This window comes from Larimichthys crocea, chromosome III, assembly GCF_000972845.2.
Source record: "Larimichthys crocea isolate SSNF chromosome III, L_crocea_2.0, whole genome shotgun sequence".
In the NCBI taxonomy this organism is placed as follows: Eukaryota; Metazoa; Chordata; class Actinopteri; family Sciaenidae; genus Larimichthys; species Larimichthys crocea.
Window position 1 is genome coordinate 25787964 of NC_040013.1, and position 288358 is coordinate 26076321.

At 43.4% G+C, this 288358-nt stretch overlaps 3 protein-coding genes across 12 annotated transcripts in view; 1 reads left to right on the forward strand and 2 right to left on the reverse strand.

The window, feature by feature from the left end:
- The first annotated feature begins 491 nt into the window (after positions 1 to 491).
- On the forward strand, positions 492 to 149350 carry arb2a (ARB2 cotranscriptional regulator A). 6 transcript variants are annotated; one of them, XR_003462241.1, is made up of 12 exons: positions 759 to 867; positions 1173 to 1313; positions 2669 to 2770; positions 6689 to 6789; positions 18271 to 18336; positions 19766 to 19957; positions 60284 to 60502; positions 70721 to 70840; positions 97222 to 97338; positions 103762 to 103846; positions 145894 to 146137; positions 148539 to 149350. XR_003462241.1 is itself a non-coding variant. In XM_027277463.1 (11 exons), exons 2-11 carry the CDS (start codon positions 1208 to 1210, stop codon positions 146052 to 146054), a joined length of 1269 nt encoding a protein of 422 aa, XP_027133264.1. In that variant the 5' UTR covers positions 492 to 630; positions 1173 to 1207; the 3' UTR covers positions 146055 to 148427. The 6 variants fall into 6 exon arrangements, 5 of the variants coding, with proteins under 5 accessions (XP_027133264.1, XP_027133265.1, XP_027133266.1 ...); XM_027277463.1 differs by lacking the exons at positions 759 to 867; positions 148539 to 149350 and adding an exon at positions 492 to 630 and having other exon boundaries at positions 145894 to 148427; XM_027277464.1 differs by lacking the exons at positions 145894 to 146137; positions 148539 to 149350 and adding an exon at positions 116364 to 116467 and having other exon boundaries at positions 756 to 867.
- A 21973-nt stretch (positions 149351 to 171323) lies between these two features.
- Positions 171324 to 179861, reverse strand: nr2f1a (nuclear receptor subfamily 2, group F, member 1a). Of its 2 annotated transcripts, none has more exons than XM_010729723.3 (3): positions 178506 to 179861; positions 176528 to 177052; positions 171324 to 172541 (listed from the first exon to the last, which is right to left on the reverse strand). In XM_010729723.3, the coding sequence occupies exons 1-3, from the start codon at positions 178936 to 178938 to the stop codon at positions 172267 to 172269; spliced, it is 1233 nt and encodes a 410-aa protein (XP_010728025.1). In that variant the 5' UTR covers positions 178939 to 179861; the 3' UTR covers positions 171324 to 172266. The 2 variants fall into 2 exon arrangements, with proteins under 2 accessions (XP_010728025.1, XP_010728024.1); XM_010729722.3 differs by having other exon boundaries at positions 176528 to 177055; positions 178506 to 179858.
- A 17419-nt stretch (positions 179862 to 197280) lies between these two features.
- The window catches only part of LOC109142379 (probable E3 ubiquitin-protein ligase HERC2), a 329793-nt gene continuing 238715 nt past the window's right edge, over positions 197281 to 288358 (reverse strand). For 2 of the 4 annotated variants that reach the window (XM_019275965.2, XM_027276677.1), the window contains exons 8-14: positions 214399 to 214436; positions 209310 to 209430; positions 206573 to 206685; positions 206209 to 206257; positions 201846 to 201949; positions 199128 to 199547; positions 197281 to 198703 (exon numbers count right to left, since the gene is read on the reverse strand). In XM_019275965.2, the coding sequence (XP_019131510.2) occupies positions 198347 to 198703; positions 199128 to 199547; positions 201846 to 201949; positions 206209 to 206257; positions 206573 to 206685; positions 209310 to 209430; positions 214399 to 214436 (1202 nt within the window). In that variant the 3' untranslated portion in view covers positions 197281 to 198346. The remainder of the gene's footprint in view (positions 198704 to 199127; positions 199548 to 201845; positions 201950 to 206208; positions 206258 to 206572; positions 206686 to 209309; positions 209431 to 214398; positions 214437 to 288358) is intronic. The other 2 variants (XM_027276672.1, XM_019275964.2) reach the window with 2 other exon arrangements.

The window sequence follows — 288358 nt, forward strand, 5'->3', positions numbered from 1 at the left end:
GACACGGAGACTACCCCCCCCACCCGCCCCGGCCAACAACCGCCTCCTACCCCACCCTCGAGTCCCAGCTCAGTCTCCCATAGGGGAGGAACACATTCGAGACTCTCCATCTTTCTCCCTCACCCTTCTGTCTCTCCAATTCTTTTTTTTCTTCTTTGTATCTCTTATTCTGCCCCCTGCCCCCTCGATATCCCCAAGCGAACACTGCTTTACCCCCCCCACACACCCACAACCACACACACATGCACACACACCATATATATGATATATATATATATGTGACCCTTCCCTATATATATATATATATACTGGTGCATTATACAGTATACAGTTATATAGTGATGGGTAGTTTGTATCACATTTGATTAAAAAGATGCAGCAGGATATTTCCCGCTGTAAAGTCTCACAACATGGAAGAACATCTGTGCGAGCTGCTGCAGCTGCCGTGCTACTGTCCCTTTAAATATCCCTTCCAGTCCGTTGCCCCGGTAACCCGGAAGCTTCACGCGCTGCACGCGCAGAGTCCTTCCTGTTTTAGGAAATTCAAGGAAGCTGCAGCTGGACAGACAGAGAGACAGAGAGACAGGCAGAGAGACAGACAGAGAGAGAGACAGACATGTACACATGATGGTGCGTGAGTCCAACAACAGCAGATACATACAGAAACAAAGCATGCATGCATGCGTCTGCCGTCAGCAGCTGCTCCTCTCCGGAGCTGTTGTTGTTGTGTTTCGGTTTGTGTGCAGAAGAAAAACTCAAAAAAAAGCTCGAGCATACTCAGTGTTAACCTGCAGAGCGCATGCACAGTGTGCAGACAGTAAACATGTTGTGTTGTGCTCGGTGAGAGAATGACAGAGCAGTGTGAAGGTAGAAAATGAATGTTTTGTTTTTTTAAAGCAGAGGGAACTTTGTGTGTTTGCATAATTAATGCAGTTGTTGCACGTGTGCAAAGTTGAGCACGGCTACACGCTTCATAGCAGTAATGCTGACAGATAGTTGTGCATAGCTGCTCATGCACTGTGTTATTGCAAAGTGTAAAGCGTTTTATTCAGTGCACATGAGTGTAAGCTCTAATAGTATGTGCACAGCCAGGTAAATAAAGAAAGGATGCATCCTCTGGCATGTTAGAGTATGAGATATAACACCTGTTTCTTAATTCCCACATGTGACAGGATGCATCTCTGTGATCTCCTGGACTGGAGGACCCATGCTCTCTCATCTTTGTGCCGCCACACCAGCCTTGTACATATTGTGGATCGCTATGGCCCAGATAGCTGGCCAGGAGGACAGAGAGAAAACCACTGCACTCAAAGGTAAACGTGAAATAATATTCAGGAAAAAAACTGAGCGACTGAACTGAACTACACTCTTTCAAAATGACATGAAATCAAATCAATTACCACAGACGAGGCCAAAAAAGACTTTGGTCTGATATACCCAACTGATGAGTTCAACATGTCTCATTATTTCGAAGCAGTCATTTGCATCATCTCGAACGGGAAAAAGAGGAATTTAATTCCACTCGAGCAGAACACTGGAAGTGCCTGCTGCCTCCACTCCCCACATGAGCTCTCTCTTGACCTGAAGATAAGCACGCTAACCTGTCTGACCTGTCTAATACCTATGACACACTCCTGCCTACATGTCCCTGAAGGAAGCTCCTACAAGTGTAGTTCCTGCAAGGTTATACGATAGCAGCGAGTTTAAATGATAGATGGCATTATGACAATGTAAAATACAATACATACAATATTGTGACACTTAATGTGACGGAAACATTTGTCTTATATTGTATTCCTTCTCACGCTTTTGTCTTGTGAACTGGAGCTTTAGTTACCAGTTTGTATTTCATTCATTTGTTTTTTAGCTGGAGTAGATGACACAGAGCAAGAAATGTTCCATTGAACCCTGAGTGAGATTCACCCCACATTTTGTATAATATTTTTGAATGAAAGTATCCACTTCAGTGATAGAATTTACAGAAAAATGTTAATATATAGGGAATTTCCTCTTTCCCACTTAAGAATAGAAGAAGACTTACTTTATTAATCCCTCGATGGGGAAATTCTCTGTTTTTATTTTTCGCATTGCATGCATTTTAACCCAGAACACACACACATGCAGTACAAGGGCTCATAGACATGCAATGTGGAGAGAGATGGTGGAGTGATGGGCAGCCCCCCTGAGGAGCACCCAGCGAGCAGTTGGGGGGGATCGGTGCCTTGCTCAAGGAGGTGAACTGGCACCTCTCCAGCTACCAGTCCACCTTTCATATTTTTGGTCCATGCGGGACTTGAGCCGGCCACCCTCCGGTTCCCAAGCCAAGTCCCTATGGACTGAGCTTCGCCCCCTTAGCTTTTGCGTAACAGTTTCTGTCACTTTGTGACTTAAGAAAATGAGGAGAAATTATCAAATTATAGTGCAGGTGATGTCGCTGGATATTCTTAGGTTACGATGATGATGTGACTGTGATAATGACACGAAATCTTGACTTTGACCTCCTCAGGAAAAAAACAACTATGACTTTAGCCACTGATTTGCTCACTTTAATTTCCCCCTGGGATTACTTTAGCCACTGATTTGCTCACTTTAATTTCCCCCTGGGATTATTAAAGTATTTCTGATTCTGATTCTGACTTTTGATCGTGTCTGTTCTCTTTCTCCTCAGATTTGCTGTCAAGAATAGACTTAGATGAACTGATGAAGAAAGATGAACCTCCTTTTACATTCCCCAAAACGCTGGAGGAGTTTGAATATGCCTTCAATGAGTGTAAGTACATATTTTAGTCTTCAAAGCATACAGCACACCAACAAAAACAAACACCAAATCCCGTACACTCAACACTGCTGACAGTTCAAGCGTAATATTTCAGCTAAGGTGAATAGAAAGTTAAATGCTGGCAGTGTATTGTCGTAACTGCATGAGGTCTAGATTCCATTATTAAGCACCCACAATAAACAAATATAACAAGATTAGGGTCTGAAATGACACCCAAGTGAAAATACAGATGGGGTGAGGATGATCCTACCTTGCTGCACAGACGACAAACAAGCTGTGGCTGGTTTTTCATCTGCAGCCACCTTGGCCCAAAGTCTAACAGATCAGCTCTCAGATTCACCCCATTTTCCTCACGCGTCTTCACTCTTGTAGTTGTTGTTTGCTGTGATGGTAGCTTGTACTCCATGAGTCAGCTAGTCTTCACTGGTACCATCACCAAGGGCGCTTGCTCTTGTTAACCAATGAGGTGATGAGAGGTTGCCTGTTAACCATCTCTGCTGTTTTTCTCCTCGTGCTTCATCTGCAAATAGTTAAACATCAAGCTGGTTGTTTTATGATATACAAGTTTAATGTTAATTTAGTCTTTTCTTTGAAATGCAAACATCTGTCATGTCTGGTCGCCATTCTGCCTGTAACTTTAGAAGAACGACGTGTGACTGAGAGCGCTGAATGTTATCTGTGGCTGCACATGTGCAGATCTCGATGTGACTATGCCCACGTACGCCCATCCCTGGTCTAGAAATGGAGGGAAAGGAAACAGGTCTGTTCCCACTGTAACGATAGCATCGGTTCCCAGTCTTTTCGGTTCATGGCCCCTTAAATAAAAGCAGCGTCTGCTCGCAACACCTCGTCACAGCTTGAACATGTCGACCAAAGAGTGATTTCCCCTCTTCTCTTGAAACTTTAGAGTAATGACCTGAAGAGATAAACCTGCATTTTAGATAAAAAAAATATTCAGTTTTTATCATTTTGATGGATTGTTCTTTATGACCCGTCAGATTAATCTTTCAACCACTGGACTTATCTCGACCCCCATGTTGGTCCACGGTGTCGGGTTCATTCTTATTAAAGCTGCAGTGAAGTTGACATTAAAACAAAATCACCATAATCCCTTTTTTAAAGTCGAGACACTTCTGTTCACTGTTTTTTTAATTAATGACCTAAAACAGTCTCTGCTGTCACCTGGGACGCTTTGGGGGTAAATGAGTAGTGCAGGTGTGTATGTGTTTGTCACTTACTAGTGACAGGAAGGAGCAGAGCTGGACCCAAAATGGTGCGAGTCCAGATGATGTCGAAGTCTCTTTAGAATTCTCTTGGCTTGCTTTAATCAAAGCAGGTGGAGGGAAGGAAGAGTTGGAAAGGTTGTGGTGGTGGTGGTTTTGAGTCTTAGTGATCCCCTATAGTCAGTCTCTCCCTCTCTCCCTCCCTCTCTCCCTCTCTCTCTCTCACCCCCTCTGTTCTCTGTCAGTGTCTCTGCTGGCTGTCTGGCTGGCTGAGTGGGGGACATGTTGTGTACTCTACGGCCCGTCAGTAACCTACTCAGCCTTGCCCTCCGCCTGACGGAGCATTTGCATAACCTCGCTGTGCCTAAGAACAGAGACACGGAGACTTACCCCCCCCCCCCACCCGCCGCCGTGCCAACACCGCCTCCTACCCCACCCTCAAGTCCCAGCTCAGTCTCCCATAGAGGGAGGAACACATTCGGAGACTCTCCATCTATTCTCCCTCACCCTTCTGTCTCTCCAATTCTTTTTTTTTCTTCTTTGTATCTCTCTATTTCTGCCCCTGCCCCGCTCGATATCCCCAAGCGAACACTGCTTTACCCACCCACACACACACACATGCACACACACATGCACACACACATATATATGTATATATATATATGTGGACCTATACCCATCTGTAGGTCTTGTCAATTTCCACTCCGGTCTGTTTTTGAAGGATAGCATTTCACAGTCGCTCTGGCTCGCGGGCATTTCTATAGCTACACCCAGGCTACCTTTTGCCCGAGACAGGTGGAACAAAAATGTTAATTTGACCATGTAATGATGTGAATACAGACGAGGCTGTGTACAATAGTTTGCAGGTATCTTAATCACTGAAGATGATGGCTTCATCTTGCTAGCCCTCCAGTTTTCCATTACTGGAAATCCAAGGTTATGTACACCTAATTAAGCGGCCAAATTGAGAACAGAATGCTAATTATGACAGAAAAGAGGAGAAAAGTTGAGAAAACGTTATTCCTCTGAGAGGATGTGTTGGGGGAGGCAATGGAGCTGATCACCCCCCTAGCTCACACTTACACACATATACACACACACACACATCTTCTCTCCTTCCCTCATGCACGCACACACACACACACACACACACACACACACACACACACCCCTTTTCTACAGTAGGATTTCATTATAGCTCCTCTCTTCCTTCTCTTAGGCAGTAGTGTTTAGATCCTCACCCCTCCATGAATGCATAATTGATTTTCTTCAAGGTACTTTTTGTGCACCCTGCTTTATCCTAACTTCTCGCTCGTCTCCTGCTCTACCTCTCAGGCACAAGTCTGCTTTTTAATGCAGCATGATGACAAACCTAGATGCAGGATTACATGTTGTCTAACAACTAACCATGAAAGCGAGGGTGCTGTAATACACAGTGTGTTAGCAGCGTAAGATTTATCGCGTTGATAGAGGGGTGAAAGTGGTGGCAATTTACGGGGAGATGAAAAAAAAAACTGCTCATGCATTCTTTTATCTTGCAAAGATATTATATTTATTTATATCTTAGATGGGTTTCCTCACGTTGTGCAATAATTGAGAAAGTATGAGAGCCCCCTGGCTGTTTGGGTTAAGTATGTGTACTTTTCAGTGGTTTAGCTCTTACAAATTCTGCAGTCATAAAGGTCAAAATTAAATTTAACACTGTTTAGTGTTTTATTGTGTTGCAGTGTCAACCGCAGGATCGATGGGCTCATTGCTAAGGTATAAACGTAGAGGTTCCACAGCCACACGAGGGTAATTGTTTATTAAGGGAAAAAAGTAGCATCGTTTCTGAACAGCGTTTTCCTGTCTTATGACTGTTTTATATCAAATAAAACCTGGATGTCTTAAAAACTCCTCTGCTTCCACAGAAGTTTAATAAATCCCATAAACATTTTCCCAAAAAGCTCAATTCTTGTGTGTTGCAACCATTTACAGAAACGCACATACTTAAGCCTAGTGACACTTACTGCATGACCACACCTGGTCCTCCTGGCTGGACTTGCTGGTGTGTGCTGGTTAGGCTGATTGGCTGATGCCCAGACAGCATCCTCAAAGGAACTGCAAGGAGCAGTTTTCTCTCTCGCGGCTCATCGACACTCACACACAGAACCACGCTGAAATCCTTTCCCACACCTCCTTTACTCTTTGCTCTTGGAGATTTCAGGTGGAAAGGGCAGGGACAGACCTGTGGCTTGTCGCCAGAGTGAGCGGGGGAAGGAGCGGGAGAGAGAGATTGACACAGTTAAAGAGGAAGGGGAGAGGCTTTTAGACGGATGAATAGAGGGAGAGAGGGGAAGAGAATTTTTTGCCATACCAGCTGTCCAGCCCTGGTCTGCCAGACTACCCAGAAGGCCATTGGAGTCGTGACTGGACGAACGCTGCTGCATCCACAGGCCTTGTACCTGCCAGATGGGGGTGGTTGAGGGATGGAGGGTAAGGAAGCGAAAAGAACCAACAGAGGAAAAGAGATGAATTAAAATACTCAATAAAAAACAAAGGGGTTAAGCTTAGTTTGCTTAATTTGGCTGATAGAGGTGCTTTTGCATGTCTGGTCAGAAGTGTCTGCCCACTTTACTCACTACAGACATATCCATTTTCATTACAGATGTGTTTTCCCTTCTTTCGTTCTATCTTTCTCCCACAGATGGTCAGCTCAGACATATAAAAACAGGAGAGCCCTTTGTGTTCAATGCCAGAGAGGACCTCCACCGCTGGAACCAGAAACGCTACGAAGCTCTTGGAGAGGTAAGCTTCATTTAGGCCAGCCATGTTCAATAACTTTGGCCTCAGCTACCGAGGCCTTATTAGGATTGTCTGTCGTGAGCAGTTTTTGTAACGTGATGTTTACAAGACGTCTTTGGAGAGCCAACAGACATGCTACTTTGGCCCTTATCACACATGCCACCTGTGACGTGCTTTATTACACCGGTGTAAGGTTTTTGGCTTTCACACATTTAACAGATTTTACATACAGATCCATTTCATGTCAAGTCTTTCTTTAATTCAACTATTTTACACGGCCCAACAGCAAGCAAGCCACTGTGGTTGTTGTCAAAGTTACTGTTTGACTCATTTAATTCTTTCTTTTTATTTATTTACACAATTATACATTTCAAAATATTGTAATATTGTGATATTGCATTGTATGTGCGTCCTTTTATTTATTACAGTGGCTGTTTTAATTCACACTTGAGATGTGGAAGAGTTACAAAAGTGTTACTATGTCCTGTGTAGGCTCTTGCACATTCTTCCATTATAAACTGGATGAATTGCATTTCAACTTTTTAACACGTTTAAATCCAGTGCCACAGCATGGCCTCTATTAGTGTAGAATGTGGAAGGTATACAAGTGTTTTAAAGGTCAAATGAACACAATGGATTTCACTGTAATCATCTTACTTGTCAGCTTAGTTGAGGTATGAGTTGAGTTTGTGGTCAAATATATCACACAAGCTGAAATCTGAGCTGGACTCATCTGTTTGTTTTTGAGCAAGAGCCTAAATCAGCTGTGAAATCTGCACCAGATGCACCAGAACCTGAGCATCTGTCTGAAACTGTGCCTGTTACTGGGACCCCCAACCTCCTCAAGTCCTCAACCAAACCTTTTGAGGCAACATTAGAAAGGCACGGCGTGGATAAAACAACCTGCCTGTGATGCACTCAGTGCAGGAGGCCTGTCTGCATTGTTCTGACAGTCCGCAGGCCTGACACAGCATGTGCAGAAGAGCATCAACGACTGTCTTGACAGTTTTCCGCGACAGTGCAACATTGAGATGCCGACACATATTAGAGATGTTAACAGCTACTGATGCACACAACTGCAGATGAATTGATGGCCTTTATTGTTCCTTGCTACAGCGTACACAGTATACGGCGTGAACAGCATTGACATCGAAAGCTACTTTTGGACTTTTCTTTTAAAGGATTCAGAGCAGCTTTAAAATCCCGCCCACACATTTTTGTGAAGTTCCTTGATGCTCTTATGAAGTTCTTTGGTCGTCCACATCCAAACATATTGTACACCATCCCAAGGTTCACCTTTAATTCACTCCCACAGTACCAGCACATGCAATATGCATTAAGATAATGAGACAAATGTTCTTTTGTAATCTGTTTTTTATTTGCATCCCCTGCTATGTTGTTTTTAATTGTGTGCATTCTTTGAAGTTCAAAGCAAAGTGATAGACTCCGTTTGTGGGATTACCTGGGTGTCTTTATTATTTCTAATGCAGGTATACGGTAGCTCCTTTGAGAGCCAGCCTTCTGTGAAGACCTTTTTTTTTTTTTCCTTTTGCATGCTCAGGCACTATCTACTGACATCTGTGGAAACAAACATTTGGTAACATGCAAGCAGAGGCCCTGAAAGAACACACAGACATTTAAACTAACTGAACTCAGGCATCCGAAAGGGGGGGTGGTGGCAAACATTTGGAGGAAACAAATAATCATCAAGCGGGATGTATGCAAATTTTATTCATCCTGTGATTAAAAAATTGACAGAAGCATCTTCTTTAGGGAAGAAAAAAAGAAAGTGTGTCAATCAGTGTTGATACCAGCCTGTGTAATGAGAACAGATATGAATTGTGCTGCGGGAGATTAACTGGCTTAGAAGAAAGGAGCACTACCTGAATAAGCAGTATTATCTGTCTGTTGTTTTTAGGCCACAGATGATTCAAGAAAATGAATATTGTACCTCAAACAGCTTTGCAAGTACAAATGCATTGTTTTTGCTGGTAAGAAATATGCCCCCATTATAAATAGACACAACTACTGAATTGTATCCCTTTGGTTGTAAAAGTGGGTTATGCTGCTTAGTCAGCCTGTGTGTGTTTGTTTGTGTGTGTGTGTGTGTGTGTGTGTGTGTGTCACACAAGCGTACCTGCATGCTTATTTTTGTGCTTGAATTCCTCCCTCCATGCCAATGTTTGTCTGTCTATCTTTTCTCTCATCCTCTTCCTCTCTTCCTCTCTGTGTCAGCAGAAGGAGAGACTTTGTCAGTTGGCATGAGGCTAAATGTAGAATAAGTTTCCGTGTAGACAAGGACTATTACGTGCCAACACCACTCCACAACACACCCCCAATGCCCTCTACCACAACCTGCCACCTGAGACAGTCTGAGAACTAGCCACAGCTCAGGCTGAGAGCTGTGTGAGATGGCACAAGGACGTGGGTGCATATGTTTGCCCCTGGCAGTATGAATAGAATCGCATCATCATTGCCCCCTAATGTTCACATGCATTCCTTTCTCGCCCTCCCTTCCTCCATACCTCTGGAGGACTAATGTCTGCCGCCTGCCTCGCCACAGTGCAGATGCTCTTCTCACTTTTTCTCTGCTTAGCTGCTATTTTACCTGCTACTTTTCCCTGCGTGTCTCAAACTCTATTCTTTATTCTTCCCTTATTATTATTGTACTCTTTATATAATATTATTCAATCCGCAATGTTGACACAATCCAAACAGGATCTTAGTGGACCACTGACTGATTGAATCGTGCATTGGACTGCACTATCCCTTTCTGCTCAGTGCACAGACTTGTCATAAATTGTTATAGAAGATTACAGCGCTTGAGACAAGAATATTCATGCTGGAGAAGTCTTCTGAACTCAACGATACGTTGCCAATGTCTTCTGCCAATGAGTTAGCTCATCAGAACTTAACTTGACAGGATTTAAATGGACAGCTATCTCTAAATAACAACTTTCCCAAGAGTCACTCAAACGAAACCCAGTGAATTCAGACTGTAAATTTATGGATTGAGCCAACTTTGACCCCTGGACATCTGGCAGAAAACTTAAAGCATTAATAAATCTCCAAGAAACAGAAGTGATAAGTTTGGAAAATCTGTTCAGGTAATGTAGGCATCTTTTCAAGGCAGATGGCCTCCACTTAAACAGATCTAGAATTAAAGTACTGATGAACCCTTTTTGGTTCTTTTTGGTTGGACAGCTTACAGGTTACTGTCCTCAGAGTCAAAACTAAACACGGAGAAGCAGCTTGTTGTTCTAATGCAACACATATCTGTGAGTTAACTTTAAGTCTTCTACAATTACTCTAAATCAGCACTTAAGACTCTTCTGTTTGGCACTTTTATGAAGTTAAATCTGGGACTATTTATTCACATCTTGCACTCTACTGTCATATTTATTCTATTGTTCATCTGCTATCTTCTATTTTACTTTGTTTTAATCTTTTTAAGTCCTTTTATGTGTGTCTGACTATATTTTTACATTACCTAGTTTGTCTTCTATATCCTGTCTTAAAGCATTTACGTCTTATGTAAAGTACTTGTTGTTGAAAGGTGCTATATAAATAAATTTGCGTTGCCTTGCCACTGTCCATCACTTTCTCCCTCCTTTCTTCCTTTCACCGTCTTTATATCCTCATGGTCTTGTATTTTGTGTGGAGGACTCTGTGTGTGTGTGTGTGTGTGTGTGCGCGCACGCGTTTGTGTGTCTGTGGATGTGTGTGAGTGGGCTTGGGGGTGGCGGCTGTATTGTCAGACACATCACAGCACCAGATGTCCAATTTGCACTTCAGCCTCATCTGAATGGAGGGACGGATAGGGAGAGGGAGAACGAGGATGTTGGTGTGATGGCCTCCAAGCAAAAGAAAGAGAGACAAAATTTGAGTTGAGTGTTACAGCAGTGAATAATTGTACACTGTTCTATAAAAAAATGTCCATTTCCATATATTTTTGGCAGAATATGTACAGATTTGCATATTGTTTTTGATATTTTTGCTCTGGTCCACTACATTTGAACACTGTAGGTCTGTATATATGTCTTTACATAAAAGTGGAAGGCAATTGCCTCAGAAACCTGTGCTGCAATTCAGCACCTGAGGAAAAAGAGTTTAGTTTAGTTTAGTTAGACCACCTGTCCATATTAGCAAAGCAATAAGAATGATTAAACTAACTTAAATGATTAGAAATTAGATGGTACGACATAAAAGGTGCACAAAAGTTTTTTTTTAAATTCATTTCAGGGTGCTTGACGAGCACCTGTTGCAGCAGCTCTCACACCACTATACCTTGTGTGTCACTCTTACCTTGTTGCATCTCATCTTAAAGGAAAAATATAGCTCAGAAACCTTTGCAAGCCAATGCAACGTTAGAGACAGAAAAGAACGCTGCTTAGAATTGAACCGACTCTAGCGTGCATACATAAACACGGTAACCTCATATAGCGTGTGTCTGATTGCAAAAAAAACAAACACAAACTGAAAATCCCACAAATTCAGCCGCGTGAATGTACGTTCAGAGTACAGCGCACTGATTCAGAACGCTCTGGCATGAACCTTTGAATGTCCTCAGGGAGCACCTGATTATTAACTATCTGACCTAAATTCTTTTTAAGGGAAAGCTCACTTATTTGGTCGATATAGCTATTTTTCCTTTTTTACCCCGAGTCTGCCCACGTAACTGATGCATTTTTTATCTCTCTCTGTGTAGTCAGATGGTATGGCAATAGCATAAAAAAAAAGGGCATCTATGGTTGTCTGTCTCTGGATAAGTAGGACAAATTAAAAAGGCTGCAACTAAAATATCCCTTTATGTTCTGAATGCACTCTATAGAGAGTTTAAGCACTGTCGTAGAGGATCTTATTCTCTATTATTCCCGTTAACCTCAGTTTGTAAATTGTTGTATTGGTGTAATGTATTCTTTATTGTGTTTTTTTCTTCCCTTCTTCTTTTGTATTCTGTAAACTTCAACATAACCCACTGAGAAAGACAAGAGAAACGCACAGATTACTGCTGTAGTGACATTTTCCATCCCTGGCTCTGACTGTTATCATAATGACTTTATTACAGCTGTAATACAGTGCGGGGCTATCTGTGCAGTGTTGCTCAGTGCAGCAGGGTCACCTCAGCCTGTGTAGGTGTCAGTTGTAGTCTAATTCCTGTGATTCGGTGATGAATCTCTCTGATAGGAGACAAGCATAGGGTCTGGCCCAGATGGAGCTCTATTAAGCTGTTAATAAATGAGGATTCTTCTCTGCTCTGCCTGCATCTGTGGAATGGAAGGCACTCACAAATTTGTAAACACACACACACACACACACACACACACACACACACACACACACACACACACACAGTCAGAATATTATAATGAAGTAAAGCTAGCCAGATGGCTGAATTAGAAAGCCGTCTCTCTCTCTCTCCTTTTCTCTCTGTCTCTTCATCTCTCTCTCTCTCTCTCTCTCTCTATCTGTTTCTTACACTCTCTGCTGTCTCTCTGTTATCTTTTTTTTTTCTCCCCCCCTTCCTGTCTCCCTCCGTTTCCACATTATGGATTCTGGGTGTTGTCGTAGCGGTGACCAGCTGGCCAAGGTTTGGGGCCCTGCTGAAGTGCCCTTGAGCAAAACACAGAGGAGAACGGCAAAATATCTTTTTTTTTTTGGGGGGGGGGGTAATGATAAATTATGACAAGCTTATTGTACTATATTATATTATGCTACCATAAACTGAGTTTATGGTAGCAACTTGTGTTATACCTCCACCATGTGCATAAATTACAATATCATCTGCATACATTTAGATGGGAGTCTCAGGACAAACAATGTATGTAGTAAAACGGGTGGGATTTAATACAGATCGTTGTGGGAGACCTGCAGAGAGTCAGTGGCCAGCTGGTTGATGATATTGTTCGCTTACGGTACTATACATTAAGCTATAATCATGCTCCATGGTCACTGCCTGCCAACCGCATGCGTGTGAACACATCTAAGCCACGTACTTTGTCCGTCCTGCTCTCTCTCGTGTCCATGTTTCAGAGTATATCTGGGAAGTCATTATTGGAAAGTTTTTGGAAAAGTGGCAGGCACACCAACACCACCACCACACCAAGCTTATGCCCAAGATAGTGTGGTTTCATTTTTCATTTATTTTATTTGATGTTATGTTTCTGTTTTTTCCACAGCAAGCAGCAAGTTTAGACCTTTATTAACCAACCCCATTAACAAACAAGAGCTTGAATTACATTTATAACTTGTGGAGGTCTTATGATTAATGTTACAAAGTCATGGTGCAGTTATGAAGTAGGAACCCAGGAGACTGGCCTCCATACTGTACTTAAAGCATCAGGAGGCCCCATACCAGTCGTGAACCATTTTGTTGGGAAGCTAATGGGATCTCTCTAAAGAGGGACTATAAATGACAGCTGTCTGCCCGGATTCACTGACTGCCATCACGTCTCCATTCCCAAAACACTTAAACACTGCCGCTGCAGCTTCTGCTGAGAGCACGGAGGAGGAAGCAGACACAGTCAGACAAAAAATGGTTGCAGGGAGTGGGTGAGGTGGATTACAGTTGATGAAAGAGAAGGGAATTGGACAGGGGGTGGTGGTGCGGGGGGTTTGAAGGAGGGGTGTGTTAGAGGAAAAAGCAGGAGGGCTGGTAGTTACAGCGCTGGCATCTGTCGCTACCGCCGGCACCCACTGTGGCATACAGTACTTTACTTTGAATTAGACCTCTGCCGGCTTCTCAGTTAACACCTGAGGAGGTCATTATGATGCCATTAGGATGAGTAGTGCAGGGAGGGCGGCGAGGAAGTGCGAGAGGGGGGATATCTACGCCGAGTGTAAACAGTCTGTCTGTCAGTCGGTGTCTGAGAACTTTTTCTTCCCCTGGAGAGCCCTCTCTCCTCTGACAGAAGAATGACGGAGACCTCATGGGAATTATACCACTCTCTCTCTCTCTCTCTCTCTGTCTCTCTCTCTCCCTCCCTCTCTTTTTCTTTGTTTCCCACGCGGACTGACAGATCACAAATTCACAACAATAGGCTCTATTTTAATACCACTTTCTGTTGGTACACGAGGCTGACTTGAAATAAACAACCTTTCTGTTGCCTCATGCTCTCTCTCATTTTCGCTCTCTCTTTCTGAGTATGCTCTGCTGTTGTTGTGCTGCATTGTTCGGGCGGGGGGGGATTTTCTTCTCTCTCTTTTTTTTTTTCTCTGTTCTCCGGAGAAGGGGGGGATGCTTTCCTGGGTGCAGTCAGTGATACAGCATGGGACAGCTCTTTCAGTTTCATTATATAAACAGCTTTGATGCCTCTTCTTGCTCTCTTGGTTTCTATGGCTAAGTGGCTTTTGGAGGGGGCTCTGGACGAAAGAGACAAGAGGTGTGTGTGTCCATACGTGAGTTTCTTGTGTAAGTGTGTATACAGTATGTGTTGCTCTCTTGAGGACATGGCTGACACTCAAGATACATTATTTAAGCTTGAAGCCTTAAATAGCCTCACAGGGCCTTAAAAACTTCTCTAACTGTGACTTTTGATTACTTCCAAATTGTTTAAATTGTTTTTTTGAGGTGGCTGCTTTTTCAATGAAATATTACCTGGATACATACAGAGACTTTTTAATATTTAACGTTTATCTCCGTTCATAATTTGATTGTAAATTTCACAACGACTGGCATTAAATTGGTCATCTATCTCGATGAAACCTACAGCACCCCTGATAAACATCAGGTCACGTCTCATGATCGTCTCCGACTGCTGGTTTCAGATCATTACTTTCTCTTCCTCCCCTGTAATTACCTCAGTTTCTCCGACCTATCCTTTTCTTTTCATATTTGCCGTCCTCTCGATCCCCCTTTCATCCTGTTCCTCATCTCCTCGTCTTTCCTTCCCCTCTCTCCTGTCCTGGTTCTCTTCCTCCTCACGTTTTGTTTTGTGCGTGCCCGGGAAAGATCATCTCCTTATCGCCTTAGGTGCGGTCAGCCAAACCAGGCGTGACTGTTGTAATCAGTGCAAGAACACATACACACACACATACACACACACACACATTTACACACATGTGCACACATAATGTGGGAGGTCTCTCTCTGTAGTGAGTTTAAAAACATATCGACTTGCAGCCACAATGGTCTTCATTAAGACCTTGGCTTGGTGTGTGATTGAGAGTGATGAAGAGATTGTTATGGGGATGACCAGAGGTTTGCATGGAGTTGATGTCACAGGCCACCCACTTAAAGGCCTCTTATCAAGGCCACGAACTGCACTGTCTTCTCTCCCCATCCCTCCTTCCTGCGCTCTTTCTCCTCTCAGCTGTTCGCTGCAGTTGGAGCTGGCACAAACCTCTGGCTCCTGGGGATTACTTCTCCATCTCTCCCTTCTTGTCTCCCTTCTTTCCTCCCACTGAGCCGTCCTCTAAGTCTCTTCCTTCCTCCCTGATCCTGCTCTTCTGGCTTCAACTGCACAATGCTTCCCCTGCACAAACAAACCACAGACACAGAGGTGACCTCAGCCGCAGAAGGTCTAACTCAGACTCTCCCACGATCCCTCTCACGGCTATGTAGAAAGCTCGCTGTTGTTCGAGGATACATCATCATCCGGCCTTCTTAGCAGACAGTCAAAACTTCACTTTTGTCCCTTTTTTGCTCTTTTTACCTCACTGAAGGCTGATGGCGTCTGTCTAGTCCACAGAGACGAGGTCAGTGTGGGTTACGGTGGTCATTCATGGTCATTGCTCTGTGCAGGTGAAATTCTGCAGTCTGGAAGTCGCCCTCTCCTGTTTTTTTTATGATGACAGAGAAAATCTGAGCCTGCATTGACATTTCAGATAATGTTGCAGTTATATCTTGTCAGCCTGAATGATATTACATATTTGTTGCAGATAAGGACATTGTAAGCATGTTTATGGTCATGAAACCTATTGATTTGAATCGATTTAGGTTGCTTTTATCTCTCTCTCTCTCTCTCTCTCTCTCTCTCTCTCTCTCTCTTACCCCCCCTCTTCTCCCTTGTCTTTGTGTGTCTTAATATTATTTGGCAAATCCACTCCTCATGCTTCTCCTATCGTCCAATGCAGACAATGCAGGCACTCAGCGTTGCTTCCTGCAGGCATTTCATTAAAGCACTAATAACACATTGGTAATTAGGTGACAAAGAGGCTTTTCTTATTGTACTGATCAGCTGCTGAGACATAGTCCTCAGAGGCCCACACAGAAGGAGGCTGGCTGTGTGTGTGTGAGTTTCTGAGGTGTGTGCCTCTGCTCTGATCTCTCACATTTAAATTAAAAAATAAATAAATAAATAAAGCATTTTACATCATGCATGCACAAAGCCATACAGATGACCGCAACCTAAATACAAGCTTGGACATTAGATTTTTTTATTTACGATCTAGAGTCTCCACTTGTCAGTGGAAAGGCATTCACACAGTGAAACTCTTGCATTCTTTCCACCTTTTTTTTTCTCTCCCCTCGTTCCCCATCAGTCTCACTCTTTACTCTATATCAGATGGTTCTCGAGCCACCTGAGGCACTGAACAAATAACGTAGTGCAAATGAAATTTCCTGTGAGGCTTATTGATGTCATTAAACACTAGCATACTGAGGCCCGGAATCATTTTAGTCTTCATCAGACCGGCTGACATTTTAGTGAATTAGCTGTTGGAGCTTGGGTCGTGGGATGGGGTGAGGCGGGGTTGTTTTAGCTCCTCTAGCTTTTTTTTTTTTCCCTCCTCTTCGCAGGGTCAAATGGTAGAATCGATCATCTCATTCGGTCCGTCTGCTGGCCTTTGATTGGCTGTCATAAGGCTAATATGTGTCTGGGGCGTAATGTTATTCTTGCATGTTGTTCTTTAAGCAGTAAATCAGGTTAGCATTGAGTTTCTTTGGGGCATCAAAGAGCATGGCAATATTGTGATTATCATGAGAATTCACATTTTACTCAAAAGCAGCAGAAGTTTCATTTGGCCTTTTTGTTGTCCTTTTAATGTTCTGTGTGAAAATGCCAATTCATGCCATTTAAAAAAGTGTTTGGAGTTCGGAACATGTAATTCAGGGATATGCATCATTTCATTGTCCCAAGGTTTGACATTTCAGAACGTGGCCTAAAGAAAACGTGCGTTTCCTGTGTGTCAAAAATGACAAAATCAGATCACGGCTCAGAAGAATTTCATCAGTTTTTTCACTTTATGGTACTAAATCATTTCAGTGTTCGTCGTGTTCAACAGTGAGATTTTCTCCAAGAAACCTGGAGCAATGTTGTCACATTAGGTTGAGTCTAGCTTTTTTTGACATTCAGCATTATTGTCATGTAGCTGTAGTGCGACCACTCTGTTCTACATTCTGTAGCTTACACAGAGCAACTTTCTACTGGCTCCAGAAACACACTTTGTTCTCAAGGCTGCATGTTTTTGTACAGTTTGATTTATATTGAAAGGATAGCTCAATTACAGCCATTGACTGTTTCCTGTTTTTTACCCCTTTCCGCACATTAATGAGATCTGAGCCTCATACCGCTCTGTGCTCTGAGACATGACAGTCTCTGGTTGATCCTTGTTTGTGTTTGGGGTCAGTCGGTTGGTCTGCTGTTCTTTGGTTTCCTGATCTTGTAAGGCTGATGCTTCAAAAGCGAACCAAAGTGAGACTTCACAGCAGAGCCGGACAGCGTGTTACTCATCTCTCCCCACGGTCCAGCCGCCCATCATTGTATCGTCGTGACACGTACAGGACAAGGGAGTCTGTCTTTGCACATGTTTGGGAAACATCATCGCAGCGACAACAACAGCTCCAAACACAGCTCGCTGCCAGCGGTCATGTGGGCCTGTCATCTGTCATCGCCGCTCCTCTGTCTTTGTCTCACGACTGATCAAAAATCGAAAATCTGTTCTACAAAAACGCTCCTCTCTGTTCTCAGCTAAGCAGGACGTGGGGAGAAGAAAAGAATGGAAGAAAAAAAAATAAGGAAAATGGGAAAGAAAGTTGTTAATGTCACTGAACCATGAAAGGCTTGGCCCGGGGTTGGAATGATTCGGTATACAAGGTTCTTTAGTGCTGTGGCTGCGGGGATAAACATAACTTACATCAGCCCTTCGCTTGTACAGGAGATTTCCTCTCCTGGCACTTACAACCTCAACACTCTAACTGCACTGTGATTCACACACACACACACACACACTCACGCGCACACACACACACACCCTGCACACAGACCCTTTCAAGTAGCTCATGTACACACACACACATACACACACACCAGAGGGCAAACGAGGGTTTTTGAATAGCATTTTTTATTCTGTTTGCAAGCATGACAGCGGTTGCTATTACTTGTTCACACATACACAGAGAGTTTAGTTGGCTTTTGTTGGATGGATTTGTATCAACAGCAGTATATAAATATTCATTGCATTAGGCTGCATTATCAATGTAATGTCTGACGGTGTGTGTGTTCTGTGTCTTTTTTTCTTTCCTCTTCTTCTTCTTCTTTCCAGATCATCACTCAGTATGTTTATGAGCTGTTGGAGAAAAAGTGCAACATGACTAAAGCAATCCTGCCAGTAAGTACCCGGAGTGAAAAGAGGCATTTCCTTCTTTGATTTCTGCGCTTGAAGATTAAAGGGAGTATTAAATATGAAAATTGACGTAAATGCTCAGGCTTCAGAGTGTGATTATGATATTGAGTGTCCTGTTTAAAAAAAAAAAAATAAAGAAAAGGGGATTGTGAGGAGTCAGCTCTCCTCGTTCTCCACTAGTCTTTGTCTTTTTTCTTTCTATCACACTCAGTTTCTCCCTCTCTTTCTTGTACCCCCTCCTCTGCCCACATCCTTTGTGCAAAAGTGTCTCCTCAACAAATTAACTGTATTGTGACGTGTCATTTCAAAGGCGCAGAGGCGCAGCATGCTGATGCTTAATCTGTTTTGCATTCATTTGCGCTGAAGGGGACTTTCTACTCATGCCATCATGGAGTTATTCTTTAGCCCAGCTCATCCGGGCTCAGAGCACACACTTGATCCCTTTTATTTGTCGTCGGGTGCATGTTTGTCTCTTTTTGGCCCCCTTTACCCCTCCATTCCTGCTCTTTTTTTTTCTGTTTATAAAAGTTGTGATCATTTTTCAGGCTGCGTTTATATGGATGTTAGGCAGCGAGGGTGTTTAGAAGCATAGCAGAGTTAGCTCCGGCGCTAACAGTGTCCATAAATCACCTAGCCAGGGACTCAGCGCCTTTCATTAGCCCCCATACACTTTTACTGGTTTATCTGCCTGGCCTATTTATCTCATTATTCCTCTGGAAAATTGCTCTGTTCTGCTTTCTGCTGCCCACCCGCCTGCGTGTATATGGCGTGTGTGTGTGTGTGCGCGCGCGTGCATTTGTGTGTTAGTGGTGGGTCTGTCCACCTGCGTGGCATTGAACTTGTGACCGCAGATTTTAAGAAGATTAACCACAGCCAAGTATAGGGAGAGGGAATGAGGGAGCACAAGAGAATAAAGGGTAAGATTTTCTCCCCCCACTCGGCTCTCTTTGTCTGCTTGGATTAAGTTCTTGCAGCTGCCACCCATGGCTTTTATGGACAGTGTTTGTCTCCTTAGAGATTCTTCCAGGCATACTCGGGAGGGATGCAAAGGCGACGCATGGGATGTGGATGGAGCGCATGCACACACACAAACACTCACGAACTCACTTGGCCTTCTGTCTGTCTGTGTATTACTTTCTGCCTCTGTCTTAAGCACACAAAGGCCGTTTCCTAATCATGATTATTGATGATTAGTGTACCGATGCATATGAGCTTTTTTAATTACAAAGGCCACCGAGGAAAAGGCCGCTCTTCCTTAAAGTCACGCATGTTACATTAAGAACATTTCAGACATTTCTCGTTCTAATCATTATCGGCCCATTTAGAGAAAAAATTCATCAAAGCTCTAATTATAAAATCACAATTTGATCAGATTTGATTAAAACATGTTAAGCCTGTTTTCCTGAACGTTTAGGTGGATGCTACAGAAGACGAACCCACCACTTTTATCTACCTGAGCCCAGATGCCTTGTCTAACCCATCCAAGCTACTGGTGCTGATCCAGGGCAGCGGCGTGGTGCGGGCCGGTCAGTGGGCCCGTAGACTCATCATCAACCAGGACCTGGACTCAGGGACGCAGATCCCCTTCATCACCAAAGCCATAGAGGTAGGGATGCACAACAAACGAAGTTCAAGCTCTTCTCTCGGATGTTGATTTTCTGATCTTTGATCCAAGATGTCCTGTTTTTAATGTTTCACTAAGAGGGACAGGTTGGCTGACTGCTTTGAGGACACCACAGATTATCAAGAAGGATTTGTTGTGCAGCCAGTTCTCAATACTTTACATTCATATTCTCTAGTTTCTCTATTTTTCTTTTGCAAAGAGTGTAAAAGTGACACATCATTGGCATGTAGAGTTTTGTAGGTCTCAGCGTGCTCAACATGTGGTCGCTGGTACCACCGCTACCACAGTGGTTAACCTGATGGAATATTGGTGTGACAAGTGTAACACACACTGTTTGTTTTAAAGGGCAGCCTCAAATATTTGGGGCTGTCGGAGGCGTTGTGGTGCAGTCAGATGCAGAGTGTCGTGGTGTTTATTTATTTTTGTATTTGACTGGAGGTTTGAATGTGATTGTGGGTAATTTGCTGTTGCTGTGTGCTTTCATAGCTTAGGATGTACTGCATGGACCCAATTACAATTTACACAAGTGCGGAGTGGAAAGCAAACTTTGTCGTATGAGAAATGATATGATGCTGAGCAAGTTCTGCACTGTGCAGCATCATATAATCACAAGCAGACCTTCATTCACAGCTGCAAACACACTCCAGAATGATACTGTTGATGTACAGTCTTCAATCCAGAATTGAGGCTTATGTTGTCTTGTTAGTGAAATGAAGCATACACCTCAACATGATCATTCACATTACACAAGGAAATATTTATGCATTCGTGTGATGTATGATCCCTGTGTATCCGTGGGTGACTGAGCGGAGAGAGAGGAAGAGATAATGTAATGTAAAATATAGATTAGTTTTTCTTTCCCTACTATATATGATCACACACGAGTGTGTACGTCTGTGTGTCAGCAAGCAAAAGGTGGCTCTGCCTGTCTTATTATTTTCATCCCCATCTCAGTGTTCATTTGTCAGCCTGGCCACGACTACCTGTGTAATTTCATCGGCCTGCTGTTCAAATTGACTTAGGGGGAGATCCTGCTCTCCCCTCTCCCCTCTCCCCCTCGTTTCGTCCATCTGAATGCCATAAAGACTTTCACTGCTGTGTAAAGCCCTCTCCTGCTGTGTACAACAACAGGAGAGGTTTGAGTTGCGTGTGTGTGTATGTGTGTGTGTGTGTGTGCTAACGGATGATTTGGCTACCCCAAGACTTTGAATTACAGTTACCTTGGCTGGTAATACAGTTGGAGGAGGCAGGGTTGTGCTGCAGAAAGCCAAAGTGACAGCTTCGATATAGAGAACATGGTGTGTGTAGTGCGAGTGTTGCTCATTCATCATAGTAAACAAGAAATCGTGTTCTTACACCCTGACAAATCATCATCCAGGCATTTACCACACACAGGCCTTGTACTGTGTGTGTGCACGGGGAAAGACAGGCACACACATTTACAGTCAATTCATGCTGTCTGCATCTATTACGGGCATGTTTGTGGTTTATTATGTCATACCATGAAATGCGTGTGGATGTATTGTGTGAATGAACAGGACAGTGCAGTTTCTATACAGTCTGAAGAGAGAAGCTCGGTTGTTGTTTTTTTTGTAGATGGAAACACATTTTATACCTATTTTAATTCTTTATGCATGCAGCCAACAAGCAATGAAACACGTTTGATCAATAACGAAGCTCAGAGAGGTGACAGCACTGTGACACAGCAAATACACACAGCGAGATCCTTGATCAGCAGCATTACGTAATATTAAAAAACAGAATCTCATGATCAAGCATGTCTGTGAAGAGAACACCGCGAGGACTAGCCATTATTACAGTGCCAGCTCTCGTCTGTGCAATGTGGCATTTGATATCACCAGGTCGATAACCAAAACTAATGACGCACTACATATTCATCAGCAGTACCCATTGATCTTATTCAGTGTTTTTAAGGTTCCATATGTAAGGAGGGAGGATTTTACTCACTGATTTAATGTTTTAATCACTTTTTATTGCCAATAGGTGAACAGGTTGTAATTTAACTTGAAAAAAACGAGCCCTTCCACAACGTTCTCAATGATCTATATCAGCCTATAGAATGTTTTATATGTAAAGGACAGATTATCTGCCCTCCTACTGTGTCAACTATGTATATAAATGGAGTCATCTGAAGTCAGCAAACACTGTAGCACCCACTACAACACAGTCCCTCACCAAACCAAAAGTCAAATCTCAGTGTGTATGTTAAAACTTGCCAAATTACTTCACCAGGCAATGTAATCTCTAGTACTAACTCATGTATTAAGACAAATGCTGTTGACTTTGGGCCATCAATAAATGATGCAACAAGCAAAGGTGTGTAACGCAGCGTGGGTCTGGTGTTGGTTGATGGGGTGATTTGCAGACAGCAAGCTGGTTAGGTTCATGGAGCCAATGGTCCAAATAAAATATGGGAACATTACAGATAGTAAAATTAATCTAAATATGAGTTTAATTTATTTTAATTTCACTTTTGGCCGATGCCCAGCATGATGCTCGCTTGCGCCTACGGAGTGCGAGTGAGAGCAACAGCCTGCTGACTGCAGTCGGCCCAAAGGCGTTAAGTGAACCGTCCTTTGTAATTAGAACAAGTGTTTTCTGACTGTTACACAGAGAACCTTTAAGTAGATACTTGGGGTTGCAGTATGCTCAAAATGTACAGCGTGTGACTAGTCAGCTCTATAAAACCATGAAAAAAAAAGACACATATTCAATAATATACACTCACATATCCATATTTCTAAAGGCACAGTCATTTTGGCTCGATTATATTTGATATTTGGCAATTCTGGCACCTTGACAATTATTCAATATTTTTGATTTACAAATTTCGTTAAGTGCAGCGTCGGGTCAAACGTTGACATTTTGACTATACGTTTTATTATGTTTAGATTAGGCTCCATTTTCCCAAAATGTTTTGTGGCAAGGATCTGTTGCCTCGAGTGCAGCTCCATGTGAAGTTACTCATGGGAAGTTGATTGGAAATTCAAAGCCTGCAGCAAAGGGTCAAATGGAGTGCATTCGGCAAATATGGGGGGTGTGGGGGCTTGTGGTTTTGCAAAACACACGAGAAAGCAGGCGCACACACACACAGACACAGATAAAAGTTAATTTGACTCAGTGCTCTGTAGTGTGCGTGTGTGTCGATGCACTGCAAGTCTACGGTGTGCGTGGGCTTTCACATATGTGTGTCGAAGCACCACTCTGAAATTCTTAGCCATGTTTCTAGGAACTTCAAGTCAGCCTTTCCTCTCTTCTGACAGGAAAAAGAGCTGATTGCGCTAGTTAATCAGACCCTTCACACAACACAACCGCACACACACACACACACAATCACAGGGTGAATCTCCGGGCAGACTGTCTCTTAAACACCATTTACACCCCATTGCCTGTCTTTGTTTCCCATCTTCACCGTGCTCTTGTCTGCAGATTTATCACAACCTTTGTCATGCTGCTATATGATGACGACACATTAATAAGCTGGCAAAACGTATACGTTGAAGATAAGTCTAAAATGTGTACACACAGACACGTGCACACACTAATGCACCACACTGGGAGAAAGTGTGCTTGTGGCATTTGGCGCAGTGTGTATAGTGACAGTGGGCTAAGGGAAATCTTTGTGTTATGTGCGCAAGTCTCATGCATGTTGTCTTTATGTGTGTGTGTGTGTGTGTGTGTGCGCACACATGGAAGTGGTGCTATTCCCATAGCCTAGAGGTAAAATGACAGGTGAGAGGAGGATGCTCCAGCAACAACCAGAGAGTGGGGGAAAGAGGTGGAAAAGAGGAATCTGAGATGGTGAGTTGGGGGTGGTAGAAGGGGGGGTGCAGAGAGGGAAAAGAGTTATGATTGGTTGGAAGAGGACAGAAGAGGAAAGAAGGAGAGAGGTACAGAGAGGATTGAAGCAGGAAGAGAGAAATGAGAAGAGGGCGAGGGAGTGACTGCAAATGGGGTGGGACTGGCAGAGGAGAGACGGGAGTATAGAGAGAGAGAGAGAGAGAGAGTAGGCAGAAGGCAGGCGTCTGACAGCTCCACTACTGGGAGAGGGCCTCTTAATGACAGCTTATTCCTTCATGATTTCAATTCCTGACAGTCGACAGGTCTGCTTGTTGCATCATGGCAGCTGTATCATTACCTTCTGGCCCTGTCACTGCTCTGCATCCTGAGACTGTGATGGTGGAGGTGGAGGGTGGGCGCCATGGGGTTTGGAGGGGATGGGGATGGGGGAGAGAGATAGAGAGAGAGAGAGACAGAGACAGAGAGAGAGAGTAGATTGTGAGGTTACAGTCAGAATAATTGAGGAAGGAGGGAATATTGAAAGGTGGGATCATTAGTTCTAGTAGCTGTTGGAGTTCAGAGTAGGACTTTCAACTTGTGTAAGTTTGTGTCCAAAGTGAAAGAAAGCGCGTGAAGCGAGGCTTTGGCTCTCCCACATCACTTATCCGGCCATGACACAACAAAGTTGAGAAGTAAGAAGCCAAAATTTGCCAGTGCATTTTTTTCCCCCCTTTTACTTTACATCACTTCTTAACCTTTTCCTCTCGACTTCTCCTGCAAGTTGTCATCTTTCGGTTTTGCCGGCACCGATGGCGCGGCTACTTTTAGAAACATTCTCTTCCAAAAATTCTTCATAAATTCACCTGATGGGATAATCTGAGTTCCTTCACGTGGTCAAAAGTCTAAACTGTCTTTTAATTTCACCTCTCTTTCTGTGCAGTTTAGATATTTCAAATTTCAATTAATTATTCAATATATGAAGCCTCACAACTCTCCGACTTGTTCACTGCATGTGCACACAACAACACACAAACTGCAGGAGTTATGCACTGTCCTCAAGAAGAACTTAATTTGGAAGTTGCTAATGCAAAAACAGATCTATACCCCCTGTAATGCCTCCCCTCCTTCCCACCCCCTTTTCTCTCCAGCTCTCTCTCTCTCACTCTCTCTCGGCAGTGAGTCAGACTTGACACTGGAGACCAACTGGAAAGAAAGAGGGGGTGTGGTGTTTTCAAAAGTGTGTCAAAAGCCTAGGGGTTTGTATCTGCCCAGAATTTCAATGGGAGGCTGAAAGGGGGCAACGAAGCAGACGAACTCAGACACAGAAATCCTCTTTTAATTTCTGTCATCCTGCCCACACTTTTTTTTTTTTTAAAGCTGGATGATGTCCTCTTCAACATCGGCATCTGCCTGTTGTTGTGTCATGGCCCTCTGTGCTGTGAGGTTGTCTCTCTCTCTCTCCTCTCCCTGTCTCTCCAATCACCATTCTTCCTTCTCCTCCTTTCTCATTAGTTCCTCTAATTCCCCTCAAGCTGTGAGTTAACCTGTTTGTGTGTGCGTGTGTGTGTGTGTGTGTGTGTGAGAAGCCAAGTGATAACATTGTACGTACAGTGTGTGCACAGCCTATCTTGGGGCATCAGGTGGCTACAGAGGCCAGACAGGTATCATTCTATCCACCCAGCCAGGTTTAGCCAGAGGACAGTGTGCGTGTTGTGTGTGTGTATGTGTGTCTGTGTAAGGGTCAAAAGATGCGCCTCCTTTCCGTGGCCTTGTAATAGCAGAACCCTGCAAGCATCACACACACACACACACACACACACAGGTATACACACACCTCCAGGTGGGAAGGTCCCAGCACATCCCGCAGCTCAGATCAATGCACTTGACACCTTCAAAGGCGGGTGTGGGGCCTGGACTTGCTCTGGGGTTAAACCTCTTTTAAATAGCATCCCGCGGGAAGGCAGCTGTCAATAACCCACCATAATTACCGGGGCCAGGCCCGCCAAGGGCTCGGCTGCACAGGCCAAATTAAAAATTGATCAGAGGGAGAGAAAACATTATTTTGTGCTGGTATTCCCTGTCCTAACAGCACTGCTGCTGCCGTATGCGAAATCTCATCAATTGAGGTCCGAGCTAGATATCTAGAGACCTATTTATCTATCTATCTGCCCCGCTGCCCCCCTTCGTCCAGATGAACAATGGAGTTCTGTGCCGGTTGTAAAAAAAAAAAAAAAGATATTTGCATATTAAGTGTCTTTGAGCGTGCATGTGTGTGTGTGTGTGTGTGTGTGTGCGTGTGTATATGCAGTACGTGAGTGTGTGCATACTGTATGAGCATCAGCTGATTGTTATTTGCTCCAGGTAATCGTACATCATTCGCTATCTGTGTAGCACGTGTGTGTGTGTGTGTGTTTGCGCGTGCACCCACCTTGTAGCAGTGTATTGATTGTGGTCTCATTGAGTTTCTCTTGGCAGGGAGCCTTTATTTGTCAGTCAGAGAACGATATGAAGAAGATATGTTCATCCTCAGGCTTCCTCTAGGAAAACACGCAAGCTATTGTTTCACAAGACACTGATAAATGAGAACGACAATTTACAATAGGTTGAGGTATTTTCTAAACACACACTGTAGGTAAAAGGTCATAGCACATGGCTTTCATCATTGTTTCTGAATGTCATTGGTGTAGGACATGTTTTTTTCACATTTCACATTAAGTCCTGTTTAAAATGGATTTTCTTTTGGGAGGTCCTGTCATTATCGTAATTACCAGTGGCATCTGTAATTTGCATCCAGTGCAAATCTGCCAGATACATAATTCACACAAGTGTGTGAGGGGGGAGCCGGCGTTATGACATCTCACATTTGGGCTAAGAGCAGATTCCAGAGGAAACACACACACAAGTTTTTTTTTTTTTTCATTTTGGTGATAATAAGTGTTGATCGGCCTCTATAAACACACCAAGTGTTGATTTTAACACTTTCAGAGTTACAGTAAATTAACTCTGGCAATTTCACTGTGTAGATATCGTTTATCTTGCGCAAAGCACCTCAGGATTTTACACACATAACAAGTGCAATTGCATTAGAGGATTCCTCCGCTAAAAGTAATCCAATTTGAATAGTGTGACTTCAAACATAGCAGTTGTTCCCAAAGTGGCTGCTGTGGAACCCCGGGGTGCCAAAAAAAAACTGGCCAGGGATGTGACAAGATTTGTTTTCCAATTTTTGTGTTTCCTTTCCATTTTATCACTCATTTGTTACAGTAAATAGAAATAAACACATGCTGATAATAGATATTTACGATGACATTCTCAGCTTTAAAGGGGTGCTCTGTGTGTCACTGGAGTACGGTGGTTTTAAAAAAGTTTGGGAACTAATGCTGAAGATGGTGAGTTCAGATGTTGTAGTTTGTTACTTAATATATAAGGGACAAAAACTAACCCTAACCCTACTTTCTTGATGAACAAAAAGAACACATTCAACTATAAGGTATATGTACATAGTTTAAAAAAGCCTTTAAGAGTTATTTGGTGTGTCAGTTTCCAGGCTGCTCCTGTCACATGTCGCTCGGGGGATGAGGGGATGGAAAAAACAAGGATGGATGAAAAATTTAACAGAGGAAGACTTTGATCTAATTATTAAACATTATTTGGGAGTGTACAGTTTTTAGCCCACGTGTGATAATTGACTTTTTTCTTTACCAAATTATATCATCAGAAAGGCTTTGTTTCTACGTGTATGTGTGTGTGTGTGCGTGCCTGAGTAAGTGTGTGTGTGTCTGTCTGCGTGTGTGAGGTGGATAGTAGGTCATTTGCAGCTGCAGGCTGTGTGTGCGTCCCAATGGGAAGGTCTTGTTTAGTCTCTCTTCCAGAGGGCCCCAGGCAGTGTGTGGTGGATACCTCTTCACTCTCTCACTGGGAACACTCGTCTGTGGCCAACACACACACACACACACACACACACACACACACACACACAAACACGCAAACAAACAGAAAAATCTTCCACAATCTTTTGCACATTTCGTCAACCTGTGCGGCAGCATGTTCACTATCTGACAGCTGTAACGAAACAGCTTTTACTTCTTTTTGGATACAGGTGGTGGAAGTATCATATGTGTTTGAGTCAGTTAATATTACATGCAGACACAAACACACACACACACACACGCAGACACACACAGGCAAAGGCTCTTTCATCCTCTTGTAAATTTTACATGTATCCTCCATCGCAGCAGGTTTGTAGAGGTTAAAAGTGCTTAGCTGTGGACGTTCCGGGAGGAAATTGAGTTTTGCGAGGAGCTAGTGGTGAGCAGATAGGTGACCCACTATGAATTTACACACACACGCACTCACACACACACACACACACACAAATCAGCCAGTGAGCATCTCTTAGGGTCAAAGTTGAAACTTGCTGTAAGCTCTCCAGTACCAGTGTCATGGTCCTGGACTGTGTGTGCCACGCTTTGATCGATGAGAGGAAACTCAGTGCTTAAATAGGGGTTACCGGGGTTCCAGGGGGTACACAGGGTTAGAGGCAAACAACAACAAATCTTTCTGTTAATAGTTTTAGTGCTGACTCTGTGGTTAGAAATGAAAATAGATGCTGGAGGGCTGCTCTGGTTTTCTTGTAGACATTTGAAATGCAGTTCTTTTTTTTTTAGTGTTTTATGGCAACATCATGCTGCTGTTCACTAAGCCAGCTTTTCAATCATTTGGCCCAGTGGATTGTTTGTCATATATAGATGATTAGTAATATGGCATACATTTATTTGAGGCTGCGGTTTTATCTGTGTTTACCCGCATGTGTTAGTGTCTTGTAGCTGTCTGCTTTTGTGATTTTTCTCTCTCTGTATGTGACCAGACATCGAAGATGGAATCTTTATTTGAAGGCTTATCTGTCTTTTGAGACTGATATTGTCCTGTATTCTCCGTGGATGTGAAATGTACATTTCAGTACATCAGATCATGGCAGTGATGGCAGTGTCTCAGCGTTTCAAGATATGTGTTCTTTTGTGTCTGCGCAAAAAAAAGGAAAGAGAGACAGACAATGAGGAGAGATGGCATCAGTGATCAGATTTGTCTGCAGCTCTTTTGTCTTCTGTAGCTCAGCGGGTCAGCGGATTACTGTGCATGTATATCTGCGTGTCCTGTACAATAGGCATCGACGTACATCTTGGGTTGAACTTTCATGCATAAAAATGCATGAAATCCACACGTGTACACAAAGACATGGTCAGAGATGTAGAAAAAAAAAAGAACACACACACACACACACTTGCAAGAAGAAGCAGCAGACTCCTCTCTTTGTAGCTTACTTTTCAAAAAACGCATTGTCAAGTTACTCGAGGATGAGGAACAAGTCAGATGAGGTATGTACTACAGTATCCCTTTCCAGATAAGTATTATAAAAGGAAGCTGACAATCTGTGATCTGGCAAAGGAAAGAGAAGTTGAGAGGACGCATGCCAAAGCCAGGTGTGAATATAATCCAGCTAAGTCATATGTAAAGGTAACACTTGGCTTATAACACGCTAAAATGTAAGTATAAGCACATAACAGAACAGTTTAAGTGTTTAGTCATTTGCAGTATTTGTCTAAACTGCTCCCATGAAGACACATTTTGCATCATTATACCCGTGTTTTACTATATTGTCATTCATTATCTGTATAGACCAGCCTTAACAACATTTATCTCTGCTTATGACTATATAAGAAGTGGACTTAGATTTAAGGGTTCCAGATAAAGCATGTGGGATGCATGTTAATGTCAGGTGTGAGGTGTTCACTTTACTTTTCTGCTTTATTAATGCTACAAAATCCTGAGATCAGGATGTGAACTTCTATAAAACCATACAACACATGTTTTGATTGTTTATAGCTTATCTATAACTTTCTCTTTGTAGCCTGTCATTGGTTTCATCAGAGCCTGTGTATTTGGTCCCCTTTATCTGGTATTATGGTGCCTGTGATAGGTGTTATTATCCCGCTGTATGCTGACAGCCTATCCCTTAACCCTCTTAGGAGCACACTATGCCACGTTTGGCTGCCTTGTTTGCGCTGATGTCAAGTTTTAGCGGTTAGCAGGCGGTTACCATATGCCACTGTGCTGCTGTCGCCCCCGATGTCAGTCAAACGAATGTCAACCTGAGCTCAGAACACAGTACGCCACGGCGCACACCCAGATACACAGCGACAGTGACAGAACACACACAGTCACCCGTACACGCATGCACCCATACTGTACACACAAATACATTTGGCATAAAGCAAATGCAGACACACCGGAGTAAGAACAAAAGAATCGCATCCTGTTTGGCACGGGAGAAGAGTGCAGCCTGTCTCCAGGAAGGGCCTGACATGCCGGTCTTGATCAGCTGACTTAAGGATGCAACAGTATCTGCAGTGGTCTTTGAAATGCGAGAGGTCATGCCTGTCAAACGTAGTCCTAAACATGCACGTAAGCAAGCAGTAGATTATTTCAAAGTCTAATTGTGAGTGATCAAGTGATAACTTGAAAGTGCAACTTCATCGAGCTCATAAAGTCTACGTATTAGCATATTTAAGAATAATTGTATCTCAGTGTTTGCTGAGGCGTAGACACAAGTTAAGCCAGAAGTACTGCTGATGGTCACTGAACCCCAGTCTTTGGCCCATTAGAATTCGTGTCTGATAGATCAGCGCATTTGTAATGATCGTATCATCAGGACACTCCACCGACTGTGCTCATGAATTAAATCTTAAACCTTTTAAGTTGTACATGTGTGTGTTATGATTACATCACTTATGATCAAAAACTCTCATTGATAACTCTGTTAATCCTCAGGCATGTGCAACAACACAAGACATAACGGTCAGCTAATATTCTCACTAGTCCAACAGCAAGAAGCCCAGCTCGGTGTCAGTCCAAGATTTACTCTGGTTTAGTCTGGTAGCCTCTTGCTCGGTCACTCTCTTTTTTTTGTTTTAGTCATGTAAAGCTTTGTGTACTTCTAGTAGGAGATCATACGCAAAACTCAAAGTCACATTGTGCAATGACAGACGTACGGGGCACCGAGTGGTAATGATGGAGACCCCAATTACACATCAGTCAAAATGATTTGAATTCTAAAATACCTGTTGTGACTGGTGGTCACATTAGGAGCGTATTCACCAAACAGAAGCCGCTTTCTATTCAAAGCTAAATCAGCAGTTTTACCTACAGTATTAGGAGCAGCAGTAGATAATTGTTACCAACTGTAAGTGGACATCTGTAAGTGGAATCCCACTATGTTGTTTTAGCTTTTCATAGATTGATAGAAGATGTCCTCTATGCACAAATACACTCTGCAATAAAGGCTAATAGCACACAAGTTTGCTCAGAAATGAAATTTACAGTGCTTGTACTGTGTAAAAGAAAAAAACTAAAGAAGTATGCCTGCCAATTGAACACTTACCTAAATCAAGATTTACTGATGATTTAATGATGTAGGATCAGAGTACGTAAGATAACTGCCAGCTGCTCCACTAAAGCTGTTTGCTGCTTCCCCAACCTGTTCTGTGCTCACACCACGAGAAATCCTTCAGCTGCAAATGTGGTGAATGTTGCCCTTTAGTTAAGATTATGCAATACATAATAGTCTGTGTATTTAGCGCTGGCATCAACACAGGAGAACACACATAAACACCCCTTCCAGACCGCCGCACAGGCGGATGGACATTGCTACTAATGCGACAATGTGCAGACACAGACTTCTTTGTCCAAAATGCAATACACTGAATGAAGATGTATGCATGCATAGGAAAGCACACACTCGCGGTAGTGATACAAACTGACATCCACACATTCATATTGGCTCATAAATAAAAGCTTTCATCATTGTCTAATATGTTTTCATATGTGGTTTCCCTTCACCAGAGAACAAGATAGAAGTGCGTGTGTGTTTCTGAATATTATGCCCTTCACTTACCTGATGAAAGCCTACCTCCCCTGTCTTCCTCCCTCCCTCCCTCCCTCCCTCCCTCCCTGTCCTCTGAATCCATCTTATGATGTCGGTGGCTGTTTTCTCGTGTTAAGAGTTGTTGTGTTTTGCTCGGTGTTCAGAGAGGCGGCGTGGCCCTGCAGCTCTCTGTTCATTTTGACCTTGTTCAAAATCGCCCTTCCCCTCTCCCTCCTGAGCTTTACTTCCTCTCTTGCTTCTTCCCTTTTTCTAAGGAAAGGGAAGCACATCTCTCAGGCTGCCACTGTGGCTGTTTTATCCAAAGTGTGGTGCAGTAGCCTTTGGAGTCACCGTCTCTTTAGCCTCTGACAGATCAGGACAGCAATGTGTAACCATGGAGGAATGGACTGTTTCTGCATTCTGCCCGGTGCCTCTGTCTCTGCCTCCTCTCGCCGCCTCGCTCTTTCCCCCCATTTTTTTTCTCGCTCTGTGTCTAAATTAAACATTAGTTAAACTGCTGAGCACCAGCTTCGATGGACAGTGATAAAGAAGTAACATTATAGTAACAGTTACATGACATGGTGCTGTACAACCCCAGGGAATGACAAAAGAGAAAGGCGCCATAATCCATTTTAATTTCACTGATATCATTGTATCGAGAGAGAGAGAGAGAGGGGAGGAGAGAGAGAAGGCAGAGGGGGAGAAGTGAGGTGTCTCAGACCAGAGACTGTGCTCTAGCTGACTGCAGTGTCTTGTGGTGACCTAGTTGCAACCTCTTTGAAGTCCACAGGCTGATCTCTCTCTATAGGCTGCAGAGGAGATCTGCTGCATACAGCTTTATTAAACCGGGATAGAAAGAGAGAGAGAGAGAGAGAGAGAAAGAAAGAGATGAATCAAATTCTTGAGGTCTTGAACCTTCCCTAAACCTCCATTGCCACGGATGGAGTGTGCGTATATACATATACATGTATCTGTCAGTTTCGACATGCCTCCAAGTGTGTATTGCATGTTTAAGGATATGTTTTTGGCTCTAGCTGTGCAGCAAGCTCTCGCTCTCTCTGTGTGTGTGTGTGTGTGTGCCTTTGTATGCAGCAGGTATTCCTTTTGGAACATGTAGCTGTAATGTCAGGCCAAACACAGCCTTTATCCTTTAGCCCACCACATTAGGAGACAGTGGTGCATTGTCAGGAGAGCTGACCTAGAATAGTCCAATCACTCTACATCCAGCCCCGTGTCTGCCCTCTCCTGTGATCACCATGCTGCCAATGCTGCAGTCTATACTGTGTGTGTATGTGTGTGTGTGTGTGACCCAGATCAGTCACTGGTGTCGCCAGGCTTGCCCCTGGTGAGGGCACGCATGTTAGGCCACAAAACCCTCAGATGTGTGTGTTCTCCTCAAGCACAGCTGTAGATTCCTTATAACATCTGCGGTTTGGAAGTGAAGCAACATGAATTATAGTTCTCTATTTTTATTTCCACGTTCTCTGGCTGGATTAGCAGCTTCTCAGTTTAACCCTCACCCTTTTCCGTCTGCATGTAACCGGCTGCTGGAGTCATCTGTGCGTTTTAATTAGGTTTCCGTACACACACGTATGTCTAAAAATGGACAGAGAAAACACACACAGGTGTATACCATTCAGGGATAGGGAGTTCATGGACACACACACACACACATGCACAATGTATCACATGGCCGCTCAGTGAACTCTCTCAATTATCGGGAGCTTTTCTTCTGCGCCCCTCCATCCTTCCATCTCTGCATCTTCCCACCTGCTCCCCATTGAGAGCCTGTGTGTGCAGACATACTCTGCTGGGGGCATGCTTAACCTTTTTCCTGCTGCACAACACAAGAAGACACAGACACACAACCTCTTCTTCAAGTTGGGCTTCAATTAAAAAATCCACTTCACTTTTTTCCCCCTTTTCTTTCTTTCTTTCTCCTCTTCCTGCTCTCTCTCGTTCCTTTCCTTTGCCTTCTTTTTGAAGTTAGCCCGGGGCCTGGCAGAGCCTCATCAACCCTTTGCCTTGGCTAGATTGCATACAGGTACCCTCTGTGGCTATTTCAAATGACTTAATTAGCTTCTGAGTGCAGCGGGCTGGTAGAAGCCTTCTCTCTCTCTCTCTCTTTCTCCCCCCCCTCCCATTCCTCTCCATCTCTCTGTCTTCAGAGAGAGGGAGAGAAAATGATTGAGCCCATGTGACACATTTAGTCCCTTGCCGTGTGGTTTCACTTTCTAGGTCATGCTCTGGCTGTGAAGCTGACTGCCTATTACCTCGTAGAATAAGACGACACACACCGAGACACGCAGAGAGGCAGCACGTTACATCCATGCACACACACACACCCCGCCTCCCATGCATGCATGCACAAACGCATGTGCCTCATCCTATGTTCAGTTTGATTGTCACTCTGCTATCTTTTAGCTTTAGGCCACATCCACCCACCATCATTTGCAATTGATCTACTTTTCATTGCTGCAATATTTTATTAATTCCATAGCCAAACAGCATGTAAGCCAGACAAGAGGAAATGTGGTTGCTATTTGCTTAGTTTGTTTGTTTGGAGGCTCAGACACAATCCGACACTGTTTTGTTGCGTCGAGTCCCCAGGTGTGAATTCCCATACACGCCAGTGATCAAGGATTGCACTGTGTGCTGTTGCTACGCCTGTGTTTTTATCAGCGACAACGACGTCAAGGGCATGCCCCACTGCAGAACAAAATTTCAATGTTGCCATATCCATCTCAGCCCCGATGCCGCACACGCACATACATTACACATGGGTACTGCGCGCACACACACACATACACAAAGTAGCATGTCTTTTAAGCTCCCCCTTCCAGGGGACATGGAGAAAACAGAAACATGTTGGATGTTGCCATCTTTGTTGTCCTGTGTTGTTTTTCATGGCTCAAAAGAAGAGTCTGTCAGGCTGTATACAGCAAGGCAAGTGGTAGCAGTCTTCCAGAATGTCAGTTTCGCAAAACAATCACAAACCATGTCAGAAGTTTTGGCGACGACAGCTTGAACGGTCCCCGTACCTCTTTTGGCATTGTCAACTGTCAAGGTCTTGAAAGTCAGCGGGGGTAAAAGTTTTTGCTCCATAAAGCTTTATTGTAATGAAGTGCCTGACGGAAAGATATGACCACGAGGATGTGATCAGTGATGGTCATCAATGACTAAATGAGTTCTCTCAACCCTCGGGGTGGGAACCAGATCTCAGGGGGTTTAGGAGAGCAATGTGCCTGTTAACTTCTGGCTCTCTGGTCCAGCTATAGCTTGCTGGCTAGCTTCAGGCCTGTGTTAAAAACCTGGGCCTGCTAAATTAAGTTTGGCTGTGTGCACAGCCTGTGGCACCGCACACATACACACATGCACACACACACACACACACACAAGAGCGAGTGCACTCACAGCCGCTTGAAGTCAGACATTCACCCGTACTCGTGCGCACGGACACACACACACACACATGCTCACGCTCACATTCACTCTCCCATTACCCAATCTTAATTGGCTACCTTCCCTCTTTCTCTCTCCCTCTCTATCTCTCTCTTGGACAGGCCTACAGGCCTGTTGGTACGCTGGCACACAGCAGCAGAGTTTGGGCGTGCGAGCACGTCTGGGGGCATGGAAGAAATTGGAGAGATGGGAAGCAATACAGATGGGTGGATGAGGTTTTAGAGCACGATCAGGAGATGAGGGAAGGTGAATTATAGCTATGCCGCAACACGGACTGATATTTTACACTAAATATCTTGAATATATTAGTGTTACTGTATGTTCGCCACCACATATCCAGGCCACTTGTTAAAACCACAGTTAGAAAGTAGAGTAGGAGATGCCTCTCTCCTTTTCCACTAGCTGAGGAGTTGTCATGTGCTGTCAGCCAGCTTGTTCTCCATGTGCCTGTCACCGCTCTGGATAGGAGCTCTGGGTCTCAGCATCCTGCCAATTGGTGAACTGTGTGTGATTGTGTGGGTGTGTGCGTATGTATGTGTGCATGTTGCCCTCAGAGCACTTTGTTGATTCTGCTCTGCAGTGTCAGTGACACATTGAGCAGGTTCGGTGGGAGTCCCCTGGTTTCCCTCGTGCTGTGTTTACTCCATCTGTTTACTCCCCAAAACACTCTCAAATCTATTACCCCCGCTCTCTTTCTCTCTCCCTCTTTCCCTCTATTTTCCACTCTCTATATATCTCCCTTATTTACTCCTGACTTCTCTTGACTTGTCGTTTCAAATCAGTTGCTGTGTGGTAGTCAGGTGGCGTGCCTGTTGACAGCCAGCGCTCGTCTCTCCCTCAGCAGGAGGCGGGATTGTGTTTCTCTCTCAGTCATCCAGCCAGCCATCTTTTTCGTTTGAGGAGCCTGAACGTATTCTTTTTTTTCTGGATGGATATTTTCACATCTGTGTTTTTAATTAATAGAACAGTTAAATGAGCGACTGTGGCTAAAATAAAAATTGTATCGAATGCACGGAAAGCAATAATGAGAGGTGCCTAAGTGTAGTGCCGCCGGTGATTATTCTCAATTAATCAATTGATTGTTTAGTCCATAAAATATGAGAAAACTGTGAAAACATCACAGTGTGTCAGAGCCCAAGGTAATATCTTCAGGTTTCTTATTTTGTCCCGTCAATGCGTGTTTGTTTTGGCTACCATGAATTATTTTTAATTAATGTTTTGACTAAAAAATATCAGAATTATGAGAAATGCCCATCACCACCAACATTATTCATTTTACATTGTGATTTTCTACACGGCAGACATGTTTTAAGCCAAGATGACAACCATTCTGATTACGAGAGTAAAAAAATAATTGACTGTGTGCACCACTATAGCTTTGGTGTATGTTAGAAGTCATCAGACCAGGATACCCTTAGTTCATTGTACTCTCAGGGATACTTTCTCTTCTCTCTGCCTTGTGTCACACAAATGAATCATCTCTTTATCACCACGCTCTATGTCCAGTTGTCCCTCAGGCTGTCTTTTATTTGACTTTTAAAGACCCGCTCTGACTTTTCTTTGTGTTCTGTTTGTGCACTTCTGGAGCGAGTTCAGCGTTATGTAGTGCCCCCTGGGTTGACTAATGCAGTTTATTTAGGACCCGTTATTAATCACCCAAAGAATCTAAAATATGGAGGGGGCAGAAAAAGAGTACTGGCAGGTTGTAAGGTGTGCCAGCGCGCAAGAAAAAGTCACAGTGCACCAAAGAGTGAAATGTAGACCTGCCAGCACTTCCGTCACAGTTTCCCAGAGCCCAAGGCACGTCGTCCTTCTGTTTTATGTGTGGTTTGACCAGCAGTCCCAAATCTAAAGATAGGTAGCAGACAAGCAGTAGCCAGTGATGACAATTTAGCTTTATAATAATAATTATCTATAGTCAATTGTCTTATCTATATACTGTATCTTTCCTGTTGAGTGCTATGTACCAAATACTAAAGCCCTCACTTGGTACTGTAGGAGTTACAGTCCTGAAATTTCCTGCCAGAAGTAAAGAGAGAAGACAGGACACAGCGCTGTTTATTTGAGCTGGACTGGAGCCTGCGACCAGTGGTGTTGGTTAAACCAGTGTGTTCTGTGTTGGTATTCACTCCTTAAGTCTTTCTCTAAGACTGTGACCACAGGAAGTGGTCACTATGCAGGCTTGGATTCAGAATAACCAGAACTACTGAGTGTTTGAATCTTGGCCATATGATGACAGAAGTAACACATGAATACATGATTTGAAGATGAATATTGATATGCTTTGCTTTCTTTTTTAAGGATACATCACTGTCTCCAAAGGTCCACTTTGAAAATAACATCTAACAAACTACATTTAAATTCACATTACGTCAAATAGGGTTGTGAAATAATCATTGGTTTTTCTTTTCCACACAAAATCAACGCTGAAACAACTTCATTAAGCTGCATGCTCATTATGCAACCTGTGGTACGGTTTTTATAATGCCATCTCTGAGTCTGTGTGTGATGGTATGAATTGATAGTTTACACACCCAATGCCAAGGGCACCACCAAGGGCTCATGAATGAGAGATGAAAAGAAGCAAAAGTGGAGCAGCGGAGGAAGAGAGAGATATCTTTTTTTTTCCCCCCTCATACCTGCAACCAGCTAATTAGCCCGCTACATTACCAAGCCTCAGCTGCAGGGACAGAGTTCAATAGTTCACCTATCTACCACTGAGCTACAACAATGGTAAACCTGGATTACCTGCTCTACCGGGCTACCAGACCCCAGTATTACAAGTACTCGTCTTGTTCAGCAACCTGGAAATCAAATCAGTCCAAAGAGCTGGCCAGGTGGATTCACACAAAATCTGTTGTCCTGAGAAGAGACACATAATCTCCGTGCATCATGGGGAAAACAAAGTTCTGAAGAGCTGGCGTGCTCAGCAGTCAGGACACTTATGGAATGAAAGACAACCAAAGATTTGTTAATGGGATCAGATTTATGACTACTGTCATTTAAAATGGGATGCTGGTAAATGCTTTGTCCTAGATGTGTCAGCTACGCCTGTAAATGATTAAAGGCTATTGATGATATGGACCGTCAATCAGTTTTTGTTGTGACAAGCTGAAGCATCGGAGATTAGCTTTCATCTTGATATTTGATATTTCAAGCGAGGCTTCAGTCCGTCAGCCAATTGATTGAGACTTGTTATAGATCTTATTAATATATTTACTTCATATTCACATATCAGACAGTAAGCAAACACACAATTCTTAGCTTATGACACGTCTTAGTGTCTTTTATAAGTTCTTCTGCGACATAGATGAAAACGCACAGTGACCTATTCACATACACCCGAAGAGGCCCTAAAATTTAAGGTGCATTTAACATGTAGAGAAACATAGGGCACACACCCGATACGTGCTATACACTCGCATTCTCACATCTTCACTTGGTCTCTAACGGTGCAGTTTATTCTAATGTGTATGCGAGACAATACTAGAAATATTTTATGCGAGTATTGGCTTGTGTGTGTTAGGGAAAGAGGGAGCAGGAGACAGCGAGAGACGGACTGATTGACAGAGACAGAGATGACTTTAATGTATCAGAATAGCCGTATAATAGAGGAGAGCATATTAAAATTCCATTCGTCTTTCTTCCTCATGTTCATTCCGCCTTATTCATCAGATAAAAAATTCATCAATTATTAGTCTGATAATAAAGGGATTGTATACCTCAGTGAATGCAGCATTAGGGCACAAAATACATAAAAAAAAAAAAAAAAACCTTTGTGAATTTTTACACTTTTGTTTGTGGTGCTTGAAAAAGAATAATTGGACAAAGAAAAGGTGCCATTTTCTTATGAATTCTTACCTACAGCAAATGTGTTTGCCTGCGTGTGTGCTTTTTCTTTGTGTTTGTCTTTTTTTTTTTTTTCTCATCATGCTGCTTGATATGAAGAGAAGTCGTGCCTGCGCTCCTCTGGTTCTGTGCCAGTCGTACCAGCGCTCGCTTCCTGTTGCTGGCAGAGCAGAGTATAGCAGAGTAGACTCGGAAGGGTCGAATCGGGCTAATGAAGTTGTCAGAGGCGTGCAGCATTGGAGGCTGATGGGGAGGGCCTGCCGGGCAGCCAATAGTGAGGCTGCGTCTGTGATCAGCCGAGCATGATGGGAGACCACCCTGCGCAGCGAGTGCTGAGGCCCGGCACAGCCTCCAGATCAAAGAGCTGGCCCTCTAATACACCCGCAATTAGAAAGATGCTGCAGCCTTAACGCTCATGCACAAGCAGAAATTAGTGCACACACAAGTGACACCTCCATGTATGCAAATGAAAACAAAAACAACTGTGTACCGAGGCACGCACTTAAAATCTGCAGTTGCATACTTCATAGAAACTGCACAGAGTGACTGAGGACGGAGTAAAAAGGGAGTTAAAAAGAAAAAAAAGTGCAGATATCTTTATCTTTAGCCTTTCATTCATCTCCTCAGTCCCTTTCACGCTCTCTAGCAGCAGTTCTGTTTCCCTCCTCCAGGTCCAGGCCTCTCTCTCTCTTCTCTTCCTCCATCTCCCCTCTTTCTCTTTGTTGCCCTCCTTTAGTTAAGATATCTCATTAATAACCACTTCTCTTGCCTGCCTCCTGTTAGCCTCCAGTGTTAGCTTGCTGCTCGCTCTCTCGCCCCGCCGCCTTTCCTCTCTTTCCTCCCTTTCCTCCCTTTCCTCTCCTCTGCTCTCTCCTCTGCTCTCTGCTCTGCCCAGGGTTCTTGTTTGAAATTCAAGAGTGGTGCAGTGAGACTGCAATAACCTACATACAGATCCCTCTCTCTCTCTCTCTCTCTCTCTTTCTCTTTCTCTCTTTCTTATTCTTGTTTTCTTTCTTTCTGTCTTACTCTCTCATTTCTCTCTCTCTCATTTATTCCACCATCGTTTTTTTTTTCTTTTTAACAACTAATATCTTTCACCCCTGCCACGCTCCAGTGTATTTCTGAATACAATATATATTATTAAAGATGTAATGTATGTACATGCATAAAAAACACTAATGAATATCTTTCTATTTTATTATTTTCTTGCTTCATCCCACTTTACAAACATCTCATCATGTCATTCTGAGACTTTTTCACGAGTTATTTTATTTTTCTCGCCGCTACAGGAACCGATGAGAGGGTTCTTGGTGTCAAATTGTTCTCTGTTTACCATTGGTTGATTTAAAATGCTGATGCGTCCTACCTCCACCTTGCCTTGTTCCTAATTCTGCACCATGCTGCGGTGTGTCCCTGTGGCTTTGCGTGTTCGTGTGTGCATGTGCGTATACGCAAGTGTGCGACGCTGGAGGCGCAACTCCTGTATGCCCCGCTGACTTCTTGGTGAACTCCTCTCCTGCAGATTAAAATAAAGACAAGGAGAGGAGGAGGCCAGATGAGAAGAACAAAGTTTGTGTGGGTGTGTGTGTGCGTGTGCATGCACAAAGTGGGGGTGTGTTTATTAGAGGTGGTGGGTGTGCTTCTGTCTGCCTGCGTGCGTGCGCGCTTGTGTGTAGTTTGTGTGAAGTTTCTCGTGCTTTTATTTGTGCAGGGAAGTGACATATGTTGGCAGTGGGTGGCAGTGCAGGAAAAGCAAGCTGGCTCGCTGTTGGAGGACCTGAGTCACAACATTGAGGGGAAAAATCCTGTCCTTCTTATGCTGCGCTTGGAAGACGCTGATGTCCATCACTCCCTTCTTTAAAAAACTAAAGTTGCCGTTTCATGACAGCAAGGACATTCTGCTTTTTCTTTCCTCTGGTAGTCTCAACACTTGCTAATCAGTTGGTTATATGCCAAGTGAAACATCTTAAACATGGTTCATACAACATGAAGTTAGGAGACAATCATTTTGTAGCTATTGTAGGTGTGTGGTTTGAACTAGAGTCATGATTTCTACACAGATTGAGTGGCCATAGCTCTGTCAGATAGCTGCTAACATGCAATCCAATGTGAACTCCATCTGTATCTGTGTTTGTGTGCATACATGCACTAACCTGATTAACCCTGATTAATCCACATTAAAAGTCTCTTCAGTGTTACTGAAGGCAGATACTAATTTTTATCCGTTTTATCTCCAGGATTAATAATACACACAAAGTACTTCTACAGATGTGGCCGATTTAAATATGCATGCTCAACTTCGCAGCAAGATGCTCAAAGTTAGTCAAATTGGACAGTTAAAGGTTCAAAGCTTTGGGCGGTGCCGGGGAGGCGCTGCAAAGTGAGAGCGAAAGGCGAATGATTACTTGGCATGGATCTACACATGGGGTCAGAATATGGGTTTAAATGTTGCCGCGCTTACTCTCTAAGGGAGTTTTGTGTGTGTGTGTGTATAACAGAAGAAAGAAAAAAAGAGAGAGACAGGGAGGGAGGGAGGGAGAAGGGCAGATGTTATAATGATGGCACGCCACGCTTCTCTTCTCTGTCCTGAATAATCATGATCCTGAGCTGATGGGATGCTGCTTCAAAAAGATGAGAGTACGCGTGAACTGTGGATGAACTGGAACCTGCATATGAACCAAGGCTGGTGATAGCCCAGCCCAGCAGCCATCCCTGTTCCCCAGCCGGGGAATTCCTAAACCGGATTGATGCTGATATCGACCGGAGGGGGAGTTTGGGGAGGGGGTGGGCGATTTAGAGCACTTTTTTTTTTTTTTTTAATCTTCTTAGATGCAAGCACATGTTATGAAATTGTTGGTTTGATGTCAATTAGATGAAAAATGATCGTTTGCCTTTGTGTGCGTTTGGCTGTTTTTGTGTGTGTGTGTGTGTGTGTGTGTGTGTGTGTGTGTGTGTGATGCGGACGAGAGACAGACAAGACAGCGAGAGAGAGTGAGTGAGAACGAGGGAGAGAGATTCGGTCAGGCTGGGCTGGCAGGTGAGCAGACGTTTGCTCCAGGCTTCTGTGCTACCTTTTGATACAACAGGCTTTGTGGAACAGACATGCTTTTCCTCTTTCTTTTTTTCCTCTCCCTCTCTCTCTCTCTGTCCTCTCTCTAAAACTGTCACTGTCTGCATGTAATCTCTTTAGGGCTTTTATCATTTCCCTGCCTCAGATCTCGCCGTTCTTATGGCTGTGTTTTTTCTGAATAATATGAAACTTGAGCGACAGATCCTAGGACAGATGTGTGAAGAGCAGGGACTGTTGTACCACATCAGACAGATGGGTGGCAGTATACTGTCAGGCTAGATCAACAATCTCTCTCTCCTCTCCCTCTCTCCCCTTTACACCCCCCTCTCCCTCTGACTTAATTAGTGCGCCTATCTATCTATCTATCTATCTATCTATCTATCTATCTATCTATCTATCTATCTATCTATCTATCTATCTATCTATCTATCTATCTATCTATGAAAAACACATTTTCATAAGATCATATCAAGTCATGGATTGAGCTGGATTTCCACTTCCATGGTCATCTTCAGCCCCCACCATCACACCTTTTTCATCATTCATCTTTTGTTACATCCCCACTCTCAATCTCCCTCCAGGCGATCTCTCCATTCCTACCGACTCCTTCCCTCGTCTCCCCCCGCAGCTACTGGCTGCTTAAATGCTAAAACACAGTGATGTTAGCACTTGTTAGCGCAGACGTGGCTATTCATCCCTCTGTGTCCGATAGAAGGTCCATAAAAGAGCGGATGGATAAGAAATTGCAGCGCTGCAATACCAGCTGTGACTCAGTACCATCAACTTAAAAATGATGTGAGCAGATAAATGCACACAGACACACACACACACACACACACACACACACACACATGTACGTAGTGTTTGCCCAGATCAAGGCTGTGGCTCTGAGGGACTAGAGGGAGATCAGGCACACAGAGCCTATGGAAATAGACGGCTTTGTCATCGAAACACCCACCACTCTTCCCCGGAGACACACTACTGTGGCGGTGTCCTCAGCCTTGCAGACTTTGTTCTTCTTCTTTTCCATCCTCTTGTTCTATAACCTGCATCTGACATGCAAAAACACACACATGCACACACACACAATCTGCTCTCCCTCCTTTCCCATCTACCTTTTATTACGTCCTTAAGCTAAGTAGCATTTACTCTGAAAGCGGTGGTCAGTTTCAGCAACAGTTACACCTGCCTGTAGTTAGAACTTTGCAGTTTACAAATGAATCTTTCTTTTCGTTCTGTTTGATTATTGACTTGATGACATTTTACACTTTTCTATGAATGCTGACTGGGAAAAATGGCCCTTATATTCCCTGTTGTTAGTCAGTTAGTGGATGTTGATAGTCGTGTATTTAGTTCTCGAAAATAACAACAAAGTCTGAGCATTAAATTTTAACTTTGCAGACTGTATGGTGTCTTTCCGTCTCTATTTCTTGTTTTTATAACCACCTTTTGATTTGGCTTAGCGTTGTACTGTGGCGAGCACTTAGGATTATTAACCAGCTGTTTGCTGTATCACTCTGACAATTGTCCAGGATTTGATACTACTTAGTGTAAATGTACTGAAAAGCTTGTCATTCTATTTATTTACACCACAGTGTTTAGTATTTGTTTCTTTTGCATTATTTTTTTCTTTTTGATGTGCCAAAAATATCAGGTATTGTATGTTAGGAAGTTTAGAAAGTAATATTTTAGATTTTATGACACACTACGTTGCATAACACAGTAAAAAAAAAAAAAAAAAAAAAAAAAAAATCTGTTTAAGTTTCTATCTATCAACAGGTCAGGGTTCCTTTCCCAGGATATTCATCCATCCTGCAGCTGAATGAGCAAGGAAACAAGAAGCTCATCTTTTTTTTGTCCTATTTACTCTTCTTTACACACTATTTGCCCCGACCCTGGTCTCTCATTTCTGTAAATGCAGTGGATTCGACAGTTATTTTCATTCCCTATCCGCCCTGTCGTTATTTTTCCTTGAAGCTTTGGAGCAAAGCAATTGTGTGCAATGTTTAAGCCTCAGTGTGGGGTAGATGAAAATAACGGAAAGTAAACCACAAAGTCACGACTGTTCCTGGGCATGTGGAGACTGTCGTTTGTGACTCTCACTCGTGTCTCTTTCTCGCCCTGGCAATGTTAGCAAACCCACCTTAGGCCTGCATCATAAGCAGATTATGACTAATTGTAAGTGTGCATGTTTTTTAAAAGGGGGATGGTGCGAGGGTGAATGAAGGGTCCCTCCCCCCCTTCAAGTGGGTTTGCCTTGCCTGCTTGCCGCCCCACTGAGCTGGGGTTTGATTCTGGCAGTGGCAGCTCTGTCAGAGATCAAAACGGGCACTCCCCCTGTTGCATTCTCTCCCTCCCAGGAGCACCTACGTGGGTGAGAGGACAGGTCCTGTGCTTGCACACATGCTGGTAATTGTAAGTACATATGCATAAACACACACAGCAGCGTCCTACCTTCCACTGAGTTACCAAGCAGAGAGTAATATACATATTTGAACTCAATGCAGCAGGAGGAGGTGTTACAGCTTGCTTATTTCTTATATGCGTTTATGTTAGCACAGGTCTGTTTTCTTGAATAAAAGTTAGGCAGCAGCCCCGTGTCCTATTTCTCCTCATCCCTCTCCTTCTGTTTTTCCATCCACGCATTCCCACCCCACACCTGAGACAGTGCCGTGCCCAAGTTGACCACATGTTTGCAGGGTCAGCCAGAGTATCTGGGTAAGAGCCAGCCCGCTGAGAGCCAGGACGGGCAAGGGTTTGGTTTGACCAGCAACGGGTCCTGGAGTGTGGGCAGACTGAGATAGAGGTGGGGGTGGTACTGAAGCTCTTGCATCCTGCAGATTAGAGCGATACACCATCAATACACACACAGGATGGGCTTTTCAACATACCACACTACCCTGGCCATGACTGCCTGAACTAAGGAAGTGTGTGTTACAAGTGTGCAAGTGTATGTGTGTGTTTGTGGGATGACATCAGAGAGAGGCACTTTTTTTTTTCTGATGGGTAATCGCAGCATAAACTTTTCACCCCGCTTTCTCATGTGATCTGACTAAAAAAACAGCATTCTGCGAAAAAAAACGCATGCGCCTCACACCTGTGTGTGTGTGTGTGTGTGTGTGTGTGTGTGTGTGCGTGTGCGTGTGCGTGTGCGTGCAGCACCTTGTGTGAGTTTCTGAGCTAATAGCAATAAGAGCGGTGGACTGTGGATTACCTGTAGTTGAGACAATTATCTTTCCACCAGTCAATTCAAGGTCAGTTTTACAAACCCATTTACTCGCCAGCAAGTATGCTTCATTCAGGTGTGTCTGAATGAAAGCGCTGTCTCCGACATATCGCCTCATGACGTTTTGTTATTGTTTTTCGTACTGCATTGTTTTTTATTCATGTATGTTTTTATAATGACTTGCATAATGTATATTTTTCTGGAGAAGAGTAGTAGGTTGCTCCTCAGTTTTTTGTACGCCAACCGCTGCAGTCACACAGGCTCTCGTGTGTGTGTGTGTGTGTGTGTGTGTCTTCTTTGAGTTTGTTGCTCTGCCTAATAGCCCTGGCAAGTGAATGAGCCCTGATGTTTGGAGCTTATTTAATAGGCAATGCGTGTGCATGTGTCTGCGCTTGTGTGTGCTCAGTCTTTAGCAGTGTGCCACGTCTCAAGCCCCTTATTCTTGGATAATTGTGCTGCAAGTCCTCAGCCTCCCCTTTAGCCTGAAAACCAAGCTCATTGCGGCCCCCAAAGAGCCCCCTGACAAGGTAGAGAAAAAAAAATCCCAAGTTGTCCTTGTGCATAAAAGTAGATTCTACTCTCCAACACCTTTTCAAATTAATATTTGTGATGGGCGCCATTCTGCCAGCCCCAGTTTCTGTTCCCCGCCTTTGTTCCTGCGTTTGATGTAATGGAGGCAAGGACAAAGAGGAGAGCAGGCAGAGTGTGTGAAAATGGTAGTTAAGTGGGCTTAAGGGCTCCTTCAGTACCTTCTGAAAGGCCTGGACCCTGAATAGGACCCTCGCACTGCTAAGCTGTAGTGCAGTAAACAAGACAGGTCCAGCACAAAGGTGCGTCTCAAATGAGCACAGACACCCTCCTCCTCTTTCGCCTCACCCCATCTCACCCCGACCTCCCACCCGAATCTGACATCTGGCCAATCCCAAGATCTGTCTGAGTCCTCGCTCATTCCCCTCCCCTTTTATTCCCCCTTCATTTTTTTGCTCTCCTTCATATCTTTTCTCTTGTTCTTTAGTGTTCTCTCTGCACTCTCTTCTGGTGTGTGTGTTTGTGTTTTGTTGTCCCGGTCCCGGCTGGACGGCTTGCTCCCCCTAGCCAGCCTTGTCCCCAGTGCTTGGGCGGTTCGACTCTTTTGTTTAGTTAATTGCAATGAGTATAATGTACTAGTCTCTCGGAGGTCCACGAAAGACAATTAGACAATCCCAAGAATTTAATGAGACACCACCAGCCCCAATCCCCCATACTCTCCTTTGAGAAACACCCTGCTCTCCGTTGGCACCGAGTGTGATGTAGTGAGGAGGGGGTTGCGTTGCAGGTCGCCTGTCTGTGTCTGTTTGTGTGTTTACCAGATTGTTGGTCTGCCCATCAGAGAAATCACCAGAGAGAAAAGACCCAGAGAGATAAAACAGAAAGAAAAACCCCCCAAACAAAATAAAGTATTCTGTCTAGATTTTAATTCTGCATTTATATGGCACATTTCCAGGACTGGTTCCACCATGGGATTCCCATCTGAAGAATTGCTCTTCCCAGACAGGACAGACTTCCCGGGAATGTCCGTGTAATTATTAAGAGCGTTTATCCTGTTCACCCAGTGAAGGGACGGAGCACTTGACAGTGTCATCCCCGAAAGGAAGAGGGATGGCTGGGGGGCCTGGGTGATAGACGAAACCCTGGGTGGCCCTTTAAGGACTTCTCCTCACTCCTTTCTCTCACTCTCTCTCTCTTTTCTGTCTCCATTATTTCTCCCATGGTGTTCCCTTTCTCTCTGTCTCTTTTTCTGTCATACATTCTATCGTCAACTCCTTTCTAAGACCTCTCTCTGGATCATGCCAAGATAAAGCCAGCCTTTAAAACAGAGGAAATATCCATAAGTGATTCATTATATCGCTCTTCACCTCGCATGGGGATTAATTAATAATATCACTCTAGGATTGTCGAGTGCCTATAATTCACAACCTTAAAACCTACACTTGTACCGTGTCATGAAGGAAAGAGTTTTTTTTTCTCATATTCCTTTTGTTTTCCCCTTCTCTCCTCCGTTTCTCTCATTCTTTCATTCCTGTGCTTTTTTTCTCCCTGGCTAATCATGGTGTTACAACAAAAGACGGGGCTCCATTATTGCATGTGTGCGTCCCAGAAGAAAGGAAATGAGAACGGGACAGAGGGTGGCCGTGGCCTGACACTGCACTATTAATCTTCCAGTAAAGCCTTGTCAGGCAGAAACGGACACAAATGGATCACTCCCATTAACTGGGGGAGTGTAGGTAAGGGCTTTAACAAGCGTTTACCAGAGTCCATTTTCTCACTAATGAAGAGGGGGAATACGCGACCTCCCAGCCAAACCTGCCAGTCCACACTTAAAGGTTTGGACGGAGGAGAAAAGGAGGGAGGAAGAAGAGCCGGAGGAGGAGAGAAGAAGCGAAGATGGATAAAAAGCTCTGCTCGCAGTGCTGACAAGTTGTATCAGGCATGGGGAGAGGTTAAGGCTTAGGCCACATTACTGCTCACCCTCCATGCCCTATGGCAGAGAAATGTCTCTGCCAAGAGACAGCCATATTCTTGTCTTCAAGACCTGTGAACCACAGTCCAAAAAACCCCACAACAGGCCTCAACCTGATGCGGGAAAAACGATCAAAATTAGATACATCTCACGCTTCCGAAAAATCCTGCACTTAACTTATCGTCTAACCTTTTCCTCATATGACCACAGTAGATCCACACACACACACACGCACACACACAGTTTGTCCTGTGTTCAGTTTCTGTAATAGATATTCACGCCAAAGGGCGCACAGTTGTTCATTCTCTGACACCCCAATCTTTTGGGAGGAAGACAAGAGGGCCGCTCTGGTACAGTAGGTGTCATCTCATAAGGGGTTTGCATTTATGCGCAATGTTTTAAACATGTGTCTGTCATCTTCCCGAGCTGTCTCCCGAGCTGTCATGTCTGTGGCCAGAGTTCTGTCCACACAGCTCTGAAACCTGCTGGTACTGTGGCACGGCTTTCCGCGATGTCTCTGCATCGCAACCGCACTCCCAGAGGGGTGTTTGTGCGCATGGTTTTGTGTGTTTATATATATATATATATATGTGTGTGTGTGCCGGGTGTGTGTGTGTTTTGTTTCTGTGAGTTAGCAGGGGGAGACTTGGACGTTGAATTTCTAATGCATGATGTCCCTTGTCCCTTGACACGAGCTGGATGGGCAAGTGATGGTTTTTGAAAAGCCACATGATAATGAGAGTTGTGCTGGAAACATATCAAGGATCAAGCTGTGTTGGCTTAGTGTAATTCATCACCGCGGCTCCAGATGTCAAAGTGTAGTTGAAGTCAGCGAACGTGCAAACAGATACTTAAATAATCACACAGTTTCAGTTGCATCGGTTTGTCGTTAATGGATCTTCCGGTTACTTTGTTTACTCACCGTGGCTCTCTCCAAAATACATGTCATGTACTGGATGATTGTCTTTGTGCCTGTCCTTCCCCCCAGCCATGACACCCGTGTGTGAAACCCTCTTGGATAGGTTAGTTGTGCATCACATTGTTGATAAGGCAGTAATATCACTAGATGGATGCATTTGGCTGTTGTTTTCCTCTGTGTCAAGCGGCTGTTAACAATGAGACCAGTTTCCCCCGACCGCGGCCAGATCAGTGGAGCTGGCGTCATTAAAGAGATAGCAGCACACGCTGACCCGAGTGATACCGAAGAGTGAGCAAGAGAAGCAGAGGAAGAGAGGCGAGGCCCGGCGCGTTCGTCTGTTATCACTGCCACTGTGTTCCACAGGCTCCCAGGGGAAAGTACGAGACGAGAGGAAGACTTCACCTTCCTCCTCGCAGACAAACCCCCCCCCCCACCAAACCCAGCCCCGTCTTCCCTAGCACTCCCGCTCCTCAGCAGCCCCCCCACCCCCCCACGCCCCAAACATTTTTAATTATATCTTCTCCCAAGTACTGCGGCTCAGTAACCAAGGAGCTGACATTGATGCATGTGCTGATAAATCCGCAAACACTGGAAACAAGATTAACAAAGATTTTGAGGAAAGGGTGACAGCTAATTTTGCGCAATGGTCGGCGCCTCATTCAAGAGTGATGTTTTTGATAGAGCGAGCCACGCCTGAGAATTCATGCTCCAACAGGGGAGGAGGAGGAGGAGGAGGTGGAGGAGGAGGGGGGGCGCGAACATAGCGCGAGGAGTTCCGCGGCATTTGCACTTTTTAAATTGTTCTTTCTTTTCCTAATCTTTCCCTCTCTCTCTCTCTCACTCCGGTCGTCTGTCCCAGCCCTTCATCCCCCCTACCGAGCATTTTGCTTCTTTGGGTTTTTTTTTTTTTCATCTTGCTGATTGCGTACCCATAACTTCACATAACATATTCACACTCACACATAATGAGATAATTCACTTTACTAGATTGTCAACACATTTTTGCCACACATGCCATCGTTCATATTACTAGATTAACTTTTTACTAACCTAATATGAGAGTGTTAATTTTTTCATTTTCTGTTATTTTCCCCAAATAAGACAACTTGTCCAGTGGTGAGCCAAAGAAACAACTTCAGCTTCAGCATTAATTTGTGTGTGTGTGTGTGTGTGTGTGTGTGTGTGTGTGTGTGGTGTGTGTGTGTGTGTGTGTGTCAGTGTGTTTATGTGCCAGTCCTAATCAGTGTGATCTAATCAGCAGTGTGTATTGTGGAGTCTGTGACATGCCACTCCAGGCCCGTGGTCCTGTCTCTGAACTGGCTCTCAACCCACTGAGACACCGATACACACTTCTCCGAGAGAGATATCAGTCTGCCTCATCACCCACATCCACACACACACACACACACACACACGCACACAAACACACACACACACTGCGAGAGAGAACGAGATAACAATCATACTTCCACAGCTGATTCCCTATTTTCTCATTGAAGAAGCCACAGCATTCTACCTCCTGCTTTTCTCTTTCTCCTCTCTGCAGCCAATTTCAGGTCTATACAGTAGAAACATCTTGTAGATTTCTTTTGTTCTTATTTCATGCCTCTTTCTTTTTTTCCCCTCTTCCCTTTTTTCCACCTCTTTATGTGATGTCTCCCTTCTCAGAATCGCCTCCCCTGTCTGTAGGCAGCTGACAGCTTCTTTCACTTTTCTTTGTCAATTTCTCCTTCTCCCTCTCTCTCTGTCTCTCTAGCTCTCTTTTTCATCTGTCCCCCCCTCCCTCTCTCCCTCCTCCATCTGCTTTCGCTTTTGTTTGCCCGGCCCCTCTCCCATCCCAACTTGATAATGAGGAATGCGGTGTGACCCTGACCTCCATCGGCCCTGCAACCACCTCCGACCCCTCCAGGTGACCTCCGGTCCCTGTTTTGACAGCTTGATTAATTACAGAGTGTTATGATTTATGAGAAAAGCAGTATGTAAAAATAATAGACAACAGGTGGTCTTAAAAAAAAGAAAAAAGAAAAGTAGTAGATTTGAAAGAGCTTCTAGTAAAGATTGTGGTAGCGGTGGGGTTGAGGGGGTTGGTCTGTGTGTGTGAGAGCGAGCTAAGGAGAGAGGATGTGTTTTACAGCCGCTTTCCATGGTAAATTGCTTTCAACCGTTTTTGAAGGCTACATCGGGTTAATAGGAAAATGTCTATTGCTCCATGCATGGTTTCCTTAGTCGCCACAGCACAGATTTCTCCACGTGTATTTGGCCGTATGGCGAGAGGATGAAGGGGATTCCAACATACATGCGTAGCTCCATGTGTGTGCTGTGAAGCAAAACCCAGCCATGTGGTAATGACACTATGGAAAAATGTGCTGGAACACACAGACATGTATGCGGACGCACACACACAGATACACTGTATTCTCCGCCACCTCTTTTCTAAGTTACATCCTGTGAAAATAAGCAGAGTAAATGGCAGGACAGGGCAGCCATAGTGTTTACCCTTCACACTTCAAACACAGCTCGTGATTGGCTGTGGCGACCTCCCCTGACTCATGGACCTGTGGTGCAGCTCCACTTAGAGAGAGGTTAGACTCTTGGACTGTTGCAGAGTGTGTGCGTGTTTGTCATTGCGGGTTGTGTGTAAACTGTGGCCTTCAGATTTATAGCCAGTTCTATGATTTCCGCCTGTGCATCACCACAGCTAGATAGAAATGAATATTTTACACATATAAGATAGCAAATTTCATCTCACGAAAGGTCACACTTAACATGAAATATCACACACCTCACCTCCTCACAGCAACAGTCAGCAACGTCGACAGGACCACCAGTTCTCTCTGTGGCTCTTCCTCCTAGGTCACAATAACAGGGCAGGGGTGAAGGGATTCCTTTTTGACCTCTGACCCGTGGAGGTCATAGTGGTCCTGTGATGTTCAGTAAGATTAATACCCTGAGCGCAACAGCATGGTCTCATTATTCACCAACACCGTGCTGTTTACTGGTAGATGACACCCAGCCCAGACACCTACACATTTTTCCAATGTGTCAGGTCAGAACCTGAATGTTGAGTTGAAAAATGCCGTGCTCTTTAATAATTTATGATGTCATTAGTTGCAAAATCTAATCTATTAAATTTTAATGGGATGTTATTTCTATTTTTTTACCATACAGATGTACTGTACATTGTATTCTACTGTGGCACACACACACACACACACACACACACACACACGTACTTGTGTGTATTATTTTTCCACAGTGATGGGTATGTTCCCCTGGTCTGTGCATTCTCGTGCATACATGTGTTCATGTGTCTACAATGTTTAGATGTGTCCCGCCACTGACCCCGACTGGCTCAGTCTGTACATATGGCCATGCGTCTCGCACCCACCGTGTGTGTGTTCATGTGTGTTAACGCACTAACTACCTGTCCAGATGGTGAAGTAGAAACATTCATCGACGGCGCTCTTTAAGAATTCACATAGTGATGGAATTTCTTTACGTCAGTCAAACTTAAAGCACTCGCTTCCTTTTTGGTCTCATTCAGGGGGCATTGCTGGATATTTCACTGTCATTGCCAAAGTCACATGCCTCATTTTTGATCCAATTTTGTTCAGAAATGAGATTTTGAATAGCAGCCAAATACTTCTTTATAATCATAATAATCATCATCTTCATGTAGCACCATATTCCTTCCTTCCTAGGCCCATTGAACTCAGGATCTGTAGTCTTCCTTCCTTCCGTGCACAGTTATTAGTGGCCTTGAGGACAGGGTTGCTCCTGGGATGCCTCCACTCCTCCTGTCTTCCCTCTTTTTATTTTTTATTTTGTGGCTTCTCTGCCTCCCCCTCTCTGTTCACCTCTCTCCCTGATTTATACATTAAATAGTTAGGCAGGAGGGCAGGGAGACACCTATCATTCCATGATCTATATCTCTCTGTGCCCTCATTAAAAATACATGTGTATGCTTAGGGGAGACAATATAGAATATATAAATCAAAATGCTAACGGCGTCAGAATAAGCCTCCTGTATTTATTTCCCCATAGCTTTCCCTCTGTGGGCTGAGGACTCTTCCTGCTCACTGGATTTCCTTCTCCGAGTATGTGGCAAGCGCATGTTATGCCATTAAAATGAAAGTATACTGGAAATTCATTTATTATGCAACTGATGTGATAATCTGTCCAAGCAACATTGCTGGCTGAAACATGCTGTATTGTAATATATATATATTTTTAAAGTTTGTCTAATGGTTAAAAGAAATAGATAATATAAAAAAAAGATACTGAAACTTTCAGAAACATTCAGATATTTGGATGTCCGCTAAGTTGAATATCTGGCGAGACAGCTCTTAAAATATCGGTCGGCGAGTTTACATTCACTGTTGCGTCTTTGCGAATGACATGCTGTTAAAAAAAAAAAAAAAAAAAAAAATTGACAAATGACTTGTGTAACATTTACTTGCACAATCGATAGCTCTGACAATTTCCACCTGGACGGTGATTAATGCTACATCCACCCCCAATCTAGCAACCCGCACCCCCACCCCTGCACCTCCCTCTGCGTGTGTCGTGCTGAGAGCAGATGAAGCAGGCCTCCAAACTCTGTGTGTGTCACCGTACGTGTGTGTGTGTGTGTGTGTGTTTATGTGGCAGTGCCCATCCAGACACTCTTGATCAGCCGTTGAGAATGGATAGCGGCTTGAGCACATTCACAGATTCGCAGACGACAAGTATTGTAAATAATTGACACGTAAACTGGCTTTGGCATTGCACAGAGTGAGTTACTCCGCAGTGCCTGTGCGAGTGTCTTTATGTCTATCCTTTTCACTGAGGTGCTCAAAATAGACAGATCGGGAGGAGCGAGACAGGAAGAGAGAGATATAAAGTGAAACCGAGAGAAAGAAATGTAAATGCGTGCATGAAAAGAAGCTGAGGCATCAGGGATCAGAAGCTGTGCTATTCTCTTCACTTCCTCCACCCCACTGCTCCACTTTGAACTCATTTATAAATATTCAGCTCCACATATAAACAATATCCAAATGAGCCAAGGCATCCATGCCAAGGTTAAAAACTCTGCTGCTTATTACAGACACCGCTACTTGACTAGCTCCAAAAGGTTAGCCTCTTATTCTGACCTAAACTATTTGTGCTCATTAAGATCAAGAAAAAGACAATCATTACCGCCGAGCCTTATTTACTTTGACCAAATTAGTGTACGGCTACATTAGTGGAAGCAAATACAAGCGGATACAGTCTTTGAACTTGAAGCGAAAAAAGTCAAATTTAGAGAAACGTAATTAAATGTGTGCTCTTTATTAGAGGAGAAACCCGTGCAGCGGGCGATTTGTTTAAAATTAACTCAGGGGGCAGATGGGGTGGGTGGGTGTGGGGGAGTTGAAGCTTCAGTTTGTCTTACTTTTCCTGTGTAAACATTTGTGTTGGCTGTTCAATTGATTGCTTAAACATACAAGGATGTGGGGTTAAGCAGAGGATGAAAAAAAAGGCGAGTTGAGCACATGTATCTCATGCTCATATGTATGTTTTATGATTTATGCCACTTGAACCTGGACTTAACCTAGGTTGTAATTTTATCCCGTTATCTTGCCATTTTTCTTTGGATCTATACGTATTGTTGCCTTTTTTTTTTTTAAGACACTGAAAGATAATAATATTTAGTAACATTTAGTTCTCCTCTGCAAGTACTCGCATGGCCCCCCTGGGTATTGCTAGTTATCAAGAGGATGATTGATTTTGTGCTGACAGGCTGATGACAATCCCGTCTCATCCCCTCTCACATCACCCCTAAGATCCGCACATGTCTTTTCATAGCCCCAGTGGTACAGTAAGTACTCTCCCACCCTTCTGCTCGCTGGGAAACGTAGCTGTGTATTTGGGCGGGTATGGGGGGGTCTCAGACTGGTGCTGTGTTGAAATGAGAAAGGGGGGCACCGTGACTTAATCTGACATTACTGTGCGATCTGTGTGGTATCTCAGCCTCGGGGAGAGGAGGAGTGGGAAAAAGAGAGAGAGAGAGAGAGAGAGTGAGTGAGAGAGAGAAAAGATGAGGATCGGATGGATAAAGGGGCCCTGCATGCAAAAAAAAAAAGCTCACGTCGAGACAGAGACAGACAAGGTCACACAGAGCAGGGTGGCCCTGACAGAGAGGCAGAGCGGGAGTGTATTTGCTATTACAGTATTTACCTTCCTTCTCAGCTGCTTCGTACCTCTTTACCAAGGAACAGTCTGTGTTCTTTCTGTCTCCTTCTTCCTGTTTTTAACGTGCGTTTGATGTCGCGTTCAGCCACTAGTAAAAATGCAAACAAATTGTGACGCCAACGCTTTGCTCTCGCTCATTTTCCAACTTAGCCTTTCTTCTCGGTCAGCCATTGTGCCTCGTTCAGATCTCAAAACCCCGACTGTAGCCTGCAGACATGCCTCCCCTCCTCCTCCTCCCCCTCCTCCCCCCCTGCTCCTCTTATTGGGTATGCCATGCTGGGTGACCCTTTCCCCCTTGTCAGTCAAGCCTGAGCAGCGAATCGGGAGCTGCGTATCGCTGAAACAAGGAAGTCGAGCGACGGCTGTTGAGAAAAGGGAGCGCCATTTGCCCTGATCCTAACAGCCCCCCAACAGAAAAACTAATAAAGTAAAGCTGCCCGAGATCCAGTTTCAACGGACACCTATAGACTGCGCGCTAATTCTTGAAATATAAAATGCACGGATGCATATATGCACATAAGTGCAAAGCATTTATATGCTCCTATTCAGCAAACAGCCACACATAAAAACCTCAAATTCACGCAACCATACCATTCACTTTCCTCACTGCATGCACCCGTGACCGCTATCAGCCATGCTTTGTACCTGTCAAGTGCTGTCCTTTTCCCTGTGCCCAAAGCCCTGCTCACTACATGAGAGCTCTCACATCAAAGCTTCGCTGAGCTCCACACGCACAGATGAAACACCCTCTCACTCCGGCCGCCTCACTCCCCGCTCCCGCACATTAGACACATTTCATTTCATTACAACGCCACTGGAAAAATAGAGGTGCTGCTGTCTTAAAGGGACATCTTATTTACTCTCTCCCTCGCACTTGTGTCCTCGCTCACGTGGGGGAGAGACACAGCCACACACACACACATGCACACACACTGTCCGCTTTCTTATCAAATAATGCAACCGGAAAGGGAAAATAGTGATCTGTTACCATCAAAGTTATCGTGGACAAGCGGCATCTAATTTGAACTTAAAGAGTGCTCATCGATGTCATCAAAGAGTATCGACGATATTGTTAATACAGCACAGTGTGACTCCATTTCTGTAATAGTAAATCACAAACAACGCTTAATATCGTCTTTATGTTATTTTATTAAATGTTGATGTTGGAACATTTTGTGGCGATGACGGAGGAAGGGTTTCATCACGATGACGGGACAAGCCCTGGTTTCCGTAGCAGCAGCAGCCTTTGTTGTGCTATCTTATGCGGGACAGCCCGACAAAGGAGCGCTAAGGAGCGTCCGAAGCGGGGTGATGGGGGTCGGGGTGCTCCCCCTCAGAGGGGTCGGGGCGACCCTCTTGACCGCTGGCCCCAGGGCAGGGACTCAGTGTGGTAGTGGCACAGGGGCACCCACAGGGCATGGGAAGAGACTTAGCCTGCACACTGCAGCAGAAAGACAAGACTGACCCAACGCTAGAGGACCGTGTGTGTTTTTTTCATTTGAGGCGGTGTGTGTGTGTGTGTGTGTGTGTGTGTGTGCATAGGACAAAGGCAAAGTGACCCAATGTTAGCAATGTGTGAGAGAGAGATTTAGTGGTATAAAAAGCTGGGTGACCCAAGGTTTGCAGTGTGCATTTGTGTAAGATTCACACTTTGACAGCACATCACAACACAAAGATCAGATTTAGCAGGTGTATCCAGTGTGTGTGTGTGTGTGTGAGTGTGTGTGGGAGAGACTTAACAGTTAGCCAGAAACACAAAGACAGAATGACCTAACTCTCCAAGGGTGTGTGGCAAGATGTATGGAGAGATTTAGCTGTCACAAACCAATGCAAAGACTCGGATGATGAACATTAGCTCTGTGGGAGAAATTCGTTCTGTGGGAATTTGGGGAAAGCTCTGACTGCGTGCTGTTTGATTTAAATATCGTGTTTTTTTTCTCCATTAAGACATTTCTTATTATTTATTTAGCTGGGTTTGATATATACAATTAGACACATTTATCATCTCTAAAAAGAAAAAACAAGAATCACATTTATATATAAAAAAAGCCTTTTTCAATTTAAATTTTGACCTTATTTTTAAAAAACCTGTTGTAATTTTTCAAATGGCTTCGCTGTGGTCAAGTCCACCGGGGTTTGACTCATTGTGGTATGTCTGGGTGATGGAGAGAAGAATAAGAGGAGGAAGCGTGTGGACAGGCAGAACAGTGTTGTCCTGACACCGACACAGACCTCTCAGTGTTCAAATAAATGATGGTTTCCGACATAGAGGTGAACCCGGCGGCCCTGCTCCTCCAGACTAAGCACGCCGACGACACTGGTCCCCCTTTACAGCGATGTCCTTCTGGGTGACTGGACAGCTGAAAGGGTTAGCACCGTTAGCTCGGTTTAGGTGTGTTAGGAAAGGCCATAGGCTGTAAGGCCACTCAGGGGTAGCACAATGATGCTAAAGGCTAGGGAACCGGGCCACTTGAGGTTACCAACAGCAGGCTTAAGGCCAGGGAGGGTTATTGACCAGTGAGGGTTAGGGTAAGAGCACTGAAGACTAAACATGGTTGTAGGCCACTCAAGGTTAGCACCAGAACACGGGGACCAGTTGCTAAACCATTAACTTTTGGCCTCATGAACCGGGATTAAGGGAAAGGAGAAATGCACACAAAGTGATGTGATGATGGAGAAGTGGAAGAGGCTTTTTCCTGTTGTCCTGTCGTCCTGTCTGTGGGGAATATATGTCGATCGGCAGTGTTCTTTTTATTTTGTCATTATTTAGTTTTTCCCATATAAGCGTTTTTTTTTAATAAACTGAATTATTTATTGATTTTTAAATGGTTTTATGAATAGGCTGAACTGGTCTTGTCAGTTATTTTATCAGGCTGCCACCAGTGGGCAGTGGCACAAAGCTGGTGTGGATCTGGTTAGACTCCATCTCTCTGTCTCTCCTTCCTTCTCTATCTATCTTTGTCTTATCGTTTCACTATCTATATCGCTCCTTTCTGATTCTCAGCCTTTCACCCCTTCTCTGTGTCCCTCTGTTTCTTCTCCGCTCTTCTTCCGCCACCCGCTATATATTTTTTTTACATTTTCATCAGGCGATCCATCTGTCTGAATGTACGTCTGTGTGTCTGAACTTTTGTATTTGAGTGCAAATGTCTCTGTGATGTCTGAAGGCTGAATTAAGTCGCCCTAATAGATCATTATCCATAACCTCTCCTACTTCACTTTGTCTCCGTCATGTACACATACGCACACACACAGACTAATACAAATCTAGGTGTGCAGAAACATCTTGAATTCACAGGATACCTAGAATTTGAATATGATAACGTGGATGTGTTTTTTTTTTTGTTTTTTTTTTGTTGAAGTCATAAATCACTTGCTAAATTAAAGTCAGACTTACGGTGCCTTAAAGTAAAATGCAAAACTTTGTTCCATCATGACGCAGATACTATTAGATAGAAAGTTTTTAAACCTGAAATTAGAATTTGAAAAAAAAAACATTTGTTGAATTTTTTAGAAGCTGATGTAATAGTAAAATCATTTTTCACGCGTACATTAAATGTAATCATGTCCAATTTTATACTTATGTAACTTAAAATCTTAAGTGAATTATTTTTACATTAAGAAGTTTTTACGTTACAAATATGTCCAGCGAGGAAAGGAGAGCCTCGTATGAATAAAAAAAAAAAGTGAGAATCAGACTAATTTCATAATCTGAATAAGTGAGAAAGTGTCATTTTGCCGTTGTCAACACACGGCAGGTGCTAAGGGAAGGGGTGTGTGGCAGGTTTGATGTCGACGGGCACAGGAGGGACACACACTCATGCTGCGTCAACGGAAGACAAGCACATTGTGTTAACACTTATTAGGGAAGAGGAGACGTGCCGGCTTGAGGAGATAGTGTGTGTCTGCGATGGCGATTTTCAGAGGAAACTGAACGGAACCGCTTTTCTTAACTCCCTCTCGCATCTCCTAAAGGTCTTTTTGTCAGCACTGATGTCTTTCGTGCTCCTCAGTGTGTGTCTTTTGATTGTGTGTGCGTGTGTGTGTGTTTGCACAAGCATACACCCATAATTTTGTGTCTCGGGGTGTGTATGTGTATTCACAATGGGGGTTGTGTGCGAAAAGCACAACCAAAGTGAAACAGGAATCCATCCATTTCCTGCTTTAGTCTCAGAGTGCTTAGGACAATAAACACAGTTAATTAAAATGGCTTCCAAGTTGAAGAAGTCACCAAAGGCTACGAGAAAACTTCCTTTTCTCCACAATACGTTTCCCGTCTGCTGTTTTTTTCTCATTCTAAGTTTCTTTTCTTTCTTTTTTACACTGCTTCTCATTGCCGCTCATTTCGAAGCAGTGCACTGATTATTATTAATATTTATTCAAATGTTGTTTTTCATCTGAAAACTTTCTCAGCTCAAAATATTTTAGGCTTTTTTTTTTCTATCGTGCCATCTGTAGAAGTTTAAAGTCACACACAGAACACATGCGCATGCACAGATACGTATGCGCTTGTGGCTAACTCTTTCGTTGAGTGATGGTGGGATCGATTGGGTTTGATATTAAGTGACACATGGCCTTTGGAGTCACTAAATGCTACTCACCGACTGAAACCACCGTCGCTGAATTCCAATCCCCCAGTTACTCCTCAGGCTTCTCCCTGCATTGACACTCTCTCCTCTGTCTCTTTCTCTGCCATTTCTTTCAGCGTGGATTTGCATCTTTTTCCCCCCAGTTATCTCACAATCTGTGTCTTTTAAGTGTCCCTGCGGTATTATTTGCTAATAGATATCCACCACCGAGCTCTTTCCTAAACACCGTGAGCCGTGACCAGATCTAGACTGGGCAGGAAAGTTTCTGAGCTCCGGTGTAGCGTAATCATGTGGTTGTCATATCAACTTTCCTTTGTAGGTTTAACAAAGTTAATATTGTCTTTTTTCTAAAAGTAAAAAAAAGAACAAACAACAGAAATTGTAATTTTTAGGTTTAATAAAGGTTTTAGTAGGCATTTTCAAAAGCAAAGAAGAATCTTCATTAAAAAGGAAAAATCTCCCTTTGTGCTTGTCTTATATACAATGTTCTACATATTTCTCTCTCTTACACAGACGTATCTGTCGTGCTTTGTACCTGAAGATACATTTGTTTTAATGATATCCTCTCCTTTATTTTCCTGCTCTTTTATGATACATTTTGTACATTTTTGTTTTATTTCACATCATAAAGGACTTCTAAATATAAAAATATATTTTTCATAATACATAGATATAGATGGCTATATAGATAGAACAGTATCTGAGTAGATGATGCTGATGCCATGGCTGTATTACACATATTTTTTTATCTGTTTTAGGATGGCTACGGTGTGATGGTTCTCAATCCCAACGAGAACTACCTGGAGGTGGAGAAACCAGCCAAGTCCTCTCCCCTGCCCTCTCCTACTGAACCCTCGGATGAACCCGCTGAAAAGAGGGAACGGAAGGACGATAAAGAGGGCAAAAAGAAGAGAGAATTTTACGAGAAGTATCGCAACCCACAGAAGGAGACGGAGACCGAACGGATCCCTATACGGGTAAGTCGGAGAGAGAGGGAGGGATGGAGCGGAGGGAGGAGAGACAGAAAAGGAAGGCAGGAAGGAAGCGCTTGGACAGCCCGGGCGGAGGGACAGCAGGATAGATGTTCATCAAAAGCAGACATGATGGGGGAGGTGGACAGAGTGACAGTTTAGGGTCGTGGGAGGAGGTAGAAGAAGAGACATAGGTGAGAAAATGGGAGGGTGGAATTCGGGCCAGTTTGGAAGAGACAAAAGAGGCAAGAAGGTGGGAGGCGGCTAGCTGAGGAAGCTAGGAAAGGAAATGTTAGGTAACAAGGGATGAAGGGAGGATGGGAGGCAGAGGGAGAAAGAGAGGCTCTTGTGTGGTCAGCCTGTGTGTGAAGAGGTTGGCCGTGCTCCAGTCGCCTCTCAGTGAGCAAGTGTTAACCACATGGCTACCTCCCTCTCTCCCTCTTCCGCTCCCTCTTTCCCTCTCCCTCTTTTTCTCTCTCAGATGGTGGGCTGGTCAGTGCAGCTCTGGCCCTTCACTCTTGTTGACCGCTGGGATTATTATCTCCCTAACACACACTCTGCAAACACACGGCAACATTCTTATCATGCTACCCTGACCGTACGCCCAATCACACACACACACACACACACACACGTATACACATACACACACGCGGCACGAGGCACGTACCTCAGCCGGTTTACCTTGTGGTCAAACAAAGGAAGCGAGCCTTTGCATGAATCTAATTCCACTGTAAAACATAAATATGGCTAAAGTGATGAGAAATTGCCACAAAAACAATGTTTGTGGATGTCTTTTGTTTCACCCCTGACAACAAAATTCATAATTTGACGCTTCAATAGGGTCCAGATGCTTTTTTTTTTTGCTTTTTTTCTTCCTTGGGAGCTCTCATTCAGTAAGATTTTAAAGATTGAGGGCACAATGGGGCTAGACAAGAGTGTTCCCATCGATTATCTGCATCTTACTTTGGTTGATGGCAGCAGCATCACAGCGATGCATGTACGTTTGTGTGTGTGTGTGTGCGTGGGTGGGTGTGTGTGTGAAATACGTCAGTCTCTGGTGTCTGACAGGAGTTAGGGCTGCTGTGGGACTAGCGGGCGGTGTGTGAGCTGTCAACACAGGCTTTTTTTTTCTCACTCCCCCCCCGGCAGTACCTTTACACACACTCTAATAAGGGATAATTAGCCGCGGTTCTATCTTACTCTATCACACTTCTTTACACGTGTGCCAGTTTCCCCCCTCATACAGCTGATGAACTTGCACTACACTATCTCGACATGGAGGTCTTATGGTAAATAGTCCATCGTGTCATTCACAATAACATAGTCAAACTTAATTGCATTAAGTGTCACTTATATATTTCTTTTTAAACGATATCAAATGAGTATTCAGAGTTGTGTGTACAGATATATCCTAATGCCATCTACCTTTTGTTCAGTGTACATAGATAGGAGTGTGTGTTAATAACTTGTTTTATTTTGAATGTGCTACTTGAATGATTCTCATATCACATAACAATCTTTTTCCCCTCCATTTCTCTTTTTTTCCTTATACATATATAAATATACATTCTCCCAGTCCTTCCCTCTTGCCTGAAATCTTTAACGTTAGCAGTATGAGATCGTTAACACAGTCCCAACCAAGGTTCCCCTGTCCTGCGAGGTAGCATGCGATATTATTCACATCTTGATATTGGGCCTGGCTTGCTTTCCCCATGCCTGCATAATGCATGCTGGACAGGGTCAGATACATTGAGACAAGGGCGGTATGCGGCAGTGGTGTGTCTTTTTTGAGGCTGCAGTGTCTTGGAAATACTGTGCAGTTTAACAGCCTTGGGTTTTTTTTTCATTTTTCACTCCATGAGATGGGAGTCAGGACAGACAACATAATGAGTAACTAAAAAAAAAAAAACACCCCACCAGCCCCAGTGCTATGTCAAGTCACTTTTCTGTTAAATATACTGTAAGCTAGCACATTGATAATTGATTTAACAGTCCGTACCAGTGCAATATTCAGTGTGGTGGCATTTTAGAACAGAGAGATGGATAAAAAAAAGTCTTTTATGTCCAGCAGGCTAATACAAAATTATCCTCATTAACCAGGAAAGTAGGGGTCATGTAGAAGGTTTAGATTTTCCAGCCAAATACACTTGTCCTTAGATGCAGGGATTGCAAGACTCGGGATAAAGATTAATGAGTGAGCAGGTTGGCCCTGTGTTGGTGCCCCTTGAATTTTGACCTTTGACCCAGAAGTCAGCAGGATGTTAGTGTGGATGACCTCGCCTCCATCGTCCACGCCCTCCTCCCGCGTCGCTTTTACTCTCCGCCGCTCTGCCTCTGTCCGCCCCAGAGTAAGCTGTCACACACACACACACACACGTGCGCGCACGCAAACACACATGCTAGATATGCAAAATCACACACACAGCGGCAGACAAAAGAGTAAAGGAGGTGGAAAAAGAACTAAGGTTTTGACATTCGTGTGTGTGTGTGTGTGTTTCTCCTTCACCTCTGCGAGTCGCGGTGGGTGGTGGATCAAATCAAACCTCTTTAGCAGAGCTGTTTTCATCTTTCTTTCTTTTTTACAGCACCCACCTAAGACACGTGCACTCACACACACACACAAACCTTTTTTATTCACTACACCTCGCACTCTAACTCCCGCTGAGCTGCCAGACCACCTGCACACAGCCATTCAGAAACACACAAACTCAAATATATACCTCTCCTCCTCCTAATGTAATGAAATCCAACATTACACGAAAAAAAACACCATTAGCCTGCTCTGTATTTATAACAGAGAGTCATAAAATTCCATTTTGCGTTTTCTTTTTTTTCCAACATTGACTCACAAAGACTGACACACACACACACACACACACACACACACACACACACACACCAGCCCCCTGATAGAGTTGAGTTGATTAATACGCTTCCTTACACACATTAATAAGCTCTTAACTGCTTTTAGGAATCTTACTTTTTAGCCTTGGGTTCATAGTGTGCAACCTCTCAACCTTATCTAATCCCTCTCCTCTCCTCTCCTCTCCTCTCTCCACTCCTCCAGATCACACACCACTGGGCCATGTTTAGGGGGATGTTGGTGGAGGAGGGAGAGGGGGAAAAGAGAGGACAGAGGGAGGGATGGAAGGATAGAAAGTCTGATCGGAGGGATGCTGATGAGGATAGTGGAGGGGTGGGGAGGGGGGGGTGCTCTCTTAGCACTTTGCCATATAGAAGTTTGGGAGTTCACTTTACTTTGAATTTTAGCAGTAATCCAGTTAGCTATTTTCTGTCAGCCAAGCGGAGGAATGGCAGGAACAAAAGGCACATTCATGGGCTTAAGAAGCTTCCAAAGAGTTCACCCAAGGCTGGCTGGCTGGGATTAGGCCAGCAGGCCCTGGAAAGAAGAAGGGGGGAAAAAAAAGAGCAAAGGGGACAAAAAACAGAGCTTCGCCTTTCTTTAAGCACCACTTATTTTTATAAATGACTGGAATACTTTTCTCGCTTTCACTTTTTTTAGGCTTTTTACCATCTCACTTTATACGTTTCTTACATGTTCAGAGAGAGATAGACAGAGAGGCTCTCGCTCCAATCGCATTTTGAAGCAGCAGATTGGGACGGTTCTTCTTCTGTTCTTTTTTCTCCTACTATATTCAGCTGCAGTGCAACTTCAAGAGTAAGACATCTGTATGATTGAGACCAGTGGACATCAAACGCGTTCGCTATGACATCTCTCTGTTTTTCTTAACACTTATTCATTTGGCACAATCATACGAGAGTGGAATCAAAATATTGGGGCTCTTTGGAGTGTTAGTGTTTCCACTTAATAATGCATTGTTTGTTTCCTCTGTGTTCAGCTTTGCACATCGTACCTTTAGTGCTTCAGTCTTCAGTGCGGATGCAGGACTCTTCAGAGGTGGTCTCCAATATCACTGTGATGGACATGGCACAGGGGGGGGGGGGGGTCTTGTACTAGCACATACTGATCTGACTGTTGTGGATTGTACAGTGTGTGTCTCCTAACGGATGGAGCATCCATTATTTAGGCCCTGCCTCTCCAAGACCCATTATTCCCAGCTGCAGCTGTCCACAGGGGCCGGCTGAGATCCTTGTCCTTGTCTGTGTTTAGCAGATGATGTCCTGTTTTCCCATGTTCACGCTGTACTACAAAACGTCCTGAGGATTCACTAACGTACATGCACGCACACCTACACACACACACACACACGCCGAAACTTGATTATAAACATTAAGACATGGACACACAGGCACACACACACTGGTAATTGTATTCGACATGGCGCTACAGTGTTTCTCTATGGGACTAGCTTTTTGCTCTTTGTCACCTTCACCCCTTTGCCCCAATCTTTGGCCCACGAGCAATTATACAGACAGGGTTTATTTGACCTTTGACCTGTGGTCGTGCCAAGAAGTATGGCTCAGCATATCCAAGGACAGGTAGGGACTTGATTAACCTCTGAACTTGGTCAGAGGAGAGGTCAATGAACAGGGCTAGAGGGCAGCTCACCTGCTTGCTGCAGAGAACAAATTGGCTAGATGCCATCTTTCTATTTGGGTGTGTATTTCTGTGAAGAGTGTGGTAGAGGAAAAAAAGCTTTGACCCGTGCGCATGTGTATCCGTCTTTATGAGATTCCATGTTTAAGGCTAGCTACAAGCTCACCGTGGTGTCTTTTAACTTCAGATTCATCTTCTCGCGTTTTGAATTTAGTGTCGAGGTCTAACAGTTTTAAAGGGGAGAGTGAGTCTGTCCGGTTTTGTGCTTGTTAGTGTGTGCGAGCATTTCTGGATATGTGTAGTACATAACATCTGTGTGTGTGCACATACCTGTGTGTTTGTGTGTTTGCTCAAGGCAGAACCAGTGTAGTTGGTCTCAGATCCCTGCTCCCAATCTTCTAGTCAGGTCAACCATCAAACACATCTATCCTGCCCTCCCTCGCACCTCCCCACCCACTGAGCTCCTTCTCTCTCCCTCTCTCTCTCTGTCTCTCCCCCTTCTCTCCTCTCCCCGCACACAACCCTGTTGTGGATACAGGCTGACCCGAATAAAGACATACACAGGCGCACACACACGCGCGCGCACACACCTGCGTACACACAAATGCAGCACCTCAGGGTCATCCTGGAACAAACACAGCCTTGTCTGCCTGCCCGCTCTCCTTTGCCTTATGTCAATTAATGGCTCGCAGTAATTTCACCTGACAATCCGGGCGGCAGCGCGAGGCTAGCCGAGATGTCACAGCGATGACCTTTCTGGCCCGCAGCCGCTCTTTTCTAATAAAGAATCTCACAAACCCACAGCAACTTCCTTTGTACTTTGTTAATGAGTTATTGATTTGAAACAATGCCCTGGCAAACATTGTCAGAGCAGACTGACCCCACCAAGGTCATGCTATTTTATTGTATACAGTCTGAGCGCGCTAATCTGCACGTGGGATGACATATACGCTATAGTTTTTCTCCTTTCTCTGGCTCCAGTGCTCTCCCTCTCTCTCTCTCTCTCTCTATCTCACTCACTTTTTCTCTCCTTATACGGTATATCCTTTCATTGCAAAGTCAAATAACACACCTACACATACATTTCTCTCTCTTACACACACACACACACACACAGTTTCCCCCCTCTTGTTAGTCTTGCACACGTTTTTCACCTCGTTCTCCCTTTTCTCTGTCTCTTTCTCACATCATTATATTCCCAACCCTCCATAGGTACTATACCTGCTAATTACCCACAATGCCACAGTCATTATTTTCCCATCTCTGCCGCTAATTTGCTCCATACCTTCCTTTCCCCCACTCTAGCAGACCCATCAGCTCCCAGACAGCTTCTAGCTAACTTCAGCTCTCCGTCTGCCTTTAAAAGAGAGCAAAAGAAAGAAACAAAGACGGGAGGGGAAGAAAAAAAAAGGAAAAGAGATGGCGAAGGAGTACACGTCCCAGACATTGATTAGAATGCAATTGCAAACAGGTGTCGTCGAGGTCCACTTTTTAATTGTGTGCACAGAGACATTTACACAATCAAGCACACACACACGCACACACACACACACAAACACAAACTAACGTACTCTAATAACCTCTCTGCTAAAACCAAACGTAATTATGTATGTTGCTTATTTAATATTTAATCATTAGGCCGAATGAAAACAATCCTGTTCTGCGCTGATCAGGACATATTAAACAGTATAATGACTTGGCCTTGGAGGTGGGTGGGTTTACCCCAGTGTGTGGCCTGAGAGACTGAGAGAGAATGGTCAGCAAGTCAAGAGTTTTTAGTGTGTGAGAGTGAGAAAGTGTGAAAGAGGTCCTGTGTAGTTTCAGTAATTTGTTTCTGCCTCTTCCCTTACAGGAAGGAATTCTAGGATAATATTGTTGTGTGATGTATGTTTTGCAATTTTTTTCTTCTCTTTCTTTTCTCGCTCTCGACACCTTGAAATACTTATTGACATTTTTTTTTTCAAGACTGAAACCAGCAGTGCCCAAGCAAAACAGTCCAAATCCAATAAAGTTGTTTAGGGATCCCGTGACACTGTCCTGACACTTCTGGCTCCCGCTGAAAAGTTCCTGAGTGTAAAAAGTATAAAGGCGCTTATCCACTAGATTCCTTCCGGTCCATACTGCTCAACATCTCCCGACTAGAAATTCCAGCTTCCTCAGAAGTTTTTCTGAAGTCCTGTGTGTTTTTGGATGTCTGAGGAGGAGGAGCAGAAGGGAGGAGCAGGGAGGTCTGAAGTGGTTGTTTGTCAGAGTGTGTTGATGTTGTTAGATTCATTGTTTCCTGTGTTGGTCAGACATTGGGTTTGTGTTGGCGTTGGGGTTGTTATTCTGGCTGCAGCGCACTCCTCTCCTTTGCTCTCCTCTCCCTGCTTCTCATTACAATGAATAAACACAGGGCAAGTATTGGACCGGACAAGTTCTGAAGAAACAAGAGTGTGTGCGCATGGGTGCATGGAATTATATGTGGCTTGTGCAGTGTGAGTTGTTATTGTGTAAGTAATGGAAAAGAGCTAAATTGAACAAAATCGTGAAACTAAGACAATTGGAAGGCAAACACATTCAACAAAGGACCAACAGTTGGAACCACTTACGGACTAAAACTGGGGTAGATAGTCATGCACAATGTTGTGTAGCAGTTTTAATGGTGACGTAAGTTATAACACATAATCAGAGTTCTATTTGGGTTGCGGGAACTTGGCTAAAACCACATTTTGGTTTGTTGGCTCACTGAAGAGGTTGTTTCAAAACCGTATATATATATTTATTTAAATGCCGTCCAGTCATTGAGTATATGTCAGTTTAATCACAAGCTGCGATGAAAGAAGAATTTACCATAGGGAGCTGTTTTGACTGACAGGAAATGCACATTAGTTTTGTTTGCATGTATGCAGGTGTGTTTGTATGCATCAATATGTTCCTGAATTCCAAGTGAGAGAACCTGTCAAACTCTTCCAATAGACGGCTGTCTCTTTCTGTTACACACACACACACACTCACACAGATATAATGTATGTCCCTCTCTCTCTATCTCCCTCTTTTTCCTTTTCCTCTAGCTCCGTCCACCATTTTCATTTTTTTTTTTCTGACAATAGTTAGCTGTCAGCATCTGGAGACTGTCTGGTCCTGAGACTGTCTAGGGTGCAGATTCATACTTTATATTCTCTGAGGGGACAGTATGGATCACTATATATTCCGTAAACACACACAATCAGCACACACACACACACACACACACACACTCAAATGTCCCTTGACAGTCATGGCTGAAGGATGTTGGCAACAGGTGTGCAGTTGGGACTCTATTCTGACAGTGCTGGCAGATGCACACACAACATACACACACAAACACAAACAAACACACACAAACAGTGTGGGGAAACTGTGGCAAATAAATAAATAAATAAATAAGCTAAGATACTGTGTGAGAGCTGGTGACAGGAAGCCGGTCTCGCAGGGCGGCGTGCTCCACTGCAGCTAATTAACCCCGGGAAATAATTGCAGCAATATGCAAATGCTGTTTAGATATTTCACTTCACTGCCATGCCAGGTAGTCAGTCACTCTGTCGTGCCTCTGAGGGTGGAGGCAAAGAATGCGTGTGTGTGTGTGTGTGAGGACGGGTGATGGAGTCAGGAGCACAAGGGGGGTGGGGGACCCATTTGACACCATGAAGACATCAACTATGCACACATTTTAAAATGATCAAATAAATAACTTCATGTGGATTGGGAAAGCAGTGTTCCACTCATTGACACGTTTTGTCCACAGTCAGTTGTCAGCAATTTTGGAAATATTGATAAAGTGAATGTGAGACATACTCATGCATGTAAAGCGGCACAGTGCAAACCCTGCTTAACGTCTTCATGTCATTGTCACTAAAGGGTGGGTGGATAGGTGGCCAAACAGGAGACGGAGGAGTGTGGAGAGAGTGAAACAGGTGGCTTCAGCGGCGGAGAAAAATAAGGTGGAAGAGAGGGGAAGGAGTGACGGAGGGGAGGCAGGCTAATGAAACCGGCTCCACAGATGAAGGGCGACATGGCCGAGGAGAGAGCAGGGAGACTTCAAAAGACTTTAATGTCACAGCCTTTCACACAGACAACTCCTGCCTCAGCCGGCCCCCCCTCGGTGCACGCACGATAACACACACACACACACATAGGCACGCGAGCACGCGCACGGCACTGATGGCAGAAGGGCAGGGCAGAGCGAGGAGTTGCCTGCTCTTGCATCACGCTCCGTGAATGGAGGTGGGTGCTGACACTACAACCCCCTCATGCTAATCTAGCAGTAAACACAAACACTCTGACAGGTTAATTTACCTCTAGACAAACACGGCAACCAAAACACACATCAGCACATCATCAAATAGTACAAGCACACTCACACACACACACTCGCGCACAAACTTGTACACACACGGATGCGCGCGAGCGAAAAAAAACATCTCATCAAATCACAAGCTGCCTTACTTTCTTATGAAAGTAAAGTTTAGACCGTATTTTCTGCAGCATGTGTGTGTGTTCTACACAGTTTCCTCAATTACCACCATGTTAGGAAAGCGAATGCTGAAGTAATTATCCGTCTGTGATAATATACTGTCTCACTTTGTGAACTGCAAACACATTTACGTAAAGTTACAGGTTTAGTCTCTGAAGACACCTCCTCTGTCCTTTACCTCATATCACTAATTATTTGTTTTGCAGTCACATGGAACAGTTTGACACTCAATTAACAGATGGGTTTCCAATCTCTATAGGCAATGTGTTTGTTTATTTTGAGATATTCTTTTTTTTCCCATATACATCTGTATGCTAATTAAGAGAAACGTGTGTGTGTATGTGTTTGAATACGTCCACTGCTGTGCTATCTTAAATACAGCGTGGTGTTGAGATGTAAGGATACAGGTGTTTCTAGTCAACGAGGCTCTCTGCGTAGTGCAGCCTCGTGTGGGAATGTATTGTTGATCTCTCTGGTGGACCAGGCAGTTTGATAGGAAATCAAAGTCTAGAATCAATGTCACAAGTTCATTAACGGATGCCCTTTTCTCGCCTGTACTTTTACTATTGTTATTTCCAGCTCTGGATAAGCGCTTTTACATCTCTGGTTAATTAAACATGTCTTCTGGTCACGTGTGTGTGGGTGTGTGGGTGTGTGTCTGTGCATGGAGATGAGAGTAAGAACCAATGTAAAGGTATTCATTCGTGATTGTGTGCACGGGTGCAGTACAGTTTCTAAGTGTGTGTGTGTGTATATCTGCTCTATGTTTTATTTTTTTTCCTTTGACCTTCCCCTAGTGTCTACCCATTATGCCTGTACTGGTGTATAGATGGGCCATCGATTCAGCAACAGGGTACAAATTAAGATTTAAACGTTACGTCACCCAGACTATTGAGTTTTACATTTAGGGCATTTGCAATATGCAAGACGTATTGATCCACTGAAGTGTGGCTCTTTACAGAAATCACCTCAGGCCACCACCTTTTTTTTTGTTTCTCTTTTATACCTCTCTTTTTTTGGCTAACCCCAGGCTGCAGGTATTGCTGCTGTAACATTCAATTTCTAAGAGTTTGATAACTCTACCGATGATAACTTTGTTCTCATTGGATTGGATTTGTAACGGCACTGAAGTTTGAGTTTTTTGTTGACAGTCACCTTTGTTATGGATATAACATTTAGAGCTGCCTCTTTTTTTGTGTGTTTGCAGGAAAACGGTTCCTCAGAGGAACACGTGCTGTACGTGTGGGACCACTTTGTGTCCAAAGCCGCAGCCAAGAATGTCTTCATCATGGCCCACAGCTACGGAGGGCTGTCTTTCGTTGAGCTGGTGAGTGTTTTAGTTTTCCACTTATCCTTCCTACCTCCCACCAACAGAAAGACAAACTGAGACCCGCAGTACACTCCTGTACAATCACTCACATACATGTTCAAGTATCCGCATGTTCCAAGTCTTGTACAGGTGCAATCAATTGTTCTACATTTAAGTCTGCAATGCACACAAACATAACAGAGTATGCAAAAACTTTATATTCTTAGACATAAACAAACATGCAGAGCAGGCTCACTCCAGGGAGACAGGCAGCAGAGTGATAGTGTGTGAAACATGGTGGAATGATTAAAAATAAATAGCATTTTGTTTCTTCAAATAAATAAAAAAAAGTCCTGCTTCTGTAAACAATCTGGTTCATCCTTGTCCTTGGGCACCATCCACCTCCTCTACACATCAAGAACAAGAGGAAAACAGAGGGAAGGAGAGGCCTGGACGAAGAAATGTAGGGATGGCAATGCAACAACAGCCGTACTGTTAAACCAGATCTGCTGCAGAGCATGCAGATCTCCCAGCCTTAAGAGAGATCGAGGATAGGTTGAAAGATGGTGGGAGGGAAGTGGATTTGAAGGAATTAATGATGCACAGGGGAGGGTGAAAATAAAAGTTTGGCCAGCCTCTTGGCTTTATAACCGCACCCTTCAGCTAAATGGGCCTACAGTGTGTCTTTTGCAGGTTATATGAAGGCTTCTGAGGTTAATGCTTTATTTTCTAGTCTGCGGTTCACTGTGATGTCCTGGCGGAATTCTGCATCACATATCGATCATCACTTTCTCTTCTCTTAGTGTTTTAATGACTAGAGTTACCTAATAATATAGCTTCAGAGTGCAGATTGCCAATACCATCACTGTGAGTTATCCTTACCAGGTCGGAGAAGCATTTAAGAGTCATGGCTGATGGTGGGGAAGTTTATGTTTGTAACCCTGCAAGCTTGCTACTTGCTGCTTAATTTATCATCCACTCTAAATGTGTGTAGTAGTGACATATAAGGCAATAAAAAAACTCATGTACTGTGTAGTAAATGTGCTTCAATAGTGATAAAACCTCACTATGGCTTTGAGCTCTTTCGTACTATTTTTGCGCACATAAATTACTCATAAGTGGTAAGAATTTCAATTATGGGGGGTGTGATATTTAAGATGCGGAGAGTGTTTACAGATGATATAAAGGTAAAAACATATATATATCTATGCATCTCTTTTTGCAGTGTCACTAATTATCATTCTATAATTGTTTTGATTTAATTTGCTTTACCACTGAAAAGATAACAGCAACATGTGACATTTTGGGCTCATATTCCTACAAAACATGCTATAATTTTAAAATACTTGCTCTCTGCAGCCAAAGTTCTAGTTTTGATTTGTGATTAACTTCCAACAACCACTTGTATGTACCTAGCTTGGCTCAGTGCCAGGCTTATTGCGAACATGCTTCACTAGCCGCTTTAGCATTTAACAAACTGTTAATGCAGAGGGCTGCGCTGCATTAAGCTCTGGTAGCCAACATACTGTGCGACTTGTTTTTTGCAAGCCTCTCTATGATCTGAGAGCTGCACTACATTGCCAGTCTGCCGGTTTCTTGATCTGGAGGATTTACTGCTAGACTCACCACATCCCCATATTATTCAGGACATATCTCTCCTCTTTTCTTCGGAAAAGGGAAGAGGAGGGAGGCGGCACAATGAGGATACGGCTAGTGGGGGGGATTAAAGGTGGGCACTTGTCCCACTGGTGTTTTCAGGAATATTTTATTTTCTTTCTTTCTCTTTCACCTACTCTTTTTTGTTTAGTATTTTGTAATTTTAATTTGGCTGCTAAATATTCATGCAGTGTTTTGTCCGTGACAGCCTCACAATCTCCTGGGCTTTCTCACTGTGTGACGAAGACTAGCTATTCTCTCTATTTGTCTCTTTCTGTCTCTCTGTGTTTCCTTCAGTCAGACTCTCTCTCCCTCTTCTCAATGTGTGTGTTAAGGCCTCAGCGAGATTCTAACTGCTTTCTTTCATGTGACGTCCTTGTCATTTGAAAATCCTGTTTAAAACGTTCCTATACAGTATGTGCATATATAAATACATATAGCGAATGCGGTATGGGAACCATAACATCAAAACAGGGACTTGAAAGATCTTTGTGTTCACTTTAACTGACGCGGTGTTCGAATATGCCAGTTGTCAGGTTTCCCTCGAGGCCATCTCAGCTCCTGTTGTCTATCAGTGTGGAAACTCCTTCACCTCTTCCAATCTGACAATAACACAAACACATGCTTCATAGTTTTTATTCCCTACTCTGAATTGTCCACCTGTACCTATCAGAAACGGGGCAGTGTGTGGACTTGTCCGAGTCAATCATGCCAGTTTTATTTATTTATTTTTGTACCACAAATTTGATTTTGATGCATTGTTCATATAAAGTATTCTATTAGAGGTTGTTCTTTCTATCCAAATGCACTCAAAACTTCTCTCCACTCACAGACATGCACTTTACAGGAGTAGCATATGAATACACACATGGGATTTAAAGCAGCCAGCATACATTTCTTCCTTGTTATTTGTGCTCCCTCACACATACGAGCACGCACACACACACACATACACAAATGTGCATGCGCTTGTCTACTTAATTGAGGAAAAAGTGGTCCAGCGGGACGGGGAGGGGAGGTGTGCGCGCATGAGCAGGCGAGTGGAGAGTGGAGCCTTGCGGGATGAACCGTTTGACACATGAGAAGACCCAGAGAAAACAAGCTGTCTGTGGGTTAATTACTACTCCCCTTTGCAGTTAATAAATACATTTCTGATCAAGCACATCAAAAAGGCCCGCCATTAATTTCTCCTGCTCGCTCCCCTTGCTCCGGAGCATGTTAGCCCCTGTTTGGAGCGCTCAAGTGTTTCATTGCAATTTGATTTCTTTTAAAACACTTCACAGTGTGTACTGACTAATTATAGATACATCAAAGAGTAGCTAACTGCCTTTGAATGAGAGCGTGAGAGAGAAAGAGAGGCTTGCGCTGCAGGGGGAAGGCAGCTCGCTCGGTCTCTGCTTCGCCCCCACTTTCTCTCTTCGCCCTTTTCCCCTCTCTATCATTCTTTAGCGATCACAGAATCTATCCATCCATCTCAGTTCAGTGTTTTTCAGCTCTCTCCTTCTCTCTCTATCTCTCCCTCAGAGTCTCTAGTCTCCTCTGACATCTGCTTTCATGCTTGGCCAGCCTGCTCCTCCCTGCTCCTCCTTCGCTGTCTCTCTCAGCTGTATAGTTTTAAAGGAAGATGGGTCATGTTCCCCCCAATCGTGCTACTTTCTTTTAGACTCAGTATTTCTGTATTCCCCTCAAAAGTCTAACAGGTTTTAGCATGACTGTGTACTGCCTTTCTCTCTGCATCTCTCCACACACACACACACACACACACACACACACACACACATATATATATATATATATATATACATATATACACACACCAATCTGGGAACCCATCAGTTATAGTCTGATGACTGTTTAGCCTCTGGGGGCAACTGCCAATGTTTCAGGGCTTCCGGTGTAGCCAGTGAATATCTGGAAAATGGATACCCAGACCAAGACTTCCTCTGCAGTCTGATTAGCAGCTTGATATGCGAGAATGACACATTTCTATAAACAGATATCTGCGTATGAAGCCAGCTACATTTTTCATCATTTATCAGATTTGAGAGACTGCAACCGAAGCCCGCTAATATTGGATCGGTCAACCCTACTTGGACTACAAACAGAAACCAGAGCACTTCACATGTCAAACTTTTGGCCCCTTTCTTTTAGATTCCGCATTGATATCCAGACTCCTGAGATTACACATATATACGGGTCATGCTCCACTCGGTTCCAGCTCTGCATTATCCCTTTTTTTCACCTGAGGACAAAATCCCACCGTACAGAGAGTGAGGAACCGAGGGGATAGAACCACAGAGAAAGAGTGCCCTGCCGTCCTCTCCCTCTGCTCAGCCTGCCTTTTCATCTTTCTCCATTGCCAGGAGTGCAGGGGGGGGTGGACATATAAGTGCAAGTTGTAGTGGTGGTTGTGTTGAGGAAGGGTTGTCTAACCTGCACTAACCTTCTCGCTCGCAGAGTGAAAAAGGAGCCCTCTTATTGGATAGGACAGGGCAGCATTATATAAGGTCTTACGTAAGAATGCATCTGTCTCCCAGTACACAAATGTGTGGGTGCCAACCAGACAACCAGCCAGCCGCCACAACAGTCCCTCAAAAAACACGATTACAGATTTGAAGTGTCCCCTGCCACAAACATACAGTACATGCTTGCAGAATACACTTTCTGTATAGTGCCATCTGTTTCAATCTATAATGAATATAGCTAGTTTTCTTTGTGCTGTCCTTGGTTTCGTGCGTGTGCGTTTAAGCGTGTGTGTTGTGGCTAGGTGTCAGATGTGGGAAGAGATGCTTGAGGTGAGACGGATAGATACGGAGGATTCGTTCATTCCTTGTGGACTTCATCGCTATACCGGCGTGTGGAGGATGAGAAAGATGAAACACTGGCGGGTGAATCAGTCCGAGAGTTGGAGAAGTTTGTTTTACATAGCTCGGAGTTTAAAAAGTGATTGAATTTTGCTGCCGTGATATGCAATCCGCTGACTAAATTAGAGCTTTTTATGCTGTACGGTATGGGAAGATGCAAAATGCGCTTGTTTGTATGACATGGTGCTTTGTTTGTGCTTAATCAGATTCACAAGTTGCCATTTCTCTGTGCAATGCACCTGTTATTTTTTTGCTGTTTGCATAGTCAGGTTCAGGTTTCTCGCTCCTTAATTACTCTTTATTACTTTACGTACTAAACCTTTTCACCACGATATTCGCCAACCCAAACTTTGCTTAATGTCCCGTTTCATGTCCTCATTTCCTAAATCCTCCTCATTCCCCCCTCTCCCAGTCGTGTTGACCCTCAGGGCAGCGGCGGTGCCAACTAATGCCCTCTGCGCAGGACACTTACCCTGGCAGTGGTCTGTACAGCTTCATGACTGGCATGGTAACAGCCCACTGAACACATGGTGCAGTGCAAACACTTCTGTTTGCAGCCCTCACCCTTTTTACAGCATTCCTCACAAAGAATATACATATGTAAATATCAGAAAGCATGTTGTTATCGAACCTGATCTGTATTCTTACTTATGCTACTTAAAGTTTCTTCTTGTGCATGTGTAAAAATAGAAAATTAGGCCTTGTGGCTTCTTGGTGCTTAGCCTCCTACAAGTCCTGTCCTCATAGTAAAGTTTCTGGCTTCCTACCATGTCCTCAAGCCCAGCTGATTCTTGGATGGATTCGTGGCTAGGTTGCCAGCAAACATAACACAAAGTGTAAATTGGACAAATTTGTAGTTTTCTCTTTTGTCGGAAGTTAGCCTTTCCACCCTGCTTCCACTGGTTGTGCTTCCCTAGACTGAACGCGTCCCTGACCCGTGTCTCTACTAAATGCACAGACATGAAATTGATATCAGTCTCCTTACAGGGTCTAAATCCCTGTCAGACAGCGAATAAGTTTATTTCCCTAAAATGTTGGAGTATTCATTTAAACTGTCAAACTAAGTTCCACATTTCAATCTGAAATCTGAATCTGAAATACTCTTCAAGGACCCGTGCAACCTTCACCTGAGTTCATCACAACACAAGCAAAAAAAAAATCACTTTAATTTGTTGACAAAATCATCCCAGCTGTGAAGACGTCCATACGCAGGCTCTGAAAATCCCCCCGTCTAATGTTGTATGCACGTCTCGGCCGCCTTCGAAACTCTGAATGCTAGTCTGTCTGTTGCTTCTGGAGGGGATGAAGAGAAGGTTTGTTTTTATCTCAAGGTTCTCCATAGCTGGCGGGCTTGCAAGCGGTGCAGTAGTAGTGCAGTTTCCTGTGTGTGTGTCTGTCTGCGTGTGCTAAACCGCATACGTGTATATGTCAGTCTCTGTCTGCACGCGGGTGCGCACACATACTCTAAAGGGTTGTTGTGTGTGCACGTATGCATATGTGCACGTCTGTGTGTGTCACCCCTAGCCTGGAGAAGCCTGTATCGTCCTGAGCAGAACAGCTTGGTGGAGAGCAGCTATCAGAGCCACGTTAGGGGTGGAGAGGAGGGAGAGGGTGAGAGGCGATGATAAATGGCTGGGGCACACTAGCAGAAATTAGTGGAGCCGTATGCAAAGCTGTGGCGTTTTGTTTGATGTGAAACAAAAGGACCACCATGACAAAAGTGCCTGCCAGCCTGCACAGCAGGACAGCAGCCCTCAGGACATACACCATCACCGCTGAGCAAGTGTGTATGTGCATTTGCACGTACGCACGTGTGTTGGTACGCACTTGCGTGTGCGCGTACGTGGTAATGCATGCATATCATGCATGGTGCTGTTTTCCAGTCCTGTCTATATTATGTATATTATCCCTCTCTGTGTTTTTGTGCTCTGCTCGTAATGACAGACAATGCCTAGCCCTTTGTACACCATGAAAAGACATGGTTTCGTCCTCAGTACAGCTACAGCATATTTGCTCTATTAAGCGGCTGAAATATAGACGTCTAATTTCTTTGTGAATGAATAGGCATCTTAGAGAGCGGCTCTCCTCTTAACATAAGGATGTAAATTGAACTGTTTAAATGTCACGGCTACCAAGCTGATTTGATTTGAATTGATTTGCTTGTTTCTTGAAAAAAGAAAAAACGAAAAGAAAAAAAAAAAGACCTCCCTTGCCAAACCTTAGCTGCGCTGGCTGCCACAGATAGACCAAGGTCTTTCTTTCCACCTCAACAACACATTGTAGGGCTTCTGAATTCTTCTATCTGCTGTGATTATGTACAAATGGCCTTCATTTGCCATCCATTTCAAAGCTGTAGTGCTGCATTGTGACTAGAGGCAGATGACGCAGACCAAATTACAGCGGGTTTGCTGCCTGAAAAGGATACTCGCACAATAGGCTTTGTGAAGTATTCCCTTCAATACGTCGCCATTATTCTCACCTTTGTTGGTGTTTCTCTCTATGTTTCAGGAGCATCTTTGGTTTCTAGATTACATTTGTGGTGTTGAAGAGGATTGGGGAATTGAAAATACTTTACTCACCTCTTGTCTCTCTCTTGTGCTATTCCTTCAATATCTAGGAAAATTGATTTGTCTGGAAAAAATATAGATTTTTTTGATTGCCTTTATTATTAATTCTGTCTTGTTTTATTGTTTCACAGTTGCAAGACAATCAAGCTCTCAGAACATGAACACCGTCTGTTGATCTCATCGGTTTATTTGTCATATGCATATACTGCATTCCTCTTTTAAGTTGCTTCATAATGCCTGTGTTAACTGAAGGGAAGCAGCGTGAGTAAAAGGCAGTACAGAACTGCTTCTCTAACTCTTGTTCTTTTGAATTGTCCAGGGTTACAGAGGTAACTGAAGACAACCAACCAAGGCCAACTGCAGACATCACTTTCATTTTCACACCGTTTATATCTTGTAGCTGTGGCTGACAAATTATTGGAGGGATGTTACAATTCTTTCAAAAGATACTCTCTCGTTCAGTGTTTTAGTGATAGTGGTGGAGAATGCTGTCTAACGCTCCAAAAATTCACATACAGGTGCTGGGTTTAGATCTAATTGATGTAAACATCAAACCAGTCAGTGATCAGGATAGAGATGTTTCATCATGATGATCACTTCGTACAGATTTGCAGTCACACTTCCCTCTAAGGCAAATCGTGCCAAATGCACCTCACAGCGACAGAATCCTCTCACTGTACAGGTAAAACATTCAGGCCTGTACTTTTGTCTCAGTATACGCCACACGACTCACTTTTTACACATCTCTGTAGACCAGTGCCGACGGTTTTTGCACCACTGAACTCTCGTGTGTGCATTCATCTTTGTAATGAGGGGTTTATGCACTGCAACCCCGCTATAATATCCTCTGTGTGTAATTGTCGACAGACTGTTCTCGCTGACAGTCTGATCACGTCCTGCGTTGACACTCTGTCACCTGAGGAAGAGTTGCTCTTCTTCTTTCTCCTCACATGTCGCATCAATGCACGAGCATCGTGGCCATCAGATTTGAACTTTAAACCGCAGTTTGCAGTCATATTTACTGATGTCTCTCCCAGAGATCTAAATGCAGACGTCACTTTAGTCAGAGTTCCTTTTGAAACACGAGTCAGTTGAGCGGTCTTTGTGACTGGAGCTCCTGCCATCTGTGCCCAAACAATGGCCGCCTCTTTCAAACTCATTTAGATCTTTTTCCTCTTTCCCTCTTTAGTACAAAATCAGAATCAACTTGTCCTGCTCATAGTATGATTGGGTGTTTACATCTGCCAAAAGGTTGTTTGTCTGTCAGTAAGATGATGGAAAATTCCTAATACTTGGTGCAAAGGTGTAGCATAGACCAAGGAACAACCTACTGAATTTGCATCATATCTGAATCAGTGCTGTGAACTCGTGTGGAAGGATCTGCATTAGCGTTTTAGGTTTCTGCATTTGGTTATCCAGGTTTTTCTTTTAATTTGTCTTTATGCGTCTCGTTTGGATCAAACTCCTCTGTCAGCGGACATGATGCTGTTGCTCTCATCTGAAGCTCTGACACAGGAATGGTCAGTTCACTTTAGAATCGTCATGAATTCAAAAATCTCTTTCTTGCTGTGTCTCGTGTCTTATTATCTCTGTCTTCAGCGATATTCACTAGTTTACACAGCTATCCGTCTTTTGTCATGACCAGTTCAGCAGCTCATTATTTTCAGCTTCCAGAGAGAAAAGTTATCAGTCTCCAGATTGCTACGGTTACTTTGTACATAATACATTCATACACTACTTCTAATTAGTCTGTAATAGCTTTTGAGTGATACCAATTTGAGACTCCACTATATGAGGGTGTGTGTAAATGTCAGCTGTGCATTCTGAATAGTTTGTCTTATCCAGTCCTTGGTCTGACCATCCATGGTTTTAAATGGTCGAGCATGCTCTCACCAGGTCGTCACGGTTACGCACTCTTCTCCTTCGTTCCTCAAAACACACAGATGTTGCCATGGTGACGTAATTGAAAATCATTACACCTCAAACAACCATTGTTGAGGTGACTATTCATAAGTCTACTCACCTTTTTGTCTTCCTGGGGTTTTTTTTTTCTCCCTTATGAAAAGGAAGTGAAAAATCCATCTGTCCTCACTGCATCATTGTGCAAATCTCTTTTTCTTTTTTATCTCTCTTGTCCTGCCACACCCACCCCCCACACCCAACCTCTCCAGCATGGGGTCTTTCTTGCCACTTTGTGATATCAGAAGCCAAGCTAGTTGAAGTTCATTTGAGTTCAGTTAAATCTTGAGGGATTCATCATTACATATTTACTGGCTGAGGCTGAGCTCGCTGTAAGGTTCTACCCTCGTCCCATTGATCTAGTGCGCATGTTCACTCCCGAGGTTACGGGACGTGCTTCCATTTGCATAAGGCCCTGGGCAAGGTTCTTTCCACCATTGATTGGCCTGTCCATGAGCGCCCCGTGCCTTCTCACATTGATCACTTTGTTTTTTCCCGGAGACAGTGCTACACAGAGTTCAGCTGCAGCTCCGGCATATCAGACCTGCCGGAGGAAGAGAGAGAGAGAGAGAGGCTGACAGAGAGGAAAAAGAAAGAGTGCAAGAGAGGGATAAGTAAGAGTCCAAGGGTGTAGATGGAAAAACTTTAGAGCCAATATCTTAATAATTTTGAATACTTTGCCTTTGGATCTTGACACTTAAGCCGAGAAAATAACAACCATCTTCACCCTACCACCCCTGTGTCTTTACTTCTTCACTGTGTGTTTCCTTAAGCTAGCTGCCTGAGTAGGTAAACACAAGACAATGATATACACCGAGTAAACAAATCCATATCATCAGATTTACAATGAAATGCACACTCAAAAACACTCATCACATACAGACCATTGATATTAGCATATCCACTCATAGCACTAAGAGTGAACAGCCCTCCTCATGCCTTCCTGTTCACCCTCTGGTCTGCTTGTATCAGTCGGCTGTAGAGAAAGCTCTCCCCTCTCTCCCTTCGCTGTCTTTCACTTCAGTTTTTTTTCTTCCCTCCTCTTGCCTGTTTTCATTCTTTTACCAACACTGGCTGCCTTGTAGCTGCTCGGACAGTCTTCCCTCTCCACCTACTCACTCGGTCAGCGAGGATGCTGTCTTGTTTTACTCAGGGTTTCCTTGTTCTCTAGCTTATTTTAGCAGTGTGTTTTTATGCCATTTTAAAGCCAATCCTTTGTTTTTGAGTCGAGTTCATGACAGACAGATCTGGTGTAGTATGCTTGTACATGATATGCACACCAGTGGATGTGATTGTATTTGTTTTTGCATATCTGTGCATGTCTCTGAAGGTTAAGGAGGCACAGACTGACCCTGTACTTCTTAAAGAATTTAAAGGGAGTGAGATTTCTTACCAGAATACCTCAAAGCAGAGGTCTGATTCATCACACGAAGGGTCACGTGTTTGCGTTTTGATTTGTGCATATGTGCCATTGTGTGTTTATCCAGCATGGCGTCAGTGGCGGCGCAAGGCTCAGTCTCCCATGATGCACCTCTTCTCTTTGTTCTGCCGTGTGAGAGCAGCGTGCGGCTTTGTCTGCCTCTCTCGTTCCTCTCGGCTCGTTGCCTCAGAGGCAAGGTCTCGCTCTCTTCCCTTTCCTCCCCTTCCAGACCTCTCTCGCACTTTCATTCAGTCTTTCATGCCCATCGGGCACCGCTGTCCACTTCTTTCCCTCCTCTCTCTGTCATTCGTTGTCTTTCGCCTTCCTTCCTTATTCGCAACGAAACTCTCCTTCGCTCACCCATTCTTCCGTCGCTCCTTGCCCCTGTTTTTAAAAACCACTCCCTGTTGTCCTTTTTTGCAACTCTGGCACTCCTTTGAGTTTCTTTGGTCACCCTCCTACTGTCTGCTCCCTCTTACCTCTTAACTTAGCTCTTCTCGTTTTCTTCCTTTTATCCCGCGCCCCGATGCGTACGGTCTTTCGTCTGTTCTTTGCTCTTTCCCTTTACTTCCGATTCAGTCACTTTCTTTTTTTTCCTTCCCTCTCTTAACCCCAACTTCACATCAGCCTTGCTACTTCATTCTCTACCGTCTCACTCCGATCCTTCACTTGAGACTGACCTCACTTCTGTCTGACTCCTTCACACCGTTCTTTATAGTTTGTCTTTTTCAACAACCGTCTCTGTCCACCAATTTCTCCCACTGCTACCTCATTCTCACCTCTCCTACTTAGTGTATTAAAAATAGTCATTTCTGGAGTGCTGTTTATTTTGTATAACAGCATGGAACAGTTTAAACTTTAATCCAAACTTTATTATTTATCTAAAAGGACAAATTATATGAGAAAGGTTTGTTTTTTCTTACCCAAAATGGCAGGGATCAATCCTCTCAAAAGTCTCCTCATTTGCAGATGTCACTTTTTTTTTTCCTTTTCCTATTTGTCCTCTAACTCGCCTTTCATTCTTGCCAATCTCTCGCCATTCGCTGTTCCCACTGTGGTATTTCCACGCATTCACCTGCTGTGTCTCTGGGTGTGTCAAGCTGGTTACGACCTAGGTCACCTTCACCAGAGAGGGACTACGGGCAGCTGACGTGAGGTTTGAATGCGGTGAAGATGACATGTTGACAGCTCAAATGAATCGTTTGTCACATGTCATTTTTTACCCCCTCCCCCCCTTGTTAATGCGTCCATAAGAATGCATACAATATATGAGAGCGATCTGGAGGACATACGGGGTTGTGTATTGTCACACGGGCATCACTCGAATTCAACACATACAATTCAGTTTTTCCCCTTTCTCTTCCCCCCAACACTGTGAATGGTCTCATTCTGCGGCAAATGTAGGAGGAAGAATAAGTCTTAGGAAGTGAAAGGAGAGAAAGTGTCCTTTCTGAAAAGCCGTGAGGAACAGCTAGGCGGATCCTGGTGCAAATGTCAGTGAACTCGGTGACTCTAGGGTTGAAGTTTAAACCCTCTCTCCCTCCTCTGCTTCTGTCTCTCATCCTCTCTCTCTCTCTCTCTTTCCTTTTTTCCTTCAAACTCTGCATCTCCATCCACGCCTGCCCTCCTTCACTCTCTGCTCTCTGTCTTTCACTGCTTTTAAAGTTCATTGAATGCGGTGTTGGTATTCTGTGGTGTTTTCGCCTTGCCTACTCCAAACTCTCAGCACCAGGGTCACAGCATTCTTTTAGTGTGTTTGTAAAGATTTTCTTTTCAGTGTCAGTGCATCACCTGCGGACTTTGTGCTTTATTCCCCGCATATATCTCCAGTGTTTAAACTGAAAACATAACGATGGGATTTGTGGCAAAAGAAATTCAGGCAATTCCACGGTTTCTCAGTCACTTCATATTTGCTGCACTTTAAGCTTGAAATACCCCATATTGGCTATTCAGCTGATCTATACCCAACTCTATAGCCTCCGATACTTAAGGAAAGCTTCGTTCGAATCCTTTATGGCAATTTTTTTTTTTTTTTCCACGGGTGTGTTTTAGTTATGTACCTGCAGTAAAACATATTTAATTTTTTAAGCCTGGAAAGCTGACAGTGAAAAGAGATGAACTGTTTTATGTGCCATTTTAAGGCTTTATGTGCTGTGAAATACGATGGGGGTTATGAAAGAGCAAAAGGAAGAGAGAGAGAGGAAGGGAGAAGGAGAGCGAGCGAGAGACTCCTGGTGTGGAGCAGCCTTTGATGTCTTAGCTGGCTTGGAGCTGAATGCGGAACTCACTGAAGGGTAGGCCTTGTTTCATGGTGGGAATATGAAGCTGGATGTGCTGTCCGAGTATAAAAAAAAAGACATTTGCACAGATTTTTATTTTAATTTTTTTTATAATGCATTCATGTTTGTATACACATGTTCTTATCTTCAAGCATGAGTGTGCATTTTGCTCCAAAAGGCTTGTTTGTTGTCCCAGTAAGCTCGGTTTCATTTCTTTCCCGTCATGTCACTCATTAGTTTTGTGGTTCATGTTCAGATCAGTTACCAGGCCACATTGGGTGGCTTGGTAATTCACTGTGTGTGTGTGTGTGTGTGTGTGTGTGTGTGTGTGTCCCTGTCTCATATATATTCTGCTTTCCTATTAGATGGCTTCACACTTGACGATTCCTCTGGACTCTTCTGACATCGGCTTTCATGCATGGCCTGCCTGCCTCTCTCCCTCTCCTTTTCCCCCCCCTCACACTTTCTCGGCCTCGAACATTAAAAACATCTTGGTCGTGTCAAGACATCTTTTAACCCCCCCTCTCTCCCTCCACCGCCACCAACCAGCTAACATGCACAGTACACCCCCATCCCCCCCATACTCTCTCCTCAACTTCCATCCCTTCTTCATCCCTAGCTCCCTCCATCCTTGTCCTTCCTTCCCCCAGTGTCTTGCCCCTCCACCTTACTTACCAACCCCCACCCTGTGCCTCCCGCATGTGATGCCACTTCTCCCATGAATCAAGCCTGTTCACCCCCCCACCCCCCTCCCTCCACACGCCTCCCTTTCTCCTGTATCTGTTTTTGTGGCTTTGCTAGGGGTGATGGTTAGTTGATTTGGTCTGATTTCTCTTTGATGAAAACACTAGGGGGCACTGCCTGTCCTTTGTTCCCCCTCTCTTTTCCTTAGCAGGCTTCAATGCATGTGTATTTTTGTATGTGTGTGTCTTGTCTGTGTCTGTGTGCCCGTGCATGTGCTCCTGTTTGTGTTTGTATTTTGTTAAAAAGCAGTCCCTTGTCTGTAATGGATGACACAGATCTGCATTCAAACAGACAGGAAGGCAGGAAGGCAGCAGGTCTCCGGTGGTCACCCAGGCTAATGCTCTGCACCCGTCCGCACCCCCCTGTCCCCACTTCCACTCCCTGTTTTCTGTTTGGGTGAACCCAGGGGTGTAGGTTAATGAAAAGGGCTTGGACCACCGAGAGCTGCGACAGTCATCTCGCAGACACCTCTGCTCACCTCCGGCCCTCTGAGACCCTTCTCCATGACAGGCCCCCCTCTCCACTTCTCTCTCCCCACGTCGGCCCTCCTTCCCTCGGGTCACACCACATCGTCTGGCTTGCCCAGTGGCCGCCAAACACAGCTTACCCAGCGTGGCATTAGACAAAGGTAGATAAACTGAGAGAGTGGGGTACTTCTTAAGTGTACGAGCATTTTTTGTGTGTGAGGGGAAAAAAAAAAGAGAGAGCGCATGAGAGAGCGACTGCCCTCTTCATCCAAAAGGCTGGGGATTTAAACAACGGTCGCTTTCGGGTCGGGTCAAAGAAGAGTCGGCTTCAAAATAAAGATCCGCTCCAGACAGCTGAGTGGAAAGGAGGAGACAGAGAGGAGGCAGACCTTTGTTTCGACTCCGCTGGTCGAGAGCTTGTTGCGACGCTCCACTTCATGTGGTCATGGCAGCAGTACTCTAGCTGCTTTCTGTGCATCTTCTCTGTACCCACAAGCCATAATATACAATTAGTGACCACGCTTCACATATATCTTTAAGTCCGCCGATGAGTGATTGTTTTGATAGGAAAAAAAAACTCTGAATTATTGATTTGTTTTGAATTTTTTTTTTTTCTTTTTGTGGTAAGCAGACAGCTGATGAGGGGTGTTTGATAGTGCTAATTGGCAGCTCCCGTCCATGCAGTGTGTGGTTGGTGGTGGGTTGGGGCTGGGCGAAGTGAAGCGCTGCTATTGTTTAGAGGTGTCAAACCCAACACAGAACAAAGAGGACGGGAGAAATGTGCTGTGCTCGCCTATCAGTGTGCTGAAAGCTGAAAGTGAACGCGCACACACACACACATATATATATGTATGTATATGAATGTATATTAAATTATATATATATATATACACACACACACACACACACACACACACACATATATATATATATATATATATATATATAATATAAGTATGTATGAATGCACATGTGTACGTCCATCCACATACATCCACACACAAAACAGCGCATTACCTGGAGTCATATACACCAGCGACATGTACACACACACACACACACCTACTAACGCACACATGCACACTCTTAGACAAACAGCCTGAAAATGACAAGATAATCACCACATTCAAACTTACCTTCAGCTCTGGGTAAATGCCTTCCTCTGAGATAAACTAATAAATATACTGTTTTCTTTTCAAATGTTCTCCACTGAAGGCCCTAATTACCATACGCTGACAAAGACCTGACAGAGGTGTAATAGTTAAAAAGGTAATTTGACTACAAGTAGGAGTTTGGATGGGGAAAAGGGTCAGTGTGCTTTCCCCCCACCACCCACCCCCCGTCCGCCTCTCTCTTTAATGGTTTATTCACGCTTTTCGAGGACTTTTTGCATGATTGACTGACAAGGTCTTTTTCCGAAATAGCATCTTCAGTAATGAGAAATAATTGACTCCCTAATCAAAAAAAGGGTTCATGGAATCCACAAACCCAACTGTAATCTTCTGTGGCATTTCCAGCAGAATTGACAGTCCTCATAGCTTCAGGCTCTATATCACTTTGATTTAATTGCTTTTTTTTATAAGATTAATAATATACTTTATACTGAATTGTGTGTGCCTGCCTGTGTGTGTGTGTGTGTGCGTGCGTGTGCACGTGCGTGCGTGTGTATGCCTTGTATGTGTGTGTTTGTGTGTCTGTGTATGTTCCTCACCCTTCTCTCAGGCTTTGTTTTTAATCAATAGTATCACTTGAAAAGCACTTCAGCTGGTGTACTACTTTTTTCTAGATTTTACATTTAATTCATTAAGGGAACCGCTGTGCTGATTTCATTATGACTCCAAAGTATACAGCTGTGGTGTGTTGGCTACATTATTTCAATAGACAGCAGCATAAAACAATGCAAAAGTAAATTATTATTAAGTAGGAAGTTATTCAAAATATAGTGTCTGCTTTAAACAACAGCATAATAATGCACAATATAATAATAATAATAATAATAATAATAATAATAATAATAATAAAATCCATTGGAAATATTTGTTTTATCCATATTAATACTAGTGTACATTATCTCATTAATTCAAATATTTATTTATTTTTTTGCCTGGTTTTATTTTTTCTCTCGCTGGAATAAAACCCAGAGGGCTGAGGGTTTTCATTTTTGTTTTTAACTTTCTGTTTCTGTTTTAACTAACTCTATTAAATTCATATTTAAAGCTAGAAGGGAAAATGTTTCTGCTATTAAATCTGGTCCAGCAGAACATCGTGATACAATTCAGGTACTTGGAATTGGTTTGTTTTTTTGTCTTTACCTCATTTGTTTAACTGGCTAATTGAATTGCTTTGTATTTTCTTATACCCTACATTAGCGTTATTTTTTTTTTAATCTCTTAGTCTTATGTCTTGATTAATTTGGACATAAAATAATAATTTAAGTGAGTTTGCCTTGAGAACTGCAAAGTTTTTTACATGATGGGGCAAATTAACTTGTAGCTTCCTCCAGCCTGTCCAATTTGTAATATGGCCTCAACCCCTTCTTTCTTTCTTTCTTTCTTTCTTTCTTTCTTTCTTTTCTGAGTCATCTTTCCTCTCGTTAAAAAAAGCTGTTTTAAATCATGGCTAGTGGCAATGAGAAGTTAATTTCAGATTGTTATATATTTCCATTAATTTCAGTTGGCCTTCTGTAGTTTCCCCTCCCTCACTCTCTCCTTCCTTTGAGTGCAGGGGGATCACAGAGCCTGTTTTTTTTCTTTTTCCTTTTTCCCCCCATTTTTCGGGGGCTCTCTCTTTCCCCCGCCTGCCCCACAGCACAGGAGACGGGCAAATATGAAGGAGTAGAGGATGATAACTGAAGGGAGGAACACTCTCTTTGTCGCTTTCATTAGCACTACCTTATACCTCTCCTCCCCTTTCCTTTTTCCCCTAACTTTTTTTTTTTTGTCATTTGTCCATGAGCGGCTGCTCGCTCAGAGATGGGTCGAGTGGTCCTGGAAGTTTAAACAAAACACCTCCCCTGAGAATCCAACTCCTGCAGCCCTGAAGGAACACACACACACACACACACACACACCAAAAACACACACGCCAAAAACACACTCACACACACCTGATTTGCCAGTAATGTGCAGAGCAGCAGGCGCCTCCAGATTTGTTGTTTTTGTTTCATTTTCCTTCTCTTCCTCCTCCCCAAATTCACAGCTAAGGTGAAAAACAGTCCGCCGAGATATTTGGTGGATTTTGCCATTAGCAGGCTCCACCTTTTCAAAACACTTACAGTAGCTGGACTTCAAGTGCTGACTTGTACAGCATGAAAGTGAATTTGTATAGACCAGTTATGTATTAAAAAAAAAATAATAATAAAGGGGCATTTTTTGATAACAACAAGAGAAGTGGAAAAAAAAGTCAAATTTAGCTCTACCTAAGGCTCATCTCAACAAATTTAGAAGAACTGAGTGAAAATTCCACATCATAGGTTGTCGAAATTTTCTCACTGCACCCCAATTTAGAAATTTTGGCTCGGGATACCGACTGTGGGCTCAGTTAGTACAAGGAATCAGTGTTTATCAGCCCCTAAGGCTGTGTGTGTGTGTGTGTGTGTGTGTGTGTGTGTGTGTGTGTGTGTCTCAGAAATGGACAGCAGTACCCGATGGATATTTAACACATTAGCTTTGGCAGAGCTGAGAGTGGTGTGAAAACACACTGATTTCCTAAGTGGCAATCATATCAGCCTCGTCGTCAGAGAGGCAGCAGAGAGCAAACATCTGTGTGTGTGTGTGTGTGTGTGTGTGTGTGTGTGTGCTCCAGAGCATGCGTGCACACTGTTTGTGCACATCATTAAGACCTTGACAGCAGCACTGCTTTAGATAAGTACAGTAAAATGTGTTTAGTGTGTGGTTGATTCACCTGGATTGAGTTTAACTTTTTAAAAATAACATGCCTCATAATATTTTTTCCACTTTTATTTAATATCTGTTTGTTTTTTCTGATATTCTCTTATCTGTATTTCTTCCTTCTGTTTTCTTCATTATTCATTTTATCTGTCTACATTTATATCTCGTATTCAGTCTCCCTCTCCACCTGTGCCTCCCTTTCTTCATCCACTCTCTTCCTTCCCCGGCCTCTGGTTGCTGTGCATGCCTGCTCTGCATGTGTGTGTCTCTGCCTGTCTGTCCGTGGTAAAGCTGTCTCCTCCCTGCCAGGGTTCAGGGAGCCCTTGCTTCTCCTCGATGTCAGTATCACCCTGAGTTACGGCACAAAGGTCTCAGCCTCCTCCTCCACCCACCCTTGTTAGGCCCGCTCGTTCATTCCCTCCCTCCGTCAATCCCATTCTCCCTCACCCTATCCATCCTCATCTCCAGCCGAGAGTCACCCATCCGAAACTATGTTAAAACAGGGTCATCCCCCGGTGTGCACTTAAAGGCTGTCCCTTTAACCTGCTCTGAAATACTTACGGCTATTATTATAGCTTATAAATCATTAAGAAAGTTTAATTATACGAAAATTTCATGGTGGAAATGTGCAAGCTGACACATGGGAAGGGGAATTTAATGGGCCAGCAAGTCCCAGCACCGTGAGGGAAAATATTGAGGTTAGGTTTCTATTTTACAGCATTGCCGGAGGGTTGGGAGACAGGGAGAAAGACAAGAAAGAAGCACTTTTAGAGTGAGAGAGAGGAAAAGAAAAGGCAAACGGAGATGGCGAGGCCGAGACTTTATCCAACGCGCAAAGGAAACTTTCTCAATTCACTCTGTAGACCAAAGCTGTTAATATGGCCAGTTGATTTGGGAATGATGAAGACATTGCCCACCCGTACCTTGTGCTGGTTTTCTTAACTAACATATATTCTAATTAACACAAGACTTTAATTAGTCGCCATGCCATAATTTCACTTCGTTAACGAATGCTGCCTAATTAGAAATTACCATTTGGAGAATTTCTGTAATTGCTGTCGCCAAACAATATATGAACATCCTTAACTACTAATGTTCCAGAACTTTGTCCACTTTCTTAATTGTGTCAATATCATTTCAATGTGAACATCATATGGGTATTGTTGCAGTGACCACTCGTCTTTTCACTGTGACAGAAATGTAAATTGATCAAACTGTTGGGAGTTGATATCATTAACACTTAACGCTCTGCAGATGTTAATTAGAAATTAATTGAATTCTGTTGTATTAACTATGAAATGCTGCTATACATCTGAACATCTGCTCGGTTGATTGGGTATAAATGATTTGAATGCAATTCAATTACAATGAAATAGTTGCAAGTCGAGGGAAAACCAAGAGGAACTGTGTTTCAGGCTCTCATTATTATTATATGGGACATACACCGTACACTAACAGGTAGAAAAAGATTTATGTGGATCATATGGACCATTGGGAAGAGAGATTCACTCCGCTACGTACATAGTTTGAAGAAGTAATCGCAGAGGAAGTAAAGTCGACTTTTTTCTATAAATGCATGATTGCACATACCCATCAAAACTCTCACTCAACCTCGTGTTGAAGAAACTAAATACATTTTTTAAGTGAACAGCAGCGTCAGGCTGCTTTTGTTAATGAGCACTCCCTTACCCACAACCCTGCTTATCCCTCCCTCCATCCCATCCTCCCTGCCCTCCCTCCCTCTCTCTCTCTCTCTCTCTCTCTCTCCTCCGTCCTCCCTTCCCGTCTTCCTCTTGTTTTCCATGCGGGCACAAGCGGGGCGCAGCGCCCGCAGCCGGCAGGTTTCCTGGCACGCCGCTCCTCATCCTCTGCCTTTTGTTTCCACCAGTGGACAACCATTCTCCACTTCTGCTGTGTCAGTAAATATTTATTGGCCTTCCTTTTCCTCACCGCCCCCACTGATGTTGCTGTGTTTCTGTCCGCTGTATGGATATGTGTGTGTGTGTGTGTGTGTGTGTGTATGTGTGTGTGTGTGGGGGGGGTTTGCATGTTTATACACACACACAAAATCCTCCCCAACACGTACACAGACATACACCACCTCCCACTACCCTGCGTCCGGTCTGTCACTCACACAGTTCAGCGATGCCCCCTCCTCACCCTTTTCATAACTTTCCTGTCCTGTCTCTCCACCCACCATCCCTCCCTTTCTCTCTCCCTCATCGTCCCTCCATCACGCATGTGTCGAACAGCCGTGAGAGGAAAGAGGAAAGAGAGGAGGAAGCTATTGCAGTTTTCTCCTGCGCTCGCCCTCCCTCTCGACACCCTCACCACGACCAGAGTTCATGCACTGGAGAGTCAGAGGGGAAAAACCCTGCAAGTAAATGCATGTGACCTCACTGAGCAAAACCTCTGCACACTCCCCACAACACTGAAAGATGCACACACACACACACACAAACACACTCCCTCTCGCTCCCTAGGGCCCTGTGGCCTCGTGCTAGAGAGGGCTTCCTTCCTGCGGTTAAGACAAAGGAAGCTGGGGACCGACAGGGGACCTGGGACCAGTGCTTCAAAGCCACAGGAAGCGCTGGTGTTGTCTCTTCCTGTGGAGGGTGTCGGAGCGTGGGGGGCCAGCTGCCTGTGTTTTCACAGCCAGGGACGAACAGGGATGAGTGTTTGTGTGTATGTGTCACAGACAGGGTAGCTGAACACGCTGCACTTCCACTCCCCTCCACCGCTCTGTGACCTGAGATCAATTACCAGCAACATCCAGTCATACTGCTGATAGAAATAAGAGTGATGGCTCACAAACATCATCCCTGTGGTGAATCTCCAAGTCATTAAAAGCCAAATCCAGCTGAGGATCATCAACTTAACTGCTGTTTATCTCCAAGTCTATTGTCCTCATTGATTTATGATAGAAAAAATCACTGCCAGAGCATCAGTCAGCCTTTCTGTTTGTTTTTCCAGCCCTTGCCACTGTCTTTGCAGTCTCTACACATGCTTGCAATGTGTACATGTCTGTGTGTGTTTGTGTTTGTGCTCCTGTTCCAATGTTGGCGTGTAGGGATTTATGGGGGTGTATGTGTTAGTGTGTCTGAGCCATGTGTTTTCCAACCTTCCGGTGTGCACCCGCATACATGTTTGTTTGTTTTTTCTGTGTTCGCCCTGGCTTCTCTGATGCTCTCCTCTTACTCTCTGGCAGCAACAGGACAGTTAATCAATCAAATATTTAAGCAGTGCTTCAGTGCTCAGTGGGTAGTCCTAGATTATCTGTGGCTGTTGGCAGTGCGTGGCGCAGCCACATTATAAGCCTCGTCTCTGACTGGCATCGTCACGGGGCGCTTCTTGCTCTCTCTCTCTCTCTCTCCCTCTCTCTCCGCCTTCCCCTTGGCCTCTGCTCAGTCTTCGCTCACTCCACCAGCTCTCCACATTTTGTCTTCTTTTTCATTCTCACTCCTTTTCTGTCATTCTCTCTCTCCATCCCTTGTTTTGCCCCTCTCTTGTTTGTTGCTCTCTATCCCCGCTCTCTCTTTATGTATAATTGTGGCTTTTCACATTGACTATCTGACAGTGAGCAAGGCCCCTTAAAGAGCTCTCATCTTTCTGTCTTTGCCTGTTTCTCTCTTTTCTCTCGCTCTCTTGCATTCTTTCTAGGGATAAGTCTGCCTGTCTTCCCCCCACGGGGATCTCCATTGTGGATTACCATTCAGTTTTCGCCCAATTATCTAGTGGCTTTCGCTGCCTTTGACACATAATTATCAAAGGCCTAAATAATTGTCTTTATTATTGCCGGTGTTTAGATGTAGCGTCAGCGGAGCAGTCGGCAAAGCAAGGGAGCGTCACGGGGAGAGGAGAGAAATGAAGTATTTATCTCGACCAGAGATTAGCTTAGCATGCTGTTAAATGATGTCTCGTCGCTTATTTCAACTCGTCGTCCAGATAAATAAACATGATTAATATGCCCCCCCCCTCCCCTTGCTTCCTTCATACGCACACCCATCGCATATCACACTCTACGTCAGTGGTGAAAATAAGATTATGCACAACAAAAAAAAAGTCTAGCAATTAGTTGGCTTTGTAGCAGGAAGCAGCTTAAAGTGCTAAACACTGTACTTTGCTGAGGGCCATGTGAGAGGTCAGGTACAAGATACAGAGGTTAGAGAAAAGTCTCTGTGGGTGTGTTTTGCGTGTGCATGTGTTTGAGTGCACGATGGTCGGCTATTTCATAGAGCTTGTGAAAAGCTGGATTTAGTAGAATTGTGCCAACCAGGGGGTCAGAAATCTGTGATGTTTGCACGTGTGTATAGCAACCAGGTTCTCTGCAGAGAAATCAGAAGAAAAATTTGGAAGAAACCGAGAGCGGGAAAAAGAGAGGGAGAAGGATTTCATAGTTCATAGTTTTTGGGTGTATGTGGGATGGGTGGTGGACTCAAGTCTACATCATCAGTTGTGACTCAGCTTGGTTATCGTGGTTCAGAGGAATGTAAATGTAACATGAAGTTGCGGTGAAATGAAATCCAAATCACAGCGAAGGGAGTGTGTTTAAAAACAGCTCACAGAAATGGGTTACGAAATTTTTTTTCTTCTTTTTTTTTCTGCGTCTCGCTAAATTATGATGTCAAAATGTCCTTGATAACTGAACTGAATGAGACTTACAATATATAAGCCTGTAAGGGTGCGGACGTTAGATAAAAGTCCTTTAGACTGGTTCTAAACATTTCATGAAGGTGCTCTAGTGAGTAATCAGCACTCAGGTTCAGACTCACTGTGATGAGAACGCATTGTTTCCACTTAAACTTAAGCTTCTACTTATGTTTTAAAGAGTGGAAACCCACTTGCTTCAGGGATGCTGTTCTGAAACTAACCCTGTGGTCTTTGTTCCTCTGAAGTCGGCCAAGGGAAAAGAGTATTTTCCTCATGGGGATCAATAAAGCATTCATAAATATTCTTTGTTGTGCACATCTGCCTGTCTGTCTCTCATCTGTCTTGCTTTTTCTCCTCGTTCCTTCCTTATTCCTTCGAGCATACTACTTTTGATATCCACTCAGCTTCCTCTTCTAACCTTCTGCCTTTCTTCTCCCTTTTCTCATCTATTTTTTTTTTCACATGCAAGCCCCCCAACGTCCAACCCCCAGCCGAACTTTACTCTGCATATCCAGCTGCTTTAGCGTTAAAGGAAAAGGCCAGCAGAGAGGCGGCAAATGTCTCAACATCTGTGTGTTGGTTTTAGCTCAACAAGTATTTCCACATGTCTCTCTTCCTTTTTCCCTGTCCGATACGAGACTGATCACAACAGCTGGCCTGTTTCCTTGTTAAAGCTGCAGTCTGCGGTTACATACTGGATTAGCACATTTAACATTCTGGATAAAGATGGCTAACACTAACTCACAGGCTAACATGGTGTACAAATTATAACGTGATGAGTCATGATGATAAGACAGCTTACATCTCTACCCACTCGGGAGCATGTGGCTTTATCGTTCCGACTGGTTTGTAAGTTAACCTTGGGTATCACCCACCTAGCAGAAGACACAGGCATGCTTAGATTTCACTTTCAACATGCTGCTAACCACAGTTGTCATTGTGGCTTGTTAAACATGGGACCCAGTGGTGTCAAAATCATTGTGGTTTAGGGCCACACTGCATAGCGCACTCTCTCCTGGAGTCATTATTTGTCAACCTATTACCCCAACTGTTACCACAGCCAACCATATGTTTATAGGCATTGCGGCAATGAGAGCTGTCAGAACGAGTGATTGATACAGCCAGCGTTGGGAGATGGAGTTCTTTGGTCTTTAATCTTCGGGTTGAGGCATCATCAAGAAAACAGACTTTGTTTGGTGAGGGTTGCTGATTTATTTTCCCTCTTTATTGCAGCAAATACACAACACTGTGGGAGTATCTTTGAATAGCAAATCACAGACTCGAGCACAAAAGTTGGCGAGGGAAGGGCAAAGTGGGTTTTCTTTGTGTTTTAAACCAATAAAACTTAGCTGGTGAGAAGTTGATGTTACTTACAAAAAAGCATCCAGAGGTGCTGAATCTAATCAGACTGAATAGCTGCTCTAGGATTTCCAAAAGTCCAATTATCCCATTTTTTAAAAAACATTTTCTCCAGTCATCTGGTGGCTTGATGAGACAGTCTGTCTGCATAAGATTATTCATGCACTGTCTAAATACTTAAGTCCAATATTTAAGTTTAAGACATATCCATCTACAACTCAGCTTCACTCCCACCTCACAGCTGTGCCTTTTCCTTTGTATATACCTTTATCTTTGTCTAACCACCGTCAGTCATTCACTTCTCCACCAAACCGAATGTGGGCAGTGCTCTCATGTCTACTCACATACATCCATGTGTGTACCCACATACATGCAGCGGCGCACACACCCTTCCTCTGGTTGTCTTTATTAGTATTCTTGTTCTGTCTCTTGCTTCCACCTATCTGCATATCCTTTGTTATCTCAAAAGTACTTTGTGTTAAAAGTGGCATGCCAATATGATTTTTTTTTTTAAACGATCGACTTAAACAATGTGCCATTATTGACATGTTGGAAATACAGTTTGCTTTGGCACCAGTTACCAAATATATTATAGGCCAGTTACAGTTTTAATGCACCAGTGATATCCAGTGAACCTTACCCATGTTAAGTACATTTTCCATCCAAAATAAAAAAAAAATATGTTGGCCTCAGAAGGGGCATACAATAGGAGCAAGTTGAGACTCATTTATCCACTTGGAAAGTGGAAAGAAATGTTTTCTGCCCAGACTTGGGATGTTTTTGACTGGTTTGAAGTCATGTGCTTAGTGTTTTCCATGGGCAGTCAGTCCGCTGCCTCCTGTTTCCTGGCCTCTGCTAGCAGCCCATATACTCAGGGACTGGCCCGTTTGGCTAGCGCCAGAAAACAGGACCTTGACTGACACCTCCAGTTTTAAAGGGTTGACTTTGCTACTCCCACGGGCCCAGTTCTGCCAGAGGAAAGCATTTCAACCAAGCGTGGATGAGGGTGAAGTACAGAGTGTATCTGTGTGTGTGTGTAATTGTGTGGTTTTGTGTGAGCCAGCGAATGTGTGTGTGTGTGTGCATACATGTGCAGTGTCTGTCTTCTTTTGTTGTCTAGTTCGACAATTGTGCACTTTTTTTATGCTCATGGTTGTACCTCCCCTCTCAGTCTGCTCTATCCTCCACCCTGTGAAGACGCTCCAGTCGAAGCCTTATCAGCTGTATGATGTATGAGTCCTTAGGGCCTTAATAGATTCCATTTATCTCTATACACTCCCACTTTAATTTGGCTGGGTAAAGGAGGATGTATTCAAATGCCCACCGTCATTTTGATGTACAGCCGGAGCTGGCTGGCAATAGATGACCAGTGTTACTTGTCTGTGAATGTGTCTACGACGGGTGATTGCTTCAGCCTTAGTGTCTGACTGTCATATTCATATTACGGCGCACACTTAAACCCTCCATGCCCACCCAAACCGCAGCTTTGTACTCAACCCTCAGCCTGTGTTATTACATTTTGGCTTTTATCGCCCAACACTTATCCTAGTCTTACCAGCTAAGCCCTGATATTCCGATCCCTGCCTTAGCCTTAACATTACCTAGATCTCCCACTGAAGTGCTAGTCTTACTCTCAGGCATAAAAGCCATAAACAGCAAAAGTCCAGTAGTTCAGTTCACTGCCAAGTTCCTTCCTCTGGATGACACTTAAGATGAAGCTTTAATGTAGTTGTAAACGTGCTCTGCGCGGCCTTAGCCCCATGTGTGGATGACCAGGCAATCACCAAATGTAGTGCTATTCTTCAGCGCTATGCCAATCCTCCAGTCCAGTCTCTTCCCCGGCTTCACTAAACGTATAGTGATTGTTAACCTATTGTTGCAAGTCCTGTTCCCTTTTCTTCCCGTTTTATCTTAAAGCAAAGCATAGTGAAATGACTCGTTCCCAAGGCCTGGCTGCACTACTCCTTGGGGTGGGACCAGCAGTGTGGGAAGTCTATTGTAGTGCGGTAACAAGTTCTTTGTGTGACATTTTCCTTGGCGTTGACATTCAGCTGGGAATAGGAAGACGGTTCTGTGGACGCCACATTCTCTGTGACATGTGAAGGGAAAGGGTATTAAGAATGGGGACCGAGGTATTTGAACGTGCACGGGGAAGGACATTTACACAGAGCGTGACAAGGACACGCTATGGTGGAGCAGCTCTTTCATATTTTACTTTAGAACATTATGCTATACAGCAGCTTCAATCTGTATCCATTGGTTACTAAGCTATCCACTGGGCCAGCAGTGTCATGGTCCGGGGAGCGGGCTGCTGGTTTGTATTGGACAGGGTTTAACATTTTAATTAGGCAACAATCTATTGGCAAAATTAGTATGTCATGTTAAAATATTTTTATTCGCATCTGTGCAATCAAAACACTACTTTCTCCTGCTAAAGATGACATCATATGTCTTGCAGAATAAGGTCTGTGTGTTGTTTGGTGACTGTGTCATTAACATGCTGCACGGGTGACTAACACAAATTTGATTTGCCTTTTGTGGCAGATGAATCAGAGGGAAATGCAGGTGAAGAACAGAGTGTGCGCTGTGGCTCTGACTGATTCCGCTCACAACATCTGGCTACAGGAGACCAGCAAAGGCACACAGGACTGGATGCAGCAGGTAAAAACACACACACACACCGACTCAAATACACAAACACGTACTGAAGGCAAACAAAAGACGCTACAAACGATACAGGCGTCCATTCCTGAGCTCCCATCTCATCATGTAAATTCTCCCGGCGGTGAGCTGAGGTCTCTCAGTCTTTGCTCCTCTCTAATTCCTCCCCGCACAACCCCACTGACCTACACAGGTACCCCTGACCAAGAGCTACCCTTAGAAGTCATAGAGAACCATTGTTTGCATGTTTTCCCTCGCTGTCTTTTTTCTACAAAAAAGAAATCTGCCCCCACTTTTTTCTTTGTGGGTGCATGTCAATGAATAACTAAGACAGTTAACCCTCGATGGTGCGTGTGTACGCGGCCGAGTGTTTGTATGAGCCCGCGTGTACAATAGAATGCACGTGCACATGTGCATTTGTGTTAGCTTCATTTTAGCGCTTGCCCTTTCCAGTGTGACCTCTGCGCCATACGCAGCACCTGGGCTCACTCAGTATGCACATACAGATGAGGACCATCCAAGACCAGAGCTGCTTGAGAGCCAGAGATGCAAATGTCATGCACACACACACACACACACACACACACACACGGACACACACACCATACCTTTTATTTGTGATACATCCTCTTTTATACCCCTTGCCTTTTGTTTTTTTGGCTATTTCTGTCATCTCCCATTTCGCATGTGTGTTTGGTTTGTGTGATGAAGTGTGTGTTAGTTGTCTGCGTATGTATGTTGGTTTTGAGTGGTGGGGATTCAAGGTTGCACTGGCCCCCTTATCCTTGTCTGGCATTTCCTATTTTTGATTCATCTAAGGGATGTTCGGGACACTGCATAATTGGAATGTTAAGTGATTTTCTATTTGTGATGATTACCCAGAACAATAAATCTGAAATAACCTTCTTTGTCCAGCCGGAGGAAGGGGACAAGCAAGGATTCACTCTCTCTCGTACTCATTAACCCACGGTCCTTTTTTGGCTGAATTAAGAGAAGCGCCTGCCTAATTAAAGGGATTGTTTTTTTTTTCTTAAAGGGAAACGGTGGCACACCTATCCTAAGCTATGCCCTTCTCAATGATACAACAACAAAAAAAAGATTTGGAGGAAACGTGTCCATGATCTTTTTTGTGATCGTTTCCCTTCATAATTCTCACAGTTTCGGCCTCACTATTCCATAAGAGCGCTCATTACTTGTTGCCGATTCAAAAGCAATGTTTATACTGTATGCGATTTGCTGAGGGACCACTGGTTTATTATGTTAATCATTACATCTGTTTTATTTAACACAGGCGTTGATGCCTGTTGTTCCTGCCGTCACACTGGTAGAAGAATCAATATTCACAGTATGAAGTGTTTTGATCATTTATTGTCTCTGCTAATTAGGTGTAAAATGAAGATTATTAATAATAAATTCAGTATATCAGGGCTAACTGTTGACTCATACCTTATATAAGTTAATCTAGGATTGATATTAAAGTGGAAACTAACAGAAATTATGTCTCATATTTCAAAACTGCTAACTTCATTTGTATTGCTCAAATTCAGTATTTCATCACATGACTGGCTTCTGGGCACGGATGGCAGTGCTAGTTAACAAGCCCTCAGGTCAGCATGAGGATTGAGGTGAATCCAAAATCTAATCTGTCCCAGTCATTTACATTAGAAACCAATGCTGCGTATGTGCAGCGGTTCCACTAAAAGGTCAGAGTCCCTTTGTGTTCCACCCAATATGCTAATCCCATGGCTCGCGGCTAGAGGTTTCTGTCATTGGCTCGGCTTTCTGATGTCTGGCTTTGACTGATCACACAGTCTGCAAATACATGCACTTGTTGGTGAAGAGCAAAATATACACACACAGAGCCTGACAGACGAATATAGCGCTGCTTTTTAAAAGACATCTATATCAATAACGCATACGCAGCTGGGTCTCGAGCATAAACACTTGCATTACACACGGTGGCATACACAACACATACACACACACACACACACACACACAGGGAGGGCAGCCCAGAAGGCGCTGCACATCACAGAGGAGAGCTAGCAGTGAAGCTGAATAATGCCCTATGTGTGTATAAATATGGGTGCCCGTATGAGTAGGTGCATGTGAGGTCGGCACACCCCAGCAGTGCACTGCTCTGTTTTCCTCGGACAGAGATAATTCTCTCCCTCTGGGGTTCAAGAGGTCACTGGATGGTGGGATGGAGCGATGAGAAGAGGAGAGTAAAAGAGAGAAGATGGGATTTAGAGATCAGCGCCTGCTGGGCCAGGTTATAGAGACCAACTGGGTCAGACGAGGGGCAACTGACGTCACTGCTGGGAGACAAAATACAGAGTGAAGGTGAGAGAAAGGGAAAAAGAAAGGGAATAAGCCGAGGCTGAGATAGAAAGACTCGCCCATTGACTGAGACAGAAAAAGAAATAGGCATAGAAATAAAGTATGAGAAACGTTCAATTATTTAAATCCCGTTGACTGCCGCCGAGAAAGCACAGGGCAGAGCTGTGGAAAAGAAAAACAAAAAGACAGGTAGGCTATGAATGGAGTGAATACAGATGGAGGAGAGGAGATGAAGAGATGTACGTGGAGATAGATGAGTAGCATAGTGAGGAGAAGTGAGTGAGAGAGAGAAATGCGAATGATGGTGTACAGCTGGCAGCCTGTCACAGTCTCCAAGGTGTCTCCTGTCACTGTGCTGGCCTGCTGTCACACTCTAGTGGCCTGCCCAGAGCACACACACACACACACACACAGATATACACACATGCACACTCACACACACACACACATACAGAGTACACTATGGTCATGAATAAACCATCCTAATCCATAGAGATTATACAGCAACTGCAGGAGGTGGGAGAGAGACAGACACAGAGAGAGTGAGCAAGAATTGATACTCAGGACTACTTTCTGAGAAGTTAGGCTCCAGGCTGTCATGTGTGTTATGGTTTAGGAGACTTTTGTACTCTTAGCACAGAGTTTCTACCGTGGGACTCAGAGAGAAGAGGTTGAATTACAGTTTCACAATTGAGTGATGTCCATTGTATATGACTGTTAATATACATACTACACATATTTTTAGCATTTGCATTCAGATCTATATCAAAATTTCAAATTTTATTTTATTATTCAACCCCCTTCTTTATCAGGTTATTTATATATTAATGAAATCTGGTCAAACTTAATTAGAGTTTGTTTTGTGATTTTTAATGCAGGTTTTTGGAAGGCGGGGAGGATGCATCCATTTTTAAAGGTGCTCTGAGTGTGTATCCCTGTGACACTCACTGTGTAGTGGATATGGACACCTATGAGAGACCTATTTGGTCCTCGTGAAGGCTCCATTAGATCACCCCACCATCAGCTGAGTGCAGTGTTTTGTGTCCATTACTCTCTCCAAGTATGTGCGTGTGCGTGCATGTGTGTTTGTTCTCTATGTGAAAGAGGCAGGCTGGCTTCCACTCTGACTTGCAGAAAGCAGCAGGTGGTGGATCTCACACACACACACAAAACACGCACAAACACACACATATACACGCAACAAAGAAGGCTTAAAAGCATCTTTCAGAGGTAGAGGGGTAGAGCTGACACCTGCTTGTCATTTACACCCCCAGACTACGCTGTTAGCTCTCACTTAGCATTAGCCTCTGACTCTCAACTTTAAAGCATCTTTTAGAACTTTGTCTCCGCGCGATGTCGTCTTGCCGCTGGCATTGGGTGCACGTATGCGTGCATATCTAGCACGAATCCAGACGCAGGCAGAGACACACACACACGCATGCACAGAGCAGCAGAGGTGGAGGGGAAGAGTCAAATCTGTTTACATGTTTGTTTCTCTGCCTGCCTTTAGTTCAATGGCACCATTGATCGGCGGACGAGCCGCTTGAAGTGATGATGCTATGCGTCAGAGGCAGCCGATGTGATGTGCCATCCTTTTGTCACGTCGCCCTTCTCTAATCCCAGCCAGCAGGCCTTGCCTTTATATGACTGCTGTTATGCCTGCGGTCTCCCACAGCACTGGGACTGTGTGTGTGTGCGCGCTTGCATTTATGCAAGAGTTTGCGTGCACATGTGTGTTGTTGCCTTGACAAATCTATTCAAACCCCGGCCTCCCTGCCTCCATTGGTGGTGATGGTGGAGGTGAAGGGGGGAGGGAGGGAAGGCCCTTTGAAAGACTCCCCTCCTTCCCCTCTATCCAGCCGCCTTCAGCCCACTGCTCCACAGCCCAGCTGACATCTTCCTTGAGACAGACTGAATGAATTAAAGGAGATACAATGAGACACTTGATGTAGCAGTCAAGGAGCCCCACTGCTTCTGTGCCGCTCTACACCGCTCTGCCCTCAAGCCCAGGCTCAGAGGAGAGCACATCTAGGGCAAAAGGAAAGGATCTAAAAATACACAATATGCCACTGTTTACCAAGATGACTTGTCATCCCCCCTCCCCGCCCCTCATCCGCCTCCCCTCAATTCCCCCACATCTCTCTGCCGATCTTTCTTCAACCTCTTTGGCTCCTCTTATGCTATGCCCCGTCCAAGCGCAAGCACTTTTGATTGACAGGGCTGAAGAAATTAAATATAGAAGGAAGAGAGTGAAAGAGCATTTCTACTATTCAAGAGGGGGATTCATATTCTATCTTGGCTGATTTTTTATTTCTTCATGATTGGCTAGGATTGGATCACACATGAGCCAAACTTTTTCATGCACTTTTCCCAACAAAATTTAGTTTACTTGTTGATATTTTCAAATGATTTGCATACACATGCCAGATGTCTCATCTATCACGAGTGGCTATATATTTCTCTAAACTTGTAGTAAATAAATCACCGTGGGACTAAAGAAGACATTAGCTTTAGCTTAGCTGCAGAAACTTGTGTAGACAAAAGGCAACGGCAAAGAGGGGGCTCAATTAGGCAATGAGTATATTCCCTGTGTATCTTTACATATTCATACAGAAAAACATCAACCTATCTAGGAGCATGGTGTGTGTTTGTTTGTGCTACTCGGGCGATGATGAGCAGAGTAGAGGTTTGACGTAAACCTGTATTTTTTTGTGTGTCTGTGTTTTTTTTTTTTAGTGGGGTTGAAATGGGAGTTTCATAGATGTGTCTATCCAGTCTTTCAAGGCCTTGGGAGTCAGGGTCGCCGAGGGCAAAAATGCGAAAGCATGTGTGTGCGTCTGTGTGCGTATTTAGGTCTGAAGGGTTCACAATGCTACACATCTTCGTGGGAGACCCCCTGCCACGCAATCACTGACCCACACACACAAGCACACACAAGTATGCACAACACTGTAATGACTGTCAGGGGGCCAGGGTGAAAGTAAACAAGGGCAGATAAGCAGTGATTCAGAAGGACGCCAGCTGCACATTCTAATCTCTTTACATTTTCTCTTTCTTCTATTGAACTTTTATCTTATCTGGGGAACGTCTTCTCCAAGCATTCCTTCTCAGCCTCCCTCTGTCCTTCTCTCCCTTTTCCCTTGTTTTCGTACTGATGTTACAAGCCACAGCATACCAATCCACATTGCATGGTCGAAAGGGAAAACACACTTTGGTATGCTGTCATCCGCTGACCCAGAGAAGGAAAACTCAAAGCGTGAGGGAAAGTATGTTGTTTTGTTGTATGGCAATCATCCAGTTAATTAACTGTACATCAGGTTTAACCATACCATGTTTGAGAGAACGCCACACAGACGGGAAGATGAAGACAGCATAAAATGGATGAAGAGGTCTTCTCCTCTTTCTGACAGTAGAGTTGTCAACCGCAGGGGGTTTGGGAGGACTAGGGGTGTTTGCAGGGGGTTATGGGTCAGCAAGCTGGGCAGACACCCTCCCCCAGGGCACCCACTGATCTACCATGGTAGAGGGCCTCAGCTCTCCACCACAAACAAACGCCAAGCTGTCTGAGCAACATGTCACAGAGCTTTTAATTGCTTGTTCCTGTCTCCTCTCTCTCTCTCTCCCCCCTCCCCTTCCACCTCGCTCAGCCATACGCACACCTCTTTCTCACTTACTGTCTCTCCCCCTTGTCCTCCGCACCTGTCCCCCTTCTCTTTGTCTCCCTGTTTTTGCTCCCATTTCCCTTTCTTCTTCCACGTTTCTTAAATCTCTTTCAATTTCAATTAAATTAGCTACATTTCCACAAAGTAAAAAAAAAACCCAATACTTAAGACGCATCACGATAAAAGACACACATTTTTACATCAGACCCCTTCTCTTAATTATTATATTTCCAACTTTGAGCATACATTTCTTTGTGTTTGTGGGCATACTAGTGGAAGTTTCTGGTTGTCACATATTTATTTTCCATACCTGTCATGAGTACTCTATGTGCAAATAATTCACATCTTTTGTGGAAGCAACATTGTGAATCTATCCTCAGACTTTTCAATTGTCATTGTGTTTTTCTTCCTCTCCCTACAGCACTGTTGTAACTGGGTATCGAGTCCAGAGCCCGTGGACACACCACTGGATCCTATGCTGCCAGACTGCCCCAGAGTCTCTGCAGGTATCAAATGAACAGTGTATAAACACACTCCAACAGTCATTATAACTTAATAGGCATATCTCAGGTCGCTTTCAGTTTCCAGTCGCAGTGATTGTTCAAAGATCTCAAGACTGTTGATCGACAGACGACAGAGTACTGGCACACAAGTTGTAGGTCAGAATGTAACAGAGCTTTACTTGCAGGCAATCAACACTATGTCAACGTTAGCTAAGGCAAGTGTTTATTTTAGAGACCAAGATGAAAAATGTAATCTGGGTTGCATTGGGAGTCATACAGTTGGTAGCTGGCACTACAAGAAGTTCACAGTCTGTGATGTAGTAATGATTCAAATAGTAGGTTAAGTATGAATTTTGGCCGGTGGCTTTCACTGCCATGCGTATACTGAAACATCAATTAAATATTCATTAAAAGCAAGATAGGTGAGGTGCAATATGCCAACATGAGACCGACACAAAGGAAAAACAGATTCATTCCTCGATGTTTGTCGTGCTTCTGTGTACGTATTCATCAGTGGTTTACATCGGTGCAAATGTGAAGATTATCAGGGCTCAGCCAGCGCAGCGTGCTGTGTATGTTTACAGTGTTTGTTCTTGTATGTGTGCACGTGCTTGTGGGTGTTGGGTAGATCGGAGGTCTTAGTAGGGCTGATTGAGACGGATCATTGTCAGAGAAGCCGAAGCAGTGGCAGATTATCTTGAAACACAAATACAGACAGAAACAGAGGCTGTCTCTCACACACACACACACACACAGAAATGTGCCGTTTGATTTTGTTTCTATTTTTGTCTTCTCCGTCTTCTTTTTCATCATCTACTCTGTCTCCTGTATTCATTAATCCTCTCCTGTGGTGTTTGGCTTCCTGTCCCCTTGCCCTCTCTGCGGTTGACTGGCCTTGATGATGTCACGGTCATCATGAGAATGTGTCCTTAATGTAGGATTAGGGATGAAAGCTGTAATCCTCAACATGACCGTTGATAAGAGATGATGATTGCAGTGCTGTTTGAAGAGTGACACACATGCAGGCGTGCACGTACAGACAAACACACACACACAGAAACAAAAGTGAGGTTGAGCTTTAAACAGGAAATAATGTATCAAAAGTATTCAGTGCTTTTACTTTACACATTTGTGCGCACGCTCATCCTCACCTTCTTGTCTCATCGCTCATTTCCATCATCGCTCTGGAGGTCCTGCTTTGTGATTTCATTCTCTTCAAAGCCCCTCAGTGACATCATGGTGAATGTATAGGTCATCTTACACATGCTCCACATGTCAGCGAATACATCTCCAACACTGCTATCTCATCTCGGTTACTAAAACACCATGTTCCACATGGAGCCGTGTGGGTGGGTGGCCTTAACATCTACCGGTGAATCAGCTCCTTGAAAATGTCATCCAGCCTTCAATACAAAACCCCATACTGTATTTCATGTCCAAATGTCAGTTTTTTTTACCTTGATGTTTTATGTCTCCTCTCTCACTGACTGCTGTCGGTCAAAAGAGAGCAACCTTTGAGCCAAGATATCGTGGTCTACTTTTTGAAACTGTTGCCATGCCTGACATTGTCCTTACACAGACCTGTTTGACACAGCGTCCATCTGTATGTATGCACTATTGACTTGTGCTCCATTGACTTTTTGCTACTTTAACCGAGCTGAATAGATCGGAGTCTCTGGCCTGTTAACAGAGCTGCCAACTCTGCTTGTCTCTGGCCTTTTGGTGGCAGCTTCTGATGTCAAAGGTTGTCTTAGTCGTCTTTGTGTCCTTGGCAGCCTGGCAGGTTCACAGGCAGCAGCCATTGTGGTGAGAGTCACAGCAGAGCAACAGAGGTGACGAGGTTGAGAGAAGGTTGAGGGAAGGCTGTCAGGGCATCATGGCCCGGCGCTTCAATCAACATGCATACAGCTCCCAACAGTCACCTCTACTGCTACCATGACTGCTGTTGTCTGGGTTGCTATGGTAAAAGTATGTGTATGTGTGTGTGTGTGTGTGTGTGTGTGTGTGTGTGTGTGTGTAGATGGGGGTAATCAGGATTGGTCATATAGCGTCTCAGCAGCACAGAACAGGCCAGTGAATTCTTGTTGTCATGCACACACATACACACATACATGCATGCACATATGCAGACACACACATCACAGTGTGAAGCGTCGCTCTTGTGTGGAGCCAGACTGAGCCAGGCCCGGGGCGACTCGGCTGCTGTGGAGAATGGCATGTGATCAGACACACACACTACAATGTCTGAAGGCTAACAAAGTATTGGATGTGTGCTTAAATGCGGGCACTGTGACTGGTCAGACAGCATGATGGAGGAACGGGTTGAAGGACGAGCATTGCCGTTACTCTTTTTTTTCTGTCTTGTTCTTCTCATTGTCCTTACTCTTCTTCTGTTCCTGACTTTCTTTAAACGTACTCCCTTTTCCCCTCCTCCGCTTGCGTTCTGCCTCGCTGTGTGGTGCAGTGATGATATGATGATTGTGTTTTCCATGCTGGTAGACTCTTGGCAGAAGGAGGTAGGGAGAAGTGGAGGCAGACCTTGTCTGTTATTCCTAATCATCTGTGAAGCAACGCCGGTACACCAGCATGGCACTCTGATGGGGCTGGAAGGACCCAGAGAGGGTAGGAGAATTGCGTGTAGCGGGGGTGTCCGCTAACATCTCCATTTCTTGTTTTAAATGCGATAAAACCTGGACCCATTCCCTTCGCATTTGACTGGCTAGCTGCCCTCGCTTTCATTTTTTTATTTTTCTTAATCTTTCTTCTTTTCTCTCCATTCTTTTTTTACCATCTTGCAAAAGGAATTTGTTCCACCAAGAAGGTCATTGCTCTGGCGTTTGCCAGTGGCCTGGCACACTAACAGAATTTTATCAGTTAGGAGCACGCCGAACACAGGCTCAATATGCAGATAAAGTGGAACCAATCTCCTGCTGGAAAAGCTCCCTTTGTGTGTGTGTGTGTGTGTGTGTGTGTGTGTGTGTGTGTGTTTGCATGTGTGTGCATGTATTTATGTATGTGTGTATGTGCCTAGTGGAGTAGCTACAAGGCCAGCTGAGAAATAAGTTGGGGAGTGGGGTGCTGGTTAAGTGGGGTTGCAGAAGCCTTCACAAGATGTAATCATGCTAAGCCCACAATGCCGTTTAGATGCCAAGAGAAGGATAAACACAGGATGGGAGAGAATGAGAGTGACAAAAAATAGACAGATGAAAAGAGTGGAAAAATCCAGTCTCCGAGACATTTTCCTTGTAAGTGCTCCTCTGTTTTACTTGCTTAGTCTATTGACTTTTTTCTATCCTGGTGAACTGGATGATCGGTTGTTTGATCAGTAAAGATGCTATTTCAGTGGTGGGAAAAAACCCCTTTGCTAATAATACAGACAAACATAAGCACACACACACACACACGTACACACAACTTCCTCGTGGGTGATTACTCATTGTCCAAGCTGATTATTAATTACAAAGGGAGAGCTCTCTGAAGGTAAACACTGATTAATGGCTAACAAAAGTAAGTTAATGTCTTACCTGTACTTTAATTACCAACCCTGCTCTGTTACAAGCAGCCCAACACAAGGCTGTAATTAACCCTAATGGACTGCAGAAAGAGACTCACTTTCATTTTCTTTCACAACATAAATACGCTACTGTACGTAATTGTTTTGATGTGCCCACCTCTCTTGCCTTCCTGCTAGTTTTTTTTATATATATATAATTAAAAGTGAAAGGAATCCTTGATTTTTGTATCTTGAATGAAAGTAGCAGGGAGTTGGCTGGAAAAGTGATGCAATATTGTTATAGAAATGAGAAATAATCCCTGTGCAATGACATGGGAGGTCACTCTGCCTTTTTTCTTTTCCTAGGGCTTCATACTTCTGCGGCTCAGTGTTATTAATGTACCGAGATACCACTGAGACACAAAAGAGTGTCTGAGAAGACAGGCTGATACAAAGCGCGCGCACACACACACTCACACACACATTATCATGCTCTTATTGTGAATGTGCTCTGTCCTGCTGTAGGTTTGGCTTGACTGCAACCCTTACCTCCCTGATCCATGCACTGCTGTCTGTGAAACACCTAGCTGTCTGCACCTCTTCACCACACACACACACACACACACACACACACACACACTGTCTGATTGATGTCTGTGTGACTTAACTCTTTCAGAGGAAACCCAGGGCCCACTCAAATTATCCTCACCCCCCCTCCCTCAAAAACTGTTTTTTCAGCTTGGTCAGGTGGAAGTCCGCTGCTTCAATGGAAGATGACATAAAAATGTGCATGTGTTTGTGCCTGTGTTTTCACATATGTGTTTTAGTGTTTTCTTAGCCTGACCGGCACACGTTGTCAGTGTTGCAGGAAATAGACAAGTAAACTCTGCTGAACCGGACCCTAACCTCTGACCTGGATTCACCGAGGTTGCATCAGTCTATTGTCTGGGTCACATTTGTCACAGACTATATCATCATGATGTGGAAAATGCTGACACCAGAGACTCTGGGATCGGTGTGTTAGTCAGAAACTTGTAATAAAGTGCTGATTTGTGAGATAGGAAAACATTTTGGCCGTCATCATCAACTATAACTATATCATCAGATTACCAACTCTTTCCTTTAGTTTAGCAATGCCTGAGTAAATCTCATGCAACACTTCACTGGGTGGTGGTTGGCCGATTGCACCAATTTACCACATTCAAGCCAGAGGCAACAGTGGTAGGGTCATATTGAACGCATGGACAAGATAAGAAAAGGTTTGTCAGAAATGACTGGTTGGTGTGGAGAGTTTGCAGACATATTGTTATTCATTCCTCTTTTTCCTTCTTTTGGAGTTATGATTTGTGTTTTAGGGGCTGTAGGTTTAGTTGCAGAATCTTTACGCAATCACATTACGTGGGGAACTGTCTGTTTTTTCAACAACAAAACAAACTTTCTTGACCCTGGAAAAAAAAAAAATCAGCTTGATTTTACAATAACCAGCTGGACTTTATTGGAGATCTCAGCCATGTGTTTTGTCTATGGATACTCTGATTTTCTGGTACCCTGAGACACCAGAAACGTGACAGTTTTAGAATCACATCAAAGATTTTACAGCCTGTTGGAGCTGGAAGGAACACAATATTTCAGAATAACAAAAAAATGGAAATATCTTGCTGAAGGTTAAGGCAGACAATGAGACCTGTTCGACTGTTCATAGAATTAAACTTGTTTTGACAGGCTAACAAATATGTTTACAATTTTAAAAACCCTGTCATCTGAAGTGTTTGTAGAAAAAAAAGAAATGCCTGTTATTATTATCATGTTCTCAGTACATTGATTATACTTGTGCCAAATGAGAAAAACCACAAAAAGTATTGAGTCATGCACAGCTGGTGTTTTGGCGGAAGAGACTTTGCTGCTTGTGTTGATGTTCTGTTTTACATTACATGCAAGTTTTGGAACATTCGTGGCAGTTATAGTTGGAGAATAAGGAGCCTATTTGATCCTCAGTAACTGTTTAGATTTTTATATTCGACAAATCCAAATCAAGGTTATGCATTGTTGCTCTAGTTTTACGATCACAGACAGAAGAACTTCTGAAATAAGTGTCCTTGTTTATTCAAAAAGCATAGACCTGCTAATTCCTTGTGCTACTTTCTAAATAAATGGCTGTCATACCTTAACTTGGCATTTACAAGTAGGTCCATACAACATTCCAACCAGTGTATGTACGTAAAATTAAAGTCTAGTCCAGTTCTCCAAAGCTACCAAATAAATCTGATTCATGATGTCTTCTTGATCTACTTCTTGACAAGAGTTGCCAGGGTATCAAATGCTGAATGGGGCAAACATATAGGATCTGTTATATAGTGAAGCACCTGTGAAGCGGAACTCTGAGAGTGCCAGACTCTTTCTGCGAAAATATAGATTGCAATGTATTTAACTCTCAGCTGCCTTGGCTGGAGTTGTATTTTGGCTCTTTATCAACAGCCTGGTGTATACGAGATAAACAGAGGATATAAGCAAGGGAGAGTGTTGTTGAAAATCTTCCTTCTTGGCTTTTGTTTTCTTTTACTTTCGTATTTATTTGTATAGATTTTCTGACATTAGATTTGGAGTCACAGAAAGGCTGCACTTATAGATTTCAGCATCTGGAAGAGAGGAAACACCTTTACATTTGTCAACTTAAAGGTCCCTTAGCCAATTTTAACCCGGCTATGATTAAAGATGTGTGAATGTAATTCTTTATTAATGTAGAAAAACATTTAGATGCAAGATTTCAGCACAAATGAAAAATGACATTGAAGCCTAAGCTTGAGACGCAAACATCTTCTTGGAGGGAACATCTTGTATGGAGATTAAATAGATTAAATATTGGTATTTCTCTGCATGTCGGATCATAACAGAAGCTCACTTTATTTTCCTGCTCCCAAACTTTGGACCTCCACTTGCCGACTGTTAAAGATACACTTTTAAATACGACAAAAACCAAACTTTTTGGTATTTTTTCCAAACTATGCACAACACCACAAGTTGGTAACTTCCATTTTTGTTTCAATGCCACTGGCCTGTTAAACTTGCTGCAGCTGTTTTCTCTCTATGCCAGGTGTAACCTCTGTATCAATAACTTTGACGGGATTACAACCACAAAGTAAATAAACAGGTGGATCCTTGTATATGTATGCATCCCTACGATTTTTGCATGATTAAACACCAGGACCAACCTTGATGGATTCCTCCACAAAATCTTGATTTTGTGTCTTAGATGCAACATTGCCCCCAGTCCATCGTCAATAGACCAGTATTGTTCCTTGGTGACAGGGCAATCTGTTCTGTCATGTATGTTTCCGTCTTTCAAGGATATTCCCTTTGAATCAAAGACTTGACCACTTTGATTCAATTCTTTGATTCAATTCTAGAGGACTGTCCGTGTTTATTGATCCATTCCAGCGCTTTGCTTCCTGTCAGACATTTATCTTCACCCAGATCAGAATCAAAGATATGCCGACATAGTCAATAGACAAGCCCTTGCTACAGGCCCAAGACAAGGCTGTTGCCATTTGTTTGTCTTAACGGACAAGCAGGAGGAAATGAAGTTGATCAATATGTGAAGCTAATAATTGTACAAGCTTGTCAAAGTTAAACACAATATAATTCTTCAGCAGTGATAGTGGAAATGTTGCTTATCTGCTTATCTTTACAACTTATGTGAAAATATTACCTTAGTTGAAATGTATTTAAAATAATGTGATTTTATTATTAGTAGCAGTAGTAATAATGGTATTATTGTTTGATATTAATACATTATTATTATTATTGTTATTATTATCAGCAGTATTTGTGGTGTGCAAAGACTGTATAGTATTTGAGATGAATGCATCACATTTTAAAGACCCGTTGCCGTGAAATCAACCTCATTAGTTTGATATGTCACATGCAGTTCATTGCAATGATTAACATTCATGATCTGTGATCTGTGGTGAGTTATGTTGAAGTGAAGAACAGAGAGCAAATAGAAAAAGTCACATCTTTTGTGTTTACTTTTATTTAATTTTGTCTCCAAACACCGAACAATTTTACCAGCAATCTTTTTGTTTTGTTTTTCTTTCTTCCTTTTTTTCCCTTAAATTTTAAGGCAAAGCAACAATAATTGAATGTTAATTATTTTTACAGCTTTCTTTCAACTTAGTTAACTTTTGTTCAGTGCAGGAAGATCACAAATAAATGTTATTTTGGAGCTGTTGTTCACGTGTCATTGTTAAATTGATTCACTTAATTCCATTGGAAAAGGGCAAAACAAAAAACAGTGTTGGTTTTCAGGTCGGCATAGATATTTTATAAATATATATGTTCGTGTGATATATTCATATATGAATGATGCTGACCTGATGTGAAGATTAGAATCACATTTCATATGCAGAGCACTATTGCTTTAACAGTTTCAGCTATTGTGATTATGCTAACCAGAAGCGTGTCTGGAAAGCCCAGTCTGTGGTCTCCAGTTCACCCCTGCACTAGGTAAACTCTATCCAGAAGGCATTTTATCCTCTCCTCCTTTCTTATGCTCTACCCATCATCCTGAGGAAAAGAAGAAAGGGGAGAGACAAAAAGGGAAAGAACCTGGCATGCATAAATGAAAGTTCAACAAGGTTCAATGAAACACTTATACAATTTGCTGCAATATAGTGGGGTTTTATAATCTCATTATCATCTTAGTGCCAGATTTGCCCATGAGGGCTGTTCCGTATTCACTCTTATTAGCTACTCAGATTTGTCCATTTGTCCTTCTGCTACCCGCCTCGCAGCCAATCACTGGGACAGTTTCTCTAATAAATTCCCCCTCCTTCCTGTTTTTATCTCCACTTTTTATTTTTTCTCTTGCCATACCTCCTACTGCTTTATTTCTGTTTTTTTTCCCCCTTTTTAGTTGCTATGGGGCAAACACTGAGCATTTTGTTCAGCAGTCTGCTAATAACTGTATATATTTCTTTGTATAGAAGTTATTTCCTTTAAACACATTACAGCATACAATATCTAAGCCACCATTGTACATGCTTGACTTGAATCCTACTGATGTGTGACTTAAGGACAAATAGTTCTGATGGCAGGAAAAACTGAAATAAACATTTCAGAGGTAAATGTTGCTGTACATATTCTAAAAATTGTGACTTTTTCTTCATTTTGACATGTGTTCATTTTGGATGGCATCAATACAGTTGCGCAGCACACTGCATTCGTTTACTGTCACTGTGTTTTTTAATCATTTTTCATGTCCAAGGCCAAGCTCTTTCCTCTCTGAGTTTGCAGGGTCAGATGGGGGAGCTAACGTACAGGGTACAGTAGAGCAGGCCACTGGCTGAATCCCCAAGCCTTTGAGCTGCTGTGGGTAGTGTCCATCCCTGGTCACTCAGAGGGCATCCCCAGATTAGTGCTTCACAGACATGGATCTCATTTGCCCATATGGCCTCTTCTCATTGACTCGATATAGGCTTTAATCCGCCCAGCCTTTACCCCTGACCTCGACATGTGGCAAACTACTTAGAAAAAAAAAAGAACACAGAAACCGTGCATATACCACGTTTGATGGCTGTGGCATCAACAGGATCAAGTATGAAGACGAGGATGAGATACAGTGTCCAGTGTGTCATCAGTGGTCATATGGGATTCTTGTGGTTTTGTCAAAAATCAGGAAATAATATAATAACACGCTGGGTTCTTGTGACTGTAGACTGGTTTTCTGTGCATCCTCTGGTGTGGAATTAATCCAATAATCCTGGCAAATCACGGCAAATCCTGACCACTGCTAGTACTATAACTCTCAGCAATCACCCTCATCCTATAGTTTCCCCGTATCACCATGCCCTCATTAACAAGCTATAAGTTGCCACCCAGCAAGTGTTACAGTAACGTTATCTATGTAGTGACAAACTTCTGATGATAATCGTTATTGGCATCATAATTGACCTTGTCTGTGAGAAGATGAGAGGATAAACGAGCCACATAGGAAAACCTCACAACTTAGTAGCATCGCATTTGCTCCTTGTTCCCGGAGTTTGCTTCTGAAATACATGATCCTATTTTAGACGTTGTACATGTGTTTGGCAGTAAATGTAGTATTGCTCACAGCTTCTGCCACTAGGTGAACTTAGTTGATGGGATAAAGTAGATTAGAGCAGGGAGAGGTTAATCTATTGAGTAATCATACGAGTGTCACCATAAATCCTTGCGAGTTCATGCTGCCAAAAAAAAAGAAAAAAGCATTTTTATTCAACATTAAGAACACAAATGTTTTTGTGGTTATTTTTTATCAACATGTTCATTATTGTCAGCATAAAAATCATCATTACAAATATTCCAGTCATGCAGTTAAAGCTGTTCACATTTGTTTTTAACGTTTTACCGATTACTAATTTTGCTTTTGCGTGCCCATCAAACAATCTTATTTCAATTTAACTACAGCTGTAAACAATTTGCAAAAGACAAGGTCATTATATTGGTGTGCAAACAGAATTTACTTACTTCTCACTTTTAATTAAAATGTACAATGGCTTCCCACAAGTGTGTATTACTAATAATTAGGTGCAAGTTGGATTTTATTTTTGTTTTCTACTGATCTTCTGCTGTGCTCTATTGTTTCTATTGTTACACATTTCTTTTTAAATGGAGACTGTGATTGTTATGGGTTCATGAGGCTGGTTCAAGTACTTAACTGTTAATTAATACATACGTACACACTGTATGCCCAACTACTGGATTGACAAACCCATGCTGAGAGCCAACATCTGCAAAAGCCAGTGCATTTGATGTGTCACTGTGTTATTGTGCACGCACTGTAACTGTGAGAGCGAGGGGGTTTAGATGTTTCTCCTGTTAGTTTAAACCCACTTCTCCTGTTTAGCTAAACCTTTTTGATATATTGTGGCAGCAGTTTTACCCCCCCTCCCTCCTCTCCTCTGCACAATTAGGTTATAATTAAATGCACATTTAATATGATTGTTATGAAATAAAAAAGAACAAACATGGAAGCTGTGAGAATATATTTGAAATGCACATAATTGCCAAAGAGATGATTAGAAAATGAAGGGGGAAAAAAATCATCCTTGAAAGTCCTTGAGTCATAATCAGCCTCAAATTATAATGTTTATTTGTCTTTTTTTTTTTTGCTGAGAAAAGGAAATTATATCTTATTTATATAATTATGTAAACAAAAGTGATAGTAGATTCCACTACCAGCCAGGTTTTGAGTATGCAGCAGTGACCTTGGATCCTCCCTTGTGCTCCATGTTGACAGATAAAAACTTTATTAACCAGCCATCTCCAGGACAGGAGACAAACCACCGTGAAACCGATGCACGCTAGTATTAGAGAAATGTGGCAATTAGAGGATGATATTTTTTATTTTTTTTCCAGTGAAAGCACCGAGCAGTAGAAAGGAGTAATAAACACAGCTTGTTTGTAGCATAGGAAGCAGCAATTATAAAGTGCTTGCTGAGTTGTTGTGCTTATTGTGCCTTGGAGTAATGAGATAGGCTGCGCTGATCCCTCACTGATGCTATGGCTCCTAATCCTCAACCCGCTTTTCCTGCTTCTCTTGTTTATCCACCAACACCCTCTGACCGTCGCTGGCCTGTCACTGCTCTGGGCAGAACCAGCTAACCTTTGACCTGTGTGTCAGCTGACTTTTCACCTACTGAAAATGGTCTGGCACTGAGTCCAAGCAACCGGGCAATAAATGTATCATAAAGTGTAGTGTAGTATGTTTTCCTCAGTGTGGGTTTATTTTACCACCAAACCAATCCCTCCGTAAACAATCGCCTTGATTTTTAAAGGGTCTAATTTCCATTTATGTTAGTCTCACTTGTTTTATTGGATGTGGATTTGTCTTAAATGTATCTCTCAAGTTGAGATGATGGACATATTTCAAGTTAAGGAACCCCATTTTGGGATCTTGATATTTGGTGTGCAATTTTGAATATATAAGAGTCTGAGTGTCCGCTGGCGATGTCATATCATTTCTATTTATATATTATTTTTCACTTTCTGTCCGTCCTTCCACTCTGAAACTTTGGGTAATTCCCCTGAGACTAGCCCAACTGTGTCATCTGTGAGCGGTCATATTGAGAGATGTGATTTTGTTAGCTGTTATACTTGGTTCAAGATAATGCGTCCGTGCTTTTATGCACTTACATACTCACCTACACTCATGTGTACATCCTCCCAAGAAGAAGAATGCTGCGTGTACAGGCGTGTTATCTGGGTGACCTAGAGACAGACTGGTTATCACCTCTGTGAGCCTCTCAGGGCTAAACTACAGAGCCAGCGGAAAAACATCACTCCCCCCTCCCCTGCCCCTGCATCTGCGTGCTGGTCAGCCGGTATGTCCTCCTACTGCAGGGCTCACCTCCTATCTAATCAACAAAGACAGGCCACTTGTCCTCAAACACACACACACACAAGCTGCATGTATGCTCACAGATTCGAATGCACACGGACATGCTCAGAGATAGCCCTACATATGTAGACACAGTTAGCGATACACCCCTAAAGACACATGCACACACCACACATACACACACCCACATGCTGATAAACTCACATTGATTTTGGACCTGCTCTGGGTTCCCAGATATGGCTAGCTGTTGCGGTGTGATGTGGGAGTAGCCTAGAGGGCACAGAAGGAGGTCTAAGGCCAAGTGGTAGACATGCAGATCGGGTAGTGGAGGGTGCCACAAGGTTAGACAAGAGGGCCTTAGGTTATAGAGGTAATAAAATGGGCTTCCTGACTGAGGGAGAGTCGCCTTCCTCATCCTTGAGCCCGAGTCACCTGACTGCTGTGTGACTGGCCCTCCTTGGAACCACCTCCATTTTACCTTGTCTCTAAAAGAATCCCCAGCTGCAGAGGTGACACTTTGTTTTCTGTCCACCCTTGAGATGCAAATGTTTGGGGTCAGCATTCTGAAGCGCAAATTCCAAATCCATCTTTGGCGGCGCCATTTTAATCCCCTTTTGTTTGGCTTATGAAATGCTTTTTTTTCCTTTCAGATTGCATGCCAGCCGACCTTCTGATGTTACAGAGTGCAGCTCCCCTTTGCCCCCCAACCCTGCCCTCTGAACCACATGTGGCCAGATAACAAAACCCTAAACAAAAGAGGTAGATTGCCAGATCAGAAGAAAGGTGGGGGCTCTCACTTTGTGTCTGAAACACTTCGTGAGCACTAAGTGAGGTTGGCACCAGCTGTTGGAGCGGAGTCGAAGAGAATCGGGGGGAAGTGAATTGCGTTTGGCACCAGGCGGCTATCAGGCAGTAATTAGTATAGCTAACATCCCAGATGAAGGAGTCAAGTCTAGGTCAGTGTAAAAAACTTCAAGGGTTTTAGCGGGTAGAGGTTGGAGGCCAAGCCATGCCCCCTCCCCTCCCTGAATATAAGCTCATGCCGTGCCTGCTCAGATTTGCTGAGATCTGTATTGACCTTTCACCTTGAGGTGTCGCAGCCAGTCACATGTCAGGCTGGCTCCTGTAGACCACGCTGGATGTGTCCACATTAGATTGTCTCAGTAGTTCCTGCTCAAGACCTGCCCAACCCGCTCCAGAGATTTAATCTTACACACGATGAGGCTTTTGACATAGATGTTACCTTACAGCTTAAATCCATGCTTGGCATTCCTGCCCTGCTCTGGCCCCAGGATCAACCTTCTTCTGTCACACCGACAGGCCCTCGAACCAATCAACGGAGAAATAAATGCATGAATGGTGAACGGATGGACGAGAGAGAAATTGATTGTTTTGTGCTACAATTCTGGGAATCACATTGTAATCTCTGTCATGTATGGTGAGGATGGTGTGAGTCTTCTGTTTATGGATGGGTGTGGGGTCATTCTGCATTCATTCCTGGTTCCTTAAAAGACCTATAATCCTCTAATGCAACCATAATCTCTTTTAATACATTCAATATTAGTCTACGCATGAAAATAAAGTGATATGAAAATGTTTTTTTTTCGAATGACAGGGTACACCGAAGATTTAACCCGAGGGTCTAATCATAGCTGACACTTAGTACTTGTTATGTTGACCGTGTCATGAGGTTTATGTCCGATGTGCGCCTCTAACCTTCACACAGCAGGGGCTAAATGCTCAGCAATCATCTGAAATAGCTGCTAACCCTTTGGAGACATAAACACAGACTTTGGTTTATCTTAAAATGAAACCTTATACAAACTGTTTTTATCCTTATAACAATGTTGATTCATATGAGCTATAAATTAGAATGCAAACTGGACATGATAGTACGTTTCATATTTCATAGGTTGTCATTTTTCCTCCTATTTCTTAGGTATCAAATACTTTCCTCTGAATAACTTTAGTCTCTGAGGAGGTAAGATAAACAACGTTCTGCTTCAAAAAAAAAAGGTTTGAACTACGTGAACTTTGATGCATTTCATTTATCTGGTGTGCTATTTGTAGTGCTTTTCATCTCTTGAATCCTGGCCTAGTTTCTGTATCTTGTTTTTGGAAAACATGAGCTAAGCTTTGGTGCACAAACCCAGACAGCCATTAGATCGCTGCACTGTAGGCCTGACCTCTGACCAGCTAAGTCCCCGCCCCACCCCCTGGTAAACCCCTCACCCAAGCCCGCCCAATGCCCTGTCCCATCCCCGTCTCTTCTTGGAAATGATATTATGGTGTTTGGATCATCCTCCTTGTCTTCCTCCATACTGTAATCCTATTTGCTCTGTCATGTGTTGGTGTTCACAGATGGTGTGTGTGTATGTCTTTCTCTATGTGTGTGTGTGTGTGTGTGTGTGCGCCTGTGCCTGTGTGGAGGTGGTATGACACCCAGCACACTCACAGCTGTTTGGACTAACTCACTGGCCCCATTGTCTCTCCCACACATCCCAGAGAGGGTGGTCCTGCACTAGCACACACAAGGCCATAACCACCCAGAGGGGTGTTGAAATATAAATGAGTGTAATATTTTGGGTAACATCGCTATCGGAGTTCTAAAGTTCACCCCGCAGTCCTTAATTTTTTCATCCTTCGGGGATCTTCCTCTATACGACCGTCCTCGTAGCTCGCCGTAATGAACATGTTAAGCTGAATGACAGAATGAGTGCGAAATGGGGTAAGGGGGATGTAGTATGGGAGAGTTTGGGGGGGGGGCGGGTGGAGTGGGGTTCTGGGGCGGGAGGCAGTGAGTTCCCACTCATTGTTGAGTCTCGGGCAAAAAGAGAGAGAGAGAGAGAAAGCGCTGCAGGGTGAGAGGTCCTTGGCAGTGCTCCAATAGTTGGCGTCTCGGCGTCCACATTTAGTTCCAGCTGAGTGCCCACAGTGGGCATGGCCGCACTGCCTTCACTCTGACCTCTCGACCGAGGACCACTGCTCGCCTGTTTCCACCACCCCTTTCGATTTATCCCTTTCTTCTCCTTCTAACCCCCCTCCTCCTCCTCCTTTGTATTTTGGAAATGGCTTCATAACAGGCAAAACAGAGATGTTTCGGAATTGATTTGTCAAAGTAATGTGGATAGGTTTGTGATCAGTGGGATGCTTCTGGGGCTTTGTTGTTGTTGTTTTTTTATCCAGTGCTACCGATCATTCACCTTTTGATTAAAAACAAAAAATCTTAAAACAGTATAATTTTGTCTAATGTTCAAAAGAGAGAGAGAAAAAAACTACAGATGGGATTTTCCCATTAATTTGTTTCTGTCAGGTTGTGTTCAACAAAAGGAAATATTTGTTTTGTACTGTCATGTGAGTGGTAATGGGGGTTTTCCTTGTTAGACACCGTTGAGTGTTATTTGTAGACAAAAGGTAAGTGATGTTTAAATAATCAATGAGGATCAATAGGAGGTATCTGAAAAATGTTCACAGACACAACATCATGTCTGTAGTCACAATTTTACTGTTACTTTTTTCTGATTGAGTCTTATAGGAAAAATAGTTTGTGCACAAGTGTTTGTATTTGTTGTTTTACAAAAAAAATCATTTTATTTTATGAATAGCCACAATCAAAGTTCTCAAAGTGGAAAAGCAGCAGGCTCAGGGTTTCTCTTGTTGCCTGACCTCCTTTCCCTAAACTTGAGGACTTTCTCTCAAGGTGGTGCCCTTCACACTGACTCAGACAATGTTAGTGTTGGAGCAATAACATTGTCAAGTGTTGTACTCTGTACGGATAAAAGGATTTTCAGTGAGTAACTCATAGAGTACTCTGTGAAGGTGGAGCTCCGCTTCTTTAGCACTCATTCTGTCCTTTTCCTCACTTCTTTTACTACTATTCATCTTTCTTCGGCACATGTCCAAGTGTCTTGTGTAACCTTTGCTTATGTCCTTCGTCTCTCTACTTCCCTTATTTCAAACTATGTGTTTCATAAATTAAATTCAGATGTTTAGATTATGCTTTTTTGTGATATCCAATTTCAGCTAAAAAAAAACAAATAACTGACTTGGTAGCATGTGTCTTGAACAAAGAAATAACAATACTGCTCCAGTATTAATCTATTTATTATATTTTCAGTTAAACATCTTGTTGTGTATAGTTCTAATATGGCAAAAATATTGCTCAAAGTTCATCACAACTAACTAGCACTGCATGTGAGTGAAAGTCAGATCAGCACACCAAAATAAAAATAACTCTCCTCATGTGATCTGGCCTAATGACAGTTTTCTTTTCCTTTTTTTTGCTCAATGATAATAACATATTTTTTTGATTGAATCCGTTTTTTAAATATTTGTACTATTGCATAATTTTTAAATGTTATTGAAACAAATAGTTCAAATGATACAATTCAAAGTTTAAGAAAATACAAATGTTTGTGTTTAGAGGTCATATCATAGCCTACGTTTCCTCGTTTCAAACAAAATCCATAATTTTAATTTCAAAAAGTTTGTTTCTGCCTGCAGAGCTCGCCTGTTGTGCTGCGACACAGATGTTGAACAAGGTGGGCACCGGGCCAAACCAGGAAGGGTCGATAGCTGTTATACGGGCAAATGCTTGCAGACAAGCAGATTTTGGGAGGCCTAATGAATTGCACCTGCATTGATCTCCATGGGAAATGCTTGTATGATACAGGAATAATTTAAAGAAAGAACACTGTGGCAGAGGGGATGGAGGAGGTGGAGGTTGTTGGCAATGGAGGAGGTAGACGTGTTTGTGCAGACTTTGTCAGGATGCAGATAGTGGGATCAAGATTGGGTATTGACGAGATAGGGGGCCGGGTGACTGAGCCACAGAAGCTTGAAATAAACTGTCGGAGGCACACGGCCAGTCATTATAGTGAAGCCGCCTGGCCCTGCTCAACCTTGAGCCAGTCGATAAGCTATTATAACCATGCAAATTGTGGCCAAATCAGAGACCTGACATATTGGTATTATATTCCTGTGCAGCCACTGGGTTATGCATCATTATTGGGAGCCAGCAACAATATGCATTATGCTCCCTTGTTGTTTAGTGTGTAGACCCATAAAGGGAAAACACTGCCATAGACAATAAGACAATAATGTGTGTGTGTGTGTGTGTTACCTTTTTTTTTTATTGGATCTGACTCCACCGCAGTCGTCGTCGTCTTTTTTATTCTCTCTGTCTCTCCTCTTTCAGCGGGACGGCAGCCTGCCAGGTCATTTACTCTCAGTGACAGTGTGATGCATCCAACAGGCCAGAGTTTGGATGATGTAATTTGGGCTAAAGGCTGTGTAAACACCGCTGTGACCTTGGTTTTAGATTTGTCAATAGGGCTGGGTTGGAGAACAGAGAAGAGGATTGTGTGGGATTGAGAGCAAAGTGCCTTGGCTATGATAGCTGGAAGTCTCTAGCTGACTGACTGATATGATAACCTGAGATACCTCAGCTTTACCCCTGACCCGAGCTACACTCCTTTAACCGTATTTCTGCTCCCTCTCGTTGTCAAAGCTCTCCGCTGAACCTCTGCTCCACTCCTTTCTCTTTGATATTGGTGTACTTGCTTTCTCTTCAACACTCATCATTGCCCTCTCCTCATGTTTTCTCTACCCCTCTCTCTTCTCCACTCCGACCCTGTTCCTTTCCTCTTTGATAGCAGCATCTCTACCTTTCTTTCCGCAGCTTGTCCACTGTCTGCCCTCATCTTCTCTGCCGTGGTGCTTCACTCTGTTTCTGCTGTCATCTATCCTACGCTGCTCTTCATGAGCTCCAGAGGTCAACACAAGTAAACACTGGCTGACAGCCCAGACAACACAGAGCTATTGATCTGGTTTGGTGGGAGAGGTGATGGGTCTCCTGGTGGGTCTCGAAGCGGGTTATGACCTCCAGGTCTAGACTACACCATCCTGGGTCCTTCGGTTGGGGGAGGTTAGGAAGAATTATCACGCCAACTTCAGTCACTGATGATCCATTCAGGATGAGGTGTTACCAGGGATGCAGGTGTACAGCTTCAATATCTGCGTCATGACAGGGCAAAAGACTTGATAAACAGGAAACAGTCTGAGTTATACCCTTTTGATTTGATCTAATCCGAGGTCTGTGATCTGGATCTTCATCCTCCAGAAGATTCAGCCTCATCTCTCGTCTCTTCCTTCTGTGCATGTTGTCTTTGTCTTCCTCTGCCCTCTGTGTGTTTGTTTCCTTCTATCTTTAAGAATCGTGTGTGTTGAGCTTTTCCTCTTCTGTGTTTGTGTAGTGGTTTCCATAGTCACTTGGCTCAGGTCCTATCTGTTCGGTGGCAACTGGAAGTTGCTTGACATCCTCTCTGATCCATATTTTCCGTATATGTTTACAATCTATCTACACTTGTGTCATCCTGATTGTCTTACTGTCATACTATAATTTGACGGTGTGTCTGTCTATCCTGGAAGAAGCTTCCTCCTCTGTTGCTCTTCCTGAGGCATTTTTTTCCCTGCTGAAGGGTTTTTGGGGAGTTTTTATTCCTATCCAAATCGATAGTCTAAAGATAGAGGGGGTTGTATGCTGTACAGATTGTAAAGCCCCTTGAGGCAAATTTGTGATTTGTGGTATTGTGCTATATAGATAAAATTGAGTTGACTTGGCATTGTTGATGCATCTATGCTGAAAAGCTTCAAAGCCCACAGGAATGAGCCTAACATAAGTCAATATGTAATTAGGAATATATTAGTATTAGGATGTTTGAGATAGCTTTTTTATTTGGAGCAGAATTTGGTAATAAAATGACTGCTGGTGTTACAGTGGAGTAGGAGGCTGCCTGTGCGTATTTCCCTGACCTTGACCTTTTAGAATAAGAAGCGTGAAGTTTTCACTGGATTTACTGTAACATGTGATCCGTAGCTTCCTTTATTTTGAGCCTGCACACAAAACACATACACACATTCTTCATGCAGCCTTCAACCACCTGTCTACTTTTGGTTGTGAGCAGCAGGAGCCCGTGTCACCGTGTTAACTAACATCACGAAAACCTTCTAGCAACATTTGCACAACACTGGGATGCTGTCTTTAAGTCCTTAAAGGCGCAGTCGTATGAGATCAGGGCGTCATCAGTCAAATATCGGCGCCACTCAGCAACCATTTGAGATAGAAGCATATTCAACAACTCAAGGCGTGTGCAGCTGATATTTGAGAATACACAAATTTGTTCCACCAAGTTCCGCGTGCAATGGCTCGCAGATGGGCAGCGATTAATCAGAGAGGTAACTGTGAAGTAGTTTGCAATTAGACTGGAAAGCTCTGAGGCATGCTAATTGAATCAGAAAATTAGCGACAGCTCTGTACCGAGCTGTAATAGGCTAGCTGCCGCTTGCAGCAGGTGCTAGCCCACTCAGCTGTGGAACAAGGTATTTAAGTCACATTAGCAGCAGTAAAAATATTCCTTGATATGGAACAGTTAGATTTTCTGCTCGTTTTCACCGCCCATGTCACCGGGAGGAGCCAAACAAAAAAGCCCAGTCTGCTCAGCCAATTTGTGACACAGACACGACGGGCATCACCTCGACAAATCTCAGCATGAGTAAAGAAGAGATGCCTTAAAAGATACATGAAGACATTTTAATATTGTATTACTGGAGATGAGCTTGATAGTGATCTCGTGTAAAAGACATGATGCATTTCATCGTTTGAGCCACGATAATGCACAAAACAAATTTGTTCACACGCAGATTGTAGACGTCGGTTTATTCTTCAGCTCTCTCAGTTGTTTTGTTTCCTCCTATCCGCTGCTCCTCTTCGTTCTCCTCAATTGCACTCCCCTCATCTGCCACCGCCCCCTCTTCCTCCTTCCTCCAGCCTCCCCAGGGCTCCTGTTTGCTGACATCTTTCTCTGACACAACATGAAAAAGTGGTGAGAAATTAAAAATTGATCACTTTTGAGCACGGGGTTGCCGTCTCTTCTGCTTGTTGGCTACGGGAGGGAAAGAGCGAGAGAGAGAGAGAGAGAGAGAGAGAGGTAGAGAGAGAGAGGGGGTGTTGCTTTTGTGGGAAGGCTGTGCAAGCAAAAGTTCTTACAGGGTTTCCGTAGAGTCAGAGTTAGGGAAGAGAGCGAGGCAGAGAGAGATGTGCAAAGGAGGAGAGAGTGATGTAGAGGTGGAGAATTCCCCAGGCAGACAGTGTTGTGCCTCGTAGTTCTGGTTTTAAAGCATGCTGCGTGCCACACATACAGTAGGAGCAGAGGCCATGGCAGGAAGAAGGGAGGAGGTGTGTGTGTGTATATGTGTGTGTGTGTGTGTGTGTGTGTACACTCCAGGCAGACAGCATCCTCTTTTTTTGCCTGTTGAGCCCCCCAGTCCTCCTCAACATTCCTATCCTGCCCTGGCTCGGCTAACTCTGATATCTTCATCAGACACGCCTGCGTGCAAATACACACACTCCAACTCCAACACACACACACACACACACACACACAAGAACAAAATGCATATATGCATGCTTTGATAAATACACAATCACACAAACATGTGGCCTTGTGTCTGTGTTCACACACACACACATCTGTTTATAATGTGTGTCTAACACAAACACACTCACAGACACATACAAATAAAGCCGTCGTAACATTTTCAGCTGTGTTCGATAATGCTCATAAGGATGATCGTGCCTTCTGTATACACTGAGCGTATTGATTCGTGTGTTTTGCTCCGGTGTTCGCATGTTTTGGTGTCTGTGCTAAGCCTGAAATGAGAGAGGATGGAATGAGGTCTTAGGTTGATGAGAAGCCGTCCGCTATAAACCAATGTCATGCATTGATTTTTTCTGGTAATGAGTTCCCAGAATGTAGACACGCACAGAGGCGTTGAAACGTACACACACGGTACCCGCACATGTACGCGCACGCATGTCACAAGCACTCCCCTCTTCATAGAAACATACATAAAAGATGAAAGAAGAGGTAATGAGAACATGTTTCTAATACGTATCTCAGGGTTATAAAAATATAATGTGTTGCAAAGAGGTTTAATGTTTTTCAGTATGTCATCAAACTGCACTCATTACTCCTTTTTAGAAGAGTATTTTTTCAGTTGTTATGATTGTTTAACTGATCATGACTATCATATCTCTCAAAGTGGCAGTTTCTAAATAACTTATTAGTAACACTAGCCCAAACCCTGATATGGTCTGAACTTTCAGTTCTTGTTAATATTTGAAGCTGAAGTGGTGCATGCGCTTTTCATCCTCTGGCACAAATCCGAACTCTGCACTGCTCACCCCCTCCAAAATTAGTCAGGAGAGTCTCAGTCTCCTAAATACTCTTTCTTTATCTCCGCACCCCTCTCCCTTTCTCTTCTTTCACTTCTTTCTCTCCCCTGCTGAGAGGATAAGGGCACTCCCACTCTTAGTCAACTGTAGAGCATTTACACTGAGGTAACTGTAAGGTTAGCTTGATCAGCTTTTAGTTAGGAAACTCTGGCACCTGCTGTGGAAAACGCCCTCGAGCTCTTTGGCTTACTACTACTCCTAAACTTTTACTTTCAGTGTTTACTTCAACTACCCAGCCATTCTACCTCGTTTTTTTAGCAATTATACAACAGAAAACAGTCACGTCATGTGGTTTTAACAAATGGATGCATTTTTTCCCTCACTTTGATGCTCTGAGGATGATTTCCTCTGGCATTGGTCATATGGTTCTTTCGCTCTTCCGGCAATCTTTATACAGTCGAGTGAGGGAGAATTCCTACAAGCATGTTTCCTCCCTGTACAGCTGCAATTCAGTCATCTCTGCTCCCGGCAACATATTCCAACACCAGCTTGTTAAACAATTTCAAATCTCAAACGCCAACTCTAGCCTTTTCATACAGTTTCATACCCCCCCCTCCCTTCAAAGCCCTCCCTCCATCCTTCCATCCCTCCCTCTGTCCTTCCTCTGATCCCATTTCACAGTGGAACCATCAGGAGCTTATCCCAATCTCAGCCTTGGCCGGGGGCCCAAAGCAGTGCATGGCCCGCCTGAACTCAGCTGTGAACTCTCAACCTTTCCCTCAGCGCCCTTCCCTCTCTAGTTGTGCTGGCTCCCCCTCTTTACCCGGGCTCCATCTCTGCCTATTTTAGGAGGGTTTTGGATGAGGGCCCCGATATGCAGTGGATGCTCTTATGCACAGTTTACAGGGCACGTCTAAACACACTCAGGGTGTCGAGTAGAGCTCAACAATAACATAAACTCTCTGCTATTATCCAGACAGCAGCCAGCAACCAGCCACCCGGCTAGGCAGCCAGCCAGCCAGTAAGCTCACTAGCCAGGGAGTCACAATGCTGCACGCTGTCAGTCAAACAACTATCATGGTAGCCACCTAGCTCATCAGCCAGAACATTGCAAAGCTGGACTAACTAAGACTCTGCTCTGAAAATGTGTCCCCCGAGAAGAAAAGGCGACTGGGTTAATTTCCCTTTTCTCACTTCGTTTTTTAAAACCACTAAGTATGTCAACTGGCACTGGCCAGTGGCTAATGATGGAAGTCCTCGCCAAAAAAACTGCAAGTCTCTGTTTTAGTCATCATGGGCGCAAACCAGGAGCTTTAGACTCAACAAGACCTCCGCTTTCGGTTTCCCTCTGCTTGCTCTCTATATCCCTCACACCCCCTTTGAGCCAGAGTATTTCCTAAGTATCAGGAGTTACAATAATGAGATTGGGGTTTAAAACAACAGAGCTCAGTCCATGGTAGTATGCGCCACTGGTCATGCTAGTCTGGCCTTCATAGTCCTCATCCTACTTATTCTTTGGGGGTCTTGAGAGGGTCAAGATAAAGGCATTGGTTCAAGTATGTACAGTGAAAAGAGCTCAACAATTAATATTTGTTCATCTAATAGTTTAAGTCAAAACCAGAACTCTGGACTTAATGTGGGAAAATCCTATAAGCTTTGATTTTGAAGAGGAAGTTAGTATAGTCTGTATACCGAACAGCGTTTTTTTTTTTCCTGTTAGAGATGTATGGTGGGGCTAAAGAGCATGTCAGGTAAAGTTTTCCTCTGTGGAGTGATGCTGGCTGGAGGATTATGGTCATGGTGTCCAAAATGGGTTAGTGCTGAGGGTTGTCGGGCATGCTGCGCAGGGAACGTTAAATGACGTGTCTGAGCCTGTCTGGGCGCAGCATGCGGTCAAGGTGCTGACAGGACTGAGGTGCTCCATGGCTCGAAACCCCCTACCTTTGCCCGTGTCGCTGAATGTCAACCCAGCACAGGGAGCAAGAGCTTAAAGTGCCATCATATCAGCTCTCAACTGTGTTCACGGGGGGGGGAGAGGGAGAGAAAGAGAGATAGGACGGTAGGAGGGGTCTGCTCCATGGGAAAGAACTGGCAAGGGGTTTATGACACTCTGTTGGCTTCTCATATTTTTCTGTGAGGAGATTTAACTGCGTGTGTGCATGTATACCCACACTTGTGTATGCCTGGGTATATAACTTTATCCCGTGTGTGTGTGTGTGTGTGCGTGTGATCTCAGTGACACACATCCCCTTTGTGAGAGGCACATCACACTACAGATGACCCTGTTGGATGGCGATGGCCCTTTTAACTACAGCACCCTGATGCAATCCGCTGTAAATACATTAAACCAAGCTGCAGAGGAGGAAGCTGCTTATCCATCCTCTCTGCCGCTTTCTCCATCTCTGTTTCGCTTTGTTGCACAGCCCCTCTCTTTATCTCGGTCTCCCTCTCATTTGCTTTATATCTGTTTCACCGTATTTGTCTCATTCTCGTTTTTCTTTTATCCACTTTATGGTTTCCCTCCCCTTCACTACCTCTATCTGAAAGTACTCTATGCAGACACTCCCTAGTCTCTAAGCTACACTGACTCTGAACTCCGCTGATCGCGTTTGCTTCTTAGCTTTACTGCCCGGCTACCCACCTTTACCACCGAACCCACCTGTCAACGCCCCTCACCCCGACTGGCCATAAGTTTCAGGCTAAACCTGCCTGGGGGTCACGGGGAGTGCCAAAGGTGCATTGAGTGACGTGGCACTCTGGCTGACCCCTGGAAGCTTGGCAGGGCTGCCTCCCTAATGAGATTAGCCGGGTAATGCCGACTCTGTGTCTGTTTCTCCTGCCGCCCAGCCCGGCCCACCCTGGGGCTCTTTATTTAGCCAGCAGCAGGACAGGGTGTGCCAGCATTTGCAGGTCGAGGGCAGGACAGGACCCACAAGCCCACTGCCCTCCCTTGTCTCTTCCTCCCAGCCTCCCAGTCTATCTGAACTGCCCGGCCTGGGTTTGTAGTGTCACCATCCTGCATTGTTTATGTCTCTTGTTGTGGCTGAGTGTCAAACACCCTCGATGTATCTCTGTCCGACCTTGTCTCTGTGACTTAGCACATCGCACTCATTTTGTGTCAGTCTGACTCTCTCCATCATACTCTGCCCTCTCATTATTCATTAGGCACACAGGTAAAAATGCCCTTTAATGGCCGGACTGAACAACACTGGGCAGTGATCAAACAATGCCCTGATCTTTTGAAACACTCCCACACACACTCTGCCCCGAGCCAGGCGACCGAGCAAGAAACCCGGGTACCTCGGCTCCCATGCGTACGTGTGACTGGCTTTGATGATTGCTCATAGCAGCGTAAAGTGCAAAGCTGCTCACTGTACCGCCCTGCGAAGACACACAGACTTAGACAGTATTACCAAAGCTGTGGCCACCAGCCTGGAACTAGTTAGGTGGCCAGACAGCTAGTTCGCACACACAAATCCGCAGCTATCTTCATTCGGAACACGCTGCTAAATTTACCTTCTCTGTATTACTGTAACCCTCTTTGCCTCTTCAGCCTCTTTTGTCCCTTTGTTTAGGTGGCTCTGAGAGATGTTATTAGTACCCTTATTAGCAGCGAGCGAGTTTAAGTGCCAATTAAACGCCTACAACTTTGTCGCCGTGACAGAGTGTTTTTATGAGAGGGTCCTCGACAGACAGGGGGGCCTCCCATGGCACAGGTGTGCCCCCCTCAGCTCTAGGGTCACTTTCATCCTGGAGTGTGTGACAGCTCCTGTGAATCTGACAGTGCTGTGCAGCCCGGCCCAGGTGTCCAGGTGTTCTTACTTTCTGAATGTGATTGTATGTGTGTGTGTGTGCAGCAACACCTGCTTGGTTGTGGCCCTGGGGCACCGTCAGGTTCAAGTTCCACCCAAACAAACATCCTGTACCACTCGCTCATTAGACGTGTGCGCGCGTGTGTGCACGTGTCCGCGTGCATGCACGTGCGTGTGTATGTGAATGTATGTTTGTCTGCATATACCTGGCAACAGTGTGCGTAACCAACATACTAATACTGTATGCCCTCTGTGCGCATCATTTACACTGAGGGATTGTGTTACCTAGACGTGTCAAAGTCTGCCTTTGTGCCGACAGACAGTCAGCTTGCTCTTCACCTTGAGATTGCTCTTGATCACACTGGCGTCAGGTTCTGACATTTTGTGTCCCAGCTCATCTCTGGCCACGTGAGAACACCATGGACAAATGTGTCATCCGCAGCCAAGAGCAATATTTAGAGAGGTGAATTCGCTTTAACCCGAATCCCATTCTGTGTTCCAGTTTAACACCTCTCTCTTTCACATAGACATGCCAGAATGCACACTGAAAAGATCTCTCTCTCTCTCTCTCTCTCTCTCTCTCTCTCTCTCTCCTTCCCTCTCTCTTTATCTATCACTTCAGAACAGGCAAGTCACAAAATGCACGCTGAAAAGAACACAGAGACACGCGCACGAGCATGCACAAACACACATACTGTCCCCCGCCCCCATATCACATTGCTGATATGAACCTTTAGAAAAGAGAAAAGAAATCCTGTTGAATGAAATGAAATTGTGAGGTGGATTTAGAGGCCTCCATGTTAATCTCCAAAGAGAACTGCAAACATAATAGCCATGCAGTTGGATGTACAAGAAACTTAATTAACCGGAGACCTTGTCCATAGATGACAGGTCAAGGGAATCTCACCCACACAGCATCTCATCTTTTCTAGTCAAGGCATTGCTCTGCATTTGTGCAAAACGAAGATCTGCCTCAACCTTTAAAAACTCTGTTTACATCTTTGTAAGTCCCTGCAGTATATACAGTATTATACTGTATGTATTGGCATCATTATGAGAGTGTGTGAGTGGCTTAGCCAAGCTGTGTTCCCATCTGTAGCTTTCACTTTTGAGTTGCCAATTCCAAATTTCTAAGTGATGACATGCTTGCTTACAGGGAGATGTGGGTAATAAAGGGCTTAAGACACAACACGTTCTAATTTTGATATGAGAACACTGCCATTTCCATCACTCTATTTTATATAAACAGTGTAGTCTATTTCATTTTATTGTTAAACTGTGTTTCTTGTTTCTTCAGCTGGAGTTTAAGAAGTCATGCTCATATGCATCGCAGACATTTCCTATGAAATGCAATGCACTGCAGGATTGTATAGTGTACCATTTATAAGAGTCTGGCTCATTTCCTGTTGTTGGTTCTGTTTTGGTTGGTTTAGTTAAGGAGAGGAAAGTTTATTTTAAACTGTTCATTTTGTTTAGCTCAGTTGTTACATTAACTTTAGTACGCCCCGTGGTATCCATGAGAGAATCAAGAGGACACAGTTTGTGAATGAGAAACCTCACGTATGCACATCTGCAGTGCACATCTTTTTGACCGTGTGTGTGTGTGTCTGAGAGAGAGTTTTCCTTCTTTGCCACCAAGTGTGTGTCACAGGGCATGGTGCCCAGTTTAGGATCTGTGGGGTGGCCCATCATAGTGTGCCCCAACAGGGAGACTGGAGCAGGACAGCCCCTAGCCATATGGCGGGGGTCCCTGGTCTGTTGGCTGGCCAGTTACTTGGACCGCAGCACATACACACACAACAGCCACCTCCCTGGAGACTGAAGACTGAGGCTTTGTTCAGCATGCTAGCGGAAGGGGGTTTGTGGAGTCTTGGAGCTCCAGACTTTACTGGGCTCCAGGCCTCACACACCGTTCCATTAGAAGCAAAGGAGCGTCATGTTTAAAGATGTCTCAAATAAAAATTGACGGGGGAGACAATAGAGCTTGCAACCAGACATTTAAAAGACTTCCACTGCAGACCTCAGTCAATCAGTAATTTGAATTCTCCCTTTTTTTGTATTTATTGGCATAAATGTCTAGGAATTGAACTTTTCCGTGAGACTATATCATCCGATGCCAAAAAAGGGTGCAGGAAAACAGAAAAGTAAACAGGAAAAAGGAGTCATTTTAAGTATTTGCGTGTTGGTGGGGGTAGGGAAAGCGAGGGAGAGAGTGAGTGCATGTAAGGTGGAAAGTGTCAGAGGGGTAAGATAAACAGATTAAGAAAGTAAGTGAGGGAGAAGAGGATAAAGTAGTTGGAGAGAGGAAAGAAAATAAGGGCATGAACGTCTCGTAGAGAAAGAGAGAAAAGAGCAGCCAGAGAGAGAGGACGATCGAGAGAGGATCCCTCTGGATGGGAAGATTGTAACATCACACTGTAGGGTCCCTTATGGGACAGCCGCAGACGGAGCACACTCCCTGCTGCATGCAGGAAGAGGAAGCTTTGCCAGCATGGAAAACATACAAGAGAAGAACGAGAGACGAGCGGAGCAGAGAAAAACGCAGTTCCCCCCAGAGACAAAGTGGGAATTTTCTGCTAGCACAAACACTATGTAGGCAGATAGCTGAGAAAGGAGATGGCAGAGAATACGTAAAAAGAGGGATGCTGGAGGAAGGGAGAAGGGGGGGGGGCTGTATGATGCATAGATGAAATGGTGGGAAAGTAGAGGAGAAGGGTTCAGAGGAAGAGGAAAAGCAGAGGGGTAGCACTTTGCAGAAGTCAGATAAATTGATTTATTACATAATGGTGTAATGAGACAGACCAGAGTTCACAGTGTGGTTGAGTAAGCATATTTCCTTTTGATAGTATATCATGTAAAAAGTAATCACACATATGACTAAAGAAGGTTTTTAATAATTTTAAATTAACACTATCTTTCTGGGTTCACCAAAATGATCAGCAGTAGTAATTAGTGCAAAATAAAATAAAAATATTATTTATTAATGTTACACTTTGTCATTTCCCCAGTACACCGCAGTTTATGCTTTCATTGGTTGAATTTTCGATCCTTGCACTGATTACCATGGTGAACACTGTGGAAAGCCATTAAGCCCTTTATTATAGCGTGTAACCCTTGACAACCACTTTGTGTGTTAGGATGCCAAACATTACCCAGAGTGTCTCCTCAGTGTGATGCTCCATATGAACATGAATATATATATATATGTGTGTGTGTGTGTGTGTGTGTGTGTGTGTGTGTGTGTGTGTGTGTGTGTGTGTGTGTGTATGTATGTATGTGTGTGCACGGCAGGGTAAGTGTGGAAGAGGCAGATGAAAAGTGCCATTAAACCAGAGTAACCTAAGTGGAGTATTAGTGCAACTCAGTCAGAGCCACAGGGTCATCAGAGAGGCTCTGATCAGAGGTCAGAGTGTGCTGCTGTGAAATGGGACATTACCGCTCACCACCACAGCAATAAATACAGAAAGAAACTTTAACTGCTGTAAAATATGAGGCAGGCTTCTCTTTCTGCAGCACATAGGGTGTGCATGTGTGCGGGTGTGTGTGTGTGTGTGCACGCACACGCAAGAACGCCTGTGCTTTCGGTGTGAGTCTAAGGCTGCGGTGTTGCTTGAGGGAGGGAAGAGGATGGGGTTAGGGAGGGGTTTAATATGCTACTTTAGCCCTCGGGGGGCTGTACAGTTGAAAGTCAGTGCATGAGGCGTGCAGAATCACACCAGCCTGCATTACAGAGGGACTGGGGGGTGGTGGTGGATTGGACGGGTGGAGGGGCTGCTATAAAAAGTGAAATCATATCACTTAGCAGCTGAGTGCAGATAAAGCTGTGTTTGAACTGGGAGGCATAAATTATACATTGTAAACAGAGCGTTGGGAGACTACGGCTCGTTTAAATTATGACAGAGGGTAGTTTTTCTCCTCTCCTTTCTTCCTTCCCGCACTTCTGTTTCTGCCGTTCTCACTCACAGTCTCCTTCCTCTCTCTCTCTCTCTCTCAGTCCTCCAATCCTGCTGACTTTCTTTACCCCGTGCCTCTCGCTCTCGACTTCTCTCCATCACCTGCTTCAACACATACTCAATCACACTCTTAAACTGTTTGCTGTTTGAAGGCTGGGGATAAGCTATTTTCTCCTAATGTGTCTGTTATCTCTTTTTAAATGTTTTAATTTGCTACTTGGTTAGGGGCTTCCCGTTGTTGAAATGCAGTGACACCTCCTCTCGCCGCCCCTCCTCTCTAAGCCCTCTCCCACAGTGTTATTGAGAAGTAGCGTTCCACACATGTCGTGGAAGGAGGACAAAACTGGGCGAGCGGGCTGGCAGAGCTCTACATGATTTGATCAATGGTCCCCTCCTGCATAGTTCAAGTTGGTCTGCTGTGATTTTTTTTTTTCTCATGACAAGTGCGAGGTTATTGATCAGTTTATTCAATTTGCCGTTGACCGCTCGGCACCGTCTCCCTGCTCACAAGTCAATAGTGGAGGATTGAGAGGGTGAGTGCCTCCCCTGACCTCCCCTCCCTCAATCTCTGACTCGTCTCGTCCACCCCACAACACATACACGCGTGCACATATAGAAAAACACACACACATGCACAAAATGAATGAACTCTCTCTGCCCGTTGGACCCACACCTCTGATCCCAGCTACAATTTTGATTAGTCTTGAAGTGCTGCAAGGTCAGGGCAGGACTGTGTGTGTATCTGGTGTTAGCTGATGCTGTCAGATAAAGGTCTTAAGCTCTGTTGGGGTGGGTGCTCTGTTTTTTTTTTTTTTGTTTGTTGTTTTGCCTGTGTGTGTGTGTGTCTGTGTACACATGTGCCTGTGCCAGGGTGGGTGTAGATTGTGTCTCCTCTAAAGGTGATCGTGGCCACTCTGAAACAGGGATCAGTGACCTTGCCCTATTTGGCAGACACTGCTCAACTTGTGTGACTGTGTGTGTGTGTGTGTGTGTGTGTGTGTTTGTGCATACATGTTTGTTCTTGTGCCGATTAGGAAAGTCTTCCAGAGCAAGGACTGTTGTTCTGTTGTTGACCGTGTTCAGACCAGCAATAATACTGTTTTAAAGAAACACAAGGGTTCCATTGGTCTGGGTGATTGCTACGAGTACAGGTGCACAGACCAGTTCCTTGAAAAGATAGTTCCTGGGACCAAGGGCCAATCTCTTCCAGTTGTGTCTTCGCTTGGTTTATTTTGTGTACCCAGCCTTTTTTTTTTGTTCATGTCTTGCAGTCTGTGCTGCAAAATAGTAACTTCATTTGGTTTGTGTCTGTTTGTTTGAGAGAGAGAGAGACAGTGGTGGTTAAGTGATATAGAGGATTAATGAGGAGAGGGAGCATCTGTAGCAAGAAAGTAAGATAAGATAAATACAGTTATTTTTCCACAGCAGTTATGTTCTCAAGCACAAACAAACACAGCCATTTCACCACACAACCATGCGCTAATCGCTGCAATGCCATGTCTGATTTGGTCTGAATGCAGTCTAAAAGTTCCATGTACTTTAAACGTGGCTAAAGACGCTGCATACCGGGTTATAGTCCTTGGAGGCAGAATCTCTAGTAGAATTAGCACAGTGCTTTACAGCACGAGCTACCTGGAATATGTGATTGCAAATATATTTTTTTAAAGAGACACTACCGGAGCTCTCTGAGTCCACAATTGATCTCATTGACTTTTATTTGAAGCCATGCTGTCAGTCTGAATGCAGCCTTACAGGTTTATTGGTTAGATTTATTTATCAAAGTTGTCGTTTTAAAGTTAATTTTGTGTTGGAATAAATAAACTCAGTGAAGATATTGGTCCATTGTGTATGTATGTAAGGAATTACAATGTACATGCTGTGTCTTTTACCGTTGTCCTTAACTAGGAAAGTTGTAAATTTCCTTTATTTTTGCATTATGAATTAGCATAGCTCAGTTTCGTCTCTTTCTGCTCATCAGCACTGCTTCATTTCAGAACTTAGTTCATTTATGAAGCCCAAACTGGGGGCTGCAACCCTTTGCCTCTGCATGGAGCAAAAGGAGATAATTATTCTCTTTCTGACTCACACATTTCGATGAAAAATGCATACAGCTGGGACTGGAAGCAGCTTATCAAAAGGTTAACTCTTCCCCACAGTTGTCTGTGCCTACAAAGGGGGAGCATTTCCGACAACAGTGGCAGCGTCGGACCACTTTGTGTTTCCCTGCTGTTTTGTTTGGGTGTTTTCAACATCATTGTGACCCGCCACTGGCCCCAATGCTTTGTTTTCCCGAAGTTAACTTTCAATCAAGAGACAAGCCAGCTGTTGTTTGTGTTGTGTTCTGTACATCATTTCTCAAGCAGGCATCTGAGTGGAGATCCAGAGCAAAATGATTCTGCCATGATATATTTAAATATATATACATACAGCATACAGTAGTATCAACTTAAAGCTTTAAACACTGAGGTTACATGAAAAACGTCATTATTTTAGATGAGTTTTTAGTTTTATACATAATCTCTGATGACCATCATGAAATCTGACCAAGCAGCAATGTTTCTGGCCAACATACACAATGTGCTGCGTTTAGTATGCACATTGTGCTTGATAGCTCTTTAGATCATCTCATTGAGATTCAAAAATCTTTTGCCATTTTCACCTTCACGCACACTGTATTCCCACATACGCTACTGTCACTCATTCATACACACACACACGCCAACACACACACTCTTGAGGCCTTATGTGGCATGAGCACTGCCTGGGAAAGTGATAGCAAGAGAAAAGAAGCTCTGGAGAGTGAGTTATCTCTTTAGATGTCATTGAGGGGCGCCTCTTTTCTCTCCCTCTCTTTCCCTCTATCATTTTCCTCTTTCTTCCCCTCTCTCTGTCTCTCTCTCTCTCTTGTTCCCACTTGCTCTCTCAAATCATGCTCGCCTCCAGTGGTATTCAGACAGTCCAAGGACAAAGTAGAGATATGCTGGGAGCAATGGACTGTCCGTCAGTGTGTTTGCGTGCGCATGAATGTGTGTGTGAGAGCGAAAGAGAGAGAGAGGTTGATGTTGAGTCTTTAAAGCTGTTCTTCCCCTTGTCCTGACAGATCGGAGGATCGTCCCTCTCCGTTTAACCCCCTGATGCTACATCACACACTCACACACACACACAAACAAAACACACTTTTCAGGCTGCCGTGGACACACATAACAATGCAACACACCGCTCGCTATTGTCGAGGTCGCGCCCTTGTGTTTAAGGACTGTTACATTAACTTCATTTGATATTTATTGACTTGTCAAGGTGACTGTAATGATATTAAACAGTTCATTTCCATAAAGATGTAAGATATGTGTTTGGTTTTCTTGATTATTCACACATCTGAGCCTTGTATTTGTGGCACCGAGCCAGCAGTCTCTATATTATTAAGTCATGCAGTGTGTCAGTGTGGCCTTGGCTTGTCTGACTAAACCAGTCTGAAGTAGATGGCCCCAGGGTCTGTGACCCTGAGAGAGGAGCACACACACACACACACACACACACACACACACGCACACACACACATCCAAAATCAACCAGATGCCTGACCTACTCGCCTCATGCCACACACATACATACACACGAAATCCATCCCGGAGACAGACTTCTCCTGTGTGTGTGTGTGTGACGTGGCTGCTCTGCTCTCTCAGACAAACAGGGGAAATCCTCCTTGTCTTGCCTTGTCCATCACAAACCATCTCACTGTCCGAGCGCACGTGGACTCCTACAGGCCCTCCCCCTGACCTCCCTGGGCCAGGCTCCAAACCCAAGAGATTTAACCAACACACATGCACACGCACACACACGCACACACACACACACACACACACACACACATATACACATGCACAGGCCCCTTGGCTCCAGTCAGGTTCCCCTGACGCAGGGACACACGCAGGCAGGAAGTCTGAGGAGAGGTTTGTGTCAGTTTGCTTCGCTTAGAACACTTCAGGTCTGACCCTCTCTTGACCAGGCGGCTTCCTCCTCCTCCATCTCTCCGTAAACAACCACATCCCCGCGACTGAAGGCGTGCCGGCTCGCCAAGTGTAATAACATCACTCATGTTTTGATGTGAGACGAGACATGTACGTGAGTTAGGGAGGCGGACTAACGTAGATATGTTTGCGTGTTATGGCTGTGTGTAGCAGAAGAAACCATATGTGTGTGTGTGTGTGTGTGTTTCCTTCTGGGTTTTCTCTGATTGCAGGGATGGCAGATCTTCGTCATGGAGGAAACCATGTTAACCTGTCACCTCAGCAGTCTTCTCCTCCCACTATTTATCCATTGTGTGTTCTTAAAACACATACCCGTCTGTGCACGCGCATTCAAACATGTACACACACACATAAAGAGAGGTTGTCCACTGATCTTGTTGAGTGTGTGTCAACTCCATTAGCACATTCCCAGATAGGGCCAGAGCCCTCTTATCTGTGGCGACCCATTAATTACACTTTGTTCCCTTAAGTGATCTATTTCAGACCTGCTCCACCCTCAACACCCACTCTCTATCTCCACCCCTGGCCTGCTCCTCCCCCACCTGACCTCTCTTCCCGTCTCCTCTCCTCCACATCTATCCCACCCTCTCTCCTGTCCTGTCCTCTGCTTTATTCTTTTCATCTGTCCAACTCACACACACCATCTCCCCTTCTCTGGATCTGTTATAATGCATGAGATCACAAGGTCGTGCAGTTCTTTGCATCCTTCGCAGGTGTATGTGCGTCTGTTTGAGAGGAAAAAAAGAAAAATGATGCTCTTACAGAACACCTCGTTGGTGGTGTTGGATTTCCACTGCAGCCTCATACTCCAATACCACATGTTGCCATGCACACCTGGCCATCAGGTGGCCAAAAAATGTCCTTCACGAGCACACATTCCTTGCTCTCCCTTCTGTGTTTTATGTGTGTAGATGTGAACACTGAAAAAAAACAACCTCTCTACATAAATATTACCATTTGTCTGTGTCCTCCTGCACATCTGTCTGTGTGTGGTTTAATATTTTGAAGTGTATATTTTTATAGCCTGTTTGTGTGTGTGTGTGTATGGCCTGTGCACCTGGGTGTTGCTAAGAGAAGTGTGTAAGCAATCAAGCATGTCTCACCTAAGAAACCCCACAAGTGTATTTATGCGCACATGAGTATGTGTTTATTCTTATGTACGCCTTCAGTTCACCGCAGTCCGAGGCCAAAAAGAAAAACTTCAAGCGGCTCCGCTCATTCCATCGTCTGTGTTGCTTTTCCTTCACATGTCCTGAGGTCCAAAGGCAACCGCTTTGTGCTAAACGTGTGTTTTCTCAGCTTTGTTGAAGATTGACACGGGTGACAAAACATTGCACGGAATATCAATCATTGGCGTCCACCACGCAGCTCTTTTTCTTTTTTAGCTTGTCGCACAAAAGAGATCTTTGGGTTAAGTGGTGGCTATGACTTCTGTTGCTATATGCAACCAGGCATTTTTCTTTTGTCATTTTAAGCCACGAAAGCAGCAGTATAAACATTTACAGCCAGAGGACATTGGTTTACAGTGTATGGTGGAATGTAAAGAAAAGGGGAGAACCATTGAATAATGTCATATACAGTACTTTCCCTCACATGCCAGTGTATAATGCCTTTACATACTTTGCTACATGACGTTACATCGTGTAAAGCATGTGCCAGTTGTGTTAATGACCGAGATGTATTCTTCTATAGAGCTTAGACAACCTGGTTAGTGAAGGAAGGCTGTGTGTAAGGTGTGTCGCCGTGGCCTTGTGTGGATGGAGGGGGGTTCTCACACTCAAAGCTGTCTATTCTGCGACCATTGATTCTGAATGCGGCCTGTCGTTCTTACAGGTGCAAAGGGGGCCTCTCTCAGCCCTCTCCTCCTCCTCCACCTCTTTTGTGACTGAGTGATGTGTGTATGTCTGATATTGTAGAAGTGTGTGTGTATATGTGTGTGTTTTTCTATGCCTCGTATTGTCTTCAAGGTGCTCGGGAGGTGCATGAGTGTGTGCGTGTGTGTGTCCGTGCACGTGTGTGTCAGACCTCATTGTGGTTAAGTAGAGCAGAGGTTGTGTGTTTACGTGAGTGTAGTATGAGTGAAGTGGTGCAGCGAGTGTGCAGTTTGGCTTGGATTTGGTAATATGGACTCTGTGCTTTGTGTGTATGCGTGTAAATGTGTGTGCCACATGTGCACATGCTCCGTCTCCACCAGTGTCTTTGGCAAGGTTGCCTGTTCTGACCCTTGCCCAGGCATCGTGATGTGTGTGCATGTGCTTGTGTCTATGTGCGTGCACACATGCGCATGCACGCAGTGCCTCCACTAATGGACAGTCTTTGTGGGGGCCTCTCTTTTCAGCCATGCTGCTTTTGAGACACATTGTGCCTGGGCATAGAAACAGAAGCTCTCCATTGCCCCTCAATAGACCAAAAACAAAACCGTGTCAGGCGAGCTAGCAGCCCCTGAGTGTTTGCCATTTAAGTCCTGACCAATGGTGGTGCAGATGGAACAAAGGGCCTGGACAGGGAAGGAGGCCTGCACTGTTTACAGTGCTAATGTCTGGGTGGCACTCCCAACAAGGCCCCTCCATACACATACATGTGTACGCACACTCAGTCACTCAATTTCTCTCTTTCTGTGACTCTCCGTCACATCAACAGGTACATGCGCAGACGTCGTGCATGTTTAAAACAAAAAAAAACTGTCAGTGATTCTTGGACATGGTGGAGCGAACATTTGTTCAAAAATGTGAGAATTAAAGTTAAGTTTTGTTTTCCAAAACTATCATGAATTCTTTCTGTTACAAAGATATTCTCGTGCTTATGTGTTTCTTGGTGTAGTTTAATAGCAAACAGTGTTTTCAGACTGTATCCGCTTCAACCAAATAACATTTTATGCAATTTCGTTATTAACTCTATACATAGTAGTTTCTTCAAAAATTTCTTTCTTTTTAGCCATGTCCATTTTTTTCTTCATAAGAATATTTAAGGAAGATTTGTACAGTTTGATTTTTATGTAATTTAGTATATGTTATTTGTACATCTTGTACAAATGTTGTACCCTATGTCCTTCCTTTTATTTGCCCTGACAACACTGATACAAAGCTTGCTCTATATATACATTGCTAACTTTAATTAAATTTAATACACTATTTAAATGAATCTATATCTCTATTATATTTCATGTAATTATTTCTCCAATTTAAAAAGTAAAAAAAATATATATACAACTTTACTGTCCAGAAAAAAAAAAAATCACCTTTGCTCTCACCTAAGTCACAAGAAAAGGTACAACTGATCTGTCTTGTGAAATGCCACACACAGCTGTCTCTCATCTTATTCCAAAGTGTCTCATCCTATTTTAGTAGAGCAGAGTAAAACAACTGACATTGAGAGGTGCTGTCAGAGGCGGAGGCATGTTTGGGCTTTTGATTTTTTACTGAAGAGGAGAGGGGAGAGTCTGACACTGGTATCAAATAGCTTGCGCTGTCCTTGGACCGGGGTTATCTTGTAAATACTCCGCTCCAAGTCTATAAAAGCGAGGGTCCTTTATGACGGCCAAGGCCACTCATTCACGTTAAAATAAAAAAGCACTCAGTGCAGTCTCAGTGTCTGGGTAGGGAGGTAGCAAGAGAAGAAATAAGATGAAGGAGAAAGAAGTACAGTGCCGCACTTCTTCGTCTTTTGTGTGGTCCTTGTTGTCATAAATTTTCCTCTTCCTCAAATTATTATATGGAATGTAAAGTAGCTTACATTGGGTGATGATTTCAACAAGTTAATGTGATATTCTCCCCTCTCTGGGCTTTCACTCTATTTTGTTTCTCTATGTCTCTCTTCTGTTTGTATTTTATTCTAAGTAAATACAGAGTCCCCTGAGCGGCCCCTGTAGCTAGTGATTCAGGTTCCTCATCTCTGGATGTGTAATGAGTTCTGCCTTGTTTTTGTCTAACAACAACACGCAATAATAAGCAAAGTAATTAAAAGCAGTACGAGGGAGATGGGTGGGGTGGGGGGGAGAGAAGCAGACCCAGCTTACAGACGAGCATTAAAAATGAATTGTATTCAAGAAGCAGCAGTGGTATTACTAACTTGATGAAACGAGCTCTGTTTGAGTAGTTTTTCTGTTTAATTCTTTTCTCGTGTGATGCATGCTTGTCTCTCCTGCTCCTGGAGACATGAAGGCTGTTGATTTTATTAAAAAGGAAGACACATAGCATAAATAAAAGTCTGATTATAGCGGTTACACTATCTGTGGATTTGACGTGGATGTCTTCACCCTGAGTGGAAATTGAGTGGTGGCGGTGGGGCGGGGTAAATTTAGATTTAATTAGCTTTTTGACTGAGGACAACATCTCCACATTTTGTTACAGAGGACAGAGCTGCTCTGGCAGTGTGGCAGCGTGGCTGACCGGCTGTCACCTGCCTGGGCTCTTTTTGACCTCATCTCCAGTGGCAACATGTCCTACCCCCTTCGACAGACAGCCACGTGGGACAAAATGACATTCTTGACCTTTACGCATGTCGGCAAGCAAGATGACAACACGCATAACTGACTGTACGCGCGCGTGTGTACAGTCACAGACAACCACACACACACACACACTCACACGCACACCACAGAAGATCATCTAATATCAGAGAGCGTCAGGGGCGGAAATCCGATCGTCTGACAACCAGGATACAGATAGCGATTCCCCACCGCTGATCCATGCAACAGATAGTTTCCACAAACAGAACCCCTGCTTAGGTTACAGCCAGCCACGGTCCGTACCACAAAACACTGCTCTGCCTCATATCGAGATAAAACAAAAGCTTAGGTTACCATCGATAGGAAATCGATAAGAAAATGTACTGTTTGTTAGATTTTTGATGAAAACTTTGACAAGAGGAAATGAGAAAAATGTTTGCTCCTGCATGCAATAATATCATGTGCATCAGTCCTGTTAGGTATTCTGTTTTTGTAATTTTCATTTCATGATTATATCATTGTTCATCTCCTTTTTTTAATTGAAGCTCATTAAATGTTTAACCCAAATGTCAGTATATTTGATTAAGCACTCCTAATTGTTTTAAAGAAATCCAATTCACACAAAGAAAAGCATCATCGCTTTACATTCCCTTGCCTCAAAGTCCTCTTAATAATTTGAATATGTATTTATATTCTAAATGAAGTAAAGAGATATGGCCCCCTTCACATCAATGTAATTACGAATCACAAAAAAAAGTTTGATTCAAATAAAATAGGCCATTTGTACACAAGCAATTAACTGGTGCGGCTTTAAATAATGTAGCCCAGATGGAACCTAATTATAGTCGGCATGCTTTGATTCGGGCTTTCTGTTGAGTATCACTCGGGGCGTCACTTTGGCTTTTCAGTCACCTAGCGTTTGTTTTGAAATTTGTGACAATCAGAGCCGATTACCATTTGTAACAGCATGCTGCGTTTGGTGCGGAGGGAAGAAAGCATGGCCCATAGCTATGGAGGAGTTTCCTTGTTTCCTTTTTTAACAGCTCAAAACTCTCCTCCCCTGTTCCCTTACCTCACTGCACACAAATGATAACGACTGTGTGTGTATTGATGTGCGTGCGGGCGCATGTTGGATTGTTTGGCGTTTTCGGTGGGGGGGAGGAGGGTATAGTGAGTATGTTCTACACGTGTGAGTAAAAGTATGTGTGAGTGCGTACCATCAAATAGTAGACTGACAAACGTGTTTGTGTGTGTGTATGTCAGCGTCTTGTACCAGTGTAGAGTCAGAGGGAGATCAAACAGTCAGTCAATTACCTTGAGAGGGCTCCAGTGGCTGTGACAGAGTGGAGGAGGCTAAATATCCAGGATCAAATACTCTCCTCTGCCTGTCACATAATGAGGCAGCCTCACCAGGTTCAGACAACACACACAGAATGCTCAAACACAGTGCACGGGTTAGGCGGCGAGCTGGAACTTTGCCATGACCTGAGCAGAGAGCATGGAAGGGGAGCTTTCAGCACAGACCTTGTTTCTATACCTGCTCTTTCCTGCATTACAGGGAAACATCATCATGGAGCTTTGTGTGTGTGTGTGTGTGTGTGTGTGTGTGTGTGTGTGTGTGTGTGTGACTTCACCTCAAGGTTACAGCCGTCATCATTCCACTTGCGGAAATAATCTCTTGTTAAGCTTGCCATTGCCTAATGTTAATTATAAACACATTGTGAAAGTAAAGAGGGTTTTTTTTTTCTTTCAGTATTTCCCATGACAATATGCAGTGTTATGGAGCTCACAGTAACATCATTATTGCATTTACAATAAATGAGGACATTATTGCATTTACAATAAACTTTATTAAATTAATGCAATTACACTGATCTTGTTAAAATTAGCACATGCAACTTAATTGTTAATTTACAGTTTTTGCAGGAGAGCACACACACACACACACACACAAACACACTTTATTTTCAAAGTTTGATCAATTAAACACAAGACACCAGTTATAATTAAACTGATTAAACCTGAAGAGGTCTTCGTCTGTAATATCTTGTTTAAACAACACATGAAATCAATTACTCCCAGAAAAAAAGAAAGTCTTGCTCATTAGTTGAAAAAAGTTTTTCAGTGAGGAAATAAAATCGAGGATAAAGCCGTGCTCATTGGCTGTTTATGGGATCGCTTTACACACAAGATATGGCCAGATGACACCTCATCGATCCCCACAAAGATATTACTTTGATTTGTGGCATAGCTGAGGTAATTCTCCTTCTCCCTCTCTTTCTCTTTTTCTCTCTCTCACTCTCTCACTCTTTAGTGGCTAGTGAAGCCTGGTCATTGGGGTTCGTCCTCTAAATCAGTGGTCACATCTCGGCTTTGACAACATCCATTAGGTTCGACACACTTTGGCTATTAAAGGAAGAGTGGACGTAAGCTGTTAAAGGCCTATTTAAACCAGTGTGAGAGTGGGTTTATGTGTCTGTGTGTGTGTGTGTTAAGGGGTTCGGTGCTGGGGGGTTCTCCATCATATAGAGAGGTGGAGCTTCACACCAGAGTCATTGGAGGGGCACAGGCTCATCTGCATATTGGCACAGAGACGCCCCCCTGGTGACCCCGAACTGCGATGGGATAGGGTGGAGAGGCTGGCGGCGTTCCGGAGGAGTTCACCGCCAGTTCAGGGTGAATGAGAGAGCGCTGCGGCATTGATCGCTTCTGCAGGAGAAAAAAAAGAGGACAAAACAGAAGTAAAAACACTAGTGAGGGAGAGACCGATGAGACGGAGAAAATGGAGGAGGTGGAAAAAAGATCACAGTGCTTCAAATTGGATATAAATGATAGATTAGAGGTGTGAGAGGGCTGTGTCTTTGTTTTCCAGGGATGGATGTTATGTTGAGCCCTACACAGGTAGCAGAGTCACTGAGAGTGCTGGGTTATTGACTCCCATGATTGCCAAGGCCAGTAAATTTGACCCAAGGCACTAACTGCAGTCTGCTCGCTATATAGCGTGCAGCACAGTCCCTTATCTGAGAGTGATCGAGAACCCCCTTACATACTCGTACACACAAATTACACACACACACACACACACCACCAGCAACTGAACCCAAATCCACTCTCCAGCCAAAGACCTCGCGCTTACCCCGGGTGTAACAATCATACACACAAACACACGCGCTCACAAACACGTGCACGCACACCATCTCCATTAATGCGTCCAGGCAGAGGTCAATCTAATAAACATGGGGTCAGTGCAGTGGTCATCAGAGGCCTGTCCATGGTGAGAGAGCCTTTAAGGTGCTTCCTAATTGTATCCCTGCGGCCTTCTAGTCTAGCTTTTTATAGCCGATCGCATGTACACAGAGGAGAAGGGAGGAAGCAAGGAGAAAGGCGCTGAAGAGAAGAGCAGAGGTATTTCTAATGTACCACTGATTTGACTCATCCAGAAGGGTCGTGGTTTTCAACCCTTTCAACCCTTTTCTGCTGGGACCGGTTGTTTTCATTCTCCCCTAACTGATTTCAGATACTAAGCTTATCCCTTCTTTTTTTTTTTTTTATTAATCCTCTGGAGAAAATTGTAGGGAGCCATTTGAATTTTCTTATCTTTAAAAAACAAAAGCAGGTCCCAACAACAACAACCACAACAACAAAAAAATGACATCTTACGTGTGCAAATAAGGATTCAAAAGAGAAAACTCATTACTTCAAGGCTTGTGTTCACTCATCCCTCTGTCTGTAAACACATGTAAATTTGTCTTAGATCCGTCTATCAAGGGATGAAACTCTTAATATCGTGTTGCGGCAAACCTATTCCCCCTCTGGGAAACAAGAGGGCACCTCAGTGTGGCTTCTCAAGTCCGGTTACAGTTGTGTTGCTAAGCAGCTGAGCCCGCTAGCCAGCGGCGGCAGAAGCGAGCCATTATCTGTTAGCGCTCTCGCTGAATGGTTAGTGAGCGCGAGTTAGAGATGAGTCGGGCAACAGCTGCAGCCACGATCTGTCCTCATCATCGATGCTCCGATGCAGGACTAGCTGGTGCAGGAGAAACATAGAAACTTCCATTGAGTTTGCAAGCTGTCCAAAAAAAGCTGGCCAGTGATACCCTAACCCCCGAGGCGGACAGGAACCCGAGGCGCATGTACCAGATTTCAAGCTCCAGTATGACCCCAACTTGGGAACTGGCTAACCCGTAGGAGGTCACAGGGAAACCCAGTACCACTGCCTCCCCCTGCTACCGCCAGACCACTTGATACCCTCACTAGTTACCTCTCTGCAGCTTCTGTCTTACCTATCCTCAATCAGCCCTTTAGAATGAATGACTACCGCTCCACTGGTTTCGCTTAGTGCGCCCATTGTGCATAACTCTGGTTTTGTTGGAAGGCCTGAGATGGAAAGAGGGGCGTGCTGTGGTGTTGATTATCAGGTATCCGCTTGGGTAACATATTAAGACTGTCCCATTGGACTAATAGGTCATAGGCTGTCGTGGCTCTCATGCATAAGGCCTTAGGCTTGCATGGAGTGATGCGGTGCATTGTGGGTTCGGACAGCCTTACAAGACTAAACATCTTCTCTAATGGTGTTCATTTATTTTCACCTTTTGTGTCGCAGAGCTATGTTTTTAATAATGGTAGGATATTTGCCTGCAGCTGTACAGTGAGCAAGTATTCTGCAAACCCATGCTCACGCTTCTGTTTGTTTCCATGTATCTCCTAGGCACGGAGAGGCACGAGCTGACCTCCTGGATGAGCTTTAACTCCATCTTCAGGTTCTTCAGCGAGGTCCTGGAGGTGAAAGAGGACGAGGAGGCGGAGGAGACCTCCAACACCGTCACCACGCGCAGCAGCTCCCTCAAAATCAAACACCAAGATTTATAGAAGACCAACAATAATGACTTGGAACGAGAGGGAGTGTGTTGACAAGGGATCAGAGGGGGCCCAATGCAGAAAGGGAAGCAAAGGTTCCAGATCCGTCTCTGCTTAATTTGTTTTATTCTCTTCCTCTGTAACCTCCCTCCATCTTTCTCTCCTCACTCCTCTCTCCCCTGAATGTCATTTCTCCCTTCCAGCTTCCCCTGGCTCTGCACACACACAGCCCTGTTGTTGAAAGAGACAAGAGTACAGGGTCACCGTGTATACATCACAATAACGTTTTGCATTACTTCTAGATGAGTGCAACTGTCAAAGCAATATGGGCTTGAGTGTTAGCGCTTCCCGTGGGCTGTGGCCTGGCTGCGGGTACGGGCCACGGCAGCAGAGATTAAGGCTGACAGGCACTGTGCACAATGCGCTGTGGTGCACCTCTAATTGTCCTGACATCAGCCTGAACTGAGCTAATGCCCCGCCTGCCCTCCAGTCTGCACTGCTCAGTCTCTCCCTCGTCTCCCCCCCAACCACCACCACCGCACCCCACACCTCGGTCCTAAAGCCTGAGCTACTTACCCCGAAATCAGCTCATGCTGTATGGTATCTACTGTTATGGTTAGATATTATTTCTACCTGATTATCGCTCATCTTCTTCGATTTTTTTTAAGCCTTTTACCCACCACAAATATTTTAATAAGAGTCAGAACACTCCAAAAAAAAAACCTGGTGACCATTTGTTTAGTTTTAACAAAGGGTGTTGTTTTTATGACTTCTTCGTTCTCTAACTCCTCCGCACATGCAGTCAGCTTTTGACTTTTCTCATTCAGCTTTGCGTAAAATGTGATTCTAGCCCATGCCATATATTTCTAGGATTGCAGTGCTTATAATCCTTTTCTTTTCTTTTTTTTTTTTTAATTTCTCAACTCTGAGCTAAATTTGAATGCATCGTCTCATACACACATTCACACTATTTGATTTTTAATATTAAGCCAATACTCCTCAGAGCTGTAAGTGTTTACTTTAGAATATCTCTAGGTGGAGAGTCCATCTCTCTGTGTTTATTATAAATACACATCTTTTTTTCTTTTTTTTTCAATTTGATATCCTTGAAAATTGATGCCTCCGGATGATTGGATGTGATGAAACAAATAAAACAAACACAACCTGTGCTGAATATGGAAAATTCAGGACACTGAGCATATTTGAAATTACTTAAAGTCAAGCATCAGAATGGGTTTGAGGGATATCTCATTTTAACGGGAGCCAGAAGTCAGCTCACAACACTCATAAAGCCTCAATATATCGCCTTACACATGTCAGGAAATCCAAGATTTCAATATTATTCTAAGCCTGAATGATATTTCCTTAGATGTTGGAGAAATGTAACATATCTATTCTTCCTCTTTTCTTTTTTTTTCCTCCCACCGAAGTACTCTTCTTCTTGTGTACTCAGAAGTGACAAAGTCAGCTCCCTGCTCAGCTGCACATAATCTGACTATGTGACACAAACATGATAAAAAAAATTTCCACAAGGCTGGTGTGTTTTATAAACCACTCAAGGCTTAATGGAATACATTTCTAATGTGTCATGACATTAGGAAAAACTCAAACCGGATACTAAATCTTCTGATACCTTAGACACATTCTCAAATATATACTTTTTTTTTTACTTCAAATAGTTACCATTGTTTAACTTTTACACTGTTAAATCCTGCCTGCTGAGTTTATGGTTTAAGGCTTTTGTGGATTATCTTTCCGCTGTAATGAGACAACTGTGGCTGATGGTTGCAGGCCTAATTTCCTTTTAATTTGATTCAGATCTCTCCAGGTTTCAGCTTATTATTTGATTTGATGAGTTTCGTTTCAAGATACCATTGCTCATCTTTCTGCTTTTCAGCTACAATCAGCTCATTTTTCATTCCATAATTTGTATATTGTTGCCTTAGGAATAAACAAGACTCTGTTCACTGTTTTAATAATATCCAAGCAAGCCATATGTGAATGGAACTAAAGATGTAAGAGCAGCCTAAATCCAAAGCACAGTCTGCGAATAAAAGGGGACTAATTTTGCCAATTGCTCTTGAAGACATTATTTTTTGCAGATGTTTTATATGTTGTGTTGGTTTAGGGAACACGCCTATTTAGTTTTATTGCAGTATAAGCCTTTGGATTTCATGAAACCGCAGTGTCCTGCCGGGTCACACATTTTTCTTCTATTCTCAAATGTTTGTTTCATTCTCTTTTGATCCATTTTAGGTTTTAAACGACTTGTGTTTGAAAATCATTTTAAAGTTTCTGCAACACGTTAATTCCTGTACTTTTTACATGATTTATTTCATTTTTTGTAATTAACCTATTAAACCTGTCAAAAGCAATTAAAATGAACTTTTGCATCTTGTTTTTTTTAAGCTGTGCATATTCTCCCATTCCTTCATTATTGATTTACCCGGCATTTGTTTTTGCTCTTTGTCTTTTCCCCCCTCTTTCATCTTGAAGTGCTTCCACTGATGCCGGTGCAGAATAGCGCATGTTAGGGGAAAGTCAGGTGCGATTGCAAAGAAGAAGAAGAAGAAGAGACCTGGAGACGTGCCCGACAGTGTGAAGTGGGTGCAGCACAGTGGGGACGAGGAAAGTCGAGCAGCAGGTGAAAAATGACCTGAGTCATCATCTCATATGACATCTATGAAATCTAACCGAGGAGGGAGACCTACTAACATTCATTCGCTGTCACACAACCGTGTGCCAGAGTTAAGTGGCTTTTGTCGTGTCCCTAAACAGTCCAAACTTTCTCCGTTTCACTGCTTTAAAAAAAAAAGAAAGAAAAAAGAAGAAGTTAAAAGATTTAAGGGGTGAAAATTGAAAACACGTCTTCCAGGTCAGGCGACAGTGAAAGAGCAATATGTTTAAAGTGATTATATGGACTGTGAGAAGTGTGTCAAAAGGAAAACAAACTATAAACAGTAATTCCTCTTTTTTTTTTTGGTCATTAATTTTGGCAAAGTGAGCCCCCCCTGCTCTCCTCTCCAACTCAGCGAGGTTTTTACAGCATCATTTGTTTTCACACGGTGAAACCGATCAGGTCATTAAACGCCCCCTCAATAAATCTTTAGAAATCTTTTCCATTAACCCCTGAACAACAAGTGGAACCAGGCGAGTCCCCCCTCGCACCGTGTCAGGCCGCTGATTAAAGAGAGGCATTCAATCACACACACACACACAAGTGAAGAAGTTTCTGACTGAAAAATGTGTTCAGGACTTCCTCGGGACAAAACTGTCTCATTTCATTCTGTGTGTGTGTGAGAGAGAGAGAAAAAAAATCTCTATTCTTATATTATAATTTTTCTGAGTTTAATTAAATAACCTGCCTTCTGTCCAAAGCTGTGAAACCTCCACTCAGCGAAATAAATAATAAATTCCGTCTAGGAATAATTTCCATGCCTTGAGACTTGTTCACTTATCTTAACTCTATTTTACAGATTATATGGCAACATTTTCAAAAGTTGTGTGAAGTTTTTTTTTTTTTTTTGTAGGTATAGATCTTTGGATTCAAACGCAGAGAAGAAACTTTTTTTTTTTTTTTGGAGCTTCATGTCTCGTCCCGTTTCTCAGCACTGAATAGAAACTTAAGTGAGTCTCTGAGGGTCCCTGTGTTTTCAGACTGATCACTCATGCATCACTTTGTCACATGTAGCTGTCTCTTCACTTCTAAAGGCAGCGATGATCTCTTCATGTCTATGGGCAGGGGGGAGAGTTAAGTCTCTCTCTCTTTCTCTTTCTCTCCGGCGGTTCCTAAAAGTTCCCGGGATCATCGCACCAAAACGCACAAACCAGTCCGATCCGTTTGTCTTTTTAACTCGCTTGAAGTTTTCTCAGCGTGTGAATGTATAACAGGTATGACTGAACTCTCCCTGCTGTTGTCGTCAGCTCAGTTACAGACACTGAATCATATCTGCAGCAGAAAATAACATCAGCTGCGGAGGTTTAGGATGGGGAATGAAGAGAGAGAGAGAGAGGGTGGGTGGGTCAAGGTGGGGGTCCTTGACATGAAAAAGTTGGAGGACCCCTGTCCTGCCACAGCCTGATATTTCAATTTTTTTTCACTTGAAGAGAGTTGTTGCCACGCTTGCTTGCTCTTGCACACTCTGATATGCGGCATCCCTGCAGAAGATGAACTCTTTCCAAAGGAACCAGGCAAAGTTGGAATGTCACCCCTCTGACAGCCCCCCCTCAACACACACACACACACACACACACACATACACACACACACACACACACACTCCTCCAGCGGATCACTGTCAGATCACTATTTGCATAATTATATGCTCAGCTCAGAAGAGAAAACTAACCCCCAAATTTTACGGGTCAACTAACTGCAACAATCAATGTTTTATCGGGTATACTAAGGGAGAAATGTCTTTTAACAATCATTGGTGGAGGAACTCTCTTTCTCTCCCTCTCGCCCCCTCTCTCTCTATCAATTCAATTCAATTACTTTATTGGCATGACTGCTTATCAGAAACAATATTTCCAAAGCAGTTTAAAAAAAAAAATGTAAATTCACCCCCCACCCATGCCTCAAAAAGACCCAACCAACCCCTCTCTCTCTCTCTCCCTCTCCCTCTCTCTCTCTCCCTCTCTTCTCTCAGTACGTGAGCAAATACTTTTTCATCTATTGACTGGGGGGATAGAGAATGTCTGGCTTAAGCTTAGAGGTGCATTCAAGATTGTATCCCTTCTTCTTCTCCTCCTCCTCCTCCTCTTTCCTCTATTCTGCTCCTCTTTTCTCCACCCGGCTCTATACTGTGCTTTTTCCTCAGCAGAAGAGGTCTTTAATATCGGGCCTGTATAAACCAGAGCACATGAACTCACTTGGTCGGTTTTCGTTAGACATCATTACATATTCATTGACTTGCAGAGAAAACCATTTAATCCAGTGGAAACAACTCCTCTTCAATCGCCTTCTCTCTCCTTCTCTATTCTAATAAGGAGTCCGCAGACTGAGACAACACTTTGGGGGCCACAGACATCACATTTAGGGAGAGGGGGGGGGAGAGAGAGAGAGAGAGAGAGAGAGAGAGAGAGAGACAGAGAGAGACAGAGAGAGAGAGAGGGTGTGACTGGGTTTTTATTCTGCAAGGGGGTGGGCGAGGAAGGTGAAGCTGTGCTGAAAGATGCGGTGTATGGGCACAGGTGTTGCACCAAGTGGGGGTCCCTAAAAGTATGGGAGGGGTACTGGGGCCTCTTAGGGGGTTTGTAAGAGTCCCCCCCCCTCCCATAGAAACATGCAAATATATACTTTAATTTCTGTGTAATGATGCGGATCATTCGAGGTGCGAAATATCACACATCATATATATTTATATTAACTGCAGGAAAACACCATTAAAAAAAACAACTTGTGTAATGATTTCCTGAGCACACACACACACACACACACACACACACACACACACACACACACACACACACACACACGGAGTCACATATAGGATGACCCGCTATTCTTCTCCCTCTGCGTTCACCTGTCTTGGGGGCTCCTATGAGGCAAAAAAAAAACTATCAACCATAATGTGTGGAAATATGCAAAGCAAATCGACTATCCCAGCAAAAATTGCAATTCCCCAGGTTATTATGAGAAGAGTCAGGCTTGTGGAGAGGTGAAAAATGCCTTTAGAGACCCGAAATCACCAAGAAACACAACTGGGCTGAAGTCCCTGTAGGAATATAATACGAATATTAGCGGAATATTCTGGTGGATATTTTCTTTTCTCGGCTTTGCTGTCTAATACTTCTAAGTAGCCACTACATCAGCAGCATGGCCTAATGTGTGTGTGTGTGTGTGTGCTCGAGGATCCTGGCATATAATACTCCGATTGTGGGACAGCTGTTGGCAGAGCCGTTTTACGGTGTTCAGTCCATTTGGCTTTAATAGCAGCTTTCAGGCGGACCGCTACTCTATCCCCTCACCGCCCCCTCAATTACACCTCCTCTGATACTCTGCTGGCCTAAAGACTCCTGCAGTAAAAAAACACCCTCTGAAATGCAATACATTTGAAGAATGGGCTCTGACTTTTAAGATTCGGGGGGCTATACTCTGATGATTTCAGGGAAGCAATGTTAGGCAAGCAGCGATGAAGGAGGGAGGAAAGGAAGTATAACACAGCTCATTGGTCTCTGGTTTAACAGGCCACCGACGACTTGCTGGGGAAAAATTGGTCATTTTGTCTTGATGAATGGCAGTGAAGATGAAGGGGGCTCTGGGCAGGGCCTGTGATCGGGGCCTTTCTCAGGCTGTAAAAATGCGACTGGATACGTGAAGACTGAAGAGCAGTAATATGTGTTATTTAGCACTCTGTAATTTGTCACATTTCAAATATCAGATTTACAAATGCCAGTTTTAATTACGCAGGTGTTGGGGCGCGCGTGTGTCCTTTTCTAAGATGCACACACCAAAAAAACAAAGAGTTTTATTGTGACGTGTCACTCAGTGTTTCTTCATTTTAAAGACAGGAAAAGTGAAAGGGAGTGCAAGTGAAGTGCTCACAGATCTCCCAATCGCCTCTAAATTACACAAAAGTTTGTTAATTATATATTTTAATATTTTAAAACGAGTTGCCTGCAGGCCTTTTAGATTTTTGCTATCGATTTAAATACACGTGGCGTTAAAGTTCTATCATGAATAATAAAAAGCAGAAAAACTTTTTCCCCACTGTGTTTATTAAACTTTCTACTTATATTTATAATAATAGCGACCAACACACTGCACTGAAATGTTAGAATAAATTACATAATATCACACATTAGGCAATATTTCAAAATTTCAAAAGTGTGTTATATAAAACTAATGTGCATTTCGCAGCTTCACAGCAAACCAACTCAATTAATTTCATTAAAACAAAAACAAACAAAATATGTTTAATGATTCTAATGAACTTCCTGTGTATTCTGTTATCATAAAGGACGTTTTTAATATAAATATAACAATAAAAACGGTTATGATTTAAGAAAACAGCAATTATACAATTAAAATATGAGTCTAAAAAAGTGTTTGTCTTTTGTTTAGTCTCGACTACAATCTTAAACGCAAATAAATAAATATATTTTCATTTTTATAGAATTGTATTTATGGTCTTCAGAGAGTTTAAGAGAGTTTGTCTGAAAAGGAGAAGTGGCATTTCCATCGGAAAGTGACTCACAGTTCATTGTGCGAGTGAAAAAAAAGATCAATTCTCCTTATAAAGCGTTTTATTAATACTAACAACAGCTGCAGAAGTTTATTGTCATCCATGAGCATAAAAAAAATAAATTAAGTGCACGGTTTTTATTTTAAGCGACCATAATAAATCGAAGGAGGTCGACTGTGTATGAAACAATATTTTCTTGCACTTAAAAGCAACGAAATAATGAGGTGTTTCCAGGAATCCTTCAAGTGTAATCCTCCCTGGATCAATATCGCATTGGAGTCGGTGAGATATCGATTTTTTTTTTTTAGAGAAAAGGCCTCGACTTACACTGCAAAACAATGGAGCCTTAATGAACCATCAGACACTTTATTTACTCTTTAAAAAATTAAAATCTTTAAAACGTGATAAGTTATGACATCCGACAGAGTGTCAGGGTGAGGCAATATTCCCTGTTTGATTTCCACTTGATCTGTAAATATTATTTATTTAAATATATTTGATTTAAATAACTTCAGGGGAAAAAATGTGGCTGATTCAGATTTTTTTTTAAAGTGACTCTGAAGTGAAATTGTCTTTAAGAAAAACAAACATGACAAGAACAGTGTTGGATATGAAGTGAAAGCTGCGTTAAAACAGCTGTTTGCTTGTTTTTTTGCAGTGTAACTCCTGAACTAAACCTCACTATAACCCATCTTCTTCTCTCTTTTGGGTTTAAAAAAAAATAAAAAAAATCTCTGAGAAGAAAAAAAAAAGTGCAACGCGATATTAAATCACACATTATAGATGAGTTTCATCATGTGGACGCAGCCCCTCCGAGGATAAACACGGCGGTGCGTAGGGGTAAAGAATAAGATCCAAGTTATTATTATTACTGAGGGAGAGGCCTTTCACTGGCAGCACTCACCCCTGCATCCTCATTACATCCACCCCAAAAAAAGAGATGAAGGTCTAAATGAAGTTATTGCCATCCAATGAACTCAAATTAGCCGGGCCAACACCATGACAGACAGCTCGGATGGAGAGAGGGAGAGAGAAGGGTGGAGGGGAGGGCTGCTTGGAGGAATATAGGTGGTGGTGGTGGTGGTGGGATTGGCAGGTGTATGTTTTGATGTGCATTTCATGCTTTGCAAGGCCCCTTAAGTGAAGTTGGGTTCATTCTGAATCTCCGTGGTTAAGCGAGTTAATACACTCGTGTTATTAAAGGGCCTGCAGTCACCTTGCAGCCTGCTCTGTGATGCCTCACCCCTCCATCCCTCCCTCCCATCACGACGGCTTAGACTTTGTTCCCATCTATTTCATTTCTTTATCAGCCATTCAAATATAACGTTTCTCTCTTTCTCTCTCTCTCTGTCTTTTCCCCTCATTACCACCCCCCATCCGTGCACAATCTCTCCATCCGGTTGAATGGCTTTCTTTCTTGTCGCTAAGGTCCTCATTGTGTTAGCTACCTGAGTCAGCAGGGAGGATGAAAAGGGGGGAGAGAGAGGGAGAGAGAGTTTGACGGAGGAAGGACTGGAGGAAGAAAAAAAAAAGAAGAAGGGGGTTAGTTTGACATGCAAAGGGGAGGAGGGGAGGGGAGAGACAGAGGCGATGATAGGCGAGCGGGAGCCCGGTGAGGAGTTGAGTGAATTTACCTGCTCCTCCGGTGGCGAGCTGTGCGCGCGTGTGTGTGTGTGTGTGTGTGTGTGAAGTTAACGACACACGCGGCCAACTCGACTTTATTGCTGTTTATCCCCGCAGCAAAAGCTGTCAGGCGGTGACAGATTGGCAGCATCTCTAATCAGTGCCCTCTCACAGAGATCTCCACACTCTGCTCGTTCACTTCTGATCTTTCACAAATGGATTCTTACTAATGCTGTTTATTCTTTGGGTGATCCACATAAAGCACATATAGATCAACTTTTCCTTTTTTTTAGCTCCTCGAATAAACGAGACAGATACTAGGTTTGATTGCTGAGTATTCAATGAGATGCGACGAGAATTTGAAAATCTAAACTTATTATTAAAAATAAAAATAAATTGGTTTGCATTGGCATTCATTTTTTTTAAAGCGTTTTCAATGATGCAAACTTACAGCAAAACGTACCAAGCAAGTAAAACACATGACTTCTTATTTGCTTTAGGGACCAGCTATTTTAGTCTGATTATAATTACAAAAAGGTCCAATTAAAACTCAAATATTTTCTATATTGTGCACAATCTGTAACAAATTAAATGCATCTCATTTCAGGCAACCGTGGTGCAAAAAGAAAAGATTTCATAATGGCGTCGTGTTTGATCTGAAAATTACAAATAAAAGTCTTTTTTTTTTCTTTTTTTTTTTGCATTTTGCATTTTATGGATGAAAGAAATCCATAAAACATCAGATTCTTTCATCTTTTCCAGATGAAACGCACATTGTTTATGTCTCTGCCACTGACTGTGCGACCTTTTTTTTTGTCCACTGCTATATTTAATATAAATATTTATGGCATTATAATAACACATCGATAAATTATCCATAAAGGTATGCTCTTACCTAGACTTTCGACCTTCCATAATCATTGATTCTTATTATAAACCACTGTGCGTGAGTGTTGGGGTGTCATGATATTCCTCACACACACATAAATGAAAATAAAATCGGTCAGCACAAGAACTTCAAGTGTCGTAGAAAAAAAATATCTTTATAAAAAAAGCACCTCAACTGTCCGAGTGTCACGCAGGCCCCGCAGAATAACAGTGCACCTAAAGCTGTATTTCACTTAGAGCCTTCAATGGGATCGGTGCTTATCTCGCCAGCACAGCGCTGCTGACCTGTAGGCTGCTGCATCAGAGGTGTGTGTTTGTGTTGAGGTGTTGACCTGTCAGGGGGGACTTGTTAGGACTTTAACTCCGACTGCTGGCGGTCTCCAGACATCCGGGGGTGGCATCGATTTGAAACTTGTCCTGTCTAATTTGATGATAACATCCAGCCTGCCCCGTCGCAGCACCATGGACAGCGCACTGTCTTGACCTTGCCTTGCTATCAAATTACCCCCGTCTGGGCCACGGTGGGAGCCCAGCACCAAGTTTACTATAAGCTGAGAGAAAGAGAGAGAGGGAGGGAGAGAGAGAGAGAGAGAGAGAAGGGGGATAGATTTGCTTCTTTCACCAAAGACAAATCTTCTCAGAAGCCAGTGCTTACACACTGTAATACTGCGGTGAATCAAGAAGAGGCTGGCGGTTTGGCTGTTGCGCCAACCGCCTATGTAAACAATACTCGGTTACATTTGCACATTAATCTGATGTTTTTCTTTTCATATTTATATGTCTTCCTTCACTGAGAGTCCAAAAACTGGCCACATTCAGCCTGGTGATAGAAGAAGTGAGGGTCACCTGCCCTAAAAAGAAACATTTCCCAGCAGTAGAGGAAGGACTCACACGCTTTACACAAACTGCATTGTAAAAAATACTCAGTTAAAAGTCTCGAAGTGAAAAGAGCAAAGGTGCAGGAGTACTGTAAAATGTGCTCAGAAATGTAAAAGCATTCATAACTCAGTGAAATGTCCCCTAAAGGAGCATTTCACTGTTGTAGTTGGAGCTCATTCTAACCATTTAATACACTTTAAACTACATGTTATAAACATATTCTATCTGTTTTTGTATGTAACTCAATCTGTTGATGTCAGATAGTGGAGTGAAAGTTACAGTCAAACACTTGATTTCTTCCTGTTGAACATATTGGGGTAAAAAAGTGACTTTGTAAAGAAACACCCGGAGCATGTTTTTGCAGGTTAAACGTGCAAAAAAAAAAAAAAAAAATCCAACATTTGTGAAGCAGATTGAAAGATTTCATAAACTTTAACAAGTCATCTCTCTCACACATGAGCTGCATGAGGAAGCAACAGTTCTTCAGGCTTGAAGTCAAACCCAACAGAATATGGTACAGTATGCGGACGTCTGCTGAATATACGTGCGCAGCAGTGCATGTAAATAGAAAAAAAAAGAGGAAAAAACAAGCTATTTATATTTTATTTTTTTTTGCAAATCTTCTCAGAGTAGATACACCCTATCAGCTGGTGCACATACTGTGGTAACAAGTTGATTTAGGAACCAGAATGTCTAAAGTTTGAGAGAGAGCCCAAGGCACTGACGGGAGGAGGATTTACTGGTGGAGAAAGAGAGAGAGAGGGAGAGAGAGAGAGAGAGAGAGAGAGAGAGAGAGAGAGAGGCTGTTTGATGGAGCTCTACAGCTTTGAGACAGCTTGTTAATTAAAACCCCAAGAGATGAGGCTCTGCAGCCACCGTCCATATCAGAGCACTGCTAACTATACTGACAGCAAGTTACTTAACAAGCGAGCGCCTCAATCCTATACGGTTTTTATCACAGGCGAGCAGTGAGATATTTTAATTCGTTAAAATCCCACTGTGGCGGTGAAATATCTTGTTTTCTACTTAGGAAATTATGACAAACCTGCGTATTCTCTGTCATTCCCAGGGATGGAGCCTTAAATGGCTGCTTATGCTTCAAAATCCACACACCGGCTTAAATGTGGCAAATTCGATTAAGGAAGGGAGGGAAAGAAAGAAATGTCAAAAAAAAGAGGAGTGAATTAGTCTAGACATAGGTTGGCTGGTATTAAATGCTCAGCTTTATATTCAGACACTGGAATTATTTCCAAAAAGATTTCAGAGAGGCAGGTAGGCCTCAGCGCGGATACAAGGAGACAACATGAAGTGGAAACAAAGAGGCTACTGTGTGTGTGTGTTTTTTTTTGTGATTGCGTTTTCTGATCAATTTCAATCGAGGTCATCATACGCTTTGTCCCCATGCATTATTCCACCTTAATTGAACCCCACAACCCGCCCTTTGCCTGCGGGATCTCTGAGCAATTTCAATTCTATATGCATGTGTGAGATGATGGCTTGTTAAGTCGAGGAAAACAAATACCAAGAGAGCCTTACTCAAACACTCAAAATGTATGACGGGCCCATGCCCATTGTTCCAAAAATAATTGAAATGCTGCTTCCACCTCTCTCTCTCTCTCCGCTTACTAATAACGTGTTAGCCAAGTGTAGGCCAACTCATGTAAATAGCAGTAAGAGAAGACGTGGCTTTGGAAAAGGGAATGAGGTGAAGCCTGACTGGGTTTTGTGTCTTCTGGGGGGGCTGCAGGTGGAGAAGCCCCGTATACAGTACAAGCCAGCATGCTGTGCCACACCACCCAGGATCCAACGGGGGAGGTGTATGCATGTGTGTGTTGGAGGGGGTGTCTAGAACAAATGGATAATACAGCTCAATCAACACTGAAACCTTTGCCTGTGGTTACAAGGTTCTGTAAAGTTCAGCAAGTCTCAAATCCTGCACGCGTGTTATCTGAAGCCCCCTCCTCTCCGCTCAGCTGTCCATGTGAACAGGCAGGAAAAAGTTCCTGAGCACCTTCAGCTGATGAAATATAAAATGCATCATTCTCTTGTTATCACGAGGATCAACTATTAACCGAAACGAGGCGCCACACTTGAAAAATAATCAAGTTTTAATTCCCATATAATATTCTAATTGGCTTTATATTATAATAGTGGAGTTTGGTATTTTAGATGTCTTCACATGAGCCACATGAAGCCACAGTGAGGAAAAGAAAAAAAAAAAAAGCCAAAACCACCATTCACAGCCCACATGGGCTACACTTACAGTTTATCTTCAGCCACATAAGAGGAAGTCTATTTTCTGGATCTGTCCTGTGATCTATTGGCAAATTAAAAGCTGGTTAAAATACATCATTTCCAATTGGCGAACGTTATAAAGCAAACACCACTCCCAACATCAACTAAACACATTTTAATCTTCATTAAAAAAAAAAAATGATTCATCTTTGCCCTTTTGTCTCCCTCAAACTACCACATCTTCAAATCATTCACACACTTGGTATTGTTTCAGTTGAGTCCAAAAAAAAAAAAAAATCGATTTCAAAATAAAACTTTACTTCTCATTGCAGTGTAAAGTGCGTGTTTCTCTGCCGTATTAAGGCCCCTGCACCTGATCTGTTTGTGGCTGTTCCAGGGGGCCACGGCGTTTTTTTTTTGTGTGTGTTTTTTTTTAAGACAGCTGTAAAAGGCTCTCCAAGTCTCCAACACATTCATCAACGTCAGACACCGACAAGCCGCTATTTAGTGAAAGTGTAACTGCAGCAGTATATCTTAGAGCAGAGTGGACCACTCAGCAAACAATACAATGGACCCCCCCCCTTTCTGTCTCTTGGTTGCAACCAATCTAAAACAGATTATAAAGTCGGACAGATGATTGTTGGACTGTTGAAAAAAATCTGAAATATTGCAGAATTATATAAAGGTTTATTTTGGTTAATTTCTTAGAATTTTTTTTTAACGCGTTGTTTGACATCACTGCACCTAAAGAAGCTTTCCTCTGAGACATACTGAACAGTTCATTCAAAAAATCCAAATATTTCCTCTGTATAGATTTTCAAGTCGAACTTAATTCCCTCTGAAGTGTGCCTGTCTTTACTGGAATTATTAATTTCATTATTTATTTGAAAACGTGTAATTACAGTCCTTTTATTCCTCTCAACACAATTTCAGTCTGAATTAGTGCATATGCTCTGCAACGTTACATTGCTTAAACCAACAATTAATTATCGAAAGCTCAAATATTGCGCGATGGATCTGCGTCACCGTCAGTTTACATTCAAATTAAATGCACTTTTGCTGGTCGCTGGTTTTAATCGATGTGATTCCACGGCTTAACAAAACAAACACACACAAAAAAAATGTCGACATAGGATAATGCAATTAGAAAAACTCCCCCCACTATTCACAGCGGTGGTGTTGCGTTAGAGTCGTTTGCAGCTGCTTGAAATTCCTGGTTTTAAAAAAATGGCTTTGGAAAAGCTGCTCTGTGCTGTGCGGTGGACTGTGGGCTGAGAGCAGAGCTGAGGGGAGAGAGAGAGGGAGAGAGAGAGAGAGAGGCTATGAGGCGGTTCTTGTGTCAGAGGGTCCCACAACGCAGAGCGCCATCTAGCAAACAAAGGTAGAAACAATAATAGCATGGAGGGTCTGAGACAGAGAGGCTGTCTTTACGCACACGGCACACAGGGGCGCAGAGGGACGCCACAACAAAGCGCCGCGGTTTAGCGCTCACTAAAACACACTAAAACTTTGGGTATCATGCGCGATCCCCCAACCCCTGCCGAGCCTGCTCTGCGAGCTGATCATTCATAGAAGATTATGATCCAGCCCGAATGGATTTATTACTGTTAACTGTGTAACGTCTGTTATTTTATTTTATTTTTTCTCCACCGGATCAGATTTTAATGAGCATCCGAGAGGTCAAGACGACAAAGCAGCTGATCAGTGGTCAAGCTGAAAATGGGACAACTTTTAATGTCAGAGTGGGTGAAGGGAGGGGAAGGGCGGCAGGTGACTCCCCCCACTTGACAAAAAAATCAATCGATACTATCACTTTCAAGCTCCATCACTGCGCTTTACTGGGGATGGGGATGTGTATGTGTACCACAAGCAAACAATACATCTTCTGTCGAGTGCATATAGCTGATTGCAGTCATTTTCTCTCTCTCTCTCTATATATATATATATATGTCTGATGCTGAGGGGTGTTAAGAGGTAGATTTTGACCAAATAAAAGAATCAAAAATGGAGTAATGTGTGTGAAACGGTCAGTAACACACCTCCAACACTTCCATCCTCATCCACTCGAAGCAATCTTCCCTACTCATCCTCACCGCAGCCATTATTTCATATACAAAGACAGAACTAAGTCTTCCCCCACCCTGTAACATCATTGCTGGTAATGATGGTGCAATAACAGCAGCAGCAGTTACAGCCACATACAGTATAAGCAGTAATAATGATGAGTAATAATGATAGCAGTGGTAAAAGCTGGATCGCGAGTATAGGGAGCACAAGCACTATTAGTGCAGCAATCAATGCAGAGCCATATATCGAAAATGATCGAGCTTCATTCAAGCGGGCGGATTCTTCTTGTTATTGTTCATCTCAGTCCACTTCATAACCGAGCAGGTTCAAAAAAAAAAAAAAAAAAACTCGCATGGAGTATCAATCACAGGTGCTGTAAACTGAAGAGCGTCTATTCTAGATAATTTAATTAGTGCAAGCCGAATTAACAGATGATTATAATAATTTATTTATTTATTTTTAGATTTGGGAAGTAACATAAATCTAAATCTACAATTTTGACATATGGCTTGAACGTGATATTGAAGTGTAATAATACTAAAGACAACATGTGAGTGATTAGTCGGCGTTTGCAATGATATATGAACCGAGGTGTCAGGGGCAAAAATTCTCATATTCGTTATCTTGTCATTCGCCCCTCGACAACCAGCAATTTGTGACAATTTTCCCTCGGTTAAGGCGTCCAATAATTCCCCCCCACTGTCCCCCAACACACTGAAAATAAAGTTTACACTGCATGGGCACACTTATAACTAGGCCACTGATATAGTTTAAGAAATAATTATAATGGAAATGTGTGACTCCTTCCACTGCAATGCAGCTAATTTTATTATATATCCATAATGATGAAGTGATAAATGTGTGTGTGTGTGTGTGTGTGTGTGTGTGTGTGTGCGTGTGCGCGTAGACGCGCACGATGGATGGGTGACTGTGCCCTCGAAGTAAATTGGGGTATATGCACGGCAGGAGAGTGCATTAATTGATTTATTAATTAATGTGGAAATACATTTGCAGTTTTATTACATGTTCCGCCACCGTGTGAGTGTTTACATGATCTACTGTTCTGTGGTGAGGAGACTGAAAGCAATCAGCATCTGCTTAGTGGTGATTTATTACATTTAAAAAATAAATAAATATAAAATGAGATAATCCGAATATAAAAATAAATAATAAACATTTCAAATATTAGTGTGACATTTAGTGCCTGCCTTTTTTCTTTTGCTTATTTTTATTTTTCAATACTGAGTAGCGTTCAGTGTCACTCACTTGCAGTATGGCACTATATTCATACATTTTTTTTCCCCCTTATATTTCTGTCTCAGAAGTAAATCCTTGACATTCCGCACTATTACCAAAATTGTAGTATATAGCCTAGTAATAAGGAAATTATAGGCTTGCTCCATAGCAAAGCCCTATTTTGGTGCTATGAAGAATCCCCTCAGAAAGGTTTTCTATCTCTTCAGCATTATGGTGCTGTAAACAACCCCGCGAGATTACATGAAATGCTCCAAATCAGCAGCACTAAAGGAACTTTCTGACAACCACACTGGCTTTCTTATGTGAATTAATCCTGTTTTTCATTTCCACAAATCTGAAGGAGCCTCTATAGGAAGACATGTCCCTTTGTACACCTTAACCTCTCTGATCCACCTTGTTGTCCACATGTTTTATTTTACTGCTGCATGTTCTGCAGGCCTGTGCCATAGTACTGAGACCACACCTTCCTTATATACCCGCCGCCTGCATGGAAAGGAAAGAGTGAAGATGTGACGGGGCGTATTTGAAGTATGACGAGCTTTGTGGTCCACTCCTTTTCATTCCCCTTCGCCTCAAATATACGCCCGCTTTTTCAAATAAGCCTCTTTGGCAATCCCATGCCGACCCCCCCAACACACACACCCCCTGCCACCTTGACATGAATGGGCGACTGACCTTTAGGGCCGTGTCCACTCTGCGGTCCAGTTTTATCCAAATAAGCCTTCTTCCCCCACCCTGCCTCATACGGTGCCAGCAATTCTTTACTGATATCATCAGCGGATGCAAATGAATTTGGACGGGGGTGGGTGGGTGGTTGGTTGGTAGGGGTGGTGGTGGTGGTGGGAGTGGAGGGGGTGGTGTTGGTGGTGTAGTCATGGACAAAATACCACACTGGCTGCAGAATGCTGCATGTGGAGAGATGGGAATATTGAATACCCCGCCACCAGAACCATCTCCGAATTCAATATTGCAGAAAAGAGAGAGAGAAAAAAAAAATCACATTTCTATTCCAGAAATATTGGCTGTGAAATACCACCAAGTAAAAAAAAAAAAAAAAAAAAAAAAAAAAAAAAAAAAAAAAAAAAAAAAAAAAATCGCCATTCAAATGAGATGCGTTTATTTCTGCGTGGCCTTTGAAGAGAGGAGAGGGGTCGTGTCACTCAAGAGAAGGAAAGGGCCACTCCGTTATAACCCCCCTCTCCTCTCTCCCTCCCTTCCCCTCTTCTCTCCCTCTCTCTCTCTCTCTCTCTCTCTCCCTCTCTCCGACCGACCCCCACTCCCTCCTCGCGCACGCGCACGCACGCTTTCACTATAGCACGCTGGCTTTGGGGGCGACACAGAGGCTAGATTAGAGCTTTGCTCCTTTAACAAGGGAGAGGAGGCACTTCTATAATCACAGCGGCGGTATGTGGGGCCACAAAAGAGTTTGCAACCACAGGGCGACTGGTCTTCTGTAGTAGTGGTCCAAGCCGTGGGCAAAGCCAGAGAAATGCTCCATCCAAAGTATTACCAGGATCAAAACACAGTGGTTATGGTGCGTGAAGAGGTTATTAACCCACAGAGCACAGCAAACGACCACTTCTAACTCCCTCTAACCCTGGCATCGCCTGATTTAAGACAATCCACCACGTTAACATGACCGGTACACAGCAGCGGATGATCAAGTCATTATTTAGTATGTAAGAGAGAGCAATACATCCCCTTGTTGACGATTTAGAGTGTGTTTCTGCACGACTACTGGCATCCCCCCCTCCACACTCCCTCCCTTAAGCACAGCAGTGTAACATGGACATACAAATTTGATGGATGGTGCTGAGTAAGATGGAAAAAAAGACATGTATTTATCAACATGCCGCGCGTCCTCTGAGGTGGCTGTGAGAGAAAGAGAGAGAGAGAGAGCAACAACCATGGAGAGTACAGGGAGTCGATGGGAAACCTTACCACTGTAAGGAGCGGTTCCCGGTGGCATAGATGAAAAACAGCCTTCAATGCATCGTTTCAGTCAATCATAATAGACCCACAGCAGCCTCTGTGTGAGCAATCCAGGTAAACACAGAGAGCAACAACATGAGCTGCAGCTCTGACAGTAAAACAAGTCACAACGCAGATAGATAGATAGATAGATAGATAGATAGATAGATAGATAGATAGATAGATAGATAGATAGATAGATAGATAGATAGATAGATAGATAGATAATTTCTATTTAGTTTGAGTATAAAAGTGTAAAACATTCTGCACACACGGAGGCTTTTATATATCGTGTCCTTGTGCACCTGATCTAGTCATAAAACACAAAAGGAATCAGTCTGTTAACCAAATCTTTGGCAAATGATATTCACACGTGTTTGGTGAAGAGGTTGGATACCTGCTAAAAAAGCTTGCCAATCTATTGTCAGTGGATAATATAGCAAAGGACTACAGAGGGGTATAGGCTCAGTGGATTATATCTTTACAAGCATTATTCTGCCTGAGTGACTGGCTGGAAGAAAGAAAGAAGAAGAAGAAAAAAAGCTCGCACAGGCTACAACAAAGATTGGTCAAGCATGAATGCGGCCTGTGTGTTTTGTCTTCGTAACATATTAATCCATCAAACCATGAAGTGAGGACTATCTGAGCTTTAATGAGATTCTTTAATTTTTTATTATTTTTTTAACTGTTAAACGTAAACTTCAGAGCAGTTTAAAACTTCACATACAAATAAAGCAGAGCTTACTAGCAGCTTTTTTTTGTAATATAAATAAATATATATAAATATATATTTGCATATAATGCAGCAAAAAATAGGTCACCAATAAATTCTGTCTCAGCATTGATGTAATTGCAACAAAACGCTGCTGAGTAAAAATTGAGGAGCTCGCTGACTGCGGTGGCACAGTCACACACCATCTGGAGTGTATTAGAAAGAGAAGCCGTAAATATTGCTGGAAAGCCCAGGCGTTATCAGGTATGTAAGCCCGGGCCTTGCTGCGTGGCCTCCCATATGTTGACATAATCAGACTGTTGGGGATGTCTATTAAAACGTATCTGAATTTAATAAATGAACACAGTAATTAAATTCAGTTTGTTTGTGCGGATCTCCTCCATGACTCCCGGTGTTGGTCTGTTTACATTTTTTGGAGAGGGTGGATTATTATGGGATGAAATGCTGCAGGGCTCATGGGATGTTATCACTGTGTTTGGACCATAAGCAACAGGTTAACCGGCTTCAGCTCCAACTTCTTCTCCCTGACTTTACGCGCTGGCATTAGATATCATTAAGTCGCTTTGTGTTTTATAGTGGCATTACTTTGGAGCGAGAAACTCCTCTACACATCCTCTCAAACCTGACAGAATGAATTAGGAGTTCCTCTTGACTTGCAAACGCTCTGTTACATCCGACTCACGCTTTTCCCCATCTAAAACCAAGCGTTTCCTTTCCGACCATCCGGGTCTCCTTTTTTTTCTTTTCCTGGTAGGTAGTGTGATTTATCCCACACAACATTTATGTCTTTGCACACACACACACACACACACACACACACACACACACACACTCACAAGTAAACACCTCCATTCATGTGAGCATCCATATACTCTGCATACACCAGTGAGAAAACTTGCACTTTTTTGAGTTTTAATGCCACGTGCTGATTAATTTCTAGGTGGTGACAAGCACACACACACACACACACACACACACACACACACACACGTGCATATATAGGGACACACACAAACATAGACACACGTCCATCCTCTTTCACTTTTCACGTATATATCCCTCCTCCCCTTTCTCTCACACTTCTCTCTCTCTCTTTCTCACTCACTCCCCCCTGGCTTTATCCGTTTCAGTCCGAGGAACACACAAGAACACTGTGCAAAACACACACACACACACACACACACAGAAAAGAGAGAGAGAGGGAGAGAGAGAAGAGGAGAAGGAGAGACAGAGAGCGTCAAAATGAGCCTTACTTTTTTTTTTCTTTTCCTGCCGTGAATCTTCATCCATCCGTCGTTGACAGAGCTTGACTTGATCCAGCCACTTCTCCCCCAGTGCTTAAAAAAAAAGAGAGTCTGTGCGCTTTAATTAATATATTTCTGGGCTGTGTCCCGAACCCAGAAGCTTTAGAGAGGGAAGAAGAGGAGTGCAGATTGAGACATATTGAGCCCGCTTTAAAAGGATCATTTCATCATGTGGGAGGTTGGGACACACAAAGTTTGGACCCGTGACTGGCATTCCGGAGAGACATGCATATTTTAAAACAACAAAGCAAGACAGAGACCGGGGGCCCCGGGGTGGGAGGGGAGAAAACTTGGAAAGAAGTTACTATCAGATGAACAGCTGTCATTGTTGGGCAAGACTTGAACGCATATTAAGATATAGTCATCTGAAAAAATAAAGGGAGCTTGTCCAAATAATGTCAATAGTCGCTATATCATCCACTCAAATCTTTAAAGTGTTAATTCATTCACTCAAACAGATTCCACTTTTTAAAATATTGTAAATCATTTATATATTTCTAAAACTTATTTTTTTGTGGAGGATTTATTGCCTTTGCTCCGTTATTTCATTTTATTCCAAACGTTATGTTGAAGTCGTAAATAAGAGTTTTTGACAGAAAACTGTTGTTTTAAACATAAAACACTCTCTGCACTTGTGACACTAAATGTGGAAAAATATTGACCTATTATCAAATTAGAAATAAAATTATGATATTTTACCTTCTCATAATGAAGCATAGAGGCTGTAGATTATTATTTTTTTATATGTATATATATATCCTCAAATATCTAAATAATGGCAGTTAAGGTTGCAATTTAAAACGTCTCCCACGTCTATTCCGTCAAGTCACACACAATTGTATCTCTCCCAAGTAAAGCCAGTGTGCTTAGCGCTGTCACTTCTGCACAGCTTTTACAACATCACTCCCCCCCCCACCACCACCCCTTTTTTTTCTTCTCCTCTGCTTTACTGGACGGTTTTTCTCTCTTGTGCACGGGGTCCATTCGTGCAAAAAGAGTGGAGAAGGCATAAATAAAAATGTGTTGGCTGTGACGAGAGATCTGTCCGCTGGAAATGAAGGGCCAGGGGAAGAAGACAAAGGGGGGAAAATGCATGCAGTGGTGTAGAGCTGGATATCTCTGTTAGTTGTCAGCGTTTAGTCCATGGCTGTGGAATGCTAATGAGTGAGGTCTCTCTCCCTTTTTTTCTCCCTCTCTTTCTCAATCCCCCCTCCTCCTCCTCCTCCTCCTGTCCACCCCCCTCCCTCCCTCCCTCCCATCCCCTCCCTCCTCTCTCCCCCCTCTCTCTCTCTCTCTCAGAGAGAAAAAGCGGATCGATAGCTGACCCGATGGTTTTGGCCAATGCTTTATTTATCTGGCCAGGCAATGATATTATCAGCCTTGAACGTTATATACAGCAAACGTCTTCCTAAATCAACACAAAGGGATCCGCTTACACAGCGATCCGGGCTTTCTCACAACCACCTCTCTCTCTCTCTCTCTCTGTCTCTCTCTCTCCTCTCCCTCTCGCTCTCTCGGCCAGTAGCGCGCGCACACACGCGTACGCAAGCTGGTAGGTACACGCTTTTACGCACGGGCATGCAAAGAACGCGCCCGCACACATTCATACAGAAAAGACCTCACACATATATAAAAATCCTGTCATTGCCTTCACACAGTTTTGACAATCATGACAAACTTGCGTGCGCGCGCACACACAGAGAAGACACACACACACACGGGCGCGGGGAGGCGTCCCCGGGAGGCGTCCCCTTATGTTACATTCACAACTAGGGATATTTTATACCCCGTAGGGCTGGATTTGATCCATGGCTTAAAGGTTGCCTATGAGGTCCGCGGACAGATCTCAGAACAGCACACTGTAATCATAAGATATGCCTTCTCTCCATTGACTGTGTACAGTCAATACAAGAAGAAAATCGGAGCTGTTTGCTGAGATACAGCGCAAACATCTCAGGGGAATCCATTTAATTTTGGACATTTGTCCTCACCGTGCCGTTCCCAGCCATTTTGCAAGCCTGTGTGGATGAGGTGCGTGGTAGACACGGCGAAGCACTTGTTGTCCTGTGTTGTCATCATTTTTACGCACAAGACAATATGAGAAATAAGCCGTGTCATACTTCAGAGGGCCCCCCATTCATACACGGAGACGCTATTTGGAAATTGTTATTGTCTCAAACAACAGTATTTGTCAAATGTGAGCGGGAAAACTAGGCTACTATAAGTGAAATGAAGTGACGTGGAACGCCAATAGGACATTTCCACTGCTGTATAAAACCATTGGCTTGCATTGAGGGTTTTGGAGAAATAGGTTCGCTGACAACTTAGGATAATAAATGTTTCGCTTTCAGACAGATATCTCAAACGTGAAATCGCACCCAGCTGCTTGTGTAAAGCAAACAAATAGCCCCCCGTGTTAGGAGTCCTCCACTTGTGGTTTGATGAATGAAACCAGACAAAGGTAAATGGTTATTTAACTCATTTCGTAGTAACACTTTGGTAACCGGAGTTTCCGAAATTACAGAGACACAAATGGGGCCCATAGTGTGCCACATATCCATCTCCCTTACCCACCGCAGCTATAGTCCGATCTGACAGTGCATTTACTTCTCCCATAGTGCACGTTGCTCTTTCTCCTTTCCTTCTATTTAATGTTGTCATCACAACACATGATAAGAAATTTTGACGATAAACGTCCGCTTGGAAAAAATAATGAAAATATAGCCGATTATTTGAAGCGCATTATTTCAATATTTGAAGTGTTGCGTAATATACTCAATTTAAAGCTTCTGTCAAAGCGACAGAGTCCAAAAATGGTCCACAGCCTAAATAGAAAATATCACTTTTACTAGACTCCTCGTGTGTTTTGCTTGTATTGCTTATACAGAAACGTTAATTAGGAACACATGCCACCGTTTCATCTGTTTTTGAACTATTGCTTTATATAGCCTGTAGTGTAACAATTGTATAACCGAATGCTCTCAGCAAGAGGATAAAAGATAGTTACTCTAGAGGGATTTAGAATACATTATGTGTAGACAACCAGCTGAAAGCTGCGTTTAATAACCCAGCAAACAATTTAGTCCAGTGCTACATAAAACAAGAACGACCTGGACTGTTGTGATGGCCATGCCCAAGCTATATTCATCCTCTTTGAAAAAAACAAACATTTATTCTCACATGCAGCCTGGAAACAATCCTTTAGATTATTATTTTTAAAAACCATTAAAAGACAAACACATTAAATATTTGCAGCACTTCAGTAATTGTGTATTTTTTTAGTTTCAGATGTGTATTTTCTTAAATTTTGGGTGCTTAATTCATATATTCTGCCTTTATTATCAAGCAGAAAGGAAAACCTGCCTCGTCTGTTCATTCAGCTCCGGGAGAATCACATCCACAATAAGAAAAAAAACAACGATCCAACCTGGAGAAATGTCACATTTATGTTTTGTACAGTAGCTTAGGCAACAACAAGGCGTCTGACAACTGACCCAGTGCTACAGACGGGTCGATTGGGAGCTAATAGGTACAATATGCCTGCACGGACATTAATCATGAGAATGAAAACTATATCCCTGTGAGGAGAGAGCATTTGAGGACAACCTAAAGCACAACCTAGAGCGTCATTCCAGCATGAGCGTCGAACTAATGAATACCATAATGTTGTAGCCTTTTGAACGACACACAAACAAATGAAGCACTGGCACAAATAACCCCCTCTCCCTTCATCCACCACCACCACCACCACCACCACCCTTTTTCTCCCAATCCTATAAAGCAGATAACAAATATGGCGATGTCAAATTGCATTGCAACGTTTGCTACATGCAGTTCAGCTCCTGTCCTCCTGTCCCTCGTCACTGCCAGTCAGCAGATGAAGATGTGGGCAATATGGCACACAAGCAACACGTCTGATGATGAAGAGGAGAAGGAGGGGAGGAGGAGGAGGAGAAGGAGGGAGGAGGAGGAGGAGGGGGGGCAACAGGCAAATGTAATAATTGTCACATCGAAACCCCATTTTCTTCTTCATAACGCCTTCCAATTTATCACATTTTATCACTCTAGGTGTGAGTGTAACGCAGTAATGACAGTGAGTGGAGATCTGGGTCCATAACTGGGCTTCCTGTGTCATTTGTGGAGTATGTAGAGACAAAAAAACGCGCACACAGAGACAGACCAATGCAAGGACAGAAACTCTGTGTAACCCATCTAACACGTTGAGGACTTATCGATGTACTCATTACATTCTGAATGTGTCAGGCAAACCAAGGCCACATCTCTTTCTGTCTCCTTCGCACACACACTCTCTCTCTCTTGCCTTCCTTCTTACATGTTTCCTCTCTCATTTGTCTCTGCACTGACTCCACAGTCTCTCTCTCTCTCTCCCTCTCTCTCTTTTTCTATCCCTCCCTCTCCTTCGTCCTCTCTATTCCCACACAATGCATCACACTCGGTGTTCCTATCGACTGGCTTACATGCTGTAAAATACATTTTCCAGATTGATCACGCATATCACAGCAGCTTTGCAGCGGGGCCTTAACCCTTTTGCCAAATGACGCCCACATCAATATTGAGGCATGCACTATCAAGGCAGAGTTTTTTAAGAACGAGGGGTGGAGAGAAGGGGGGGAATATTGTTTGGTTTGTGAAGAATCACCTTGATTAAGCCACGGGAGGTAGGATGGAGGTGGCTCTGTGTGGTGCGCAGGCTTTCCTTGCTGTCTGGGAAAAATATTAAACATTAATGCGCTCACAGGCTGGCAGAGAGCTCAGTGCTGTAGTTCCTCACGTATAGCCTCCCCTCCTTTGTGTTCGCATTGCCAGTTATGTCAGTGGGTCTGTTAAAATGTAAGGTATGCACCCATAGTGTAATTACCACACTTAATCCCGTGTATCACCTCGTTTTCACTGGTAGGTGTAATAGAGGCAAACAGTGTATTCACAATTATATGTTAGAGTATAAGGCAATGCAGGGTAGTGAGTCAGAAACTGTAGGCTGCACTTGCGCTCTTCTTATAGAAACAAGGAGACAACAGATTCCCTCATATGGTTTAAAATAAGCCCGAGCATCTTGACATTTGCTTCCAGGAAAATGTTTGAGAATGAGACATCGTTGCCTATTTCTTTTTTTTTCTTTTTTTTTTTTAATAGTACAGTCACCATCACACAACTTCATCAACCGACCCTTCTGCAAAAAGCTGCATCATGGAGTAAGCAAATTGAAGGCAACAACCAATAAAATTCAAGAAACAATGAAAATTTTCAAGACGAAACAAACAAAATGTATTTGAAATGATATATTAAAAGTGCTTTTGATTTTCATGTCTCTCCTCTTTGACTGATGATCGACTCCACACGCACTCATGGCCCGGGGAAAGGCGCCCCAGACGTCCTCTCAGTAAAAATGTCCTGGAGGTCAGTTTGCTGCTGTTGCAGGTCCATCGTATCAATTGGGAAAAAAGTTCAACCATCAGTGGTGATATTGTCATAGCGATTAGACTGTTTCTTATTTGTCTAAATTTCTTTATTTTTCTGTTTTTAAATTCTCACTTCAATTTTAATTCTTGGAGAACATAGCTTCGACAACATATATCGCACTCATTATAAGAAGCAAAAGGTTATATCAAAAAATTATTAGTATAGAATCACAGAAACCCTGGTTTAGAACCAGAAAAAATACAAAACAGAGAGGTACATAGACACAGGACAATTCTTATAATTGCTTGGAAACATTATATTCCCGCTAAGTCTTGATTCTTTTTTTCTTACTGCGCATATGATGTTTTTCATTTTATTTGTATTTTTTACAAAAAAAGGAAAATAAAGACTAGTATTTTACAAAATGAAGAGTATTGTTCTTGAAGATGAGGGTGGATTTACACAGGTGTAAAGTCCAGTTCCAATATTTTTCTGTACATAATGTATTCCATATCAGTCCCAGAAGACAGAAAAAAAGTAATGTCTTCCAAGTTTTCTCAGAAAAGGTCCTATATATAGTCTTCTTGAAGGAGGATGGGGTGAGGGGTGCTGAATTTTGGTCCTTTTTTTCCTCTCTTTTTTCCACTTTCATATAAGGATCATTGGATGGACATGTAAGGCCAGTTGAAGCTGCTCCCGGATAATAGCATATCCCTGATGAGGGTTTCAATAGGAGTTTTACCTACCAAGCGGACGAAGAACAGCTGCTCGATTACCGACGATGAGACGGTGCGCAGAGAGGGCAGCCGCAGCAGGAGCTTCCCAAAGCGGCTGGGCTGGTTCGGGTACTGGCTCCTCACGTACTCCTCCAGGGCGCACTGGGATTTCTCCTGTAGGCTCTCGATGTGAGCAGCGTCCGACAGGCCGCAAGCGTCTGAGAAACACACACCAAAAAAAAAAAAAAAAAACACTGTGGTTAGTCTCGAAACGTCTGTAAAAACCTCAAGGTCCAACATGTTGTGGAAAAGTCTCCGGATGTGAGAATATTTTGTTGATAAACTTCAACATTTCGAGGAAGGAGCGAAGCAATAACTGAGGGCTGGAAATATATTATTAAAATATCGGATTATTAAAACACATCAGGCTGTCGGGTCACCGAGTTTACCGAGAGGCACACACTGCTCACAGAGGCACTGATATCAAATATTACTTTAGAATCTGAATTATTTGAAATTATAAAACCCAAATGACGAATCCGCGTAATATTTTCTGCGTAAAATCTCAACACAAAACCACATGGTCAATTTTAACCTCACGTGGCTCTCTTTGGCAAGTGCACACCTTGCCATGCCCAATTTACGTTGCTGCAAAAGCACTCTGCTTATCATTCAACATCAGCCTTTTACGTGCTATTGACAGAGTGGGATGAACAAATACACTGCCCAAACATGCTACATCACACTGAGCGAGTGGGACTGTCATACAGAATAAACAAGGTGTGGGAGCTTGCTGCTTGGAGTAAGGGATGCACAACTCAGTGGAGGGATATCTCAGACCTGCTCTTACAACAATCAACAAGAATATATAGAGCTAAATGTCAGGAAAACAGTGGCACGGTGGTGTGGGCGTGTGGAGGGAGCAGTGATGGGGCAGTGGAGCACAGAGGAAAGGTAGGCTATAGGCCTAAAAGGTCGCTGCTCTTGATGTCTGGACTCTGGGGATTCAAGTATAAGGAAACACAAACGGCACTGATGAATCTGAAATTACACTGGATGTAATGTGACCTAATTACTCTGCAGTAAGCTGTTAAGTCATTTCGCCGCTCTTCTCTCCATAGACCACTCTTGGCCTGTTTTTTCGATGGAGCCTATAGGACAGGCCGCTGGAAGCAATCAAATTTATTAGAGGAGGTGAAGTCAATAGTCACGCAGAAGCGACAGAAAATGTCAGAAAATGAGCCTGTGCAACAACGCAGGCGAGACGTGTGTGTGTGTGTGTGTGTGTGTGTGTGTGCGTCTTTGGGTGCTCACTGGTGGGTTTCTGCAGCCCCCTTTGCAGCCTCGCTTCAGTGTAGACAAAAGCATATAAGGGCTTGTTAGTGTCGTACGATGTTTTAAGCCTGTTATAAAGAGAAGCGTTTTCCACACAACCCAAGCATGCGTGTTCTACTGCTTATAAACTGCTGTAAACGCAGGCAGCATAACCGCCGGCATATATGGTCCCACATGGAGTCTCTGCTGTCCTCAACGGATCCTGCACTGAGCTGTGCTTTTGTAGAAACTACACAAGAAAAAAGGCAGCTTTGGTTTTTCGAGCACTAATACATTAAACGCCGGATAGAGGGGCTTTTAAGCCTATTCGTGATTTCTCACTGCTATAACTCACTATGGCCAGACACAATAACCTTATGAACCCGGGGGGGCAACGCTGAGATCTCGGGGTGATTTACTGTGACCTTAGTCCGGCCGGTCAGAGCCCCATGTATGCAAATCCCTTTGGATTAACGCTGAGTGTCCCTTTTAAAATCTACAGCGATCAATAAGGTTGAAATGAATTACATTTGGATTTTTTTTTTTTATCTCTTTCTTGTAAAAAAATAAAAATAAATTCTTGGCATGAATGTTGCAGTGCATACGCATCAAAGCGTTTGAATAGGGCTGCAGTTGAATGTATGCGTCAAGAGAAAGCTGGTCAAAGACATCCCCATAGTTCTCCATTAGGCCTGCCTGCCTGCAAACCCTGCACCCCACCACCTCAATAGACTGAGACATGGGAGCAGATAGCTTCCAGATTCGCAAACGACTATTCCTGTGGTAGGTTAGCAAAGACACACACTGCAGTGTGCACATGTGGATGAGGAGTTAATGTAAGACAATGATCCTCAACTGTGGTGAAATAGTTTAGCCTGACCACCATTATTTATGCATCAAATACTGACAAGTCTGGTGTTATTAAAGGCAAACAATCCACGCTGCTCTTGGCAAAGTGCCACATGACTTGTTATAGCCAACACCAGTTGTAGCCTATCAACCTAACTAAATGATCTGTTAGAAAACACGCTGGATGTTAATGTGTGTATGAAGTTTCTCTGGGTAATCTGGGCTGAATTAGTGAAACCCGGTGCAATAGGAAAATATGGTCAAATAAGCCAGTGCACACGGGGGAAGCGAATCTAACAGGATGTCACATTACTTAAGTACGGTGACTGAGGCAAAATACCTATTTATTTGGACTAAAACGTATATTTACCTCTCAGTTCGCCTTCAAAATTTGGCGTGTCAAATTAACCAAGTTGCCAAAGCCCCAAAATGAAAAGTAGTGATTATGGCTCCTGTAACTAAAAATTTAAAAAAATATAGAAAGTCCTCTGACTGACTGTGGTAACGTCGTACTCGCCAAAAAAAAGGGAAAAGTGGATGTTGGAGGTGGTTTACATGGTTGGAATACAGTCTCTGAGTTCCTATTTACAAGTTTGGTGAGCACTCAGACTTAGAGGTTGGATAATTTAGATTCTGATTATATAGAGCTTATTATACACACACACACACACCGTATGACATTTAAATATGGTATGGAAGAATTGATCGATAATTGTATATAATATAAAATAATATATTATAATTTAAAAAAAGAGAAAATGTAATATATGTGTGCTTTTGTACATCCTTGTGACGCTGAGAGAATAATAAACAATATTTATTGAAATATGCCAGAAGACAAGTGCAGCCACTCAGTGTAAAATGGAGTTATGACGCTTTCTAGGGATATTGAAAGTGGGAATTATTTCAATATAAATCCAAATCTATAAAGCACAATAAAACTGAATATTTTATCACGAACGTGTCAAATTATAGGACGTGTACAACCCTGTTAGAGAATTTTAGAATGGGCCAAATGTGAGACAATGAGGTCAAAAACTTTGAGCTAAGTTCAGAAGTAGTTTGGGGCCTCTGAGTGAGTTTAGACTTCCACTCTCCCTCCCCATCACCAGCAGACTTCTTAACATAACAGGCCTAATAGCACCAAGCGTACACAAGCAACTCCAAAATCCCAAAATAGCATCTAAATTACGCGCCGAGCGTAAATGAGGACCTTTAGGACCTTGCCCCAGTCAGCCATCAATTAAGCTATCAACAATGTAGGTTACTTTTGAAAATTGCTGCTGATGACTTTTCAAAGCGTGTGCGACAAGAGAAACTATCCCCAATAAGTAGGAAAATTAATAGGTCAGCTCAGATTAAACAATCCATAGAGCAGTGCTGCCCTGTGTCCTACAGAAGCGACGCACTGACATATGAGTCAACTTCCATCAGCTTTTTTGATCTGCAGTCTGCTAAGGATTATTTCCTGCCCCCCCAAGACATGTGTTTGTGCACGCAAAACAAGGATAAACGCATGCACCAACACTCATAAATGCATCAGCTGTCATATATCACCCGGTGATGGACTATTTCATCTTTTACGCTCAATTATTTGACACCTGTTCCAAAATTTATGGACGCGAACCTACGATCACGGCTCCCAAAAAAATATAAAGTTTAAACTCAACAATTATAAAATATTTACAAATACTATGAGATTGCCAGCTACCTTTAATTTATATAAAAAGCATTGAGCTGAGCGTGGCACTAAAAACTTGATGCGCACACTCAATCTGGATTTGTTTACACGTCTTATGCTGCGGCTACAACTGACATGGGAATGCATGTAAGTAGATATGTAGCAAGCTGTTGACAAAATAGCTTTTCCATCGGCAACACAAACATCTCGTAAACTCAGATTTGTGACCAGTTTATACTGACAGCCATATTCTGGATGCCACAGTGTTTCGCCCCTGCGAGCCTCGCTCCCACTAACATAACTGCAACTAGGCCTCATTTGATTATAGACATGTTCCTGTGTGACATGTCGGACACCCACCTGATGTAAAAAGCACGATGGCCTTCAGGCAGCTGTACTCTGCCGAGTCTACGTGCAGGGTCTTAAGCTTCTCCACTTGCTCCTGGAAGATCCGGATGTGATCCATGAAAGCCACGACTCGGTCCGCGGACATCGGGGAGGCGTGGAGGCCCGCCGCGGCGAGCAGAGGGGCCACATGCAGAGGCATGGAGCACTGGGCTGCGTTAAGCACAAACAACTCGCTCCACGTCAGCCTGAGAAGGGACACCTGGTCGGTGATCTGCAGGTCGGGAAAGAAAGGGATGTTTCTCGCCCACTCCACGGCGCTGAAGAGCAAACGAGCAGCCAGCTCGCAGATGTTCTCGATGCCCATGATATTGTTGGGCTGCATGCACTGGCTCCCGTACCGGGACGTCGGATAAGGCTCGGCCCGCAGCAATAACGAGATGTATCCGGACAGATAGCAGTGGCCATTCAGAGGGTCCCCGTTCGTCAGCGCGTACTGGCCTGGGTTCGGCTGAGTTGGAGGCATTCGTCCTCGCTGAACCGCTGACAAAAAGAAAGAGAAAAAGAGGAAATGTGCATCCAGGACTGATAAACATTGTTCATGAGAAGTACAAGAGCAAGTTGCAGCTAGTGTGTTTCTTCTCAGTAAAACGGCATGCACTGAAATCTAAATTCAGCACGCTTATGAAAACATATTGACTAGTACTGTGCTGTTTGGAGGACTATAATATTCCAGAGATTATTCTATCGACAACACAAACATCTCATCAAAACAGATGTGCTGTGTCCCTCAAACCTTCACACTGTTTACATTTGTATTTAGAGATGCACGCTACATGGACTCTGTGCAATGCATCACTTCTAAACAGCAAAAACACGTTTTCTGTCATCCAAAAGTACATTTAACAAATGTACTATTCTGAGGGATTTTCAGGGCGTAATTACACATCACATGCAGCAGCCTACTTATATTACATCACCATTCTATTTATGTGGGATTTTATCTAGATTAATAATTATTAAACGGGACCAAACATATTACAAATATGATTGATAATTACTGATAAACACAATCACATTTACACATTTTACGCACGTCGAACGGTCAGCTGGGAATAAAATGAATTCAGCTATTGTTTAATATTAAAAATAAAATAAAATATTCATGTAACTCGGGTGCACATTGCGCTTGAGCTTGTAGTGGCACTGCAAATAGTAGATTTAAAATGAGGGATGTTTGCATAAATCGGAATAAAACACTTGCCATGGAGAGGAAAGTTACACGGCCTGTATTGCACCAGGCAAAACAATGAGCCATGAACAACTTCAGCGGCATTATTCAGTGTGTCTGAGCTGTCTAGTCAGCATAAGGAGCTGGAGAGAGACGTGGGGTTTTGTGTAGTGTGTTCATTTTACATTCACACACACGTCTTACAAACCCCACTGTACAATTACAAATTAGTAAGCTGCACATACTTATGGAAGGGACTATTAGCCGTGCACACTGTACACACACACACATTCTCTCCCTCTCTCTCTCTCACACACACACACACACGTACATAGACAGGCACACAAACAGACAGACGTACAGGGGCGCACACATACACACACACAAACGCACACAGTCCCTTCTTCTGCTCTAAAACATATACGTAAAATAGGCCTGTTGGACCGAATGTATTTGCCTGATAATAGTACAATTTCGACTGCAAGAAAAAAATATATATAAAATGAAAAGGGTCAACTAGACGAGCCGCTTTGTTCGGGCGACCTGCATTCACGCAGCAGAGTTGCTGTGGTTGCACTGGCCTCTCAGCCCTCTCTCACATAGGCAGAAAGACCAATCATTCATGCAAACATCCCTAAAAAACATGGATGGAGACTGCAGTATGCCCAGCCATATAGCCTGTGACCTTAATGCAACATGGCAGCTCTGTTCGCCTGCTACTAGGATGAGTAATAATGAGTGGGCTTTAAAATATATATTCACCTTCCCGCCGCATTCCCACTTTTAAACACTTCTTCAGCCGGCAGTATTGGCACTGATTTCGGTGGTGCTGGTCAATGGGACAGTTCCTATTGGCACGACATGAGTATGTTAAGTTCCTCCGTACACTCCTCTTGAAGAAACTTTTGCATCCCTCGCAGGTGAACTGGCCATAGTGTTTGCCGCTCGATTTGTCTCCGCAAACCACACATTCAATATGTTGCTGACTCTGTCCAGAATTTTGACTCCCCTTGTCCCCGGCGGTCCCCGGTGTGGACGGGGGTCCCGGCTGGCTGGGGGTCTGCGGAGTGTGCGGCGCCGCCGACGCCGCCTGCTGCTGCTCCCTCGCCGGCTGCGCTGCTGGGTTGGGGCCGCTCGGAGGTCCTCCGGCCACGTCTTCCTGCGGATCTCGCCAGACGCTAACTACCATTGCCATATCTCGGCCCCGGAAAGTGCTATAAAGCGAAATGATCGCCGGTGTTTATGAAGCGGAGAGCAAGGAAAAAATGAGATCTCAAAAAGACGGGGCAGTGCAAAGTCAAATCGGAGCACGCAATCTCATATGGGGTAAGAAGGGGAGTACAACGCGATCAATACATTCAAAATACAGGAGGACGATTGAATAGGCACCCGATCAGGATATGCAAGTATCGGGAGGCCAGTTCCAAGGTAAATTGCAGTCAGCCATTCAGGAATCCCTAATCTTGTAGGAAAACCCGAGTCCAGACGTAGCAAATTGCAGTTTGATATAAAATAGCCACAAAGGAAAGGCAGGAGCGATTCACATGGACGCAGGAACGAGTAAAAAAAAAAACCTTTTGCTGGAAAGACACGCGATCCAAAGTGCTGCGGAGATAAATTCCTTTCTCTTTTCTTCCCCGTGCTCCTTTACACTCCCGTCTTCGCCGTATAGGAGGGGAGGAAAAACTGAAGAGCTGGATTTTTACATCTATATTCTTAAATAAACCTCATCATCTCGCCCAGCAGCGAAAGAAAACCGCGTCGCCGAATGAAGTGCCCATGTATAGTTTCACCTCTCTCCAGCAGGAGGAATGGAGATACGAAGAGAAAAGATAAAAAAGAAGACCAACACCAACAACTAATAGAATATGCAAGAAGAAGGAGAGACCCAAAAATGAATGCGCTTAAACGAGAGGACCAGCAGAGCAATGTTTCCGAAACGGGGGATCTGCGCGAATGTCTGTATATAGTGAACTTTGACACTACTATTGAAACTGACACGTTTCTATGGAGATCGCTGCGCCTTATATGGTGCTCATGTCAAGGAGCCAAGAGAGGGGCTGCTGGAGACTGATAATCAAAGGCGACTGACTGGCCAGAGCCCTGCATAGAGGAGGAGGAGAGGAGGAGAGGGGGGAGATAGGGAGAGAGAGAAAATGGGAGGCTAAGGTTATAGCCAAGCCCTCTCTTTCTCTCTATTGGTTAGAGTCCCCCTCCGTTCATTCACTGCAAAAAATGTCCATCCAGATAAGTCATTTGGGTCTCGTGTTCAAATCTTAAAATGTTTTTTTCTTTCCTGAAAACAGAGTAGAGAGAAAAAAAAATGCAAGTGCGGTTTGCAGAATTGCACTTGTTTCCAAATCACAGTCCGAGTCGTTTGTTGAATTTTTAGGCGTAAATAGCGTGAAATAAGACAGAGTACACACATAGGGGGATTCCTTTAGAAATCAACAGTCGATGTAATAAAAAACACAGTGATGGGTCGATAGGTATTGGAAACAAGTGGAAACATTTCGCCCCGATGTAAGATTCAGTCTCCTGTTTTGGTAAATCCAAGATTTCCAGACTCAATACTGAACTGACTGATGTATGGATATTTTTTGCAGTGTTGCCATCTACGGCTGGAAGGGCTGGGGGGCTCTGACAGGCACAATTTACATTGAGCTCGCCCCGCGCTGCTATTTACTTTGAAACCTGATTAGTATGGGCCGTCTATTGTCACCAAAAAGAGGAAGAAACCCTGAATAGAATAGCAGAAAAAGCGGGGTAAAGGCAAAGGGGGACAAAGCTTTTACGCACGACAAATAAACCAAAAACTGTGCGCAGCGGCGAAAGGGAGACTCTGGCTCAGAAATTCCCCAAAGTTTCAAAATGGTTTGTCTTGGACTGGTATCTTTATCATAAAATTAACGGATGTCATTATTGGTTTGAAGCGGATTTATATTTTCACACGTTGTTTTGTCTTTGGCATGCGCATTGCGGTACATCCTCGTCTGTAATCGACACAGTCTCGCTGATTAAAACTTACAATTTAGTTAAAAGAGCTCAGAAAGGGAGAAAAATGTCAATGGGGAGAATGATGCATAAAAGGCAGTGTGTTATACAAACGGGATGCCGTGCCAGCGGCCGAAAATCTCTAAAATTAGACGGAGCAATAAGCAATATTCAATAATTACCGAGGTCCTATAGTCTCCACAATCACTGAGCTGGTGTCACATTATGTCTTAATAATGACAGTAATTCAAAATCATGTGAAGTTGCTGTGAATTTGCATGGGGATTCCGGCTTTTTTGTATCAGGGTTTCTGCAGGCTTACCACCTCTCAAACTCAGAAATGTCTGGATCGCGCTGCCATCTAGCGTACATTGTACAATTACAACCTCATATTAATGCATGCACAAGTCACCAAACATGAATTTTTAAAACTTAAAAGTTGATTTAAAAAATAAAACGGGGCGCAATTTTGCGAACTGTTTTCTCTCGTCTTTTTTTTAAACTTTCAGAAAAGTACAATCTTTCGATGTTACGGTTGTATAACGGAGGAAAACAAACTTTCAAGAATAATATATGTATAGTTTATAATACAAGAAAATACAGATAGTCTAAAGAGAACTTTAGCATTTTGACTGCATGTGATTTGGATGGAACAATAAGTTAAAACGGTGTGCGTAAATCATCTCCAAAAACATGCTAATGCACCATGTTGTAAAAGAATAACCATCAATAATACATCAAAATATTATTTAACTAAATAAACAAAGTGGTTTCATACAGATCTTTAACCACACGGAGATATTAGCAGATATAATGGAGCGTAAATATGCAAGTGCCCCCTTTGGAAACGCATAGGAGGGATGGGTTGTTTTTTAAGTATTCAACAAGAGAGCTCTCTCTCCCGTCCCTGTCTCGGACACTCCACTGAAACTCCCCGGCCATATCTCCAGCTCTTTGAAAAGGTGAAACCAATAAGATTAAATCGGACAAAGAATTTTTTTCTGGAAGTGTATCATTAAGATTTAACTCCACAGATTGGAAAAGGGGCTCCGCGGGAGAAGAGGAGAGTAGAGTGAGGGGGACAGCGAATGGGAGCAGGGTATGGGGCTCTAATAGAAAGCTGGGGAACGGCGAGAGAAAAAGGAGAAAGTGGACAGCAGGACATTGAAAGAAGAAGCACCAGCGACGGCGGTTAGCAGTAGAGGAGCAGCTTTCCACCTGGATAAAACCAGCCACGGAAAAGGCGAGTACAATATTTATATTTCACTTCTCCTACGCTGCACACGCAGGGCTTAAACGCAGGGCTAAATTATCTGTGTCACGCCACATGACCGTTAACTTCAAACCCCTGTAGCCGACCCGGGCAGTGTCAGAGTCACAACTTTTTAACTAGTGAACAGTCGCATCTTTTCTCCACATCAGCACCGATTACCGAGGCTCGGTCTCGCAGGTTTCCAAGCTGTCCTCGCTGATTTGTCCATCAGATAGTAGTAATGTTATTACAGGCTGGTTTGTAGGACCGCTGGACATTTTTTTTAACACGTCCCGTGCACCTCACCTGCGAGGCTATTTGTTGTTTGAACACATAATGAAAAGATCGATAGCAAGCTGTTTGTCTCAGCGATAGTGTCACCGGATTAAAAGGCTGATCAAGGAGAGCAGCCGTTGTCCATCTTTTACACCTTTTTCCAAGTGCCATGTTTAGACACCATACTTCCAGATGCAAATATTATTAGATTGGCGCGTAAAAAATAAATAAAACAAATCTCACGCACCGGTAAGAACACGTTATGTGTTGGAGAAAGCCGCAGTGGGGGAAATGTAAGATGACACAGGCTGTGATTTATCAAGGCAGCATTATTGATGTAAAGGGATTGCAATGAAAAGTGATAGAAAATAAATGATGTAGGAATGTAGGCCAGGTTCACATATTCCAGGACAAACTTGCACGTCAATCAGCTTTGTAAAATAACCTTACATAATAACATTTAACTCCATCTTTCTATGGGGGGGGCGTAAAGTTCAGGCTAATTAATAATTTCACGTGAGCAAAGTCATTAATTTTCTATTCTTTCAGCACTCTGCCTTTTCTTATTTGAACTAGTAAATTATGCATGTCTTTATAATCTGTGAAAGCACTGAAAACGTAAAGAATTACATCATCACAATATTATTAAACATGTCTGTTCAGGTAATGGATGCATTTGCGCATTAGCAGCCGCCCTACATACACTGTAATCTAAAGATAATTAATGATCCTGGAATATTTAAATTCAATCTGACTTTTTTTTTTCTTCTATTTTAATCCAAACTGAATAATCCACGAATAAATTATCTAGGACTGTTTAAATTTCCCCCTGTATGCTAGTTTTGTCAGAGGACCTCATTAGTTACACATTTATGAAGGACAGAAAGCAACAGCTCTGTGTGATTAAATGTGTGATGATCAATAACTTATGCTCTTATTACACAGATACAGTAGGACGTTTGTAAAGACACCAAATGCAGCTTCAGAACAGCTGAAACCAACACGCAGCACAATCAATTGGGAAAACAGTGGAGGTCAGGAGTGCAAGGCCCCCCAATAAAACAACACATGAGCACAGGAACGCGTTTCACAGCGTTTAAAACGATGCAAACGGACATAGAGATTTCCAAATAGTCGATGGTCTGTTTGTTATTGATCGTGTGTGATTAAAGCAGCGTTAGAGCCACAGCAGACAGCCACAAAAAAGATAGTGTATGGTTTTTTTTCCAGGGGGCCTCCTGTGTACACACTGTGTTGTGTTTCTGGACGCCGGGGCTTGGAGGGGCCACATATAGAGCTGCTGCTGATCCCTGACACTTCAAACGCCTGCATGCAAAATTAAAACAATTGCAAACAATTAAAAACAAATAAAAAGAGATGCACACTTTGCACACCGCGGATCTGCGAGCAGCGTTACGTGTTGTGTCCTGGTTGTGTTTGGATAGCAGGCAGTGATTAAACAGTCAGATTGAGCATGTGCTGAAAGAAAGACGCGAGCTCCAAACCTGCAAAATAACTTTGCACTTGTTGGGGGCTGTGCTGTGTGCACAAGTTTAAGGCACTAACGTCATTTTCATTAATAATGAAGTGAGGGAAGATTTAGTGAGTAAACACGTGTGCGCTGCTGACATGACATAACACGGTTTCACCTGTTATCCAGCGCTGGTGTTCGTTTGTGGATCATTTTCGGACGTTTTCAGAGCTCTCTGACATTAAAGCGACGTTTCATAATCGGCATTTTGAACTAAAACAAGAAGCAGATGTAGACCAGCTCGCAGCATGGATGTCACACTGACAAATGAACAGTGCGTTTAGTCTCTTGTCTATCTTTCATCGATATGTTTTCAGTAGAATTTGTTTTTGCAAATGGGCTTCCGGATTATTTGCTCTCCACATGTAAACAGTAGCCCATGCAGTGACACATTGATTGATGCTGTTTTAGTCGAGCAACACAGGAGAATTATTATTATTATGATTATTTTTAATTAAGCTGAATCCCTTCGAATATAAAACGACATGAAAGATTTGGAGCTGTTTGAAACATTCTGACCTGGTTTTTATAAGTGAGGACGTGGGTTGCTACCGTGAAGTTATACTGTAACTTTCCTCAACACATCTACAGCCTAATAAAAATGGCACTTGGAAAAAAGAAGAAAAAAAAATGTGATGTGATTTTTTAACCGTGGCGCGCTGAAGCTGAACACAAACCAAACAACAACACTGTCATATTTCAGCAAGTAATTAAAAACAAAAAAAAATCCAAACTAATTTTCATGTTTGAATGTTTTTTTGTTGCTTTGGAGTGCTTGTGTGTTGAAAAGGTAGGAGGGGGTGAGGGGTGTGTGTGTGTGTGTGTGTGTGTGTGGGTTAGGAGGAGGGTGGGTTGGTGGTGGTGGTGAAGAGAGAGAGAGAGGGGGGTGGAGGTTGTGGGGGTGTGGGGGGGTAGCTTCTTTTTGTCCAAATCTGATCCCCAAATTATTCTGGGGGCTCAGATTGGTGTGAAAGGGACGAGAAGGTCACTTGAAATCGCCTTTTATCCGCTGGCTTTTTTTTTTCTATGGATCAGCAACTTTCAATAGACATAATCTAATCGCCCTTAATGGAAAGGCCATTCGTGAGAAATAGTGGAAATATCGTCGAGCCTATAGGCTACAAGGCGTTTAAGACCGAAGCGTTTAACAGGCAACAAGAGTTCACTAAATAAGCATGGCTATTAATTATGAGTGGATGGAGAAATGTGTGTGCTCTCGAAAAGCAGAGGAAAGTTTTACCCATCAGTATGTAAACAGTAGATATAACTGTGTGTTATAAATAAAACCCTGCACATTTTTTTATTTCATGGTATTATGATTAGGATTTTTAGAGTTATCTTTTGACCTAAAATGACTTTAGTTTAACTGTAAATCTGCATCATCCTGCAGTTTGAATCATCCTAGTTTCTCTGTTTATTTCCTCATTATTTTTAATATGGCCTCGCGTCTCCAGAGATTTGAGATCCTTCAGTTTTAGACGTGATGAATGAAAGTCTCTTTCCAGTGTTTTTTTTTTTTTTTTTGCATCCCAGACTATAATTGAGGACAATAACTGCAATGACTTTCCCAATTAGGCTTGAGGTTGGAGTTAAGTTAGAGGGACTGTCAGTTTAAGCTATGGGCAATGGCTTTATTGCTCACTAACCATCATTTCTTTAGAGCCTATGTGCTAATTACTTTGGATGGTCCCAGAGACGGAGATTATAAATCCATTAGCACCCAAACCCTCGTGGTTCCACAGTGCAAACACTGTAATTTTGTAGTATACCAAAAAACCAAACTTTAAGTACCAGAAGCTAGATGAAGGGAAACAGATTTCCAGCAGCGTGTGTGTACTTCTTACAGGGATCCAGTGTGAAAAGGAAGCAGTATATCAATCAGCAGCTGAGCCGAAACACGCAGAGCGAACCAAGCAGAACAGAAAATTAACTGACAGGAGAAATGTCTCATCAGGAAGGTTCAATGGCCGCTGGTTGAGTTTAAAAACGACCTGTTTATATTACTGTGTCAACTTAATGCAGCACTGTAATCATAAGTCATCAACACCATTTGAATATTGTGGGCTCTGTTTTTAATGCAAGGAAATCATTTTATTTGTATTCCCCCAAGTGGCTGCGAAATATCCAGGGAGCGACGCAGCCTTAAGGAATAAAGTGAATTAAAGTAAGACTTAATACCTGTTTGACTGCGTTTAAAAAAAACAAAAAGAGGAGGAAATACAAGAAAACCGGCACCCGAACAGGGGTACGCGAAGGCATCTCACCCTTTAAGTAATTTATTTCGGGGAAACCGGAGGGCAAAGGTGGAATTCTTGAGAAATTCAACAAGGATAAGGGAGCTTTAGGAATTCTGCACGCAGATTACCTTTCATCCCATCCTCACATTATCCGACAACACACAGTAGAAATATAGCTCAGCGACAAAAGAGCGAGATTACCCTCCGACACAGAGGAGTGCAAAACTATTTTTTAAGGAGTACTGCGATTATTAGGAGAAGAGCGAGCAAGGAGAGAGAGAGAGGGAGGCAGAGGAGGAGGAGGAGGAGAGAGGAAGAAGGGGGGGTCAGCAGAGTAGAGGAGTGATTCCCTGTGTGCTCTCAAAGGGGGGAGACAAAAAAACAGATGATAAAGCTCAGCCAGTGTCCTGTCACTGTCATAGTGGTGTAGTGGATGGTGGATCTCTCTCTTTTATGCTGGTATAAATATTTATGGTGTGTAAATTCACATTAAACACAATATAAAAGTGAGCAAAGCTGAACCAGGGCAGGATCATTTAGTATATACAGAAACAAATGAGCTCTTTGTCTTCTGTTAACTTTCAACATATTTCTCTTCACAGTGTGGTTATGATGTCATGAAATAATTGCTGACCCCGGGTCAGGGTTTGCAGCCTCTTTTGATTTGAACTTCTGCTTTGTAACTAAATGAGTGGCATCACATCAGCTCTGCATTATAATTTTTTTTCTCCCCTCTCTCAAAACCAACACACAGCAGGAGCTTAATTAGAAATGTAGTGTAGCTGAACCATCAGCAAGCTGGAGCTGAAGGAACACCAAGCACACTTGGTGCAAGTCTAGTTTACATCAGTACAGAGGAGACGGAAAATGATTTCCCCACAAACTCTCAGAAGCAAAACATGTTTGTTTATTTACGTGAAAAATATTTTGTGGCATAAATGAATGTACGTAGAGACATAAAGCTGCAATCAAAGTTATATTCTAATTCAAATCCTGCTAAATAACCTAAATATTACACTTTATTATCATCATGAAAATATAGTGCAGCTTAGCCAACACAGCAATTGTGCAAAATACACTTTTTAATATAGCAAACATTTCTGAGTGAGAGCACTTAAAAATAATTAAAACCACAAGAAACCCCCCCTCCCCTCCCCCTTACACACACCCACATACACATGGACAAAAAAACCCTCTTGAGATTTTGTGTATTTTCATTTTGAAGGGTGCATGTCTGGTGTTTGCATGTGTGGGCACATGTGTGTAAAAAAAGACAGTGAAGTGAAGGTGTGAAGGTGGCCTGTGTTTAGTGTCCAGACCTGGCAGATTGTGACCTTATCAATGTGAAACTCTTAAGATAAATTATTCATAGCACCTGTTTGATGTCTCCGGCCAAAGAATGACAAAGTGTGTAAGATTTTGAAAATGCATCTCAGAGCCGTGAATAGCAGTCGCTGTGCTACCTGTCTCCTTTTTTTTTTTGGAGGACAGAAAAAGAGGGACAGGCTGCATTTGAAATCAACCAAAAAATGAACTATTTGCTCCCTAAGCAAGACAGCAGACAGAGAACAGCCATACGTATGTGCTAATCTCGCAGATACATTAACAAACTGTAACCTAATCCTACCATTTTCAGTGTGCTGCTGAGGTGAGGCTGCTGTCAAGCCATTGTCTTAATGTCATGTGATTCACAGGTGTATGGTGATTATGTCGGTCACTGAAGCAGGCCACCCGCATTGTCACCGCCGGCTTTATTCTCCCCTTAATTTGAAACTTGAAGCAGAGAGTTTGTGTGAGTGATTCAGCCGAGCTAACCTTGCCCCCTTTGTAACCGAGTTTGTGTTGTGTCTCCTCGCAGGCAGAGAGCGACATGGCGGCCGGGGCGTTCAGAAACACAGCGGGACGTGTCAGTGTGGTGCAAGGACTGACACTGGGATGGGATGTAATTTATGGCGAGTGCTGTTTGATTATAGAACAGTGACGGTGATACCACTACTTAGTATGAGTGTTGGGGATCACTTGACAGCCCTGCACTGGCGAGCTCATTGTACTTAATCATACATGTGGCAAATTTAACATTTAACAAATTAGTATTTACTCTCAGAAATAGATTTTAAGAGGCCGTCCTCTCTGAATTTTATTGCATTTTTAAGTACATGACTGGAGTGTGTGTTTATCAAGTGCTATTCAGAGCCTCTTTTTTTTTTTTACTCAGAAATGAATCCAAGAATCCTGGAACTCAAATTCTTTCTCAATGATTTGTTTTGGAAAAAGACCATAGTATGCTTTTTGGGAAACGGGCAGATGATCTTTTCATTGCTAGAGGTCAACATAACACTTAGTATTAATAAAACAAATAAGACTAGGATAGATATTAATGATGATATATACAGATGTCCTGTGCATGAGCTTGAATTATGTGTGTGTGCTGAAGGAGAGACACTCTCACACATATTTGTGTGTTTACTTGTCTGTGTGTGAGTGTGTGTGTGTGAGAGAGTGTGTGTGATAGCCGAATCCCGTTTCCCTCAGATGTTCCCTTTGACCTTTGACCCCACAGTTGAGGTCAAGCCCTGACAAATGAGATGGTCGAGGTTCTGGCCAGAACTGCAAACATTCCACAACAATCTTCTGTCCTCCTCCCTTCTCCTCATATCCGTCATTCCTCACCGCTTCACTCCTCTCCTCGGTGCGTCTCTTCCACGACTTAAGAGAGTGAGTCAGAGAAAGTTCTCATTACAAACAAACGTGTTTTATTGGATTTGCAGTGGGAAATCTTAAAGTGCACGCACACACCCTTCAAAAATTAGGAATTACAACATCGGTTGGATTTAATATCCTCCGACGACATCTGCCTTGTTCACAGATGGAAAAGAAAACAAAAGAGTAAGATGTTGAAGGAGAAGCTGTGTTTAAAGATTTGGATATTGCAACCCTGCACTTTGAAAGCACACTGTGTGTGTTTGGAAAGCTTGTCAGTGATGTCAAGGATGAGAAATGTTGCAGTGTGGTTTTTTTTTTTTTTTTACACACGCTGCTGGCTCTAGCATTTCCGGCAACATTTCTCACTCTGCCTCCCTCACACCATCCGCTCTTGCTGCAATATCCCCACATTTTTCCATCCTTTCACTTCTTCCCCTACCCTCCCTCCCTGTTCGCCTTCTCTCCGCTCTCTGACCACTTTTACCCTTCCTCTCTGCCGCACCACCCTGCCCAATCTCAGCCTCTCCCCTCCCTTCTCTCTCCTCCCTCCCTCTCCCCTCCTTGCTTTTCCTCCACCCACTATTTTCTCAGATTTTCTAACATGCCCGTTCCACAGAATGCTACCACCTGTGTCTTTAGAGAGAAAAGGAGGGTTTATTGGTATTCCTCTTCGGGAAGCTGGTTAAGGTAAGTGGCACCCTCTATTACAATGATGCGACAAATAATGGTTTGCTTGTTGTGTTTCTGTATTACCTTTTTTTTTTTTTGGGGGTTCATGGAATGACCCCGGCTTCCTAAGCATCACCACCCTCTATCAGAGCTCTAGCTACAAGTCACTGCTGTAAAAACACACACAGTCACTATCGATGAACGTCAGCAGAGCAGCCACGGTGCTGCGAAAGGAGCCTGGAGACCAACAAAGCCGGCTGATTCTGTAACACCGAGTGGATCATGCTCTTGAACTTGCTTTCATGATGATGTAATATTAATAAAAGCAATGCAACACAGCAAAGATCTTAATAAAAACACATCAATCTCAAAATGCGTGTGCCTGTGTGTGTGTGTGTGTTTTTTCTTTTTCTCTTCACCCCCAGCTGAATTGTGATGCCATTTGATGTCGGCTGTTATGTGATTCATCGGAGGGTACAGCTGCTTCGCATGGATCTTGGCCTGGACAGGACTGTTTCCTCACAGGGCAGCTGATCACATGACTCAATCACACGGATAGATCTGCGCTCTAATTGGCCGCGCACTGGCGCATCACAGTGGTGACTCCGGGTGCATGTGTACAGCTCTCAGCTTTGAATAGTAAAATTTGTGGGTTGTGTGTTTGCCTTCCTATGCAAGAGGGCAGTGAGTTTCCGTGTACGTCTGTGGGTGGGGACTCCTAGATCGAGGGCTGTTGCTATGATGATCTACAATGCAAAAGAAGGTGTCATTAAATGTCATGAAACTGTGCAGCTGACAAGGTAAGAGGTGTCAATATACATGTGCATAAGTGCAGGGCTCTAGCCTCTCTTTCCCTCCCCTCCCTATTTCTCCCTCCATCCATTCACATCCAAGTTATGTCTATGCATTAATGACCAGTTGGCTGCCTGTATGTTCAGTGTCTCTCAGACCAGTGTCATCACCACCAGCCATCAACTCGGTGCAGGCAGCGAGCGACAGACAACATGGAAAATATGTGTAGGCGTATATGTGTGTAATCACGGCCATGTCCATGGTGCAGACTGTGTTTACGTCCCCATCCTCCTCCTCCTGCTCTGTATGTCCACAGGCAGCTCAAGGATGTAAAGGAAAGGCCTAGAGCCACTTGATTCCCTGCCACCACCCACCGTTACCCCAGTGTTACCGGAGCATGGATGTCTGCCCCTGTCCCCCAGAGCCTCACTCCCGCTCTCCCCCCACCTCTACACAACCAACACGCACCCACTAACCCAGCTCCCCCCCCCGCCCGACCCCCAATCCCTCCACCTCCCTTCCTCGCTCCCTGATTCAGTGTGTAAAAGCGCCCCCTGAATGATGGATTACTGTGTCACTGCAGCCTGCGAAGGATTAATTTGTTTCATTGATTTCTCTTTAGGCAGAATGCCAGCGTCTGCCGCTTCCCACCTTTTCCCCAAGACTCGCAGCTGTAATAGACGGTAATGGCCTAAGACAAATCAACCCGTTTCTTGTAAAAATAGCACCAAATAACCCCTCCCCACCCTCCAGCCAGCACTCTACTCTGGAGTACATGGTGGTGGTGGTGGTGGGGTATCGGGGGGTGTTCGATTCATCCTCATCCTCCATCTCTATCAGTCTATCAGTCTATCCTTCCATACTACCGTCCCCTCCTTATCCTGTGCTGAGCCAGAGGAGACCATCCAGTCACTCTAACAAAGCCATAAGTCTGCCGTACTTACAGCTCCCTCTCAGGCCTCACAATGGATGGGTAATGACAGTGCTGTCTGGAGGGGGCTGTGGGAGTTGGGCCATTCTCTCCAGTAATGGAAGCAGTTACTGCCATTCCCTATACACCTGCAGGAACAGCTAACTGTTAACCACTGTGATCTATGGCAAGGCCTTACCGCGCTAGGCTAAGGTTGAAGGGTTGTACTGACACCACTGAATTAGGGCATGTCAGCACAACACATCTTTTTTTCTCCCTGTCTCTGCGATGGAGCATGAAGTTATTCTGCAGTGCGTGGAAAAGCATTGGGATTATTTATAAACAAATGCGTACCAATGAATCAGCGTTGGTTGAGCGCTGCAGACTGACAATCCAGCATTCCTGACATTCACTGATTTAACGCAGACATAAGATGCTGCCACATCTTTACTACCCTGTCACTGCTTTGAACGATGGGAAACCCAAACTGCCTGTAACATTAAGCACACCACTACAGGTTGACTGTCCTCGAACGCTTTCCAATCCCGCAGAGATTTACGAGCAGAACCAGATCCATTAATCCATTGTTGATTTGCTGTGGCTGCCCTGCAGGGTTTTTTGGGATCAGATATCATACAGTGCTGAAACTCACGCCGTTGCGCAGCAGGGTAGACTGCACTGTGACCGGCGTTGGAAAAAAAATGCAGCAACAAGCATTAGGAAATTAAATACAATATTCATAAATTCAAACTTGAGATTTGTGCATGCGTACTTATCGTCTTGTGTCTTATTTCACACACAACCTGACAGATTTGTGAACTTTTGACACAAAACACTGTCGCTTACATTAGAAATGACAACACAAACCAGAGTAACAATCCAGGGCTCAGTAGTGAGTTAGAGCTGGTACACAATGTGATAATGACCCAGGCTGCAGGGAAATCTCATCAGCTCCCTGCAATCAATTTAACAGTGTTTACAAAGCCACAGGCTGGGGTTTGTGCTTGGGGACAGAGCACTGGTCACCTGGTGTTGCACTAGATCCCCCTGCTAAGCTGGCCTCTCCTGGGTAAACCTCCACAAAGCCCCCTCATGTCTGACACCACCAGGTCCTTCAAATACTGCTTTCAGACAGAGGATTAGGTAATCTCACCATGATACTGTCTCTTTCTCTGTTTCTATCACTTTTTCTTCCTCATTGTCGCCCTTTCTCTACCCCTGCATTCTCATACCTTACATCCTCCCTCTCTCTCTCTATCTCCCTCTCTCTTGCTCTCTGGCCTGTTGAAGTGCTTGTTCTACTCAAGGCACATCTATCCTCAGGGGTCCTTACATTCTTAAGTGCCTCCAGAAAAGGTTAGTTGGCAGGTAATTGTCCAGCTGTGGTTGGGCTTATCTTAATTGTGGGTGCTTCAGTGCAAGCTACACTTCCTTTGATGAAGAGACTTACAGTACATGGAATAAAAAGATAGGAGGACGGGATGAGAAAAGGATTTATCGTTTTGAAGTAGATTTGATATTTTTCCTTTTGTTGTGCGGCAGTTAAAGATGAACGACGTGCCACGGTGTTTTTATTATTTGTAATTTGAAAATCTAAAAGCTTTTTGGATATAACATTATTTTTTTATGTACATATTTTTTCCCAAAACATCTTTTTTCCATCATAACAAACTCAATATGTGTGTATAATATTTCCCCCTGTGATACTACACATGCACAGTGGAAAAAGAAATGCTGACCTCACGGTGTTCAAATCCATACGACTAGGTCTTCAGCCGTTCTAAATCTATACTTCTATTAGCCATCTGATCATATATATACATACACACACATCCATCGATAGGAAGCTTTAGGGGGGTTAGTGTTTGCATTGCCCCAGTCAAAGGTCATGACTGACCAATAAAATATTTCCAGACCACCATCAATAACTCCGACATGCAGACTAATACAGTATGGGATTGTGGGTAGGGGGAGGAATCCTGCTGTGCTTGCTTCGAGCAGAATGGATGAACAAGAGGCCAAAAGGTTATTGGACAGACTTCAGCCCCCTGCCCCTGCACCCTCTCATATGTGCATTTGATAGCGACAGGGCCAATTATAAAGGTATACTTCAGACAGGTCAAATGGGAGAGGGCAAAGTGCAGAACCTTTAAAGCACTGGCCAGAGTCAAAGGTTAGGAAGGACATAGGACATCATAGCTTGCCGCTGGGCAAAGGGTAATGGAATCAGAGCTATAAAGACACAGACTGATGAGAAGGACAAAACGGATCATATCCTCTTCGTTTATGTGATACTTTCATAGACAGAAATTTACACGAGCCACTCATGAACAAAATATCAAATTATGGGATTAAATGGTGTGTTTGTGTGGGGTGTGTGTGTGTGTGTGTATGTTCATGTGCCGTATGGAGTCTGAGGAACTATCAGGCTTTATGACTATTAAATATGAATAGCTCAAGGTCAGGGAAGGTCGTGACATGCATTTAGCACCAGTGACCAATGCCAAATGTAAAGGTCAAAGTGGAATTGCCTGAGTAGGAGCAATACAACGTTTGCTCGTCCACATTTATGCATCCCATTGGCAGTGATTTATGGAGGGAGATAAGCGTAGGGATGGGAAGAAAACACTCTCTTTCTCCTATCCCGTCAGACTCGGTAAATACACTACTCACTCATATCAATCACCATGTCACAGTGAATCGCCACTGTATGCTTCCCGTTCAGATTAAAAACTGCCTTTGTCTTGCTCTGCCTTCTCTCTCCAGCTCTGGGGAACACACACTGGCGATATTCTTCCCATTTCACAAGCTCTAGATTAGCATTTCAAACGGCTGCGGTACAAAAGTAGTGAGCATGTTCAAAGTCAGCGGTGAAGCTTTAGTTACATGCCATCTTCCATGGATAGATTCCATACTGTATCAATCACACACTATATGTGCGAGTTCCTCAACTGATCTCAAAAAATGCTGAGGAGAGAATCGCATGCTTTATTAAAAAATGCTGTTACGTGACAAAAAGATTTTTTTTTTTTTTTTTCTAATATAATGTTCCCCACATCTGTTTATTTCCAGCCCCTGTCAAGACTGCAGTGTTATCTTATTCCCTTTTAATGGGCTTCGATGCGTTTGGTTAGTATAAGGGAAAAAACAGAAACCTCTCTTACTTTCACAAGAACACAAGGCATTTAAAAGAGTTCAGCAGGTTTTACACTTGTAAAACATATCACTGCTGATTAAAATCAACTCCTCGTCCTCTGTCCTCCGCAGGACGACGTTCCCGTGCTGCAGCCAGACGGGCTGTTCGGTATTTTGCAGAAACAGCCGCTCTGGGGGGGCCTTGACTAGGCCAGCAATTAACTCTATATCCTGGCTTTTAGAATTTTGTAGGCCTCTTGAACATGAACATGTTTCCCATATCCCTTTTGCTCCTTAAATGTAAAAACCAGTCTGTCAGTGGTGCACCATAGCTTTCGCGAACTACCCCCAAGTGATTCAGATTCCAGCCAGCGAAAAGTCCAAAAAGAAAACATGCGTTTGAACTGCCGGCCAAAGCGGAAACATGGTCTAGTGAGCTGCTTTTTAACCTGAAACATAAAGACCAATTTTTCCTTTCCTCCAATAGTAATAAATGTCCTCTCTTCCTTTATTACACATATTATGTTTTCCATAGGCAGATCAAAGGGTGATAATGCGCGACACCATAGTCACCGGTGTATATTACCTGACACTTTCTGTTTAGTCCTCCATCAGTCTGCATTTCAGCGTGTATGCAACTTTAATACGACAAAAACCTCTTTAAACACCAGACAAACTGCTGTAGCCAAGACATAGAATGCTTCAACTCTGGAAATCATATCAGTTTCATTGCGTCGACTGTGGAGGTCAGCTTTAAGGATCAGATTCTTACCATTTTAATACCAGCTATGACATTTCCCTACACACCGGCTGTTACGCCATCCACCTTTCCCTCCCCGTGAGAACAACAGTTCTAAGAGGCCGTTTATATACAGGACAAGTTCTGTACGATCTGTCACATTCATCTCTATTTCCCATTCACCACAGGGCATTTGAACCACATCAGAATCTATTACCACCATGCAGATTCAGCCCCCGCTGACAATACAAATCATGATAAGATGGAGCGGTGACTCCATAAACACCCGCGCTTATATATCACTTCATACGAGCTGGGCTGGATCCCACTCGTGATCTATGTGATCATCTATTTATATGGATGGACTAAAGATACGGATATCATTACATCTCTGTCTGTCTTTAACCTGTGTCTGTTACCACCCCATTCAAACAATAGATATAAATAGTCCGGTGTGTGTTTATCTGCCGGAGCATCCATCACTCAGCGGTAGGAGTTCCAAATCAGTTGCTTGTGAGGAGAGATTTATGCTGTAATGCATCAAATCAACAGACCTTTACAGTAAAATATGATTTTATCAATAGGCCTGATCAATAGTGCATGCAAGACGCTGTGTAATTATTACAGAGGTCCGTATCAATAAAACTGTCACGCATGACCTCCTGCCAAAGGCTATGGAGCTGGGAGTAACAGACAGTCGAAGAAAGGTTTGTGTCATGGCCCTGAGATGTTTGATTACCTGTACATAAGGTCATGTACCATATGTACCATAACTTATCAGGCAAGGGAAGTTTTAACAGCAGTGACAAACTGCTGCATAGCAACACGTTTAAACCTATATGTATATGATGCATTTTTACTAACTAATTAATACTCCCAGGTCTGCTAAAGAACTGTCACTGTTGGTGAATTGTGTTTCCCTGCAACTCTGCAGGCTTTACAAATGGCTCGAGACTCGGTGGCTGTCTTTACCGGAGCGAGGATCGTTTGTCCTGAAGCAATGCAATCCAAGAGTGGAAGAAACACTGTCAAAAAGAGCTTTGTATTACACTGTAGTGGGAGCTCTTTGCATTAACACACACACACACACACACACACATACTGTACACCAGAGAGAGAGCGTGAGGCAGGGACCAATGAGGCAGTTTATATCGGGATTTTGTTTCACAGCCACGGCCTCCTGGGAGAGAGGGGTCTGCCAATAACACTTAAGAGACAGAGCAGGAAAAGTAAGTGCTTTTATTACAGCTCATCACTCATGTAATTTCTGGCAGCATTTGTGATTACAGATCAAGTGATTGACTAACTACACATTCGGCGGCTGAGTTATGAACCGGGTGCCTACCATTCCAGCCCCGGCAGATTCTCCGTGTCAGCTGTAACTCATCCTCTCCCAGGGTGCTAAATCAAAGAGCACACTGCGGCCGGAAGAGTTAAATAATAACTTGAGCTTTATTGTAAATCTGTCAGAAATTAAACCTGCACGGACGTCGTCTTGGCCCTGATGTTGTACTGCATGGGGTGAAGAGGCTGGATGGAGGGGATCAATAAAGGCCCTGATGGAGGTATTGATGGATGACAGGTGAAGGGGGTGTTTATGTGTGTGTGTGTGTGTGTGTGTGTGTGTTTGTGTATGGGTGTGTGCATGTGTGTGTAAGGGGTGGGATTGAATCACCCCAGGGTTAGGTAGAGAGCACGGCTCAGGGTGTTTAATCGACAGGTCTCACCTTGAATCGATCTGCAGGAGTCTCGCAGGGCAAAGACGTGATACACACAACCAACACTTACTCACCCACACCAAAACAAACCATAGGGAGCGTAACGGGCGATGGGGTGGGATGAGGGCGGATGTCTCAATGCCATTAGTATTACGTGCCTGTATGCAGTCACTCACAAAGGTAAATCTAAGACTCAATTCAAAAGAACTTGAAGATATTTTTTGGGGCCTTTTCTTTATTTGACAGAGACAGCTTGAAGAGTGACAGGAAATGTGGTGAGAGAGAGAGATGGGGAATGACATGCGGGAAAGAGCCACAGGTCGGATTTGAACCCTGGGCCGCCGTGGCAAGGACTGAGCCTTCGTGCATGGGGCGGATGCTCTACCGACTGAGCTACACAACACCCCAAAGAACTTTTATTGTTTTTACTCATCACTCTCCTGGAGCAGAAGTTCATTTTGAATAGTTTTGCAACAATAGTATCCTCTTTCACCTTGACTTATAGGTGGCACAGTAATTTAAAAAAACTTCATAACTCCTAAATGTAAAATCAATGCTTAAAATGATAAAATATTAACAATTACTTTCACTAGAGGTCTTAATAATAAATATTAATATTATTAAGAAAGACTTTTACTTTTATTTGACTACATTTTAGTCATGTTATGTGTGTTAATTTTGGTTAATTCAACAAAAAAAAAACATTACATGTTCGATTTATATTGAAATCCTGTGAGGAATTACCAATCATCCACACTGTGGCAGAAAATCAGTTTGTATACAGTACAAGGCTGATGAAGGACCTCTCTCTAAGAAACAAAACAGAGCAAAGACAAAGCAAAACAGGCTCAAAGGAAGCTCGATTTCCTGTTATGATCCTACTTAATTTGAGAAACCTCATCATGTAGTATTTTCTCACACAAAAGGAGCCATAGCAGCATGCATGTGTGACTCATACTGCAGAGACAGGCAGCCATGAAAACACTCTACCGTGAAATGTCTTACAAGAGGCCAAGATCTGAGAGGGCGTTTTGTCTTTAATAAATAACATACTGCAAGTATTAAAATGAATGCGGCTCAGTGGTACGTACAGTAAAAAAAAACCTCAACCCTCTCAAGTTCTGTTGAAACGTGGTGATTCAAGGACTCCGCAGTCCCTGCACACGGCTTTGACTGTAAGACCAAAGTCTAATGCTTTCAGATGAGGTCAAAGTTCACGAGATTCGTTGACTGAGATGGTGCGTAAGAGGAGTATATTTGCCAAATCACAGTGTGGGGGTAAAGTGAAGGCCATTAATGCTGATCTGAAGTCTGTTTTGGAGAGCTCTTACGGAGCAAAAGAGGCTGTTTGCCAGTCGCTTTAGAGCCAAAAGTATTTAACTTTACATGTGGTCTCCAGAAAAAACATTACTAAGCAGATAATGGAGTTCACATTCTCTCACCATGGTGAGTCATTTTTGGGGACTATCGGGTGAAAATACTTATTACTGCTGATGACTTTATGGATACAATGAACATATTCTGATGTCAAATAGTTTATATAACCGGACACAAAAGGCTAAATATACAAGTTTTAAATATCAAAACATCAGATAAATCTGATTCATTTCTAGCTTTACTGATGGACCAAACTGGATCTGCAGATTCTTATTGATTCTTCTGAGAAGTGCCGAAGGGAGAGACCAGTCCTCTATGTGTAGGGCAGTACCTGAAGGGTTCAGAAGATGAAGGAGTTGGAGAAAGAGAAGTTCTGACTTGTGGTCCCAGATAGAAGGAAGGAGGGGACATCTGAACTTGTTGCCCAGGGCTCAGACAGGGAGAAGAACTGTAAATTGGAGACTTGGGGCCAGTGTGCAGTCCAGTTCTTGAACGATGACAAGAGGCCACCCTCTGAGCCTCAGGGATTACACATCTGCCAGGGGGTGTGGGTTTGGGTCTGAGAATGGGATTCCTGTTGTTGCTTCTGGATTTTTGGACCAATTCAGTCAGATGTATAGATCTCTCCTGAAGAGAAAAAAAAACATAAGAGAAGGACGAAAAAACAATAAAAGCTGTAAAAAAAAATGTGTCCTGAGAATTTGCTGTCTAGGGAACATATAAGCTTTTTAACACTGTTAACAGCTTACCATTTGTAAATTACTGTTCGTGCAGCAGTCCACTACTAAAGTCACACCTTAAGCCTGCCAGCCAGTTAATGTATACTTGCTTCTTTAATCTCAGCCAAAGTGATTCAATACTGCCTCTCCAAGTACAAAACCACTTAGCTCTCTCAATCTTGTCACAGAATGGACATTTATAGTAAGTATAACAAATAAGGGGTCGAGGGCCAGCAGTGCTGTGACGTCATCAGGCCGTTCCAATGTTTCCATTACCGCTCTACTGTCAACTATCTAATAAAAGCAAAAATAATGTTTGGATTGTTTCTCACCTTTCGAGCCACAGCTGAAACTTGTTGCCCGGTCAGTAGCCGGGGTAAAGTGCTGGAAGAAGGCCTACAAGACTCTCCTTCTAACCTAGGTAAAAGATGCAAAGTAGTGAAGACTACGTCTCTGCTTCCTCTGCTTCTGCATGGTTCTTTCCTCAGCTCCCATGGCCTTCCTGTCTTGCAACCCTCCCTCACATGGCCCTCATCGGATTTGATTGATGAGTGGCCATTTCCTCTCCTGCTCAAGCCCATTGCGGACCTGGCGACGGCAGGTGCTGAATCGGGCAACGCTCCATCTCCCTCATCTTTGTTTGGTCTTTCTTCTTCCACTGCGCTCTCACTTTTGTCATCTTTCCCATGCTCCTCAGGGCTTTCTGGTCTCCCCGGACCTTGAAGCAGCTTGTGTTGAACCCGCACAAAGTCCTGTCAGGAGGATACACAACATCTATTTTGGTTGTTCCTGTTGTGACAGAGTCAGTGTAAATTGATAACAAACAGACATTTTAAAGTAGGTGTTGTTCACTGTGATTTAGTCATTGTGTACATTGGATAGTTATGCATGCATTACTGTGGAGTTAAATAATAATAGTCCCAGTAACACTGTATTACTTGACAGTTTAAGGGCTGGCTGCTTGCTGTCGTATTGTTTCCAATAGCCTCTATCAACAGGGGTGAAATGCATCTCTCAGTAGCAATAGAAATCCCTTTTGGTAACAAAAATGCATCTACTAGTAACTCCAAAAGTTTTCTAACTCATATGTTGTGTGCTCTTAGTTGGCTCCTGGCAGGACTTCACTCAGGAATCAGCTGGGTTTCGCTCAGAGTTGAAGGACGTGTGAATGCGCTACTCGCTTTTGATGGTCAGTTAAAAAGGGAGTATTAAGTAATATGTACATATGCACTTTGCCCATCACTGGACTGTCTGTAGTCGGTGTCTGAAAAAAGGAATACATTTGACAATGTTACAATAAATCCACTCCAAAAACTGAGATGTCAGCATGTTTTTTTCCCCCCAGTTGAAGTATGTACAGTATTTGTATGCATGCACGTATATGCAAGTGCATGTACGTGCATGCATATGTGCGGAGGTGAGAGAATCGCCCTAGTAAGGTTGCCTTCATCAGTGCACAGTATAATTCTAATTGGCTTTATTAGGGGGCTTAATCTAATACCAGCTCTGCGCGCTGCCTTAGGCTCTGTGTGTGTATGTGCGCACCTCTGTTTGATGTTTACGACTCACCAGATCTCTCACTGGATGTTTTCTATGCAACAGAAATGAGGAGATGGACTAACAAAGCCCTATCATAGTAATAAAACTTCATCCCCCCCTGTGCCTCAGCCTGGTGCAGCACATTTCTCCAGTCTGAGAGCAGAGCCCCAGTCAATAGGCGAATACAGGCATTTAGAGGTGTTCAAGCCCAATGAAGCACTGTAGCACCAGATGTAATGGTGCAGACTTAAGGCAAGAGAGAAGCTGCATGAAACTGCACTGCAACATTTGACCCCATTTAAAAACTTGATACCAATTAGAGAGTTATGGTTGTAAATAATTTAAGAGATCTCTCTCACTGAACACACACAAATAATTTTACGGGCAAGCACACACATATATATATATATATGCGTGAATGCGTGCATGCGCGTCAGCACAATCTCATGCATTAACCTATGAACATATACGCACACTCCTGTGCACAGACACACACACAGATTTCACCATGCTCTGGAAACAGACTTCTTAATGAAGCCTTCCCCAAGTGAAAGTAGAGCAGAAATACATACTGGCCCATTTCTGCCTTCAGTTCACCCTCCTCTCCTTGCTCCCTCTCTCTCTCTCTCCCTCACCTTCTGCACATCATTTGTTTTATTCATGTTTGGTTGTCTTTCTCTGTTGTCTCAATGAGTTAAATCACAACCCCTAATTTATGGCTACAGGCAAAGACAATTCTACAAACAAACCGGCTGATGAGAGGGGATGACTGAAAACATACGCGCCGAGCGGCATGTGTGTGTGTGTGTGTAAATCTTAAAATGTCTGTTACTGTCTTTTTATCTATGGTTATTTACATAAGAAATGACAAATGTGCGTAAAAGAATGGCTGTGATGCAAAATGAAAAAAAGGCTGTGCACCGGAGGAGAGGGGAAGTGAGAGAGAGAGGGGAGAGAGAGAAAGAGAGTAAATCCAGTGACACTGAGTGGGGAGCACTCAGGTGTGGTGAGAGGATTATACAAAACCCTGAGTATGAATGACAGTAAACACCTGAATGACAGAGCGATGGGGAGGGGCAGGAGCTTGGATGTGTGTGTGTGGCTCTGGGTGACAGTTTAGTGGTCCTCGCTGATATTCTGAGAGGTGAGTGAATATATGCACCACTTAATATTTTGAGGGCTGTGCCGTTTACTCGAGTGCAACTTTTTATATCGTATCATTCATTACAGATACGTTGATTCGCAGCATGTGTAAAAAAAAGAAAAAAGAAAAGTGAAACAATGAATGAAAGGGGGATTTTGAGAAGCAAACAATGGGAGTGCGTGGGAATGAGGATGTCAACAAGGCAGGCAGGGAGCGTGGAAGAGGAAGATATCAATCAGGAGCGATCCGCTGCAAGAGTTAGGGAGCTGTTGAGTTAGCAGGTGAGTTACAGATTGAGCTATACAGTATACAAGTAAGTCAATAAAAGGCTATAAGGGCAAGAAAGTAGAGGTTGTGCTTGTCTTACTTGCACTGTGTTTTCTCTCTCTGTCGGTAGGGGATTGCTGACATGGTCGCTGAAGGGAGCTTCGGTTTCTGGGTGAGCACATTCTCTGTTCTCCTCTCTGCTCCCTGAAACACAGACACACCTCTCAGCATCTCAGCACCAGCAATATTTTAGTAGTAGTTCTTCATTTCGTGACTTTTTAAGTTGCCACATCGCGTTACTTGAACATCAAGAGAGTGCGTGGGCACGTCAAACTTCTTATGCAATAATACTACGCTGCATTTTCAATACAACCCTGCTGATTCTTCTTGAATTGCATGGTTTAGTTGGATAAAAAAAGCTACTTTCTTTTTTTTTGCAAGCCATTAGCGGGATTGCCAAAACATTGGCCCCCCTCTTGTGGAATGCTCAAATGTGTTTTTAACCTTTGGCTTAAGGTTAAATTCAGAAGAGAGCAATGCATGTCGATTCCTAGATCTGCTCTTAGTGAAATCCCTCATCTCTAGAGCTGTATCACTGTACAGCGCTGACTCTACATGAAGCGTGACCCCGTTTCCCCCACGGCGACCCCCTCCTTCCCTTCACAGCCTTGGAAGATAGAGGAGCACAGGGGAAAGGCATGCCAAGGCAGTAGACACTTTTAAGCAAAGATTAAAGGTTTTTCTTTTTAATCAGTCATTTGGCAGCGATGTTAGCATTTCACCCTGGTGCGGCTAAGGATCAATTTTTAATGCTGCTGTGCAGAGAGCAGACAGGGTGATTGGCAAGAGAGAAGCTATTTACAAAGGATCTATTTACAAATTTTCCATAGAAATATGCAGAGGGCACAATTGACATCTCTTACAGAATATTAAATGAGCCCTCTCCCTTTTTTCACCTCGTCACGAGGTGCGACCTCTGTGAGCCCCTGTTGATCACAGCTCTGTGTGTGTGTGCGTCTACGTGTGTGTTTGTGTGTGTTCACTCACATGTGTCTCACAAGTAAGAGTAATAAAAGGATCTACACCTCTCCCTTGTGTTGCATTGTGTTACATTTCTCCATGTTGTGCTGCCAGGGGCTGGGTAACTAGGTCAATAAACCCTGGTGTAAACACATCATAAGAATCCAGCAAGAGCATATTAATGACAATGACTCTTTTCTTTTTAAATCTACATCTCTACACTTTTTCTGCTCTTTTATGCCACAGTAAAGCTTTCTATCCTCACCAATAACTTCATTAGGTACACCTTAATAGTACCGGGTTGAACCCTTTCCAGCCTGTCTGGCACCAACAACCATTCTTGACCAGGTCTACATGCTTAAATGCACTGAGTTGCTGCTAAGCTTGTGTATATCCAAGGCAAAATATGAATAGGTAGCTAGCAATCATATATACTGGATGTACTTAAGTGATGTATTTTCTCTTTTGTAACAACTACAGCAAAAGTCAAAAGGTCAAAGAAGTAGGTAAGTTTGTTTGTTGTTGTTGAATTAAACCGATTTTACTTAAAGGAACGTTTCTTTGAGAAGAAAAGGCATCAAATGAACTTGGACCTCCAGTCAGTCTCCTCTCTTTGAGAGCTGTAGACAGACAGATACAGATACAATCCCACACAAAAGAGTGCAGACAACTGAAATATTTAGACCCACACAAGTTCAGGTTTGGACAGACCTGACACTGCTGTCACCCCAGTCTTCCAATCCATCCATTATCCATCCGTCCATTCATCTGCTATCCAACCATCCATTCATTTATGCAGTCAACCAGCCTCCCAGCCGACCAACCCACACACCATTGATCCAATGATTGACCCTGCACTAGGTGGATCAATACGCTCTTGAATGGCATCATTGTAAGCGCTTAAGCACAATGGCCAGACAATGTTTGTGCAGTTCATTTCCGAGGTAGCGAGGCCATCCAGGGCTCTAACCCGAGTCAACTCTCCTTTCTCCTCCACTTATACGATCAAAGCAAAGAGAAAAGAGGGGGCACTGTAAAAAAAAAAAAGGCGTTGAACAGAGAGCATCCTGTATACATGCAACAAAAGGGACAGTGGTCCATACCAAATGATTTAAGTAATCACTCCAGACTAATAGATGCTTTAGATAAAGACGCCTGTGGATAGAGCAGGTTCACAGACATGTAACTGTACTGTTAGAGAAACAGCACACGTTCATAACATTTATAGATGAAAGAAGTCGTGTGTGATGGTGCAGATCAGGTGCAAACTGAGGGACACCTCCACTTCCACCTCAGACAACACTAATGTTAGTCTGTGTAAGTAATGCAGTATTTAAGGATAGTAAGGATTGCTGTAGATGACGAGTAAAGGTATATCTTAAACAATATTAACCTGGTGCAGCAGCAGTATTCAGTAGACTCATGTTCAGTATATAACTGTGTAGCCTATTGTGGCTTGGTGTGCATACAGAAACCCTGCTGGGTTATAGCTAGGGCCGGGTCTTGGCATTAAATGACTGGGACTCTGACAAGTCTCGGAGTTCTGTCACTGCGGTTCACAGGTCTTGTTAGCCAAGGTGTCGGCAGGGGTGGAAATGACTGTGTGTGAGAGAGTCTGCGCGTGTGTGTGTGTGTGTGTGTATACGTGTGTGAGGTGAGCATTAGACAGCACTCCTACCTCCACCTCCTCACCTGACACCAGCAATAAAACTAAACAGGCCAATGTGCTATGCTGTGTGTGTGTGAGTGAGAGTGTGCGTGGACGTGCACAGGGGGAAAGAAAAAAAAGGGGCATGTGTGCTGCAGGGTTGTTGCTGCTGTCACCAATTTGCCGGGGCCTCCAGACGGGAGTAGGAGCAAGGTGACGGAGCTGTGGCTTGATAAACACAGAAGCCCTGCTTCGATTTCCCATCCAGTCCACTTTGGAAACACATGGCTCTTTCTGGGCGCTCTTGGCCCAGGGAAGAAGAAGAAGGAGGAGGAGGAGGAGGGAGGGGAAAGGGGGAGGAAGAAGGAGAGCCACAAGAGAGACACAGTGATAGGTGTGCAGTGAGGGAGATAGCAGTCAGGAGGAAGGTTGAGAGAGGGAGTGATAGGACGGGAGTAGAGTATGTGGTAGAGATAGGAAGAGGGTAGAAAGAGGTGACAGGCCTGGTGGGATCAGGTGTATTGACTTCCTAAGAGATGATAGACCTTCCATAGACTGACAAGACAGCGAGAGAAAAAAAAGAAAGATTGTTGTGCGAAACGTACACTCCAAAAAAGATGCTTTAAAAGGTTAAAAACAGAGACATACAACCACTCAACCTCCTCTCCTCAGTCTCGCCGTCCCCATCTAAATCTTTCATTCCCTTTCTGCTCAGAAACAACTTGAAGCGCTCCGCCTTTCAGCTGACATCAGAAGTTTAAAAGACCAGCTCCAGTTGGAGGAGCAGAGGATCGTCAGTGAGGGAGGTGAGGCACCAGCTCCCCTCTGCCCCCCTAGAGAGTTAAGGAGATCACATTTTAACCCACCCCACCAAAACCCCACCCTGCCGCTCTTCTCCTCCATGCCTTAATGCCAACATAAGAGGACAAGTGTGGGCTCTAAGCACCAGTGATCAAACACGAGCGGCTGCTGGGTGCGCTAGACTCAGGACGGTTGGCCTAATAGGATTGGAAGCCCCCAGGTGAGCCAAAGGACACCTCCAATCAGCGTGATTAGCCAAGGGCTGAGCAGCATTTCTAGCTACGGCGCTGAGTGATGTACAGTGCTGAAAGGATCACGTGTTGTGGGGAATGCAAGCAAGTCATGGAGTGTAGTGCCATGGTTGATGGTGCGTGTCAAAGTTTTGCGTGGGACTGAAGTTTAAAGTTTAAAGCGTGTGATGTGTTGAGCTGTGGAATAATCTGGTCTTTCTTGCTACTTATAAAAATAGTGCATGTTGCTTACATGTCTGCGCCCAAGCCCCCATGCAAGACTCCACATGCATAGCCCTCAAGTGTTAGGATATGTACACTAGCGGAAGTCTTACCATCCACACGTTCAGTCACACATACATGCATGGACAAACACACACAGACAGACAAGGCTTTTATAAACTCATCACATCCCAAAAACAATTACCAGAGACTGAGCTCATCACTGACTAAGCAAAAGTCACCCAGCGTGTAAAACACACAATATAATTAGCACACATCAAGCTGCTGTGTCCTACTGTGCATTAATGATGCTTCCCTCTGAAGTGAATTATGGTTTGATGAGTGAGAAAGTGAGTGAGGAGGGGCTTTGAGGAGGAGCAAGACATCATTTAGAAAAAAAGGGGGAAGAAGGAAAGCCGGTGTGGTGGGAAAACGGGTGAGTAATAAGATTCAAAACCTGAATCTGACTGGTTTACTTTCACCGACACGCTCTCATTTCCCCCTAAGAGAGACCGTTTAGGGATAGATGATAGATTACTCACTTGTGGAGAGGGCCATTATATGCCAGGTACCACAGGCGACATCACGCACCTATATAAAACAAAACCCATTTTTAGACTTTAAAAACAAGCACAAAATTTAAACTTTTTTTTAATGAGTCGTGACATTTTCTGTCAAAGAATAAACACCTGCTGTAAGATCATTGATTCGGGGTGTGTCCAGGAATGCTACACCCCTTAAACAAGCACAGACTCAACTTTCAGCAGTATGTGATTTAATGTGGAGCCTTTAAGAATGTCTGCATATCCACCTAAAACTCATTTACCCAGAAAAAATCTGGGGCTTCCATCTACTTGACTTGAAAAGCCTGAAAACATCATTTTTTCCAGTCTTTCTCATACACACCTTTCCGCTTGCCAGTGGAACAGGCTGCGGGGTCCAGAGCCTTTTGAGGCCTGGATGCTCACTGACCCGGGACACACAGGGGATCTGACCCCAGAGAAACAGCTCTCCACCTGCTGGAGACATGAACAAAAGGGCAAAATGTTCAGACAGATACATCAGGAATACATACAGTCACCTTGCCGCATATTTTTATGTCTTTAACTTTTATTTCAACTATGGAAAGTAAAAATGTGCCACACGTGGATGTGTTGCTGTGTACCTTCTCCAATCCTTGTTATCGCAGGTCCCTGATCATATTTAGACTGAACTGTTGGAACAACACACACGTTTTGTTGTCACACTGGATAGATAAGTGCCAGAAGTGGTTCTCACCATTCAGTGGCCCCGGGGCCAGGAGGAAACCTGACCCCAGTCTACCGCAGATTAGCTTGCTCCTGAACCTTGTAACACTAATTTCCTGCAAACTCAATAAGAAGCACTGACCTCCAATTAGAAACAGTTGAAGGGAACTAAGAATTATATCCTGTCAGTTTGGTTTAGTTTAGAGCTGGGAGTTGATGTACAGCGCACACACACACACACACACACACACAGACAGACACACACACACACTCACCTGTCTTTGTGGCGTGCCGAGCAGCGGGAGCACATTCTCAGTTGGCACTTATCAAAGACACACACACACACACACTGTACACACTCACATTCACCAAACACTCAAGCATCCACTCACTCATGCCACCTCAGTCTGCCTATTTAAACCTGCCACTAATAAATTTATATTTACTGCCTGCATTGAGGACTTTTAAATTATGGCGTACAATAAACCTGGCACACACATCTCAAAAGCTCTTTCAGGGGATGTTAAAGCAATATAGTAAGCAATTTTCCAAAGTGGATTACAAATTTCACATCCAGGTTTTATTGCACATTACGATAACTTAACCACATCTAAATGTTCCGCATAAATGGGAAATATGTGCTGCTTAATATGCTATTTTTCATTTTTTAAGAAGCGCTTTGCAAACCCTGCCAAGCGAGGGAGCATGCTGGTTTGTGTGGTGGGGGAGTCAATAATCTTTATGAGGTGGATTTTAATTACAAGGAGATAACTGAGTATCCTCCTCACGGCAAGCCTCCATCAATCTCTATTCTGCATCAAGCTGTATGTAGCTTTGGCGCGCACACACTCTCTCTCACACACACACACACTCACAGAGGCAGAGACCCTTTCAGACATGATTGATCAATCAATCAGTAATGTATTATTTTCATCTCAGCGAAGCAAACCTTATAAAAGCATATGAGGCAGGCGTTGCTCGAAGGCGTTTTGCCACGCAGAGAAACGCACGTACATACGGGACTAACACATGCATACACACACAGACGGGGAGACGACACACACACACACACACGCACGGAGATGCTGGCAGGGTAATCCAGCTAAAAAAGGTTAAGGCTGATGTTTTCCCAAAGAACGACGGTCTGTGAAAGGTCAGATCAATCATGTGCTAAGCATGCCTCGTAAGCAATCCATAAAGAAGCTTGTTTTAAATAATAACATTTTATAGATCACCTAAAGACATAACTGTACCAAAGGCAGGTAGGGCCTCGCTTTTCCAAATAATAGTCTTCAACGCGGCAAGAATCCAAATGGGACCAAACTTAATATGTTGACTGCAGTTCGTTTAATGAACCAGTGGCATTTCCAGCGAAACCACGCACACGGTGCCAGCAGACGTCTCTGTTCAACAATAGGCAATTCTTTTAACGGAATATTGCAATACAGCAGTTGGCTGTAAATGTGCCCTGGTCTTGAAACAAGTACAATGGCTTTTCTCTTTAAGTGGCTGATGTTACATTTGTAGTGTAACCACTTTAATTCCAGCTGTCTGGCAGAAGGCAAGCAGCACTTGAAGGAGAAGTAGTTGCCTGACACTTTGTAATGGTGTTAATGTATTGGAACTAGTTTCCGTGGCAGTTCAGCGACTCTCTACGGAGCAGAGGGGAGATGAATCAGGTTGCTGAAAATCATACAAGTTAGAGAATAAAGAGAGCGGGAGAAAGGTGAAAAATAGGGGGAAACCTGTTTTTAAATTTAGTCAGCAAAGAAACCTCTGAGTTTGGCTTTTTAGGAATTACAGCAAACACAGCAGGCGAGTGGAAAAGCTGTTGTAAAGAGATGGCGTGCCCCCCTTATCTCTCAGTCTTATTAATGACAAAGTCGCTACAGGGTTCGTCTGAAATCATAGCAGGGTAGTTGAGGGGATAGCTGGTTGAACAACAAATCAATTCATTATGTACATCATCTATCACATAACACTACTGGGTGCAGTATTGCACATTTTTTGCTTGGTTTAAGAGATATTGAGAGCTAATGAGGTTGAATTTGTGCTCCGAGTGATGCCATTTGAGGACACTGAATCCTTGTAGTGTTAATTAAAACTCAATGAAATGATGTAGATGAAAAATTTGCATGGCTGAAAGCCACAGCGAGGGATACTGCTGGGAAAATAAGGTTTTCAAGTTAATAAGTTGTTATTATAATGTGCAGAGCGAATACAACTTTTAAGGTTTTTAAAAAAATATATATTGTACATATACTGTAGATATGTATAGATATCTGCAGCCGTTTGGAGGTTTGAGTTAAGCTGTGTTAATTAACACTTTTAGGGCTGAGAGAAAAAGATGAAACCTCTCCATGGGCTCCCCACAGCTGGTTGGATGTTTGGCTCACCTGTGACGGCTGCACTGTAGCTGTCCCCTGCTTGTATCCGTGTGACCTCAGTTAGCTGAGAATAGCTGAGAAGACGAGGAGTGGAGCTATGAATGCTGTCTTCCCCAAGTCCAAGCTGTCCCTGCGAGCGAAATAATGATACGGTGTCAGTCACAGGTTTAAATAAAAGTTCAATCCCAACAATTCCATTGCTCATACATAGTTAAATAAAGACACATGCCTAAGTGGTTTTTCAATTTTGGGGGGAAAGAACAATTTTCACAGTTTTGTGTGGCACAAGCAAGTGACTCAAGATGCAGTCTGTCATCCTAATTCATGCTGCCCTGCCAGTCCTGAATGTAAACATGGTTGTTAGATTTGTCAAATAGGACTTGTATATCACCGCCGGAATATCATAATTTAAGAGCATCTCTGTAAAGCCCTGTTATAATATCTGCTGTGTAAGGTTATATATGACACCGGGAAACTGGCAATTCATCTTGTCTCAAATGGCTGTCACTGAGGAGGAAATACTGTTAAAAAAGGCACACTGCATATTTCTTTCACCAGCCAAAAAGTCTACTGTGTTTTATGTTTCATTTACCATCATGTACAACTGCCTGGCAATGCAATCCCTCATCGATGAGTGGGTCTGTGTAAAAACCCTGCTCAAACACAAAGGCGTAATAACCGTAGCGTCTCGCGCGGCACAATAGAACGCGTTGTCCTCAATTTACATCTCTTTCTTTGTGTTACAAATGGTGAGGGTGTTCAGTTTGACTTCTCTCAGCTGTCCTGCTCCTCTCTTTCCTGCTTGCTCCTGCAGAGATAAAGGGCTTTCTGCACTGTGCTCATGTGCACACCGGCATGCCCTGGCATATGTTGGAAAGTGAGCACAATATGTGTGGGTTTACATTTGACTGTGCGTGTGTGTGTGTGTGCGTGTAATCTGGGTCTTTAATTGCTTATTCGTATGTGCGCTACTGTGAGGATTTGTAGATGCGTGGCAGCATATGTTCCTGCTGTGAGTGTGTGCGCTTATGTTTTTATAGGTGTTAGTGTTTGTGCTTCCACATCAGACTGTGTGTGTGTGTGTAAGTTTACTTGCATTTATGTACAGGTAAGTGAGCAGATGTGTCCATAGCTGAGTCTCTGCACGCGTTTGTGTGTCTGCATGTGTTTATACTTGTATTTTTGTGTGTGTCTGAGTGAATGAGCACTGTCAGGTGCTGCTCCATGCTGTGCCAGCTGCATCTGGAGCCATCTGTGTTGGGGCTCAGTGGGAGGGGAGCGGATGACTTTAATGTACTTGAACCCCAGACAGACCTTTCCCAGACAGTCGTCAGTATGAAACCAAGACAACTGGGCCCAGTCAAGCTGAACCGGCTGATCTGGGTGGTGAGCAGGAGACAGACGCTTTGGTTACACTGTAACCCCCGGTCAGACTCACAAGGGAACCTCTGGCAGTCAGATACACACAAACACTGGAATCTGTTTGTTTCAATGATAGAACAGTAGTGTTTTGTATCAGAGGACATGCTCACCTTTTCTTAGCTGTCAGGATTTTGCTGCCTACTTTCTACAATGTAATCCAGGTTTCATCACAAGACTTGCAACTTTTCTTCATGTTTGACTAAAAAGGACCAACTAGAGGAGGTTTTTTTTCCCGGTTCACATCTGTGGTAGCAACATATTTAGAAACCGGATTTTCCTTCTTAAAGGTCAGCAGCAGTTTTTTGATACATTCGAGTGCAAAATGTGTTGCAAAAAATGGTTTGACAGCGACAGAAATGACATTAATTTCAATAAATAATGAAAAACGACTACTTTAGGATTTAAAGCCTTAAGTTCAGACTTGGGGTTTGGCTTTATTGACTCTGGCCTTGATTATCGGGACTTCTTTGTGACTTGTCCCCTCTGTCACCCTCTTATTCAATACGCTATCATGTAAGAAAAACAGCAAGTTATCTATTAAAAATGACAACTCAACACTTCACCCACAAAACTAACAACGGCACAGTATATCAACACACGCTCCTCCACCACAAAGAGATCACGGAGGCCTCTTGCAGCAACAATATGATTAGTGAAGCACAAAATCAATTAATGCAGCAGTAGAATCAATAGGTGTCTCTCAGCATATATGTCCTGCAGTTAATTAATAAACAAAAAGGACATTAAGCAGCAGAGCATCAGACTGTGGCAACGACTGTCATCAGTCACAACGTGCGTACTGATGGCATCAGCAGGAAGGGAAAGGGAAAACATAGACAGATATAAATGTGAGCATGGTGAAATTCCGAACACACCCACAGGCAAAAATGCTTACACTATGTACACATGCATCTGAGAGCGTGAGCGTGCATAGACACACACACTAATGTACAAATCGCTCATGCATGTGCCCTTACACATGCACATAAACAAAGACGTTTTTTGTTTTTTTTCACATTGTCTTCTTTCACACAAAGGGAATCCTGTAGATCCATAGTATCAATAATGCTCATTTTACTCCGCAGCAGCAGCCCAGACCATATTAGCATCAATTTGGAACAGACCCAGGGTTCGATGAGGCCTGAACTGTGTTGGAATCAGGCCCGGGGTTTCCACCACCACCACCAGACCGGCTCACTTATTATTTGCCATGCCTGATGAGCAACCCTCATCATTACATTACAGACAGGATTGCAATCGACAGACCAAATGGCCACACTGATCTGAAGTCATACATAAACACATGGTACATGATAGTCACCCAGTGTATAAAGGACATAAAGCAACAATATTAGATATCAGGGAAGTGTTTATATTCTTCTGAATTGGCGTTAAAATGTTGCATTTTAGGCAAGCATGGTTTTATATTTTACTCTTATTGTTTGTACTCTCAGGCACAGAAGTTTGGGTCAAACACGCACACTGTTGAAAGACGATAATACTATCTCCAGCTGCTCTTTATTTCACCTGGCTTGTTGCAATCTTTCCCGTTCTTGTCCTCAACTTGACCCGATCAAATAATTTTCCTAGGAAGATGTTGGTGGTTCTGCGGATAAACCGCATCTGTAGCTCATCTCTGCGCTACTTATCATCTGCTTTGTATGAGAGAGTCGTTTTCTTTCCACGTTATCTACCTCATTATTTAGGCTGCTTAGAGCTCGCATTAGAAGTCTATTGGATATAATGTCAATTCAGGTCTCCGGCCGGTTGAACTCTACGACACAACTTTAGCAGACAGTTGACCCTTTTATCACACAGCTCACATTAAGAATCGAGACACGGCTCGAGACAGCACACGTATTTGTCTGTATTAGGTTTACGACGTCAGTTACACTGACTTACTGGTTAATTCAATAACCCGTACTCATGACTATTTAGATATGGACATTTTACATTCTCTTATTCATTAAAAAGAGTAAACATAAAAGCTATTCTGTTTACTCCACAAAAACACTAGTTTTTTTGCTCGCCTGCTTGCTTTGACACTTACTACCCCATTATGCCGTTACCGTATTGATTCCGGCTGTGGCACACGCTCTCTGACATCATTCAAATTCCTTCTCACCTCAATCATGTGATACAGCGCAGGCTGTCCGTCTTTTAGTCTCAATAGGAGGAAAACAATGAGATTTCTATCTGTAATACTATTACCAGCCGTAATAGGGTTAGAGCTGCCTGGGTTTACCTTGGTAAGGCAGCGGAAAACTTTATTAGGTTTAAGACCTTTTGCTTTTCTACTTTTTCTGCTGCTACTGATACATAAGAGGCTTTAAGCCCCAGAGACAGGAAGGTATCAGCTTAATATATATATATATATTAAAAAAAAGAAAAAAGTTCAAGATGGTCCCTCATCTCACTTCTTCTCCAGCGACAAACAAAGTGTTATCTTTCAGAAGGTGGAACCTTTCTTATTTTTTTACGTGTTGACGGGAGTAGTTTCGGTGTGGCACTGTGCGGCTGATTACAGGGGGAGTCTTAATCAGGTGGTGCAGTCTGCTCGGGGGCCCCTGGGGCCGAGAGTGTGCTACATCCTGTCAGACTGCACGGAGAAACAATCAATCATCAGAACGGCTCCGAGACAGAGGAGAGAGAGAGGGCAGGAAGATAGGAGAGATGGAGGAAGAGGAGAAAGAAAGAACATGATGAGGGGAGAGGGGGGAAAAGAGACGGTGCCCTTGCAGAGACTAACGCAGAGTTATATAGACATGAGAACACCTATGAAAATCCAATGAGTCTAGTTAGACTGGAAGCCAACCCGCAATGTAAAAGTGCAGCGTGGAAGCCAAGGCCACGTCAAAGCTCATAATAACTGATGTCTAACATTTTCATTGCTCCTCGTGTCTCTCTAACCTTCACCTACATGTTTGTTTCACTGCCCTGGCAGAGCGTCATCCTCACTGTCACGTTGTAAAAGTGATCACATTTTGGCCGCGGTTTCAAACGACCTCACAGATAAACACCAAAGCCGGGAGGAAAAGGAATCAGAGAGAGAGTGGAACAGAGGGATTGAGGTGGGCCTAGGTTTTACACTCTCTGGGCTCTGTCTGAGGCCTGTGTAATGATGCGGCTCTTTAAAGAATGTCTTAAATGAAAGGCCAGAACAATCCTCGGTGACAGGTGGGATTCTTTATCTAACAGAGGAGTAGAAGACAGGACAGGGCCAACAAACACACACACACACACACACACACGCCTCACATGCACATGCTTTTGGCTACGCACATTGGAAAGGGCAAGCATGTGCATAAACTACAGTAGATTCCACAAAGAGGATTTCCTGCTCTGTTCATGTGAAGCAGAGGAGTTGAAATGGACAAACAGCAGATCCCATAAAGGTGATTTATAGAATTTAAAAAGATGTGCGTTCTTGGCACACAATGAAGGATATTAAGTGCTCAAAGGGAGGGCTTGGACACAGATCCCCCCAAAACCTTTTAATCTCCACTCTGGAAGGAAAAAAAAAAATATCTTCTCAAAAATGGAAGAGAGACAGATACAGAGAGAAAGAGAAAGAGAAAGGGAACACTTGTGTGATATGAAAAAAGCCTGGAGTCCAGTGCTGTTTCTAAGTCTGCTTCTCCTGGCAGGGCCAAAAGTGGAAAAATGTTTGGCTCACCTCTTGCCCCATCCCCCAGGAGAAGACATTCCCACCATCTGAAAAAAAAGAAAGAGAGAGAGAGAAACAGGGAGAGAGAACACAGTAAACCAACAGTCTGCAAACAATTCAAGAAAGGCAACAAATAGAAGCCTGGGGTTAAAATAGAAAAGAAAAAGGAAAAAAAAAAAAAACAAAAGCAGAGGGAGAGAAGGGAAATGCGCAGCTGACAAAAGTGGCTCAAGCATCATACATCAAGCACTTGTTACCTCTCCCGGTGCTTGTGATTGCACATGACTGCAAACAAGTCAGTGATAAAAATCTGAAGAAAGATGAGACCGATCGGGCTGGCTTTAAAGATCATCAATCACGGCCCTGTAAGCTCAGATATTATTAGTTCAAGTAAAGCTGCACTCTTCCATTTTATGGACATCATAAAAGACTTTGGGGGGGTGGAGGTGGAGTGGAGGAGATCCCCCAGTGTTTTAACTAGGACTGGGATGGATGTGTTTGGAAAAGCAGACCGGATGGATGGACAGCTCTAATGTAGTAGCGCTAAATGAATCACTCACACTGCACCAGGTTCCCCAGGGGAAGGAATGTAGGATGGGAATGTTAGGCCCCACTTACAATATGTAAGAGTAAGTAAAAGTGTATGGTGAAAACGGCTGTTCATGTTTGTATCGCGTCATGTGTGTGTGTGACCTCTCGGACATTTGGCAACAGCATGTACTGAGATTTGGATTCATTAGTATCACCATAATAGTGACACTGTGTCCGCATTTATAGAATGACTGGAAAACAAAGTAAAGTTCACAAATTTCCATACAACCGGCGGGACAAAGTAAAGAGGCACGTCCCTCGTTACAGTAGGTGTCGATTTCAGAGGTCACGAACGATCACAAGTGATCTCCAAAGTCTATCCGATAGTGATCTGTCCCCGTGGAGATAAATCAGTTCAAATAAATCTGATTCAAGACGGCAATAACAGGTGAACACGCCGTGCTCAGTTTTACTGTCAAGAAGTGACACTTTTATTAATCTCCCGATGAGTACCTCTTTTACGATAAAGGGTACCATAACTTGAGTGATGACTAATGACAGTTAATTAAAATATTCATGTGGTCTTGTTTAAGTTGGTTAAAAAAAAAATAAAAAATCACGCCCTTAAGACACAAAAAAACACTATCAGCGTTAGATCCAAAGCGGCCATGCATCTTTTTAAGGTGTGACACACTGTGAATTTTAACAAGTGCAACAGCATCGAGACTGTAAAAACCTCCAAGACAACTTGTTGTTGTTGATATCAACAACAAATAAATACAAATCTTACTGGATTCATAAATTCAACATGTAAAGGGGGATGTGGATTTTTGCACTGGACACTAGATATGTAGTTTTTTTTTTAGGATAATGAACACATTGATTAATTATCTGCATCACAGGGAATGATATGATTATTACTTGTTTGTAACTTTTTTCTAAATTATGTGTATCTTATTATTGGATGAGAGTCTTCTCCTGGATGTTATGTTTCTGAGAGCCTTTACATGCAATACGGTAATGAGTTTAAAAATACCATGATCCACGAAACAATGGAAACATGTCTGGGAATACTCGCGGTCACGTTGACCAACTTAATTCATACTTTCTACTTTAGAATCTTTGTCAATCCATACCACTTCTCCCTGAGCAATCTCTCTGTTTTCTATTTTTTTTTCCTTTCTCTCTCTCTCTCTCTCTCTCTCTCTCTCTCTGTCTGCCTGCCAGTGAGGACATAAAGGCTAGTGTGAAGTCCATCACTGCCTGGTGAATAGCTGCCCTTTGTGCCTCAGAACTTAATTCACAGGCTGAAAGGACCCCAGCCCCTTGCCGTAGCACCTCTGTGTGCTGCCTGATTTAAAAGAGCTTGCATGTCCGCTGAAAGCCTTCTGTTAGGTTAAACACACCAGGTTCAGCCAACTTTTTAAGGATTCAAAAATCAAAGGGTCGATCAGTATGGAGACAACATTCAGGATTGTACATTTAGGTTTACTTTTTTTAAATTAAGCTGTGAATATAAACAAGTCCGGTGCCAGCTTTGGTCTCGCAGTCACTAACGTCTGCACAGTTGTCAAGGAAACCTGACTGTTTTTCCATGGTTGCCTTGACCTTATTCAATAATTAGACCCCCTCACCCGTCCATCCATTACCATTTTAACATACCCGAAGCAATGTCATTTGGTGTTACAGAACTCTCATGGTAACAATGTAATTTGGGGGTAGTCCAGTACTTGTATTACCATTTCAAGCAACATAACTTTTCTTTTCTCCTACTTTGGCATTTGTGGTTGTCGAGGGCATCAATAACACACCAACCTCTCTTCCCTGTCTTTCTTTTCTCTCTCGGAGACCTTTGCCGGGCTTGTTAGGCCTGACACTGGCACCCTAGTGAACAAAAGGACTGCACGGCTTAGGGCTGCCCAGGAATGTCAGCGGGTTCACATTTCACATGCAGATGCGTGACCCCAGAGCCCTTTAGTGGGAAGGTGCGCTTTAACCTCACAGAGAAGCAAAAGGAGGGGAGACGGGGGCGTAAGGGGCACCTTAAGGGGACTCTAGGATGGGGGGAGGGGTAAAAAATAAGAGTGTTTGTACTGCTTGCATCTGCTCGCACGATGCTATACATCTCTTTCTCTGTCTTCTCTCTCCCAAAACACTGGTGCACACTGTTAAACTCTGCTGATATACCTTATAGAATATTATAATTGTCGATATTCTGAAAACTTGTCAGCGCCGTCTCCTTTATGTGTGATCTGTGATGCACCCCCCCTCTCTTCCCCCTTACTTCGGAACACATGAAAGCATTAACTTTTAAAGTGCATACTTAAGATTTCTCCCCTAATAATTGAAAAGGCACAATGGGAGGGGTTATGTAAGGCAAAAGTACTGTGAGCTCTGCAAAAGAAACCAAAGCTACTGTCATCTGCTCTCTGTAGGCCCAGGCAGGCACAGTTTCAACTCAAGGGCTTCGCACTTCTGTAACTTGTTCTCCTTCCCTCGCTGCTCTCCCTATCCTAACTCTCTCTATACCCGTTTGCCTCTCCCTCTCTCCTTTGCTCTCGATGGTGGAAACTTCAAAAAACAACGAGATCTTCTGCAAAAGCATGAAACTTCAAGCTCGTTGTTTGTTTTGACCCTGAAGCCCCCTTGCTACAACTCTCCACCTCCAACTTGCAAGTCCTGCAAAATACATGAGGAGCAGAGACCAAAATCCAGAACTGTTTTTTTTCCCGCCTCCCCTGTCCGCCTGCAACCTTCATTCTTCCATGCACTACTGTTGTGTAACTTTTGTAGAAAGCAGCTCTGGCATATGGCACTACATCTACTACAGTGACCTCGCAAACTGATGACAAAGTATAATAAGTTTCTTGTGAGGCAGAGGAGTATAAACTTTTCAAATACATTTTATTTATTCCACTAAGAAAATGAAAATAAAAATCAATACCACACACACACACACACACACAGTGAACACACATTTATGCTTCCACACTGACTCATCTAGCTTGGCCTCTGTAGGTGTCTGGGTTGAGGATTGGAGTTCTGATTTCGTTTTTGAGAAGTACAAAAGGGCTTCATCTATCAGCACTCTGCTGCCTAAAGCCGGGCTCGGTTCTGTCATAATGAGGAAAATAAAGACAACAAAAACCTTACAGCACACCGCAAAAACTATAATGTGAAGATTTACCTAGATAATAAAATCAAAAGAGGCCACTCGAGCACATAATATTCTCTTGTCATCCTACAGAACAATTATGCTTGGATCAGTACACCGTGGTTGATATTCATAGACACGATTTCTCCCGTTGTGTCTGATTATTACCTAAAGAATCACTTTATGCCATTATACCTTGACTCCTTGCTGAGACGTTACACAAAACCTGAAACCAGCCTTTAGAAAAAAAAAAATCGCATTTATTTATGTTGTTAACCTGTCATCAAAACACCATCGCCATCGCTCTGTTGATTACTGTCAATTCCAGCGCTAATCCAAGTCAGACATTCTTTTCTGTGAAGAGATTCATCTATATTCATGTCAGACTGCTTAATTTTTTATTGGTGTAGTCTGCACTCTGTGTGTGTGTGTGTGTGTGCTCTGTGTTTAGCAGTTCTGCCCTCTAATAGTTGAGACATCTATAGCATCCACAGCAGGCCAGGGGAGCAAGGGAGCAATCCATAGGCCTGCGTAGCCATGGCAACTAAACAAGGAATAGGCTAGATGTCAGGCGAGCATGGCTAAATTACCCATTAGAGAAAGCAGAAAAGGGAGAGAGGGAATACTGGTCAGGGCACAAGAGGCTAATGGGGAGATAAGATGGCCAACATATAGACTACACATGTGCACACACAAACATAAACACACACACACACTTACACAAAACGATAGGAAAACAGATAGGGGCTGTCACATAAAAACGCCGGCGCAAACACATGCCGAAATAGGAAAATACAATTAAATGTGTACAAACGCTCACAAAGCAACGCACAAAAGATGACGCGCGCGCATGGATTAACAGCGCACTTATAAACATGCTGACACGCACATATAAGGTGGCTATATGTGGAGCGAGCACACACACAAATGCAAAAACATATGGACATGCGCACACACGCAGGCAACAAAGGGCACAGAGGGAAGACAAAATGGTTTTAATAAAGACGCCCTCTTGGAGAGGTTGCTTGTGAATGTGAGGGAGATGTATTTATAGGAATCCTCCTGTGAGATCCTCTGTGCTCAACCTCACATTTGTGCATGAGAGAGAGAGAGAGGGAGAGAAAGAGAGAGAGAGGTTGTGCTATTGCCTGTTTCTTCATCCTAATCCTTGATGCATGGCCTACTCCTTGAGTCTATACTAATGAATAAAAGAATAAAGACAGAATCGGTGTAAGTATCTAAAGCGTTGCTGGAGTGAAAAAGGTAAAAGGGGATTGGCCTGGTGGTTAATTCCTGCTGTGCACAGACACACACACACCTTTAAGTACCCAAACAAGCTCACACACTCACACTGTGAACACTGTGAATGTGTGTGTGCGCACACACACACACACACACATTCGCGCCACAACACAAAAACACAGTCACATGCACACACTGACACACAACCCCTCCACACACACACACACACACACACACACAGAGTCAGGCAGGCTTCTCCCGACTTTAATGCTGCACATTCATTTGCATGCGCCATAATTAGCGTCAGGCACACAGAGGCTGGTCCTGGGGGAGCTCTGTGATAACCGCTTCCCCTTCTATTAGGGCTCTCATTCCAAGAGTGTCAGACATTGCACATCTTCATTGTGGGGCCTGCAGCACATTGGCTCAGTGGAAACCTCTGCTGCTGTAGCTACTGCTGGAGCACGCAAGGAGAAGAGGCAAGGCGGCGCGCGGGTACAAGGGGCTGGAGAAGACGCGGAGGACGCTAGACGCGGTGGAGGGTGGGGAGAGGGAGGAGGAGGAGGAGACAAAGCGAGGACTGAGAGATGTAAAAAAGGAAAAGGAATGAGGTGATAAGTTTGGAAGACAAAGAGAAAGAGGGAAAGAGAGACAAAGAGAGGTAGTGCATGGCAAAAGGCGGTTGCACATTGTGCAGCAGACAGACAGAGAGACAGGCTGGACAGAGGTAATGAATGCAGTTATTAAATTGTTTCAGCTGCAAAGAGGTCTATTCTTATGCCATTATAAAGGGAACAATTTATCCCCACTGATCGGCCCTGTCTCCTTTCTCCTCGCTCACTTTGATCTGCCAGCATATTGCCTTGATGTGTCCTATTCAATAGCGAATCTGGGGCAATTTTAATGCTTTTGTACCTCGCCACCGCTCCACTTCTCCCTCCCTGTTTAAAAATAGCTGTTAATTATAAGTGCAGTTTAAATGTCTCTAGTGACCCAGAAATGCAGGTTGGAGTGAGAAGAAGGGATTGAGCATCTCCAAGTTTAAAAAGAGCGAGACACTATTTCTTTCCCTCTTTATCATGCTTTCTTCAATCTCTCTTTTCTCCTCTCACCCCCCTCCCTCTTCTTTGTCTTCTCCATTCACCTCCCCTCCGATTCTGCTTCTCCATTCCTTTAGTGTTCCGTCCACATTTCTTTTTCCTCCATCGCTCGCTCTCCTCTTTCTCCTCTGTGGCGTTTTCTTCGGCTCGGTGGGAGTGAGCAGGGCTAGAGGATGGGGGATTCAGTTCTTTCTCTCCAACACACGAGAGAGCTGCAGCGAGACATCGGAGACCATGGCTGTGAAACCGCTTCAGTCTGCAGATTGTATGTGCGTCACGCCGAGTCTTTGTATCTCTCTCCTCAACTTCCTCTTCTTATGCAGCCACAGGAGTGGGATGTTGAAAGGAAAGGCATGTGAAGGTGCGCTAGGTAGCGCAGTATGAGGCAGAGGCGCGGAGTATACCTGTGGGGAAGAGAAGGGGCTGTGCGGGGACCTGAGGTGTGCACCTGGGGGGTGCAGTGTTATAAATAAAGCATTAGCCTCTTGAAGGGAACAGAGATGTGAGGGGCTGTCTCTGCAGCTCTCTTTTCCCCACTAACTCTTACTAACAGTTAACCTGCAGGCATGTACATGCGATCCTTTCATCGCTGAGGAGGTACATGTAACCGTACAAAAAGAAATCACTAAGAGGTAAACTTTGGGACTCAAAATCTAAATTCGAGCACCGTTCTTTTTTTTTTATTAAGGAGAGGTCAAGGATAAACTTTCATCACATCAAAAGTTATCGCAATGACTGATTCATCTCCTAGTGGTTATTTTTTTACGCCATAAACTTTGATAAATAAAGTTATTTAAGTTGACATATTGTGAGGTAAAAGTAAAAGTTAACGCTAAAATGGGGCGACAGTTTGTGCCATGATTTACCACCACATGCCAAACAATGTCATAATAACAATCTCAATGTAGGAAACTCAAAGTATCCTGTTATACTGCACACGTTACTCCTACACCCAGGCATCATCTCCTCTCCACTGCGTGAGTTGTACTCTGAGTAGAAAAGCAACAAAGCTTCCTCACTTCCTCTACACCCACCTTTCCACCTCTATTCTAAAACAATATTACTATATCATATGAAAATATGACAGAGCGTAAAAGTCTAAAAGAGCCGTGCATGATACTGTGCAGATGACATTTTTAAAGCTGTTACTGTTTTGTCACATAGTGAGCAGTGCAGAGGAGATGACATTTCACATATGCTGGATTCAAATCCATCATGTTGCAAAGACGTGCTTTATGTGTTTCACACCGAACCCCTGCTGACAGAAGACGATGTTTTGAGTTTCATCGCAAACAAATTAGCTTGACAACATATTACTCTGTTAGCGGACATGCTGGTTGCAAATACAGAGTAATGTGTTTCTAATAAATCAGACAATGCAGTATGGAATTCAGAACCTATGTGATCTTATGCTGAGATTTATGCTCGCACAAATCCTGGTGCAAACAATGGCATGAAACTGATTAGCAACACTCGGGGAGAGAATATGAGAATACTAAGGATATTGTGAAAATTGCTCTAAGCCAATTAACTATTCTGCTCCCCACTAATACTCTTATCGCATGTTCTTTTCTTCCCATTCTCAAGGTGTACGTGCCTCAACCTGTCACTAATCATTTGAAATGCTACACAACTGTGTATTCTTTGACTGAAGATAGTAATAGGGTAATTTTGTCACCCTTACGTATCAGTTAGAGACTTAGACTAAGGACACGAATGGTCTCCTTACACTCATGATAGTTTTATTGTTCCGACTGCTTCAGTCTTACCTTGTTTATGAGTGCTGCTATTTCTATAAGAGGACATATGCTATCCTCAGCACACTGTAAATTGCACCATTGGCTCTTACCGAAAATTAACATGACCTCTCTGTGTCTCCACTGGCCACCGAGGCAGCGATATAACGTACGTCTCCATCAGTATCCATGGTCTGACCTGAAATTGGAAATATGTACAGGAGATGGCCGAGCAGCGCTGAAACAAGCACTCGTTGCGGGTCCACTCACTCAAGGTGGGCAAGCATTTGATAGATAAATGAGAACAACGTATCCGGTTGGTCCACAGGCGTGGTGGCATTGACAGAACTCATAAAACAAAGTGTTAATGCCGTCCTTGGTATGGAAGGCGTGACAGTAAATAAAATGTTATCTAGTAGCAGTGCGAAATGAATCTTTAAACATCAGCATTGTCTGACGAAAACCACACAGGTGGTAGCTAGTGAAAGCTGCCCTTTAAACTCTCTTCAAATGATTCAAAGTAACAAGGCTGCCGCAGTAGCACGAGCTAAAGGATTCTGTCGCGTTGAAATAAGAAACTATTAATCTCTCAAAAAGTAGCTGCTGTGTTATTCTTGCCCGTGTCAAAGGAAGACAAATTATAGTCACGCAAACAGATGTGTTGTTTTATTTGTCAATAAACATGTCAACAGTACAGCGCTCATAACTCATGGGTCATCCGGATGCATGAGTTTTTGATAGTCTAATGGTCTAATAGTCAGCGTGTTAATTCTTCTATAAATGTCCATGGAGGGTTCAGTCGACAAGATTAACATGTCTGTTTTCCAAAACACAAGGGCAACAGTTATTATTTGTTTCTAAAGGCTAGCTGCTGCATGAGAAGTTAATGAGTGTGAAATGGCACTAAATATAGTCCGATTTTATTGTATGCCCCTCGTGAAAGCAATTATTTGGAATGATGATGAATTAAATGTGACTGGATTCATTTGACAATTCAATAATTCATTTTGAATAGTCTCGATACACATGTGTAGCATGCTTTTGTACACATCTTTTGTCTACCGACTACAGAAAACGTCTTTGTATTGAGCATCCATGAAACGGTAGACAAACACAAATTGTTGCCAGTGTAGTTTAACTCCCTATGAAATGACATAACATCTTCACACAGCTTAAGAAATGCCTCTATGATCACGGAGAGTATTTTTCCCCTTAGAAATAAGGAAGAATTACGGACAAACAAGAGAAAAAGGGAAAAAAGAAATTAGATGAGCAAGGATGACAGTGTGGAGATGGGAGTAAGAGATGCGAGTTAATGACCTTGATAAGACCAGGGACACGAGGTGCCCTAGGAGAAGATGTGATGCGTTGCTGTGACAGCGGTGTAGCAGTGCTGGTGACAAGAGGAGATGAGGAGGCTGCACTTCTTGGCTGGTGTTACACATTAGTGTTGTTGTTAGCCAGGGGCATCAAGGGTGATTGTCTTTGTGTGTGTGTGTGTGTGTGTGTGTGTGTGTGTGTGTGTGTGTGTGTGTGTATGTATGTTCTTACAGAGCGAGGTACGAAGACATCCCGGTCGAGGCCTTGCATGGTGACAGAGGCTGATACCAATCTAATGAGATAAGAAACGTATGCAAATGAACCTGGCCACAGTTCACACTAATCAGCTTAACGCCCCGATAGATATCAGCTATCTGTCGCATCGCGTGCACACACACACACACGCACGCAGGCTCTCAGAAGTTAGTCGGTGAGAGGATTTACAATGCCACGTATAAATACACAGATACACACAAGTAGGCTCACTCAACATACGGCACAATAAAGATCGCAAGTCAAACTGTTTATCACACCTGTAAACTCCAAGGAATCTATAGGTACACATGTAAATTTTTCTGCAATCAGTTTGCATACAGATGCTATATGTGTGAGCATTCACACAGGTATGAACACACTGCATACATATAAAACCAAACGGGTGAATGGATGCCACTGTGCATGGGTCATTCAGCTCTCTGGGGTCATGCCTTTGACAAGCTAAAGACAAGAGGCCCCAGCAAAGGAATGCAAGATCCAAAATAGCTGAACGTAATAGGGAAATGTTTGACTAGAGCCCTATAAGCAGCCAGGAGTGACCCTGTAGATGACACCTTTTTAAATTTCACGTCCTTGCAGAATCATCTTAGCGCTGTCAATCAATATGCGATTAACCCACATTGTGGTTTTTGTAGCCTTTCAGCATAGAAAAATCCAACAGGAAGTCAATCACTCCTGCCCCGTGATGCCAGATGTCATTACTGCTTTTTTTGTCACACGTGAATTCTTTGCAAATAACACGCACAATGCTTTCATTCTACACAAAAACATGTCCCCGTGAAATAGCTGCCTCTTTTGCAGAGTAATTTTAAATGGCGTGTGGTCAGAGACAGAGGGGAGAAGTCGTGCCCCAGCGGTACTCTTCAACACATCTATCTGCAGCTATTATTATCTGTGGGAATCCAGGGCATCCTTCATGGTCTGGAAGCAAAATGGTGACCACCAGTTAAAGCTTGGCCCTGGAATAACACAGCTGCCTTTCATGCAGTCGGGCCCATTGACCTTCGCTGATGTACAAGCACACATGTCAGAAATTCTTGCAATTCTCACTCTGTTTACATCTATCTGAATAATTTCCATTTGTCATTGAAGACGCTTGATGTAGAAACGTATTTATTATTCCCTGTGACAAGGACAGAAACGTGTATTTCTGGTACACTGCATCTTGTCTTTCTCACATTTGACATTTGATGAAGAAAAGACACTGGAGCTTACATAAATTCAGCCTTTTTACTGTCCTGCTAATTATGTAACGTGGACAGGAGGAAATATGTGTTGCAAACAGTGTTCAAGAGTAGCTGTTGACTGCAACCGTGTATTACAAATCATATAGTTATGTCAACAGCTGCAATTTAACTATGGACCTTTGAATTTTTCATATTTCTGCATGCCATGGTTTCACACCCTTTTCTCTCTTTTTACTCATTCTGTATCTCTCCATGTCTCTCTGCCTTTTGGATCTCTCTCTGACATTTACCACTAAGCTACCTATTTCAGTCGACCTATTCATAAGCAAAGCTGGGCCAAGACATCTTTATGGAAATCACTGCTCTGGGTGTGTTGATTTGCAAAGGGCATGGAAGCTGTTCAGGCTAGCCTTACCTTCTTCTCAGGTTATACAGAGAGAGATGGAGATAGAGAGACAGACCCTGACTTCCATAAAGACAGACGGTGACGTAGAGGAAGTGAAATAGAGAGCACCTTGCTATAACTATATTGGTTGGCTCCAGTATGTTGGCGCCCATCTTATCTGGCTTGAGTCCCACACAGCATTCATCTAATGAAAACCTGGCTGGCTGGCTGGTTGGCGGGCTGGCCGGCTGGCTGGCTGTCTCATCAAGCTCATTGCCAAAGGTTCCTCTCTCCTGCATCAAAGTCATTCTACTTTAATGTAGCTTTTATCAATGGCCAAGTAAAAGCAAATAACTTCACTGAAAATTTGAAAGAAACCATAAAAGAAATCCAAAGCAGAGATGAAGGGAGAAGACTAGTAAATCTTTGGGGACACTCAGGTAGTCTTATTGTGGTAACAATCAATTCACAAGGTAAGGATGTTTTATAATGCGGCCGCAGTTGTGTGCGCACACATACACGCAGACATAAATACAAGTGCTATTTTTCACACAGACCCAGGGACACACACAAGAATGCGCACACCCACATGCACGGAAATGCAGACATACATATAAAAGGCATTAACTACTGCATATAGTACACGCGGTACAAGTACGCTACATAGCCGTCACGCTTTGAAAAATCCCCAAGTGTCGCATTACAGTAGACTGCTAAAACTGTGTTGGCTGGTGATAGCTCAGAGACCACAGCCAGACTACAGTAGCAGCCAGTCCCCCAGTGGATGACTGGGCTCTGAATATGAGCTCAGTCACTGTAACAAGCCCCACTTAGTCACTGGCTCTATCACAAGCTCTCTCTCTCTCCATAGACCCTCTATGCAAACAGGCCACTTAAAAACACTATTACCGGGAGATTGCTCAAGCCTTAGAAAGCAGTTCTGAAGTGGTGTGTATGAGAGAGGATGAGAGGACAAACAAGGTTTGACAAAATGAGAGACGGATGAGAAAAATGGAGTAGGGTGGTATCAACGGAGAGGGTTCCTGAGGAAGGTACTGATGGTTCTGTAGGGTATACTTTTAATTAGAGACAAATAGTGGTTACTCATTTGGTAAATGGGGGACAGCTGACACAATTAATAAACTAAATTATTCTGAAAATTTTTAGAAAGGTGAAAAGATACAAGAAACAAAAGCCCAAATGTGGAATCATTCTCTAAGGTAAACTGAAATGGCATATCTGGAGGGTATCAGGACGCATAGAGCATTTTAAATGGTTACCTACTTTGTCTGGTACAAAAGCTGTTTTTAGCTTTGGAATCACGTCTTTTGTTGGAACATCGTGTACAACATGTTTTAGTTTAAACAATCAGAGAAAATATCCCGACTCCAAATCCATTTCCATTTGAAAACGTCACTGTTTGTGGGTTCATGAGGGAAAGACCAAAGATGAGTCACATGCTGACCTATAATGTCCTACCCCATTACTCCCTCCCTCCACTACTACCTCCCCCACCCATCTGTCTCTCATCCCTCTCTCACCCTTTTCCCATTTCTCTCTCACCCCTTTCCCATCTTTCTCTCATCTCTCCCTCGTCCAGCCTCTCATCACTTGTTCATAACATCACAGCAGTCGTTAGGCAGTCAGTTTCCATCAAAGAGACCAAGAATGGATATTTTTAGGCAGGAGCTTGCTTTGAGCAGCAGCCTTTCCACAGAGAATAAACCATGTCCAAACATTAATGCCATGTTACACAGAGAAGGGCATGAGGTAAGTCTTTCTCTCTCTCTCTCTCCCTTTTCTCTTTTTCTTTCTCAAGGGTTAGTTGCACCATGACGGCACGGTAACTATATGGGTGTACCGTACCCCCTGCCACCTTCACTGCCCCCTTGCTGTCCTCTGGATCTGTGTCAAGTCAGGGAGCAGATTGGGAGTGGGCATGGGTGTATGCCAAAGTATTCTGGGAAGGGCTCCAAAGAACATATTTGTTGAGTGGGGAAGAGAGCGGAAATGGCCTGGTGTCTGAAGGGAGGCACGGTTGAGAAAGTTGGGTGAAGCAAGGGTGAGAGACACAGAGTGAGGTGGGAAGTTGAGTCACAGGGTACAACTGAGGTGGATGGAGGATGAGGGTTGCTCTTGTGTGAAGACTGACTCATCACTTACTGTATAAAAGGATTCTGATTCAACTGATCTGTAAAACTTAAATTTCATCTATTTATTCATTTGTAAGGACAACACACACATTAATCATCGTTTCTGTAGATGTGCCAGTGTTAGCCAGCTGGCTTTATTTCAACTGCAGTCTGGCAAGATGTTTTGAAACCTATAATATAAAATAATTTAAATTATTATTATTTTCAACCTCAGGAACCCCAAATAGGATTCCCTCGTGAGAAAATGAAGTCGAGGAAGATTTCTAAGACTGCTCTATTGATTCTTGTAACATTCATTTAAATATAAAAAATATATATAGTTTAAAAAATACTGAATATCATAATTTCTAGTCTACCAGACCTAATTATTTCAGGAAATTGACTGCAGAAATCATAACAAATGGTTGTCGTTTGAAATGGTTGAAAAAACAGGGTCATGGGCCAAACACAAGTTCACAAATCGACCAAGAATCCAGCGGTCCAGAGCAATTTCTTGCATTACCCTTCAGGCTTGGATTGGATTCTCTTGAATTAATAAAAAAAAATATTTCTCTGATTCTGACAATCATCTGCACCAATGCATGTCATGTGTTTCAAGTAGATAAGCAATTCCCATTGTGGAAACAGGAAGAGAGACAGTGTAGCCAATGTGTTGCATTAGCCCGGTGAGCTAATGGACACCAGACTTTATTGTATTTACAATAAATGTATCAGTGTTTCACTGCTTCTGTAAGAGCAGTGTATTTGTGAATGTGACTCAAACGTCATGTGCACCATCCACAGTAGCCACTTGTTGATATGCTGTACGGGTGTGTGTGTGAGTGTGTGTGTGTGCGCGCTCCATGTTATAGGGCAGGCCTGTGACATGCCATACTTCAGTGCCAGGGGTTTTGTAGGGTCAGTGCTATTTCACACACCTCCTGGAAAATGAGTGACCCTGGAACAAAACATGCCGCCTGTGACAGCGTGGCCTTTGGACATATATTTTGCAAGCATGGATTAGAGCTGCTTTTTAAAAAAAACAAAAAAAAAAACAAATACTGACAGTAAATATTTATTTTTGAGCTTTTGGCATGAGATTTAGTTTTATAACTTTGTTACTGACTACTAACTGACTCTTGGCCATTTGAATCAATTCCAAGCCCTGTTGGATCACAGAAGAAGTGATTTTACTCCTGAACAGACATTAAAAAATGTCAAAAGTCAACATATGCATATTTTTTTTTCCAGGTTTCCACTAATGTCTTCATTTTAAATTGGCTACTACTGCAAAGGGAAAGAAAGGCAGAGGTGGAAGGGGTGTCTTACACAGCCCACACACAGTGACCTCTGAGGATGACAGTGAAATGGCTTACCTACTTGACAAATGCCATCATGTGAAAAGTATGTTTCAGCTCCATATTTCCTCACACTGCTGTAGCTAAACTCTGGACAGGATGTGTGTTCGCACACCTCGCAAGGTCAGAAAAGCGACATCAAACAGATTGTTGAGTCCTTGTGGGATCGAGCTTTCTTTGGCTGCCTTTTGTCTTCCTTTTGTCACACGCTCTCACTTAAAAGGCCGTATGAAAGTGCTCCGATAGAAGCACAGATATGACACAGAAACACATAGAGACAAACATAGACAGAGACACGAGTCAACACCCTCACACACACACACAATTGAATGTGTTAAAAAGTGGCATATGTACACATGTAAGCACCCCCATCACACATACATAACCCCATATCACACACATGCACATACCATGTGCACTAGCTGGCATGTGGTGGGGTCATGCTTAGCACATAAAACTGGAAGCGGCACCTTCATGTAAATTCTTCCCTCTTGACAACTGAGCATTCTCATAAGCTCCAGTAGTCAGCTGTCTACTGCATTCTCCAAGGGGCAGGCATGACATTATGTTAATTTAAGGGGCCTCCTAGGTGTGCGTGTGTGTGTGAGGGACTTTGTGACTTTGTGCAGGTTTAAAGGTAATGATGTGTGCCAATATGTGCTATAAGTATAGCATGGAAATGTAAAAATAAAACACACACTACCTGTATGAATAATGCCGGGATGCAAAAAACGACTCATAAAATTGATATCCAATTACACGTCTGCTGTTCTCCCTCGAATATGAGGGCATCTTTATCCATCTGTATCAATGTAGTCCCCGCTGTATGCCTACAAATAGATGTGCAAAGTGGCTCGATCCCTGTTGAATGTTTATCCAGGGAGGTGGATTATAGCAAAGGGACATCTCCGTGCCACAGTGCAGGGCCTGATACTCCCATAAGCCTGGCATTTCCTGCCCTATGAGAGCCATAATTAAGAGGGTGCTGGATGGCATCAGGGCCTCAATCCCCTAGACCTTCATGTGGCTTTTGTTCAGCCAGGAGACAAGTGGCTATAAAGAGAAGATAACAGTAACAAGTCCATGACAAAGAGAAAAGCTAACACAGACGTGCACGGAGCTCATAAATGATAGAAATTCTCGAAATAAAAGGGCATTCTAGCACGCAACTGACTCTGAGAATATGTCACACACCTGCCAGTACAAACACACACACACTCAGCTCAGAGTCAGCAAGGGGTTTCTGACACGCCTCTGGCCTTCTCACTCCCACCAGGTCCACTTCTTACCCTTTTTGCTTTGATTCATACAGAGAGCCATACAGTGCCTTACAAGGCACGGCACAGGGGAGGGCAACAATTAGTCTGTTAGTAAACAAGTCCGTCAGTTACAACCCCCCGTCCCCGCCTCTGTGCTTAGATCGCCCCGCCCAACCCAGGAGGGGGTGCTTTGTAAGGGAAGGTGGAGAGTGTCAGACCACTTGAGCTCCACTTCAGAGTGAGGCAGAGACAGAGAGAGTAGTAGGACTCCACTCCCTGAACCTGGAAGTTACCGCAAGTACTTCAGATCACACTGCATGATAAAAATTTTCTTTTTTTCCGAAATATGCACATTCAAATATTTCACATGAAAAAAAAAAAAGGAACATAGTCAATGCAAGATGGCACTCCTCATAAAAGAGTCAAACGGGAAAATAAAGTCAACCTCTTGGGTAAATTAACGAGGAACGGAGGGACGCGTGATTCCTGACAGCTCTTTATTGCCCTGCTGATATGTCGGTGGCAGGTGAGGAGAGAAAAGGAGATTAAGGTAGAGCTAGGACAAAGAGCATCTCAAGTAGTGGACTACTATGTTTTTTTTCATCCCCGTCTTTGTGCGGCTGTCAGCTCAGCATTGGACGTGTGTGTGTGTGAGAGTGTGTTCATTCATATGTCTGTGGATGTGCATATGTCTGTATCTGTATATGTGTGTATGTGGGTGCTAAAGTGAGAGCACAGGGCAGGGGGGTGGGGGGGGTGGCAGGGGGTTCAGGGCAGAGTAAGGTAATCCTTTAAGTGGGAGACTTTACCTCTTTCAGAAAGTAAACAGCCAAGCAGTTGAGGGAGTATTGTTGTTGGGTAGTGTTACAGAACTGCAAGTGCCCCGGGGGCACCGTGTGTGAGTGACTTAGGGAAGCTATGTGTACGTGTGCAGCAGGGAGGGGTAGTGTGTATGCATGTGTGTGTGTGTGTGTGTGAGAACCTCTCAAGCCATGTCTCACGCTGGCTGCAGCCTTGAACAGCTCTGTGGCAGGGAAAAAGAGAGCAGATGCCTCTTCACTGGGGTGCATCGGGCCACCAAATCGGAAATATCACTGATCATGTCCCAATTCAATTACAGGCCACCAACTGATGCATAACAGAATCTGTTTTTTGTGTGCATGATTGGGTGTGTCCTTGAGTCTGTGCGTGTGTGTGTCTCAAAGTGTGTATGCGTGTTATGTGTGTGCGGGCATGCGTAGCGTGGCGTGTTAGTGTTCCGGGGTTAAGGGGGAAGGAGGATGACCCCGCACAGCTGACGGTCAGTCATGCAGGACAGAACAACACAATAACACTCTTGTTAACCAGGACATGGCATACCTCCCACCTGTTACCCCCAGACCCACACCCAGGCAGACACATGCTTGCACATGAACAGACATACTTGGGAACACACTCACACACACATTTTTGTAATCATATACACCTTGGGAAAGTGTTTTAAGCCCCACACTGTGCGCTTCCCCTGCGATGGCTCATTTGAGGCCTCTCCTTCCTTCATTTAGCAGCCTGTCCATTTATCTCTGGGGTTGTCTGGGAGGCTCTCATCGCTTAGCACACTTCCTGTCTGTCTGTCTGTCTGTCTTAAACAGTGTAAACAGGCTGCTCAGGCGAACATGTTTAGTCTGGACCTGGCCTGGCTGGAGAGGAGAGGCAATGTGGAAGCACACGTACCAACAACACTAGTGTATCTTGAGGGAGAAACAGACACAAATAGCAATTGGTTGCTCTGCCTGGTTTACAGAATACTAATAGACACACACACCAGTGTGCACACTATTTTGTTAACATCTCAATCAAAGGTATCCAGAGAATATGAATGAAGTTTGGCTGTAGCTGAAGGCAGCAAATTTTGATTTTTTTTTTTCTGCGTGTGCATACAAATACCTCAAATGTGTGTTTATGAATTTATTTTTTAACAAGGAGCAAAAATGACAGCCGTTCTGTATAATAATGTAAGCTTAAAAAAACATGCATTAATATTATGATGATACGAACTGTCGTGTACTTCACTGCTTTTGGCAATTTTATGTTATTTACTTATTTAGCAACTTTCAAGGCAATAAATCTTATTGAATTTTAAAAAATGGTTTGCAAGCAAGCAAGTGAAAACCCCCCAAAACAATGCGGGAAGGGGATTTGTGTGGACAGAGTTTCTGTGTATTTGTGTCTCGTGGCTGTTGCCCACTACAGACATTTGAAGGCTTTCAAGCCATAACTCAGCAGCTTTTGATAAAACAAAAATAAGCGTGCTTTTCATGAAGCACTTGTTTGTGCCCCAACTAGATCACATTCATCATTCCACAATGTTATTACCGTATTTATGTATTCTATGTTACAGTATATTCAACTCCTCTCTTTGTTTAGACAGCTCGGGCATGGGAAACACGGTGTAGACTAAATCTATGCAAGATGGAGACTTAACTCTTTGGTGAGTGAGTTGGTTAGTGATTGAGTGGGTGAGTGAGTCTTCCAGTCTGTCAGTGATAAGACACAAAGATGGACTAAATATGGATTCACCTATTAACGATATAAACAAGGAGACACCGAGTTCAAAGCTTCTGTATAAATATTCCACGCTTAAGATCAGCATGTTACTTTTTCCATAACATGAACTTAGTGAGTGAGCTGGAAAAGAGTAAGAAGATATGACGCTGGGGGTGGAAGCATGTTTGTGTGTGGCAGTCTGGGGCAAAGGGGCGCTAAACGGGGAGCAAGCAAAAAAACTAATTCACAATGCGAGCTCAACTTTCCAAAAGTGTGAAAATCTCTATAAACCCATCAGCTCCAATAACAGGCAAGACTGAATAGATGAGAAACAGAGGAGGCGGAGAGAGATGCAGAGCAGAGCCACAGAATGAACTGGCCTCCCCCATTCACTTTTAAATTTCCTCCTCCACAGTCCCTTGCACACTGTTAATTACTGGCCAGGCATTCCCCTGCCACCTTTTCACACATAACAAGCGCCCCCATCCAGACCCACCGCTGGAATATGCCTGCAGCCTTAGGATCAAGACCAATTATGGCCTTAAGCTGGACCTATTTCTGCTTAGCCCAAGGGGGGCACAGAGGGTGTCAAACAGGGAGGAGAGCAGAGGTGGTGGAAGTGTTATTTTTCCCACAACATAAATGTGTCTGTTTATTTCTGTGTTGCTTGCTGAGTTTACTTCATAAAGTTAAAATAACTTTACTGGTTGGTTGACTGTTAAGACATTTATTCTAAATTTGCATGTCATGAGTTATGTTATTATTTGACTTTGTACAAGATAGATAGATGATACATGACCATACATTATGTAACTTAAACAGTTTGTAAATGATATGTTAAGATAATACTGAAGTCTACATATCATTTAAAAAATCTCACATCAACATGACTTTCTTTAGCTTTAAACTGGTTGAAGCCCTCGCAGGTCTGCACGACTCTGAACGTCATCTGGAAAACACAAATCATTAATTAGCACAAGGCCAAATACTTTGTATAATTACTTTAGCATAGATTATTAGGTCAGACTGTTCATTGCATAAACAGCTGGTCGATATAATATGAAATCAATATCATGGTTAATTGTCACATTTACCTCAGTAATGATTAATGAACAATAAACAGAAAATCATCAATTATTAATCTGAGTAACATTAATCTTGCATATTAGGTTAGTAAAGAACACTTGTAGGTAAACAGGATGAAGTCAAAGTCTCAGTTTCGGACCTCTTAATAATAAAAACAAGTTAGAATTGGAATAATATTTTTGTGGCTTGTATACCAGACTGCTGCATGATAAACAACCTGCTTCACCCTCCACACTATCATGACAGGGGTTAGCCTCAGAGCTAACATAGCTGCTGAAGTCCAGGAGCTTTGCTTGGCTCTCGAGGAGCTGCAGCATTCATCATTATTCATTCTCTAAATGTAGCTCATACTGTACGTTCATTGTCCGCACATGCATGCCATCTCTCTCACTCATCACTGCACAAACAGAGAAACCATACTGTAAGCTCCCACAGGAGCCAATTTCCCACACTATTTTGCTTTGTTTTGACCTGTACCATATGGACCGGTGCCCACACAACCAACATGACATCTCTTTCTGTACCAGCTGTGTTGCATCTACATGGTTAATTAGACCACTTCTAAAACTGCAGGTGAACTGATGTCAGCTCCACTTACACACTCCAGCATGCATTCATTCACAGTCAATGAAAGTCACCATTCTTCTTACATGTACACTGATAAAACACAGATAAATGAGTATGTTTGAGTCAAACCTTACAGCTGCAGATAAAAGAACGAGTGAAATTCATTAACCACAAAATTACAGATTGCAATTAATTGAGCTGTTAGGTATAGATAACATTATCTGTCGTTCACTACTCAAATTCTATGCCAACAACTCAAAATAAGTGACCACACTGTTATAGTTTTACGTAAAAACATTAGCTGTACCTAATAATAGCTGTTGCTGGAGTCACTTACTTATGCTAGTGTCACATGGGAGAACTGATTCAGAGAAATCAACAAAGCAAACAGAGAATGCAGTTTTAAAAACTAGTTTTAGCTGATAGAAGTTGAACTTTACCTGTTGCAAACTTCACTCCACTTGCAGCCGTGAAGAAAACCCTGTTCTAAATGTGCGGTCCCACATCAATTTTCTTGCTTTTCTTAAGACTCTCGCAGAATTATAGATAAATCATCTATTGAAAACTGAAGGACCATCTCCTGTTGTCGCAACATATTTTCCTCTATATAGATGACCAACTTTGTCATCATTTGAATTAAATTCAGTCCAATTGAAAATACTTTACTCGTTCCTCAAGGGGTAATTCAAAGAGAGGAAGTGTGCAAACAGACGTACGCATACACTAAATGATCTAGTCATAGGCTAATTCCAAATTTCCACCCTCTGGACTTGAGCCTTCCCAGACTTTAGTTGTATGTACCGTGACATATTCACTGTCATCACACCAAGTCTGTAAGCGCGTGAGACCACAAGGCTATAAACTGCTGTGGAAACATTTGAAGGAATAGTCATATTTCTGTATCATATTGTGGCTCAATATTATTTCTGACCCACATGATTTAAGTATTGTTTTAATAAAGGCATTGTTACACATTCTTAAGTTCTTTTTGTTGCCCATTCTCGTCTCACATCCGTAGTGCAATGAATTGTGGGTAATTAAATCAGTGAAGTCTGCACCCCAAGCGGACTCTCAGGAAGTCTGCAGAAAGTCCGCTGCTTGAGGTCCTTTGTGGACTGGATGAATTGTGGGTTTGGAAAACCCTCAACGCTCACAGACTTCCCAGGAAGGAGCCCGCAAAGTTGGCAAGTCCACAGGAGCGGTGAAGTCGGGACATTTGGATTCAGCCGTAGAGGACAAGTGTGGGCTGTCATCCGTCATCTCGCAGGCAGGTCCTTGTCTGTTTGACCGCGTGTAAATACACACTTGTATTTACGCAATCAGTCAAGAAAAGACACACATGCAAAGTGGTGATGCATGAAAGTATTTTGTCAAAAAAAAAAAAAAAAAAAAGATGCCGGATCTTAAAAACTAAAGACTCGTGTTTGGTATTTATCAAGCATATCTTGTAGTAGAGTGCTGTAGTGATGATGGATAATCAATGAGCATTGTTGGTATGAAAAATGAAGGCACGGAAAGAGGGAAAGAGAGGGGGGGAAAGGTAGGGAATAAAGAAGAGGGGGGAGTTCAAAGTGAAAGGTAAGTGGAGGGTTTTATTGGACAAAAAACACAAGGCCTCATGAAAATGTTGATTTTCTCTCTCTTTCTCTTTCTCTCTCTCTAACACACACACACACAGATGCAAATTCATGGGTGAATATACCAACATAAAATATATGGATGAATGCACACATGCACAAAAACAAGCGCACACACGCGCGCTTTCGAAATACGGCTCTGAGAAGCCATTAGTTTCCTATATAAGCAGACCTGCTGATGAAAGCTCATAAAGGCGGCTATGTAAATAAAACAAATGAAAAGGCAGTTCTCAGAGGTGAGGGAGAGAATGGGAGAAAGGGACTGTCAGGGATTTATTGTTTGTGAAAGGCTGCTCCATTTACTCTCACCACTGGAGAAGTGAATGGTGCCATCATAGACGCATTACCTAGCATCTTCTAATAGCATAAGAAAAAAGAAAAAACCCCACCACACCCAGCATCATTCTCACAGCTCAATCAATCGGTAGATGTAGGTGAAAACCACACATGCACTGAGGTTGTGATCCTCTCACATGCTATGCACACACAAAGACACACACATACGCAGTAATGTTTCATCTATTACATGTCTTATCAAGAGGATTTTCCGCATGAGGACAAAGAGGTGAGAGGTTGCAGGCTTGGCCACGCTCTGCTCATAGTTTGGACAAGAGGAAGCATCACGCGGTAATGAACAGGTTCAAGCCTAATAAAGGAGAATGTGACCTCCTTGTGCCATCGGATACACAACTTGAGGAGCAGGTGTAATATTCCTTTCACTGTCACTTTTTATTTCATTATTCTCACTCCTATTTAATAATCTCTCATCGAATGCAAAGAGCACGCAAATATAATTTAGACGGGTCCTAGACCAGTTGGTGTAACGATGGACACAGTAACATGTTTATGCTTTCACATGTAGGGAAATTGAAAACCGATGAAAAGGAAAAAAAAAAAAAATGTTGAACAATTTCTGCTCATGATTCACATTTGGATGAAAAAAATCCATCCTTGTCATACTATAATTTATAGTCATATAAACAATTTGCAGTAAAGATTGATGTGAATCATTTGTAACTATAGTGTTCATTAGACTTCATTTAAAAACTTCCAACATCTTTCTCTTCTCACAGAAACCATGACAGGCATCATTCACAGTGTACGCCGACTTAGGGTCATATGTCAAATACAACATGAACATGATCTAGTGTTAAATATGAAACATGTAATATTCTCTAAAGTGCAGTTTTACCATAAAAGGTTGCATGCAAGCACAGAAAGAATCCAGAGAATATCCCCGAGCTATGACTTTCATCATGTATGTGTGCATAACATGAAATAAAGAAGTGCACCAATGTTTTTCTGTTGCTACAATGTTTTTAGCGTCTAGTGTTACCGTGCCTTAAAGTCCATCAGTCATGTCTAAGTGGGTGCTGAGAGACCCAACACCCTGGACTTCATGATTTCATGTTAGTATAGGGGCCAAAGCTGGAACTAAACATGCTTTCATCTGTGAGTCAACTCATTTGAGCGTACGGGGACCTAGAGTGGCTCAAAAATCACTACCTCAACTGGAAAATAAACAATGGCAATAAATGTAATTGAATCAAGCAAAATAAGAAACAAAAGGTATCAGTGAGTTAAATTTTTAGGTAACCAGATCTATGAGGGTAAGTGAAAAGCAAAGCCACTAATCTGTTGGCTTTATCTGATACGTGGATCCCAGTAAAGGTCTTGACGGGTGAAGAGAACAGAGCCAGCAATCTGTGGGAGCAGCAGACAGTAAGAAAAATGGGTTGCTGTACTTCCTGTGACATGACCGCGCTTCCCATGGTGTGGCATTTAGCATAAACAGATGAGCTAATCTGAGCTGTGGATAATGCACCTGCCTCATTCCACTAAATAAATAAGCCCTGTACCCCAATCCTCTTCCCCCTGTGCCTCTCTCCCTCCACACTTCCATCTCTCCATCCCCTGCTGCGCCACTGCTCTCCATTTATTTCTCCTCCTCTCCATCAGTCGGTTAGATGGAAAGGGGGAACGAGGGAAAGTAAAAGTGGAAAAAAAATAGAAAAGGGCTCATATCATCGGTGGGCCAAAGGTGAGTCGCCTGGGGAGGCAGCGGGAATGAAATTCTCCCAGTCCCATTTTACCAGCCATTCAAAGCACATTACTCTGGAGAAGGGGAAACTTATAAAGCCCCTGCACTTGAACACATTTCTGTGTGTTTACGGGAGACAGAGAGGGGGCTGCTGTACCCATGCCTCAGTAATAGATTCCCAATTTAGGCTCACTTCTTCTCTCTCTCTCCCCTTTTTGTCTTTCTGCCTCTGCTCTTTTGCTTTATTCCTCTCTCACCTCCTTCCATGTGTCCCAATCCTCTCTCTCTCTGTCTATCCATTACTCTGCAGGCCTGTCCTCCTCTCTAGCTCTTGGGGAGACCCTTGCAGTTTGACTGCTTGGGAAAAGAATATCAGGAAAACGGTTTGTTTGTGTCTGCCCCTGTAGACACTGCAAATTGTTTCGCTGAGGACGGCTGATAGAGTTGATGATATAACTGTCATCTCCATAACTTGATGGCAGTCTATGATATCTGCACTGTAGCTGCAAGCCAGTCGCTGCTAGAACTGCTGCTGGAGAACATACTTTTGTGAAAATGATGCAGTGGTGTGCTGCAAAATGGGGCAGTTCATTAGACGGGGGAAGCATATAAGAAACTGAGATCAACGACTTTATTAAAGCAATAAAAAAGCCGGTAAAGAACGAAAAGGTTATTTGTAAGAAAAAAGATACAGAAAAGATACATTCTGGTAATTTTTAGAAGATTCAGAACTCCTCATTAGTTTAACTGTGAGAGAATAAAGCCATTTTGTAGGTTACTGAATTTTCTTAGGACAAAAGGTACGCTAATAACGGCATCACTCTTTTAAACACAACCTCTTGGGCTATTATAGTATAACCATGTGGGACAATGCTGTCACTACAGTAATTACAGAAATACTACCAAGGTGGAAGGGCAACCTGCTTATAATGGTTACTAAATTAGCTTATCTGTAAGGCAGAATAGTGATCAAACACCTTGTAGCAATAGACCCTCATTATTGCGATGCCTTTAACATGTTCCCGGTGCTAACCAGGGCACAATGGAACATGAATAGTGGATGTTTTGTCTAGTGTGATATATTGGATCAGGCCTAGGCAAGCTCTGCGCCTATGCATGGCTATATTTTTTATTGACACAGATAAGTTTGAGTAAAAGTGAACTAATTATCATATTATGGTTCTATTACATGGAGCTGCTCACAGGCTATGATTAACCTATGCACCTCTCCTAGTTTAACAACTCAGCGGTCATTTGGTATTATATCAACTGCTTTTAATTAGGTTACTATGTTACTCTTTTCTGGATTTCTATTGGCTGCTTGGGGATAAAAGTATACCATAAAAGGCCGTTTTATGGCTATACATTACCCTTTGTGCTAATTTCATATAATTGAGTTACAGGTGTCATGACGCCCGTGCAGCGACCATGAGCGGAAACACAGGTCAGAGCTAGTCTCACTCAGCTGGAGATCATGAGGTAAATGTAATATATGTTCTGTTATATTTAATTAGTCATGAATATAATTATTCTCTTCTCGTGCAACACTTAAAACACACAAATATCAAATAATTAAAAGGTCCGACATCAAGTCTGAGTCAAGCTCTGCGACAGACAAAGGAGAAATATGAACCGAGAAAGGAAATAAACATCTCTATGTCTTGTCAGAAGCTGTTTCAGGCAGAGGAGAATAGACATCAGCGATGTCTTTGGAAGCCAGCCGTTTAGACTGGACGGCAGGCTGCCCATCAGTGACAGGCCCCGGGCCAGTGTACAAGTGGAGAACCCGATAGGAGCTGGCAGGTGAGACCTGGCCTGGAGTCAGATCATACAAGTCCAGCTGGGGCTAACACATCAGCAGACAGCAGCACCTTGCAGGTGGCTTGACACAGACGTAAATGTGACCTGCCACTGATGGACTCTGACTGAATGCGGCTTGATTCAAATCAGGTTTTATTTGCATTAAGAAGCATTGCGTGGAGAATTGTTGTCAAATGCTCATGGGCCATGAAAGAAACTGCTGAAGTCAGTATTTGTCTCAATGATAAAAAAAAAAAAGAAAATCTTTATTGTTGATTCTCTTCACTTAAGATAGGCTACTCTGAGCTAGTGGTTATTAATTAAAATGGTCAGAATTTATCATGAAAATTGAAATTGGTCTCATTGTTATCTTCCTGTTCTTACAGAACACCGACAAAGGGCCTTTTTCATAATCCCTCCAATCAGCCGATCTTCTATTTATTCCCTCATCTTCTTCTCAATTTTCCAAAGTAGAGGGTACAAAAAAAAAAGTCCTGCACCCCCTTCTTCTTTTTCTTGAGACCATAAGGGTGTATTTTAATCAACATCATGTGCAAATGAAATGTCACGCCCTTTAATGTGAGAGCACTGTGGGAAATGTCGATAGAAATGTCAAGTGGTTGCAGGGATGTGGAACCGGAGGGGTTGATGTCATCCGTGGTACAGTAGACAAAGGGGCCACTGGGCACTCCCAACCTTAACACTGTGGACAGCAGAGTGATATCAGGATTGGTATGATTAGATAAGAGTCAGCCAGTGGCTTAGTTACCCCTCACAAGCTTTTGTATTTAAATCAACATGAAATCTAGGTCTAATGACAACACAAGCAGTTAAGGAGAAAATGGAGCCCTTCTCAAGTAGGGCATTGTTCTGGTTTGGTTTCAAAATACAGTTAGGTAGATTGAAATCTCTGTGGAATGAATGAATACTGATACTCCATGTGTACCCACAGTCAGGTTCACCAAAATGGGATTCTCAAAAATAACTGAAGGTAAACACCCATACTTGTGCGTCCGCTTTGAAAAAGCAATCAGCTTTCTAAATAATTTCTTTCATTAAGTGATCAGAGCAGATTTAGGTAAGAGGCCTTTCTTCCCTGCTCTTCTGCAATCGCCAAAACCAAAGGGTTGAAATTTGCTGGTCTTAAAGTAGAGAGGGATTATTTTTCCCCCTCGCAGATATAATGGTCCACCTGTCAGAGGGAGTTAGAGATGACGCCCTATCACTGACAGGTACACTATCACCCTGCCCAAAATTCAATATTTCTCAGCGGAAAATTAAACTATAGGGAAAATAAGGACATGGAGTGTGTGCACCTACCAGGAGAGACATGGCTGCTCATATCTTGCTTACGACATAATTCTACTGCCAGAGAGAGAGAGAGACCGAAAAAAGAGAGAGAAAGACAGAGAGACAGAGATGGTGCCTGGGCATGTACCTACGCAGACAGATTGTGCTGTGTATAAGTATGGTGCGCAATAGTGGAAGGGACCTGGGCTCAGGCTCAAATTAACTGTGTGGCAGACTGGACTGTCAACTGCAATTACCTGCCTCGCACTTCCTGGACCATACTGGTAATTTATTTCCTCTCCACAAACCCCCCCACCCCCCTCTCCCTCCAAGCCTTCCCCTCCCCTCTCCCTGCTCTCTCTACGGTCCCTCCATTCCAAATATCACCGGCGAATGTAAACAGGCCTTGGCCACCTCCCTGTCAACTTGGAAGGCCTAATAATGGGAGCCTTGCCTTGCACATTTAGAGGCTATTTTCGGTGAGGAGATGGGCCCTGACCCCGTGCTCTCTGCCTCACTCCCTCTCCCCCCCTTGCCCTCTCGACCACATTACAGAACAATTATCTCGGTCTAGTCTGACAGGGCAAGGGGGTTAAGTTGAATAGCCATTGGCTGTCGCTGATTGCTTTTTTTAGATTTATTAGATTACAAATTAAACTGGAGGACTTGGCGGTGGTGTGCTGGGAGTGTGAAAATGCATGTGTGAGAAAGAGTTTGTAAGTGGTTGTATCTATTTGTATCAGTTATTACATGTATGGACACATTTTTTTAACTGTGCAGTCTAGAGGTGAGGCCAGGCTTGTACCTAAGATGACTCCTGATTCAGCTATGTCAGACAGACTGAGTTTCTCATTAGACCTTATCAGTGTGTAAGCATGAGTGTGCGTGTCAGGAGCCTTAATGTCAGGTGCTATAAGGCAGGTGTGTTGAGTTGTGTATACAGATATACAGAGGAATACACACTGCTGCTCTTACACATTATTACTGACATCTCAGGCAGCAAAGAGGAAAAGAGACAAGCAGCAGAAACAAACAAGACCGTACAAATCACACACCACAAACAAATACATGTCGGTGCACCTTGAGCCTGCATATTGCGTGGATGCATGCATGTTAATGAGCGTGCACTTTCTTGGTCATTTACAATGCTTTGCAATGGAACACACATCCATGTCTATGAAATCCGGTAATGAAATGTGTGCATGCAGGTTAGGGGCTGTGCATCCTCTGTGTCTATTCAAGCATATGTGTATGTTTGCATCTGTATGCACCGTTGCATACTGTATATGGTGCATGCATTTGCTGTATATCTGTTGTGTGTACAGAGGTGATTTTTAAGGCGAAGACACCCCTAAAGACTCAAATCCAGCTCACTAACATGGCTATAGTTATGATCCCTTGACGCTAATGTCCCTGGGGGGGAAACAAACATTTAGACATGATGAAAAATCATGTAAGAAAAGCCACAGCTTGGTTAAAGTGCATTTATGCGTATTCACACAGCCTCGCTCTGCTCTTTATCCGGTTGCATCATATCATCTCAGGGAGAGTGTGGCAGTCTAGGCAATCCAGCCATGCGGTCACACAGTTATTCAACTATGTGAATTAGCTCTGGGCTAGTGGCCAGATGTAGCAGTCAGTCTAATCATCTTCATGTCTCTGCTACCCCTGTTACACTTTATGTGCAGCAGTTGTGGACACTTGCTGGCTCAGGGATATGGTTATTTATACAATAGTTTTTGATGCAATCCACATATCTAGTGTATCTCTCCTCTCTACTAGTACATTAGGTTACAATATCAGCAAATTCACCGAAACATTATACAACACTCGAGCTGCATAGCTGAGCTGTACACCACCGACATTACTGATTCTCTCTGTATATTAACACCTGTCGTGTTTAGCTCATATATTTCCTCTCTCTTCGGCTCTCATTGTTTCTTATTCTGTCCTTTTCACTCTCTGCATCCGTTATTTGATTCCTCTTGCTCCTTAATAGATCCAAATCCTCAGAAAGAGGTGCAAAGGATTATGCCCTTTCTTCTTTGCCAGCCTTATGAAAATATAATTTGGGGCAAGCAAACCCTTACCTCGCAGGATACTCTCTAGGTGATATAAGAAAGTGAGGTGGGAGAGTGGATCCATGGATTGAAGGAGAAAAAGAAAAAAAACATAGTGAAGAGCGAGGAAAAGAGAGAGAGAGAGACAGAGAGAGAGAGGGAGAGTGTGTGAGAGAGAGGAACAGATAGGGGCATATTGCCGGTTCCACTCTATTTCCAGCCCAGTGTCAAAATGAATTTCACATCTTAATATGGAGAAAGTGCTTACTCTCTGAAATACCAAAAAAAAAAGTGTTGGTGGTAGCAGCAGTAAAGGAAAGGGAGGAGATGGACTCAAGAAAGGGGATGGAGAGGGGGATAACAATGAGAGGGGTATAATGCTGACAGTAAAATAAAGAGAAGTGAGAACTCAATTAAAGGCAGGGAGTTGACAGGGAGGGGGCTGGCCCTTAGGTGCATAGCGGGAGGGACGGATAGTAGGGGACTCTCCTGCCTTAATGAGCTTAGCCCCAGGGCCTGACTCACTGGTTGACTGGCTAAAACTGAATGACCGAGTGGCTGCTCAGATGACTGTAACTCCACCGCCGATGTGAAGACTGGCACAGACCTCGATGAGCTGATAAGTGGAGATTAATTAAGGATGAGTCCAACATTGTCATTTGTGAATTTATGCCTCGGCCTGCTCGCGTCTTTGCTGTGTAGTGCCTGTGTGAGTGTGCTCCACTGTGCCTGTGTGTGTGTGTGCATGTGTGTTTGTGTGGTTCACATTCTTCTGTGTCTCTCAGGGATTTAAAGACTATTCATAGATTGTGTTTCCAGCAACATTAATAATTGTGCTGCTGCCTGTACTCACCATGACATCAGCACCAAATTACAGTGACCATGGAAAAAATGTCCTAGAATAGCAAGGTTACAGGGGAATAATAATACTATCTGAGCAGCGTGTTCTCAGCTTAGTTTTATCTCCATGTTGCTAAAAACAAATACCAAAACATTTCATAAAAGTCCTTTTTTTTTTGTATTTAGATTATTATTATTAACCCCCCTTGGCGAGAAAAGACTCCAATTATTTCCTCCCATTATTTCCATGCCTGGATGGGAACAACGTTTATTAATTTTTTTCCACAATTTGTCCTCACCAACTCTGACTGGCTCTCACCCTTTTCCACTGACGTTGCTCGGATGGAACATGAGGCACTTCATTTTACAAGCGGGGAAAAGTCTCTCTTCGTGATCCTGTATGTATTTTCTGTTCTCTTTATCACCACTTTAACAGCAGGAGTAAAACGAGAGACAAGCAGAAAAAAAATCTTCCGAGACTGCCAAGTGGCAAAGTTGAGCTAAAGCTGGAGCGTGGAATCACATGAACTAAAGCCCCTCGAGGGAGAGAGTGAGAGTGAAAGAAAAAGAGAAAGGAGAGAAAAGTAGATAGAGGCAGTGTGATGGGCTGCTGCTGTTCAGTGTTGGGGATGATAAAACAGTGGGGGTGAATAAGGGCCTTGAGCTATGATAAACACATGCACACACATATAGATGCCCACACACACATACACACACAGTACTGTGTCTCACCATCTGAAAGCACCTGCCTCTCCATGGATGGGGTTGATTGCACAGCCCTGACTCATCCTAGGCTACATGTCGAACCCCGGGGAGCCTCCGATTGGCATGGAGATACTAATGGAGTGGAGCAGGAGAGCTGCTGGGAATGGCAAATCTCCGGCTGTGGGGATGCAGCGGAAGTCTATGTGGGATCAGGCTCTCGCCCGTCAGCCCTGAGTTTTGATCTACAGTGAGGCACAGCTTTTGATGTCTTAATCATCTCCCTCAATCGAGCTCAGGGAGGTTGGGGAAAGGAGAGCAAGAGAGGAGGAGGGGAGGGGAGAGGAGAGGCGAGAGGGTATGCAGGGAGGCATTGGGGCAAGCCCAAGGATGTGAGCCCTGTGTGGGCAGAGGATCCAAGGCAGTATGTTTGTCTCTGGATGACGAAGTCTTGGTTGGCTCTGTATACCCTGAACCTGAGGTAAAATCTCATGTTGTAAACACATTCATATCAGCTGCCTATACTCTAACCCACTTCTGATTTGTGTAACAGCAAACTTTATAGATAATTGATTTACTCATCTACACAGTGTACCTGGAAAAAACCTGGAGTAGAGATGCTTCTCTGACAGATAGCAAAGTTCATAGAACGTTACAAAGCCAAACTTCACAGGAAGTCTGAGTCAAAGAGTCTCAAAGATGATCATAAGAGATGCAACAGAGAGCCAGAGTTCAGCACAATCCAATTAAATCAGCAACCACTGTCTTGAGCGAGGAGCAGAGGCCAGAAAGAGAGAAGAGGAAAGAGGTTCAGAGAGCGAGCAAACGAGAGAAGGAGAAAGAAATGGAGAGAGAGAGAGAGTCAAGATTAAACAGTCAGATAAAAGAGGAGTGAGTCAGAGATGTATTCATTCATCAAAAGTTACAGACCCCCACCCACGGCTTCTCCTCAGGGCTAAGTGTTCCACGGAGAAGCCTGATGAACTGATGAGCTGAGGGAGGAGTGCGAAGGAGGAGAGCGAAGAGTCCCATCCACCCACCCACCCCCACCGCAGCCACTATCACCATCTGAAGAGAACATCCCAGCATGCCGTGTCATCGCCACACTACTCAGAAAGACACAAAAAAATTAATAAGTCAACAAAAAAATTTCAAATTCCATGTCATCGTGCCACACTCCCCTGTAGGAGAGCAAAGACTAGCATGTGCCCTTCAGATAACTAAAAACAACCATTGCAGGATTCACTCTTCATGTCGAAACACAGAGGGGGGAATGATCTAATAAGACGTTTGAAGTTAAAAGTGAGGTCTCTAATAAAACAAAATACTTAATTAAAATGTGACTGCCATGATGGGGATGGCGCCCAGCAGGGCGTAATAAGCACCCGCAGGTTAACTAACTGCAACAAGTGATTAGTCTACAGGGAGTTACAGTCTGGTACGATCACTGATAAGAACTAGATGGCTACCAATGAAGCCCCCTTTTGTTTATCTCTCATTGAATTATATTTTTGGCTCTCTATATTGTTTCATGTATCGACTTCTTATGGATGGTGTTTTATTGAGGGGAAGAAGTTTAAAATTCGGGAAGCGAAGCCTGCACGAAAAGGTTTATACAGGGGGAGAATGGCTGCAAATAGACATCATGAAACGTCTGAGATCTGATACCTTACAGAGCAAGTTGAGCTGTCTCTGTGTCTTATTCCTGATTATATCTCTCCTAACGGGGTTAGCAGAGATGACAAACCTTTCCCATCTGTTTTTTTTTTTTCTGTAAGTAGGTTGTCTCAAAAAGTTCTGACTGGATTTATCAGAAATGTCTTGGATAAGAGAGAAAAAAGTACAAAAACTTACAATAAAGGCATTAAAACATAAAAAACACCATTAAAACTTGTCATGTATTGACTAATCAACAATCCAAGGTGTACACGTGTGTATTACATTCCCCAAAAAACTACTACCCACAGTCTCACCAATGTGTTTTGTAGTCCTGAATTATTTCAACTTTTCAAATCCGATACAATTATTACAGCTTAATATGACAGTGTAATGTAAGAGGGAACAACAACATTACAATCTTCTACTGTCTACTATCTAACCCTGTTTATACGTCAAATTATCTGTTATGCTTTGTCTTCCTTCGCCCTGCTGTGATGGGCGAACAGACTTCTTCTGGAAATACCGTAATAGACTTCTTGACATTTTGATAACAACTGATTTACAGTAGATGTCTTGTAAATCCCATTTTAGCCCCATTTTCTATCCTCGGAAGAAAAAAAAATGCAAAATGCGAGGTGCAAAGATTCTGAAGACGCCGTCATCAGATGTGTGAAACAGGCAGACAATGGCATGTAAGCCATGTAAATTACGGTGGTAGACTGAAAGAGTACTGGGTTCAATCATGAATCTACTTTCCTAATCCTGCATTCTGATTGGATGGCTACCTGACTTACAGATAGACTTTCTACGGGGGAATGTAGTGAATTTGAGTAACTCTCGCTATGTATGCCTTACAGAGCGAGAGGAGATCAGCTCCTGGACCACAGCTATAAGCAGCCTGTGCAGCTCTAGGAAACAGGCATAGAAGACAAGAATTTGTGTGGTCGGGGCTCAATAAAATAATATTACACTTATACTTATGACTTCAAAGGGGCCAAATGCACAGAAAAAAAAATCCAGAGCCCGAGCTCTACCCATGCTAGCTTACACCGCTCATTTAGTCCTCAAGTAATTCTGCAGTCAATAAACAGATAGATAAACACCAGCGATAGAGACCTCCACCACCACCCTTGAGACACCTAATACGAGCCCTGAAATGAGGTGTTCAAACATGACAGCGAAACACATTTCCTTGAATAAGGACCAAAACATTTTATTGAGCGTTCTTTTTCCTAAATTATGGCGCACATTAACTCCAACCCCTTAGCCACTGAATTTAATCCATCAATTACCCAGAGAGCTGTTGAGAATTCGTCTCATCGCCTGAAAATTGTGGCTTCTCTCTCACTCACACACACACACACAGTCTCACGGCAGATTTGCCGCTTGCTATATTTATCTGGTACCGATGCATATTTATTTCTAATTCTTACATGGCTGCAGGCTGTGCCGTGATTCGCCATCCTCAACCGGCATTAGTGGCCCTATAATAGGGCTTAGAATTACATGTGGAACCCTGTTGGAGTCTCATGGCTGGATTTAAGGTGGGATTTATCATGTTCAGAATTATTCACTGCTCAAGCGCCTTTCCAGGCTCTATGAAGAAAAGCGACTGGTTGCGAGACCCAAAAAGGCCAATATGGAAAATGGGGAGGATGGGAAGGCGATAATAGAATGGGATGGAAAAGAAGGGAGGAGTGGAGGTGCAGGGAAAAGTATACGGAGGAGGGTGGAGGAATGGCAGGAGAGAAGGAAAATAAGGATTTTAGGAAAACTTAATTTGAGCTGAGCAGACAAAATATCTTGATGGTGAAGAAGAGCCGAAGAACTACGAAGTTTCCTCGAAGAAAAGTGGTTCAACACAGCCTCAATGCAACTATTTAAATAGAACATTTAAAGTAAAGTTAGATTTTATACACGAGCCAAATACCTGAACTTAACTGTTATACTAATGGATACTTGCCATAGTTGTTCTGCACAGCTCAAACCATTCTTATTTCAACCACAGTCTTATAGTCAAACCATACCATTGACACACACACACATGCACACACACAACTGTATTGTAGAAAACATGATGGAAAATGAAAAGTCCTGCAGGCTAGAGTCTCTCTGTCTGTGCTGTTGACACACATCAGTCTTAAGAGTGTTTGGTTCACCTCTCAGGAGAAAGAGGGCAAGGGATGAAACACTCACACCTCAGGGGTTAAAATAAGGACATACACACTGCAGACTGCACAACTGTTACACAAATAACACCAAATACTGTAAAACAACTCGGGCAAAGTTGGAGCGAGACAAACAACTGAACACGGTCAAACCAACGCTGTCGATTTATTTCGTATAACGCTGGTGCTGTTCAGGCAAAGAAGCGGGGTACACCTAGACAGTCTTTGCAGTTTTAAACTGACATGGTTTAAAGATAAACATCTGCAGGGTTTTTAACTGGGATGTGATAATAAAAGCAATATCTCCCACATGTAAAAAAACATTTGAAAGCTCTACAAGACAATAAGTTAGTGATTAATATCAAAAACTAATAAGCTGTTATGTCTGTAAATTTGAAAACATGGTCAAATGAAGAATATTTATTAAGACTATTACACTACTGGTATGATCTACAGGTTCAAAACTAATTAATATTTTTATGAGGCAGCTCTTAACAGAGATGGCACCAATCTGCTAACATTGGGATACATGTTACACTTCTAGTACATTAGGCAACGTCAAAACAGCAATCCCCTTCACATTGGCACCCATTTTCTAGGTGCTTTAAGCAGAACTAACTTTTATTTTTCTTTCAGTCTGATCCTAATCATCATTTTCATAATTTCTGCAATTACATGTTATGCAATACCCAAGACACACACAAAAAATGCCGGTCATGGCTTTGTTGATGAGAGATTTAGTTTTGCAGAAAACCGCTGCATTGCATTAAGTTGTTTAAGTTCTTGGTTCGGAGTTTCCACTCAAACTCTGTAATTGTATGGGGAGACGTGGTGATAGAAACAAGTTAGCTTACTTGGCATCACAACATAAATTTTTTATAGTCACATGACATCAAGGACTGAATTAGGTCAAGCTGCTGAACACTTTTGTGCTTGTGATCCATTGGGGTGAACATTTATTCTCTCTCTGAAGAAAGCAACTTTGGGGATTTTTTTTTCCCTTTGTCTTCTTTTTCCATAAAGTTAATAATTGATGACATACGCCTAATAATATCTTTTTTACTGCTCATTGTTTCACTTGGGACTTTCCTTAAGACTAATTAGTTCCCCCTAATTTTTAATCAGCAAAGCTGTGTTTTGCTCTTTTTTGGCAGCAAACTGATAACGCCTTTATCTGAACACACCTGCTGTAAGGCTCTGTAAAATGATGTTATTTCTGAATATAGCTATTAAGATACAATTCAAACAACTTCACACTGTGAAGAGAGCAGCGAAAGTAGGTTATATAAACTGAACAAATATAATAAAGAAACTCAAACAAGCTTAAAAATGGAAATAAACAACCATCTACCAGATGCAACTCGCACCACCGTTCCCACCTCCAACTGTAATCATGAAACATGGGATTGCAGTGGAGAACAGAATACAACAGTGACTCTGAGGAAACAACAACAAAGAGCACAGAGCAGCTTGACCTTTGGCACTGTTGGCAGCAAACCAATCACTAGCACCCATATCTGAACATGTGCCCCAGGCCAAACTCACTCCTCACGCAGAGCAGGAGAGGAGAGGAGAGAAGGGATTTGGTTCAGCCACATGATGGTAGTGAGAATCAGCCTCCCCACCACTCACAGCTCTCCCACCTCTCCCAGCCAGAGGGCTTCTCCTAACACCTCCACACTCATTCTCAGCTATCCATTCCTTTCTTTCTTCATCGTTTTGGAAAGAAGAAGAAGAGAAAAAAAAACTTGTGTCTTTTGCTCTCCATTGAAGGATGATCTGCAGACTACCCTATGTGGTTTGGATACCTCCAGTTTTCCCTTATTATTGCATATAGTTACTGAAGGAGGAGAACTGTGCTGTTGTGTGTGTGTGTGTGTGTGTGCCTTTGGTAAATCGAAATCAGCTATAGTCCTTGGCCGGGGCTTTGACTTGGCTGTGAAGTAGTAAGAGGGTAGTTGGTGGTCTGGATCATGTTACTGGGCCAGCTGTCTCTCTGAAGTAGGAAACTCCAAGGGACAGATCAGAATAATAAGACCACAGCAAGCGTATTGCAACATGAACCTAATCTTATCCCTAATAAAATCAACTCCATCGTCACTGTGTCGTCTGTTGATTCTCCCAAATAGACAGACATAAACACAATCTCAAGCATGCTTGTACACAGGCACAAGCGCGCACGCACGCAAACGCCAAACGGGCTTGTAGAAATATAAGCGCTGTGAGCGAATATACACGCACTGCCACCACGCACAAGATCCAGAATCGTTTTGGCTCTTTTCCACAATGTGCGTGTCTACCAGATTGGCCGATTACCCTTGTGGAGAAAAGGACAAGGGTCAAAGTAAGGTTACCATGGAGGATGAAACTTCATCAGCATGCATGGACTCTGCTCAGATCATCTCCTACAACATGTTAGGTTTTCCTGTGTGCGTCTCATTCCATGAGTGTTTTTCTGTGTGTTTCATTATCAGCCGCCCTGGTGACAGATGGTGCGTTGGCTTTAAAGAAGGGAAATGGGATTCTCTCCTGGAGGAAAACACTCCGAAAGATATTGTTATCATTTTCACGTTGGGTTAGTGGGGGAAATATTGACAAGTGGCCACAGACTGATGGTGTATAAAAAGAGAGCCTTAGCTAAGACAGCATTCAGTCTGCACACTTGTTCAGCAGGTTGCAGGATGCAGGCATTGTCTATGGTCTTTAATCATTTATAGTGCATGAGATGGACCATACATCTCTCTCTGTCTCTCTCTTACCTCTGTCATGGAAGTAATCAGTTTAGCTGTGACATTCTGTTTTTCTGTGGTTTCGCTGGATTCCTTGTCAATATTTAATTAATTTGCTAAACGCAGAGGGTAAAGATTAAAGAAATGTAAATTGGATTATCAAAGGCACAGAGGCAGGCAGACAGAGAGGTTGACTCACTGCAAAAAATCCAACCAATTACAGTGGATTACTAGACTTGTTTGGCTCACACTACGATACTATATCCCGTGCTATTATCACATATATTACCGTCTGGTGGCTGTAAAGACACTTACGAAAAATAACATTATAGAGCCTGGCATTGCCATATCTGGAAAATGTTTAATAGACTATGAGCGATGCTAATCCAACCAAATCCAGTCAAATGTGGAACAAAACAATAAATTCATAAATAAATGACGGGGGGAAAAACATCGTACGAAAACATGCATAAATATAAACACATGGAGGAATTATACTGTGAGAAATATAAAATTCTTTTTTTTTACCCCAGCAGAACATATGAAGAAGTGCTTCATGACCCTCCTACTCTTTCCCACATTTTTACAGATTCAAACTTTTTGCAGTTCACTCCGACTTTACAGACTTTTATTGATTCAGTGCACTTTTAGTTACTTCACACTTTCTTTACGCCCCCTCATTCCACCAATGTTCATTCACCTCTCGTCCACCTCCTACTTCATGCCTTATTTCCCCCTCAGTCTATGCATATTTTTCCCACACATATATAGACATACAGTACACACATACACATACACACGTGCATGCATGCTCACACACACACACACATCTGTACACACTAAAGTCCTGACCTAAACAGAATGTCACAGAGAACCCCAAGGTGAACCTGGACAAGATGCAGAGGATGGGAGCAGGGTTGTGTAAGCAATGCAGTGGGTGGTGGGGGGTTGTAGACCCAATTAATCGGACACTTTGACTCCACTTCCGTCTCTTCCAATTTACCAAATCCGCCAGACAAACTATTAATGTGCACGCTGCCAATGTGAAAACTTCTTTAACCCCTATTAAATTCAACCAAGGTCATAGCAAGTGTATGCTTATGCTGGCGTGGGATCAAACTAGCCCTATTAAATGTGATTTGAGGCAGGAGGGGGGGCTGAGGCGGCGAGAGTGTAGCTGGTGTGGCAGGGATCTTGTGTAAACAGCCTGCATAAGGGCATTATTTTCTAAAATCCCACTTACAGAGGGCTTAAAGGTAACATTGAACAGCATTATGGCAAAGTAGTCTCGCTGTTATTACGGGAGGGGTTCAAAAGTTCACAGTGAGGTCCTTCTGGCCGAATCCATGTTGCACAGTGACAACAGTCAGTAAACAAGCCAGGAGTCCAATAACCTTCCTTTAATAGTAATTACAGTAGGAGGGATGTAGTGTAGGCATGTGTGTGTGTGTGGGTTGGTAAGCATGCTTTGAAAGTATGGAAGATTACTTTGGTGGGGTGAGGTGGACCTTGGCTGAGTATAAAAATTCTGGGACACTATTTGATTACTTACCTCTGAGGTCAGAATTTGCTCATGCATTTTAAACAAGGAAACGCAATACGACAATACGAACACGCACACACATAAACACTGGGATTTGGAAACAAGGATGTAGAACAAGAACGCAGCTACAAGGAAATTAATAGATGTAGACAACCAGAAGAGACAGCCCTGACACTCACACATGCATCTACACACAAAGACAATCTCGAGACACACACACACACAAACCCCTGATTAAAGATGATTAAGTACCACACATCAATCTGTAGCATTAGTGCAGTCTCATTTAGGTGTGACAGAATATCCAGACAGCAGACACACAGGAGGCTTCATCAAGAGTCATGCTGACTACTTATGAGCCAATCAACACTGCCCTGCACTGAGGGTCACTGGCACCCAATGATAACACACTCGAAAGGGATTTTCAATACTTGTAATACTTGAAATGTGTTCATTATTGCATATACGATCTAGAAAATTTAATGCGATGCAAAAATAGATATTTTGCTTGAGCACTGTTATTCTAACAGAGGGAGGGAAAGAGCAGATGCGCTGACCACAGTCACAAAGATGTGCTTCAGCCATGGAAATCTATGTTGTGATCCAAATATAATTCCAACATATCTGTGGTAAAAAAAAAAAAAAAAAGAAGCAGCACAAATTGAAAATGTATTGTCAAGTGCAGCATAAACGTTTTTGCCAAAGGCATCGAAAAAGGCCTCTGGTTAAGAACAACGCATGACATGTAAACTGTTCACTCCCTTTGAGATCTGCTCAAGTGTCTGGGGATTATGGAAAAGTGTTGTGTTTGGACGGCACCTATATTAGACCCTTTTCCAGCAGCTGTGAGGAAAAGGAGGATTTATGCACCTCTCCCCTTTTTTTTGGCTGCTTCCACTCCCAATTCCAGCTTTCATTGCTCCAGAGTTGGCACAGCAGGGGCAAACCAGAGAATCCAAAATTCCTCACACTCCTCCACCTTCACTCTGCTTATCTCAACAGGGTTCTCCTATTTGTTTGTTGTGGCAAGTTTGCAATCACTCTCAGGAATATCCATCTCTTTGTAGATAAAAATACAGCTGAACAGGGTTATTTAACATTCTGAACACATGCAATAATAATACTCTTAACCCTGTTATTTTTAGCTTTCATTTGTAGAGCTACAGGGTCAAATGATGGAAAGAGTGAACAAAGGCTGAATGAGAAATAAGAAACATGAACAAATTGAGTCTCTATAGACAGATTTAATTGCGAAGTTTTACAAAAGCAAAAAAGTAAAAGCAAAACATGTTCTGTAATTTGTATGGAATCCATGGAGGACAAGTAATTTTCCTGTTCATAGATAAGTGCCCTGACTGTCTGCCAATATGAGCCAACTGTTAGGAAGAAGGGGTCCAGTAACCCAGCACTGCTCTGAGTAGACAAACAACACTAATGGCTTCCCAGAGAAATCAACAACTCACAACAGCAGCATCATCTGTGACTGCACGCAATCCCCTCGGATCACTGAGGGACAAAAAGAAGCAGTTGAAGTACGCATTGTGAAAGAGGCACATTTTAAAGCTGAATTAAAAGAGGCAGTGGTATATCAGAAAACATGTTTATCAGTTGTGCATGTTGTTGTTTGTTCACTATGCTTGTCGTTTGCACGTCTATAGCTCATTTGAACAAAGTGAGAAGCCCCCGAAGGATGAAGGAATTTCACAAGTGCGGATGGTATGGCGGCACAAATCAGCCTGACTTGTACATAAGATTATTTGGTTCGTATCCAAGTGGGATCATAGCTCGCTGACTGTGTGTGGGCTTTTTTTTCTGGGCCAGAGTCCATAGCCGTGGATGAACAATGCAACTCTGGTCACAAGGCTACCCCTACACACAGCAACCACACACACACAAAATAAGAGCACCATAACCTAGAAACACAGCGAGATGACTGAAAAGAGAAAACAACAAGAAGAAAGCCATTAAGGGAATTATAGGAATTATAGCCTTAAAACTTTTTTTTTTTGGAATGGTTCTCATTATAGTTTTGCAAGAATTAGGATTAAATCTAGAATCGGGAGGGATGAAGGTTTTAAGGTTTAATGCATGTCTGTCAGTGACCGTTTAAATGGGTGCAGATGGCTGCTGAGTTAACGGTACATTTAGGGCACACAAAAAAAATTGCATTGGTTTTTAGTTTGTTCTGGTTTATGTGCTTAGATTTACGGATTACAGCCATTACTCTGACCCATTCAGGTCTAGTTAACCAGATTAAGAACCCTGGGTCATACGTCGTTGCCTCACTTCACCCAGTGACACTACAGCATGAAATTATCACACACACACACACACACAAACAAACACACACACACACACAGGCCAGATGGGCACCTGAGGACACCCTCCTAATCTCCCTCCCTCTGTCTGTCTCGTCTCTCTGTCTCACACGTGTACTCACGCGAACAAACACTCTGCCATCAACACAATCAAAAGCGAAGACCTCATGTGAACTTTACTTTACATCTATTTGTTTATTTGAGCCATCTTGGCAATATCCACTAACTTTAAATCTAAAATGGAAATGATAGTGTTAGAAACAAAGTAAAATGTCATTAATGATGGGCTTGTTTGCGCTAATGATCAGTTATTTGTGTAATCACAGGGATTTGAGTAGAGCTGCAACAATTATTCAATTAACTGAACTTAATGATATATTCCCTTAGAATGAGACTTTTATATCTCCAGGTGTAGTGAGTCCTCTTCCACTAGTCCACCATGTTCAATCATCGTGTTTCTATACTAGCCCAGAATGGAATATCTAAGTACTGGCTCTGGTTAGGGGCTTTCGTAGCCACCACTGTCTCCTTCATGCTAGAAAACATAAAACAAGAGTGTTGAATCAGCAGCTGCTCTGCTAGATGACACTAAATCTTATACAATGCTCCTTTAAGTCCTTTTTTAATGCTCAAATTTAAGGATTTGCCTGTTTCTTACTTTATGTTTATTAAATACCTCTGGGTTTGCTGTTGGACAATGTCAATCTGGACCCAACACATCAACTACATAGAAACAAACACACAGTTTACAGTCTTCACAACATAAAGTTTGATTCAGTTTTTGTTTTATCTGTAAGAGGTTTGAATAGTATGGCTGGGTTTTTAGTCGTTTTCCTCTTGTCATGCTGTCCAAGTGTCAAATGTAATGTTCTGTGCTCCACACAGTCACTGGCAAACACATTTACATCTATGACACATGGCTCTTTGTTTGAATTATGTGCGCAAAAGAGGGGAACCTGTATTTGTTTCCTTAGCCGCTGTTACAAGTGAAGGAAGGAAACGCTCTGTTCTACATGCCATCACTTCCCATATTCGTCACACTTCTCAAACTTGGTGAAAGAATCCGAACCCTACGTTAACACACACACATACACTCTGAGGCACACAAACACGTACCCACACAGGAACGATACACTTGAAATCAATTTCACTTGCCCCTTGTCATGCCTGTCCAGATGATGGCCCGCCTTCTTTTGTGTAAAGGGCCAATCATGTTTATTGTTGTTGCCTTGGGCATGTGGTGAGGTAGAGGGTGAAGTGAGGTAAGTGGGCTAGAGAGAGAGAGCGAGGGGGGGGGGGGGAGATGGAGAGTCTGAGAGAGCTGTCAGCGCTGAAAAATCTCAGCATCAGAATTCAATAGGATGTCTCATATACAGTTTTACCCTATCATTACCACAGTGTATGGAGTCTACTTCGGTTTTGGATTAATGCCAAAAAATTGACTTGCTGTCTGACTGTGTGTGTGTAGGCGCATGTGTCCTTTCTGTCCACTGGCATATCTGTTGCTTTGCATTACTGCATGACTCATGAGGTTCCGGCAATTGACAGAACAAATGTAGTGGGTTGTTATTTTATTTCACGTAAAAATAAAGCCCTGCCTTGTTTAGTTAAGCAGAAAAATGTATTCGTTTTTTTCTTCAGTAGAGGAATGAGTCTGTACCAAAACACCAGCAAAAAAAAAAAAGATTATGAAGCATAGACAAAGTGGGGGAAGAACCCTTGGAAGAAACAAAAGAGAAAGAGAGAGAGTGGGCATGATGGGAGAGTTACTCACCCGGCACAGGGAACATTCTGGTTTAGGGCTGTCAATCAAACTCGCCTCCCTCCCCTCCCCTCCTTAAACACACACATACACACACTCCTGTTCTTTTCTATCCGAGTCCAGATGCACCTGGAGGAATCCAAGCAACCCCAAAAATCACAGAATCCCAAATGTATGAGTGTGTGTGTGAGTGAGAGAGAGAAAGAGAGAACCCAGATGTTTCCCTGCCCTTGCTTCTCTCTCTCTCTCTCATTCTCTCTCCCTCCCTCCCCTACTCGCCTGGTGGGGTGTCTGAGGGCCGTGGACGTGTGCACTCTGTTGTGACTAGTACCAGATGTGCTCCATTGACCCAAATCACCTAGGCAGTAGACATGCCACATAGGCCAGAATCTTCAAGACCCACCGCACAATCACACACACCTGTTTCCATTCATGAGGCATGCTAGGAGAGGTGCATCCTGGGAAACGCTGTCAGCTTTTTTTCATCTTGTTGTTTACGTCTTTCTCACTGCTTTTCATTGTCTAGGTTTTCTTTTTTGTCTTTCTCTTGTCAAGCTCATCACTGAGATGTTTGCTCTGGGGGATAAGCAGGGCCTACGAGAGATTTCAAGGTTTTGAAAAAAAAAAAACACAGGCCTAATGACATGGTGGATAGATATTAATTTAATTTCCAAAACACAGAGCTGGTGCTTGGTAACCAGATATTCGAGGAGGAGGCCTGTTTGATTTGGGAACTTGTTTCATGTTACTGATTCTGAATTAGCTTAAGTAAATACACCTGCATGACCCCAGAGTACTCCAAAGGTCAAAGTCATTCAAACATTTAAAGAATGGTAATTAAATTACCCTTGGTGCTGAATAACTTTAATTTGGTAGCTACACAAATTGCTTCCAGCTTTTGTTTTCTACAAAGCTCCCCCTTCAGCTGTGCTTTAATATTTTATCAGGAAGGACTTGTGGCAACAAACAGTCACTCATTTTCTAAACCTTAAGTAATCAGAGCTCATTGTGACCATTTAAATGTGCTCCTGGTTTCTGTTGTTTTTGCAGTAGGTGAACAGCGTAGGCAGACGAACCGAGAGGAGGAACTTTACGACAGGGGCTAAAGCTAACATAAGCTCTTCTACGCCAAATGAACTTCCTCGTCCTGCTGGCCTGATTTATGAAGTGAAATAAAAATGGGTCCCTGCGTGGTATTAGTGGGTTTTTCAGAGGGGGGCGAAGCGGGACTTAGGGCCCATATTTCAGCTGCCTTGTGGGAAAGGTTTTGGCCCAGGTGGGGCCCCTTAATATGGTTCGACTGAGGTCCACGTGAAGTGCAGCCACAATGCTCTACAATAACTCTTCATTTTGATCCTGGCTCATTGCCAACATATCTACTACCTGAGTCTCTTTGAAGAGCGACACATTGGCCTGGGTATTTAACCATGCTGTTTGAGGTCCTGGCGCTGGGAGCAGAGAGTAAGAGAGGAGAGGAGAGACAGAGCGAGAGAGATAGATGTAAAGAGGAGGGCAGAGAGTGAAAAAGACTGCAGTGGCAGAGGCAATAGAGGCTTGAACTCTGATGAAATAATCCAGTTTGTGAGCTGACAGAACAGACAGACAGAGAGATGAGCAGCAGCAACAGAACAGCAGCCCCCTGGCGACCTGAAGTTGTTTCATAACAGACCCCATCCTCCCTACACGTATAATTACAAAGTAAACCTTGCTAGCTGCTCGATTTTCACCCGAGCCACTGGTACTATATCTTATATATCAACATATTGTACTTATGAAGTACTGTGCCTGTAGCTGAAATGATTGGATGCATGCAGACACACAAATTAGCAACTTAAAAATGTGAGTGAGAAAAAAAAATCTGATTTGATGCTCCATGCTGAGAAAAAAAACAACAACTAACAATTAAAAGAAACAGATTATCCTTACAAAGAATCCTCTCCTTTATTAAAAAAAAAAAGAATTAAATAACTTTATCAAGTCTCATGTTGGCAGCTTCATTGTGTTTATGCCAGCCAGCTTGCTACAGAAGAGTACTGAAAGGGCTCTGCTGGATGGAGCTCTTGGCTTTGATATAGTTTCTGGGCTGGAACTTTGGCAGCATGTTAAATATTAATAGCGATTAACCCAGTTCAAGCTCTGCAGCAGAGAGTACAGACAGAGTTCAAAGAGCCTTCTGCTCTGTGCGGGCACTCTCTGCTCTCCAGCAGTTTAGCCCTGCTATCAGGAGGCTGAGGCTGAGGCTGCTGCACTGCACCACAGACCAGGCTGGCCTTTCTCACTTCAGTTCAAATACAGAGAGAGAGACACATGATAGAATACATACAACATGTGTGAACGGTGTGTACAGTGAAGTTCTCAGAGGCTTTAAAGACATAATTAGCCAATAATGAAAAGGCAGCCTGGCTAAACTCTCTGTCCCTCTCTCTTTTCTGTCTCTATCTCAAACTACCACCCCCCCCTACCTCCTCCCCTCTTGTTCTCACTTGCTGAACTCCTGATAAACTCAGCCTTTCAGAGCTACAACATTCCTCAGCCTGGCACATTCCCCACTAAATAGGCCTGGACACCTCAGAGATCAAACACAATCTCCATTGTGCTGCAATTACCCAGACCTCTGTCTCAGTTCCCCTGCCCTTCACCCCCACCTAAACGCTTTCCTTCGCTCTCTCTCTCTCCCTCTCTCTCTCTCTGTGTCTAACTCTCTCCACCCACCCCTGCATCTCTCCTCCATATCCCTCTTTCCCTCTGGAGATGATGGTTCTGACGCACTGGGCCTCAACAAAAGCAGGCTTTGTTTACAGAGAGAGTCTTTGGAGAGGAGTCCAGGGCAACCGAGTGCTGTCAGAGGGGAAGTGTTGGCTGGATGCTTCGCAGAGCGCTGAGAACCAAGCATGTGTACATGCGTTAACACATGATCCTGTGACCCCTTCTGCTCAATTGCATCAATTTAGAACATGTTAACTATTTGCTGGGTAGGTCAAAGTGTCACACTTGTGTGAATGTATTTTCTATATAATGTATTCATGGAGAATGTGCGGTCAACATGTCGAGGTTTGGAGGGCTGCATTGTTATTTATATTTGCTAAATCTAAGCTGAATTCAAACATGGGCTCTAGATGTGGTTTTTAATTTGTAGCTGAAGACAGTGGATAGTTTTTCTTCTATTGACATTACCACAGTATACTGGCTCACAAAGTCGCTCTCATCCTCTTCTGCTTCACAGACTCATAAATCTTCAATGTTCAGAACAAAGTGTCCTTCAGGACCTTGGGCACTTTGACCATCAGTTACACAAACATTCTGTTTGTTGGTTTAGACAAAAGTGAAAGCATATGCTACAGGAACTATAACTCACAAAAGATCCACACAAATCCCCGATGAATAAACTAATGCTGAATAATGCTTTCACTGTTTCAGTCCACTGCGGTGACATCATTCCCAATGGCAGTTCACTTCACGGTCCGTTAATTAATGGACGTTACCAAAGTTAAACCTTCGAATCAACAATAAGAAAACATTAACAGAAAAAGGGGGGGAAAGAAGACAAACGGCAAACTACAAGCATATTACAATCAAGGCGACTCTACTGTGAGTAATCCCAGGGCAAAGGAGGGGTAAAATTCCTGGTGTCTGGCTCTTTCCGCCTGATGACTCTGAAGCGGTGAGAGCTGCGGTGGGAATGCGAGGTCACGCTGTCTGCGTTCCGTCCCCCATGATGCATCTGCCAGCGAGTGCGGCCCCACTGTTAGCCATTATGTACCTATTAGCCTTGATTATCTTCTGATAGCCCAGCGCCAGTTGGTTTCACTCAGTCTGACAGTCGCAGCACTTTGTTTAACCTTTCGACTGCCGGGGCAGCCACCCCTCAGCCCCGTCCAACAGAAGAAATAATGAGGGGGGAAATCAAGCGAAGGAATGGGATGGGCAATGGAGAAAACAAAGACAACATGGAAGCGTTTAAGATCCTCACGAGTGCCACTCCAACTTACACCTTCTCAGTGATGTCACAGGATGTTGTATTTGGTTCGATGAAAGATGCAGGAGTGCTACACTATCTTACAACAAATGTTAAAAAAGAAAGAAAGAAGTAATTTAAAAAAAAAAGCGTGACACAAGCCACAAGCAGGATAATAAACCCCTCTTATCTTCCTCTACACATCCCTTTATGCATGTTGCCTGAGTGACACAACGTGGACACTTACAGTCTGCTTTCGCTAACATCCCCCATGAGTCTTCACAGATCTGCCTGCCAGACATATTCAATTTGCAGCTCTTCCTGGTCCCCAGTCTGCAGACGTGAGGAGTTATCTGAGACAGAATGAGAAGTGAGAGTAGAGACAGAAGAGAGCGGCTGGGATAACATGGAGCCACGCAGAGCTCAGTTTCTCTGTCCCTGCCTTGTGTTAATCTCTCTGGAGAGACAGAGGTGGCCATGTTGGGTCAAAGCCTCTACATCAAGAGCCGCAGGCCTGGACAGCTGACCTTGGTCTGGGAGATGGGAGGTGACAAGAGAGGTGGGAGTTGGTAGTGTGTATGCTGGGTTACGGAGGGCAAGGGAAAGGGGAAATGTGTGTGTGTGTGTGTTGCGGAGAGATAGGAAAAGAATGTTTGTCAGTGTGTGTGTGTGTGTTTCAGTGTGTTTGTGCTTTATCTGTTTGTAAATGCGCACAGTGACACACCAGACCCCCTGTGGCCAAGGTCTGCACTATAGAACCGAGGAGTTATGCTAAGAAGTGTCCAGCTTGTGGTCCATGTGTGCATAAGGGCGTGTGCCCTTGCAGCGCGTTGACCTGTGATAAGTCCAATGGAGAGGGCTGGACCCCCACTCAGTGACAACCAGAGAGGGCAGGCAGAGGGCAGAGGGGGCCGATTCAACGCCCCTTAATGGGCCCCGAGGTGATAGAGCTTGGGAAGAAGTGGTGGAAGTGGAGAAAGATGAATTATATTATTGTAATGTTTGATGACGTATTAAAAAAGGGCTTGTCCCGTGTAACTGTCATCTCTACTTTAGTCATAATATAAGGGAATAATGCAAAGTGTGCTAAAAAATGTGTCTGGATATTTGTGTGTGACAGCTGAAGTACAGAATATCACACATATGAAGCTTTTCACACCACATTAAATGTTCATGCGTGTAGTTTTCACTTAAAGAGCAGGACAGGTGTCCGTGGTCACCTACTCTTTGACAACAGGAGCCCAAACAAAAATTGCACAAGGCCTTTTGTTCTTGGATTTGATTTTCACCTCTGCACCTGTTAACCTTTGCCTACCACTTTGCCCTCCCGAGTTCTACCTCCACCCACGTTTCAGAGGCATTCAGGGTCAGAGAAATAAGCATCTATTTTGGAGGACAGTGCTGGGTTGAGTACAGGTTTCTATTAATACCTCACCATCCGGATAAAAGGAATCTCTAAATGGACAACCAGCTGCTGGCGCTGCCTATCTCTGTTAATCCCTCTCCCCTTTTCCACTCAGTTCCTCCCTCTCCTTAGGTTAAATGGCAGTGAGCGCGTGTCTGTGTGCGTTTGTGTGACCTGCAGGGACCTTTCGCGGTGACATACACCGGGGTCATGAACTCTGGTCATCCTGCAAAGATCACCATAGCATTTATTTACAAGTTTTAGAACGCAATGTTCCCTCTCTCTCAAGCGCATATACACATGTATACACACACACGTGCTGTAGACACACACTCACAAACATGCACAAACACGTACTTTCACCCACCACGCAGTCTCTCCAGCCTTTAATCCTTCTCGTTTAGTCAGCGGGGGAGTTTGTGTGCAAGGTCCCTGCCCTTTGTATTGATCACATTGAACATGAGGAGGACTTCCACGCAAGGAGCCTGTCCTCTGAGAGGAGACATGTATGAGGGAAATGAAAGGTCAATGGGAGCAGGAAATAGATTGGCAGAGGACACACTGGGACAAGACGAGGCAACAACAGAAACTGAGTGGGCTGCAAAGGTACAGGACAATATGAACACACAGAAATGGCAGCAGCCAGAGCCAATACAGTTTTATTGTGTGTAAATGAATCAAACGTTGTGGAGGTCAGAGCACTCCCACCTCGGCAGCGACCTCACTGATCTTTTGAATCAAATGAAATTGAGGATAGCCCACATGAAGCATCAGCATTAATCTGATAATCCATGATCACAGGGCGGCACAGGTGACAAGTGCCCTGACACAGCCTGTGAACTCATCTAGCATCACATTCACCCTATCACACAGTGTCAGCTGTATTAAGGAGAATAAGATACAGAAAGCACAGACACAATCTATTTTCCCTTTTCTTTTCTAGGCACAGACAATGCTCCCTTACATGCTTTGTTTGAACAAAATTCATTATCGTGAACAAATTTGTCTCTGTCTCTCTCATTAGCTGGGGTTATGTCTCTTAACCCCCATTACAAGATCAAGTCAATTATTCTATTAGTCCTCACAATTGCAGCAAACAACAGGATAGGCCTGTCTTGTCTCTCAAATGTTCTGCAGAGTGAACTTCTTCAGTCTGGGGCGATGAGCTCTTGAAGTATGGAGAGTTATGTTCAATCTTTCTAGTTTTTTTATGTTTTCTCTTGTCTGTGATGGAAGTACTAGACACGTGCAATGTCTAAATTTAATTTAAGCAGAGAAAAGGTTAAAAGGGGATTTACTGGCTTGTATTAGTGTGGAATTAACAGATATTAAAAAAGATAAATAAAATGACACCGTCTACAATAAGTGTGTGTCACGTAAAGTCCTTGACGACAATTGGGACGGAAAAGAAGAAAAACTGCAGGAAGGTGGAGGTGTTAGGAAAAGGCACAGAAGTATCTCCGTTTAGTACAGTTAGTTTAATTAATCAGATTAAGTGCAAAACCTTCAGAAACTGCCCACTGTATGCTTTGGAGTAGTAGCATCTTATAGGTCCTTGCATTCCGTTAAGCACTTTAGGCTGATCAGTGCCCCAGGAGGCCAATAAGCAGATTAGGCCTGATTAAAGTTGTATCAGTGGAATTTGAGCAGGGGACCTGCCAGGACAGACACACTCAGTGGTGCACCCCTCCTTCCCCTCGCATCGCCCCCTCACCCCTAAATTCAGCCCCCCCCCTGCTTGTTTATGACTCACCCTGGCACCTATCCAGATGCTGTCAGCCCGAGTTCGTCACTTACTTTACCAGTGTACATGATTACACATACACTCACGGTGACATGCTACATACATGCACGCATACGTGACACGTGCGTGAGCGCGTGCTCTGACCTCAAGGACTCAACCGTTGTTGCCTCTCTGTGTCACGTACGGCGTAAAACGAGGCAAAACAAAACTGTCACTTGATGTGTTCAATTTTCTCAGAGGGGCGCCGTGCCTCAGGGACTTATTACACCCACACCTTACACATGCATTAATGCACATGACAGCCTCTTTCTGAAGACCTGTAACACTTTCACTTTTTAGCTGGGAGATCAATAAGGAGAGAGAGAGAGAGAGCCAAGCGAGAGAGCAAGAGAGTGTGAACGTATGGAGGGGTGGTAAAAGGGTGGGTGAGAGGAGGAGGAGCAGCAGCCAGAACGAGGGCAATAAACAAATTAGTAAATGCTGATTTGTGGATTTGTGCCTTTTCTTGCCTCATTTAGACTAAAAGGGTGGCCGGCTGAACGAGAGGTAACAGCAGGTTTCCTTTCTCCGCATGCAGGACAGTAAATCACCATCCTCTGACTGGCTGGTTGCCTGACAGGCGGACTAGCTGACTGACTAAGTACATGGAAACTGAAGTCTCATTAGCATGTTATACAACCTCAGAGCCAGTAAGACAAAATTAATTAAAGTTCTGACTTAAAAGAAATGAAAAGCTTAAATGGACATTATTCAATCGTGTAATGTTTAGTGGGTATCAGCATCTTGAACTTCCCTCAACTGGTAGCCTGTGTCCTGTCATAAAAGAGGGCATGCCCAGTTGTCTTGTCTTTTACTGGGGGTGGAGACATCTCATTGTACCAGGCCATGAGAGCTCGAGGAGGATGCTGTTCCCATATCTGAACCACATGCTCCTTGCGCTGTGACAGTCCTCCATACAACAGAGCTGTAAAACCCTGGGGGTGAATTCTTAAGTACTGCTGGACCATCTGTGGAGGTGGGCTCACAGCCGTAGACTGACAGAGTTTGGCCACTGGGGTTGTCAATGACAGCCATATTAGCACAATTCAGCTTTTCTGAGTATCACTGGCTCTGTGTGGGCTGGAAATAGGTTAAGACTAGACCACGACCAAGCCAGATCAGGCTAGAGTGGGCCAGATCTGACAGAAACCACCATAATTTCCTGGAAGTATAAATAACCCTCCTCTGTGTTTGTGTAACCTCCACAGGCCCCCTCTGACAGGCTAGTCATACACATTATACACACTGAAACATATATTCCAAATGCAGCTGAGCAGGCACCCAAGCACTCACACACACACACACATAAATGCGCCACAGTCTCCGTTCCATTTCTCATCCAGTGTGTTAGCCCTGCAGCCTGTTATCCTGACCCCAGGAGAGAACGGGTCAGGTTTGGGGCCAGAGAAGGTGTTTCTGATGAACTGGGTGCTTGGCTTATACAGACACCGTGAGTGATGTTCACATGTTGGCCTCAAGAAAGACGAAGGTTGGGGGAAATTAGGGGGGAGGCGATAGTGCAAAGAAAAGCTCTCTATAGTTTCTCACTCACTGCTTGTAGTTAAAATCTCTTTATGTCACTTTTTACACATTGAAGATTGATGTCAGGATCTGGCCTCTCTGCTTCGACTGAGATTCTCATATTCAGAAAAAACAAAATCCAGATTGTGTCTGGCATCTGTACGCAGTTCAATTGTATCTTTAGTGACCACATGTGATTTGATTTAGCTTCTGTGTTCACATTTGATTTTTTCCATGGCAAAATAAAAAACCTAAAATGCATAGTTTTTACCTTGCAGAGCAGTTACAAAAAACAGATCACTGGCTATTTCAGTGGATTTTTGCTTTGAAACTCTTAAGTTGTGCGTTAACGTTGATTCTCATCGGGACAATATTACTTCAAGGAAGCGCTTGTGGCTTTGCCTGGCTGGAACGAGTTGCCCTCTCTGTTACTTTTGGATTCTAAAGCACCTGTATCCCACTTGTGATCGCATCTCCAAAGACACATTTTATGCTAAATGTGGGAAGCCACAGTTTCTCCCTCGTCTGGCAGGGTTTGCCACGAGGGTGGCTGCTGTTTGTGCCTTAGCTTGAGCCCAGTAAAAGTGATGGCTGTGTGAGGATTGTTTGACAACTGTTTAAGAAGAGTCTGTGGAGCTCATTAGAGGGATAGATAGCCAGCTTGGTGGCTAGGACAGGAGAGACAGATGAATGGCAAGAAAGATAGGATGATAACAGAGATAAAAGAGCGGGAGACAGATAAGCATACAGTAGGAGAAGGGACAATTAGTGCATGCGGTACATGTAAGCCCACTGTCATCTGCTCTATGCAAAGTGGGAAACTTTGTGTATATTCCTGACAGGGAAGGTGTGTGTGTGTGTGTGTGTTTGAGAGATATGGTGTAAGAGCACTGTTTGCCAGTGGGTAACCTGTAGGTCATTCATTCTGAGTATTAATTAGGGATCAGAGGCTACATCCCCTGTAGCCTTCACACATACACAAGCTTTACACCCTCCAGCACACCCTCGCACACCATGCTCCAGCCCCCCCAGCTCCCTTCTGCCAGTGACCTGCAATTGACCGTTTGAACCCTAGTCTTGAGGTCAGGTGGGGTCCCACACTCCAGGGTCAGGGAGTGGTCATTGTACAACCGCCCCCCCTCACGCAGTTTTGTCTCAATACCAATCCTCTTTATTACCCTGATTTATGTAATTGGCAGGATGAGGAAAACTAAAGTTTAAAAAGAAGCCCTGATGGCAAAACACAGCCTGGCTTTCTCTCGAGTTTTCTTTATGGCATCTCTATCGCTTCTGCCACGCCCTCGGATCAGAAACATGCTCCCAGTACGCTGCAGGGAATAAATTCTGATTGTCCAGTGGGGTTCCAGCATTCCTGCCTCCCCTGTGGTTTCAACCATGAAGTCATTTAGCTTTTTAGTGCTAGGGAAAATAAAGTCTCTTGTCCCCCCCCCCTCCACACACACACACACATACATACACACACATTTTCTCACTCAACCCCACACCTCTTTTGGTCTTTAGAAGAATGCAAAAAAAAAAAAAAAAGCCAGCTGATTCATTGTGGAGCCTCCAACGTTCATTGGTAATGAATTATTTTAATGACGAGAGACTCTTAGAAAAACAAAGCCCTTAAATCACAAAGCTGCTCAAGACATTGTGAAGGGCCATTTTCATCCTGTCCAATGCACCATTTGGCTCCCATGAACCAAACTGACATAGACAAAAGAAAATAGAAAATCTAAGGCATTGCTAAAGCTTTTATTGTGGAACAGACAGATTTTGAGTTATTAGCCACTTTTTAAAAGCCGGATATTAGAGGGGATAATCTTTTTTTTGGTACACAACAGTTTATACAAATGTAAGATTGATTACTTGAATTGTGCAACCCTTGGATTTTGAAATTTAAAAACTTTTAGTGGTATTTTTTTTTAACAGAGGTGGTGATTCTACTTCGTCTACTTCAAAGAATCAGAGAAACGTTAAAAACTTCTTTCAATATAATGCCATCCAGGTCAACACTTCCACAAAATACAGTCTGCCTATAAATAAACCACCCCCCTCTGATACGTTCTGGGCAAAAAGGTTATTTTAGCATTACACACTTCACAAAGACAGGTTTCAATATTGCACCTGTGTTAGTAGGAAAAGACTCAACAGTCCAAGCAAGGTAAATAATCCTGACACCTTAAAAAAACAACAACAAAAGTCTGGAGTTAATACAAGTTGCGACAAAAAACACGTTATTTGTGTCAATAAAAGGAAGAGCCAAAGGATCTTTGCCACACACATGCATTGATGCATATGTCCACGCACATAAAGACTGTATATATGTGGACACAGATGCAGACATACACATATTGTTCAGTGGAGTGGCTGACCCACTGACATCCTCTAATCCATAGGCCACAGCGACTCCAGATAGCATCTTCATGCCTGCTGTGGACAGCCCACACTTATTACCTGGGATATAATCATCTCCCGTTTCTCTTTGCCTCTCCCTCTGGCTACACACAGGAGCACCTGTCAATCAAAGTGGCCACTAATGTGCACCATATGAGAGCCAACAAGCGAGGAATTCTGGAAATCCCATATTCTGCCCTTTTATTTACCCTCCTGATAGGTAGACAAATTTCCTTATTGACATGAGTAATGTGGTGATCAGAGGCAGGGGAAGGATATTCTCCGTTTCTTTTCTTAAACAGACCAAATACTGATTATCTGAAGTGTGGAGATGGAGCAACAGATAGGGAAGCATGATGTTATAGATCTGTGGGGTCTGGTTGAGACTTCTTGTTTTGAAATAATTAAATGTGATCTCTGGTGCCCCTGATCCTGGGGGGTAAAGGAACACAAGCAGGTGAAATGAACCACATAATTGAAAAATCCAGAGTGCAATCCAAAACTAAGTGGCCTTCTGAAACCATACCACGGTGGGCACAACAAATTTAATAAATAACTGCTGGGCACTCCAGGGGGTTTTTTTTGGGGGGGGCTCTGCTGTCCTGTCAAAGGGGCCCAATGTTTCCAGGGGTCGCAGAGCGTCCGCCGGGAGCGGAGGTGACACCGAGTGTGTTGTCAAGCGTAAATCCCATTGCAGAAGGCCCTCGCGAGATGGGTGTCCATATATCAAAGGTCTCACTGACTCGGGCTGCCATTTGATCTCCGCTCAGGAAATTCAAAATTCCAGGCAGATGAGGGGTGAAACTGAGAGGCCCTTAAGCCCAGCTTGTGCTAGTGATTAGGGGCAGCTGTTTCGATTCACATTTCGAAGGACTTGAACTCCGCAACCTGCCACATTTTTACGTCGAAAGGAGGTGGCCATGGCCGTGGTAGTGGTAGTCCGAGGCCAAGACTGGAGAGCAGATCGGTCAGAGAGGAGGAAATGATCCAATGAGTGATATGATGAATTGTCTGTAGCGATGTGTGTGTATGTATGAGTGTTTTATGTGTTTGTTTGTTTCTTTTAATAGGAGTTTAATCACATCTTAAAATCATTCAGCAATCTCCGCTCTTAAAACTATTTGTATCTTCTGTTTTAACTCTCCTAAAGTTTCCTTAAATACTTTTAAAGGAAATGTTGTAAACTCATCTTTCTTGACTACTCAGACAAAAATAACTCCTCATATAATTGTGTTTCTTGGCATATTCCCCTTGGAAACACATATATTACACAGATAACATCAGAATGAACTGAAGTATGCGGTACTGACTGCTGTGCAAAGTTCAAACTACAGCGGCAGATTTTTTTTGCCCAAATGTATATATTTAGATATTTTGTAGATGCTTCATTAATTAAAACATATATATAATATAACCTACAGACACTATGTTTAAAATGCAACAGTTGTAAGCTCCTCTCTAATGTATGTTAACATGTCTGGAGTTATTCCAAGGTGACCACCACATCATCCCTTTGAAACACTTCCCTCTAGTAGCACAAGTCATTAGCCATGGGATAACAGAGGTAATGACGGTAGGTCACTGTCTTTGGTGAAAGGACTCAATGAAAGGACGTGAAATGTGAAGGATGAAATAGATGAAGGATGCATAGGACAGATGCAAAAAAAAAAAAAGAGTGGAGTGATAAAAGGCAGGACATTGAGTTAAAGAGAGAGGGAGAGGTGTGTGACAGACACAGAGAGAATGAGGGAACGGCTGCAGAGTGGTGCAGGCACATAAACGATTAGTCCCAAACATGAGCTGACAGCTGGATGCCTGACCTTGGCTGGATTTGAGCACAACAACCCCCAGCATTCATTTACATCCTTTCCATGCCAAGTCATTTAGACACAATTCTTATTCCAGTGAAAAGGAGGAGGAAGAGGAGGGAACCTCAGGTCAACCCTTTCTAAAAAAGACCCCCCACCAGTCAGCCAAGTTTAGAGGCGGGGCTAAGAACGAGGTGGCGTTGGCATTATAGACAACCTTCACACCCCTACAAGTCCTTTTGGACAGACTGACGCATTCACATTCAGAGTCATATTACTAAGTGTCAATGATGGGATGCTTAGAGGTGTTAGGGAGAAGAGTCTATGCCCCCTATTTTTACTGCAATGTAAGTTGGGGAGATGCCCAGCCTATTAGGCCGTGATCTATCTGCTCTTAAACAGGCGTGGAGGTCATACAACTGTTGTAATCTATGTCAAGGGTGAGCAGCTGACATGTCAATCGCTGGATGACCACACAAACTGACAGAGGTACGACATAAATTTTAAAGACCTTGTTTATGTGTCGTTTTATTTTTCAAGAATTTAGTGAATACAGGCTGAGACTCACCAACAGACGCCAAAACTCACCAAAAAGACAAACAGAGAGCAACATGACACCAAAAAGATGTCAATACAAAAGTCTGTCACCGTTTTCTCCAAGTGACCTTTCACTCCTCTTTAACCTTTTCAACTCTCCATTCTGCACCTACCTGTAGATAATCCTAAACTAATGATTATCTTATCAGGGAGCAACAAGAGAGGCCAGTGACCCCTTGACCTGCCTCAGATATCTGGTAAGTGATTGTTTGAGGACACTTGTCTGAGAATACATTCAAGGATCTAAGGCTCGTCACTCACACGGGATGACATGAGGGCAGAACTACCCTCAGGGAACCGAACTGCTCTGATGTGAAGATGTCAAGGTGTTAAGGAGTGAAACTACCACTTTAATGAGTGTGATTATTCCACTCTTCTTATTAAGACATCATTTGTGAAGTCACATTATCACATTTTAATCACACTGAAACAAACAGTGCTGTTTGTAATATGAACATAGAGCGTCTAGCAGAAAGCAAATGAATATCAGGCACTTAATTGGATCAGCCATCCGGGTCCTGTGAACCCTGCTTTGCCATTCACCCAAGTGAGAGCAACTCTCTGCCAGGCCTTCCTGCCACCCTTATGTGCTGTGGGCCGTGCCCTGGATTTATGGCACATTTCACACTCCACCACCATGCAGAGAGCCAGTGATCTGGACCTAGCACTGGGGCGTTAATTGGTCAACCTCTGCCAATAAGCAAGACAAATAACTCACGACTGTCTGGGCTTTCCAGAGGTACTGTAGATGACATCCATCATTTTTTCAAGCATCGTGTTTACCAGTGTTTGCTTCGTACTTGTGTGTGCACTTGTGTGCGAACACACTCGAGCCGACGGTGGGTGGGAAGCAGGGGGTGGTGGTGAGGATTCCAAACCACCAGGAAATGAGAAGTGGAGTGTTTCAGGTATTACCACCGCCATGCTTCCATCCCCCGGGGCTGAATTAGACTCACATCTGACTGAGAAGAGTAGTGCAGTGTGTGTGTGTGTGTGTGTGTGTTGGTCAGTCAGCTTGTTCCTGCACCTGTCTCTGTTGCACATTGAAGTTGTACATGTGTGGGATGTGGTTGTATTCAGAGAAGCAGAGGGAAAAGTAGCAGTGGTGTTTAAAGCTCAGCACTGACATGATGAGTGTGTCAGAGTGATACTACAGATATACTGCGGTGCGCGCTGTTCTCTTCACCGAGCAGTGGACTTACTTTGGTTTGTACAAGTGCAAAAGAGATTTTCTGTAATAAACCCTGACTTGTTCCCACGTGTTGTTTTTTTTCCACCTCTCTCAGCTTCCCTTCTCTCTCTCTCTGCTGTGTCTATTTTCATTATATTCAACATAAACAAGGAGAACTAATTTCACGCCAGGTGAGGAAATGTGACCTTCTTTCCCCGACTGCATGTGTGTGGGAATGTGTGTGTGTGTGTGTGTGTGCGTGGGCAAGTGTGCCATGCTAATTTAAAAGTATATCATCAGCTAATATATTGCATATTCCCACAGTTTTTTTTATTTGCTTCCTCAGACGCCACAACAACATGTAATTGCACCACACTGTGTAACAATGCGTGTAATACTGCCATACTGTCAATTACCTCGGTAAGTGTGGACATTTTCTGAGCTTGGTTAACCCCAAATGTTAGCAGCTAACGCAGAGCAGCACATCAAGCATGAGACCCGATACACTAACTCAGCCCAGTCTTGTGGCTCCGAAATTCCTCCAACTTTATTGTGTTAGGGCTAATTATTTTTAATGTGCTGTGTTGTAAACTATTACTTTAGGAAGACCCCCGTTCTAATCACCCATGTGCTTGTTTATATAAACTGGTAAATTGGTTAACGACAGCGAGTCTCTTGCTCCCTTATTCATTTTGTCCAGGCCTAGTCAAAGACTGTTTGTGCAGTTGCAGATGGGCAGTAAATCAAACTCACTGTAGCATTAAAGCGCAGCCAAGACTCAAGGCTTTTGTTTCCAATTGAGACTGTGTATGCGTTTGACCCTGAACGAATGAACCACACTCCACTTCAAAAGAGGTTGCCACTGAAGTTGATTTTACAATCACAAAATGCACATCACTCGATACCTTGGCGAAGCTACAGTTTAACTCAAACAAGCAACATATGTTTAGGTTTTTTCTTTTTTTGTGGTACTTCTATGAATGTTTGTGTGTGTGTTCGTGTGTGTGACGGATGTGTGTGCACCCTTACAGATGTATGTGTGTAAATGTTTTTGAGTGCAGGGAGAGAGCGATGAGATAAAGTACAACTGAATCTAAAAATGTATCCTTTGTCTCGTTCTGGAAGTCTTGCTGCTTTCTCCATTGACACCAATGTAGCTGTGACAAAAAGAGCCATTGATATAATCTTCGACCATGACAGGCATTTAAAGGGCCTAATTCTGCCCGCTTCTGTATTAAGCAACTCTAAAGCTGATTTCAATTGCCAGCTCCGCAGTGGGGGGGCAGCAAGGAAGCAGACAGACAAGGGAGGAAGGAAAGAAGCAAGCAGAATCTAGCTGGCAGGCAGAGGAGAGCACCCACCCTCAGCCCAGAGCCTGTAAACTCAGATTAGGGGGTGGATCAAAGCCTGGATATAATCTGGGCCACTGGGCAAGGGTGGGGATTATGGCACGGTGGCACTGTGTGGCACTGAGGTTTGCCCTCACCCCACACACATGGATAAAAATGCACATATTTGAACCCATTCATGTGCAAACAGGAATGCGTGCGTGCACACAAACACACATATATGGTGCGTGATACTTTGATTCAACAACCAAGAAGGTGATCTAAGTTTAAGCCCTGATCTATCTCTCAAGAATGGCCACAGGCAAAGGGAAGACACTAGGCGACTGTGACATCGAAGGAAGAGGAAGTGTAAAACGCGAAGGAGGGCTTAGAAATGAATGTTAAGGGTTGACAAAAGGCAAAAAAAAGCTCCATAACCTCCACTCTCCTCCCACGACTCCATACAACCCCCCAAAACACTCGATTTGACACACAAACTCTGTCTTACACAATCTTACTAAACACACCATTACAGACACAGCCACACACCCATACCAGAGGTATCACGCAAGGATAAGAAAGCAGGGTCGCTCTTCAAAACCGCCTTACACAGTTTTCCCCTCTTTACAAGACCCGAGCATTCATTTTACTGAGAGCGTAATTCAACCCTGCACTGCCAGTAGGCCTTCTTCATAAACAATTAATCCACCGTAAACCTCCATCTATGACACTACAGGCGTTCGCTCGCCTTTTTTAGATGTTTTTTTTTTTTTTTTCAACCTTGCTAATCAGCTTTTGCAATCCATTAACTTGATTGCAACGCTCTGAATTGGATAATTTGCCTTTGTGGGCTTTTTGCGATGCACCTGATACACTGTATAATTATTAGTTGGCCACATAGTCACAATAAACATAAGAACAGGAAACACATGGAAGAATCTGAATACTGCACAGTGAAACAGAGTGTGACACATACATGCACTTGCTAATTTAACATTAAGTATTAAGTTTTTTTTCTTTTTTTTGTCTCCAGGAGACCTTCCCTTGTTAGAGGTGAACTTCACAAGTTGTTTTGATTGCTGAGTCAGTTTGTAATGTGCCTTTTGGGTGTATCTGAATTCAGCTTTCCCCCAAATCTACCCACGTACCCCTGAGGCAAAGCTCTGAATGTCTTTAAAAGAGTAATGGGGAGACGTGCCAGTGTAATGCAGTGTGCTGACTTTTCTTCAGTCCTCCTAGACTTCTCCCCCTCCTGTCTCTTCTCTGTCTACTCTTCTCACTCACACACACACACACACACACAGTTCTCAGTCGTACATACGCACACACATACAGTGATTGACTCTCTCACATAAAAGCAGACCCTTGCTTTGCTGGTTTTACTTGATTAAAGTCGGAGCATTGGGGTCTTGGCTATGCTCTGTCTGGGACAAAGAGCAATATTTGTGGGGTCCGTTCTCCCTCAAAGACCCTCTTGTCAGAGGAGGCCCAGGGAGAACGCTGGGGGAGCACAGACCAGCTAAAGGCCAGGCCATTTATCATAGTCCACCAAATGAAAGAACCTAAATGTCTCTTTCTTCCTCCCATCTCTTTCTTTCTTCCCATCTCTCCCTTTTCGGCCTTCCCTCTTTTTTTTTTCTCTCTCTCCGCTCTCCTTCCCCTCATCTTCTTTCCTCCCCTTTGTCCAAATCCAGTGGGAGTAGGGTAATAGCAGCTCGCTGGCGTTGCTTGTAACAGAGCAGAGATTGGAGGAGCTGCTTGGAACCGGGCCCCTCTCACGCTGGGGCCCTGACGCTTTTTTGTGTGTCGCGGGGTGATTTGTCAGGCTATGGTGGCAGAAGTCGAGCCCCTGAGGTTGAAAGGCTATGACCCCAGGAGTGCTGTGTGTGTGTTTTTGTGTGTGTGTATGCGTGGAGTGCTGGAGACCCGCCCCAGGCTCAGGCCATAATAGACCTGAGCCCAAAAGAATGGGCATCCAGGCTGGGACAGGGGACCACAAAGGCCTCATCTGCATACTTCAGGTAGACACACTGTGATAGGAACTGACAGGGGCGTGACAGTCTCAATGGTAGTGGGGTACGGTGGAGGGGTGAGACTCTGTGTGAGTGTGCTTCTGAGTGTGTGTGAAGATATGGCGAGTGATGGGAACGCTTACCTCTTGCCTCCACTCTTCCTGGCCCTGGCTGAGAAAAATCAATAACTACTAATCTCTCCCAACATAATAAAAAACAAAGTAGTAAACAATGGCTTTGTTTACCCATCTGTGTGTATGCCCCCTCTGTGCCTTTGTGTAGGCCGCTGGCCTGCATAGGAACAGGGCAGAGGGCACACACACACACACACAGAAAACCTGACAGCTGATACACTGGGCCAGCTCTTAGCCATGCTTCCCTCCATCCTTTCCTTTCTGTCTCACCCTCTCCCTTTGTCATTAAAGAAGGAAACACTTTCTCACTCGGTTTGTTTGTTTACTGGTTCCCACCTCTCTTTGGGGAGTTAGGAACAAAAACAGAATTCGTTCTCAGCTGGCCGCCTGCCTTGTCCCTGAACACACCCCACTTCTCTTTCTCTTCCTCTCCTCCTCTCTCGCTCAGCATCCTCTCAGCATGGATGAGTAGATTACATATGCTTCCTTTCTGAATGAGTTCACTCGTAAATAATGGATTGATTTATTGTGTGTCTGTAGAACTCTCAAGGATTTTTTTTTTTTCCTCCCTCTGTCGGAGTGTCACAGTGGTGGTTTAGTTTGTCTCTGAGGGAGAGTTAAGTTAAGGCTAGATAAGTGCTCAGAGAAAGGGCATGGAGATGCTTTAGGCATGCATGTAGCGTATCCGTACATGCATACACGTGTGATCATGCATATGATAAAGAAACCTGATGAGTTTATTCATGAATTCAACAAGTTTTCCCACCCCTGAAGCGTACTGTATTAGCCTTCATCGAAATGCTCGGTTGAGTCATCAAAGTCTTTTCTCTCTCTGAAAATTAGCAGCATTGGAAGCAGATGCGGTTTTTCTATAAATACAGGACGGGAGGGCGGAGGGTGAAGGCCTCTCTGTACTGTCCTTCAGAATGCTATCTGGAAACATTTATGATCCATCGACACAAGGAAATGAGGGTAAAGAAATGTTAGAGAGACTAATGAGCAGAAAAACAACGAGAGAGAGAAAAAAACAGTAAACAAGTTGTACAAAAACAGAAGCAGAAAAAGTGATTTTTTTTTTTCCTTTCTCTCCAGCACAGGAATGCTGTAGTGCTGCCAGGTTGGCCAAAGGCTAAGTGACAGGGACCCTCCCGGTTCCTGGTCTAAGGTCACACACTGCTGTGTAGCACAGAGTCCGTGACAGAGCCTGCATGTACTCAGAGAATGGGCTGCAGCCAAGGCTAAAGTCGATGCAATTATGAAGCAATTACTGTAATGATCTCCAGTGAAACCTGCTATGGCATTGTTAAAAGCAGGAACAAAAGGATGGGCACTCCCAATTGTTCCACAGAATGTACTCTTTTCAAATTACACAGGATAAGAACAAGGAGGAGGCAGGGGGGGGAAGAGAGGAACAGAACAAGAGATGATAGTGCAGAGAGGAGGACAGAGCTGTGACCTGTTCTTGAATTCCGTGCGTTGTAGTCTGTGTTTGTAGATTTTTGTGGGGAACGAGACAGAGAAAGACTTTGATACAGTGTTTAGCAAAAAAAGGACAGAAGGATCTAGAAAAGAAGAAGGAGGGGTGGTGCTGGTGGTGGGGGGGGTTATTGGAAGATGAATGGTCTCTAAGATAAATGCATGCAGGCCAGAGCGGGCCGACCCCCACTCTATACCGCCCCACTACCATGACATCAGAACAGAAGGGGAAAGCATCTCCTCTTTGTGGAAGAGCCTAATTTAATTTGTACCTTCCAACGAGGGGTAAATATGTTTGAACTGTCTCGCCGAGCCCGCGGTGGCCCGATCAGGTTCTCACGGGAAACTGCTCCGAGCAGGATATCAAGCCCGCTGCATCACAACTTCACTTTCTAAACTAATCTAATTTCTGGGCTCTTCTTTTCTTTCACTCCCCTCCCTCGCTCCATCTGTTCCTATGCTCCTCTCCTCTCGCGAGGCTGTCACTCCCTGCTGTCCATGCTTCGTGTCATTCCGGCTCCCGGCGTTCCCCGGGGATGATCCCTGTGACCTTCTCCCTGTCTTACTGGAATTTGACGTCAAAGGTCTTGTTGCTAAGAATGGAGTTTTGTTTAGTAACAAATATGACCCTTTGCCTTTGCTTCGACTCAGTTTCGCGCTGACTCCTTCTCTCACTCTGACTTTATAACTTGCTTGTTCACTCTCACACTCTTTCCCTCTAATTTTCTCGCTCTCTCTCTCCCTCCATCCGTCTCTTCTTCCCTTGCATCAATGGATCTTCCTTTCTCTGCCTCTCTGCCCCCTGGTCTCGCCTCTCGTCTCTCCCTGGCTATCTCATGTATTATTTCAGTCTACAGGGGCTCAGGGTGGAAATGAAATATGGCGGCCAAGCCTCAACGGGCATGCTCATATTCTGTGTAATTACCTCGGGCTGAGGGCCGGGGCTCGGCTCAGTATCTATAAATCTGTGCCTCTCACTGGCCCCAGCCGCCTTTTGAAACCCTACCCTGCCGACGCATCTTGGTGAGACTATGACCCATGACCTTTCACACCGCCAGGGCTGCTGGGAGTGACCTGTGACCCTGCGTTGGGCTCTCTCAGAGTCTGCTCAGTCTGACCCCTCCAAGCCTTCTGACCTCCCAAGTCACAGCTGTGCCTGATCTGTCCTTAGGGGCCGGAAAGGAACACGTCAAATGGGGAGGGGGGAGTTTTGGTGCTTGTGTGCATGTGTGTGCTGATGTGTACGGATGGGAATGGGGTGTGTACGGGGGGTAATGTGACCGTGTTTGTGTACGTGTCTGTATATCCTCACATATCTTCGCCTCTTCCCCTCTACATGCAGCGTCAGAGGGGAGTGTATACACAGAGATAGGTGGGTTACCAAAACAACGTGTCTCTTACAGCCAGGGCTGCGACATGTAGACAGGGTCAGACAATCTATCAATCATGCATACAAAGGTCATGGACCTCTAATGGCTGTGTGTCTGTAAGCAATGCTAATGTCATCTGTTAAAAACATATAGTCATAGATGATTTATCACAAGGTATCGATCTGAAAAGATACATCCAATCTACAATTATGGAAAAAGTCTCAGAAATGTAGATGTCTGATGGCATTGACGTTTAACGAGACACGCGGGGACAGCTCACTTAGTGTCTACTGTTATTAGCTGTGTTTTGATGCTGACCTCTAAGATGTAGATTGCATTTCAATGTCTAATGTCAAAGTCCATCCCCGTCTCCTCCTCTATTTTCATTTTCACCTCCCTTTTCTTCTCTCTCTCAGCCGTTACTGCTCCTCTCCACCTCTCTCTTCCTCCTTTTCTTGACTTGTGAACATGTTTGACCACAGAAACTTCTACCTCTCGCACCTCCTCTTTCAGTAAGCTCGGGTCAAGCCCGAACAAGAGCAGAGGCGCACACGCTGGACCAAAGAGGAGTCTCCTCTCCTTCCTAACCGTTTCTTCTTTCTCTTCAGTGCTCTGTTGCCTGACCAAAGAACAGCAGCCTTTCCCTCTTCATGCTCCCTTGTATGCTCTCTCCACCACTGGCCTTCAGAACGCCGTGTCCGACCAGAGCGGGGCCTCTGTGACCTGCAGCTGTGTTTACTGTCAACACAGACCAGTGTTAGGACAGCTGGGAGAACAAGAGAAGGCCAGACAGCAGAGAGCATGAGCTCACATAGGCCCCCGAAACCCGCACACACGTGAAACATGCACTTGCACGAGTAAAAAAACATGCACAAACACAAACATGTGCTGGTGGAATTAATCTTAAACGCACACACTTTGTGTACATGCTAAAGTAAATGAGCAATTTCGGGGTCATGAATATTCACAGGCGCTCCCGTTAGCAGTGTGATGGTGTGGCATCACTGTCATGTTTCCCCGTGTCTGTTTCGGACGGGTGTTGAAGGCATTATAGCTCTTGCGACACTTTAAAAAGGTTATGCCCTGCTCCATTACACTCAAGTCAGCAGAACGAATGTGGGCGCCCGCTTATGTTTGTTTGTATAGAGGGGGGGGGAATGCATGTGGGCATGTGTGGTGAAAGTGTGCACCTCAGATTACTTCTTTCTTTAACCCTAACACACACACACACACACACACACACACACACAGAAATACTTAGTCACACAAAACAGTGACAAAATGTTATATTCTCAAGTATCCTCTCATGCTTATTATGTTTCGCCTCTTCCTGTACACCAACTGATTCAGTGGGACAGACCCGAGTTCACACACTCTGTATCCTGTCCAGCACTGACACACCATCACAAACACGTACACAAACACGTACACACACACACAAACACACACACACACACACACACACACACACACACAGACCTCATACCAGCACTTTAATACATTTCCCTGGGATTCGAGCTTTCATGGGAGCCTGCAAACCCTACCATAGTTGTGGTATGACTCTCCCCATGTGTCCTGTCAGGCCTGGGAGAGAGGAAGCTCCATTAGTTAGCACCACAGGGGAAATTCCCCTCGCTAGCATCGAATGCCACATCGTTTCATCACGACTAACCTTTTAACAGGCCACATGAGTGATATCATTAATGACCTCAGTAATGATGACTGAAAACATTAAAAGATATTCCCATCAATAGCACCAATTGACAATCAGCCACTACTTACTGGTGGTAGAGAGTGCCCTGATCTCTATCCAATCATCCTCATCTACATCATCTATCCATGTGGCTAACTCTATCGGAGCAGGATCCACCTCCACTCCTAAAAAGGTATCGACACTTCCTCATTGCTATTGACACAACTTATCAGGCGTCAAGGAGACGATCCTTAGAGAATATTGACATCCTGCTTTAAGTCCCACTGATGCGTTGTCGCGTATGCTGACGACAACCGCGCACACTTTTCCTCATTGTTCGCCGCAGACACACATCCAACTTGGCAGCACACAGTCACGGATAAGTGAACTTACATGCACACCCATCACCTGTAAACCTGTTGTGTTTTTTCTCTCCTTTTCTATGCATCTATACTCCCTCCATCTCTCCATCTCTCTCTCTATGGTATGGTTTCCATGGAAACAGAGGTTGTGGGGGGAAAAAAAAGAATACTGTATCAAGAGTGAGTGAGTTATTTTTTTCTTCCATCTCTCTCTCTCACTCTTCTCCTCTTGCTTTCCATCTCTCTGTCTCTCTCCCTCCCTTCCTCGTTCACTGAAAGTCAAGCAGTGTGCGGAGCGATCAATATCATTAATCAACACAACTCAACAGCACTCAGCTCTGCGGGGAGAGATGAAGAGGCACGGGGGAATGTCAACATGCCGGCCTGGAGTAGTCTTAACCAATGATACATATCACACATCACATGGATGAGAGCAGGGGCGAGGAAGGAGAGACAGAGAGCGACTGGAGAGAGAGAGAGACAGATAACTGAGGAATGGAAGTATGCTTTCTAGGTAGAGGTGGAAGGGAGCGAGCAAGCGAGCAGAAGAAAAGAGAGAGATGGAGGTGGAGAGATAGAGGAGTTATTACTTGGTTGTCACCTACAGTCTAAAATCCCATATGACATCAGCAGTGGAGTGGTGACGGAGGTGGAACGTTCATTTATCTGACTCACTCTGAGGTACGAGTACAGTCAATAAGTACAGTCACTATTACACCATCTACTGGAGCTGCTACCAGCTGCTGAAACAAACACCTTTCCATCACTGTCCACTGACCAAAATGTATCCTGTTCATTGGTCAGGGCTGAATCTAAACGCGAAAAATACCAAGTGTGAGTTTTATGCTTCATCAATCGTAGATACCAGAAGCAGAAACAAAACAATATACATACAATTACAGTGTAAATACGGTGATGCACCTATCATCAAATGATATCATTTAAAGTGTAATTATGCTGCTTGTTTCAGACTCAGGTAAAGTCAAAGAGGTAATTGGTAAGTAGGTGGAGACTACTGGAAGAAATACAATGGGAGTCAAATGCAGGTTAGCAGTTAACACTGCCACAGGGCTCATATTTTTGAGGGTGCTGTAACAAATGATAATTTTTAATATTAATTAAACCACTATTTTTTTTTTGATTCAATAAAATATGAGCCCAGAAAAGACAAGTCCAATTACTGATTTCTATAACCAACAGGTCCTAAAATATCACATATGAATTTTTTCTTACAAAGAAAAGAAAACCAGCATATATTTGAGAAGCCTCTGTTTTATTTATTTTTAGATTTCTGCTTAAAAAATTTAATTAAGCAATAATCGAAATTATTTTCTGTCAGTCAAGTAATTGATTCAGCTCTACATTCAAGCTTAACCACCAAATCAACACAAGACGTCGCTAATTTAATGCGTACACATACTTTTCCGGCTATATAAACATTTCTACTGTAGCATAAGAATCTAAAAAGATAATACCTATTTTATACCTATACGTACTCTATGTACAGGAGCGACACAGGGTTTCTCTCAGACCGTGGTGTTGGTGTATACAAGTAATAAAATAAAGAAAAATGTTAAAAACTCTGAGAAAAACAACAGTATAAGGAAGCCTGCTGTATCAGAACCTAAAGCTAGAATCGTCGAAGTCTCTGTGGAAGAAACCGTCACACTGCACTTCTTTCACATTTACAAATAGCAAACTTTATTCCCATCTGGCAGACGAGTGTAGCACCTTTTCATCATATTTGTCCCTGTGGTATCCTCTCGGAGACACAACTGTGCACACTCCTTTGATAGCTCACTCTCGCTTCTTGACACAACACCTGGTGTAAAGAAGTACTGTGGCATTAAGAGTTGAGGGGGGCCAAAGTAGTAGCCAGCTGCCTGAAAATTCAATTATACAAAAGGGGAGTACAATAAGGATCTTCTTTTTTGTTTTTTTTTGTTAAAATAGGGAAAGCATCTAACATCATGAGGAATTCCTCTAACAATCCTAACGGTTGAGATTTGAATGTGTTCTCCCAGTGAACCTAAGTCCTGCCTCAAAGAACCAGCTTATAATGATGGGGGAATTGTAGAGGGAGAGATCTCTGCTGGTGCTGGTGAAGACACAAAGGAGAGCTTCCTTACACTCAGTGTCACCCAGTCAGCTTTCATATTACCTGTTCCCCACAGTATTTAACTGTCGAGTGCCCATAATAATAAACACACAGAGAGAAAGAAGGTGATGGGAGTTAAACAGGATGATGTAGAAATCGACAGATTCAAAAATATGTTATATTAAGTAAAGCCAAAATAAAGAGGAGTCAAATGCGATTTCTTCCTTGTACTGTAGCTCACTCACCCACTCACCAACTCACTCACCCACTCACTCCCTCATTATCTCACTCTTCCCTTCATTCCCTCTTTACAGTTGTTTTAGTTACTGAATAACTTATCCCTCACTGTATTTCTATCTCTATTGCTTCTCCTCTCTCTCTCTCTCTCTGAGTGTAGGAGAGATAACTAACTGTGGAGTTGACAGCGGTAGTGGTCCTGTACTGTGGGCCCGGGGTGGGAGGTGAGTGGGAGGTTTGGTGTAACATGTCAGCCATGCTGTTGGCAGCGGGACTTGCCAGCTCCAACTGCTGCCCTAGAGTTGCGCTAAACAGCTCCAACAACTTGGAGGTAGAAGTTCATTCGACGGCTCCAAGCCAAGAATGATTCCACGCAATTTTGCCTTTTCCTTTCAGGCTCATTATTATTATTATTGAATATCCATATTACAATATGCAGATTAATGCAAGGAGTATACTGTAAATGATTCATTTACAGTATACGTACGTATACAGTATGATTCATTCAAGTAATAGCAAAGATGAAAAATAAAAATAAATCACATTCATCTTCTTTAAACAATCAGAACAAGTAAGATACTATAAAAAAACTAAACAAAAAAAACTTGTTAAACAAATAGTTTCAAACAATTCTTTCTATTCAGATTATTATTCTGCATTTGTTAGTAACCTCTCTGAAGGCAAGGCCCAGAATGTAATGTCAGCACTGCTGTGTGAATCGCTGGCTCTTTAGCTCAAAGCCGGAGCGTTCAGATCTGTGGGATTGGGCTGTGCACGGTACACATGCTCCGAGGGAGCACAGCACACCCAGGCAGATTTAGAGTCTTGTTTGTTTATTTTCTCTAAGTGTGCGAGACAGAATGCTTTCCCGCATTAATATTCAGCATCAACTCATACACAACAAGGAAAAGGAAAAGATAGCAGGAGGGAGAGAGAGAGAGAGAGGGATGGAGGTATGGAGGCGGACCTCCTTGCGCTGTTGCTCCGTGAGGAGGCAGATTATTTAAAGACTGATTGAGACGCCAACGTCAGACGGATTGGGAGCGTGAAGGCAATCAGCGAACAGATAAGGAGCTGTTACCTGAAGACACAGCACTGTGCTGGCTGGTTGGGTAGTCCTCCCTGCGCCGTCTGATAACAGCCTACTTTTAATGACCAGTGAAAGCTGGCAGGAGACGGACACTAAACAGATCAACCTCTCCTCCCCTCCGGCTGTGCCTGGCTCTGCTCACTAGATATACTAACCCCCGTCCTCTCATTCCATCCATCCATTCCTCCTGTAGTCTATCTCTCCATCCTGCCATTCCACCATCCACCTATCCCTCAAGCAAAGCTGAAAGCAACGCCGACAACCTACACTGCAGCCAAGAGCCATAAGGCATAGAAATACAAGAACACATATCGATGTGCACAGATATCCGCGCTCGATTCATTCACGTGGAAACAATACTCACATTTTCCTCTGAGGCGCTTCCTTTTATTTGTGTAACCATTAGACATATAGAATTCATAAGAGAGAAAAAAAAGACACACACATATGCACTTAGCACGCACAATCATTCACACAAAAGCATCCTCCTAAATCTCTTCACTTTTTAAAAAGGTAGGCACTTCTTGCGCTTGCGCCGTCTTGGTGGATTACAATTAGCCAGGGATTCTCCTGCAGGGCATAAATGTGTTGCTTTCAGATACAGGGATCCATTTGACTCTAATGTAATTATTGTACGGAAGCTCCTGGTGCCCTCGCCAGCCACAGATTAAGGGCGCTCTCGCCCACCACTTGCTCTCACCTTTGGCTCCTCAGCTGAAACCATGCTAAACAGTCTCACTCATTCCTTCTCTCTCTCTCCATCTCTTTCCAAAGCTCTCTTCCAATAACATAACCCTCCCCAACGCCTCTGCCTTTGTCTATTTGCTCTCAGCCTCCGGGCCAAGTAAGCTGATAGGCTGTCAGGGGTCAGCTGGCTGTGAGTGATTGGCTTAATGGGCAAGGCCAGAGCCTCTGCCTGGGAGCCAATGGGGAACAGCAGCCTGGCCTGTACCCCCTCGTTGACCTCCGCTAGCCCACAGCAACGGCGACACGCCTCTGCAAACACAGCCTCGGGTGGGAGCACCGGTTAGCTGCCAACAGGGGTCCCCCACACACACACACACACTGATGTACAACTAGTCACGTGCAAAATCACACACAATTGTTCTCTCTCTCTCTCTCACACTCACACACTATGAGATTATACATCTGACTGCCAAGTGAGGATATTTCACATCTCTGCCACCTTTTCACTTCCCTTTATCCCCCTCTTTCTTTCATTCCCTCTGTCTTATCCTTTCTCTGCCCATCGCCCCCTCATCCCTAACTCTGTCTTTGTGAAACACAGTTCTTGCATCAAAGTGGCAGAAATATTAATCCCACCTGAAGTATCTGCTCCGAGTGTAGGGATCAAGAACCAGGTCGAGGATAGGTGGATTGGGGTGGGGGGGTGTAGTAGTGTATGTGCAGACAGAAAGACAGAAAAAGGGAAAATAGGAGAAAGCGCATTTTGCAGCCAGAGTTGGAACAATTATGGTTCACTAATCTCTAAGTATAATACAGGTCTCAAACACTATGGCTTCCTGCCTTGCAATTAGCATAATCGTTCCATCATACCACCATGCAAATGTGTAACACATGATTCCAAGATCCAAATGCTGGAAATTGATTGTGTCTATCCTCAACATTTTGATATAGATCAATCGCTGCAGTTTGTATATGTCGCCAATACTTCCCTCCCTCCCTCCCTCCCTCCGCCTTGTCTTTTTACAAAATACAGGTCAGGTATGCCACGAGAAAAAAACCAAAAGAAAATAGAAGCAAGTACATTATTTTCACCCCTTCGATACTTAACTTGTCTTTGAAAAAGAGTCGGAGATAATCAGACATGGAGACAGACGGGTAACGGCGATGGCGACACCTGTGTCTACACAATCACACGTAGCATTTCGCCAATGAATAGTACGCTTTAAATGGCTATGACAGACATTGCCAGGCGTTCCATATGTTAGGAGTGGGTGTACGTGTTAATGAGCATAGGGAGACATGAAAGGAGACAACAGGTCCAATTCAAAGAAACATTTTTCCACGCAGCGCCAGATCATTTCTGCAAGTGACCTGTATATGTTTTCACACTGCTACGCTACAAACATGACCAAATAAGCATGCTGGTAAGTACAATCAAATTCTAACCAACATTCCCATCCATCTGTGATTTGCATGAGCTGTCAGTTTACGCTGACATTCATTAAACTAAACATCAAGTAATACCACACTTAACCCCAGGGAAAACACATGGTTGGCCGGTGAGTAGAGAAAGGCATTACAGTGAGTGTCAGAATAATATCTGAACCTCCCACTTTCTCTCGTCAGGACTGACCTTGTGTAAACACTGGAGGAATGGGTAATGCTCCTCAGATGTGATCTAATTGCAGTGTGTGACTCTGTGTGTGTGTGTGTTCCTTGTTTAGAAAGTGGTGGGTTGTGCACCGACAGGCACTAATGTGCACAAACCAGTACAGAGGTGATAGAGTTGAGCGGCGCAACAGGGCGGACAGCGATAGAAGAAATATTCAGTTCTAAGCCTTTGATGATCTTGTGTATTTTATTGTTTCTGAACTGGCTCTGCTCAAGTATTTTTCATTCAGAATAACAATTTACACTAACGGGCTGAGGTCAGTCTAAACACTGTTTTATTAAGCAATATGAGTCTTTACAAAAATGCTTAAATCTTCATAAATGTTTTTTTGGAATCCAAGAATTTCTGAGGTAAACTCAAAATGTGTAGTGCAATAAGAAATAAATGTGTCTTCACAGTTTTTTTTTGATAAGTTACAGCATTAAGCATGAAAGAAATAGAGAAAATGGAGTTGTGAGAAAGTTCAAATAAACGTCATTAATATTAAAAATTGCAAAGCAAAGTCAATAATAAGAACCTCTGAACTTTGTCTGAATATTGAACTGGGCGTTAAGTTTCCTCCGTCCTCTCGAATAGTTGCAGAATTGTTCTTTGCTCCTTCCCTTTTTTCACAGAACACATCAAAACACATTGACATTAACCACCCTCATTCACAGGTCTTTATCTGTCTGTACCCGCTGGGGCGACAACAACTGGAGTCCCCAGTCAAATTAGGAAAACTCAGCAAGGATGGAGCAGTAAATTGAGTCGTTTTATCCACAAAGTCACCCCCCCGCCATATGTATGCAAACATACACACAAACAACACATACATCTAGAAGAATCACAACAACCCATGGAAGCTCCTTTTCCATACAAGACAATATATATATACAAGGACCACGTGTGTGATTCAGTGGCATCTAGCGGTGTAGTTGCAGATAACAAGCCCCTTGTTTTACCCTCTCTTTCCTAGTGAGTATGAAAAACTACAAAAGGCCATATATCTAGAGACAAACCATAGTTATGCATATTATATTCCATTGCTGCCATATTCTGTAAGCAGAGCCCTCTAAATCTTACACACTGGACCTTTAATGAAATAAACCAGATGACAAGGTGTGTAAGATGTGCCTGCCTATACTGAAACTGTGAAACCGCAAACTAACAGTCCAGTATGTTACCAATTTTAGTGTGGTGTTGGTACTGCATATGGCTAAACTAGATATCTTGGTGGTACATATACCACAGCATACCAGCTCACCCGCATAAATGTAAATAAATGGCTAACAAAACAGACACATAGATCACTGTGATGTTAACTATTCTGGTTAACAAAAAGAACAAATCTTATATATTCATTATGCCGGCCGACTCAAAAACGCAAAATGTTCATATGCGTATACAGTTATGTGTTGTTTTTTTTCCCCTCCTTCCTGTATATCGAGTGTCTTGTAACTTTGCACGCTCCCAAAACTCCCTCTCTGCTGAAGTAATCCAAACAGGGCCTCTCAACCATACAGGCATAATTAATAAAACAAATACACCTCACAGAGTCAGAATGAAGCTAAACACAATTAGCTGTTTTCGTTGGAATTGCTTCGTGAGATTAGTTTGGATCCATAATAAGTTTACACATCGTGGTGCCAGTGAAGCTGCAATGCATTCAAACCTAAACACAAAATGAAAGAGGACAAATAAATCCCTCGTAAGATAAACAACCAAATATGATAGGATGGGCCAAACAGACTAAAAGTTAAGCAGGGTAAATAATTCTGCTCAGCTCGAAGGTTTGAAATTTTGTAAAATTGTGTTTTTTATTACAGATTTTTGACGTGCCGTCACAGGGTATAGTTGTTTTGTAAAGCCCATGCCTGCTTTGGCATCAATGTGCTGTGTCTTTGTTTGTGTATCATATTATGTTTGCATACTGACTGAAGATGTTTCCCATCTGCTTAAAAATGTTATTCAGATATGTATCACACACACACACACACACACACACTAAAAAAAAGAAAAACAAAGAAGAAAACGATGAAATCAGAAACATTAAACAACTGCCTAACAACATAACTTGTAACTTAAACTTGTTCTATTCCTTCCTGGCCGGTTTGGACTAAACATACTGCGCTTGAATGGACAACGGACTTTCTGGATTAAGGGGAGGATCAGAGATGGTTGGATGTGTTGAGAAGTGGGATGTACGCTGAAGTAAAATGAGATGGTTTTTGCAGATCTGTAAAGCTTTTCGGACTGAACAGGGAATTCTCAATGTGCTTGAGAGTGACGGAGGAGACAGCCGCAAAAATGAAAGTAGTGGGCTGTGACCAGATGAGGCCAAGGCCAAGACATGGGATGCTCCTCATTAGGCTCAGCAGGCACTTCGCCAAGTCAGAACGGAAACACACATCAAAAGACTCCGAACACGTTGTGAAACCTACAATCTAATAAATTCTCCTGTTTATGTGTGACAACGCCGATTTCAACTTTTTTTTTTTTTTCCCCATCCAAGCCGCACTCCATCGGTCATAAAAAAAAGAGAGAAAGATTTGTCTCTTTTACCCTTCTCAGGGTACAAAGAAGGCAATGACATAAACAATATAAAGGACAACTCTTTGGGGTTTGTGTCCAAGTTTATGGCGTGTCAAAAACAGGGAAGGGAGTACTCTGCGGCTTGTATACACGAGTATCTCATAATGCAGCTCTGCGCTATAAATTTCAACCAGAGAAAAGTTATGTACTGGGCTCATGAGCGCATGGTTAAATGTGGCCGTATCAAATGC

Coding starts and splice junctions, on each gene's coding strand:
- arb2a (XM_027277462.1), top strand. Junction 2,771..6,688: donor TGAATATGCCTTCAATGAGT/GTAAGTACATAT, acceptor TTTCTCCCACAG/ATGGTCAGCTCAGACATATA. Junction 70,841..97,221: donor GGCTGTCTTTCGTTGAGCTG/GTGAGTGTTTTA, acceptor CTTTTGTGGCAG/ATGAATCAGAGGGAAATGCA.
- nr2f1a (XM_010729722.3), bottom strand. CDS start 178,938: ATGGCAATGGTAGTTAGCGTCTGGCGAGATCCGCAGGAAGACGTGGCC. Junction 177,056..178,505: donor AGTGGGAATGCGGCGGGAAG/GTGAATATATAT, acceptor TCTTTTTGTCAG/CGGTTCAGCGAGGACGAATG. Junction 172,542..176,527: donor CATCGTGCTTTTTACATCAG/GTGGGTGTCCGA, acceptor TGTGTTTCTCAG/ACGCTTGCGGCCTGTCGGAC.